The sequence below is a fragment of the Vanessa cardui genome, chromosome 3 (genome assembly GCF_905220365.1).
Source record: "Vanessa cardui chromosome 3, ilVanCard2.1, whole genome shotgun sequence".
Taxonomy (NCBI): Eukaryota; Metazoa; Arthropoda; class Insecta; order Lepidoptera; family Nymphalidae; genus Vanessa; species Vanessa cardui.
In genome coordinates this window covers 15,476,217-15,764,574 of record NC_061125.1, presented here as the reverse complement: position 1 = coordinate 15,764,574, position 288,358 = coordinate 15,476,217, and the positions used below count along the sequence as shown (strand labels likewise).

Here is a 288,358-nt window from a genome sequence, read left to right as displayed (position 1 = left end):
CACCTTCCGAAACCGGGTTATGTTCATGTTATTGTGATAGTTGAATATTATAATCAACTAGCGACCCGCCCCGGCATCGCACGGGTGCAATACTGATACTAAATATACTACAGAATTTGTTTATTTACGACATCATATTGCAAACTTCTAAAATTATCAGGGTTTCTTTACTATATTGTTCGTTTATTATATACTCAAACCTTCCCCTTGAATCACATTATTTATTAAAAAAAACCGCATCAAAATCCGTTGCGTAGTTTTAAAGATAAAGGGACAGAGAAAGCGACTTTGTTTTATACTATGTAGTGATGGAACACCTAAACGGCTTACAGTTAGGGTGAGATTTGGAGCAAAATTTCTGACTGTCTTTAATCAAATTTTGTGTATATAATGTGATGCCATATGAATGCTCTTTTGCAAAGTTTTTTACTGAGGTCGATTACAGCTCTTTCGAGAGTGGTACCTTGTGGTTTATGCCGCATGATGTACTAAAGCCGCATTTTCGAAAGTCTATTTTAGCTTTATTCGAAAGTTTATTTTAATTTGTCCCCGAAGTAGTTTCTGATTCATATAAACGGCACGCTTAATCTATCCATATTAAGAAAAAATAGTTAGTCTACATCAGCTAACTTAAAATAAAAAAAATTTGCAAAAAGAAAAACCGACTTTAAACAAAACCCTATTTTAACACCAATAAAAATGCACAAAAAAGTAATAAAATAATTGCATATTTAACATATTTTTTAGAGTCCCTCCTAGGTAAAATGATATGGAAAATATTAGACTACCTAAAAGTCGATTTACGATTATATAATGTAGTTATAATTATTACTATATTTGGAGTCGGCTCCAATTATTTTTATTACTTTTTAGTGCATTTTTATTTGTGTTAAAATAATGTCTTGTTTGAAGTCGGTTTTTCTTTTTGTAATTTTTGTAGTTGTTTTGTAAAATATTATGTTTTTAAAAAGCAGCATAATAGAATAATGGTAAAAGAAATCAACCTAGTGTTATGATTCATTTAATTTTAACCATAAAATGGTTTATGAGAAATCAATACTTTATTAAAGAATGCATTTTTAACTTCATATTTTACTTATAGAGTATGTCTTAGTCCCCAAGGTAATATAGAAATAAATATTAAGAAATGCGGTGGTGACAGACGATGGTGACCGCTCACCAACAGGTGGCCCATTGGCTCATCTGCCTACCTGTATCATAAAAGAAAACAAGAAAAATATAATGTTCTTCGTATTTTATATTCGTGTTGTTGTAATACCGCAAGTATTAATGAGGTAAAATATGTACCTATATATACGTCATTTTTATTAGTTAATGGTGTAAGAGCTAGAGGGAAAGTCATAATGTGTCTTAATGTGTTAATTAATATATGTATTTTGTCTGTAGTTCGTAACACTAGTGAAATGTGTTTACATGTTTATTCGAGTTAAGTTTAACTAGGCTGTACTCAACCGGCTCGTAACTTCGGTATGACTCAATCCGTGATTTCCAGGCCGTCATCAAGCGCCTCGTTACGTGCAATTAAGTTGAAACAAAGTGCTTATTATGCAAAACTTTTCCGGCGATACCTGAACTGCGTCATACTTTTGTTATTTAACGAATAAAAGTACGTGTAATAAGTTACGTTTGTGTATTTGAATTAAATACACCTTGTTAAGAGGCTTTTGAGGAGAACATATATTTTTAATACTTTCATGTATTAACAACAACACCCTGCAAATTTGCCACTGCTGGATTATGGCCTCCTCTCCCTTTGAGAAGAAGGTTTGGAACATATTCCACCACGCTGTTCCAATGCGGGTTGGTGGAATACGCATGTGGCAGAATTTCGATGAAATTAGACACATACAGGTTTCCTCGCGACTTTTTCCTTCACCGCCGAGCTCGAGATGAATTAAACATATAAATTAAGAACATGAATATTCAGCGGTGCCCGCCTGGGCTTGAACCCGCAACCATCGGCTAAGATGCACGAGTTCTAACCACTGGGACATCTCTCTACTTACTTTCATGAACACATGAAACCTGTAGGAAACCTGTTCGTGAGGAAACCTGTATGTGTCTAAATTTCATAGAACTTAATAATGTGACATATTGGTACGCATCGCTAAAATATATTAAACGGCTTATGTTCCAGTAGTACACCGCCGACCGTACAGCGATTCCCTTTGAAGTAGCGAAAGTAATCCAAAACTACATTATTTAGACGACCTTCGCTATCGAGTAGTGGGTACACCGGTTTTCATGGGTACGCCACTCCCAGGTCCCGACTTCGATTCCCGGCCGAGTTTATGTAGAAAAAATTCATTAGTTTTCTAAGTTGTCTTGTGGTCTGAGTGTTTATGGTGCCGTCGTTACTTCTGATTTTCCATAAAACGAGTGCTTTAGCTACTTACATTAAGATCAAAGTAATGTATGTGTTTATGATCTAATATTAATTTTATTTATATTTACATATTACCTTTTTTATATACAACATTCCACTACTTACCGCATTCGTCTTACATCAATAACGGAGTGGCAGTGCTATTACTATCATCGTAAATATATAGCAAATAAAATACGTAATACAATATGTAGATACGACCTTTACGATATGACTTTTAAACAAAAAATATATTGGCTAGTTTTGAACTATTCCATCTCAGCAGTAATTACAACGACACTGAATAGTAATGAAACACTGTAATAAAGACGCCATGACCTTTCTTGGAGTTAAAATTTGCTTCATATCCGATTTTATCAAATTCGGTTCACCGCTTTGGTCGTGAAAGAACGACAGACAGACAGAGTTACTTTCATATGAATATAGATAAAATAGGAAATAGTTAAGTAAACCTCCCACTACTGAGCCCTCTACACTTTTCTGATGTCATAATAGTGTATATAACAAACGTAACCTTTCTCACGCTTTCTGTTCAGATTATAAACACAAATTTTGCCGCATATTTCGTGTGTATACATGTTGTATAGTCGGAGGGAATGTTATCGTTCCGGTCGCTTTTCTTTAGACGGCTGCCAAAACATACACGAAAACATTCTACAAAGGCATTGTGATCAAAAAAATGTTTACAGAAATGTCAGTGACAACATTCAATACAACTCACATGCTTACATAATACGCGATACACAAGAATTGGTAAATTGTTATGTGTTAGGAATATCAGAATATTATGTCAAACCTTTAAAAAGTAATAAACTAATAATAAATGTATAAGTCCAACCCCTTTTGTAAAAACTTATTAACCTCTATCAATATAAGCGATTTACTTAAAGCATTTATCGCTGTTCAAAATTTCTTTTACGCTTTTTTTTAAGTTGCATTAGTTTTAGAAAAGAGTTTTAGTATGTCTCTGAATATGACCTAAGACAAAACAATTTTATACCTTTTCCTTGTTTGCTTGATAACCGAATGATTTATTATTTGATTTGAATATAATATTTTCATATGTCTTATCGTGTATTAAATATACATACATATGTATATTTAAGATCGATCACAGTGGAGTGCTATTAGAGAGGCCTATGTCCAGCAGTGGACGAAAAAAGGCTGCTGATGATGATGATGATGTAATTGATCATTCAATTAATTAATATAACATCGAACAACCAAATGCGAAAATGGAATAATATTCCGGAAGTCGCTTGATATTTGTGCAGCGTCATAATGTGACCTCGCGCTCCCGACGTATTCTTTAAAACAGGGTTCCTTATGTCACATTTTGATTCACTCCCCCATTTCACACAAGCTGCCAACGCAGCCTGCCAAATGCTCGCTTGGCAGATACACTGCGGACTCTGAACGATACGAGCAAAATTATATAAACATATAATTAAAACAGCCTTAGAGCTTATAATTTGAAATGGAAAGCGCTTCCCTAAAATAGGAAGGTTTTTATTTTTATATTTTTATGTTATTTAATTTTATTTGGGAAACAAAAAGTAACATAATACACAAATATATGATTGAAAAAGATAATACCGATACCAATTAAGTTTCCACTTACAAATAATAGAGAATTAGATTTTGAATACAATGATATAAATTTAATTAAATATATTAATTATCTAATCTAACCTAATATAAAATCTGAAGAAAAAAGCGTTTTCCTGCAGTAATTTTAAAGAAATGCGATAAAACCTAGTTTCTACAGAGATTTCCAAATATATTTGGTTTTTAATTAGTATATGATTTAATTAGATCGGCAGAAATAAATGAATTTTTTAATATCGTAATTTAATCTCCATTTGGAAAAATATACGGTAAACTTGTAACTTCTTAAGCAACGTCCCTTTGATGTTAATTACAAAAAATAAAAAGTGTTTCTAACATTTTGATTTTATTACTTAACGATTACAGGATTTAAAATTTAATCACATTCTGTATCGGATTTGACAAAATCAATATTTCAATTAAATATATAGATGTACCTAGTCCACATATAATAAATAGATAATTTTCTTTATAATTGCTCATGAAAGTCTGTTGTCTTAAAATATAAATATCTTAAAGAACACATAACAAGAGCTCTGCTAGAGCTCGAAGTGTACAGCCGTAGGTGAGATGTAGGTATAGCTGTGTTCATTTCATCTGCCTCATTGCGGTAAAATCCCACTTGGCAAGTTGGCATTCAGTGCGTCACGGTGCTGTCGTCTGCATTAATTCGTCTAATGTAAGCACTGCAGCTCATCAAATAGAAGACATCACTTCATTTGCAAAATCAATAGCCTGTCCCGGGCGGATACGGCTTTTCTCTTCCAGATAATATCTTGTAATATTTTATTTTTATTTGCCATGTTCAGTATTAATACTTAAGTTGTTCCAGAGTATTTTTATTCATAATCATATCTTCACATATGTTTTGCGTCTGTGACATTTTATGTATCGTGTTGTTTCGCTCCGTTAATTGCGAATACAGTCCATATAACATACTGTACATATTTAGTGTACGTTAAATATTCATAATAATTAATTTATTTTATTATTGAAAAAAATATCGATCTCACTTATATACTTTGTTTGCGACGTTTCTATTTTATAAATAAAATATGAATGTCAGGAATTTTAACGTATATTATTTCGATTTCATGTGACATATTTTAATGTGAATATTCTGCTTAATACACTTATACCCACTAATTGCTCACAAGGTTGTTCGCTAGTTAATTGAATAATATAATAATTGTTATATAATTACTACGATAAACTAGATAATTGACTTTGTAGCTTCACGTAACCAATTGTTTCTAATACGTGTATATATAGATAGATAGATAACACACATAATGTAGAGATTAGAAACTGTTTCTTATATAAACAGACACATATATATGTATATAGTGAGTGTGTGAATAACCTCGTGTCATTGAAACTTATACAGTTCTATTAGGATTTGAATGAAATTTATATCAAACGGATTTTATGTTATAAATGTAAGAATAATATGTTTCCAAAGTTTGCCATATATTTAGTATATAAATTATATTATAGAAAATATAGATTCAATTCTTATTGTATTAGGAGTATAGCTTATCAGAGTAATTATCACTCGATGAAAACTGCCAAGTGCGGACGCTTGGCAGGCTTCCTGGCTGGCGATCGACTTGAAGTGAATCAAATGATGCTGCATTGACGTTAAACTGAACTTGACCGTCAGAGCAGAGGGGACGACTCGCGTAATACTTGTTCTTTATTGCAACGCATAATTTAAACGGGAAAATCGATTCGAGAAATCTGAAGGTTCCAAGTCTTACATTTGAATAATAGTTTGACTCGTTAATAAAGATTAAATAAATCAAACAATACTTTATTCGCTCTAATTAGCTTAATTTATTTTACAAGATTGTAGTAGTAGTATTTAATATAATCTTGTTTTGCTTGTGCATGTCATAAAAAACCTATTTTTTTTTGTATAATATGTGTACTTATCTGAATATGTTATGCCTAAGTATATTGATGAAAACCGCATTAAAATTGCGTATTTCAGAAGGGCTAAGCGTGCGTAGGGCGGGAGAGAACTATTTTTATACATACAATAAATGCACAGATAAAGTTGTAAAAAACCGGTAGGAATTTATTAAGATTTTTTAAAATCTTCGTTAAAGTAAATTAATATGTACTATAACACAACGCTTTTGTCACCTATAGAAGAAAGTACTGAGTAATATGTCTTATCTATTAAAATGTATAAAATTTAAATGTATTGAATGTAAAACTTTATGTTAAAACATTTGTTAGATGATAGAAATTTATAGTAATATAAGAATGAATGAATTTTTTTATTGATAGTGAATATTATTTAGTGTTAAATATGTATATTATTAAATCAATTAATACAATTTTATAAGGTAGTTATTAAATATAGTAAAAGGTAAAAACTACGCTAACTCACGTATAAATCCATCAACCGCTCAGCGGGACACTTATGGGCTATTACTGTGTCACGATCTAGTCGAGAGGAAACGAATGTGAACGAATACGTCAGAGGGGTTATTATGGAACCTACTTCACCGGAGGCAGGCTAACGTGCAGGCTGGCAAGGCTGGAAGGATACCGCCCACTTTCTAACAGGTATCGTTTGCCCAAAACAAATGAAAACTTACAAAATGAACTATTTCGTTGGCGAGGTATTTTTCTGCTTATAATTATGAAGTCGTTAAATTTGACTTGCATATTTCCATGTCAATAGCACACTTTATCCGGCCTCCAGCGACTCACGGCGAGCTAAAAATAACTCCTCTTTCCCCCTTAAAGGGGGCTCACTTAGTTTTACAAATTAGGCAATAAGTGATACAAGGATCCATTGTTATTCAAAAGGCTCTCGACGCGGCTAATAAATTAACTTTACGTCTTCTAATTGCCTTTGAATGAACTCATTATCAGTCAAAATTCATTCTCATGAATAAACTTCCCGAAACTTCTATCGAGTTTCATGATAAGATTTTCTTATCGTTTATTTCTGTTCCTATTTCGAATATATTGAAACAGGAAAGACGATACCAGCAGCGAGATTGGCTCAAATGCACATTAGTTGCTTTGTGAGCATTATTAATATAATCTATATTATTATTATATTAATAAGTGAAGCAAACATTTTTAACCTTTCTTCACGAAAGTATACGGACAAAGGAGTATGAAATTTGTTACCATGAAAGTTTTTTTAACAAGAACAACAACAAACAACAATAACAGCCTGTAAATTTCCACTGCTGGGCTAAAGGCGTCCTCTCCCTTTTTGAGGAGAAGGTATGGAACATATTCCACCACGCTGTTCCAATGCGGGTTGGTGGAATACACATGTGGCAGAATTTCTATGAAATTTGTCACATGCAGGTTTCCTCACGACGTTTTCCTTCACCGCTGAGCACGAGATGAATTATAAAGACAAATTAAGCACATGAATCCGCGGTGCTTGCCTGGGTTTGAACCCGCAATCATCGGTTAAGATGCACGCGTTCTAACCACTGGGCCATCTCGACTCTTAACAAGAAACGCATTATAAATATATTAATAAAAAATATCACATATCACCATTGTTTTCCAGCAACATTTGTATTATGAAAATGCATAATTTACGCTTATACTGAAGAAGCAAACACGGTTTTGACTTTTGATGATTATTATTGTAATATAACATAGTCAGATATACTTTTGCTCGCTACAATAATTCATAACAATTAATTTAAAAAAAATATATCCCACTTTTAGGCTTACCTAATCTCTAAGCGCCCTAGGCAACAGTGCCTAATGAATAATCCTGCCGTTTTTTTAGTATTACGTGTTTCTTTCCGTATTCCCGCCCTTGCCTAGTCACTCTACATAAGTACAGGACCATAAAAAACTTTAAAGTAAAAGTAAAGTAACATCCAATAACGTCTCACTGCTGAGCAAAAAATTTATCTACTCTTTAGTTCCCATGCGATGTTTCATTCACCGCTGACTGCAAGATGAATTGTAAAAACAAATTAAGCATATAAAACCTTAAGGGCCGTCTCGGCTTTTACTTATGTTGTTCATGTTTGGATTTTCTTTCTAACACCGTGTCATAAATATTTATGTTTTTTAATTATCAACAAGCAACAACATCAATGTATTCTGTAATATTAACTTTTTCTTCAGCAGTCCGATGCATATTATTATTTATTTAGAGTAATGAGTGAATTGTGTATACATTATATTATCATATTGCATAGAAGTATATTGCCTATTCGAAATTCAAAATAATTGTACCCCGCATTTATTTTAAAAACTCTCCCAAATATTGCCTGGGTAACCTGGAAGAGATCACTGCTTTAGCGATAAGGCCGCCTGTTGCACTTCAGGAAACTTTTGCTAATTCTAATTTTAAATTTAGATTTAAGTATTGGTGCGCTATATAATATAATTAACGCAATATAGTATACCTGTGTAATTTTAATGTAAGTTAGAAACCACCGTAATTTTAAAGTAAATAGGTAAAAAAATGTGAACACGCGATAGAAATTGAGTTGTAAACGCAAGGTCCTCGGATATTATCGCCGGATGCGACGTAGCCGTCATTTCCTGCAACGTGCTACGATGAGCTACGCCGTAGTACCGAGGAGCATGCTACGATGACTTGCCTAATGGGAAATTAGAGGAAACACGATGATTGGTGCTATCAAACCTTAAGATCGCGATAAGAAATGACTTGTAAAATTATAAATTAACTTCATTTCCTCATCAAATTTGGCGCAAGAAACGATTTGGATAGATTAAAATCTCAACTATGGATTTATACAAGAAAATAATTACGATAAAAATACTATGAAATGAAATAAATTCTCTTTGAATACACTCACGGAAAAGACACGAGATATATACTTATTTTCCTTCTCCTGTTGAGATGAGAGCTTTAAGCTAGCAGCGGGACATTTATGTCAGTAATATATCAAATCAGTAAAAGAAGTAATATTATATCTATTGTACCAATCTGACAGTAAGCCATGAAGCTTATGAGTAGGGTCTATGCCGGATATAGTGAATCAGTTAAACAAGACAAGAGACTTTAATGTGACTATACAATATACACGATATTACTTTATTTTTACGTATTTATATTAAATTAAAATACGTGAAGTCTGAAAAAATGTGTTTGTTTTTCTCTATGCGTTTACATTTTTGTGTTTTATCGGCACGAATAAAAGCCACAAAAAAAGAAATAAAGGGATTTCAATGCTTTTTATTTTCAAATTTATGAAATTACACCTTCCATTATCTTAGGAACTGATTATAAATATTTAAATAACAATTATTTTACAGTACATATTATTGAACTTATTATTATAATGTTTTTATTTTCAGTGTACCTGCAGACATTTCTAAAGATAGTTTTCTAGTTATTATTTTTTGTAGATATTTAACTTGTAACATCATAGATTTAAATGTTAGTGATGCATTTTAAATGTGCTGCTTAAATAATGTATCATTTTCAGTGCAATAATTGACGAATTTCCTACTTCATATAATTATCATTTCATTGAGATTTCACGTCTTGAAGTTGCATACAATTCAAAATGCTCCTCTTCTTTTTTGGAGAAATGTTTGTGTTATTAGTTAGCAACTTTCACTCGCTGTATAATTTATTAGAATGGCCTAATTAAATTTAATTTTGATCATTATATTTACATAGAAAACATACATCGTAAAGTACTTGCAAATTTTGTACGAGTAATATTTTTTTATCTGTTTGAAGGATTTCAAAGTCTACAACTAAATAGTAGGTACATTTTAGCTCTAGACTTCAGTATGAATAAACTTTTATTTTATCGAACCCGACTATTGCCGACATCCCGCTGTTAACGAAGTTAATCTTTTAAGCGGACCTTCCATTACAAACCTACGTATAATTAAAACTAAGTCCGAACAACAGCGTACATTGTCGTGCATTAGTGTCTTGTATAACATTGATAAAAGTACCTAAAGCCTGTAAATGTACGTTGCTTGTCTCAGGCCATGATGTCAGGAGCTGGACACACACATGCACATAACTTTGCGATGTTTCGATCCAACAGCACATGAAAATTCAGTGCTAGACCGAGTTCGAACTGAAACACGCAAACATCGCTTAAGATTCTATATTTTGTACTCAAGATATAACCAAAAAAAATGTATGTATTCTTTTTTTTATGTTATAGGTTGGCGGACGAGCGTATGGGCCACCTGATGGTAAGTGGTCACCATCAACCATAGACAATGACGCTGTAAGAAATATTAACTATTCCTTACATCGTCAATGCGCCACCAACCTTGGGAACTAAGATGTTATGCCCCTTGTGCCTGTAGTTACACTGGCTTACTCACCCTTCAAACCGGAACACAACAATACTGCGTACTGTTGTTTGGCGGTAGAATAACTGATGAGTGGATGGTACCTACCCAGACGGACTTGCACAAAGCCCTACCACCAAGTAAAGTTTCTGGTTAATTTCATAATACCAATAAATACTTTACACTAGCTGAATCCGGGGCTTTACCTGAACAAAATTTGTAAAACTTTATTTAACTTTATAGCATACTGGCCGTCACCCCCAACTTTACACTCTCGAGGGGATATAAAGAAAGGACACATCCATTCCTCGGAACTCAAACTATCTCCATACCAAATTTGATCTAAATCGATTCAGCTGCTTAAGCGGTGAAGAGGTCACTAACAGAATTTTTTTTCACATTTATAATACTGGTATAGTCTAATTAATAATTTTAAATTTTTAAACCATCACTTGGATAAATATTACGTAGTTTAGCCTAACACATTAAATCAGGTATAAAACATTTGACAGATTGCTTTTGTTCAGGTCTGTTGACATTTTATCTGTTATCAGTCAGAGACTAGCCTTCCTATATTACTATGTTTTAGCGACGGCCTTGATTTATCAAACCATCTAGTAGATAAAAGATTCAAAAAATAGATAATAACTTATTCATAAATGATTTCCGCTGTACAAATAATGTTTTACCTTCAATGTAATTATTTATATAAAAATATAATTAATAATAATTTATTTACGTACTTTCTTGTTCTTCTCGTTTCTATGTTCATTTTCATATACTATTAAAAGTTTAACAGACCGGAGGAGGTAGGTAGTCACCACCAGCTCTGATATATACAATAGTAGTATTGCTGGCGCTAGAATAAGTGATGAATGGATTACCGTTCCGAACAGGCTTTCCAATGTTAAAGACCTAACCGGTCCAGGTTCAATTTTTACTTAACAACAACAAACAACATCAACAGCAGCCCCTATATTCCCGCTGCTGTGCTGAGGCCAGGAGGAAAAGGTTTGAAACATGTTCCACCACACTGTTCTGTTAAAACGTGTTAATTATTTTCCTCTGATTCGGTATTAGAGAGTATCAGATTCTAATTCAAAATTGTTATTAAATAAAATGATTTTTTTGTGATAGACGTTTCAGAATGTTATTTATAAAGTAAATCTGTGGACCGTGAGCCTTAATCCCCGTGCTAGCGTTCCTCAGCCGTTTGCAGAGGATTACCGAATATTGGAACTTTAACGTCCCAAAGAACGTCTGATTTTTAGGAGCTTTCAAAGGATTTCTGGCTTATCTTTTTAAGAAAACCTTGTTGCGTTATTCAAGTATATAATGTTGGTGTTGCTGTTAAAAAAATATTAAGATATGAAACATTCTGGAAAGGATTAAACATAAAAATAAGTATTACACAAACAAGTTTATTTCAACAGCCAAATTATTAAATTCACTATACATATTTCACATAAGAGATGTGATTTAAAAATGAATACAAAAAAAATAATAATACTTAAAAAGGATATTTTCCAATACACCTTCATGATGGCTCAACAAGCCAGTCGATCGAAAATCATGCGTAAGCATGTAAGCTATAAGTATGTCAAATTTTAAATCAAATTAATATTACCGCAGACTCTCTCTCACACACACAAAGCTTACTCTTATAAAAATATAATCCTTAATCATTTAAAAATAATCAACAAAAAAAACCGTATAGCTTCTCAACATTTTTTTTATAGGGGAGATTTAGTGTTCTTCATTATAAAACATGAAATGAGCAAAACGACTTCATACAAACGTTTCCAGACATCTTTTAAACTAAATCTAAAAAACACATTTTAAGTAATAAGAACTCTTATAATACGAGAATTCGTTTAAATAAATACTGCAAAGTAAACAAAACAAATTACCGCTAAAAAAAAAAAAGAAAATAATAGCATCAAATCGTCTTTGTCCGATCAATTTGACTCATGAATTATAAAATCAGTCCTCAATTTACGTATTTAAGAGGTTAACTACTTAAAATCAGTTCAGCAGTGAAATTGTAATTAAGTGGTTGGTTGGATCAATTAAAGAAACGCCTTATTGATACTCGCTATAAATAACGCTATGTCAGTATAGCAGCAATTGTAATCTGTATACATTGTTTGTATGTATATAGTATTTTAAAGATAAACAACTTATTAATATCACACCAATTTTTTTTACTACCTCATAATGAACCGGCTGGAACGTTGTAAAAATAAATTGAAAACATTTCATTAAAGCGCCATCTAGTAAATATTATTCAATCCAAACAAACAATCAAATTTACAGATAAAAAATGACAACCTCCAATATCGATTGTTATCGATTTTCAAAACATCGATAAAATAACATGAAGTATGTTTTTATGTCTGCGAATCAAAACATTAGACCAAAAAGTTGAAAAATTAGAATAAGTAATCCATGAAAAAAGGAATGTCTTGTAATTAAGTTGGAAAATGATTAAAAAAATTCCATAAAACAATATCTAACTTATTATTTCTCAATTTTGCAAAAGTTGTGTTCATGTTATGAGTTTTCAAATTATGTATTTATCAAGAACAACGTTAATCATGTTTTATAAAACAGTTGTGTAATTGTATATTATTTTGTTATTAGTTATGTAAAGAATGATTAATCAAATTTAATATATCTAGCGTATGTATAGAAAGACGCATTGCCATGTCAGCGACAAATACGCATTTACGACGCGACGCGCGATGGCGGGAAGCCTGCGCAATCCTGGAGGCCGAAGCTGTTATCTCGTTAAGCGCCGGCACTGCGGCGGGCGGGCGAGGCGCGCCGCGAGCGAACTGGGGCAGCGGGCGCTGGCAGCGGCGCGCCGGCTGGGTGTCGCCGCACCGCTGCCGACGCCGCGCGCGCCGAGCACCCCGTGCGTCCCGCGAGCCGCAGTGACGCATTGCAGGTGCGCGGTGGCCAATCGGCGCGCGCCGCTGTCCGCTCTACGCCGCCGCACCCGCCCGATATAAAACCGACTATCCTTTGCGGATCAAATCTAATCCCGTGGCGTGCGTCCCGAGACATGGACTTGGACGTTCGTAACGTGCATTGAATCGAATAACGTAGAAGAGACCGAGTGAGAATCGAGAACGGTCATGAGAGTGCGGCAATTCGATTGAACGATTCCGAACGATTCCCGCGGCGCACGAAGTGAATCGCGGTCGCGAGTTTCTCGGCGCGACCGCTCGCGCGAGTGAGGGCGGCAGTATCGTTTCAAACGTCGGTCCGTGCGGTCGCTTTTGCGGCGTAGTCTGTGATTTTTTAGTGTAGCTCCAGATAATCCAAGTTAATCTACGATGGTGAGTGTTTTTTCGTCAAAAAGAAATCAACAGTGTCTTCGAGGGATCTTTCCGAATCGGCCTCGGGGTATATTTTTTGGTTGTGGTGCATCGGTGTTTATAGTGATGACGGCCTCCATTATTATTGTGATGGCCGTTTTTTACCGCATTGCGGATTGTCAACGTCGCCGAAGTAATAGTGGGAATTCAAAGTGAGCCATACTAGAAGCAGCGGAATGCCATTTATCAAAGAAAGAGGCTAGTTAATTTGAACGACAGTTCCGACGTCTCGAGAAACATCCGTCGCCATAGTTTGTTAGGTGTAACCGACGAAATGACGTTACTACGTACGGAGGCAACTTTTCAGCTATTATTTTGGTGTTCGCGTCAAGTGTTACAGCTTGCGCTCGACTATAACTGTCAGAGCAGAGGCTCCGGCGCCCGTCGCGCCCTGCTGACGATCGATCGGCCGGGCGCACCTGTCAAACGCCCATTGACTCATCGCAACGCTGGCTTACATTTTTTCATACGCAATTCATTAAACGGGTTCCGTTAACTTTCTTCGCAAACCTGAAGCATGGTGACACCCATGGTATGTCGTACCTGCTTTGTATGTCGCTTAGATTTTCTTCGCTGAAAAGCCGGTCCCTCTAGCCGAATAACGTTTGAATTCCTTGTATTCCAAATTATTATTATTTTTCTATCTTGAATTGGTATAAAACAGAAAGTTAAAATATGCTAGCGCATATGTTAAGTAAGCCAGGATAAAAATCCGTTGACGTCATTTTATTATTGCTGATGATTTCATGAACCAAGCTGAATTGCTTCAAAAATAAAAATAATAAACCAACATTTAATAAGAATCACTGCTGTAATGGTACATCACAAAGAAGTAACAGTAATAACCTACTCTATTGTTAACCATCTTTTATTATCACCCTTCCGACAGCTGCAGCAACCCCTTACAGACCAATCTTACAATTTTTATTACATTTGAAGTCTAAAATACAAAATTCTAATATACAGCTATAATAAAGAGTGATATGCTTCTTTGAACAATGTTTAAATATATCTATGACTATATTATAAAGTTAATATTTATTTTCAAATTTAGTAATTGAGAAGTAAATACAGATATATCATATATAATCTGTATAAGGAGTTATTTCTTCAAGAATACTTCCATAATTTTTATTATTACAACATTATTTTCTCTAAAAATTTTCTATTCTAGTTGAAGGCAAAGAAACTTATGACAAATGTTATTTAAATTACAAATTTAGATTAGATTGTTTAGTCATCAGTGGTTATTAAAATACAATAATTAGATACTTTAAATTTAATTATACTAATTGCTAATATGGTTTACTAATGAGGCAATTAAAGGTAATATTAGTGTAATTAATTTTATTCTAGATTAAATAGAAAAAAATGTTGATTATGTCATAATTTTCTTTTGTTATAAAGTTAGATTTGATTGTGAAACATCAAGTATTAGAATATCTTTATCGAGTGCCTATCAAGCGAACATTGTTTGTAGGACCACTTGTTTTATTAGTTGTAACCTTGCGTTCTGTTGCTGCCACATTGCACTAGATACACTGAATATTTTTGCCTAGCTACACAGTATAATTTGTAATTATATATGACGTTTGCATACTTTATCTATTGATTACATTTTGGCTATTAAGTTTTATCATTGTGGCCATAGTTATTTTTATATGACCAATATCCAATTTATTAAAAATAAGATATGATAACTATTATTTAAAGTAATGATTGTTGCAAGTGCCCATGATTTAAAATTTATATTTTATACTTAAAAAAATAAAATCTATTTTTGATTAAATAAAGTTATTAATGCAAACAGTAATAAAAAATTGTAAGAACTATGTGTGAGTCTAAAACACATAGTTATTCACTCATAGGTAAATTTAATATGCTTTATAATATAAAGAAATATTAATAGCTATGAAAACAGGAAATGACGTTATTAGATTATCAATAAAACACAAAAGTATCTGTTTGATTGTCTTGTGTTTTTGTACATATACAAAATTGCTGTAGTATTCGTAATAAGAATTGACGCAACATTGCAGAAAGTTTATATTATACTTATGATTTCAAAAGAATTTGTACGAAAATGCAAACTATTTCGCTTGATTTACTTGATTTTAAATAAATGAATGTATAAAAAAAATATAGTATGAATGTTTTCGGAAATTTTTCGTTTCTCGTAATATTCGAAAGAGCACAGAGCAGACACGTGTTAATTTTAGATTAGCCAGAATTTATATTGATTATATGTGTAATGAAACATTATCGCGCGATATATCTGCTGATAGTGGTATTGTAATACTGCAGTATTTGCTATCTCGCACTATCTGGAGTGGTCCGCAGTGTGACGTGTCGCAAAAGCAAACAGTAATTACTCTCGTAATCTTCATAATAATCTTATCAGTCGAAATATCTCATTAACTGCTCCGACTCAGTCTCAGGCTGTTCTCTGCTAACAGAATGGTGGTCACAACGGTGGGTTTTATTAATATTCAATTAAATTTGCTTTGTTTGTTTGAAGGTGTTTTCGAAGGTCTGTTTTTGGTCGCCGTTCAGGAAAATGGTTTCGAAAGGTTTTTTCCTCTATCCTTTATAAATAAATCATCAAAATAAGTCATTGATAACATACTTCCTACTATTTGATTCGGAAACGTGTACAAGAACTTAAGGACCAAATATTGTTGGCAATTCGTTATTTTATTTGTAACATTCGTATTCCAGGCGGATCAGTTGACGGAAGAACAGATCGCAGAGTTCAAGGAGGCGTTTTCACTGTTCGACAAAGACGGCGATGGCACCATCACCACCAAAGAGCTCGGCACCGTGATGCGCTCCCTAGGACAGAACCCCACAGAAGCTGAACTTCAAGACATGATTAATGAAGTCGATGCGGACGGTAAGTACAGCATACCCATGATTGAACCCCAGTCAAATTCTTCGAAATTGTCTCTTTATCATTATTAAATACTTCTCCGAACTTTGGTTCCATCCATCAAATGATTAATAAATATTTTTAGGTAATTAATATTTAAGTGTTGCAAATTCTCGCGTAACTATAAAGCCTTATCGCAACCATATAAGAAAGAGATATGTAAAATATTGATAAGATATTATGAAACAATCGATATATTTTTTTATGATGAGCGGCCATTATCACAAGTTATATATAGGCCATAACTCAGTGCTAATACACGGGTTCATTTCAATAGTAATTGTCTTCGTGTCAATGTTTACGAAGGAATGTTATCGTTTATCAAAACGTTATCGTTAGAAGTATTTATTGTTGCCGATAACATGCATCATGTATATTAACTCGGTATAGTACCTGGCTAAATGAGCTCGAAACTAATTGACTCTCCTTATGAAAAGATATAACATTGCTCGGCTTAAAAAACGCCACCAAATTTAGAATAAATGTCCACGTAGTCATCATAAATCGTGATTATGTCAACCTCTTGTAAAGCGAGGGCGAAAATCCAGCGATTTTTCGGACGAAATGGGGGCAGGCGCTATAAATCAGTGTTAACTTCGAGCTTGAGCCGTGGACAACTTCGCAAAACTGTCTCGAGATTAACTGCATTTCTTTGTTATTTTAATTCGTAATGTTCACACCGGTATACGGTTATGTACTAAAAGGAACAATCAAGCCAGAGACAATTTTCATTCAAGTTTGTGTCTCTGTCATATTATTTGATTTTCGCTACTATCCGGTTTTAATCATCGAGTAATCAGCCAGCGTAGCTTCAAAATTTCTAGTTAAAAAATCTAAAAGTCTGAATAAAACGAATCGTGTTTGAATATTGTTGCCGGGAATATCACAATATTATGTTGTTTTATTAGTATACGCCGAAGATTTTACAAGTTCTAAAGTAAAGCCGCCAGTTTTGTTCCCGCAATGAAATCCCTACCTCCCCCACAAAGGGAACTCCAATAAAAGTCGTAATGTAGTTCTATAGCGTGTTAAGTTACTAATATTGCTATCTCGTCTATATTCGGCTAAGGAACATTAATTCCGCCGTCTTCGATGTCGTTAAACAATCGTTTTGAAACTTGATGAATGAGAGTAGGGAGGTATGTTGGGATCGTCTTGATCTGGCAGCGTTCCTCGCATCTCTACATATACGTACCTTTACCGGCCATGATTAAGCAGATTTTTTTCACGCACGTCAGTGGGCGTCCTAATATATTATCTACAATTGCGTAGGTTGAAGTTTACATCGTACTTTATTTAATTGTAATTAATTTTTGAACTAAACAACCATAACGACAGAATTATTTTCATAAACAGATATAATTTTATTTACAATTTATCTATCAGTCGAAATAATCGGTGCTATTAATCAAATTGTGATCATCTCTTATTTATTTTGTAATAAAAACCCTAAGAAATATTACACTGTTAAATGTTATGGTGGAAGCAGTAAACAGTAGTTCTGCATGATATTTCAGGAAATAAGATGTTGAATAAATGTTTGCTGATAAATCCTTTAATTACATGGATATTTACCGAGCGTTTGATTGCGAATCACGTGTTGGAACTGCGTTGCTTTGTTCTTATGACTGTAGTCATAAGAAATTGTATTCGGGGTTGTGCGATAACAGTAGCTCTGATAAAAAAAGCAAATAAAATCTCTAAAACAAAGGTAATATGCGTCAGATGATTGCTGAGAGATTAGTATAAAATACAAGCTGTTATTATGTCTTTTTGAAACGCATTATTCTCAAGTACTAATGAGGAGTTTGGAAATATAACTCCATGTAACATCTAAATAAAAATTAACCTTATTGGCGAACGACGGTGTCATAATTTTGATAAATATTTGGAAATGTTCAAAGAATACACCTGAAGGTTGAAAAACATCTCGCGAGAAACCCTCAACTCTCGGCCGAGCCTAAGAGAAAGCGTCTGTACAATATCAATGTAAAACATTCCCAAGACCTCGCAGCCTCGGCAATACATCATATGTTAAGAGCGAGGAAGTCGTGTATCAGAATCGGACGGTATTTTCGGTATTGTTTACAATATTATTTTGTACGAGCCGGGCGCGACGCGAGACGGCCTTGACATCACATGTTATCAACGTGGCGTCAAATAAGAATTGATACTTTATTAATATGAGGGTATTTATAACGACACGCACTCACCTGGCCGACATCTTGGCGCATATGAGACGTGTTCAATGCCCACCCGTTTAGTCAACGTACGAAACATCGCCAAAACATCAACACTCCGTTTCTCGGGAAAGTCAGGTTAGAAGCTGAATCGAAATTCGAAATCGCAACTTCCTCTTCCTATATTTATCCTGACACTTTACATGGTGATCTTCACAGTGGACTATGTAAAAGACTCAATCAATAAAGTTTTTGTATATATTGGTAATTATACACCTAATATGGCTCGTATAAGTTTGGTAATAGAAATTTGGCTAAGAATAGAAATGTAAGAACCATGCCAAATAGTGAGTTGATAATGTCCGCTTGCAGCGCTCTGTTGAAATGATTTCGATTGCTTTTATACGATATATTCGTGAATTACGTTGCAAATTTACGCAATATTAATTTTTACCTCAAAGCTGTTTAGATTAATTATCGCGTTTTTATCAAGTCGTCCTTGCAATGTGCCGATCACGAGAATTTGCGAATATCGAAAATCATGGGAACCGACGTCATGCGCCTGTGTCCGATTGTTTATTATTTTTAGACGCAGTTTGTTCAATGGGGGGCGTGAGATCTTATATTACCATAACAATTACACTGTTTATATGTTAAATGTAACACAATACTTATTAACATCGCGGAACTCCTCTGATGTTGATATGATACCTGTCCATCATCATTGTCTTCGCGGCTCTGACGTCAGTCTAAGGTCATGTTTACGATCTCTCAAACAATTGTTTACGAATCTGCATGCGAATGGTGATCTTAAACATTAACGCTCGTGTTTTCATAAATGTTTCTCATGCAAGATATTATACAAAAATATTAAAACGTTGGAAGGGAGAGAAAGAAAAATGTTATGATTGGGTTGTGTGAAATACTACTAAGTAATGGAGAACATACGCCAACTCTTAGTATACTTGGCTACCTAGTTTATTGAGAAGATTTGGGGAACGATAATGATTACATGAAATAGAATAAAGTCCAACGTATGCACATATAACAGGCGAAATATTATTGGTGCTGTGACATTTCATAATGAGAAAAAAGTACATAATTTATTAAATAGAGCCGGCCCGACATAGGACGAGCGACGTAATTCACGTAATAAACGTGATGTTATGTTTAAGTTACAATATTGTCTAACCTTGTGCGTAAACTGAGTTTTTAAGGTCAAACTACGATTCTTATTTGTAAATCAAACGATGGCAAGTCTGTTCAGCGGAAAAAACTTCTTCAAACAATATATATCATCTTACTTGACAAGAAATTGAGTTGTACGCTAATTTCCATTGTGCATGTAGTCAAGTATACGACTACGTAACTAAGGAAATTAGTTGTTTCCTGTTCGGATATAGTTCGGTCTCAAATCATCAGACAGACTACTTGAGACAATCACGTCTTCCCGTCTAAAGGTGTCTGCCCACTATCCCGTAGCATACCATGACCGTGCTAGGAATGTATCCGGCACGGAAAGCAATCCGATACGCTCTATTTCGCCTACTGAAGCGGGCCGACAGCGTTCTGAACCCGTTTACAACCCGTATGTAACCCGTATTTAATCTGTATGATGCCCGTACGTAACACGGCAGGAATCCTTTCAATACACTCGTAAAGCATCGCTTCATTCTCGTACAAATATCAGTGTTGCGTAGACGCGTTAAAGTGGTGAAATATTGAAATAGTTATGGCGACGATTGAACAACTGGCAATGATTGCTATCATTTTGGATGAAGAGGAAGAGGAATGCTCAAAAAACACTCGACGCTACTGGATTCACAGTTCTATAAAAAAACGCAAAACGGAAGGAGAATATTGGACATTATTCAGGCACTTAGTTGATGACGAAGAAAAGTTTTTTCAGTACTTCCGAATGTGTACATTCAAATTTAACGATTTGCTGAAAAAAATTGAAAATGACATTGTCAAAAAAAACACAAACTTTAGAGAATGCCTGCTACCTAAAGAAAAGCTTGCTGTGTGTTTACGGTAAGTAAAAAACAATTTGTTTATTATTAATATTTAATCAAACTTTTGATCTAGTATTCATGGTAAAGCTTTATGCTTGATTATTATTATTATTCCACTCGTTAGTGTTCCAAAGCTCAGGAGACGGAGGCATAGGTGTAGCACTCGCTTGTACGCCCGAAGAAGTCGATGCTGGAGATGAAGCATAGGCATACGGTGGTGAAGCTGTAACAAAGTTAGGTGGTGCGAGCTGCTGTAATTCCATTTCGGAAACTAAACTGAATATTTTGCTTTTTGCGATGGCTTGTAAGTAAGGAGAAAACTTCTTTACTGTATCTGATATGTGCAAAAAAAATCGGTCTAATTCATCGTCTTGCCGTGGAGATTTATTTTGCGCTTCTAACAATTTCGACATCAATACAGCAGATGCTGTTTGTGGTGGCTGGATTTTACTTCTCTTTATTGTCTTGGCCTTTTTTGCTTGACTGAGTAGTGGTTGTGAGGATTTGTTACTGGCAGTAATGTCATCTTCGTTCTGAATTTCGGTGGCTGTAATATTTTCTGCAGCAGGAATATCAACAGTATTATCGATCTCATTGTTGAAGTGATGGTTCTGAATTTCAGTTCCTGCGCTATTCGGCTGTGACTCTTCATCGTCACTTGTCAGCTCAACGGATTCTAAAGATTTTCTTTCGACAAAGAACGAAGCAACAAAAGCCATTTCATCTTCATACTTCCATTTCTTAATGTTTTTCGCTGCTTGTCCACTTTTGCCTTTTTTCTTATTTAATGCTCGTCTATATGCATCCCTTAGCCCTTGCCATCTTTGTTTGCAAGCTGCAGCTGTAAAAAATAATTACACGATTAATATTGATATTTTGTTTGCAGGTACTTAGCAACAGGCGATTCATTTACAACCATTGCTTTTAGTTATCGTTTGGGAATCAGTACTGTGAGACGTGCTGTGTTAGAAGTTTGTGATGCTGTAATAAAAAATGTACTGCGAGAAAGTATCCCGACGCCTGGCATCGAACAATGGGAAAAAAATATAGAAGAATTTTGGAATAAATGGAATTTTCCTAATTGTGTAGCTTCTATAGATGGCAAGCACGTTATTATTTTAGCACCACCAAACAGTGGTTCTTTGTATTTTAATTATAAAAAAACATTTTCTATCGTACTTATGGCTTTAGTTGACGCTAATTATAACTTCATAGCTGTTAACGTTGGTGCTTTCGGCAAAGATAGTGATGGGGGTATTTTGTCAAAATCAAAAATGGGCAGAGCTATATTCGAAAATAAATTTAATATCCCCAGTAATAGATGTTTGCCGGGGACTAATGTCAGTGCACCATGTGTAATATTAGGAGATGAAGCTTTCCCCTTAAAAAACAATCTTCTAAGACCTTATCCCTCACAACAGTCCATAAACGATAGCAAGAAACGCCATTTTAATTATCGCATTTGCCGTGCACGACGTGTTGTAGAAAATGCTTTTGGAATTTTAAGTCAAAAATTTCGTATTTATAATAGACGTATGCATTTAAAACCAGAATATGCCGAAAAAATTGTACTAACTACTTGCATATTGCATAATTTCATAAGACGCAGCGAAACTGTATCCTTTACGGAAACTAATACTCCTGTACAGTTTAACAACCTAAGACACCAAGGAGGTAATGCAGTTTCTACCGCTTTTGATATACGCAATAAATTTGCCGATTTTTTCCAAACGGCTCAAGGGCAATTAGATTGGATATCTACTTTGTAATTAAATAACTTACTCAAATAAACGATAATTGAATAATAATTGACATACCTGGTTGTTTTAGTTGTTCCGAAATATCCTTCCAAGCCATTTCTTTTTTTACACTATCCATATACTTCGGATGTTGTAAATTATATATAAACTCATATTTACGTACACATTCTATTAGTTTTTCGTCCTCCATTTTTACACATCTATACGCATTCGCGCCTCTCGTTGAACTAATGAACGGACAGGCAACAGAGCAACACTGCTACAACGCATTTAGAACGGGTTTGTAACGGTCATACTCCCCGCTCAGTCACCGTTTAGCCGCCTGCGCGCAGCGGTTTGGCAACGTCGCGTGCCATGCAAGTGGCGTGTCCGCACCGGCAAAATATTCCCTCCGACGAATAGTTGACGGCCCGTGCATGGCACGCTACGGTGTCGGCCGGTGACGGAACGGTCTAGTGGGCATAGTCGCATACTTCTCAATACAAATAATAGTTTTTTGTCTGAAACGGTCCTAGTACGGTCATGGTATGCTACGGGATAGTGGGCAGACACCTTAACTAGACGATAAGTTCGTTCATTTTTGTCTACATAGCCTAACTCGCCTGCTCAACTGGTATGAGGAGTATATCCTCGATAGAATGCCACAAGTTCAAAATTCCGCTTGTTTGTGTAATACTGCGATGAATACAAGTCAAATGTTTGGACATAAGCGACGCGCAATCAGATGACGTTAATGTAATTATTGAAGTCACGTTGAAGATAAACTTGCCGATTACGTTTACTAATGCTATTTTAATCACTTACTTTCAAATACAAATTAAGTATATCGTTTGATATGAATATAAAAAGTTTCCGATTTTATAAGAAGGTTCTCGAAATTAAAAAAATAAACGGCAATTTGAATAAATGAAAACATATTTAAATAGTCGGGCGTGTTAACGGTCGTTTTACGACCGTTACGTTCCGCAAACCATTTGTGGTTAATAATGCCACGCTGTCACATCCGACGGCCGCGCCCGTTGCAAATTAATTTAACAAACGAATAGCAGGAAAGAGTCCTTGATAAACGTTGTTTTCCTGTAAAGAGCTTATCCTGCCTCGATAACGCCACATGTTCAATAACAATTATGTTCTAAAGTCACACGAATTATTATTAAATACAATTTTTAGACGAATAACATGAGAACTGGACCAAGTTTCCACTGTCATACTGCAAATGGATATTGGTGTTTTTGGTGCCACTGCTATAAATATTACATCGTTTTTGATCTGAAACACTAGTACATTGGGCAAGATTCCATTTGAAAAGTTTACGTCCATTCTGAAAACGATAATAGTTAATGTTCCGTATGTACGTAAATGATTGTTTACAACTCCCCCGCGGTCAGTCCTGACAGTTTTAGACGCCACAAACGTTCCCTACCCGAACGCGTTACGCCATACATCAACTCGACTTCTGTCATCTCGTACTAACATCATACACACAGAAACTATTATTGAACATGACTTTGGAATAATCTGCGGTCGAATTCAGTTTTTGATTTAATCATAATAAATTGTTGATAGGCGACTAATGAACGTAACGTCTTACAATTAACTTTTGTATAATACTTGGCGCCCGCGTCTGCGATATTTGTCACGTGTCTCTCACCGACGCCGCTAACAATCAATATAACATACCAAGATACACTTTCCTCATGACGACAAACCGTTACGAAGATATTTTTGTCTTGAGCGTGAAATTCAATTTTGAATGTTTGCAGTTTATACATTTCGAGCTCGGTGTGCTGATCCGTGGGGTTCGCCAACTCCACCGATCTTTCAGTAGCGAACTTGCATCGCCGATTCATTGACCCCGTGTTCAGTGCGAGATCGTTTTATGACTTTTCGATAGCGCTTCATTCGACGAGATCGCTGAACTGCAAAGCGCTGCAGGAATGCCGTTAGTCACCCATAGCAGAGCAGCTAAACGGTTGGCGTATATTTCTCCAGTGGCCAGGAAGTGCAGTGATTCAGTTAATTGCGTATAAATTCCGTCGAATAACATATTTTATGGCGAGTAAAATTTTATTGACCACGACGGCTTCGGCGAACAAATATGTTTATCGCGTTTATGAAAGCAGTCACGTCGGCGTCGCGACTAATCTATGAACTCCCTTATCAACTGTAACGTCTCATTTGTATCCACTTAATAGCATCTTCATAACGATTCGTTGATTTCGAATAGACCGTTAACGGGTTTCGTGACATTTTAAAGTCGATGTCTCACGATGTTACTAGGAAGTTTGTTTGTCCGAGTGAGATAGAGCTTGGGCGGACGATTGCAACTCTTCGCCACAACGCTATTTGTAGAACAATACAAATTCGAAAACCAACCGCTCTCGCGATTGTCATTAGCTAACCACAAAAATCTTTCCTTTGACCGAAATACTTATTTATGGGTCTTAATGTGGTGCATAATTGAAACTTACTACAAGTGTCATTGGAGTGTACGCTGCTTACAATATTAAATCTAATAATGAATTTTTTTAGTAAATTTATAATATAATAGTCGAAACGAGGAGCGAAATAAGCGGAAATGGTTCTAGAAACATCGCTCATCGACATGAAAGTCAGCTGACGTTGGGGCGGGCGCCGGAGCGCGATCAATACCGTCACGTGGAGCAGGGGTAATTGGACGGGACGGGCTTTCCGAATCCACATAGATATGCTAGCTCGAAAATTCGTTTCATGCGCTTAAGCCAGCGATCCCTGTATCAATAAGATTTATCAAGATTTCTCTCCGCTCCTCGCATTTTACATTTTCATAAATCGTTTTCAAACCGAACTGTATTTCGCTTAGAAAATAATCGAAGTGTTAAATTGCCAGCACTTTGATCAAATGACCCTGCACAGTCGTCGATGCAGGTAACCTATTAGCGTTGAGCGGAGGCGAACGACCAATTAACTATTGTACCGGGGCTTACGATCCGCGTCTCTCGTCTTGATTGACCCCATTCAACCTCCAGTCTAATGGCAGACATATTGATTTATCTGTATCAGATACTAGGTGACGTCATCGATGCGTAATTTGTAAGAAAATTAATGTTTTAAAACGATTGAAACGATCAAATAGAGCCGATGAAATAATAAGCGTAATGTTAGTAGTTCAAGTACGATTAATTCCAGCAATCACTGTCAATGAAACGTAATTGTCCTCGTGTCACGTGTGAAGCCCTAAGATTTATTATAGCTAAACGTAACGTAGTGAACGCGCATGCGCCTGTTTATGCTTCTAAACTGGGATCACAATATAAATAGGCCGGTCAAGCAACTCGCCCATCGATCGATGTCGAACGACACTACTCTTAATATGTCAGCGCAATACTTGCGAGTCACGGCGTTTTTTACCAATACTCGTCAAAGAAAAATATTCGACGGACAAACTATACTGCTAATTCGAAGCCTATTAAAATTTACTTGACGTTTTAAAGCAACCTTTTGTTTCGTTCACTAAATAAAAACGAACAAAATGAAATGATTTTAAAAGTTAACGTTATCTAACTACACATACAGATTTACTACCCCAAGATATTCTTGCCAGCGATTCTGGTTTGTGTCTAATCGTTACGAGACCGTTATAAATTAGACAGAATGGTGGATAATTATTAAGAACCGAATACGCGTCGAATTATACGTTTTGATAAATATATTTTCAGGCTAAATCACTTAAGTAACACATGGAGATGTGGCGTCATCGATAATTTTATTATATTATATTTTAAAAGCGATTTGTCCCCGGAGTTCGTTAGCGGCGCCCTCGTTAAATATAAACAAGAGTAATAAATCACATATTGTAATATTCACGGACACAACATTGAATTTAGATGGAATTCAGAGGGAGGGAAATCGTAAGGAGCTGGGGAGCTGCCAAGATATCGATCCGCTAATCTGTGTCTCTCGAGTAGCATTACTCTCCTACATAGCGCAAATGGCTGACCCATTGTCGTCCTAATGGCTTCCCGAGTACCCTTTACGATTCTGATTCACGGACGAATTTAGTTTAGCGTTCCGTTTTACATCTGATATCATTTTATTAAAATATTCATTGGGCGCAGCTCATTTCATTGGAGCATTGCTTCTCGGTTAGCTTACTAACTCGATTGCTTCCGTTCAGGAATGTCGTATGTTTTTACAGAAATAATGATTGATTATACTTTATTCTCTTATATAAGTCGAAACAACGAGCAAGCATAAATGTTTCGAATATAAGGACGAGTAGACGTAGCCGTAGCCGCGGCGTGTTCGATTATTGCCAAGCGGTCTTGTTGACAACGCGCTTATCTAACAGCTCTGTGTCTGGAGTCGCAGCGGGTTGCAAATGAATTTGCATATTCCGTTGGCGCCGTGCCAGCGCGTTTGTCGCGATTACTCCGCGCACAGTTAGGAGCATCGCCCGAACCGAACACTTTTACCCTAAATATTACACGGATCTTCCTCCTGCCTTCCACGCTACATCTGGCAAACTGACAAAAATCGTTCTGATAGTACAGTAAATTCACCGACTATTCGAATGTTTTATAACAATGTCCCGTAGTTTGTAATTTGTTTCGTTTTATTACCGACGTTGCTTAAAATACGCGAAAAGAGTTTTGACGTCTCGGGAGCCGTGGAATACAACATTTTATTCGTCAGTACGCGGTAACAGTTGAACCGTCAGCATTAGATTATCGCTCGTTACACACGAAATGCGTCCATAACTCATCGCTCTCCCGCCCGCCGGCCGCGTGATAATTGCAGCGTCCGCGTGTCTCGCCATTTCTATTGTTACATGCAGCCGTCGATAATTAAGATTCATTACGTGCTATGCGCGATCCCGGCCGGGCGCGATCTTAAATATAGTCTATTATTAATACAGCGATCCGATACATTTCTCTTCTTTCTTTTGAATGTCAGTCGAATGCTTCCGTTATTAATAACCTCGTTCGATTCGACTATCTTTCATTTGAAACGCGTAGTTCAGAAAATACGTTATTTGAGTAGGTAGGTACATAATGAACAAGTTATTGTGAATAGATGTTATAAGTTATCTCAGCATCGCGTGGTTCGCGTTAGCTAAGGGGTGACGTAATAACGACATCGTATCCAATTATATCAATCGATAGTTGACACGCATGTGAAGCCATGTCTAATTACGCAGACTGTAAGGAATTTAATAGGCAGTGGCCGCTGACGCCATCTTGACTCACGCGTCCTTGCTCGCCGCCTGCTAAGGCTTCGTCTCGTTCGCAACACTGTAGCGCCATACAAATTTATCTCTTTAACGTACAAGGTCTCGGTCTTTGAAGCGACTTATTGAAATGTTAATTTTTATTATACAATTCAGATATGCTTGTCAATGTTTAGTTTATCTGTATTTTTTCAACTTGTCATATAATATATCACATCTGCTGGACTTAATTTTGCTAAAGAAGTTTTTTTTTTCCTATCTTCTATTTGTGATTATTTTTCTAAGAGTTCGATGTAAGCGGTGTGTAACGCTGAACATTATGTCCATATAAATGTAGCTACAGTAACATGTACTTCTTATAAAAGTTGAACATATAGAAGCCACGTTTGTCTATAAAATGTAAAAATAATTCTCCAATCTTAACTTATCAGTGGCGTTTCACGATTTGTGTGACGATATATTATCACTATATTTGCTGTTTCGACGGAGTATTACATTTGTAAATAATGAGTTAAATGGTGTTGACGTTTGATATTTCAGCGAGCCATAGTAAACATTTGGCTATTTATAAATGAGCCGGTCTCTCGTTCCATGACGCAGTCGGTGTAACCAGAGCCGGCCGCAGACCGCAATAGCCTCATTGTTCAGGATTCGCCGCAACACTCGAACATTTCCTGTCCTAATTGTGCAACGAATTAAATAACCGTTATATTTAGCCTTACACAGATATTCTACTTTGTATCATAGCTGTTTACGATATCGTTTAATGTGTGCCAAAATTTATAGCGTCTGTTTACACAGTCCAAGTTATCACCGAGCGTTGAACAGATAAATGAGCACGGCGCGTCGCGTCCGGGTTCAAGGTCCTGGCGGCCATTGTTGTTCCTTAAACAATGCGCTGACCACCCAGGCGCCGAACTACACTCGACTCTTACGTCCTAACCTAGCCACTCCAAATCGGGCACGGCCGGCTGCGAAATAAAAGGAAGTCTGGCTTCAGCGCTTAGAATATATTTTATTGATAACGGTTATATTGTAGTTCGTTTTTAAATACGAAAATGGTTTATCGAAAAGAGCCTATTGTACTACAATCGTCCAGATGTGGCCTAAAAGCGACAGGCATCGCGCGAACGGGAATGCGCCGTGCATTCTCGAAAGCTCAGTGCCGGTATAAATAGCCCGCGACGCCGCGAAAGGTTACCACGGAATTAGCAACGACAAACTTAACAGGAACTTATTTTTGCACCACCGTCTCGGCCGTTTAATGGACGAGACGAAATGTCGCCTTCTTATATTTAAACGTGATGACAAGTGTGCGAGTTACACTCAGATAGCATTTATAATTTTAATAATTTTATTGATCCAAAACATACGCTAACGCACGCAATCTATACAACCTTATTGTTATGTCATAATACAATACAGCCATCCTGTCCCGCTCGGGATGTCGGTCAGAGGCGACGAAGGGGATTTGTATTAAGCTCATCCATCAATCAAGCATGTGAGCGCCCCAGCTTACCCGTATATGCTCTCAAGAGCCAATCCAACAACAAAAGCAACGCAAATAATTTAAAGTCAGCAAACTTCTCGTAGACCGCAACGTTATTTAAGTAATTTTTTGTGAGCCGCGGCAAGGGTAATGACCGCTTAAAAGATACAGATCTAGATTTTTAATGCTTTTGAATGTAAATTATTTTAGACTAAGTGAGTGTAGTTTACAGTTACTGAAACAAAACAGGAAAAATTAAATCGCATTTATAATGTTATTGCGATAAGATGAATTTTAATCTGAAAAACGTGTAACGAAACATGTACTTACAGAGCATTTTGCGCGGTAACGAAATACATATATTACTTACATTTCTCGTTCAGATCGAATCCTCAACATCGCAAACGTCACAAATATATCGTATATAAGTACTTCGAAACGTGATACATATGCTTAAATTTGTAAATTTACACAAATGTTTAGGTTATTATTTTGTCATCTCTATATAGTTTCCGTGTGAGTTGACTCACGGACCAAGAATGCTTTGAAAAATGATTAATTCCATGAATAATCCTTATCATCATTCACATACTGATTTACATACAACGGTCTTATAAAAATCTCAACGGAAATTTTGGGAAGTCAGCGTTTAATGTTTGGTAATTTTTCAATGCGCATTAATACCATTGCAACATCAACGATCATGTTATGTAATCAGTAACTCGAGTAGATGTCATTGTTATGTCTCGCCATATTTATAATCTTGGAAATGTATTTCCAGAACTACTGAATCGTTCGTCTCGTAATCGCAGGTATATTTATGTCTATTCCGTCGGTAACTTCTTCATTGTGTTCGTCTACCAATAAATCCATCACTCGGCGACAATTACGAGATGTAAGCCTTTGTTCAGTAATTGCAAGTAATACAGTTCAATCTGAACGCTGATTTACTGCTGTACGATAAATTATCACAGCCTTTTTATATTCAAAGCTTTTTGCTACTCGGATTAATCTCAACCGTTTCTCATTATGTCAATCGATCACTCGGTGAAGTCAAGCTGCAATGAAATAAATTACATGTATGTGTATAATAGTAACGAGTAATCTTCACGTTTTTGCGCTAACGATACTATATTCGATACTCAAAGTTGATTTATTTCGATGCCAAATCAATAGCCGGTATTTCTCATCATCGGGTCATTAACTATTGAATGATATTTATTATGTTAGTATCGAAAGTGTTTTAATAAAATTTTTATCGTCGATTAATTGATCATAGAGTGATGGAATCAGAGCGCAGAACAGCTGCGCCGGCGCAATCCGTAAACAATGGAAACAGTCTTGCTTCTTTTGATCGGGCTCATTAATCTCGGAAATAATATAAACTGCATTCGTGAAAATCGCCGCCATCAAATATCTTGAGAAGGATTTGTTATTACGTACTAAATTATTTTGATTGATTTACACTGAAAAGTTTTATAATGTTTTTTTTCCTACCTGAATGTCTTCATTTGAGTTACGAACATGCTGATGCTATTTCTTTGAAATTACAAAATGACAAAACAATAATGTTATCTTGAATGTATGTGGGTAGATTTAACTGTCCTATTTTTTGTTGTCAAGGGAAACCTGAACAATTGATTATAATATATATAAGTTTACGTATTTAACGATGTCAAACTAATAACACATTAAGTGGAAGTTTTAAAGGAAATAAACTCAACCAATAACTATCACTTTGCAGGCAACGGCACGATAGACTTCCCCGAATTCCTCACGATGATGGCGCGCAAGATGAAAGACACAGACAGCGAGGAGGAGATCCGTGAGGCATTCCGCGTGTTCGACAAGGACGGCAACGGTTTCATATCCGCGGCCGAGCTGCGCCACGTGATGACCAACCTCGGCGAGAAGCTCACCGACGAGGAGGTCGACGAGATGATCCGCGAGGCCGACATCGACGGCGATGGACAGGTCAATTATGAGGGTGAGTGTCGTGTTCTCGTGTGTGTACCCCTTCGAACCGGAGGTGCCCTTGGGTGTAGCGCTGACTTCGCGACTGTACCACACTACGTGGAATATTGGAGACGGTACCCGCAACACCCAATGACGCCTCATATAAGTGTTGGCACTTTTGCACTATATATCGTTTTTATCGCGTTGATTTGAAAGAAAACTCTTCACATATATTGCTCGACATACTCCTTTTACGATGCCGACTCACAGGAGACATGAATACTGTTCGACTTTTTCTGTCGGATAATGTGATACTACGCCACCTTCTAGATGTAACGTTACCGTTAGGTTGTGAAACTATGACAGTTCGGTTAATGCGCAGCAACGGGTTAGTGAAATTGTTCAGAAACGACTAACGGAGGAATGTCACGCCATAAAAATCCTGTTTGCTCACGTAATGGGTGTGATTAGGTAATCGTTGTTTTATGGATACCGTGATTCTTAGCAAATGGCATTCGTGTAAACTCCCACACAATTTTAGTCAAAGCGATAGTTCTTTTGTGCAAATAAAAGGAAATTTGTTAAGACTCAGTTAAATATTCGGTCTAATACATGAATACCTACGTGGTCCCCACATACCCCGCGTTCCAAGCCATCCGAAACGACCGACGTTATCATTACTGTATACATTTTATTGCTGGTGCCGTGTGTTTAGATAGTGAAATTTACTGATAACGCAGTAAGGTCAATGCGATAAATATTTTAATTTGAAAAACTAAAGCTATAGATAAACATTAAATAACAGTCACGACGAGCGGTTACAGTTTTAAAACTATTAATATTTTAAACTCGAACGATTCATAATTGATATTACAATATAAGATTCAAAGAGTTTTTTTTTATGAATGAGAGTTTTTGTCAGTTTCCTATTCAAGGTTATATTTTCGTGTACGGTGTGAGTAATGAAAAAAAAAGCATGAAAAACTCTTATTTGGCTTTATAGCTCGTATCGCATCGCTAACGCCACAGATACTCCTAATTATTCGAGCAATAACACGCAATATAGGTATTCTTATCTAGTCATCCGTTACAAGGAAAAACAAGTTACAACAATGATCTCATTTTTCAACTCGATAAAAAATACTTGGTCAATTTCCAAACTGCTCTTGTATTGAGATTCTGTAGGACGGAGGTAACTGTTTATAGACGCGTTGTTTACACGTAGTACTATTGTACATAATGACATTAAAATTCCACAGATAATACAAATAATAATATTTTGTTCGTATGGTTGAAATTTGGGATGGAAGGAATATTCCACAAGAACGATACTGAAATATGAAACGCGTACGGACACAGGCGGCGTCGAGTGTAACTAGGTGGTGGTTTGGGACTCGGTGCCTGCGCATGCGTGTAAACTATCCCGTAACATAATACTACGTTAACTAAAACTTCCTGTTTTAGTCACTAATGCATCCGACACAAGAATGAATTTGTAATACACAAACACCAAAGCGAACTTTTATCTTGAATGCTACACCTACACCGACCGAGGGCAGTGGCGACGCCATAATCTTGGAAATTGCCACTCGATTTTAATATCCGTTACATTCGGCTGCGATCTGAACTCGAGCAGAGGTACGAGTTGGACGCAGAAGCGCGACGTGCGCGAGTCGTGGCGCCGCTGCCCCGCATTTCCAGTCTCAACCGACCGAGCATTCTCTCTTGCAGACTTCCATGCGCTCGCGCAAATGATATTCGCGCGCGGCGACGGCAGCCGCTAGCGCGAGGCTCGCCCTTGTCCTTTCGTTACACTAACTAACCGTTACCATGGACTCCTCGAACTATTCCCTAGTAGTGTGTAGAGAAGGCCTACGTCGCCGCGGCCCACTAGGTACTGACAGTGCTATCAATGGTTTGCTGCTCGTTCTTAACTGTTTCTACTATGACATGTGAGCTCGCCCGGGTCGCCCGCAATCCCGTCGCGGACGCATTCCGGGCGCCCCGGCGGCCTCTGGTGCATGTGTCTAATGTCTGTATAGAGTTTTCCTATAGAAATACCACCTGGCGATCCCTTCCGCGCTTTGCACTGTACATGGCTTGAATACCTTCCGACAAACGAGCAGCAAACGTACGAGCGGCCGCCCCGACGCCGGCCCCGGACCTTAACCGTATATCCAGAGGGTGGTATTTCGTAATCCCTTGTAGTGGCATGACGAGGTTCGACCGTTTCCTATGGTTCGTTCACACGCCCAGCGTCGCGGAGCACACTCCTCCCGAGGCCTGTGCTCGGCGACGGGCCCTTTAACTCTGTATCACGGTCGACTTAGCGATTATATTTTGTCTAACAGGTTACTCGTGTTAATAGTGCATCCTCTGTCTGTCGGTCACTATTTCTGTGTTAATATCCATCGTATAATACTTCATCTTAGACACGTTTGCGAGGGTTCTGTGAATATCTGTTCGTCTCGGGGAGAGCGCCGTGCCGAGAGTGACTAATGCCCGCCCTTTCTCTGTTTCAGAATTCGTCACCATGATGACGTCGAAGTGAGCCGCCGGCTAGTGTGTGTGTATAAAGCAGAGAATTTTAATATACGTTTTGTTTCATGACACACAATATTACCATCGTATTGGACCTGCATTTCTCTAGTGTTTGCGATAAATTAATATTGTCATCGTTTCAGTTCAATGGTATATATACCGGTGGGCGCGGCCCCTCCCTATTTAGACTTTAAAGTATTCCGTTAATTTTACTATATAAGGAAGAAAACTTCAAGTGTAGCGGTACAAAGCGAAACGAGTAGGTGTGCGTCGCGTGTGGTGGGTGTCGGTCCGCGAGTGTCGCGAGTGTGGCGTGCGTGGCCGCGGCGTGCGCGTGCGCGTGCGTGGCGTGCGTGGCGTGCGTGTGTGCTGCTCCGCACCTTTCCGATACATTTAAATGTAAATTTTTTTCAAGTATGAGATATTTATAAAGTACGTGAAGATTAAAAAATTTAAAAAATCACAAAAAAAATATACCGTGGCCGTAGCACGGCGAGTCTCGCCGCTGTACATTAATGATCATAATAAATGTTTAAATTTAACTTAACTAACTCAGTAAACGAATAAATTAGATTTATTGGTACTGCATTAATTGTATCTGTAAATGACTTGATAAATATTATATTTCTATTGTTGGTGAAACTAATTCTATCGAATGGAAAGTACTCCGCTCTGTTATTCTCTTACCACATTTGATTCATTCTGTTATTAAATTTTACAAAAGACATACTGAAATAAATGTTTCTTCATTTTTAGGTCAATAAGGATCCGTGTTTCATTTCCTCTGCCCTCTTTACCCAACTGCCTTTATGTGGGCCCTGAATATTCAAAACGATTACGAAATAACATTCACTAATACTGAGACACGTCACATAATGACGTTAAAACAATAGGCAAGACCAATTGTTTCGGAAACAAATTACATAATAAGACAAAGATAACGCTTATGGCCTATCTTAAATTAAAATAAATTTATATATGTATTTGAAATGTCTAACAATTTTACTTTTAAATTAGTTTATAATTTAGTTAAGTTTATTTATTATTTTGTGTTTGTTAATTTTTTTTAAGTTGGATGAACATTTAATATGAATTCAATATATAATATAGTATATGCTATAAATTATAACATTCACAAAACTCCTTCAATTGTTATGGAGATTTATTTATAAATCGTGCAAGCAATAACTTTATTTTAAATAAAAAAACAACTTTAACCTTACCATGTTACCTTTTGTGTAATACCTTTATCAACGTATTTCTACATTATTAAATCATCTATTTCTATAGGATAAAACTTGTAGCCATCCTCTCTTTATACACTTCGGACATACCGAAAATAATAGATACAGAGCTTGCTCTATTCGCGGATGACACCGCTGTATATTTAACGTCCCTCTATCCCGTCATCATTGTTCATTCATTCATTTCTAATCACGTTCAACGCACTTAGCGTGACGTTTTGAAAATGGAAAATTTAAGTACACCCCCTAAAATGTGCAACCAATATACTCTTCATATTAAACTCTTCTTCACCCTGAATCAATAGTAAGACCAGTGAATGCCATGGTAACCTAATGGTCAATACCTAAGTGTATTACTAGATCAACGACTGTTAGTTTATTACTAAGAATTTTATAAAGAACATTGTTCTAAATAGATTTTCCCGATGTTATGCGAGCTAAGTTAAATATATACATATTTTCCTTAGAAAATAAAGTTCAATGTATAAAGCCTGCATACGTCCTATTTTAACGTACGCTAGCGTTTTGTTTTCACTCAAGTGAGGTATCAGAAATTTAGCTAGTGGAATTTCAGTACTAATTAAAGTTAAGTTTTACAATGATCCTCCAATCTCTCTATCTTTTTGTCCAATGTCACGCAATCGTCCAAATGTTTTCTAATGACAGCTCAAACATTTTTAAAATAAGAATTAGTGTTACATGCCAGTATTAAATGCTATGCCATATAAATAAATATTAATTATAGTTGTACAAATTATTGATTAATTACTTACTAAAATAAATGACATGACACCATATTGGAGGCAAGGATTACTCTCTAACACAATATAATAATAATAAGAAATAATATAACATGTACATATTTTAGGAAAAAAGGACTTAGAGAGTTATAAAAAGAAATAAAATTTTAACAAAAAGAAAAACCGACTTCAAACAAAACAGTATTTTAAAACAAATTAAAATGCACTAAAAAATAATAAAAATAATTGCATATTTAACATATTTTTGAGAGTCCTCCTAGGTAAAATGAAATGAAAAATATTAGACTACTTAAAAGTCGATTTACGATTATATAATGTAGTTATTGTTATATTTGGAGCCGGTGTCAGCCACATGCACACGCTTCAACAATCAAAAGAAAGAAGCGATACGAGCCTCTTGATTGACCCAGTATAATATCGTATAAAAGGTAATTTGTAAGAAACATTTCTTAAAGTATTCTCGTATTGTTTTTTGATAGGTATAGTAGGGGAAGGTGGGGACCTCTCGTACGGTTTTCACATTTTATTTTTTTATTTTTCCATGAATCAAACACATGACAGCTTAAATGTATAGTATAACTATCTGAGATTCATATAAAAAAAATACATGTGATTTAATATGATGTTTCGGCTATAATTATGATATAAACTAAATCTGGAATATGTACGAATCTGCCCCAATAACGGGGCACCCATGGCCGTAGGCAGGCGGGGGTTTTGGGGGTTCAAACCCCCCCCGAAATTTTTTTGCTACCCGCTATCGTATTATCAAAAAAATATTTTGCGCTAATTAAACAAACAAAACGTAAGTATTTATGGGTTTCTTCAGAAAATTAAGCAGTTTGGTCTAGATACGACAATAAATCTAAACAAAATGAATCATTTTATGCAAAGACTAGGCAATAATAACCATACTCTTATTCACATTATATTAAGATACTAATTTTTATGTCATAATGTCCTGTTAGTAATTTTAGATACTAAAGAAGATAAACTTTTTACAGAATACCATTACAGTTTTAAATGTGCAAGACAGATTGTAAAATTTCTGATACATTCTATATACAGGGTTATTGGTAACTCTACGTATATCCGTTAGGAGATGATAGGGGTGACTATTTGTAATAATTTAAACCCCCATATGTATCATCCGAAAGTGAACCAATTTTGAGTTATCACGTTTTTTTGCTTTTTTCAAAATTTGTCAAAAATGCAACTTCAAAAGTGTTGTTTAAAAAAGTATCAATTAACATCTATTTTTTTCTTTTTTTTATAAAAACGAGTAAACACTGGATATTTGTCAATATTTAAACAATAATTATCGGTCCAAATTTAAAAATGCGAGACGAAAAACTAAATTATTTCAATATTTTTTTGATTTTTTTGTCCTCAAAAACGCCTTAAAAACTAAAAAAAATATATAAAACTTGGCCTGCAGATTATTTAAAAACAACCGTTTTCTTAGCTTCCCACAAATGTATAAAAAGAAGGAAATTATTTCATATCAATCGAAATAAAATGAAAGGACGCTGGTGGAAATTCTTAGTCGAACATGAACGAAGTCGCACTCTTTGTTCTCTTTTTTTGTTTTAAAACAAAAGAAAAAATAGATTTTAATTGATACTTTTTTTTAAATAAATTTTAAGTTGCATTATTGACAAATTTTGAAAAAAGATAAAAAAACGCGATAACTCGAAATTGGTACACTTTTGGATGATGCATATGGGGGTTAAAATTATTGCAAATTGTCACCCCTATCACCTCCTAACGGATATACGTCGAATTACCAATAACCCTGTACATTTTATTAAGAATATTCATACTATATTATTAAAAAACGGATAGTCGGCACTCTTTACTGAATAGTCGCTGACTCCAGTCGAACTCCTGGAAGACTACTTTGGTGCATCCTATCCCTAAAAAGAGGAACCGCCCATATCCGTCCAATTATAGGCCAACAGCCATCACCCCCTTGTTTCGTTTCCGTTGGGAGCGTTCAGCCAGTGATCTTCTGGATTACCTTAGTCATAGACTCCCCGGCTAAAATTAGTCCACTTCAACCCCAAAAAGAAACAAGTTTGCGCGTTAGCCGCTATAAAATTACCATTTCTCGTATCTCCACGATTTCAGAAGATTCCAATTGCCGCTACAGCTACTTTTGGAATACTTGACGTGGATATTTCGAGCCTCGTTCAGTTCCGCGGTCAATTGGAACGCAAAGCCAAATTGGCATCAAAAAAGCTCGGTGTGCTCAGCAAGCCAAGAACAGTATTTCACACAAGCCCATCGCCTAAAACTATACACGTCGACCTGCTTGATCCTTTGGCTTCGCGTAGAGATTTTACATCGCTCTGCATCTTATACCGAATATTTCACGGAAAATGTTCCGAAGCATTGTTTGGAATAATCCCGGCTGCTAAATTTCACTTTCGAACATCTTGTCAAAATTCAAAGTTTCACCCTATTTTTAAGACATTTTCTACCTTGCACAACCACTCTGTTGAACCAGCTTTCGCCGACGCTTTTTCCGAACCGATACGACTTCGGAACCTTACAAAAAAGAGCGTACTCCTTCCTTAAAGGCCGACAACGACAACATCTGTGGGGCTTGCAAGCCCCAAGCAAGCCCCACAGATGTCCATGGGCGGTGGTAATATAAAAGAAGTTAACATAAAAGAAGTCGTCGGGTGTCTTTTAAATAAATGTGTATAAATTATGTATAATTTTAATATATTTATGTTTATTATAGAATAAACCTGTTGCTTTTTTTTCTGGAGCACGAACCCCCCCCCGAAATGAAATCCTGGCTACGGCCCTGGGGGCACCTACATACAGTGTTCGGTGTACCTTCGTACGCTGTGGGGTAGTTTCGTACGTATGATTAAAACGACACTTAAAAATCAAAATTCTTTAATTAGTATTGAAATTAAACACAAACATAAATATTTAACTTCTATTAAACAAAAATAAAATACTTTTTCTGATAGTCAACAAAAATAACATAGTCTTTTTCGTAAAACAAAACTTAAATGACTTTTCTTAAAATTAACGACAGTTAAATTACTTTCCTGTAACAATCAACATGAAATTGCTTCATTTTCCACTTAAATAATTAATCTTAAATTTAAAATCACATTTTTTAATATTTGGTGCGGATTAGCACTGCAAAAAGTTGTAGTTAGTGAAAAATTATTGAACAATATAATTAGAAAAATTTACTGAAAAAGTGAAAAGTTTTGATGTTCTAGAAGTACAAAATTTTGGAGGCTTAGGTTCAGGAAGAATCATTTCAACATCTGTTATATAAACAGTATGAATATCTTCAACATTAGGAAAAACGAATGTCCACGAATAGCCTGGCTTCTTTCTTAAATAAGATATTTTAAATTCAGTCTTACTGTAGTGACTAACAACTTTTCCTACATAGTAAATAATACTTTTCTTCTTAGGAAATTTCACTAAAACAAACGAGCCGTCTTTAATATTTTCTGGTATTACATCAACTGTCAATTGGCTATTATTAATTTCAAAATTTTCATGCTCGTTTTCATCTTCATCTATGACAGAAGTTGAGCTCTCTTGAAAGCTTATATCAGATCCATCAGAATCTGATTCTTGACTTTTTGTGTTTTTAACTTTTTTGTTCTTCGTTTTTAAATTAAAGCCAACTAAACTACGTTTCATTTCTCTAGCCCTAGCCCTTCTTTCCTGTTCTAGCTTTTTCATTTCTTTCTCATTGTGTTTATCTTCAATTGCCTTTTTTTCGGGTGTGTCAGTATAAATACGTGATTTTCCTGGCCGTCGTCCTTTGTTTGTTTTATTACTTCTTACAACAGTCGGATAGGGTCGAATTGCCTCTGGTGTCAAAACAGTCTTCAAAGGAGCTACAATTTGACGGGTTGGTGAAATATTCAAAGCATCTGGTTCACTAGCATCTAAATTATTTCTTTGTAGTTCATCATCATCAGTTATCAATGGAGAGTTAATAGTTTGTTCTGTAGATTCTGGTGGAAACTCCAAGAAATCTTGTGTTCCTGAAGTAGAAGGATGGCAGATATCAGAGACAACTGGCTGCGGAGTAGGTGCAGACAAATCTTCAACGATATTTTGACTAGAAGTTACATTTTCTATGTTGCGGGATGTATAAACCTCAGTTGGAGCAAAATCTTCATCACCAAAGGCCAATTCATTCAGAGGCCATATCCCGGGTTTATTAAACCCGCTTATTATATTTTTTGCAGTGAATGATTCGAAATACGCAATTTTCACAAGCTTTGGAATATTGTAAATGGTCAATGCTTTGCCTGGGTTCATTGTATGCCAATTGTTGAAAGCAATTTTCAACTTTGATTTAAATGCTGCAAAGACTCCAACATCGAGCGGTTGTAGGCGGTGAGATGTATGCGGTGGAAAAGATAGGTAAATTATACCATTTTCTTTGGCGTAGTTGATGGCTTCGAGAGAAACATGGCTTTCATGATTATCGCACAACAATAATATGGGGTTATCTTTTGTGCAGAGTGTATGTTTCTGGATATGTTTTAAAACAGATACAAATATAAAGCTATTTATCCACCCACTTCTATGTGCAGCGCCGAGACTTCCTTCGGGAGCCCCTTCGAGGAAATTATCTCTATAATGAACGCGTGGGAACACGAAAAGTGGAGGAATGGTATTTCCACTGGCAGATATAATGCCACCAAAAGTTACGAGCTCGCCTCTTTCAGCTGATACAATTTGCCCGACTTGTTTTTGACATTTTGGAGCCAAGACTTTCGGAGTAGCTAGAACGGTAGATACGCCTGATTCGTCGAAATTAAAGATTTCGTCAGCAGTTAATGGATGTCGCTCCAACACTGTCTTCAAGTTGGTATAAAACTCGCTAACTGAAGTTTTGTTAAACGCAAAAGATCTTGCAGCGCTTGTGTTTTCGGGTTTGCGTAAGCTAATTTCCGGGTTTCTTCTGCGAAAACCATACATCCATTCTTTCCCAGCCATCTTATCTTCTTCCCACTTTGCTGGATATTTTAAGCTCAAAGATTTGGCATATTCGTATGCAAGCTTTCTTGTTTGAATCGTCGTAAGTCCATAATGCATCTTACAACATTTGATTATATAATCATTTAGCAGTTTTTCTTCTTCACTAGAAAATACTTGGAAACTTGTATATTTAGAGTTAAATGTACGGTTGCTTGACCCTTCAGCATCATTTCTTTTTCTGTACGTTTTTACTCGGCTTTCTAATGTTGACAATTTCAAATTGTACTTGTTCGCGGCTTTTCTATATGACAATACCCCTTGCACAACATCCTGTATTGCTGACTGCATGGATTCCTCATCCACAACTTGTCTAGTTGCGTTTTTTGGTGTATATGTCCGCACCATGTTTCTGTAAAAAAATAACAAGGTATTAAAATACCTATATCATCATATACTCTATGTGTATGATGATTTAGATATTTTAATTAGTAAAACACGGAACAAAGTTAATGAAAAATTAGACATTAGCAGACTAACACACTATCTACCAGTTGGCACATTCGTACGCGTTCGAATGTGCCCCATCTAGTTCTGTCCGAAAGTACCCCCACTAACTAAATAACAACAAAATATTACCTCTTTTGATATTAATAGTAAAACGTCATGAATTAACTATTGAAATCGTATCTTAAGTATATTTTACAAGTTACTAATAGATTACTTTACACGGAAACTTATTTTAGCTACGCTAACAATAGACAAAAACATTTATCAAAAAATTACTTACCGAGCGCCAAAACACGTTCGTACCTGTCGCTTCACTCTCACCGCTGCGAATGGCGCGATATTTCGTTGGCATAAGGTTGGTACCGCGACTCACGCACACATACAAAAGCATAACCGCACGTTGTTTCGTTCAAAAGTTATTTTGACTGTATGAATGTGCCCCGCGTACGAAGGGTAGGGATCTTCCCCTATAGGGTTGGCTGACACCGACTCCAAATATAGCAATAATTATAACTACATTATATAATCGTAAATCGACTTTTAAGTAGTCTAATATTTTTCATTTCATTTTACCTAGGAGGACTCTCAAAAATATGTTAAATATGCAATTATTTTTATTACTTTTTAGTGCATTTTAATTTGTTTTAAAATATTGTTTTGTTTGAAGTCGGTTTTTCTTTTTGTTAAAATTTTATTTATTTTTTGATTTTAAGTGAAGCTGATGTAGACTAACATTTTTTTCTTAATATGGATAGATTAAGCGTGCCGTTTATATGAATCAGAAACTACTTCAGGGACAATTTCAAAAGAAACTTTCGAATAAAGCAAAAATAGACTTTCGAAAATGCGGCTTTAATACGTCATGCGGCATAAACTACAAGGTACCACCCTCGAATGAGCTGTAATCGACCTCAGTAAAAAAACTTTGCAAAAGAGCTATTCGTATGCTATGTCGTACAACATATGACATCACATCATATACACAAAATTTGATTAAAGACAGAAAGAAATTCTGCCCCAAATCGCACCCTAACTGTAAGCCGTTTAGGAGTTCCGTCAATACATAGTATAAAACAAAGTCGCTTTCTCTGTCCCTATATCTTTAAAACTACGCAACGGATTTTGATGCGGTTTTTTTTAATAGATAGTGTGATTCAAGGGGAAGGTTTGTGTATATAATAAATGAATAATATAGTAAAGAAACACTGACAATTTTAGAAGTTTTCAATGTGATGTCGTAAATAAACAAATTCTTTAGTATAGTTAGTATCAGTATTGCACCCGTGAGAAGTCGGGGCGGGTCGCTAGTTGATTATAATATTCGATTATGACAATTACATGAACATAACCACGTTCCGGAAGGTGATTCAAATATCCAAGTAACCCATAAATAAAAGATTCGACCGAGTATTGCTAACGTGCTCCTCAGAATTGTTCCGTTCCCTCCCGTTACCTTAATTTGTCATGGATCCTGTGCTCAGAACCTTACCAAACTTTCACCAAACTACCCTTAAAGTATATCCTTTATAATAAAAAAAGAATCATCAAAATTGGTTATCGTGATTTTCAGTTATTCACCTATTTGTCGCGCATATACATAATGTAAATTTAAGACTTATGTCGTTTTCATACGGATACCATCATCGGAAAAAAAAAAAATGGGACCCCACGGGAAGCACTAAAAAAAAAATATCAAAATCGGTCCACCCAGTAGAAAGTTATGAGGTAACAAACATAAAAAAAAAAAAAAAATACAGACGAATTGATAACCTCCTCCTTTTGGAAGTCGGTTGAAAAGACAAGTCACCCCTATCAATAAAAATATAATGCATTTAGCTGAAACATTAATTTATAAGATGAAAAACACATTACATTTTCTAGCTAAGAATTTGTTGTAACAAACATTCTACGTAATCTATACTTAGATTCCAGAACAAAATTTGATGACCTCGAAAAATAATTAGGTTTATCGACAGTACTTTCTATAATCTCATCTCGATTTAATACTGTCAATATTATCGATAGCTCTCTGTGAACAATAATATAAACAGCCAATGTTTTTTGTAACTAGTTTCCTTTTTCTTTACTTAGTATTATTTTCAGTTTTATGATTATTACTCGTTAATGGTCCAAAAATTATCCATGATAGTTTTCATATACTAATAGCAAAACACCAACAAGTTTAACGGTAAAAAAGGATAACAGTTAAATCTAACCTCTTTACATACCTCTACGAAAATACATAATTTTTAAACTTAATAGTATATTATTTTAATTATCTTTGGTCTTCGGTTTACGAAGAAAAAAATAATGACAGCAGCAACAGTGCTGCTCATATCGGTTCACTTAACCAGTATCACAGTTGTTTTGCTCGCACAAGATGTATTTAATCTTTATTAGAATACAATAGTTGAATTTATTTAAATATGGTGTCGTTATTAGGCCAGTAAATTACTCATATTGAGAAAGTAATTCTATCGAATAATCACTTGCTATCGGCAGCCCAAAACCATCGAAACTGTCGATAGGTTTGGTTAAAACTAATGGTGTTTACAATACTGTCGATAGTATATTTTTTTTTGGTATAGGTGGCCGGACGAGCATATGAGACCCCTGATGGTAAGTGGTCACCATCACCCATAAACAATGACGCTGTAAGAAATATTAACTATTCCTCACTGCCACCAACCTTGGGAACTAAGATATTATGTCCCTTGTGCATGTAGTTACACTGGCTCACTCACCCTTCAAACCGGAACACAACAATACTGAGTACTGTTATTTGGCGGTAGAATTACTGATGAGTGGGTGGTACCTACCCAGACGGGCTTGCACAAAGCCCTACCACCAAGTATCTATAATATCGCTGATATCTATAGTATTGCTCATAAGGAACTGCAGATAAAACATCGATACTTATACCTTAACTAGATATCTAACGATTACCAATCGATTGTTTCTCGATAGTAGATTCGTCGATATAAAATTCCATTGCTTGTATGTAGGATGTATACTTAGACCATCACGGAAACATTTTTGCATACTATTGCATCCCGAATCATTCCGGAATCGAATGGTTCATCGAGCGACAAACGTATTCCAAGCCATAAAGTAGAGCGTTAAGTTGTTTTGATGATGACATTGATGCGATTTGCATCAAATATAGAGAATAAATCAATATTATCTCGATTTCAAATCACTGATATCTAATGAGGCCATTATTAGATAAATTATATCGAGGAAAAAATTATATGCTTTACTTCAAAGATCCGGGCATGGGATCATAAACTAAATCATAAATCATCAAACAGCTGTCCCTATTATCAATTAAATACTAGGGACAATTCTAATTGATAGTACAGACAAGTTTTAATAAAATCTACCAAAAGTAATGATGATGATCACCTGACCGACTTCACAAACGTCGGTGAAAACTAGCTATATTATGTTTGTCCAATAGTCAGCTATCTGTAGTTATTAAAGTATAGCAGCAGAGCTATTAGTTAAGGTTCGCCAGTTTCAATCGCTGTAATATCTAAGAATAAAACGGATGATTTTTTTAAAAAATTTAAGGGCTCCAGTCATTAACCCAATCCAAGACTTGAAGAAAAGAGACATCTTTTACAGTGTCTTAATTTTGCAATCATTGGTAAATGCCAATAAACTTTAACTTTGTCTATAGCCTAATCAAATGGAAATAGAAAAAAAAATGTAAATAAACCTTAGATTAAGGTCATATAGGCTATCGGAAGTGATAATGGTTGGCGACGACAAAATTCAAAATCAAAATATACTTTAATTATGGAGGCTATTATACCGTACAAGCAGTATTGATTGTAGTTTTACAGAACTATAATAAGTAAAGCTACCACTGATTCGGAACGCGATTATTACCAGGAAGAAATTTAAAAAAAATATTGAATAAATTTGCAAGTATAGCGGACGGATTCCTGAACGAACCAGGAAGTCGCCCGCGCCGCATGCGACAACTACCGGCCCGTTACCGTGAACGGGACGTAAGAGTAGTCGGGTCGGGACACGCTTAAGATAACATGGCGTCCGCTCTTGCGCGTTTAATTTTTTTAGTTATATCTCATTTGTTTATTTAATTATTAATTACTAACTATAGTAAAGTGAAAATCAGTCAAATCGTTGTTATTATTTACACGCCCGCTATAATTGGCTGCCCAACGTTTGGCCGAATCAAAGTGACTGTAAAATACGTAGTGGATTCGTTTGTGTAAATAATAATTAATTCGTGTAAATATATAAGAAGCGAGTGAATTTTGACTTAGTGTATAGTTTTGTGATTATCTATGTACTTTTGCAATAATAGAATGGCAGTAGTTACTATGTGAACATTTTAGCATGCCGCCATTTTTATAGATACTCACGCCGAATGGCGTTACATGCGTCGCACGCGCCATTTTTTATATTTTGTTATAACTTCGTTTTCGTCTGAACATTAAGTGTTTTGTGCAGTGTACTTACGTATAAAAAATAGTCATTACGAACGTGATATCCAAATTTCGCGAAGTGTTTGATACTAGTTTTTTTTTTCGTCAACAAAGTTGGCGTAACTAGAACATTCGCGTATCAGTTCGAACTATTCAATATATTGTTTCGTAAGTTAATTCTACTGTATCGTATAAAGCCAATAAACACTTAGTTCGTACAGTGTATCATATAGTTTTTGGAATATACTATATTATTTTGAACTATTATTCGTGTTTATCAAACTTTTAGTAATTTTGAACTTTTTTCGTGTATGTTCGCGAGTTCAAATTTGTTGGTGTATCTCTTATCAATAATTCGGTATGGTGAATACGCGTTCACATCGTTCGTTCACTATGAGTGCTACTAGCGAGTCCGAGACGTCGCCCCAGGACGGGCAGGCCACAGGACAGCCCGACACGCTTACGAGCGCTGACGCCGCGGTGTCTAGCGAGCCTGCGAGCGCCGATGCGTCGTTGTTGGCGCCGCCACCACCATCACCACCTTCACACGTGCCGTACGCGTATGGTACGGATGCGCCGAGTGCGGTACCTAATACACCTACTCCTGTTATTATGACGGACCATCATTTAAGTGCTATTTTAAATTCTATACGTATGCCGTCGACATCGTATACGCCGCCGCCTGTATATGGTGCCTATGCCTTACCAAATTTTGCAAACTGCACAGCACGTTTTGACGGCTCAGGTGACGTCGAGCCGTTTATTGACTCTATTGTTATTTATAAAGATTGTGTTAGTATAGACGACGATATAGCTTTAAAGGGTCTACCAATGCTATTGATCGGATTCGCCGCAACCTGGTACTTAGGAGTGAAGCACAGTATTTTAACTTGGAGTGATGCGCTTCTATTGTTACGGCAGACTTTTGGCGCACGTATTCCGCCACACAAAATATATCGGAAGATATTTGAACACGAGCAAGGTGATGAAACAGTAGACGTCTTCGTGTGCAAAATTAGAGCTTTGTTTGCACAGTTACCTTCTAACAGTCTAAGTGACACCGTACAATTGGATATGGTGTATGGTTTGCTCCACAAAAGAGTTAGAGAAAGGCTTCCAAGAAACGCCTTTTCCACTTTTGCTCAGCTCTTGAGTGAGGCACGTCGGTTGGAGGAGCTCTTTGAAGAGGGACGTGGTCATCGTAGAGCGCCGGCCACAGCCGCGCTTCCTTTCTCGGAGACGTCCCGAGCTTCTGGCATCGTATCAACAGCGTCAAAACCAGTCAACTTTAGGCCTCGATGTGTTTATTGTAAGCAATATGGTCACACGAAAGATGATTGCAAGAGACTAAAAGAAAAAGTTTCGGTTGGTGCGCCAAAGGCCGAGAAATCGCCTGAACGGACCCAAATAACCTGTTTTGGCTGCGGAACACCCGGTGTTATACGTGCAAATTGTGTTAAGTGTAAAGATAAGACTGCCGTGACTACCTCGTTTCATACAGTGTCTGCGATCGGTGCGAAACCGATAGATCCGCGAAGTAGACCACTACTAGAAGTGTTTGTGTATGGTGAAAAGGGTCGCGTACTAATTGATACCGGTGCGAAACATTCGATTGCGAGCGAAAGTTTAAAAGCGCTTTTAGTTAAGAATAACCATAAGTTTGTTAAAGTTAAGACGGAGTTAAAATTTGCTGATGGTACTAAAAAGATATTAGTAGTTGATACAGCTCAAGTGGAGATGACAGTGTTAGGCGTAGTAGTGTCGACATTTTTTATTGTACTTCCGGGAGCCACAGATTCGCTATTAGGGATGAATTTCATTAAAGATACAGGTATGGTACTTGACTTTAACCGAAATTTGTGGGGATTGAAGGGTTTGGTGTCCCATCCACTTGAATTTGAGGGACCCTTAGATAATCCTTTTATAGCATGCTCTACTGTGGGTCTCCGTCACGACGAGGGAACTCTTTTAGAACCAGAACAGAAACAAGAGCTATCCGATGTCCTGGAAAGGAATCAGAATATCTTCGAGCCAGGGGGAGCCCCTACTACTTTTGCTGTCCATCGTATCGATACCGGGGATCATGCGCCGATCAGCGTTCCGCCATATCGAGTATCTCCTGCGAAGAGAGAAGTAATGAAGAAAGAGATTGAGACGATGTTAGAAGAAGGAATTATTGAAGAGGCAGAATCTGAATGGGCCTCTCCGGTAGTCATGGTTCCAAAAAAGAATGGAGAAGTTCGTTTCTGTGTGGACTACCGAGCCTTGAATAGGATTACGAAAGATGATAGATATCCCCTTCCCGTGATAGATGACTTGTTGCTATCCACCAAATTAAACAATGTAATCTCGACCATTGACCTGAAGGCAGGGTATTGGCAGATTGAAGTAAATCCCTCTGATAGAGATAAGACTGCATTCGTTTCTCCTTTTGGAACATTTCGATTCCGTCGAATGCCGTTCGGCCTTAAGAACTCTCCAGCGACTTTTCAGCGTTTGATGGACCGTTTTCGGTCTGGCCTTAAAGGGATTACCGTAGTTGCTTACTTGGATGATATCTTGGTAATATCCAAAGATCTTGAAACACACTTAAAGGATCTACAGCAGGTGTTTGAGCGTCTAAGATTATTTAACCTAAAGGCTAACAGGAGCAAATGTGTGTTTGCCAGGGAAAAGCTAACATACTTGGGTCATGTTATATCAGCCAATGGAATTGAACCAGATCCTACCAAAGTGGCAGCAGTAGTGGCAATGAAGCCGCCTACTAACATAAAGGAACTTAAAAGTTTCCTTCAGACTGCATCTTGGTTTCGTAAGTTTATCCCCGAGTTCTCCAATGTGGCCCGTCCATTGACCTACCTTACCAGGAAAAATCAATGTTGGCAGTGGGGTGAACCTCAAAAGGTCGCATTTGAAGAATTAAAGGTACGACTTACTTCCGCACCCATTCTTCGTCAGCCAGATTTCGATGAACCTTTCGTATTACGAACCGATGCGAGCTCCTACGCTTTAGGCGCTGTGTTGCTGCAAGGGCAGGACCCAACGACACAACGTCCTATTGAATACGCTAGCAGGTTATTGACTAACACAGAACGCAATTACCATACCACAGAAAGAGAAGCGTTAGCGGTGGTATGGGCGTTAGAGCGTTTCCGTGGATATGTAGAAGGCACGAAAATACAGGTTCTTACCGATCACCAGCCGCTGAAATGGCTTCTCTCCTTGAAAACACCAAGTGGTCGCCTTGCCAGGTGGGCAATGAAAATACAAACCTTCAACTTGGATATCAATTACGCCCCAGGGAAGATGAATGTCGTGGCAGATACTCTTAGCCGTCCAGTGGGAGTCACTGGCTCGGAAGATGTTTGTGAGATCTGTCCTATTGTAGTAGACTTACCGCATCGACGAGCGGAAGACCTCCGCGATTCTCAGTTGACAGATCCGGGAATAAAAAAGATTATCGAGGACTTTGAGGACGACGACCCAGACGCCGCGTCGCGTTGGACACAAAGGGGTTATTATATGACTCATGGGGTTCTTTATCGCGCAGACCCTGATGGAGAATCGGAAGAGCCATTATTAGTTGTACCAGAATCGCTGCGTGCAGAATTGATGAAGGAACTACACGACGCGCCAACCGCTGGACACCTTGGGATAGAACGTACACTAAGGAAAATCAAGGAAAAATACTATTTCCCCAATATGCGAACCTTTGTTGCCCAATACCTGAAGTCATGCGATTTATGCCAACAGTACAAGCCCACAAACCTCAAACCTGCTGGTCTCTTACAGACCCCGGTCCCTCAACAGCGCTTTGAGGTCTTAGCAATGGATCTCTTCGGTCCTCTTCCAGCTGGAAACCAGGGGGAGAAGTGGATTTTCTTAATAGAGGATACCGCCAGCAGGTGGGTGGAACTCTTCGCTCTTAATGATGCTACATCTGAAACCTGTGCTAAGGTTCTAATAGAAGAGATATTTTTACGATATGGGTTACCCCGCAGGATAATCTCAGATAATGGGACTCAATTTGTCTCCGCAGTCATGCAGAAGGCTATGTTTGCATTGGGGATTAAGCAGAATTTGACGCCCGTGTATCACCCGGAGGCAAATCCTGCTGAGCGCAAAAACAGGGATATGAAGCAAATGTTAGCAATGCTGGTAGGTACTGAGCATCGAAGTTGGCCACAATATCTACCATCTGTTAGATTTGCCCTCAATAGTGCCTACAATGAAGGGACAGGGCATACGGCTTCCTTTTTAACTTTCGGACGAGATCTACGATCTCCATTTACCGTATTGAACGACATTAGAACTGTTGTGGAGGAAGAAAATTTTGTTCCTCAAATAACGCCTTACCTTCGCCAATTTGCAGACATCTTAAAGGATGTTAAATGGCGCATCGAGGAGCAACAAGATCGCCGAAAGGCTATAGGGGACCAACATCGAAGACCGATGGCAAGTTTTAAAGAGGGTGACCTTGTTTGGGTGGAGACTCCCAGCCATAGCAGTGCTGAAAAGGGGATTACGAGGAAATTTGCACCGCGTAGAGAAGGGCCGTATAAGATTTCCAAAATGATTTCTCCTACTACTTGGGAAGTAGTCGATAAAGATGAATCGGTTAAGGGCAAGTACCATGCCAGTGTGCTATCCTTGTACCAAGGAACCTCTAGGTCTGACGCTGTCACCTTGCGTAAGAGAGGACGTCCCGCCAAGTCTCAACCACGTGGTGGCTGCGACTTGGAGGGGGAGGATATAGCGGACGGATTCCTGAACGAACCAGGAAGTCGCCCGCGCCGCATGCGACAACTACCGGCCCGTTACCGTGAACGGGACGTAAGAGTAGTCGGGTCGGGACACGCTTAAGATAACATGGCGTCCGCTCTTGCGCGTTTAATTTTTTTAGTTATATCTCATTTGTTTATTTAATTATTAATTACTAACTATAGTAAAGTGAAAATCAGTCAAATCGTTGTTATTATTTACACGCCCGCTATACAAGTTCTAATTCTGAATGTGTATATCTATTAAGGCCTGTTTTTAATTTGATTTGTACATACATTTCCTTTTTTTTTTTTGTAAACACTTTTAATAACATCCTATGAGGCCTGTATTTTATGTTAATTTCTAATTACGTATTATACCTTTTACTGATTAACTCTGTACATTCATTAACCGATATTTTTTTATAATGGCATATACTTAGTTATCTACACTTCAACATAATATGTAATGATAATATAAAATTTACATTTACCTATTTTCTTAACGACGGCTTAGTATAGTTGTTTGTAGACTTTGTTTGATCACTTATTACAAACACAGCCAGAAATTGGCGACGCTGTTGGCAACGCACAATGAGATTTTTTATTTAATTACGTTATTTGTCGTAATTATAAAAACTTGTTACCGTGCCTTTTGTTAGGTTTTGATGATGGGGCAATACTTATGCAATTCTTTAACTTTAATAGGATTTTTTCTGTTTGACTTTTATTTGTACCAAAAAGGCACAGATTATTTCGTACGTTAGGATTGAAATAATTAAAAAGTTGCATTTTTATGGAAATGTCAAACCCTAATGTCAATGAATGTGTACTCACTTTCACTACAATACTCGTGATCGTGTTTACTGTTAAGTCTTTACTGCGATAGTACCTTTCTCTAAATTTTATAAATTAAAATACGACGAAAAGAATATAATTCGGATTTATGTAATAAAAAAATGCTCTTAAAAACTGTTAAATATATACATTTTTGGAAAAGGTTATCCATTTGAGAAGCATACTATTATTTATATAAAACAGAATTCACAATCATAATGAGTCGAAAACAAAGTAATTTGGTTTGTAAAATTTCTGAATATATGATTTTATTGATTTATTTCTCTTGTTTAGTCATTATAATTGTGTTCTTCTTTCTAGAAAAAAATAAAATCCCTCTGTTATTTGACATTAGGGGGATCACTATCGTACCAAATAATTTATTTCAAAAAAGATTTCAATGGCTATTATGACAACGTATTACAACCATTGAGTCAACGTCTCAACCCAGAATGGGCACATAAAATTGGTGTATCAGCGATTAAGTACGGATTTTTTCCTTCCGAAAATTTTGAAGATCCTAAAGTTTTAGTAAGTGTTTACACAAGTCTCTATTTTAATAAATGTGACATGAAACAAATCATACTGATTGAATATTTATAATTTGTTACAGAATACAAAGTTCTTAAAGTACCAACTTAGTAACCCAATTGGTATTGCAGCCGGCTTCGACAAGCATGGTGATGCCATAACAGGGTTAAGAAATATAGGTTTTTCGATAGTAGAAATTGGCTCGATAACTCCCGAACCACAGCCTGGTAACCCAAAACCCCGAGTGTTTAGGCTACCCGAAGACAGTGCGGTTATTAATAGATATGGTTTCAATAGTGAAGGGCACAAAGAAGTATATGACAAAATAAGAAACATAGATAAGGCTTTGCTGCAAAATGGGCTCTTGGGAGTTAACTTAGGCAAGAATAAAAATTCTAATGATGCTGTTCAGGATTACAGTTTAGGAATCAAAAAATTTCATAATATAGCTGACTACTTTGTTATTAATATAAGCAGGTAATAAAAATCTTTTCCTAATTTTCTCTTCACAAATTATGTCACAATAATATGCTTTAAATATTAAATATGTTTTTAGTCCTAATACTCCTGGCTTAAGATCACTGCAAAATAAAAACGAGCTACATGAACTGTTACATGGTGTCAATAAAACATTAAACTCTTTAGATGGTGCCAAGAGGCCACCACTGCTTTTAAAACTGGCACCAGATTTGACACTTGAAGAAATGAAAGATATTGTTTCTGTAATAACAAAGAAAGAAACAAAAGTTGACGGTCTCATTATATCCAACACTACAATTGAAAGACCCTCGCTCATTAATCAAGAGTTTTCATCGGAAACAGGTGGTCTCAGCGGAAAGCCCCTGGCAAATAAATCTACTGATGTTATAAGAACTATGTATAAGTTAACAAAAGGTATATAAATGATCATTATTTTTAAAATTTAAATAATCTATGCAATAACACTTCACTTCTCCCTGACTGACATTAATACAAATAACTTTATTTTTCATTTGTTGACTCAAATTACTATAAAACAAATTGACAAGAAATACATCTAGTGAATTTATACAATGCTCAATCTGTTGCACACTATGTAACACACGGTCAAAAGATTATGTATTAAAAATACATAATATGTTCTTAAATGCTTAAGTAATTAGAAAGCCTATATTTGGCATTATGTAAATAAGAATTCAGTGTTTGGAAGTTAACTAATGATGTAGTGTATGTTGTCCACCTGTTACTACTAATCACATTTTGTATACATCTTTTATTACACATTTATATTTCTCCTATGGATGTGTTTTTTGAGTAAGATGGTTTGGGTAGATCTGGTAGGTAACTTATAATTTCAGTGGTAAATTAAATTTCACTTGTACAAGCCTATATATGTGTGAGGAGAAGCAACTAGTATTATATAAAAAGTATAAAGATAATATTTAATTGTAATATTTTTTATATGCGGTTTCTTATTGTATATAAGAAGAGCTAGGAAATGTTAAGATATATACTATTACTATATACCATTGTTGTTTTTAGGTAGCATACCCATAATAGGTGTAGGAGGTGTGTTCACGGGTCAAGATGCTTACGAAAAGATATTAGCCGGGGCAAGTGCTGTGCAAATATATACAGCACTCATATATCATGGTCCTCCAGTTGTTACCAAGATTAAATCAGAACTAGCTGAGTTGTTGTTAAGAGATGGTTATAATGATGTTAGTTCCGCTGTTGGTAAAGGCGTAAAATAACAGATATTGACAATTATTATTGAAGAATATAATTTATATAAATATTTTCTAAATAAACATGACTACAATGGACAATTTGATTTCTAACATATAAGGCCATCTTCATTTACATTTAACACTTAACCTGTTCTTCTCGATCTGAAATAAATATTTTAGAGATATTTTAAGTTTGTAAATGAAATGTATATACAACAAATTATTTACCCAGTATTTTGCAGCTTGGCAGCTGAGACTGAAGATACTGTTTACATTCATCCAGGTTATTTACACTTGTCAAATTAAACAGGACCAGGGTGTTCAATTTTTTTAAGAACTTTATTTCTTTCAGTCCTACATCTGTTACATTTACACATTCTGAAACTTGTGCATATTTAAGTGTAGCATCTCCATATGCAAGCCCCTTCATTGCTCTGTCGTCTATGTATTTGTTATTGTGGAGTATAATTTTCTCTAACATTGTGCAACCACCTATAATTAAAATTAAAATATATAAGTAATTTTATATTCATCCATAGTATAATTAAATTATGACATTCATTTGTTTGAATATATCAACATACTTAAGTGAGGGAAACCATAATGAGATATGGAAGAATCGGATCCATCTATTGCAACTATTTTTGGCACAGATTGTTCTTCAGGGGGAAGTAAATTATAGTCTTCAAGTTTCTTCCCATTCGACCAAATAATCTTGCCTCCGTTGCGAAGGACCCATTCAGCACACGCTCTATCAGGTCCTAGAGTTTTTATTCGTTCTGGATCCGGTTTATTAAACATCATATTAACATATTCCCAAAACGATCTAACCGGGAATGCCTTATGTCTAAAGCTATCGTTTAGATTGTTGATTACCTGAATAAAATTTAGTATAATTAATTATGAACAAAGTTTTTTAATGTATATTTTTTACGTCGATCTGATACGTACAGGTCGTAATTTAAACATTTTTTTAAATAGGCTAGCCGCTCATTTCAAAACAAAAATATTCTGCTGTCAAGTGTCAAGATTGCATACTCCACTAATATAACCATGACTTCATATGATCAGAGTTGCCATTACAGTGAAATTAGCAGGGCTGCCAATGCCTATTCACCTAATTCCCCAAAAATCTCAGCGAAATTCCCCAAATTGGGGAAAAAAATGCCCCAATTCCCCACACGGAAATAAAGGAAAAAATCGTGTTATTGTATGTTTGTTTTTCATTTCCTAACAATAAAATCAAATTTTCGAGGTAAATTTCGTGAAATCAGACTAGTCATGATTACTGACGACCTTTAGACTAGTCGTGGTTAATTTTGGTATAAAACGCATAAGTATAAATTCCCCTCATTTTCCCCAAATATCCCCGGTCGACTTGCGATTCCCCGCAATTTGGGGAATTCCCCACACAGTGGCAACGCTAGAAATTAATGCTATATTTTACTAATACTGAAACGTTAGATTTATTTGTATTTATTCATTATGTTCTTCGGCATACAATATCTATTAATTAGAACAAAAATGATGCGTAAAATTATAGTTCTAATACTTGAATAGAGCCACATCGTTTTGATTTTGATATAAAATTTAAAACAATCTCGCAAAATCATGATTTTTTTTAATAATAATAGTACTTATCAAAGATAATACTTTAAGCTTTATTAATTATTAAATATAATAAGTAACCACAAACGGTTGGTTAGATTCTGGTTTAGACAAATATGGCAGCTTTACTTTAAAGGTGTCCCTAAAAATATTACAAATAGTAATTATATTTACTGTAATTGTTTTAAATAAATGTATATTGAATTATCCACGTCTAAGTGTTATAAGTTACTACACGATAGTATATTTCTTACTGTGTTTACAAAAACATATTTTATACCGTAATTGGTAACATTTTATTGAAGTTTATTTATTTGTGACATTTTTGACACTTCTACAATTAGCCGTTCCGAAAAAAAAGGATTTGGTCTTTGGATACTCCATAAAACAACAAATAAAGATTTTAGAATAAATAAAATTAGACCAAATTGCATCAGCCATGTCTGAGTCCTATGGTAATATTCATATCATCAATCATTGTAATGTAATTACTCAAGAGACATACGTTAACAAAGTTTTCATGTTTCAGAATATTTATTTAAATTCTTAGTGATAGGAAGTGCGGGTACAGGAAAATCAAGTCTTCTTAACAATTTTATAGGAAATAAATGTAAGTATTTGGTGTTGCAATTATTGTTAAGTGAATGGTACTTCACTTAACAATAATTGCACTTTTTATTTTACGAAAAATAATTGTAAGTGAAATTTTTATAAACGAATATTTACATTTTAGTTAAAGAAGATCGATGTCATACGATTGGGGTAGAATTTGGATCTAAGATTATAAATATAGGAGGCAAATCTACTAAACTACAAATATGGGATACAGCGGGACAAGAAAGGTTTCGTTCAGTTACACGATCATACTACAGAGGAGCGGCTGGGGCGTTACTTGTATATGACATTACATCTCGTGACTCTTTTAATGCTTTATCTAACTGGTTAAGAGATGCGAGGACATTGGCAAGTCCTAACATAGTGATATTACTTGTTGGCAACAAAAAAGATTTAGAGGAATCGAGAGAAGTAACTTTCACTGAAGCTAGTCAATTTGCACAGGATAATGGTAAGTTTTGTTCTAAAAGGTACAATATTATCTTCATCTTGGTCTTGGTTAACATTTTATATTTGTCTACAGAACTGATGTTTCTCGAAAGTAGTGCAAAGTCTGGAGAAAATGTAGAGGAAGCATTCTTGAAATGTTCTAAAACAATTCTCGCTAAAATAGAGACTGGAGAATTGGATCCTGAAAGAATAGGGTCCGGAATACAGTATGGAACAGGAACCTCTAAGAGATTATCAGCACCAAAGAAGACTGTAAGAGCACCATCAGATTGCGCCTGCCATGTGTAGCTAGTTTTAAGTTTAAAGTAATCAAACAAAATCCTTAATTGGATTCATAACTCTCTCTTTGAATGTGATGTACTTTGTTTATAGCATATCAGTCAGTGGAAAGGTAGACCTAAATTGGCAAAATGTTACTTTTAATAAATAAGCATTATAGTTATTTTGTTTAGAAAAAACAATGAAATATAACACATCTGTAACTAATATGACTCAGTTCTAACATAAAAGGTATTATTATTTTATATTTATCAAAACTTAACAAGCAAATTTTTTCAAAAGTAACATTTGTCTTCTCTTCTTCCTTTCCACTGACAATATGTAGTTGCTAAGTAAAATTAGAATTTAGATTTTGAATTATAAATTCAAAAATTACTCTGACTATTCTGAATGTACTTTTAGGGAGAATAATCTTTTTTAATATTAACATAGGTAAGAAGTGTAAGCATTAGTAAATTATTATTATTGGAAAAATATATAGCTTATAAGACTTATTATTTAATGTCATTTAGACTTTGCTCCACTAAATACATTTTTTTTTTCATAATATGATACCTTATTGTTTTTATTTGTAGAATGGTTTATTCCATAGGAAATTAATTTTGTTGCCATTCATAAAATACTTTCGGTTCTATGTACAGGCAAACTCATTAAATCATTATTTTTATAAATTGATATTTTTATCATCCCATTTTGCACTTGCATACATTTTTTTACATTGCTATCTAAATTGTTATAATCTTAGAATGACTAATTTAGTCGGCTCTTGATAGCAAAGAATAATCTGTTTTATCTGCAATAAATATCTATAATCATATTCAATTTGATGGTAATTACTATTTTATAATTTTGCTTTGACAGCATGACTGGTTGTGTCTGTTATAGCTATGTCACTTGGATTGGTGTTAATAGATTTGATTACATGAACATTCATACCATATCTCATTAATTATATACCTATTTAATTATGAGTCAGGTGCAATCAATAGTTTTGTGAGTCTGTAATTTATATTTTTTTGTACTAAAACAATTGACAGAAAATGTACCTAAACTATTGGACAAAAATTCATGGATGCTTAATTTCCATTAACTATTTTAGATAGAATTAAAAAGTAGTGATTCAATCGAAATAGGTTTAAGTAACGACTTTTTGCGACAGCACGCTAGAAAGAAAGCACCGTCCCTTATAAAATAAAGAATATTAAAAAAAAACTACCGACAAAATAAATCGATTCTACGGTCCGAGGTTTTCTCTTCGTGCAGAATTTTGACATTGATTAAGAAAGCGCAATTCTTATAAGTTGCATGTAGTTATTAAGTTTACAAAAGTAATCTCAATGTTTCGAATAAACTCATTTTTAGTAGAATAGTTCTTTGTTTATGTTGTTATTGTTTGTATGTTTGTCATTAGGTATTAGTTTATCCAAAACAAATGATCAAATTTAGTGACAATTTCGTTAAAGTTTGTAATTCCAAAGTGTTAACTAAATTTCTGACAATAAAGATAAGTTTCTTTCTGGAATTTTTGTAATTTTTTTTTAAATAATTTACCTGAATTTTATTTAACATTTTTATTTTTCTGTATCATTAATTTTGAATACAAAGTCAATAAAAATAAAATGCTTTTTTTTTCGATGAAGAAATTTTCATAAGATGCCAATGACTAAATGCATAATTAGCAATGATGTTGTAGTAAACAGATATGTTATTAACGCGCAAAAAGTGAAGACTAGAAAACGTCTTAATTGTGACGTTTGCCTTTAGTCGTTTTCATCATAATTATGCCAGTAATATGTTATAATACATCATAATTATGTAGTAATACGTTTTGCGTAATTAAAACATCTAGTTATCCCTTTTACTTATTGTTTTTATCAAGCTATCCTTTTTAGTTTTTACTTGTAACTAAATGTAAAATAAACGGTCCCCGGCGCGGCACACTTTTTTCTGTTGTTTAGTATGGGTATAACATATCTGTTTATTAGAATATCATTGATAATTAGAGTTCCATGTGTCAGCATACTATTAAAGCAGTCGATTAAGCATTTAGATGCCTCTTAAGAAGTCAGTACCTCGCATCGGATTGTAACGAAGGTACGATATAAATAGTATTGTGGAGTGCATTCACTGTGGCATATCTTCTGAGTATTGACCTTGCAAATGACTGCCGTAACCTATATTTATTTCGATGTTACTTTGTGTGTACTGTAACTATATTAGAACTGATTATTTCCTCATTATATATTATTTATTTTAAAAACCACTAACTGATGTATTTAAAGCCTCGAGCATTCATATAATAAATAAAACATTATATTAACATAACCGTCACATTTTTTTGAAAATTGATCACGTAAAAGAACGAAATTTGGAGTAAAGTTCGTTCGTTTTTTGTCAGACATATGGAAGTCACTGTTTATACTTGTCTAGAAAATCTTGAGTGTTTTTGGAAATTCGTCACCTTAGAAGTTACTTCGCGGATGTCATTGAAGCTGAGCATTTTTCGTAGTAGAAATATGAAAAAATGAAAATAATAATCTTGTGTACTATTACAGTAATATTTTTAGCATTGCGTTAAATAAAGAACAAAACATACTGTTTTTAAAAATTTATTCTTGAAATAACATTATTAACAGCGTTTACAGAATTAGAGCTAATTTTATAAACAACGGTTCATTTTGAATTCGTTTGCTCCATTTATGTTGCCTAAATATTTATAAAATATTTTCAAACATATTGGATAATAAAAATCATACAATTATTTATATATCAATTGTTTTATGAAGCAGCCAGTGCTCGCAAACCTTAACATCTTATTACCGCACTAGTGGACACGTCCGGATGGCGATATGTTTCCTTCTGCTTTACACACGCTGTTATTATTTCAGTTTCGTGTACTAGTCTCACATTATGTGGAATGTAGCGACTTGCCGAATATATGCAGAACAAACGTCAATTTCATTTATATTAGCGACGAAACAAAGAATATTCAAAAGTTTGAGCAAAATGAGAGCAATAACCCAATCGCAATATAGATTTTTTTTTTTCTTATAATTATAAAAATAACAAATTGTACAATTCATATCTTTAGAAATAGTTAAGTATCCTCTGTATTTATATGTACTTAAGCCACAAATCCCTACAACACATCAAAATGGTGCAATTTATAAACGTAAACAATAAAAAACGTTTTCTATTATTTATAGTCCATTATTTTTGTGCTCGAAAATAAATAATGTAAGTATATAAATGTCAACATATTAAACATAATTCTTAAGTAGTTACAAACTGCGAGAAATAATGAAAAATACAACTCTAAAAATAAAATGCACCTATTTGTAACTAGGAACTATAACGTGAAGTGGTGTCTATGACCTAATAGCGCACTCAGCACTCGCCCTGTGCTCACGGGTGACTCGTAACTGATGTGAGTTATCATCCGGCTCGCTTTGATTTCGGAATATCTCGTTGTATTCTTAACTTACTTATGAACTTAATATCATTTGTTACAACTACTGAATTCCAAGCAAACAAAACACTTTACAGTAAGTCCTAGTTCTATCACAGTAAAATAAAACACTCACATGAATCCCATTAGGAGTTCACTCCAATCGTTAATATGCTTTTGTTTCAATGATTGAATTGAACTTAAAATGAATAACAGCTAAATTAATTACAAACTACATATGAAACTACATCATGTACAATTAATTATAAATCATAATTTTAATGATGCTAATCAATGTGTATTGATGCAATTTTTAATGGAATGATTGAAATAATGATTCTAAAGTAGCGTAAGGCCAGCATGTCTACTGAGATTCTTAGTATTGCTACATTTTAAACATTTCTCGGCAGGTACACGATATGATGTCTCTCAATCACAGAGTACTCAGCGCTCACACGAAATATTCACTTTAGTTATTTGATGCTATCAATACACAATATTTAATTTAAAATAATATAAATAATTCATATTAAAATTCATTTTAATATGTTTAACGATATATCATATTTTTTTTTCAATAATTTGATATAAAAGTATATTCTTATATTACAAGACCAATATTTGTTGTAAAGTGTAGAAATTACTATGTTTTAATAATAATTATATAATCACTGTTGTTAAAAGTTTCATAAAAGTATATTATGTTTATAAACACTTACTGCGATCAAATACAATGCGCACTGCGTAGATTGACACTAAGATTAGTTACTTGATTAGAATAAAAAATTTAAAACTGTGAAAATGTAAGTCAGTCTTAAGATATGAATTTGATAAAACAAGAACAAAATCATATATCTTTTATACAGATTTTAGTTATTCTACTATAATACGATTTTATTTACTTTAGAATGAATAATAAAAAGCCAATTATTCGTTTTTTGACATTGACTAGACTAAAACAAGGTACGGTATAAATATAAGTACACGCGTCTTTAATTTAACGATTCTTAGTGTCTATCCCAGTTTGAGTAACAAATAGTGACGGGAGAGGTCTCATTACATTTACTTCACACTGGATCACTGTACCGAGACCACGTCACTCAGTATCAGCGTATTCTCAAACGAAACGAGCACGCATGTAAACTACCCCGAGGGTCGAAGCACGACGACAATTAAACTAAACTAATATAAATATACTGTTCCGATTTCCTATCTCCATTGATCGCTCGCTTCCCTTCATATCGCTGGGTTACTGCAGAAGCCGTGCCGAAACGGACATCCGGTTGGGGCTCGACGGCAGTTGTAAACGGTCACCGATTGGTCCACAACTTATAACTTAGACGTTTGAATCGTTGCCCATTTCTCCATCGCCAATCGCATTGTGAGCGATAGTACTGACAATTTGATTAAAATTATTTACAATGTCACTGTACAATGCGATGGAAATAGAGACTTGGCAATGACAACGCATGACGGCTTTGACAGCAGCCCCGCGCACGCAAACGCCTTGGAGGCGCCGCTTGCGATTGGAGCGGGCGGGAGTGGAGCGGACGGGGGCGGAGGCCTAGGGGGGCGGCGGCGCCTACGCCAGCGCCTGCTCGCGACACGCCACGGCTGCCACCAGTGCCGCGCCGCGCCCGCTGCCGTCTTCCGACAGCATCAGGTCGAACTGAAACACACCCACGCAAATATATTATACCTCTAGTTGTACTGCCTCACACAACTTTCCCTATCACTACATATATTATTAAAAATATTATCTGCGGATATCATACTGTTTTTAGATATGATTAAATGATAGACCTTAAGTAAAATATAACATCAAAAATGTTTATTCCTCCTCATGTTATAAAGGTTTTCTATTGGGCCTGGATGACGAAATACAAAACTAAGAAACGGTAAAAAGTACTCAAACAAGTGTAGGCACAGATTTTGATTCAACCTACAAACAAATCATTGAATTTTCGAAAAATCGATAGTCAAATGATCACATTGGAGTCATATATGAACCATAATGTATTTAGAACGAATATTAATTTTTTATACGTCATAGCGCCCGACGTACTGTACTCTCGACCGCATTCCAGCGCGACTCTTTCACCGCACACGTCAAGGTCACGAGACCTAAATACTAAGCACTCACAACAAAAACTAAAGCTACGAGACTGTATAATTATTGTATTTAATGTTCTAATAAAACAACAACTAATATTTTATTATCTGGCGATAGATAAAAAATGTTTCTCAATACTATCGGCGCGGACGTCACGAGTTACGCTAAACAGCTGAGGTCCGGCTCGCATTCAATGGCGGCCATTTTATCGTTTGAACGTTGAACCATAACATCGACGAAAAGAGGCTCGCCTCGCCCGCGCCTCTTATCGCTTTAGATAACTTAAATAACGTTCACTATTAATTACTTTTTTATGTTCCAAGTTGAATACTGAAATTATGTACGTAAGTAATGAGTGAACGACCTCAGTTATTACGCATTGTGAGCGGTAAACGCGTTATATTTCGAAACACTTTCATTGAACGAGGTTTTAATAAGTTTTAAGCAATTATACTAGAACTAACAAAAACGCGTTCACTTTTAATGTTTCCTTGACATTTTTGATAAAACGAGTGAGACTTGTTTAGAAGATTTTTTTTTTAAGTTTAGCGTTGACATTACTAATTAAAATGATAGTTCAAGGTAACGCTATACCAATCTTTTATCGAGTATCGAGTAATTACCGGTTTTTTTAATCGAATAATGTTTAAACGAGGAAGTTGCGAATTATACATTAAATTTAGACTTCCTACCAGCTAATCAATATGTATATCATATATAATAAAATATTATATATGCAAATAAAAATGATTGAATTTAGTAATAATTACTAGTGGTATTTGGCAAGGCTGTGTTCGAGCGTAATAACGTAGCTGTTTATTATTTTGCAAGCTATTATTTGATATAAGAGGGCGGGTGTAAACAAATGTTTGCCCCCATTGATATGGAATAATGAGGTCGTAAATACTTTTTTATATCTTTACATTGTTTATGTTTCGGGACAGCGATTATCTACTAGGTGGTCCATTACTTGACGTCCAATGGAAAATTACATTATTTTTAAATTAAAAATTATCATCGCGGTGGATTGATAAATTAGGTAATCACCAAAAAAGATTCTCCGTCAAAAGTCAATAAACTCCGGTTTGAGATAAAATTTCGCGCAAACGATCTGTCTTCCAGTGATTACCACTGTGCCAATATCGGCGGACGGAAGCTAAATATTTGTCCACGAATAGGCTGAGATGGCCCAGTGGTTAGAAAGCGTGCGTTTTAACCGATGATTGCGGGTTCAAACCCAGGCAAGCACCGCTGATTCATGTGCTTAATTTGTCTTTATAATTCATCTCGTGCTCAGCGGTGAAGGAAAACATCGTGAGGAAACCTGCATGTGACAAATTTCATACAAATGCCACATGTGTATTCCAGCAACCCGCATTGGAACAGCGCGGTGGAATATGTTCCAAACCTTCTCCTTAAAGGGAGAGGAGGCCTTTAGCCCAGCAGTGGGAATTTACTGTTACTTTTACTTTACTTTAGTATTCAACGTGTCGGCGCGTACCTGCAGGCCGGGCCGCACGAGAGCGGCGATCTTGTCGCACATGAGCGCGTGGAAGTGCGGGTGGAAGCGGTACACGGAGCCGTCGATGCCGACGGTGACGCGCGGCTCGGCCATCTTGTTGAGCAGCGTCGCCAGCCCGGCGGCCACGAGGTGCGCCGCGCGGCGCGACACCGCCTCGCACACGCCGCGCACGCCGCACATGTCCGCCTCCGACGCGTGCGACAGACCTGCGACATCACACCCATTGTTAGTTAACAACTTATTGCGCACTGGACTACCTAAATATACTTCAATTTTACTTCCAAAACTTCGTTAGCATTTTCGTCGACGTTCAAAACGCCATTTTAGCGCAAATCCACAATTATTTTTATTAATTATTGATTTTGTCGACCTCCATGGTCGAGCGCTCCACTACTACAATTTTACTTACAAAATTTCGTTACCAGTTTCGTCGACGTTCAAAACGCCATTTTAGCGCAAATTCACAATTATTTTTATTAATTATTGATTTTGTCGACCTCCATGATCGAGTGGTGTGTATACCGGTTTTCATGGACACGCCACTCTGAGGTCCCGGGTTCGATTCCCGGCCGAGTCGATGTAGATTACCATTAGTTTTCTATGTTGTCTTGAGTCTGGGTGTTTGTGATACCGTCGTTACTTCTGATTTCCATAACACAAGTGCTTCAGCTACTTACATTGGGATCTGAGTAATGTATGTGATGTTAAAAAAAAAATTAATATCATGCATACTATTCAAACTCTTAACCGCTTCGTATATAGCATCAATTCGATGCTCGGATTTCTTTTTGTTTTATCTTATTGTGGGTGAAATTGACAATAGATTATGGCATGACATTTTGTTTACCCACCATAAACGATAAAACAGTCTTTTTTTATTGAATAGTCTGAGGTAAAATTACAAAGTAATTTGCATATTGCGAAGACGATTTGTATAGATCGCAAATTATTAGCATAAATTACACATTCGAAATACCAACTGCACGGATCAGTATAACGAATGTATATGTATTACTAAAAGTCATAAGAAGTTCATTGAAATATTTATTAAACGAATAATTTATTTTGTAATTAAAAAAGAGGATGGACTGTTTTTGAATAATTAATAAAGTATTATCTGCAAGAGAAAGTATTACAGTGTAATAGGTTGGGGAAAAAGTTTCTTCGTATTTTATATGAAAATTCGAAAAGTTTTTTTTATAGTTTATTTACATTTGACTAAAGTATGTAGGTTCCATTTTGTTCCATAACTTTTTGCCATCTTGTTGGTAGTGACATGATCCCATTGCTGTAAAAATTTTGGGGCTTCTGATCGAAAAACTGCGACAAGTGGTTTTGGCAGTCCTCTCGTGATGTTAACCTGACACTGCCTAAAGAATTCTGCAGAGACCGAAACAGATGAAAATCTGAAGGTGCAAGGTCAGGGCTATACGGTGGATGCATTAATACCTCCCAGCCAAACTCTCGTAATTTTTGTTGAGTGGCTAAAGATGTGTGAGGTCTAGCGTTGTCATGGTGAAAAACCACACCCCTTCTGTTGATCAATTCTGGCCACTTTCTCTCAATTTCTTGCTTCAATCTCATCAATTGTTCGCAATACAGTTCTGAATCGATGGTCCTGCCGGGCGGTAACACCTCATAATGAATGATGCCCTTCCAATCCCACCATACACACAGCATTACCTTGTTGCGAGTTAATCCGGGTTTTTCTACAGTCTGTGAAGCTTGACCGGCCTTTGACCACGATCTTTTTCGCACGTTCTTGTCGTATGTGATCCACTTTTCATCACCAGTTATCAGCTTCTTCAAAAATGGTTCGGTTTCATTACGTCGTAATAAAGAATCACAAATGAGTACACGGTTCATTAGGTTTCTTTCAGTGAGTTCATGAGGCACCCATATATCGAGCTTTTTGTGTACCCAGCTTTATTCAAATGAGTTAAAACCGTTTTGTGGTCAATTGCCAGTTCTTCAGCTACATCGTAACTACTAATATGAAGATCTTGCTCTACTTTTTCAAAAATGGCATCAATTTTGTCCGTAACAGGGCGACCAGAGCGAGATGCATCTTTGATATCAAAATTTCCGGCTTGAAAACGCTTAAACCAAACTTGCGCTACTCTCACAGATACTGCATTAGGTCCATAAACATCACAATTTTTTTTCGCGGCTTGAGTTGCATTTTTACCTTTTTTATAGTAAAATTTTAAAATGTATCGAATTTCTTCTTTAGATTCACTCATTTTAACAACAACAAAAACAAATGAAAATCACACAAATTCCTAATTTGAATTTGGAAGTGCCTTCTTTAAAATTAAAACTTTTTAATGATACCAAAACCAGCCAGATACAAATGGTATAGCCAAAGAGATTTTATTACAAGTTCATACATACTATATGCGAAAAGACTTTTTCCCCAACCCAATACTTGAACTAAATACATATGACCTTATAATTCAGTTTGTTTTATAAATTGGTTAATTCACTACTGTTATATATTTAAAATCGTACTTGCAATCTATATTGGATATCAGTATAAAGTGCAATGAGATTATTATTATTATTATTAATAATTGTAATCCTATAAATACCTATTACCTCAGTACTCTAGAGGGAACTGAAGAGGGAGAGCCATTTAACATACATATATAAATTTCAAACAGTTTTGAGTATATACAATGACTATTAAAACAGTAATAATAACTAAAAAATCTTAAAACTTAGACAATTATGTTTCAAAAATGTTTTCATATTAATCTTTCCAAAATTATGATCATTACAAAAGTTATAAAAAACTTGCACAAGGCAATACACTCAATTTATCAGACATTTCAATAGCTCGCATTATGTAATGTTTTCTGTATGCACATATACTTTTGTTGCAAGAACATATTCTTAAGTATAATGTGATTATGACGAAGATGTAAATTTATTTGTCTTTTTGAATATTTACTGATATATTAACTTGAAATATGACGGTAACAGTTCATGCATTTTTTGTATATATAACTGACTTTCATATATATATATATATATATATATATATATATATATATATTATAAATTATTGTTATGTTTCTGGAGAACCAACTAAATTGATATAATTAGATTAATATTAAGTACATAATGATTAAATTAAGGTATTATTATATGTATGTTTGTTTAAAAATAAAGATATATTAATTTCACAAGAACTGTATAATCTTATCTTCGTATTGTAAAGATATTATTTAAAATGAAACATGTTTCCTGGTATCAGAAACTGTTTTGGTTTAATGTTTTTATAAATCTAGACAGCTCTGTTGATATAGAATATGAATTTAATCAAAGTTAGCAGATTCGAATTCGGGTTTTGTCTTTGAGTATAAGAATTTTTGAAATAAATAAATATTAGACAATTTCACATACATTACTCTGACATCAGTGTAAGTAGCTAAAGCACTTGTGTTATGAACAATGGACCCAAGATATCATAGAAAACTAATGAACTTTTTCTTCATAGTCTCGATCGGGAATCGAACCCGGGACCTTGGAGTGGAGTACCCATGAAAGCCAGTTTACACACTACTTGACCACGGAGGTCGTTTAATGACTTCTATTTATCAGATATGTTACATATTAATTAAGCACAATGATTCTATTCTAGTCATACAAATTATGACCTAGTAAAATGGTGACAGAAATACTAGCTGCATATCTGTTGACCTAATTTAATTTTATCCTTTTATTAATAGATAACTCACCAAGCTCTTCCAACACGTCCATACAACTGCTGTAGTCTCCGGGTTTATCTGACTCTATTTCTGACACGTATTTGGTATAGAAGCTGCCTTTCTGGAAAAGCAGGTCGGAGCCCCGCCCTCCAAAGAGCAGTCCCATCTTTGTGAATTTGACCAGCGCCAGGCGGACGAGCTCACCCATATACATCCCTGATATCATCTTCTCTTGGCTGAAATTGATATATTACACATAAGAAGCAATCAAGGTACGGGTCATCTGCGTCATTATTTATATTGCGATCTTCCCGCATGCATGAGTCAATGTAATTACGGGAATGCCCCGGGATTGTATGACTACTAGGGAAATAACATCTTAGATGTTTAAATTGATGATTTTGTTTCGTAGTAATAATAAGTCTTGATATAAGTTTCTCTGGAATAAATAACTAAACATTTGATAATATAATATTATAATCGTGTAGTATATTACATAAGTAATTATGGTAATTAAAATTAACTGTCTATCTGTTTTATCAACAGGAATTTACAAGAATCACCGCTTATTTGAGAAGTAATCTTTTATCTTAGTAAGTTAGTATAAGTTAACTCATTTCACTTCTTTATTATCACAACATAGTGTAAAACAAAGTCGCTTTGTCTGTCCCTATATCCCTATGTATGCTTAAATATGTAAAACTACGCAACGGATTTTGATGCGGTTTTTTTTTTAATAGATGAGAGTGATTCGAGAGGAAGGTTTTTTGTATACAATACATGGATAATTTGTGAAATTTCTAATGTGATGTCGTAAATAAACAAATCCTGTATTACATTTAGTATAAGCTTCGCACCCAAGCGAGGTCTTATTAAAAAAAGGTGGCTTATTGGGAATTTGACCGGATTTGAACCTGAAATCTGTTACACACAACGTGAGTCTCGCAATCCCGCCCACGCGACATGACTTTTAAATATAACTTCGCAACCGACATGTCATACAAACAACGTAATTATCAAATGCAATGACGTACTTTCTATCAATGGAAAAATTGCACATCGAATTTATTATAACATTACGTTTGAACTTCGCACTTATTAAATCGATATTGCCATTTGTCATGAGTCATGACAAGTGATAAGATTCAATTACGTAACACAATAGAGTCGGCGCGGTCACATACGAGCCAAGCGCGTTTCTAAACTATGCTTAACTTGTAATTATATAAGTATATACGTAACAAACGTTTTAAAATTGTCACATATCAATAAATATGCTACTATTAGAATCTTATAAAATAATCGGTGATTCTTAACTATATTGTCAATATACTAAAACCATTCTCTAGAAACGCTCTATCTAATAAAAAAATCGCATCAAAATCTGTTACATAAGTTTAAAAATGTATGCCTACATAGGGACAGACAGCGGTAAGCGACTTTGTTTTATACTATGTAATGATGACAATGATAAAGATAATGATAATCATACAAATGAAATCACTTCAAAGCAATCTAAAATCGCAGATTCTATCTTGCAAATTCATAGGTTGATTTATAATACCTTCAATTTCATGTATTTATTTGCTATATAAAATGTAAACATATAAAATATACGAGCATATTGAATTTATTTGCATGTGAATACGACATTGTGATATATGTTTGTGTGGAATTCTTTAGTTTGAGTGTTGTATGACCTATTGTATGACTCTTAGTGGAGTACAATAAATATAAAATAAAGGAATGTTCACTTATGTATATTTTATATTTTAGTTGCTGAATCTTGTTGAACATATTATTATAAAAATATGTCAAAAAAAAGTATTTCATGAAAGAATAAGTGTTCTATGAGTAACATGTAAAACTGCATTGATAAATATGAAGCTAATGTGGCAGAAAGCTAATAGATATTTAATTACAACATGGTGAGTCAGAGTTGGTAAGAGTCCGCTCGAATACAGTATGTGTGCTGATTGCTGATTTTGAATGGGAACTGAGCACGGTTATAATGAGGTGCGGAAACAAAACGGCCGAGCGAATCATGAGTAACGTGACTACAGTGAACATATGGCAATGTCATGACTGTTTCGTTAGCGAAACCTAGTTCACGACCCGCATGAGAGGTCATTTGAGGTGATTTCATTTATATGATATCTCGTCCTGAGCTGAGATGGCCCAGTGGTTAGAACGCGTGCATCTTAACCGATGATTGCGGGTTCAAACCCAGGCAAGCACCACTATATATATGTGCTTAATTGTGTTTATAATTCATCTCGTGCTCGGCGGTGAAGGAAAACATCGTGAGGAAATCTGCATGTGTCTAATTTCATCGAAATTCTGCCACATGTGCATTCCACCAACCACAGGAACAGCGTGGTGGAATATGTTCCAAACCCTCTCCTCAATGGAAGAGGAGGCCTTCAGCAGTGGGAAATTTACAGGCTGTTTCTACTCTACTCATGAGAGGTCATCGACCTCGGACTCACATCTGCTTGCCGGGGTTGATGGAGTTCGCGTCGACGTCGCGGTCGAACTCCGTGCGGATGAAGTCTAGAGCGCCGTCGTCGCCGAAGGCGCCCCACTCCGTGTTGATTAGCAGCTCGGGCTTGCCTGGCGGCCCGTCAAACAGCTCGCAGTTCTCCGTGCGCTCCACGTAACACGCGTTGCTGCCCGTGCCTGCAACACGCGCGCTGTAGAAACCCGCCCCCCCAGCGAACATGCGCGAGGCGGGCGGCGCCCTTAAACAAGCTGAACCTACCCACGATGAGTCCTATTTTGCAGTTGTGGTTTTTCCACGCGCAAGACATCAATGTGCCCGTCGTGTCATTCAGAATAGCGCATATATCGATCTGTACGTCCTACAAGAGTGGAGAAAACAAGCGGTTTAGTATACGATGACAGTCGCTGCCGCCGGAGGGCGCTGCGAGTCGCCGATGATCGATAGAGGCTTTCGTTCCCGCCATGAAAACTCAAGTCAAGTTGGTTCGACTGCGCGTTGATTCCACGAGACGCCGCTGCGGTATTATTTCGTAAAGAAGAGCCGAAAGTAAAACCGATCAACATGCAACATTAGCCATAGAAATAGAATGACATGAGATCCAGAGAAATTGCCAATATGTTAATTCCAATATGCAATGCAGCCAGTGAAAGAAATTTTGACAAGTCATTTTTCCCGGTAATATTTATTAGCATGCGTTTTTTTTTAAATTATAACTTGAGCTGAGGTTTCATATTAAAAAGCCTCTATTTAGCTCTCTTTGGTCTAAGATCATGCCTTATTTACTAAAGAGAGCCGGTATCATCGTCAACTCACCGATTATAATTCCTACTCGGCAATAGGGATCTTTATGCGCACAAGACATAAGGGTCCCCGTCGCGTCGTTAAGGATTCCCATCACAGATAAAGATAGATCCTGGAAAATGGTGTTCCGTATAATACAAGCTTTTATTTAACTTTACGTGTAGCACAGATGACATAAAACTGTAAATAACTAAATTTTTTTTTTTAAATAATTTTTTTGGGCACTTTGAACTACGATCAACGACAAATTTGTATTTTTTTTCTTATTTGGCGCCAAAATGAGTTTGATGTCATCTGTGCCGCGGTACTATTTTGTTATCGATAAATCCAGTTTACAGTTTATAAGAACAGACGATTAGAGTTAATACTGTATTCGATCGATAACGCGATCTGGTATTAAATGTATAAGTAGATTACTTTTATCTTTTTAAAATTCCCCGACGAAGAGGAATGTTTAAATCTTTACTTATTCGTTAATGCAAACACAATAAATTAAAACGATTTATTATTCGTCATTTTAATCTATACGTTTTATAATTTAGAATTAAATTTCGTGAAATAAATTAAATAAAAGCTCGTTTTCATACGAAATATTTACAAGTTTTTTTTTTATATGTAAATATATTTATCATAATAAGGCGGATTGGACCATCATGATAGTTTGTGGTCACCATCTTCCTTAGGCGTTAGCGTTGTAAGACATTTATAACCATTCCTTACATCGCCAATGCGCTTTTTACTTTGGGACTAAGATGTTATGTCCTTATGCTTATAATTACACTGGCCCACTCACCCTGCAAACCGCAACACAACAATACTAAGTATTGTTGTCTAGCGGTATAATATCTGATGAGTGGGTGGTACCTAGGTTTTACTTATAATAATTGCAATATATAAAATTAACATATATAATTGTATCGTAACTCACCCCTCTCCTAGCGATAGCGTCCTTAAGGCCTTGTACGACATCTTCGCCGACGACTCCGCTACACGAGAAACCTTTTGTCCAACGTTGTAATATCCCTTTGGTCAGACCGAGCTGCTTTAGGGGGAAACTAAACGTAAAGCCGAGGGCTAAGCGTTCTTCATATACATCGTGTTCCTAAAACGTGAAAAAAACTTTCGATTATAGGATCATATTTTGTTACATTAACAGCAGATAGTTAATATGAAGTTTTAAAACATTGGTATGGTAGGAAACTTCATGAGACAACCTGTAAGTATCCAAAATTATGGGTAAACCATCAACCCTTAATGGATTAGATCCGTGGAATAGCTTTCAACTCATCTCATTTATAGACTGTTATTGTTACTTAATTAGTCAAATATAAATAACATTGCTAAGTATCTATTGTTTATTCTACCTTCATAAAATTCGCTAAGCACTCCGCAATGTGGTCGAAGAGGGCAACCCCGGTGCCGGTCATAATATGATTTGGTATGGCATAAATTTTCGACTGCATATCGAAATGATTTTCTCCTAGATTTATAATTAAAACCCTAAAGTTTGTTCCTCCTAAATCTAAGGCCAAGAATTTACCGCGTTCTGAAAGATAACAACAAATATAATATTGTACACAACACGTATGTTATTATATGTTTATAAAAGGGAATGTTTGTATTACCTTTTCCATTCGGCAGATCCTGTATGTAAGTGATCCAACACTTTACAATCGAGTTAGCATGTGTGTCTCTGCCGAGGCCTTTAACTAGGTCATTGTGAAGTCTGTGCATTATCTCCCTAAGCGCTTTATCTGATAGGTGGAAGACTTCGCATTCTTCGCGAATCTATAATTAAAAAAAAAATGTTCCATTGAATTCGCGGCAATTGGCTTACTTTGACGTAAGTAGTTCATTTGTCGGAATATATTAAAATTCAAAATATTAATTAAAAACCCAAATTAATAAACATTATTTTTAAATTTTAATTAAATATGTCACGAACACTTTATTTTTAACGAGTATTGTTTGAATGTTTAATGTTTTTTTAAAGCATGTTTATTGGATAAATTGTGAAAAGATTAGTATGAGGAAAAATTGTATTTTTTTTTACTTAATAGAATATACAATATATATAAATAATTTAAATAGTTAACTCAGTAAAATGAATAAACCGCGTTTTCAAAAATACGAAACAGAAATACATTTTTATCTTCTTTAGCGCGCACGTTTATTTTACCTTAAAATATTTTATTTGTTCACACATAATATTTGTACAATTAAATAATATTTAGGTGACACAGTTGTATTTATGTATTTAAATTGAAACACATAGTAAAAACAAACACCATCTAAAAAATATAAATAAAAACATATAATATTATTTGAAATGTAGGCAGAATAATTGATTTCATTGCTACTCATGTTAAAGAAAAGTCGATTTTATAAAGAATTAAATGCATTTCCTTTGCATATAACTAATCGTCCATTTTATCGCGAACAAGTTTCACAAGGTCAAAGCGGTCATTACAACACTATACTACTGTCGCTTACGGTTGCTTTCCAATAATTCAACCCGGCTTAAACCAATAGCTGCTATATCTATTTTTATTTAAAATTTATAAATAGAAATTATTGTTTAACACTCACCTGAGGTAAATGATTAACAGCCATACCCATTTTTATTTTTTAAATTAAACTTTTCGATTATTAAAACACTGCGCGAGGTATGTGTACAACTTGCCAAAGCTGTAATGTAATGAGAAAAACGGCTACAACGTGAACGCTGTGACCGTCGATTGGGCTTGTTTCCTATAGACTGACGCGTTCCGTCGCGTTCTTTTCATTCATGTCTTCGTGATAATAAACTACTGTTATCTCTTTCCAATTCGCGAATATACAACGCGTTGGAGCGGTACGGCAGTATGTTGTGCAATACAATGAGTAAATGTCGAATATGAAATAATTATTTTCATACTTAATTTTATATTCAAAACTACATTTAGTTAGTAATAATGTTAAATATCAACAGGGATACCAGGTTTTTTGTTCAAAAGGATTAATGTTTATCTTTTTTCCTCCGGCGAGCCTCTTGTTGTTTGATTCTGATTGGACGTCGCGTGGGCTCGCTCGTGACGTCATAAAAATTCCTCGAGTCGACGTCTTTCTATATTTACATTGCAATAGTATGGGTGGTTACTGCTTGTGGTAGTGAGGTCCATTTCATGTGTGTGCTAAGTAACGGCACAAAGTAATTGATTTTTGGGGTAACCTAATATTACCAAATATAGATATAACGTCTACTTCATTCTCATTTTAGACAATCCTAAATATAGCTCTTTGCGAATAAAATCTTACGATACAATTTATTTTGCCTCGTGTCGCATTTTCAAGTGATTAGAGTTGTGTTTTTAAAACGATGTTGAGAAGGAATAAAATGTATAATTATCGCTGTAGATGTTGTAAATCCTGCGTCAATTGCGTCATTGTAATATACCAATATTGGGAAGCGATATCATACCAAAAAACTGGTGTGATACGTCATAACACAGTGGTTAATTTCCATTAGTTAATGTATATAAAGAAATATGTACACATTAAGTGAGTATTTTTTAAATTTATTTTGATCCAAAAATATGTACTTATTTCACATTATAATATTTCAGAAAACATTTATATTTTCGCTTTTGCTATTTTTATACCATTTTCGACAACGTTTTTTTTAAGCCTAATGAGTTGTAGTTTTGGCAGTGGATCGATTGTACGCTTGTTTATTTTCGAGTGGTCTCGTGATTGCTAATGATAGTACCACAGCGAACGCAACTACCTTACTACAATACCTATTATATATTGTGTATTTGCTGGCACAGTATGTTATTGCATTAGGTATTTTTTTTTTAAACATCATATCGACACCTACGTACCGGGAGGAGCAATAAACACTAAAAGTTGATATCTACAAACTTTTATAAGAAAAAGGATTTTGCAAGTCACCTTTAGCAATTCGCTTCATTTACAAAGGTTAAATAATATTTTATTTATTGTTTAGGTTTAATTATTCTTGACAAGATTCAGTGAAATTAGGTGTTCTTTAGTATATCCCTTCTAATTAAATTATTTTCAAGTTAATACGTTTAATCATTAAATTCTTAATTTTTTATCTGTCTCAATTTAGAATGTACGTCACAAGAGCGACTGACCGGATGTTCTTTTTGGCTGTTATGATAACTATAGCTATCGTAAAATAAAGAACAAACACTTAAATATTACCAAATTTTAGTGTAACTATTATTTAATATAATCGTATAGAGTCCCATGTACATATATTATTTAATTTTTATATGTTAAGTTAGTATTAAATTACATATTATTCTTAACTTTTCTCGGTACGACAAAATACTTAAAAAAATTTGCAAGATAATTCGCAAAGTCATTTAAAAGAGAACGAAATAATTGCAAACCTGTTATTTTCGGGACAATGTCATTTTACTTTAAAAATAATCTCGTCGTGACAGCTCTAGGTACTTTTTACTAGATATTTTGTATCGTCAATAATAATTACACGAAATTACTCGTAATAGGTTCGTAAAAAGGGCATTTTTTTTCGGATTCATACAAAAATTACTAATCTGATTAATATGATAGTTTTACTTCGTGATAAGTTAATAGATTTGTAGATTAAACATCTATATGTAACAGTAGGTAAATATTTATAAAATATAAGTTATTTTTTACATAATCTTTGCTAATGTATGAAATCCAGCATAGTGTTAATTCCAAAAATTACTCAGCAAAGTCGGGATGACTAGCTTGTAGGGTTTTCAAGTCATTTATAATATTGCTTTGTCACTATGCTTGATAATATGGTACTCCCTGATATTGTATCTGTTTGTTGTCCTAATCAAAATAAAATGAAATATGTACCTACTGAATACCTATTAGGTATTGATTTGTTCGATTAAAAGAAAAATTTCATCATTTTATGATGAATCCACTTTAAATACGATTAATGTTAAGGAATGTATCTTTATTTAAATCTATTATTTACGCATTAGCGTTATACGTTATACCACAGAGTAAACATACAAAAACATAAAAAAAATGACAAATAGGTCCAAAGTGGTTCATATTTTAAGTATGTACACAATATATCGCAGACGCTCCGTCATGCTACTTTAATCTAGAGTGTTATGATAAACCTCTACAATCTACATTGCATTTTATATGTGAGCGACTAGCGTATTGTAGCTAATTCGCACGTAACCGATAAATTACTTACGTGTCGTACCCATAATTAAGAATAAATAAATTACAAAAAATTCCACTCGAAGTTTACGTAGTCCCTACTACGTATAGTTATATTCAGACATAAGTAGTTGACATGTTACGTAGGTATTTCATGATAATTTATTATGTTTTTTTTGGTACTAGATACTTGAACCTAATTTTACACACCTATGACATTTAAAAAAACATGTTTGGCATATTATTATGATTTACATAAAGTGTATACAACACTGTCATCTTATAAATATGGTTGTGTAAACTAAATCAGTACTTGTAAATCGTGGTTAACAACTTATATATAACTACAAATGATCACTTTTAAAAGTATGACGGATGATAAGTAACTGGTTATTACAAGAAAAAACTGTTAACTAATAAACACGAATGTTGGCAAAACATGTTATGCTCAAAACAAATAAAATCGTAGTCACGAACTTTAAATATGACAGTTTGACAGTTTGAAGAAAAATGTTTTCTAATTGGTTAATTATTGAGTTGTATCCATTCAGTAACTGTCAAAATTACAAACTAGTCTGTACATTATTTTGTACTTATATAGGTCTTTAAACATTAAAACAATTTAAAGGAGCTAGCTACACTATTGGTTTACTACAGTTTATTTTTTTCAGAGCACTTTACATTTGACCTTGTGACACGACCTTGCCACTCACATGTCGATATCGGTTACTTTTAAGCCACAGTCCACAGATGATAATAAAAATAATATAGCCACGGCTCAACTACAGGTTATCGTAATCAAGAGAAAAACAATTATAATAATTATAATTGATGTAGGTATCGACGTTATTGCAAATTGTTTATATTTATGACTTTATTAATTTTATATTTCTGTGCGCTAAGATTATTATTATTGTTGTTTATATTATTACAAACATAAATATAGCCGGGTAATCATTACTCAATACACTTATTCAATTAGCCATATTAGATCTAATATAAAATACTTTAATAAACTTGCTATAGCTACTTATATTATTAATATTCCCTAGTTGTCAACAGATAGTTTAAACATTTAATTTTGAAGCATCATTCGCAAATATTTGACGTTACTCACGATATCCCGTGCTTGACGCATATCGATTCGTCTTGTCAGTCGTGAAGACTGAGATAATAGGTGATGGACGAGAAGCGTTGGAGTCCACAGGGTGCTGTCATAAATTTCACCGAGCACAAATGTATCGTGATGATATCCGCGTTCGAGCGAATACCGGTTTGTCTGGACATATACTAGACTCGTGCAGAAGTGAAAGGAACCGATTACTGTGACTGTAAAGCGGCGCAACGCGGAGCACTTGTTTAGTGAATCGAGGGTCACCTTGAGACGAGGCGGCCGGCGCATGTGCACCACACCCTCGGCCTCGGGTCCCCCCCGCGCACCGGCCCGGGCGTGACGTCACGGCCGGCCCCCGGCCGCGCCGCCCGCGCCCGTGCGGAAGCCGGCCGCCGCGGCCCTCTCACGTGACGCCCTTCACGCAATATCGCGTTAAAATAACGCAACTCGCAATTCGCTGTATAAGCTTATGAAATATTTCGATACCGTCACTGTGTGTCATCACGATGTTATCATTAAAAAAAACTACGTGTAATATTTTATTAGAATTGAAATTATTTTATTAACTTTTCGTTGAATAAAAAGATTACCAAAAGTCACAGAAGAACGTTGGATGAGATATCTACGCATCCAATAAAAAAAAATATTTTTTTACTTTCAAAAGTCGAATGAACCGGTTTTTGCGTACAAAAATATATGAATAGTTATTATGTAGCGGAGTGAAAGGATTTTACGTTAGATGTGGGTGTGGCGACGCGGAGCGACGTGCTCGTGCGCAGGTTTTTGTTCTCAAATGTTCCGTGATTCCGTGCACGTGTCGCTAAAACACGCCGCACCTAATGAAATGCAAGGAAATCGTATGTAGAGGACTTGATTGTAAAACCTAACGCAGAACCTTTTAAAGGGCAATATTTACGTATTAATTTGCAGAAAGATACTTACTTACTTATTCTGTATATAATAAATTTATATTATGTATTTTGAGGCGTTTTTAATTAGCCTTAATTCAAACTACAAAGTCATACTTAATTGTCTATATTTCATTTACTATCTTTACTACGCAATATAGACACACTGGAATAGATAAGATATAGAAATAGGACATGTTGGTTCGGTGGCTAGCTTGTCGTCAGCAGATTGTGAATACCGGGTTCAAACTCGTGTCAGCCCAATGAAGTTAATCATTATCTATGAAGGGATTTGCACTTAAGAATAAAAGTACTTAAATATTTACCTAGCCGCAAAAAGGTACATTTCAAATATAATTTATTAAGATGACTTATTACGATAAGCAAAACGACTATAAGATTGCAGTTATGCGAATTACAATAAATTAAATCATAATTAAACTTTTTGTTGAGGGTTACTCTCAATATAGATTATAAATAAAACGACATTCGTGGATGAGCGGTCGATGTAAACAGGATATATAAATCGATGACAATATTTTTACGAAATTATCTATATTGGATTACATGTCGAATAAAAAGAGATTCATTTTCATTCCTCGTTCATATTACGTCATGAATATGACTCATTCATATCATTGTTATAAGTGTCCTTTGGTACTATTTCAACATCTGAGAAAATGAGGGGGAACCCCAACAGAAACAATGTATCTCATATATAAAAAAAATTGACTATTTAACTAAAATATCAGCAAAAGAACTGCAATGAAATAAACTAACAGGCTTTTTTATATATACAGAGTACAATAAGAGCCAATTAATGTCCCATACTGGGAAAAGGACTTCCACTCTTGAGAAAAACGCTTAGAGATTAGTCCACCGAGCTGTTCCGATACAGTTCGATAATTACATATGGCAAATTCTCATCCCCTATGTCATATATGCAAGTTTACTCAGGGAGGTTTCCTTCACCCCTGAACACGAGAATAATTGTTAAAATAAGTTGTGCCTGCATTAATGGCTTGAGGTCCGTATCGTCGGTTAAGATAAGTCTTATAACCACTGAACCTTCATGGTTCTTCTATATAAAGGTAGGGCAATGTACTGTTATGGCGGTTATTTTTTGTTTGTATAAAAAGGGCCAGCAATTGATTGTGGCACTTCTCATAGACTATAGCACAATCAGAAATGTTAAACGCCTCTTACGTCGTCAAGGCGCCACCAACTGTAGAAACGGGGATGTTATGCCCCTTGTGTATGTAGTTACACTGGCACACTCTACAGTAAAGGGTACTGTGTTCTGACCCTTTTAGACTGGAACACACCAAACCTATAGCTGATTGGCGGTAAAATATATTATGAGTCGAGGTTTCACTGTATATTTGTTACAATAAAACAGGTATAAGCGCTTTACATGTTAATATGTTACTAATAGTGTAGCTCAAGACAAGAAAAAGTGGAGAGATGGAGGAGGCCTCCTTAGTGAAATAAAATATAAAAAACTGTTTTTATTATTATTACTAAGAAATCGAGGTGGCTTAAATAATTAAATATGTTAACAAATCACACTGAAATCTGCATAGATTCTCCATAGAACAAAGGAAATTAAAATATTGACATAATGTAACTTAAAGTAAATTTATTAGTGAGATAAGACGCATTCAATTACGACGCAATTTAGATTTTATAAATACATAATTATGGTTGTAAATATTGAAGCATCTAATACGTATGATTTATTATATTAATCATTACATAGAATAAAACAAAGTCGTACCGCTGTCTGTCTGTCCCTGTGTATGCATAGATCTTTAATATTATATAGTGCGTTTTTTTTATACAGAGAGTAATTCAATAGGAAAGTTTAAATGCATAATATATGCAAAATATAGTAGAGAAACATTGACAATGTAAGATGTTTGTAATCTGATGTTGCATGTATGTAATAAACACACCGGTCGGTAGTAAATAATAAATTAAGAAACATGTAGTGGATAGTTTGACCGACAAAACGGTTACCTCTGATTGTATGTGCACTAGGAGTAAGGATAAGCTTATAACGCCGGTAGAATCTACTTTCCGAACCGGTGGTAGCTTCACTTAATTGTAAATTGACGATTCAAAAGTGCTTGTAAAGCCTACTTGAATAAAGTTTATTTTGATTTTGATTTTTGATTTTTTGTAAGAGGTCACCACCACCCATAGACATTTTTTTTTGCTGCTCAAAGTTATTCAAATATATTTTTATTCATATATAGTTTTTTAATTAAACCTATCAAAGATCAATGAAATTTTGACATAAACAAATTAACTACTATATAATGATTGGGTATATTCCTAACAAACATAAAATTTAAATAAAACATTATGCATATTTTTCATTTAAAATAAAATTCTTATCTGTAATCTTTAAATTGACAACTTTTTTATTCTTTTTTTAGTAACAATCACGAGCGCGGGAATTAGCAAACTGAATATGAATTATTGTAATTATCTGTGTGAATATATTAACGTTGGTCTCGGCCCATAATGGCAACATTATTATAAACGATTGAGTCTCACATGATTTTATTTTATATTTGACAAATTTCCTCCTATCTCATTTATACTTTTAAAGAAAACTTAATAATTAGTCGGTTGAACACAGACATGTCTTGTTACTGGAGCCTGTTTATTGTGAAATATTATGAACTTTATAACATCGCGCTAAAAGTCATGATGGTGGATCAGAATCGTTTAACGATGACGAAACCGGGCAGACAGGGCCGTATTTAGGGGAGGGCAACCGGGGCAACTGCCCTGGGGCCTCCACATTAGTGGGGGCCACAGTTTTCAGCAAGTTAACAAATACCGAGATATAGTCAAATTATAATAATGTTATTATTGAATATTTTTAAAAGTTACCGATACAAGTAAATAAATCATAGCTGTAATCAACAATCATACTGATTGAAATAAAAAAGTAATTAATTCATGATAATATAATTATTAGGTTGTTCTATTTGTCTAGGGCCCCACTGCTTTGTGGCCCGATGGCCTCCAGACCTTTAAATCCAGCTCTGCGGGCAGAGCAGTTATTACATTTTTATATCAATTAGAGCAGCTTACCATTCGGTGGCTCATCTGCCAGTAGCAAATTGAAGCGTAATTTATTATTATATGATACATAATTCTAAAATAAAAGTACTAAGTTACTCCTTATTACATCAGCTATCTGCCAGTGAAAATCACGTCAAAATTCGTCCAGTCGTTCTAAAGATTACAAACAGACAGACAGAAGGTACCACTAAGGTAACTACTAGCTATAAATATAAGGCACTGTAAGAGATATTAACAATTATCTACATCGCTGATGCGACGCCAACTTGCCACAGTAGTCAATGTTTTTATTACTTAAAATTCACATCTAATAAGCTACGACAGTTTAAAAGGAATTGTCTTTTTCTGCATTACAAAGTTCATATTGATAATAATTAACAATAGGCTAGCTATTTTTCTGGTTTTTAAAATCCATTTTATATTATTTAGCAGAGGTTAAGGAACCCAGTAAAAGTTGTGTTTTTTCTTCTAGTACATATTTGCCGAAAAATATCATTATCCATAATCCATAATTGGACAATATGGCGCTGCAATGGGGTCGGTGACGTCATTTTCCTGTATTTTAATCTGTGGTACATATAGTAGAAAAGCAAAGTTTACAAGAAAGTGACTTCATCATAAGCCGGGCCAATCAGGAGCGTTTTGTGTCACGTGACAAACGTTTGAAAAAATGCATTTTTATTTATTGATTTTTGAATAAATTAACTATTATTTTCAAGTTTCGTTAGTAAATAACCATTTTAAAACTCATAATATACACTGATTACAATAATGCACAATTTATTTTTCGCATTGTCAAATAGTCTATTATTCAAACTACATTGTCAAAGCAATTGGAAAATTATGGTGTGACTAGAATAAACCAGACGTATTCACAGCTTGTACGTCTTTTTTTTGACCGCGAATGTTGCAGAGCTAAGTCTATTCGCCAAGCTATTAATATGGTGGACTAATTGTGGCCTAGCCTATAGTGCATAGAATTCGTCGTGACTATAGGTGTAATTCATTCAATTAATATAGGCGTTTAATCATTTTACGTTTAAAGTCGTAAATTTAATACATTATGTTTTTTGTCATAAATTTTATTTGTATTATAATATTACAAATACGAAAGTAACTCTGTCTGTCCGTCTGTCGTTGTTTCACTACCAAACCGCTGAACCGAATTTGATGACATTTCGTATAAAGCAAACTTGATCTGTAAGAAAGGACATAGGCTACTTTTTTGCCTAACACATGACAACCAACATCCTAAAAAACGAAGCCGCTGGAAACTGCTAGTGTAATAAATAAGTTGTTAAAAGTAAACTATTGTTTAATTTTAACTACTTTAGATTGGGAAATATTCAATTAGAGGTACAGTTATAGTATAAGGAAACCAAAATAGGGCAAATAAAATCAGTTTTTATAATTATGATAATCCGATTAATTAAACGATGCATCTAATTAATTGGTATTATGACAATATATAACGATAATATCTGTAAGTAAAATATGTAAAAGATGAATAATTTTTATTTTTGTAACGCGTTCGATTTTGATGATAATCCTGATATCGGCATTTTAGCGACAGTTCTGATTAGAGAAGGTATCAGGTGCAGCTTTAAAAGAAAGTCCGAAATTTAGAAGTAAAGAAATATGTACCAAACGGCGAACAACCTTAAGCAGTATCTATTTTTACCGTAGTCATATCTTGTAACGATTATTACTTGTAATTTATACAAAACAATTTTCCGAACCACATTTAACCCCGGTTAGAGTTTCGTAAAATCCGTTCTTAGTGGATTATAGTCTACCCAATTGGGTAGACTTGGGTAGTCGTAATTTTAAGTTTATAGGTGTTAGTTTCTGGGTTTTCGTGATTAATCAGTGATTGATATTTCGCTTTTATATAGAAGATTAGCGTGTTAAATATTTTATATTTATTTATAATAAAAGATCTGAAAAACCGTAAAAGTGATTTTGAGATTAACATTTTGTAACATAATATTTTACATATCATATTTTTATAATTTATAATAATAATATAATGAGTACAATATGAGTGTTTATTGGATTAACCTAAATTATTTCTCTTCTCGTGACAAATTGTCCACGGGGAAAACCGATTCTTGGAAAATGGAGTTGGATTATCCGTGAGACTTAATAGCATTAAAATTTTCAAACATAATAAAAGACAATTTTTTTTATATATATAATTTAAAAAATGGGATATGTTAATGAAAAGAAATTAATGAAAAGGTTATACGAATTAATATTTGCTTAATTAATAATTGTATTATCCTCAATGATGTTGTAGTAAACAGATATGTTATTAACGTGCAAAAAGTGAAGTCTAGAAAACGCCCTAATTGGGACGTTTGCCTTTAGTTGTTTTACGTAGTAATACGTTATAATACATCATAATTACGAAGTAATACGTTTTGCGTAATTAAAACATCTAGTTATCCCTTTTACTTATTGTTTTTATCAAGCTATCCTTTTTACTTGTAACGAAAAGTAAAAATAAATTAAAATAAGCGGTCCCCGGCGCGGCACACTTTTTTCTATTGTTTAATATGGATATAGCATATCTGTTTCTTAGAATATCATTGATTATCCTCAATTGTATACATAGGAATGACATAATTACTTTACATTGTAATCGAAGTAAATAATTTTTTATCCTGTGCTCAGTGCCTATCTTTTGTTTTCAAATATCTTTCTTTTACGACGTATTGTTTTAAACTATTACTAACTGATCTTTAAGTAGGGTGTAATGTTACAAGTGAGTATTTGTTACGTTGGTTTTGATACCATGTATAAAATACACATTATAACTTGATTTATAAACAAATAACGTATGACCAATACGCAAATGGGCACAGCGGCTAATACCTAATTTAAGTATTGTTTATTATAATGAGGTTCGTTTAATTTAGCTCTCAAAAATACTAAACTAAAATTTTCTAAATTACCTTGAAAACAATCCAACTGACTAATGAACTCCTAACGAAGAAGACGCCACATGATAGCGTGTAACGCCACCTAAAAAATTCTATTTCTTTTGACCACGTTTTGTCTTTTTTATCTTCTATTTTCTGAGTTGAGTCAATTTTTATTAATTTCCAAGAAGCAGGAATTAGAGAGACCAATTCCTCAGAGGACGAATTGTGATAAACTTGATAGAATGCATTCACCCTCCCCTTCGACACAAACGTGAAGGTTCGAGGTTTATGTGATATTTACGTCGCCAATAATGGGGACGGCACAGCACTGCATTCGATCCAAGGCTTTCACGGAATCATCCCAAGGGTGTGAGCACTATTTAACGCAATACCGCACCTTTTAGAATAGGAGCAGTTTTTGTGGTGTGAAAAAATACCTTACCTTGTTCAGGACCCCAATTTCCGTGAAGCTGTTTGATAAGGGCCATGACATAATCCTTGGATATTGGTCTCAATAGTCGTCAATACCTAACATGGCAAATTTAATGTGTATCATCACCTGCGTAGTTTTGTTTTACGCTATAGGTTTGCGGACGACCATATGGGATATCTGATGGTATGTGATCACCACTGCCCATATAAATAGAAATTAAAGGCGCTATAGATATTCTAGCTCGTAGTTACACTGACACACTCGCCCTTCAAACCGAAACACAACAATACCAAGTAGTATTATTTGGCGCTAGAATATCTGATGAGTGGATGGTACTTACCCAGACGGGCTTTCACAAAGCGCTACTAGCAAGTAGTGCCGCAGAAGAATGGAAAACGAGAAAAAGGCGACTTCTTCGCAGTGAATACCTGCGTTTTCTTGGCTTTAAAGTCGACAACATTATTCAGAGACCTATTTGGTAATGAGTTCTAACATCCTATCGAGTTCAAAAACAAGATTCCTCTACCTCCTCAGTCTCTACTTGCCCGGCAACTGTAACGTCCGTGGTTACCGTACCCACTGCTATCATCTGGAGTGTCAAGGGTGAGCTTATCATTGATATGCAGAAGTCTATAATGTGCAACAAAATTATTTAACTCATCAGAATATCTTTATTTCCTGACACACTGATCCTGAATGCCATTAATGATTATCATTTCAAAGATTTGTTCGCTCTAATCATGACATTTCGAGAAAATTTTGGTAATCGTGGTCAAGATACTTGTCTGCCATTAAATACTCAGATTTTTAAGCAAGATTATTTAATACACGTTGCACTGTAATTTAATATTAATGAGCGGCGTTGTAGAATAATAATATAAAATTTCAATTCAATATAAGATACATATTTGTGGTTTAATTGATGTTGACAACTTAGACCGCGTGAGTCTTGGAAGTATCTACATACCTACCAAGATATAGCGCACATATAACATATACACATGGAAATTATAATTATTTCAATTAGACATGTAACATGATGCCGTGATAAGACTGCAGAACAATGATAATATAAGAGTTACCTTCAATGGTCAGCTCACATTTAAGCTTAAGCTGATATACCTATACCATTTATAAAATGGTCACATATAAAAAAGCACAGGAGCGTTTTGTTATGGATTTTGAATAATTGTATACATAAATATATCTCGATATTTAATATCCGTGATAATATCTTCAGCATTATTACCCGTTTTTGGCTTCGAATTGTAATTGATTACAAAAAGATCTTTCTTATAATTTTTTTGTATACTATATTATGCTATGCTAAACGTCAAATCATGATACATTATTGTTTTCTATTATTTTTATAACAGATTTATTTTATTGAAAATTAATGCTCTATATCCGTGGATCGTAGGTAACATGATAATTGAGCTATCTTACCCATAAAAAAGTTACGCCTTTTTTAACAAACAAAGAGGCATACAAAAATTTAATTCGTATACTTATATACCGTATATACTAATATACATATGCATATATACCTATAAGTACATTTAGTTTTAAAGTCGATCACTTAATAATACAAACAGAAACTTCAATTTTATTTCATGTAAAAATGAAAAGGATATTTTTTTTTATTTTAATGTTTTGAGCTAAAAGGGAGAGATAAGAGGCATGGGCTCTGCATGTTTACATAGGTACCTACTTAATAAATCCCGCTCGGTAAAGGAATGTTTAAACATTGGCCAAAAGATGTGTCAGTTGAAATTTACTTCGATAGAATATTACTAGTATTGGACAATATCGCATACATTACTCTGATCCCAATGTAACTAAAGCACTTGTGTTATGGAAAATCAGAAGTAACGACAGTACCACAGACACCCAGACCCAAGACAACGTAGAAAAATAATGAACATTTCATACGTCGACTCGGCTGGGAATCGAACCCGGGACCTCGGAGTGGAGTACCCATGAAAACCGGTGTACACACGACTCGACCACGGAGGTCGTTACTTCATTTCAATAGTAATTATATTACACATATTGTAAATTATGATACACAATATTGCATTCCACAATTACCTTGTAAAGTTTTATGAATTTATTAAGTTTGTTTCATTCTATTATTTTTTTTGATAGTGTTATCTATATATAAATAAATAAATTCAGCTTATATACATCCCTATCTGGCTATTTAAAAAGTAATAATTCTCTATGATCATCTTGATGTCTTTGATTAGTGGAATTTACAGGGTCTGTGCTGGATTGTCTTACCGTAATTAATACAAATACACAGTATTAACATAGTGTTACTTAACACGCGTTCAAAGTACAATTATAAACATAAACATTGCATTTAATATTTTGTCTACACATTTTACTCATAAACTATATCGATAAGAGGCAATAATAATCAAGAACACAGACGACCTCTAGTAGATAGAATTGTAAGTTCAGTTGTAGATATATGTATGTATGTATAGTATGTAGTACATGTGTAGTAATGGGATTACATGAAATCTCAAAGTTATAAGTAAAACGTATATTGTAAGATGTATAATGTTACTCGTGCTCATACGAAGTGATAAATAATCGCTTTTAAGAAATAATTTAGTGATAACACTATTTCTATGTCCGTTTAAATACTACATATTCTCTATTTATTACTACCTACTGCTTGTGTAATAATTGTTTTAGATTGCATATGTTAGTAGCCGATTTATGAAAATGATGAGGTGTCCAATCGATGCTGCTGATCTCGAGGTCCTTAGTTTAAATTCTGAGTCATTATGGGCTATTAAAAATTTGCTAGGTGTTTCAGTCCGAAATACGGTTAAATACGGTTGTGGAGTATGAAAGTTAATAGTTCATATTCCAATCACATCACATTCCAGAATCTGTCAAACTTGGAATCCCGTCAGTTTACGAAAGTGATAGCTGCCCCTGTGTGTACGCACACTTATGCACTTCTTTCAAAATGGTCGCCGTGGCAATTTTCGGCCAGGTTAATATCACCATAAAATAATAACAAATAAACTTCATTACTCAAAATCACGGTTTTGTCACCGTCGAGGAAATTATAGGTCTGAAAATGCTCTACCGTTGCATCTTACAAATTTTTCGATATTTTAAAATTAAAACAAAAATTAAGTCCAATTTTTTTTCCTTTTCGATCGATATCTCAATAACGATGAATGAGACGCTAAAAAGGTTAAGATTTAATTGTAGAGCACAAAAAAGGTTCAAAAAAGTTTATCGTAAAAAACTTCGAAGCTCATTGGATAGCCAAGTTATTGTCGTGAACAAATTTATTTTCTAGTTATACAACACATAAAAAATTAGCTTGTTAATTTAATTTTCATTTTTGAATGTATATAATGACTGGACTACAAAGCATTTTTCAGATCCGTATATGTATTAATATTAATTATATTATCAAATATAATAATATGTATTATCAAAAGCGTTGAAATGATTTGTGAACGCATTTAAAAATATATTGTCACGATTCCTTGTGATATTTAATCCGGAATGACAAGATATAATTTCGCTGAATCGAATTGAAAAGTGAAAACAACTGAACTATATCCAGTTTTTGTGCTCATGGTTTAATAAAAAATATATTGATAGTTTAAATGAGGTCGTTAAACTAATTTCAGAGTTGATCTATGTCAATATAAGTCCACAAATTTGTTGAGTTTTTTTAATAAAATAAATTTATTAATAATTTAATAAATTAATAATTATCATAAGATCATATAGATCGTCAAAAAGCTTGAAGTAATATTTTAACGATCTTGCAGGATATAGATGTATAAATTAAATTGCGTTTAATGAATGTTGATATAATTTAATTGTAGCAAAATGGTGCCTTCCTGTCGGTTTATTCACGGTAGAATCTACATTTCGGTCCGGTAGCTCAACGCAAGAGAATCATTTAAAATTAATAAACATGCTTACTCTTATAATTTTGATAAACATGATTTCAGTCTTGATTAATAAAATTAAAGGGTTATAATATATTCAAACGAACTTAATTATATAATCAGTTCTTATGTATTACTTTGTAAATAGTTTCAACACACATTATATGTACGTATTGATTACGTAATTTATTTTTGTACGTACAAAACTTTAACGTAGTTCAATACAAATACTTTATATGTTTCTAGTATTCATGTAATGGTATATTAGGGTTGTGTAGTGTAAATACATACCTTCGGGTCCAATAGATCCTTCGTCATTTTCCGACAAGAAGTTCGATCACTCAGCACTGTACTTAAGATCGTTATGAGTGGAAACGTTCCTCACGCGACTTTTCTATAACGTCCTCACAATAAAATCCTTTATCTGCTAGCACAATATAATCTTTATCTAAATTGAAACCGACAATTGCCGCAATTATATGGCGTTGATATGAATAATAAACTAATGAGTGCTATATTTAATATTCTTAGGGGGCTTTATATATCAATTTTAAACAATAAATTAATTCACTTTTATAAGGCTGTAAAGGTGTTTTGTTCGGGCGGGGTGAACACTTATTTACAACTAAATAATCAGATATAGTTAGCTGAGGAGAATCTATTCGCTTGGCACGGTATGCCGGCGAACTTGGATGTCGACCAATTGGGAATGGACTGTTGATTCCAAGATCAAACCTATGCCTTATGTTTACAGTTAGTTTGTTGACTTATTTACTAATCGGATTTTATTATATTTACATTTATTAACACGCGTCACGGAATTAATTAGTGCTTATTATGTCATATTTTTCCGTTATAATAAATATAAGGGCAATATGGTTACAGTATATATAGTCAACATAGATATATGTAGTCAATAGAGAGCTGATATGGCCCAGTGATTAGAACGCGTGCATCTTAACCGATGATATCGGTTTCAAGCCCAGGAAAGCACCACTATATATTATATGTGCTTAATTTGTGTTTATAATTCATCTCATGCTCGGCGGTCAAGGATAACATCGCGAGGAAACCTACATGTGTCTAATTTCATCGAAATTCTGCTACATGTGTATTCCACCAACCCGCATTGGAACAGCGTGGTGAAATATATTCCAAACCCTCTCCTTAATGGAAGAGGAGGCCTTAGCCCAGCAGTGAGTAATTTACAGGCTCTTAGTTTATCTGTAGTCAATATTTTAAATAATCATTTAAATACAATCATATATTTGTATTATTCTGTAAATACTTGAAAAAATATATATAAAACGTACGCTGATGCAGAAAATAGACTATGTTAATAATTTAAACCGATAATGTTTACGTTACGTGTTAATAAGTTTATTGAAATAAATTTTGTGGGCAGAGTCAATAATATTAAATATCATCTCTATTTCGTTTAATAATATTTTCAGTATGACTCTAATATCCTCTAGAATAGATTTTACAAAGTCTTATAGAAATTAACTAGTAGCCGAGCACGGCTTCGAACGCTTATAAGAATATGGGGAAAAGGAATCAGATACATCTTTCGAAACTCAAAATCAAACTCAAATTATTTTATTATGTTTTATTATTGATGATCAAATTAAACACTATCAGTTCGGAAAAAGAAACACCTGACCTGAGAAGAATCTGCGAAAAAAACTCAGCGGGTCTTTTTTTTGTCAAATCTCTCTCTAATCCTGTTGATTAAGAGTTTAATTGATTAGGTGATGGAGACGATGCTGGTTCGGATTGTGTATCTTTGTGTAAAATCACCGAATAAGGTTATATATATTTTGATTGAATTACCTTACAAATTAAAACGACTGACACGGAACCATATCTTTGAAATAAATCGAAAGTGGAATTTATGTAAATAATGTTCTGTTCTATTAAAGGTTGAGGAAAGGGAAGCAAATTACATACAGTTTTTATTTCCTGCAACTAATCCGCCGTGTCAAACATACATTTTATATTAATGAATATCTAAATTTAATTATTCTTACTGATTTCACATTAATAAAGTATTTCAATTAGGTAACTAATTAAAAAGTGTCAGGAAAGGTCTGTTTTTGTGAAAAGGAAAAAAAAATCTTCGTATTCTTTGTATATAATTACTGTATTAGGTAATTTTATGCAGCTAAGTGACAGTTAGCAAGGAACGAAAACCAAAGCGCTTCTTACAGTGTACATCTAAGTGTTTAAGGATCTATACCGAATGCCTTAATAAATGTGTGTGTGTAACAACAACAGCCTGTAAATTCCCATAGCTGGGCTAAAGGCCTTCTCTCCCTTTGAGGAGAAGGTTTGGAACTTATTCCACCAATGCGGGTTGGTGGAATGCACATGTGCAGAAATTCTATGAAATTTGTCACATGCAGGTTTCCTCACGATGTTTTCCTTCACCGCTGAGCACAAGATGAATTATAAAGACAAATTAACCACATGAAACAGCGGTGCTTGCCTGGATTTGAACCCGCAATCATCTGTTAAGATGCACGCGCTCTAACCACTGGGCCATCTCGACTCACTAGTAGTGTGTGTGTATGTGCATAATCGAGACTGGGGACTTAGAGTGGTTATAACGAGATATTTGAATAAACGCACGTAAAAGAAAAACGTGGAGCGCGCGACATAAGTATTAGCAGCAGTTAGCAGATGGCGGATAATACGAGTTCGTCGTTAGGTTGTACCGACTGATTGTATTATCATGTATTATAGTAAATATCATGACGTTTGATTTTAATTTTAATAATACATAAGCATTTATTTCAGATTTATTTATTTTATTTATTTATTTATTAGATCACCAACAAAATACACACTAAAAAAATTCCAAATACATGAATAAAAAATAAGACTAGTGGTATCTTATTTATAGGTGATAACAGCATGCACAGCAGATTAATCATCCATATACAAACAAAACATTTAATATGTTTGTAACAAAAAGAAATGTGTGAAATTAGAATTTGAATTAGTGATACATTTAAATAAATAATTTAGAATTAAAGAATTTACGGCCTCCGATGAGACCCCCGTACAAAAAAAGATGTTTAGTAGAGGGAGCATGAAGCTTTTTTAAGCTTTTTTCTGATGAACTAAAAAGTTCATCAGAAAAGAGCTTAAATGTATTTATTCTTAGGTAGCCTTAAATCTTATTACAAGCGCGTATTCTCATCGATTTAATGTCATAAATAAATCACATACTGTTAATTTGTGTAACAAGAGGTGACGTATTCTTTTGGGCAAATTAATGTTTTAATTCTTTCATGTAGTGTTTAATTTGACAATCAATAATGCTATATTGAATAAATGAATTTAATTTGAAAAAGTTAAACCCCTTAAAGGTGTAAAAATTAAGTTTATGCGAGTACTCCCTATAAAAACAGCGGTACCTCCTACGTCTTCCCAGGGGACGTTGTAACTGCATAAATCGACTTATATGAAAAAAAAAATGAAGTATTGATCAACACTTGAAAATGGTTAGAGTTTATTTTATCACGCAGCTCCAATGTAGCATTAAAATATATTTTCCTTCAATATTGAGCACGACATCAAGTTAAAACACAATTTATTAATTTAATAACATGAAAACTTGTCCGGATTTGAACTCGCATTCTCCGTTTTATATTAACGTCTTTTACTTTACTGGTTTATATCGAATCGATAAGCGAAGGTGCATGATAAGTATTTAAAAAATAGTAATATTCTGTGCTAATATCTCACAGATCGGCCAATAAATACTCTTCCTTTTGAGGAAAAGATTTGAGGCCTACTCTACCACGTTGTTCCAATGCGGTTTGGTGGATTATCGTAGCAGTTTTTCGTCCACCACGTGCAGTAGCCTTAGGATGTTTTCCTTCATCGCCGAAAACGAGATCAATTATAAATACAAATTATTTATTAAGCACAAAAATTCAGTGGCGCTTAAACTCAGAATCATCGTTTAAGATTTACGTTGTAAGTACTGCGTAATCAAGGCTTACCATCTTTCTAATTCGTAAGTATATTTACATAAAACTATTCGAGTCGAATATTTTGATTCAGTTTTAATTGTGGCAAGTAATACTAAGTATATTTCGTTAGACATTTCATCACACAATTACAGACATGCTGATTTACATTACCATTTTTAATACTCAAATAACGCATGAGGAATAAACTTATTATAATCGAAACAGGTACTTTTTCTCTTCTTTATATAATGTCTTTCTTATGACGTATGGCTTGTATGGTGGTGTATGTGTGCGTTGTGTTGAATTAACGATATAATTAATATGTGAGTGAGTGACCTCAATGCATTTGCGCACGAAGTTTAAATATACAAGGATGCGTTAAATCCAAAAATAAAATGCCCACTTGAGATGTTTATCTTCACCAACTTATATAACATATTTATGTATAATTGTAGTAAATCTGACTTACATATAGAGCGATTACATTATAAATATTATGACTAATAAATGATTAAAATATGTTTTCTATAAATCTGCTAAGCTAATCAACAAGTACAGGTCGTACTGCTGAGGAATTCCCTAATAGTTTTCAATCCATTTTCCTCAATTTGCGATATTACATTGCTCTATCTGGGTCTCAGTAGCGACATCTAGTGACGAACTTACAAAATATTACATAACAGTAACGCCATCTATGTATTATTGCACAAACTATTTCAAGCAGACTTGATCACGCTCGTTTAATATCAAATTTGTCGTAACCGAAAGATCTATGAAATTAATTGTTGAAAATTATACCCAATAGAGGGCACTGTGTTCCCTAAAGCTACTTTTCTTTTATTTATTTTTTTATTTATTTATTTATTTATATCACTTAGGATATGTTGCTCAGGTAATGAATGAAATAATGATACATTTAAAATGAATTACTATAAAAATGATTAGTTGGTTCAAGCAGTAAATACCAAGCCTCTGGATTCTAAATTTGGATCGCGTTGGATTTGCCGTCCTGTCAGATAAGGAAAGTAAGAGAATAGAGAGTGCACCTCTGTTTGTGAACTATATTATACCTTGTGTAGTCCCTTGATATCGGTCGAAGTCGGACAAGAGGACGTCATTTTTATAATGAGTCGCACTACTATTTGCATACTTGCGTAAACGCACGATGCAAAAAAAACTATCTGCAAGTTTAATTAAATAATGGTGGAAAAGAGTAACTATTAAATTTTGTGCAATTTCTACTAATTCGTTTTATTTCCTGATCCTCAATTTACATTTCAATCTGTTGTTAGCTTTCATTTATTTTAATCTCGTAAAATTACGATGTTTAAACACCTCGCAAGAGCCCGCTCGACTATAGTATATATTGACTCACGTGCAAATAGTTTATTCTTATATTTATGTCTATAAATCATTTAATATTATACTTATAACATGACAATATTTATAATGAAATGCAAATTATAACGTCTCTAGAATTGAGACGGCGTATTGCAACAACAATAGTTGTGATATGTTTCATAGTGAATTCCTAAACGACTGTAGAATTTCATAAAAGCTAGAATCAGAGATGAAATCATTGAAGGAGCGGAATGCAGTTAAAGCGTGGGAAGTCTGCCAGTTAACTAATTGAGCGCGGTGTGAGGACCGAGCTCTCGGTGGCCTTGCTTACTTGATGTTCGGTGTCATAAACCCAATAACGAGGTCAATGAGAGAAAATTTATTAATCTTGACGACATGATTTATTAAATATTTGTAATCTAGGGGTGTAACTATCAAATTCATGTTATTATGTACCAGCGACCTGCCCAAGCTGCGCACGGGCAATACTGATACTAAATATACTACAGAATTTGTTTTACGACGTCACATTAGAAACATCTAAAATTATCAGTATTTCTTTATTAAGTATAATGTCCGTGTTACATACAAAAAAGTCTCGAATCCTTCCTATCTATTAAAAAAACCGCATCAAAATCCGCTGCGTAATTTTAAAGATCTAAGCATACATAGGAACAAGCAGTGGCAAGGAACATTGTTGTATACTATATAACCATAACATAATGATAACGATGATGATTATGAACGATTGATTCATCTAAATGAATGAATAATTTTATTATTATAATTCTCGTACTTCATACAATATATTTGGGGCCGATACACTGAGTTTTATGACGTTAAGTAAATGGATTGGTAATTTTACGCCCGACCGCTTTCTGTTGCGACCCTGTATGGGAATACTTGAACAGGTGGGGTGTTTTATATGGGCTTTGTTTTTCTTGGTAATTTCTTCCCTAAAGTTTGAAATGCTGTGTCTCTTTTCGATGCTACTAGATAGTAAATGACTTAAATGATTAAATCTTAAGTGAGGGAATGAAATGGATACATTGATTGATACTTCTATAATAATACTTCTACTAGTTACTCTGTCTGTCTGTTTGTCTTTCCTCTTTGGTCAATCTATTGAACCAAATTTGATGAAAACATAAAAAGTATAAATATATATCAAAAGTATAGCACCTCGCCTCATTGTCTCCACTGGTGACAGGCGGGCTGGTTCGTTTTTTGCCCAGAGGATCGGAATTGCGATTCAACGGGGAAATGCTGCTCGTATTCTTGCCACCATTCCACGCGGTCAAGATTTATACAGTAACTAGTTTCAGTTCATACTTGTATATATTTAAGCATTTAATGTTATTAATTCTTATGTTAATAAATTTATTAAATATGAAAATCGGTATTAAGGAAACTTGAGACAGATAGTATTTTTTATGCTCAACACGTGACGAGCAATCGCTACAACGCGAGCGAACCCACGATCGACCGCAAGATTATTACAAAAGCGATAAATCCACTATGTTTCATTACCTCAACGAAACAACGATTTTCTATTGCTAATAAATCTATCTGCAAATAAAAAAAAATAAGTAGATGTCCAATTAAATAATAGCTTCAATTAAACAGCTTACGGTGTTTTAAATTAGAACAATAAACGGTCTCTTTACAAGTGAAAATTATACACGACATACGTTTTACGAATAGAATATTATAACATAATACGCGACCATAGCGGACAGCGCTAAACGCCAATTGACTTATGAATACATTTATGTAAATGGCAATCACTGCACATTAGTGACAAGTGAGTCAAAGGCAGGTAAAGGATAATAAGCGTAGCGCCCAACCGTAGCGGCCTCGTAGCGCGAGAGTTAGCGCCGTTAGCGGCAGACGCGCAGTCAGTATGCGAGTAGCTTTCGCTGCGCACGCGCACCAAAAAGACGCGCCCACACACTTTCGACTTACGGACGTTGCGCTAATATCCGTCCTCTGACATTGTTCGTTTAAATTGATTCATTTCAAAGATAATCTAGAACTGTGTTTCAAACGTATATAATTTTTGTTTTCTGAGACAAGGATAAAATGTTAAAGTTATGATATTAAACCATAAATATAAACAAGTTATGTTTTGTGTGTTCGTGCGACGGTAAGCAGAAGTGACGTTCGCGGCGGCGGGCACAATGAGACCGCCGCAGAATTGGCACAAATGGCTAGTGTTGTCGCTGTTCGGATTGGCTTTGTCCGCTCGTACAATTGGCTGCGATTACAGTACCATCGCCGAGAAATTTGGAGCGGAAGCGGTGGCTCGATGTAATGAGAAATGCCCTTTCCAGGTCTGTTGCAGAAACGTTCGTAATATAGTTTCATATTAAAACCAAATTGCAAACATTAATGTACACATTTTATAATCGACGATAATGGCAAGCATTCATTACGACATGACTTTGAGAGACCTCTAAAAATTGTCGTGTAATAAGATAACACGTAAATTATAATGTTTCTTATTAATGTTTAATAATTATTTAATATGTTCAAACGCCGCATTAATACACAACCGATGCTAATAGTCTTTAATCATAATTCTAATGAATCAAACCGCAAAATTATTGTAAAACGTGACTAAGTCGTTTGTTTGCAATGATCGGCGCTTACGCAGGTTCAACGCACAACTAATTGTTGACAATTAGTAAGCTAGCAATCAACAAGATCGCGCTAAATATAGAGGAGTGTGCTACAACTGTTTTGTCCACGGCCTGGCCTTGGACCACACCGTCCATGTGGAACAATACACATCAATGTATAAAACTGTTTTATTTTTTACACAAGTGCACAAAAACATAAACAGACCTAATTTAAAATGTTAAAATTGTCTTTGAATAATTGTTTATACACACGCCCTCCATTTAATATACACGAGTATTTCTAATTGTTCTCGTTTTGAAAGAAAGATTAAGAATAACAAAAATTTCGCAATTCAATTCACAAATTTACCAGTATACAGCCTAAACTTTAAACTAATTTATAATATATTCTACACTGAAAAATGTTTCCCAGTATAAAATATTTTAAATTATATCAGTTGATCTTTATATTTTTAATAAACAAACACCAATATATAATATATCGTGAAAACTTATTTACTTTTAATTATTTTACGATAGCTTCCGAGTTGGTCATCTTGGTTCACTATTAAAATATTATCTATGTAGGTTAAATTATGCGTACTTAATTACGTTATTTTTTTAGCGTCTATCGAATTTATCCGATCATATTTATTTTGTTTGGTGAATAAAAATTTTAGGTAAGGTCAGTTTGATGAATTTAATAATTGGCGTGGTGTGGCATAAAAATGTTGTTAAATCTATTCTTGGTGAAACTAAACATAACGAAAGTCTCCCACGAACTTAAAATCCTTAATGACTTAAAGTTAAGTCTATGCGGCGATAATAATTAGTCCGACACGACTATGCCTGCAACCCTTATAATGAAAGATTATTTTTATTAAAAATTTACTCTCCACTCGCAAAGGGAAGATTTGAAGCTTAATCAAATTTATTCTAGTGCAGTTCCACGGATCCGCGTATAGCTAATTTCATCTAACCTAAACAGGATACTTCACGTTGCCTATACCGCCGAGATGATATAAAGCATAAATAAAGGAAATACATCTAATATCGTCTAAGACGCTAGTCCAGATTTTAACTCGGAAAAAAGAACCACGAGTACAATACAAACTCCTTGTTTGGCGTGGACTTTTGCGAACTGAAGGATTTTGTTAAATTTCAAGTATCTATGTGTATGTCCACCCTGTAAATCGTAACCTAATATTATATCAGATTTTCATTATCCCTTCAAACCGAAACAGCTAAGCATTGCTGTTTATATTTGGAATAAATATTATATATTACGTGTCTATCTTGACTTTATTAATTAATTTATTGATTCTACCGTCAACGCTCAGTATAACTACAGGTACATGGGACATTTCTTTCACGCTGACGATCTAATGTTTGGGTTACTTTAATTACCTTAAAGTAAAAAGTAAAGTTACAGCCTTTCAATTTCCCACAGCTGGGATAAGGCCTTCTCTTCGCTGTTCCAATGAGGGTTGGTGGAATGCTTTTCCTTCACCGCCGAGCTCGAGATGAATTATAGACACAAATTAAGCACATATATGAACTTTAATTACCTTATATTACCAATATCCACTTACCATCAGCTTACCTGACTTAAATTATGAATCATCAATCGGAATTATCGTATAATAACTATTAATATAAAAGTTGATTTCGATAATCTATATGATAATGTATGATCGTTTTGTAAACGGAATAGGATATCAGTATTATCGGTGTTTAAAACGCTTTTTGCGAACGTGTGACCGGAACCGCGGTGACTCCGGCACTTGACGGGCTTTACGTAATGTGATGCCTGTGGTAACTTTTTTGAGATTTTCAACCCTCGTTATTAAATTGTATTTAATATTGTTTGATTTATAATCGACCGTGAGACTTGTGTGTCAAATTTAACGTTTTTTAAGTATATTTTTTATTATAGTTATCGATGATTTCATTGGTATTTTAGAAAAGATTGGCTTAGTGCAATAAGTTGGCAGAAGTAAATATGATTGTGTACTAAATAGTTAGGATATTTACGGTAATTATGAATAATAACTCTTTATTTCCTGTAACGTATCTCAACATAAACGATCAAGCCCTAATGTCGCATTGGCACGCTCCGATGCGCACGCGCAGTCATAGCGGAAGTTATCAGGTCGGTGTCCGGTAGATGTACAACCAGATTATTATCGAAAAAGTGACTTACTTGTATTTTTTTTTTTGTATTTGAAGACTCTTTGATTTCATCCTTTTTTTTCTAGAACCGAACGGGCGACGGCCATTTTGATGTAAGCTGTGGATCTGACTGCAGTATGCAACAAGTAAGTATATTTTTATTCCATAAGACAACTTAAATACATTATTTTAATATACTTATTGCGTGATAAACTTAGGTTGAACAAGAGTCAATTGCCAAATCTAACGAACGCTTGTTACAAAATCACCTATTAATATTTTGGCTCTAAAAATAAATAATTAAGGAAATAGGATTTTTTAATTACTGAAATAAATACATTGAAAATAATTGTAAACCCATTGATAGTACAAGATTGTCAACTAACGTTTATTTGGAAACAAAAAACATTGCTGTAATATAATTTTCAACGTGTTTAAGAAGTAATGGTTCTTTAATATAATTTAAAACGTTAATTAAAAAGCAAGGGATTGTTTTAATTTATAATAAAAAAAATTATGCCAATAACAGCGAAATCGAGATGGCTAAAAATACCCTTTTTAGTCGATATCAGTGAGGGATACGCTATCGAAAAATCTGCCTCTATCAAAATAAAGAACGTAAAAAGCGGCTACAGCCTAAATAAATTAAAAATAAAGAGATAGTACTTTATATAGTCTATGGTCATCGTAAACACCAGTAAATTTCTTTATTATAAAAACAACTCTCTCGTGATTCAATTACAAGACTCCTATCAATTCAATTTATGTGAAAATAAGTGATTGCACGTCAAAATATAATATATCGATCGTTCGCAGCGACGCAAAATAACGTCGTAAAACACTGTTCCCGACCGATAACATACTTTATTATTGTATTGTTTATATTTGTAATACAAATATTTATTGCTCGACCAAAATATACGGTTTTTTGTGACGAAATTTCAGCAACATTAGATCTTTGCATTTACTGATTTTTCTTTCATAAATACACATCTTAGATGCATTTGAGACTACAGGGGACCCAAGTTGGAATCCCATGTCGAGCTATAATACACTTTTCCATTATTTTGATTCATCCCTATCTAGTCGCCTTGTTTTGCTAGCAATGTGAAGTAATCACATTAGTAGTACAGTAGTACTACTCGGTCAGGAGGATATTATGATATGTCAAAAAAATCGTTGTGATATTTAACCTTAATACAAATGAAATTAGGCCAACTACGATCAAAATCAAGTGACCTACTATCATGCTACCTATAAACAGTATACAATACAGAGTGAATAAAAAACACACATTGTAACACCATTAAATAGAGTCGCTAATGAGGAACAAGATAGAAGAAGATAGATATACATTTGTTGTTTCGTCCTACTACTATAATTTTAATACTGAAATAAAATCAATTTCAATAAAATGATACATAATTTAAGGTAATATTTTAACACAATACACATACTAATACATTATAATTGAAGAAGGAGTAATCAATACAGAATGTTTTTGACTTAATATAAGGACCTTAATCAAATATTTTATTAAAATTTAAAATATATTAATCGAGAACTGATTGCAGAGTTCCAATATATAGAATTATGTACTCGTATGTCTGGTCAGGTTTGTTTATCATTGCATATAAATAATTAATTAATTATACAAATTAATTGAGTCATTAACGAATAAACATGCGATTTAAATCTGAATACGTAAGATTTGATGGTAAAAATTGTTTTTTATTTTTTACTTTCATTATAATACAGAAGTGTAAGCCACGAATAAGGGGCACTTGAGGGTAACCGATTCGAAAATCTCGGTTACCATACGAAAATAATTACCTACGTTTATATTGCTGTGAGATAACTGAATCGCGTCACGTAACCTCTGACACGCTTAATACGATAGAAGTCTTTAATGAATACTGCTTCAAAAACATTTGATAATAACGCACATTAAGATTGTGAAAATGTACAAAGTGACACTCGAAAATAGCTACTAAGTTGCAGAAATAACTTAGCAACATCGACAGTTATAACAATAATAACTTGATACAAACAGTATACATATATGACAATATTTTTCTATGTATCATCGTTCAACACTGAACTGTACTGTTAATAGTAAATTACTATGGATTCACAATAAACCACTATATTTTGAACTGTCGAAAGAATGTATAAATAATTCCAATTGCAGAAGTAAAGACAAATAATCAACTTTGATTTTTGAATAAACATGATATTGGTATAATCTATAGTATTTAAAAATGCGCTTTTCATAGTTGTTATCGGAACTTCGGAAATGAAATAAATTATATATGTATATCTATGTATGCGAGTAATTAACCGGATTGGTTTTAGGTTAAAGTGTTTTATATTAGCAGAGTCATAAGCGAATGGAGTGGTAACGTATTTCTTCAATAATTGGCTATAAGTACATATCTTATATTCATTTTTTTATATTTTTTCCTGCCCTTGTGTCCTTGTTGATCACCGGACGGGTGTCAAACCGGATGTTGAGAGTTACTTAGGGGTTCAGTATAAATACTTCCTAAAGGCGCCTTCTTCGAATGACCAAATTATCATGAACTGAAAATAGACATATATACGAAGCAAAATAACAGAGTTAATTTAATAATAATACACATGTAGCAGAATTTCTAAGAGACACATGCAGTTTTCCTCACGATGTTTTCCTTCGCCGCCGAGCACGAGATGAATTATTATTAACAAACATAAATATTCAGTGGTTCATGTCTGGGTTTCAACCCGCAATGGTTAAGTTACTCGCATTCTAACCACTGGGCCATCTTGCGTCTCGTAATGTATGTATGTATATTAACTTTAGATGGCTCTAAGGATATATTAAAGCAGGTTCCATACAATAAAGACGTTACTGGAACAGAGGGCCTAGCCAAGTTACATTCGTTTCGTATCGAATCTCTTTCTACAATCGTTAACGCTTCGGCGTAAGCGATTATAGAAAACGATAAGTTGCTAGCCAAATTGACACGACTGAGTCGGTCGCTCATTCTACAATGAACTTAGAAAAAACCTACACTTTAATCTATGGTTAGCGTTCTTACTAACGTCAAATTAACATCAAAGTTGCATTTGTAAACTTTATACGCAAGATAAACTCTTGTTTTAATTTGAAATTTGGAAGAATTTGTGATATAATAAGTAAATGAAGTAGGGTGGGTGCATGTAATTAGTAATTCCTTTATGACAATTTTCCATTGCGGAACGTAATTTAACATTACTGTGACTCGAAATTATATATTATTATCCTGCTTAAGGATAAAAGATACCGTAAATGGTGTGATAACTTTTATAGAATGGAATATAAATCTTAAGCCAAGCCCAGAAGAATTTGCAGCTTTATTGGAATTCATGAAAAGGTACGATAATTATTAGTTATTTCATAAATATCTTTCTTTATTTGAAAATTTCTAATACTTTAACACTTGAAAGTTTGAAACATAAACAATGATGTGATATGCGACATGAACTAATATTACCATTTACGAAACAAACAAAACATAATTGTATTTTATTTTTTACTTATTCAATATACCCTTTACTTTTCTAATAGTTTTAACTTGTTCTAGTTATGGCAATATAACGAGGCCCCAGCAAGAGACTCAAGGCCGAATTAAAACAGACTGACTGTGGCTGGAATTAGAAGAATTATTAAGCTTCATGTGTGTGGAGTAGTAATAAAGCTAAAAGAAAAATGTGGAAAAACCTTATGGCATAAAAACCACTGTAAAATTATCATTTTACAGTTTTCTATTATTATCATTAATTGACTTCATTGTAATCAATCAGTTATGAGTTTCTTGCTTTGTTTTTTGATTTTTTAATTCGTGAAATTCTTTTTTGTAATATATAAGAAATCCTATTTCACCTGCAGTTTTTTATTTTTGTCCTTATGTACATACCTCTACTAAATTATATATATATTTTTTAATAATGGATTTTGTTTGATTATAAATGTAAATGTTTTCATTTATATAATAAAAAAATTGGTTGTAATAATAAATTTGTTTTATTATTAAATACATTACATTCAAAATAAAAACTGGACCTGTTTAAAATACAATCACTATACTTATTATTAATAAATACAATGAATAACTTATTATTTAGATAAGATTAATTAAGTAAAAAGTACATAAAAAGTTAATTTGTAATTAGGAAATGTAAAATAAAATCATATTAGAGGTTAAATAAACTAACTATATCCTATTCAATAAACAACATAGCATGGCTATTCTTAAGATTCACTTTGGTTACCTACAAAGGCAATGAGTGTGGGATCTTGCATAATTTTATCATCTCCATTATCACATGCAGCGGTAAGTGGTTGGGGTGGTTGTAAGACTAGGTTGCAAAGCTATATCTTATAATACACAACATGCCATTTTAAATTTTGATAGCTACATGAGGACAATAGTGTAGAACCCTGTCTCTAAAGCAAAGATCTCCACTGTGCTTTGAATAATACAAAACAGCACTCTTGAGCTTGCACATGCATTTGAGTGTATCTTCCCTAAAGTCATGAACGGCATTGAGGATAGTTGTCATCGGCCAAGGGTGTTGTGGATATCCAGACTCACCTGAAAAATAGTTTAAAATTTTAGTTAGTCACAAGTAAACTGCTATAGATTGGATGAATTACACCGGAAGAGTCAAAGCTTCTTCGTAACCTTGTAAATTAAAATGTTATGTTTATTAAATGCACTTGATAATTTAAATATTGTAATGTTTAATATTTACTCTTATAAATGCTGTATCTTGTTGAGTTTTCCTATACATGATCGATTTTTCTATGATAGCAGTGGTTCAAAGCATTAAAAACTTCTAATGCATGCATAATCCATTGGGCAAGATGGTTGACACCATCATTTCGCTGATCCTTTAGTTAGGAAACTAAAAGTGCGCAGCACCTACAAAAACACAAAAATTAAGGAAATTAAATTTATGATAGACATGTCCAATAATACGATATACTATATTATAGAATATTTAATATTGCAATATTTAGTATTTTTTGGTATTTATGATATTATTATTATATATTTATGTACACAAGATATAGAATAATATATATAAATATATACTTAATAATATGTCGCACACATTATGTTAAGTGTGAATGAGTTCATTATTACATGAGTAAGTGTTGCGACTGCTGATAGTCCATAATAATTATAAAAAATATCAGTCAGATTATGAATCACTTACCTTAACTTTAGAAGGAATCTCTTTTGTTCCTTTTAACGAAATCTTGTGTCGTATCGTTCACGACAAAGGGCTTCGAAAATAGTTTTATCTAGCCGAAAGTATTTTCATCTTGCACTGATGATTTATGTTTTTTTTTTGCGCCTAAGCCGCACTTTTTCATTACGAGCACACCACAACATATTTAAAGTAAGCATTAAAAAGGTAAAAATGTTTTAAAATTAGGTTTAATAAACAAAACACTTGTCGGTCATCATATAAGACGCCATTTTTTTAGCGTTAACTATTGGGTCTTAAAGATCGCTTAGTTATCGATCAAAATCTTCGAAATCTTTTCGTCCGCGCTTGTCAAAACTGCAACTTGGCTACCATTTTGTATGGAGTTAGCGATTATCGTTGTAGAAAAGATTATATTCAATTCTATCACTTTGAACGATTGTCAACTTGTCTACGACTTTTCTATTCGTTTGTTTTGATCACGTGACCTAGCGTTGAGATGACGTCATGCCCATACATTTGTTTAGTTTTCTATTAGCGATTACGATTGTAGAATGTCAACTTGGCTAAGCCCTCTGGTTACATTTAAACTAACTAGAGCGCATCAAGTGTTGCTCTAAACAGGCCGGACAAACAATACATACATAGACCATCCGCGAATATTTATGCACAGACATTGTATAGATGTATACAATGTCTGTGCATAATTTAAATGTATTTGTTTCAAAAATTTCGACAAGCGATATACACATAATAAAAAGACTACTACTACTACTCTTTGGAAAATAGCATTTACAGTAAAAACTTTAAGCCAGATTTTCCAATATTTTAATTTTGGCGCTTCTGCTTTTTTCCTTTTCAATGGCGATATATGATATTTGAACATTGATAAATATTTCTTAATAATTGCTCATCGTAGTTTCTTCCGTGTTAAACATTTAGTACACGGAGTACCAAATGTTTAATCTCGTAGCGGATTCTAGTGTAACCCAGTATACTATATAAATTTTCTCTAATCCCTATTAACAATAAAGATAATAATAAGGTAATTTAATACATTACTACATTATGTTGACAAATATCTGAAAAACAATTGATTAAAAATAGACGAAATTCGACTATACGCGATACTGTGTGTTGAACAAAATTACCATATTTTTTTTAAATATAAACAAGTTACACAACAGCAAAAATAAAAAAATATAAGTAAATCGGTACTTACTTATTAAATAAATTGGAAAGAGTAACGAGACATTCGAAATAAGATATTATTTTAACGTTTTTGCTTATTCTTTTTTTCCATGTATTATTTATTTAAATTACAAACTATGAGCAAATAATAGTATTATAAATATTTGTGTAAATGTCGACGGATTTTCAAAACCACTTGTAATTTAAAAAGTATCTAGAATTCACCCGTGAGAAAAAACGTATAGTTATTCATCATTTCGAATACGCGTAAATTGACATAGAACGGCTCTTTCTCCTAAACTTGACAGTTACTACTGGTTAATGTCAAATTTACCAGTCGGGTTCAATTTATGCGCCCGCGCAACGCAAAAACACTTAAGTGGCAAGTCGGGGCGCGCACCCTCGACGGCGAGTGTAGTCAATTGACTTGTTATTATTTATTTTTGGACATGATCATCGCATTCAACTTTTATGACACAATTTGTAACGTAAAATACGTTCAACGAATAAATTCTTCTTTATAGTTTTGTAATATTAGTGCGTTAAATTAAATAGGTATTCTAAATAATTCATTTTGAATTGAGAAATGTCAATATCATGTAGTAAAACTTAGAATACGAATATGTATAAAAAAATGAAATAAAATAACTATGTGAGCTCAATAGGCTATAATACATATTCTAGTATATAAATACCGTTATTGTTATATTTATATACTATATAAATATAGTGCCTTAACCCAAAATTTGTAAAAAAATATTACACTATTCACTATTTCAAACGACAACTTAGTCATATCCCAAAAAATATAACAATCTATATTTATTAAAAAATGACACGTTTATCATGCATTTCTCCTCAAAATCAAACTATCGCAACATCTCTGCCAAATTTCAAGCCTCTGTCTCACATAGTTTAGATATGCGTTGATAATAATTAGTCCCCACGTTGCCTTTTATGTATACAGACTAAAAAACCAGGGATGTTGTTAACATCGTTCATCACGAGGCAAAGGTGTAAAAGATAGAACCCAATCGCTTGTACGGTAAGCACGGTACCTGTCTTTGTAGCTTCGTTACTCTGTATCCTTAATTTAACTGTCGACGCGCAGTGTGGCGGCGTGCTTATTAAATGGAGTTCCTGTTAATACTCTGGTTAACTGCTAGACTAATTACATGCTTGGAATGATTTTATTTTTAAGTTATCTGTCTAAAATGACATTGCGATGATAAATTAAATTTGTGTTTGAAAATGATGGAATGGTTGTGTTTTTTTTTTTTTTTGTAATATTTTTTTTCGTATATTTATTAAGGTTTTTATATGTTAATTCCCCTATCATAATATTCCTAATGTATCTTTTGATGAATTAAGAAGATTATCACCAACATATTGTGGTTGTAGCTTTACATTTAATATTATCAATAACTATTCTAAAGTGTGTATTATATACTTGGAAAAGTTTATATAGATTTTATAAAACGAAACATACTGTGTTCCATAGTGTGCTGCATTACATAAGGTCATAAGCATCTAAAGATACATCTGTGGGTTAGTGACCGTGGTATGAGCGCGTAACGGGGATCCATCTATCCGGCGTGGTGGTCATCCACCATGCCCTCTGGGGCTCGCGCTGCCCTGCGCGGGGTCGCGTGAGATCCGCCGCCGGATGGACGCAGGAAGGAAGTTGCTAGTTGCCTGCCTGCTCCCCTCGGATCTATTTTAGAGTTCATTTTATTCCATTTTATATAACGCACTCCAGAATAAAGAGATCGTATCCTATTGCTGCAATTTGCTAACTCGTCATGAAGAAAAAGTCAACTCTGTTTTGGGAATTATATGAGTTCGAGAACGTACATTGACAGACAAACGAAACTATATGTATAACTATATATATGTTAGTGCGTCTTCTTGAAAAATTAGTGAATTTATTTATTTATTTCTTTCTTTATTCGAGATTAGAAATTTTACTTTAGTATTAAAAATTCAGTTGCAACAAATTCAGACAACATATACTTATTAATACTTAAATACCCTCTACGATTTAATATAAACTAGGAAATTTAAATAGATATTATTCATGTGGGCTGTTACAGCTTTGGAATGGTCACTTTGCTAGATTCATTTAAACTTACCACCGTTTTTGTACCGGTAAAAATATAATAATGAAATTACATTGGTAATTAACAATTCAGTTATTATTTAATATTTACGCCATATGCTAAATCAAATGAACAGTGAATAATTATTTTGATTAAATTTTTGTTGCCGTCACACTAATTAAGAAAATTTCGAACTAAAATACATATTTTAATAATAGTACACATTGCGAGATCAGTATTTATAGTAACGTGTGAATAACTTCTGTATTTACTTTGAACATAATCGCTAATCGTGTTAATTTGCTCAAAAAATATGAATATAAATACGGAATAAATAATAACAGAAACGTGGGAAATCTAGTAAAAATTCCAATACACAAATTAGAATAATTTATTCACGTAGCCGACAGAGCAAAACCGTCAAAACAGTATAACCGTAGCGGAACCTAAACGAGAGCGGGCAACGCCTCGCCATGTGCACGCATGAATATTCAAAAACACTAACCATTGCACAAGTTTGTGCGCTTACAAGTGATTAGGAAATGTTATTGTTATGATTTGATAATTATTTAAATAATATTATGCGTTTGCACGTTAAACGGTACCTTGCAACCCCCGTTGGTAAGTTATAAGTATATTATAGTCGATAACATACGTAGCATAATTTTTGAAAGGTATTCTTGGTGGGGCTTTGTGCAAGTCCATCTGGGTAGGTATCACCCACTCATCAGTTATTCTACAGCCAAACAACAGTACTCAGAATTGTTGTGTTCCGGTTTGAAGGGTGAGTGAGCCAGTGTAACTACAAACCCAAGGGAATCTTAGTTCCCAAGGTTAGTGGCGCATTCTAGATGTAAGTAATGGATAAAATTCCTTATAGCGCCCTTGTCTATGGGTGATGGTGACCTCTTACCATCAAGTGGCATATAGGTGGCAACACCAACCAGATTGCTTAAGTCAATATATAAATTAATAGTGATGGTAAACAATTTGATACAATTTATACAAATTTCTCAAAGGCTTCCGACAAGATTAACCATTCTATCTTTATCGAGCGATTAAGATCGTTTTCCAATACGGACATTCTGCTAGACAGCTGTGTTTCTTACCCGCGCTAAATGACAATCCCATATTGTTATTGATAGATTCTAATGAGTCATTAATTGTTGATTACTTCATTCATCATTCGTGATAAGATCATCTTATAATTCATTAATAAGTGTATGTGAACAACGTAACATCATATGTGAAAAATGACATTACATTCGGTTCACAAATAAGAACATAATATATGCTATTAATATAATATCGCTAATATATTAAAAACTGTAAAACTCCGCAAAGTCAATAAATCTTTCTTGGGGCTAGTATCCATTTCTATAATAAAATTCCACAGACATTTTTAACTTTGCCGTCTCGTAAATTCAAATCGTTTATAAAAAATACATTGGTGAAAAAGGCGTATTATTCGATACAAGATTTTGTAGATGATAAAAAAGCGTGGAATTAATACCTGTTGACTTCCAGGCAGGATATATTAATTTAATAATTGTATTAACTTAAAAATTAACTAACATGACTGTATTTTTTTAAATGTTGAAAAAGAGTAACTACTGAGTTTCTTGCCGGTTCTTCTCGGTAGAATCTACCTTCCGAACCGGTGGTAGCTTCACTTAATTGTTAAATGACGATTCAAAACTGCTTGTAAAAGCCCACTTGAATAAAGTATACTTTGATTTTGATTTTGATTTTTGATTGATCGCAATGACTCTGTTTAATCCATTTTAACAAGAATTCCTAGTATTATATACTCTACTACGTCGTACACCTATTCCAAAACGAACCTTGGAAATCCTGCACCAATAATTTAAGAAAAATATTATTGAAAAAACTTAATTATCTTGTAGGTAATATATAAATCATTATAATTTATTATCTTTAATTGTAATTTATTAAGACATGTCATAAATTTAATTGCAATAATAATTATATTTTTATTTACTTATTTAATTATTTTGTACAAATTAATTATAAAACTAAACTGCTCTGTTCAATCTGTTTTTGATGAGGAAAAATTTATTATTATTTAAAGATTTAAGTTGGAATTAGTTTTTTTTCACACGAGAACTTTCTCCGCATAAGTGCACGATGATCATCTTAGCGAGCCACCAATTGCTCGGCTAATTGAAACATGCGCGATAACATTACGAGCTCGTCAGTGCCCTTTCGTTGGGTAATCGACGCTGATTAGGTAATTAGCTGTGTTTGTTTTTGCCTTAATAATCATAAAATACAATTTGTCATTTACTTCTATTGTCGCGTGTTCGAAAAACTCTTAGTAATATTTAATCTAATAATGAAAAGTCAGAAATCAACGTTAAAAATTGAATATCCAGATGCTAAATGTATAATAAATTCAATAAAGAGATAATTAGAGACGTTTTTCATGTTGTGATACATATATATACATTTTAAGACCGATTCGAATCTATATTTGAAACGATTATAAGACACGTAGATTTTATTCAGAAGCTTAATTCATTTCCAATGTACACTTATTAGGTGAAGTTAAATGAAAGCCAAAATAATCGTAATAAAACACTTTACAGAATCTAATTTTCTAAATATAAATGTACTGAATAATCAATCTTAAGTAAAATAGCTGCTCAATCAGTTAGTACGAGCTTACAAGATCGCATGAAACAGATACCAGTGCCCGGCTGCCAGACCGCTTAACTCCTAGGCACGCTTTGCACCCAAACAAGACTATGACACCAACGTATATGAATAGACACGAATGCCTTAGGCATTTACTACATGCTATTTTAAGACCATAATTTACACTAATTGTGTTATAAATGCGGGACAGGTGGTCGCAAAACTTAGAACAAGCCGTTTAACAATAACACTTTGTGTTTGCGTGGTCACAGGTTCAATATTTTATTTTGTGAAATAAAAAAATAAATAACAGCTCTATCTATAAATAACTTTATTTCATTATAATGTAATATATGTTAAAGCAATTCGCAATGAGTAAAAAATAATTTATTGTTTTTTATTCAATGATGTTCTAGTAAACAGATATGTCATTAACGTGAAGACTAGAAAAGTCCTAATTGGGACGTTTGCCTTTTGCCTAATTGGGTCGTTTTCATCATAATCATCATAATTACGTTTTGCGTAATTAAAACATCTAGTTATCCCTTTTACTTATTGTTTTTATCAAGCTATCCTTTTTACTTGTAACGAAATGTAAAATAAACGGTCCCCGCCGCGGCACACTTTTTTCTGTTGATTAGTATGGGTATAACATATCTGTTTATTAGAATATCATTGTTTTGATTTCCATTCGTTTTATTATAATTTACAATAAACCAGCGACCCAGGACTTCGCACGGGTGCAATGATATGACACCACAGTAGAAATTTCTAAAATTGTCAGTGATTCTTTACAGAATTGTCCATGTATGATATATAAAAACATTCTTCTCGAATCACTATTTGATAAAAAAAACCGCATCAAAATCCATAGCGATTTTGTTTTATACTATGTAATGATAAAATGTTTTGTTTTATCAAATTCTATGTTCTACTAAATTAATTTGGGTCAGGCTAAACTTTATAGAGGAGATGTTAGTTTCATAACTGTGGTGTTATTCAATTTCCCTTTAACCCTATTTTGTAATTGTTTGCTAGGAAACTATATTAACCAAATCTAAGTACTCTTGATTGTACATTAATAAACTCATATTTTTTTTATTATTTATTTATTTCTTTTTATAATAAAACATACACATTAATATATTTTACAAGCCATTAAACCATTTCCTGGTTTGTATTGGCTAAGAATTTATATAAAAGTCACATTTCACAAGATCACAAGATGTACAAGACGCGGTCTTATCGCTAAAACAGTGATCTCTTCCTGCAAGGAAGATTAATTAATTAAACTATTATTAACGTAATAGTCAATGAAAAAATATTTAAAGCAAAAGTTTCAGTTGCCACGGCACATAATGTACACGTTAAAACGAATTAATTGATTTTATAAAGCAATTGGAACAAGAAGTTTTTCTATGATTTTTGTAGAGATTCATACGTTCTTTTTATAAGGTATAAAATTGAATATAAATATACATTTTCGGATAAACTTGAATGTTGATTAAAAAGGCAATATTAAATTCAATTTATTTAACGATAATCGTAATTTTATTAGTGACATACAATAATTTACTCTCAATATTAAGTAGAAGGTAATCTATAAATATGAGACATTCATAGACACGGTAGTTTTATCTAGACCAACTTTAGGTTTATCTGGACCAATTCGGTGTTTTGAGTAGATTCTATTTAAATTAATGTAACGTTGAAATTATTATGAAGAATTTTATTACTAGTTATAGTTACAAAGAACTGCATTCAACTTCGTCGCCCGCTAATTCTTATTTCCTCATTAGGCGGAGCGTTCCCCGCCGAGCTGCGCTCGCGCTGCGTCCATTCAGCGTCTATACCCCGCCCTCCCCGCTCGGCTCATCTCCGCACCCCGAACCTCACCCCCTTCCCCTTAAACCGCGTTCATCCGCTCGGCGAAATTGTCGCGAATGCACTCAACCATGGAGTGTTTTGATTTATTGTCCATTTATTGTACTCGCAACGACGACTGCATCGGTAAAAATAGAATAACTCAACGGAGCTCAGTATTATCATCGCGTTAACTTGTTTAACGGTAATCATATGAAATATTTATGTACTTAACAACTGTCCGTGTACACACTGCATATATATAAATAGGTATGCAGTTTACGACAAAGGTAAACAATAGTTCTTTAAATATACATTCTCTGTTGCTAGCTGCTATGAAATAATTATTTGGTAATAACAAAATAAAAGACTAAACGTACCCGCCTGGTAGAGGCCAGCAGGGATACTAGAAACGAGAGCTCTCGAGAACGCGAAGAGCGGCTAACGGGAAGCGTACTGGTGGGTCCCAATTTGTCCCAACATTATCCAATTGCCACAGCCAAACGTTTGGCGTGGGCCAGCGCGTGACCTGCGCACTGTTTTCGAACCCTTTCATTTAAATATTAAACATTCTTCCCTAAAAATGACCAATCTAATTGCAAGAAGAGATTTCCGCTCAGCGACATATTAATGGCTCGCAAATAGTACAATTTCCATGCGTCTCTTGAAGTATGAATAGATGATCAGCGCGTGTAATGATACATATACGGGAAATTGTATCTCAAAGTTTATCTAAGGTTAGTAACGTAAAGAGTTAGAGCATAAACTTATCCATTGGCGCCAGTTGACACATCGATATTGTTATTATCAATTAATGTAATAAAATCGCAAACGTGTATTATCAAATACTTATATTATAGTAGATGTATAATTTGTTTTTTTAAATGTCCAGAGTCAAGAGTTCAATAATTATGATCGTTATATTTATCTTAAAAAAATATAACTTTATTATATATAAAGAACAACAATATACATAAGACGGAAAATAAGGCGTAATTTTGGGTCGAGAAAAACATCACTGAGTTTAACTTGTCATATTTAATAGCTAAAATGCTCGCGTTTTTTGCCTTTTTTTGTACAAGATCTTTTATAACCCTTAAAGAGATAAGTTTCGGGCAACACTGGATATAATAAAGTATCGCGTTGTTTTCACGGCACCCTGTATCCGGCGTGCGCTCGCGCTCCCAATTGGACTTCCGAGAGCGTTTCCGAAATCGCTCCGGCAATTAAGTGGAACGACAATTTTAATGATTCCAAAGGGAGCAACTATTGTTTTGTTATTATTAGGGCACGAGACAGGATGCTGGCTAATTAGACACTAATTTACTTAGCTACTCCACGACAATAAGTGCTCCAAAACTATTATTTAAATTGAGTAATGTAGTTAAAATTGCTTTTTATGTGTAAATGATAACTTTAATGATGCACTATTGTGTATATGCATTATTTTTTCCCTTTTTAACATTTATAAAATATACTAAAGCCATTGATTGGAAGATGTATGGTTAAATACAGATTATATATTCATTTACGTCTTTGCTTTTATTTAAATTAAAAAAATATAATTATATATCTGTGATAAAATTATTTAGGAAACTATCAATCTTCCAATATGAATATAAATTTGTGTCAATTTTAGTTAAATTAAATACACGAGTGGCTCGTGATCTTTTGGTTCGAGGGTGCAGCCGGGCGGGGTGTTGTGACAAGGCGTCACCCATGACGGAAAAGTCCTATTAACGTCAGTTACCGCAAGGGTGATGTTTAAATGTTCTGTCTATATCTATTAAACTATGACCTTTGTGTAAAGATGACATTTCTACATACTCTATTATAATGTTGTCTTAAATTTTCGCGATTATTACACATTTAAATAAAACTAATTATAACGGATGAATCGCGTATATTAATTATTTTTTTTTTTTTTTTTTAAACATCCCGACGTTTCGAGCACTTTGCAGTGTTCGTGGTCACGGGTAGACTGTCGAAACGTCGGGATGTTTAAAAAAAAAAAAAAAATAATTAATATACGCGATTCATCCGTTATAATTAGTTTTATTTAAATACTCTATTATGTTAAACTAAATATAATGGAATCACTTTTTGAGAATATAGGTATCACTTTGGTAATTAGTTGAGACAAAATATATTTCATACAGCTAGGATCTTTCAACATTAATTTAAATCACTATTTCATAAGGTTAATGTTAGTTTTAAGTTACTATTGATAAAATATCAAAGGCCGCTGAAATTCGCTTTCGGACATCGCATCAGAGTTCCAAATTCACAACAGCGCCACCTTTGAAACATTTCCTGCTTTACACGACCACTCGGTGGAACTAGGTTTCAGACAGAATTGTTTTTCTGATAATTTAAAACAAGTCATTCTCCATGATAGTCATCGATCGCTTCTACGCCTTTTATCATCTGTTTCATAATCTTATATTAAGTAGTAATAGATGCGTATTTGAGTAACGTTTTTCATGTTCCTAACGGTAATTTTATTTGAGATACACATTGCAAATTGCGTGCACATACATATCAGCGCTGATTCCAGTGCCCCAGTTCCCTGATGGGAGTGCGACGAGGCCACGACCCGCAATTACAAACCCGAAACAAACCGCACTGATCGCGCACACTCATCCTCGTCCGTTAATTATTCCGCGTACTGACTAACGCCTGTATATCGTGTACAATGCAATACATGGGTACAGTACACTCATGAACGAACATGCTAAATGTACATAATCCCGCATAGGTATTAATGTTCGTTAGGTCTTTGAGTTGGTCAGTTACCTACTATTTAATTTTGTTATTAGTTATTCGATTAACTCAGATTGTAAACCGAAAGGGATGTTGTCTACATATTTTATTATACCACCATTTTATTTCTCTCCATCAAATCTCTACAAATTGTTGATTTTATTTTCTGTGTATTTTCAATTGATAAGATATATTTTATTTTTAATTGAAGATCTTTACACAGATAGAAAACTGAAAAGAGTCAGTCACTTTATCTGACACTAATTCAATTATATTATAAATTCATTGACAAATATCTGCAACAAAAATGACAGATTTAACTTAATTCATATTTATATATTCGTTATAGCATAGCAAAATGGATCTTGCAGGGCGATTCTGTAAAACTTCGCTTGGTATGTCAACCGCGAAATTTTGACAACTGACATACTGTGATACGCTATTTTGATATTTATATAGATAAAAAATTGTAGTCAATATCGCATGTCAAATCCTGACAGTTCACCAAGCTTGATTTCTGCGATGAGATTCGATGTCTGCAGATAGAATAGCTATACAAAACCAAGTAATGTGAAAATTTCCTTTCCGAGTAACAATTAAGCGAGCAGTCGTCTCTCTACGAGTAGTTGAAATTAAACTCCCGGATTCATTACATATTGCATAACTGCATTCATTAATGACCAGACATTGCGTTAGTCTACATCCGACGTTACATTGTAATTGTAATAATACTTATTATGATAACAGATAAACACAAAACCCTGATATTAGAGATTTGTACTTTATTGAATGACATTATATTATATAGTATAATTTCTGTTAAGATAAAGGTTATATCATATTTATGAGGGTAATAAAATAAAATAACTGAATTTTTTCACTAATTACTTATGAAAATTTCCGTTACGAGTTTTTAAAATAATATGATAAAGAATAACTTTATGGTGCAAACGATAAATAAATAATAACGATACATACTTCATCCATCCATCATACATACAAGATTTTTTAATAAAAATAATATTCTTTTTAATTTATAGCTTATATTTTTTTACTTAAATACGTTAGTTCTGAAATAATACTATACCCAAATCAATAATATTAATATGTTTTCTAAATATACCTCATACATAACAAATATTACAACAAGGTTTTAAATAAACAAAAAAAAATGGTACTGTAGAAATTATGAGCATGTGGAGGTCGGGAAGATTCGCGTTGTTATATTTGCCCCTATTTCGACCCAGTGATTGAAGCAGTTAGTTCCATAGCGGTTTGTGAGGTGAAGCGAAGAAATGCAGAAGCACCTGCGTCTTACAAGTCACCGTGCGTAAAGGTCGCAACTCGACCGTAAAAGTCCGGTAAAACCAGGTTACCGTGTGAACTCTTTGTTTTACTATACACTGTTACAAATATTATTATTAAAAGTCAATTAGAATTATCTATAAAAGATAGATAGTTTGCTGTTATAAGTTATGTCTAGGTTCTTTTGACAACGCTGAATAAAAAAAACTCTTAAAAAATAATAATATTGTGAATACTAAATAAATTTGACGACCTCCTTGGTCGAGTGTGTGTGTAGAAAAAGTTTATTAGTTTTCTATATTGTCTTGGTTTAGGTGTTTGTGGTACCGTTGTTACTTCTGATTTTCCAAAACACAAGTGCTTTAGCTACTCACATTGGGGTCAGAGTAATGTATGTGATGGTGTCCAATATTTATTTTTTTAGACAAATGCTAAATAAACAAAAAAGAAAAGGTAAAAAAACAAACAGAATAACGGCTCGCAGTGAAAAAATGTAACTGATACGGTTCTTGAAAGCACTCGAGTTACGATTTCTGTAAACGTTCAAAAGTTGAAATGAACATGTGCAGTGCAATAACGTAAACACGCGCGAAACGCTCACGGCTCCATATCTACAAGGGATCTGTAAACATACACTATATGTACGTATGTTTACGTGTACTACAGATTGCTCTAATTAAAACCGATGTCAAAATATAATAAACTATGAAACGAACTTACAAAGTGTTGACGGAAAGATATGTATATGATTTGTTTACGATATAACCTATTGATAACGAAAATATAAATTAGTGAACATTAACGTAAAACGTAAAGTATGTAGCAGACGAAAGTATAATATAAAGTTACAAAAGATTTGACAAACAGTTATTATAATTTGTATTCGTATTATTAATTAAATATTTTTTAACCGACTTCAAAAAAGGAGGAGTGTTCTCAATTCGACCGTATATTTTTTTTATGTTTGTTCGCCTATTACTTCGCCATTTATGAACCGATTTAGATGCTTTTTTTTTAGTTAGAAAGAAGATAATGCTGGTATGGTACCATGATGAGGATATCAGGGTGTGATAGTGGGATCCTGGAGAAATCGAGGGGATCCCCCAAATTTTGTAGGCACATGTACCGCGTTTAACATATTTTCTGAAGTTATAATGGAATTTGCTTCTGGCAATTATAATGTTATGTTGCTGAGCTGATGATAGAAGGTGTAAGTCCTCAATTATTAGGATTGAGGAAATAGTTCTTTTAATATTAATGTATGGATTTATACTTCTCTTCGTAGCTTTTATGAAGAAGTACAGGTTCACTAAACATTTATTTTGTATACTATGTAGTGATGGAACTCTTAAACGGCTCACAGTTTGGGTGCGATATGGGGCAGAATTTCTTACTGTCTTTAATCAAATTTTGTGTATGTGATGTGATGTCATATGATGTTTTCTTGGCTGATATCGCTTCAAATATAACAATAACTATAATTACGTTATATAATCGTAAATCGACTTTTAAGTAGTCTAATATTTTTCATTTCAATTTACTTAGCAGGACTCTAAAAAAAATGTTGAATACGCAACTATTTTATTACTTTTTATTGCAATTCAAACAGAAAATAAAAAAGAGCGTTAGATCAAAGCGTTAGAAAATAGGCTTTAATTGTTAAACGTATTAATTTTTTTGGTAGAGCAGCTTTACATATATACTAGATTCCATAAATAATACTTTTCTTGAATATAAGATCACATTAATACGATAAGTACTTTCGATTAAAAAAATCGTCTTGTACTTTGTTCCAATACATTATTTTATTATAAGACAAATCTAGAGTTATTATTATTTTTATTTTAAAGTAAGGCCTTTAGATGTTTTATTAATTTGAACTTAATTTCTCAGTGCAGGCTCGGTTGCAGTCTTTGGTTAGATGGACTCGAAAACACATGCCCAATCGTTTGTGTAAGTAGAAATATTTCTAGATTTAAAGAAAATTGTAAACAATTACTTTAACTACTCCAATTCAATTCCAGAATGTCACTTCGGAAACGGTTTTTTCCCGTGAATTGTACTGTGTTATGGGTTGCAATGAAGCTCTTAACACTTATTTTCAAAAGATCAGAGGTAAGTTTATATTAAGGCAAATAGTGTTTTGTGATTTACTAGCGACCCTCCCCGACTTACTAAATTAATATACAAATTAAATACTAAATTAATATACAAATTAGAAACTTATTAAATAATCAGTGTTTTTTTATTCTATTGTCCATGTTATTATACACAAAAACTTTCTTCTCGAATCACTCCATCTATTATAAAAACCGCATCAAAATCCGTCGGGCAATTTTAAAGTTCTAAGTGTTTTATACTATGTAATGATAATCAAAAGCCTTAGAATTAAAAATTTGCACGACCATATAATATATTAATTTATCTTTTCTTTCCAGATTTGTTAGGCACGCCTCCAGCCCCGGCTTTAGTAGCGGACAGCCTCACGGCGACCTCTTTATCATTAGTATGGGATGCGCCTAATCTAGGAAATTTGAGTTACCTTGTCCAATGGCGGTACGAGGAATTACCGGGCACTTGGCAGTACTACTCCAATTCGAGCCATTCCGACAAATCGATTATTCATGTAGAGAATTTACGACCGTACACTAAATATAGAGTAAGTATTGTTTCAATATTTCTAAAAAGGCTAATCTTTACTTACTAATTAATTCTAGAAATTTCTCTGGCATAGAATCTACTATTGTCATCTGGTATTTTATCAAAGGTTGTAGATACTAATAAATGGAAGGAATGAGATTTAGACAAAGACTTCTACTTATTTGTACTACTTGATGTATTCCAAACATACTGTAATGCGGTACACTTATTCACGCTTATTCACAAAGCTGCTTCCCTAGAGCTAAGATTCAAACCCTTAATACCAACGTCAAAACCAATGAAATTATCAAGCAGTAAAACTAACTGATTAAGGGCTTTCTGCCAAGATAATCAGCAGCAACTTAAAGTTTGAAAGTTGACAATGTTAACAATCCATAAATTTAATAATACATAAATAGATAATTAAAAGTAATATTTTTTTTAGTTTCGCGTTGCCATATTTTTATCGGGCCACAGCGGTGCTGGGGAACCAGTGTATTCGAAGCCATCTGTCGTAATATCGACGTTAGAGAGTGGCAAGCCAAGCTCTGCCCCCACCGCACTGAGAGCCGCGGCTCCTGACCCCAGTCGAGTTGCTATTTCATGGGAACCCGGACCTTTCCCCAATGGACCACTCATTTCATATGTGTTGCGACTTGCGGACGCTCAGCCCAATACTAATGATGCTTTAGAGGTATGTACAACTACATGAATATTGTAATGAACTTTAATATTATTGAATCGAGATGGCCCAATGAGTCGAGATGGCCCAGTGGTTAGAACGCGTGCATCTTAACCGATGATTGCGGGTTGAAACCCAGGCAAGCACTGCTGATTCGTGTGCTTAATTTGTCTTTATAATTCATTTCGTGCTCAGCGCCAGTGGTGAAGGAAAACATCGTGAGGAAACCTGCATATGACAAATTTCATAGAAATTCTGCCACATGTGTATTTCACCAACCCGCATTGGAACAGCGTGGTGGAATATGTTCCAAACCCTCTCCACAATGAAAGAGTAGGCCTCATCCCAACAGTGGGAAATTTACAGGCTGTTACTTTTTTTACTTTAATATTATTGAATCAACTATTAAAGTTACTCTAAAATGTTGAAATGGCTAGAATTTTCGGTGATTTCGATTCCAGACAAACTTATGTCAGGTAAAATTCGTCCATACGAGTGTTCGTAGCCAAACCTTAAAGCATTTGACCAGCGAGCTCGAATAAGCACAAAAGGTCATCTATAAAGGAAGAAAAAAGATTAGATACTTATTTACCACAACGTATTTTAATAGGTGTACATGTCATCTGAGCGTTATATAAGTTATATAAAAAAAAATATCGATTTCAAATAATACTTTAAGACTATAAATGAAAAATAAACTTCGAGCCTATAAAAAATACCCTTTATTTTTCTCTTTTTGGGGTGGTATTTTATCAGTGAATTTAAATGGGACTAAACGAGAAGTAACCTTTCAAACCAAACAAGAATTTTTGAAATCATTTTAAATGTAATATAACGTTGTTCTAAAATGACAAACGTAAAAATGTAAAGAAATTGATAACCTCTATTATTCAGTCGTTTGAAACGTCTTAATAATATTAATATATTTATCTTATTTTTGTTTCAGGACATGCCGGCATCAAACAATACTCTGTTTTATATGTTCCAAAACTTAGCGCCAGCAAGAGAGTATGAAGTGTCAGTTGCAATGCGAAATTCCATCGGAGAAGGACCTAGGGCTTACGTCAGAATAAAAACTCCCTCTCTACCTACATGTGAGTACAAAGCTTATCGAGAACAAGTAGAGCCTAGTGTTTCAAGGTGAATCCCCCTCTTTATTACCAGAAATATTGTGGTTCTTATTTATTATTTTCAGCTATTCCTAGTCAACAACCAATTTTAATTCTGGGTGGAGAGCATAATATTCTTGCAGCGCCTGCGAATGACATGCTATCTGATCCCGTTGAACTTTACAGCACTGAACATAAAATTACAGGTATGTATAGAAAACATAAAATTTATCGTAATAGATATCTAAAAACACTTTTGAATAATTTAAATATTTATACTTAATATTATTGTGATGACATACTTTACTTTTTTAAGTTTTTAATTAAGCATAACATTTTAATTTTAATTAAAAGATTTAGTTTTTCAATTAACAAATCAAAAAGCTTATGTGATTTTGGAACAGTTTGTCTCGTTTGTCAAGTTAGTGTATTGAGGATATATTATTCCTTGTGCTTATACGATCACACATTATTTTCATTTGTCATAATGCCTATTTTTTGTTTACAGGTGTTGGTCTTGATTTATCTAGCGATACGTTATTTATATCCGTGTCAGACGGATTCGTGTACCGAAGTTCCTTAGTTAAAAAGAGCATTTCTGAACCAATACTTACGCCTAAGAACATTTTATATAAACCTTTGGATCTGTCAGTGGATTGGTTAAATCGACATTTATATGTGCTCGGTGAGGTATATTACACAAGGGAAAGCTCTAATTGGTCGAACACGAGCTTATATTCAAGTTGGGAAATATTGAGATGTGACTTCGACGGTAAAAATCAAATTGTTGCTTTGTCAGGGTTCAATTCCCGTCCGATACACTTTGAAGTGGACGCCTACAATGGGTGAGTTTGATAGTCAAATTATTCTAAACTTGTAGTCGCCCTGTGTCTGTCATATGTCATGAAACCAGGTTGCCTATGACCTCACCTTCTTCAAGTTTGTTTCATACCTAATTATATTAAATTTGGCTCAGCGGTTTGGTCGTAAAAGAGCGTCAGACAAATAGACAGAGTTACTTTCACGTTTATGATATTAGTATAGATTGTAAATGCTTCATGAGACATTAACAATGATATTTTTTAGGTATTTGTTTTGGGCCCTTCGTGGTGTTGAACGCGGTGGTCTATACAGATTGGATTTAGCAAATATTTCAAACGGTGTGCGACACGACGCGCCACCCGAACTCATTGTGAGAGACGCTCACCTCGGAGCCTTCACAGTGGATCATGCAGATTTTAGACTACTCGTCGCGCATCTAAGACGAAATACAGTCCTCGCGGTGTCTCTCGACGGGTACGTATCAGAACTTTCCTAAAATAAAAACATAAATTACGAATAAATTATATAACTGCTTTGTTTATTTCAGGCGTGAAGTTACCGATTTCAGAAGCAACACTCAGACTCCTATGTTTTTCTCGGCGCGCTCAATCGCATACGCCAATGGTCTGTTTTATTGGACTAACGGCCAGGAAATGCTAACCGAAGAGTATCACGATCAAAGTGACAGCTACTTTCATAACGAATATCCTCTAGCGTATAACACCAAAACTGTCGCGACCAGGCAAGTTCTAGTCGCACTGAGGAGTTGTCAGCCTATTCCCGTTCCCGTTAATCCTCCTTTAGGTGTTCAAAGTGTTATGGGAATAAACAGAGCGAAAGTTTCTTGGTCACCACCACATCTTTTAGGTCACCAAGGAACAGGGGCCTGGCAGCAATGGACCTTTCATTTACAACTGACAGAACCAATATCTGGTGAAATTATTAAAATGTGAGTTTCACACATTCACATAAACACATTTATTTTCTGAACTTTCACGTTCTTATGTCGTATTACATAATTTCAGGGAAAACATAAGCGAATCGATGTACATCGTCGAAAATTTAATCCAGGATACTGAGTATGTTATCCGAGTAGCGGCTGTAACCGAGTCCGGATCGGGACCGTGGTCATCAGAATTTGTTGGGAAAACTTTGACATTCTCTCCGACCACTTTACAGAGTACCTTGTTGTGGTCAGGTCCGGACGGACTTTTGCAAACTGATTTGACTGGGGACAAATTGCAAACTCTAATTCACAGGTAAACAGTTAAATATATTTCATTTGTAGGCGACTTTAAAAATGATCGTATACTCATCTACGTAATATATATGTATGTTCGGGGGTATAACTTTCTTGTTTGTGATCCTATTTTAATTCTTCTTTTTGTATTTCTTTCTTAATACCAGTCTAAGTGGAGGCAATAGTTAGTTGCTATTTTGTTGTTTAAGCCGTACATTCAAACAATTTTTCAAAACTATTTCTCCTACAGATCCCATCTTAAGAATTTGTACATCACGGACATTTCATGGTACCGAGATAAGCTTTACCTCGTAACAAACGCGTCGACGGTGATGTGGTACAACACCACGACACACGAAAAGGGAATAATGCCCAATATGGACAACGTTGGAAGCTTGGCTGTGGATTTTGTCGGGAAAAAGATTTATTGGTCAAATCCTAAGCAACAACTGGTGGGTGAAATTATTATGTTATACTAATAGATATCAGGGGGCAATACTAATGACTCATAACGGTAATGATACATTACCGACTTGGTTGCGGTCCAATTTTAACCATCCCTCGTAAAAATTAATCTCAGCTTAGTTCTATCTACTTTTATTTATTTACATCGATTAAAAAAGTATCTCACTTTTATTACAATTCAAATTTGACTGAACCACAATAGATTCATTGCCTTGGTAGAATAAGAAACTTACTGAACAGATAAACTGACAATTTGTTAGCAGAATAGGCGACCAGATGTCAACTTTCTTTTTCATGTACCGACATAATATACAGTATGTTTATTTCTAGATAACGCGAGGAAACTTTGATGGTGGAAACAGAGAACCCGTTCCTATAGTAACGGTGGCGAAAGAACTCACCATTGACTCATTGGGAGCATACATATACTGGAATACAGGTCACGCAGTGGAAGCTGCGAGACTAAATGGCGAAAACAAAATTATTTACTATCCAGCACAATTGTTTAGTGGGAAACAAGGTGTGTACGGAACACATTGTAATAAAAATTGTTCGAATGTCGTATTAGTATTTGAGCTGAGGTGAGGAAAATATCGTGAGGAAACCTGCAAGTATCTGATTTCATAGAAATTCTGCCGCGTGTGTATTCCACCAACCCGCATTGGAACAGCGTGGTGAAATATGTTCCAAACCTTCTCCTCAAATAGCCTTAGCTTGCCACCTTTGGCCTTAGCCCAGCACTGGGAAATTTACAGACTGACGTTGTTGTTGTTGTTGTTTGTTGTTAATATTTGAGACATATATAATTTTAATTTTGCTTGCAGTTATGGGTTTAACAGTAGACTTGGAAAACAAATGGTTGTATTGGTTGGTCAGAAGTTATGATGGTTCGGAATTGCATCGAGCGCAGACCGCGGACCAAATATCACTTGGGACGAACGAGGTTTGATGATACAAAAATTATATGAACCTAATTTTGATTTATTTTACGTTATTATATAATTAATAAAATGGATTAAATTTCAGATTTCCGGATCATTAGTAACGCGTTTATCGGGAACGGCGACACTCGGGCCGCTCTGCTATTTCAGTGGGAGGCTGGTGTGGGTACAGGACGCCTCCAGGGCGGTCGTGTCTGATTTAGCGGGGAAATACACTGCTGAGCTCATCCCACGCGTCCATGTAATCGCTGTCAGGGATCCCACTCTACATAGAGACAGTGGTAATTATATTGCTATTACTAGTAGTCGCCTGAGGCTTCGCACAGGTTTATGGTATTGGTTGTCATGTGTTACCGAAAAAGTACCCTATGTCCTTTTTTGGAGTTCAAGTTTGCTTCATACCAAATTTAATCAAATTCGCTTCAGTGGTTAAGTCGCAAAAGAGCTACAGACAAACAGACAGACAGAGTTACTTTCATATTAATATTAATAGATTGAAGAATAATTTTATATACCTTAATAACAAAGTAGAGTTCGATTCAAAATTTCTTGGTTCAGTTGAGTTTGATTTGTATTTGTACATTTTAGAGTCTCTCGTCGCTATACCGGAGACGATAAACGCGACATCAATCAAGGTGGAGGGCGAGTGGGACAAGTTCAACGTGACGTGGGCCCCGGCGGTGCGCGTCAACGTCAACAACAGCCGAGTGTACTACGACGTCAGCTTACACTTCCACGGGCAGTACAAAATTGAGGTAAGCAACAACACGCGCTACTTACACGATTACAATGAAGCCCGCACGAGCCCATTGTATAATCCACGAATGTGAGAATACATCAATTTTGAAATTGACCACCAATTAAAACCATTTATTAAACAATATACTATATTTATTTATTGAACAATTAACCATACCGTTTTGAATGCTATTAAGATTTCTTCGCTCGTTATTCTTTGCACTGAAGGCAAAATTTAGACTTAAAACACGTAAATTAGTAAACCAAATTATATACATACTAATAAAAATTTTGTATTGACCATACACTCCTCATATTGCATTGTTTTCTTTATCAATCTCTCTGTGCACCACTGTATAGAGTAGTTCTAGTAATACAAAGCGATCACTGTGTGTCGCAGAGGACGGTGGATGTGGCGTGGGTGGAGCTTTCGTCGCGCGCCGTGTCGCCCTACAGCAGCATGGACGTGACGGTGCGCGCGCACACGCAGTGGGGCGGCGGCGCGGCGGCGCGCGCGTCGCTGCGCACGCCGCAGGCGCCCCCCGCCGCGCCGCGCGCACCGCGTGTCTACGTGCACGCCGCGCACAGGTACACTAAACCATTTCTAATATTCTCTTATCAGGCATGGTTGACTGTTAAGTTGAAGAGTCGATATGGCCCAGTGGTTAGAACGCGTGCATCTTAACCGATGATTGCGAATTCAAACCCAGGCAGGCACCGCTGATTCATGTGTTTAATATATCTTTATAATTCATCTCGTGCTTAGCGGTGAAGGAAAACATCGTGAGGAAACCTGCATGTGAAAAATTTCATAGAAATTCTGCCACATGTGTATTCCACCAACCCGCATTGGAACAGCGTGGTGGAATATGTTCCAAACCTTCTCCTCAAACGGAGAGGAGGCCTTTAGCCTAGCAGTGGGAATTTACAGGCTGTTGTTGTAGGCATGGTTGCTGTTTCACCTTATATGCTTGAGATCTGCTTCGATTCTAATGGCGCCTGTAAACTATATCTACCATAAACGCGCGCTCACTCACTCTGTGTGTCTCTGAAAAAAGCCACCTTTATCGAAAAACAATTGGAGATCAGATAAAAAAAATCCAAATACATTAAATTATTTCGCAACTCTAAAGTACCTACGTGAAGTACTTAAATTACTTTTACGAACCCACAGTGGCGGCCCGTTGACTGCCACGTTCCGCTGGCAGTCTCCAAGCAGAAGTAACGGCGTGGTGCGCGGGTATGAAGCCCAGTGCTGGGCCGTGGGAGCGCGCGCGGCACCCGCCAAGCCTTCGGCCTGCGCAGATGCGCGCCTGTCACCCCTTCACACGCAGCTTATGCTACGGGACTTAGCACCTGCTTCCACATACTTTTTCCAGGTATATATGTCTTACTGAAATTATTATACTGCGTAAATATGTTTATATATAAACTTAATGACTACGAGTCTATATTGTTGAAAACTTTTTATGATTGACGTGACGCCAACCTCAATGCATATGGAGAATTTTCGAAAACGAAAAGAGCTTATACGACTACGAGCCTCGTTACTGAAATTATATATACGAGTACACGTTGTTTTCTTAATTAACTGTTTACTTTGTAGGTTCGAGCATTTACTGATGCAGGGTTCGGGCAATACTCTGAAATTGTTTCGGCTTCGTCCGATGACATCAACCCCATTCCCAGAGTAATGATATCATCGCAAGAGTCAATAAAAATTGTTGATTTAGACTCGGGAGAAAGCGAAATTATTCCAAAGAGTACTGGCGTGCCGATAGACTTTGATGTCGCTATCGAAGAAAATGTTGCTTACTGGGTGAACAATTTAGAAGAAATGTTCTCATCCTGGATCGATGGAAGCGGAAACTTTAAGGTTAGTTTAATACTATTTAAATTTGTTTAACCCGCACTCTTCCAATATTATACGAGATGTCTATATATAGATATATGTAACATTTTTATTTTTGGACAAACTAAATTATGTGTATGTCTCAATTGTAAATTTGCTTTTTAGTTGACATCAATCAACGGCACTGCGAGTAGCATTTGCGTGGATTGGGTCAGTCGGTCTGTTTATTGGACCCAACGAGAGTTAGCATCTACAGAGTCATACGTAATGTATAGAGCTGACTTAGGCATTGCTAACTCCCGACCTCACGTAACTCGAGTCCTGACTAGGAAACAACCGATACACAGCTTACAGATTGCTCCTATGTTGGGGTAAGTTACAACTTTTCCTGTTTTGTCTTAATCCCTTGTCATCCTCTAATCACACAATCTATTGCAGATCCCTATACTGGTACGAAGAAGACAACCATCCAGGCTTCGGAGTTCTAATGACTTCGAAAATAGACGGCAGTAATATCCGAACATTTTTTAATAATACAGACGAAGATGTATCCGATTCTCAAGAAGAATGCAAGTGTCCCGATAATCCACAAATTGCGAGTAGCTTCGTAATCGACTTAACGAGTAATAATTTCGAATTGTACTGGGTGGATCCTTGGACTCATCGAATTATAGTATCTGACTTGCACGGTTGCTCATGTAGAGTAGTCATTGATGCTACGGAGAAAAAGAAATACGGGTTTACACCAATGTCAATCACCGTAGACAGCAAATACATTTACTGGTACAATTCAACAGAGAAGAATATTTACTACACGAGCAAATCGAAAAAAAATAAAGTAGAACAAGTGAAAACTACGTTTGGATACAAAATAATGGCATTAGACCCAGCGAGCCAGCCGTATCCTCCTCGACTTTGCTTATACCCGAGCCTACAGGATCTCCACCCCAACGTGACGTCGCATTCAGCAAACAGCATAACTCTTCGAATGCCGCCTGTCAATAAGCCAAATAAGTGCACAAAGATCCTGTATGAAATGACGTCTACTGAATTTACTATATTTTATCGATTACACTCGAGCAACGACACGAGTATCTGTGACCGCGAGTCCTGTCCGTACGTCACGACTGCCAACAGTGAAGTCGTCCTGACTGACTTGAAACCGTTCACCAATTACTCTGTACTGCTAGAAGCAACAAACTACTACGCTAAGCTTTACGAAATGAAGCCTATAGTTGGAACGCCAATTATCTTGCAGACGGCAGCCGAAGGTATGTTACATAATAAGAAAAATCTAAATATTTAGAAATTATGTTATATTTTACTTATGACCTGAAATCTGGAACCGATATTATTGACCGATTTCATTTCAGCTCCAACTGCTCCGACTGGAGTTACAGGAGTAGTGTTAAGCCCAGTGCTAGCTCGAGTAGAATGGACCCCAAGTCCTGGCCTGTGGTACGAATTGCACTGGAGGACTGATGATACACCATCTCTTTCGCATAAATTGAAAGGTAAACTTCTGTTAATAACCAACCCGCAAAAATAAAACAAAATTAAAAAACATAGTCTGGTAACAATTTATACTGAAATATGAAACATTTTGCTATTTCTTTTTATAAGCCTATGATTTCACAACCTGGGACATAATAGCCTCACGGGCCAATGTGAAAATTAGAAAATGATTTATAAATCCCGAAGAATTTACAATACTCCGTTGCACCTCGTGATTGTGTCTCGTCTACACCGAGTCAATCTCATGATCGGCCATTCATCGGGCTCAGTGGTGACATTCACAACACGAGCTATCTCCCGTCACAATATGAGCGTTGTCGGCAGAGCACAACACGTTCGAGGTGTCGTCGGGCCGCAGCGCCGACATGACGCGCCTGTCGGCCGCCACCACGTACACGGTGTGGGTGCGCGCGCGCTCGCCGCACTCAGCCGTCGCGGCCGACAGCGCGCCGCTGCGCCTGCGCACGTTCCCCGCGCCCGCGCCGCTCGCGCTGCACTCCGCCGCCGCCTACGCGCTCGTCGTCATCTGGCCGCCGCCCACCTCCTACCGCATCCACCAGTGAGTGCCCGCCCGACGTCGCGTGTGCGTGCGCTTGGGGTTCTGTGCGCACACGCATCGGTGAACGTGTTCGTTCATTCCAGGTACGCCGTGCAGTACACGGAGGCGTCGAGTTCCGGCGACGAGTGGAAGTCTTGCGAGCAGAGCGGCAACGCGGAGTGGTCGGCGAGGGACCTGCGGCCCCGCACCCGCTATCGCTTCCGCCTGCGCCTCCAGTACGTGCCGCACTCGCCGCCGTATCACTGGCCACATGACGACCGGTTCACGTATGAAACTCCCGGTGAGAAGATAACGATTTACCCACTCAATTGTGATTAATCATTCACAAGCTATAATGTATATATGACCGTGCCCCAGGCGACGTGCCGGGCCCGCCAGGCGCGCCGCGCGTTGAGGCCGTGGGCGAACGCATGCTACGCACGTGGTGGGCCGAGCCCGACGCACACGGGGCGCCCGTGCAGGCCTATCGCGTGTGGGGGCGTCCGATCGGCAGGTACGACTACGTGGTATTATGTATTAACAAGTACATCATAATAAAAATATCCTTCCCGTTAAAAAGTTACATCAACTAAGAAGTAACATCATTTGTTAAAGCAGCTACCCTCTAAAGTTAGAGTCAAAAAGTCAATGTTTTAACGCAGGATAAATTACGTCGACGATAACATGACACAGAACATAAGCGATATGTTGCCGGCCAACCTCCCCGACGACGTCGACGACGAGATGAAGAAGCGCATCGTGCGCGAGGGGCTCGAACTACTGCACAACGGAACCGGTACTGATCACTTCTCATGTGTAAGCCAAATGAAAGCCGGAAGCTGACCGCCTTGATCCCCGACAGAGTCGTACTGGCTGGCGAGCGCGGGCGCGGTGGCGGCGGGCTACTGGGCGCGCGTGCAGGCGCGCAACGAGTACGGCTGGGGGCCGCTGTCGGCGCCGGGCGAGCTGCAGGCGGCGCTGGCGGCGCGCCCGCACGGCGCCGCGCTGGCCGTGGCGGGCGCCGCGCTGGCCGCGCTCGTGCTGGCCGTCAGCGCCGCCGCCTTCTGCGGTGAGTGACGCGCCACTTAATCGAGGCCGATTGCCCATCCCATAGCAATGTGAGCTTGCATTGTTACATTCGCGGGGCTATCTCAAGTGTGAGAGTGTATCTTTTTATGGCCGACGATCGGTCTGAAAAACGTCGTCATATCTGTAACGTTTCAATTATTTACATTGTAATGTGTAAAGTATTTAATGAAGTATTTTTTGCAGCGTACAATAATAGAAGCAAGAAAAAGGCCGCTATAGAGAGTCAACTAACCGCTAACATTGTGAGGAGGGGGCCCGATGTGGAGCTCGCGACTCTCCGACAACTTCCGATACGCCATTCGACTAATATTTTATACAATCAGGTGTTTATTCTGATCATGATTTAGCGTAATGAGTTTATTTCGTTTTTTAACAATTAGTTATGTTAATCTGTATTGAACTATAGGGTGTCCACTGCCCATCGGACGCGGAGCTAGCCAGCCTACCACACATAAGGCGGGAACAGATAACTCTCACCAAATTCCTAGGCTCCGGCGCCTTCGGTGAAGTTTTTGAAGGAGTTGCGCGACAGATAAACAACAGCAACACCGACACTAAGGTTGCTGTTAAAGTAAGTCCATACATACAAAACTCCAAGAACATACATATACATATAGCGAAACTAGTTATACCGTTAATTGTCCTAATTCTATAACTCTTAGAGGACATATTATTTAATTTGCTTAATTTTTACACATAAATTCAAATAAGAAATAAGTCTTGTTGTCATCTCTTTTAAAAGAAATGAGACAAATTTACTTGTTCATTCATTAACATTTTTTTATGAAAATTTTAATATTTGACAAAAAACCAAAATTATTGAAAAAAATCCGTTGACTTATGTTAATAAAAAATCATGTTGATTGTCATAGAACCAAATAAAGACACAACTTGAATTTTTTATACACTTATAACAGTGATGTCCGAATTCAAAAAATATATAAATCAAAATTTACAACATTTGACTGTTTCAGACGCTGCGTAAAGGCGCAACAGAACAAGAAAAGACTGAATTCCTGAAAGAGGCAGCCCTGATGTCCAATTTCAAACACGAACACATCCTGCGTCTGCTGGGCGTCTGTCTTGATAACGACCCCAACTACATCATCATGGAGCTAATGGAGGGAGGCGACCTCCTCAGCTACCTGAGATCGAAAAGAACTTCTCTGGTGCGTTGGTCTTTTAGACCTCTATCAACATCAGTATCAGCATCGTCTTTCCTTCTGACCGCGTCTTGTCCACAGTACACGGCGTCGTCGCTGACGCTGCTAGACTTGCTGAATATGTGCGTGGACGTGACGAAGGGCTGCCGCTACCTGGAGGAAATGCACTTCGTGCACCGCGACCTGGCGTGCCGGAACTGCCTCGTGGCGTCGCGCGGGAACACGCGCGTCGTCAAGATCGGGGACTTCGGCCTCGCCCGCGACATCTACAAGAACGACTACTACCGCAAGGAGGGCGAAGGTGCGTCCCGTGGGAGGCTGGGATATTGCCGCGAGTGCCAGGCTCTGATCCGCGCTTTCGTTTTCAGGGCTGTTGCCGGTACGCTGGATGGCAGTAGAGTGTCTCGTGGACGGTGTGTTCTCTTGTCAGTCCGACGTGTGGGCGTGGGGCGTCCTCTGCTGGGAGGTATGAGATCACATTGTTTAAAAATAAAGCTTGTTTCTCATCATTGATCTGCCTTGACCTTTAAATTAAGACGATTCTTAACTTCGATTTTGATATTGAAGGTGCTGTCGCTGGGCCAGCAGCCGTACCCCGCGCGCACCAACCGCCAGGTGCTGGCGCTGGTCCGCGCCGGTGGGACGCCCGACCGGCCCCCCAACTGCCCCTCCGCATTGTGAGTATTCCTCCAAGGGAACTTATATTTGTATTTGAATTGAGTACATAATAATTAATCAAGGAATCCCTTGAATCACGTCGGGGTCACCACTGTATTTACGGTATAGTACCTTATTTGGTAAGCGTGAAATAACTAGATGCAGCAGGAATCAAGTCTGTTTAATTGAGTATCTATTACAACACTGAATAATAACATTATGTGACATAGAATTTATAGTAGGCACACCCTTAATGCGTGATAAAATTTATATTAAAAATATTTCCAGCTACGAGTTGTTACAAAAATGCTGGAGTTACTCCGCCGAAGCGCGGCCGTCGTTCCGCCACTGCCTCGAGGTGGTGACGGCGCTGCGAGACAAGACGTCCCCCAACATCACGCTGACGGCGACCGCCGAGCCCGCCCCGCACTACCTCACGCTTCTCGGGGACGGTAAGATCAATAGCAATATCATTTCTTTCATTTATATGAAAATCTTAAATTAATGTTATATGTTTTACTTGTAAGTAAAGGTGAGTAAATCAATATTTGAGTCCGCGTCTTAGAATTGTGCAGAAACGTAACAGGCATAGAAAACAATCTTTTACCTCCATATACTTAACTTTTTTGCTGGTTCGTCTTTGCATAATCGAAGATTTATTTATCACTTCAATTCAAACTTGATGAAATTCAATTTATTTTAATAATAAGCATGCTATTTTATCAAAGAGACAAGCATGCTCAAACGCTCAATGTAACTAAACAATTCATTACGAAACGAGCCTTACTAACTGGTACGTTGCATGCACGCATGTTCAGATGCCGTCGACAACCGCACCTACCTGCTGGACGAGAATGGCAATGCTCTAGGTCAGTAATATTACTTTAATTGCATAACATTTTTAAGAATACTTAAAAAATAGATGAATTTGAATAGACCATTATATTTTAAGTCACGTTAAGACCATTCTATACAATTAAGACAAAATGTCCATGCTCCAGAATGACAACGCTATTTTAGGACCTAAACTTAGCTATAAGATTTTTTTTTTCTTTATTTAAAGAGTTTATTCGTTACAACGAATATGCCACTCTGTAAAATTAACAATGGAATAATTAAAGTTAAGTTAGTTAATACTACATACTTATATTATTATATTGTCCTTTCTATTACTAAGGCTCACCATAACTAATTTTATTAATTAAGAAGCTTTTTCTGTCTTAGGTTCAGCTAAAATAGTATTTAGGTATCCCCCACATGATTTTAATTGAGATACAAATGACATATTTTATCTATATTCCTCGTTCCGGGCACATTTCATTATAATATAGAAGGCGACTACGGAAAATTCGACTAAAACAATTCGTCTAAAAAACTATTCGACTAGTAACAATTCGTCTAAAATAATTCGACTAAAAACAAATCGACTAGAAATATTGCTTATTCCCCATTACACTTTAGTCTCGCGACTCTGCAGTCTTCATCGATCTTATTTACGACCTCGCGGCATGAACAATTGGGTTTAGGGACGAAAGATGAATAAAGCTAGCAATCCGCAAAGTCCTCGATCGTTGACTCCGAGTTCGGTATAGAGCGGAGATTTAGAAAAGGGAGGGTAAAGGGAGGGAGGTAGGATGAACGAAGGATGATCATGTCTATTTCAATCTGATGATTAGTCCATATAGAGAATTCCAGCCAGATATCTCAAAAATCGTGGATACACCTACACGATAGGAATTTTATAAACAGTTTAACAGAACAAAGCTTTTAGAATAAGCAAGAGAAAACTCGTGTACCACTTGACTTATGTATAATACTTCTTAAAGTTCTCTTTAGCTAAATTGTTTTCAACGAACTATTATAAGTATAATTGTTTTTAGTCAAATTGTTTTAGACGAGCTGCTAATTGTCGAATTGTTTTTTAGACGAATTGTTTTAGATGAATTTTCCGCAAATAATTTAATGTATTTATTAATAAGGAAAAAACTTTTGCTATTCAATACTAGATGAAGATTTTCCGGAGCAAGAGATGGAGGCTTCGCACGCGCTACCGGCACGGCCGCACTACCTACAGCTACTGCACGGCTCCGAGCCCGCCGACGGCTACGAGGTGCCGCGCGCGCCCTTCGCCCTCGCGCCCTTCGCGCGCCACAGCATCGTGGGCGTGGCCCCCAACCGCCTCATCAAGCCCCCTCTCTACAGGACGCACTCGCTGCGCGCCACCGCGAGGCCCCCCAACGCGACCATCGTCCCGCTGCGGAACGGCATCGCGAAGAGAGCCTCCCTGAGCGAGGGCGTCGAGCGACCCCTGCACGAGCGGCCGGGGCCCTCCCGGGACGATATAGACTTCGATAGGCACATCTTTAAGACTACTTTTTGAACTGTGATATTAGGCAACTCGTTTTAATTCCACCGAGATACCATATTTTAATATTTAATTATTTATTTTGTAATGATAATCGTAAATGTACATATGTGGATCGATTCGTTGTAAATATAGTATAGGCTGTAGGATGGGTTACCGTAGACGAGACGGCTGGGAAATGAAACTATGTGGTCGTAATAGTAATGCATTTATTTTATTGCTAGAACTTATTTTAACAAAAATATGTATATGGTTCTTCTATGATCTGTTTCAATAAATCGGAGACGTCGTATGTATCAGTAACGCAACGTTTCATTTACTCCTATCCGCCTTCGACTGAAGTATCGGATACACAACTCGTCAAGAATGATATTTATACCTCTTTAAATCTGTCAAAAATATTCTGTGACTCTACCCAATATGTAGAAATATTTTATATTCGTTTGCAAATATTTGAATATTAAATAAAGTACATCAATATGCACAAATTGGCTACAACTACAATATATAATTTAGCATCTTTCATAATAGAGATTGATTTATGAGTGATCATCTTCACACCTACTAATAAAAATTAAACGAATCTCTACAGATAACAAAAGCATAGATTAAAATATGCTAAACAGGATACCGTATTTCCGTATTATTTAAACATTGCGATCAGCGTCGGCCTGACCGTTTAACCAACTAAGATAAATCATCTAAGCTATAATAGAAAAGAAAACTATTTCCAGAACTCAGTTATTATAGATGATATAATAACTATAGTATGTTCGCGTTAAGAATGCAGTGAGTTGTCATTGTTTGACCAATCAAATCTTTTTAAAAGAAGCGTAAAGATGTATGTATATTTGTGTTAAACGTTCAAAAAATTATATTTGTTTTAAAGACTAAGTGTAATGAATTTAAATAGTACACATTAACGTAAAAAATCGAAATTAAGTCATTAATATTTTAATCACTATTACTTACACTATTACTGTCGTCGTTAGTGTTAAGTTAAGTTGTTAGTTATAATAAAATAATTTTCTGCAGCGAGTTCCATAACATTATCTAAATCCCACATGGCGATTTTTTCTTGTAGCATGGCAACATTTCTCGCACTTTTATTTTTACAAAGTGGTGTGGTATTCATTTTTTTTTTAATATCAGTTAATAATAATATAAAAAAAAATTTAAATTATAAAAATATCAGTTAATAATTAATTAAATCCACAACCATCACATTCGAACTTATTACTTGTTCAATGTGAACTTGACTTTGTAATTTGAAAAGATTTGATTGGTCAAAGGTGCCGGTGAACAATGACAACTCACTGCATTCTTAACGCGAACAGACTATAACATCTAAAGAACTGCTTAAGTTTAGTTGAACAGTTCGCTTTTAATAATGATAAAACTTTACTCTCCATCGGCCGCTGTCACCTCCTTGGCTCTCTTCTCTTGCTTGATCTGGTCCGTGGTGGCGACCGCCAGGGTCGGTTCCTGGTCGTCATCCTGGGCGTCGTCCTTGCTGTTCTCGTGCAGCAGCACGTACTCCCGCTGCGAGAAGCCGAACTTGACCACGTCCCTTTCTAGCAGCTCCACGTATCGGCGCGGCTCCACCTTCTTGTTGTTCACAAATGTACCGTTTGCTGAATCTGTGAGGGAAAATGAGACGTTATGTATGTTCACGAAGCGAAAATGAAACTTGAACAAAAAAGGGGGCAAAATTCTATCATTTATTAGGTGGAATTCACACTAAGACTTTTTAAATAAAACTAATTATAACGGATGAATCGCGTATATTAATTATTTTTAAACATCCCGACGTTTCGAGCTTTTTGCAGTGTTCGTGGTCACGGGTAGACCACGTGTGATTCGCGAAAATTTAAAACAAACATTACACTAAGACTTTTTAACCCATTCATATGTAATGTATCATCAGTCATCAGTATGTATGGAGTTATTGAGAGCCGAGATGGCCCAGTGGTTAGAACGCGATTTGAACTCGCATTCATCTTAAACGATGATTGCGAGTTCAAACCCAGACAAGAACCACTTAATTCATGTGCCTAATTCGTGTTTACAACTATATACTATACATGTGGTAGAATTTCTATGAAATTTGTATTCCACCAACCCAAATTGGAGCAGCATATTCCAAACCTTCTCCTCAAAGGAACATGAGACTTCAGCCCAGGAATGGGAAACATACTGACTGCTGTCGTTAAATGGACGCAGGTAGCGTGTAGCAGCTGTAGCAGCAGCATTACACTTGGTGGTAGGGCTTTGTGCGAGCCCGTCTGGGTAGGTACCACCCACTCATCAGTTATTCTACCGCCAAATAACAGTACTCAGTATTGTTGTGTTCCGGTTCGAAGGGTGAGTGAGCCAGTGTAACTACAGGCACAAGGGACATAACATCTTAGTTCCCAAGGTTAGTGGCGCAGTGACGATGTAAGGAATAGTTATTATTTTTATTATATATTATTTCTCACAGCGTCATTGTCTATGGGTGATGGTGACCACTTACCATCAGGTGGCCCATATGCTCGTCCGCCAACCTATACCATATAAAAAAAAAAAAAAAAAGCAGCCGTAGCTGTGTGGAGGGTGAGAGGTACCCAGGTCAACGAGGTAGGGGCATACTGACTGCTGTTGTCGTTAAATGGACGCAGGTAGCGTGTAGCAGCTGTAGCAGCTGTAGCAGCCGTAGCAGTGTAGAGGGCGTACCCAGGTCGACGAGGTAGGGTCGCACGCGGCGCGCCTGCGAGCCGTCTGCGCGCGCGAAGGGCGTGGCGCGGTACTGGAGCGCGGCGTGCTGCTTGCTGATGGACGGGTGCTCCAGCGCGATGTCCACCACCTTCTTGTCGCGCCCGATCACGAAGCACGACTGCCGGTGGATGTACAGGATCGGCAGCGCCTTGTCGCCCTTGAACGGGTAGAACCTGCGGCGCGAAACGCGCTTAGTATGCGATGCGGTACAGATGAAATAAAAAAGACACCTCCCACGCATTAGGTCGTAACATGATTTTTTTGCAAAAATGAGATATCGGTATTGTTATGTATTAAAATATAAATACTACACATCCGTGAAAACAATATTTTCATATTTTCTTTAAATACCGAGATTTTAACTCGATAATAGTCTCATCATATTTTAACTACCGCGCATATAGTCGTATCTTCGCTTGCGACGAAATGTTTTGAATCATTAGAGAGCGCAAAAGTAAACCATGCCTCAGTTCCGACGTGGTATAATAAAAAAGGACAAAATATTGCTACAAATGTCCTACGCAAAACGTTGCAACATAGATGATGCGACTTTATGCGTGGTCTACGTTTGTGGATTATACGTCGTAACTATAACTTACGATTATATGCATCGTTTCGTATTGAAGTAAAGGCTTTGGGACAAGTCGCATGGTTTAATTTTTTCCCGATTTTTACTAAAATACGAGTTTTTAATTCAATAAATAGGCCTTATTATACTCTCTAACATACAATATTTGCTGTGTATCAAAATTAATCACAAACTGTGTTTGGTGACTGAGCAATGCAAAGATGAAAGTTAAAAATCGCTCTCCTGAAAAATCACAAATTTTTCCATACGACTTAATGCGTTGGAGGTATCGAGAATAGATCAATGGAAGTTCAGGGGACGTAGGACTTCGCTCTCACCTCCAGCGGCGCTTCGGCTGCTTTGCGTCGTCAGGCTCGGTGTACTTTATGACGACTCCGTTGACCGTGTTCGCGTCCGCTGTGAGTTTCCCGGATAACCCGAAGTTCGGTTTCTCTTTGTCGGCCGGGTTCTTGTCATTCTCATTCTTTACTTCGGTTTTACCCCAACTGTACTCCTTGTTGTCGCTTGCGTTGTCAAATCTGAAAAACACTCATATTGGTTACTTTAAACAATGCATATAGTACAGCATATATTTGTAAGACTAGAAAGGACCATTTCGAACTATTCATAAAGTCTTGTTTAACTTTACATTCCGATACAATGTGAATGTTTTTAATAATATCTTATTGTTTATATTTTTGTGTTGGATCCATAATAGCTATTGTTACCTTTATTATATAAAGAGAACAATAGCTATTATAGAGTAGCTGATTGAATACCGGGAGATCCTCTTCCACGCTAGAAGCCCTAATATGATATTCAGCGTAACATAATTCAACTTACTATAGTCTTAATACTACATTCTAATTTTATATACTATAATCTAATAGCCCTTACTAGTTGTAATGTGTAACACACTACAAGCGACCGTAACCAATCCTAGGAGCTAAGAGTTACGTCTGTCTGAAGTCACACCGGGTTACTCAGCCTTCAAACCGGAAGCTAACAATCCTGAGTATGGGTGAACATCCATAGGTAGAATAAGAGATGAGTGGTAGCCGGGCAGGCTACCCAAAGTAGCCCTGGGCAGGCTACCCAAAGTAGCCCTGGGCAGGCTACCCAAAGTAGCCCTGGGCAGGCTACCCAAAGTAGCTCTAGGCAGCAGGGCGCACCTGGTCTTGCGGTCGCGCGGGCGCTCGCGGGCGCGCTCTCGCGGGCGCTCGTCGCGCGCTCGCTCGTCGCGCTCTCCTCCCTCACTCCTCTCCGCCCTCCTCCCTCTCTCCGCTTTCTCCTCTCTCTCCGCCGTCCGCTCGCGCCTCCTCGTCTCCCTGTACCGGTCGTCGGGACTCTTGGAAGTCGAGTGATCCCTGAAAATTATATAATTTTAATGTTCTCCTCAAATCGATTCATTTTATCAATCGACGTTGCAAAGCGATAACTTTAGAAGCGTTGTTACCCGCGAGTGGGGGCGGGCGGCTTGTCGCTCCGGCCGGCTCTCTCGCGACGACCATCTCGGCCCCTGTAATCGATAATGATAAATCTATTACTTTCACTGTCGGTCGAATTATGTACGAGACAAATATTTAAAAGCGGAGACCGGTCATAATAAATATAGCATTATTATTATTAAAGTCATCGACTATTTCATTGCTTAAGTTTTTGTTAAATGATAAGATTGTTCGGTATTTACACAGATTATAAATTATTCAGATTATAATTAAAATATTTTTTGTTGAGATCATAAATAAAATATAATACTCATATTATGTAAAATCTATTATGAACTTGACGACGATTTTTCATTGAATATTTTTATTCTAATTATATAATAAAAATTAGCAGGACAATAAGTCAAACTGCATTAGCTATATCATAGACATCAAAAAACACCCCAACACGATGTATCAGTTATTTTGACACTCCTTGTACACTTACCATTGCTTCACACTTCAATAGAATGATGATTCAGGAAGGTATACCTACATAATTTCATCCGATCGTGGATATCTCTATATAAGTATGTATGTACTACGACACTTATTAACAACGACGGCGTTTAAACACTCCTCTATGATAATATTTTGTATATAAAATCTAGTAGAAATTGTGTAAATTGGATAATAAACAATTGTAAATCTTCTTTTCCAAAATATTAAAAATATTTCATACATGATCATAGATACATATACTTCTAGAAATATCAATGTAGTTTATATATTTAATTCCAATCCAAGTTTATATCAAAAGTTGCAATTGAAATATGACAAATCCTGTTGTTCAATTGAATAAAGACATAAAATTTCCTGTAAATCTGTATTATCTGTATTTTCAAAAATATTTTTAATCTGTTTCATTCCATATTTTCTCAATGCTTTTTTCAATTTTCATCAAAAATATGCCATTTGTAGACAGCTATTACAATAAAATTCTTTATGCTTCTATATATCTCTTTAGTTGAACTTTTGAAATATTCTGATTTTGACATTTATGTCAAACTTTTTATATGTTTTATATATTTCCATTAAATATATGGTAGTTTTATCTTCTCTAGTTAATCCCAAAGGCTCAAATTAAACTGTCCTTTTATTTAGTTCCTTGATGATAAACTGTGTTTGAATTTTCCATTATTCTCTTCTATATAATACATTCGTATTTTAATCATCATATTCTTGTCTTCGTTTAGTTCTCATATAAATATTTATCTAAACCAATCTTCTGTTATGATACTGTCGTATGATCCAAGATCATGATACGGTCATACACATCTACAATGAATGAATTTGAAGCAATGATCGTATGAGACGTAATCAGAGGACCAAGCTGCATCCTTACATCATTCCTCACAATATTTACAAATAGCAAATGAATGAAATAATTTCCAATCTCGTTCGCTTCTTTGAAAAGCGACGCAACAATAACGAGGGTATGACTACAGGTCTGTTTTAAATGTTCACACACGCCTAGAGTAATTATCGTTTAAGGTGAAAACGTTTAAATGTTTTTGCAACTGCGACATTTTCAGACCGAACTCATTACAATTGTCTGTAGAGGTGTCACTGTAAAAACAAATACAGTCATTTACTAGGAACCAGCGGGCGTCACACATGCACTATCGCATTACATATCAACTGTCCTGAGGCTGGCTAGGCCTGTATTTACTTCATATATTCATTACTTTGATAGTGTGCGAACTACATAGTGACGTAACAATGTCGTGGATGTACCTTTCTGGTGAGTATCTGTCTTCAGGCAATCTTTCCTTGTCGCGGTAACGGTCCGGTTCGGCTGGCCCGCGTCTGGCGAATAAACAAATAATTAAAATATTTACTTAAATTAACTAAATAATCAAGAGTTTAAGAGTGAGTTTAAGGTTTACCTTTCACGGTAATCTCGTACTTCACCAAATTCTCGCCGTTTGGGAGCCCTCTCATAACGATTGTATCTATTATTTCCTTAAAAAATAAATAAAACAATATTTATATAGTAAACATTTGAACATTATAAAAAATTAAACAAACATGACATTATAAAAAATAAATACAAATAACTCAGAAAACCTTCTACTGAACTCAATTTTTCACACTGGTTTAATTCGTATTGAGCTTTGAAGTACAATCAAACAATTATTTATTATTCGAGGTTATTAACTACATATATAATTACAAAAAATCAGTTATGTTAAAAAAAAACCAAAATATTTTTGTAAATATACAAAAAAAAAAGAATACTCCTTAGCTCCAGTTCAGTGTATTAGGGGGTGGAAACCACAATAGTATGTTAGGAATGAACCTGTGACTTTCACATATCTGATAGCACATATATATATGAAACATACCTCTCATGTCTTCTCTAGACTCATATGGCACATCTCTTTCCCTCCTATAATGGTCTTCATCCCTCCTTTGATCTTCATATCTGGGATTCCTTATTTATTGATAGAAATTACGATATAGAGTATGTCATTAACAATGATGAAAGCTCAGCCTGTTTCTTATTCAATATTAAATTGTAAACTACTTATTGATAAAACAAACCTATTATCCTTTCTGAGAAGAGGATGGTCATATTCAGATGATTAGACGAAATTATATATATATATTTTTTTTTTAAGTATATGATATAGGCTGTGTGGTTGTTTTATTACAAGATAGGGATTAAGAATCTTCATTGCATATAGAAGCATTACAAATGCTGATTGTTTGTCAAAAATCTATTGCCAGGTCAGTAATAAATAGCTTCATCCTAAGAAGAACTATGAAATAATTTTAACTTCAGTATATTTCGGAAGCAGCCTTAAAGGGGTTGTTTCTATTCCAATATATCCCTTTATCATTCCCAAGCATGTACTTTAAGTCATAAATTCAATTTGTCTACAAATGTTTTAGTAGTAACGAGTAGTTATTTCCTTGTTCAACTGGATCAAGATGAGCGCTATTTCTAAGTCACTGATGCCAGATTGCACCTCCTTGTAGTAAGTTAGCTTACCTTTTGTATTCATCATAATCCCTTTGCCGTCCACTGTATTCCTCATTGGGTACAAAAGGTGCATTTTGACGGTATTTGTCCCTCTGTCTTTCAAACTTTTCGTCTCGTGGTGCAAATCTGCAAATATCAAACAATAATAAAATCACATTCCCACAAAGAATAATATACTAAAAATCATTCTTATGTACAGTAGTTGAGTTTATAATTTCTACTATAAAGGGTTCATAACTTGATTTAAGCTTAGCTAATCAATTACAAACCTTTCATTCCTGTCTCGATCATAGCTGTAACTGTCCTGGTACTCATGGTGCCGCGGTCTACTTGATTCCTGGTAGTACTTTTGAGGTTCACGCACATAATCTTCACCTGAAGCTGATCGGTGATATTCTTTTCTAAAGGCAAGATATTTAAAATTAACATTCATATTGAAACTTTATATGTGTTTTTCAACTCCAACCTAAGAACCAACATTCACAAACAAAATTTAGACACTGGACCAATAAATTAAAGACATGGTAGGAGAATACTGCCAACTTTGTAACTCCACTCTTCAATTACGAATATCTTGAGAAAAACCTCTGTAATTACCTCATTGAAGTGAAAGAGAAACTAGATGAATAATTAGTAAATATATAAACATGACAAAACAAAACCATAAACAAAAACACATAATCTTCTTCAGACATGTGTAGGTTTCCTCACTATGGATTAACTTCACTAACAAACAAAAAATGAATTATATACTAAATGATGACCTGGGTTTGAGCTCACAAATCTTAAGTGTTTTGCTAGATATTTTATTTATGTGACAAGAATGTTAACAGTAAATGGCACTCGTGGTAGAAACAGTGAAACTAAACAAATTATCTTATTGTAGAATGTATATAATAAGAGACAAATAGAATATGTAGGTTACACACACAAATATATATCTAGACAGAGATTAATGAAATAAGGGTGCTGTATTGTCCCCAAATAAAGTAGCTTGATGGACACAAATAGTGATCATTAAAGAATATGCCACAAACACTATAGTCAAAAATATAAAGTAAGAAATGATGTACCTTTTTTCTACATATTTCCATTAAAATATCATTACAAAAAAAATTCAAATAATGTACATTTCAATGTGCAATGAGTAATAATAATTAAGTAGTAATCATTTCATTATGGTTTCCTTTTATATATTTTCCTTATTTTGCTTTGAGGTTATTAAGGTAATGTCTGATGACGATCATGAAATGATTTATACTTACTGGTAATATGTCCGAGATGGTTGAATGCCTTCTTCTGAAGATGGCCTGCGTTCTTTTACGACGCTATGCAAGCGACGCTCAGATTTGTTGTCATAATCTTCATCTAATACAAAAAAAAAATTATGAGCTATTTAGCCTAATGAATTGTTCTATAAAAACTTTTGTACACAGATCTACCTCCACTGGCGGAACTTTGAGATCGTTTGGAATGCTTATGTTTGTGCTTTTTCTTTTTCTTAGGAGAGATTTCACCTTCGCTTATAGAAATAGCATCGTCGGAAACATCGTCATATGACTGTGATCGACGCTTTTTCTTGTTATGCTTCTTCTTCTTTTTCTTGTGCTTGCGTTTCTTGGCACGTTTCTGGTCATCGCTGTTACTGTCTGAATCCGAAGATTCAGCACGTTTTCTCTTCTTTTTGTGTCGATGTTCCGATAGTGAAGAATCATCACTATCACTGTCGGATGAACTGCTAGACTTTATACTAGCATCAGACTCCTCAGATTCCTCTGAACTATCGTGGTGACGCTTTTTCGATTTCATTTTAAGCTTTATAAAATAACAACGTTAAACGTAACACACACAAAATCACAATGAAGGCAATAGTGGCAATAACTAAGAGATAAAAACAAAGTTCTAATGCCTAATAAATATTATCTACCTATATTTGCAATAATGCGATTCCGTTTGTGAAAACTGAAATGTGAATTCGAGCAATTCTTCCTTAGAAGTTTACAACACAGAGCAAAGAGCTTAGAGCACACCGCACAGAGTAGATATAGATAACCACTACGTTTTATTATTTTATGCCTTTATGGATGATAGGTACTCTTTGTTCTATTTGGAGTAAACAGTGATCAAAGACAAAAATTTAGAATTGCCATAACCAAAACGTATAAGCCTTTGGGTTTGGATAGAATTTCTTTTACATATAAATAATTAAAGCTTTCAAATACTTCTTTTTACACTAAACAATGATATTCTAATAAACAGATATGTTATATCCATACTTAACCACAGAAAAAGTGTGCCGCGCCGGGGACCGTTTATTTTATTTTATTTTTACATTTCGCTAAAAGTAAAAAGTATAGCTTGATAAAAACAATAAGCAAAAGGGATAACTAGATGTTTTAATTACGCAAAACGTATTACTACGTAATTATGATGTATTATAACGTATTACTACGTAAAACGACTAAAGGCAAACGTCCCAATTAATACGTTTTCTAGTCTTCACTTTTTGCGCATGAATAACATATCTGTTTTTGTTATAAATTGTTTAGTGTCAATGTTTTAGTAAACATTGACACTAAACAATTAATTAGAACATCATGCATCAAAATTATAACAAACTAAATTTTTTAGTATAGTATAGATCTAGAAATAAAATTTAATAAATAAAATAATATGTGTTATCATGGCCAATATCGCTATATATTTATATATAATAATATATAATCATCCGCTTACGAGTGATAGTTAGTTTAAATTATTTATAGCCTGAGCCTAAGTTTACAGTTTATTTTATCGCCAAATGCGAATGATGACTCGTCAGTCGTCATTAAAATGAATGTGAAATAATTAAATAAAATATAAATACAGCATACTTGTAATGTCGAGAGTTAAGTATTTTAAAAAATACACTTATGCTCAGGAAAATTCTTATGAAAATTTGTCAGGTGCAAATTATTATGTTTTGGCAACATAGAACTGACTAAATGACATTTACACTATCAGTTGTACAGCCGAACATCTGTAAAACTTTTAAAGTGGCAATTTTATATTATATGAAAAGAATACCATAATTATAATAGTATTAATTAAGTATATATAATCAAATTTACTCTTTTTTAATTAAATTATTTTATATACAATTATCTAAGTAAGGGAGATTGGAAAGTAATTTCTTGTCAGAGAATATTTATTAATAATCTATAAATAAACATATTTTTTAGTTGATTACAAAGCTGCACGACTATGGCTACACGAAAGAGAAGTGGTTCTGGTTCTAAAAGACATTTAAAAGAAAAAGTCGTACAGATATATGAATCATTCTTTAGGGGCGAAGACTTAACAAGTGATAACCCAACATTTTGGGATGAGTTTTTTCTGTTAAAACCTAAAATTCCTCAGCTCGAAGCTGAAATACAAAAGCTTTCGGTAGAACAACTAACTAATTTAAAAGACAATATCAATTTACTGGTTCTACAATGCATAGAAATGCTGGGACAAGAACATCACATAAGGTTGCCTCAAATAGTAAAACAATGTATACATTATGCCGATACAGGAGTGATATGCATCAGTGTTACAACTTTACAGGTTGGTGTATGCACTGCAGACATTCAGTGCAATATTGACTACCATGTATCAAAGAGCAGAGCAAGATGCTACTTTCAATATAAAAACCACCTTATTAGGAACAGATACTGCAAATGCAAAAATGCAGAAGCTATTAGAACACTGCAGCACAGTGTTATCAGGTAAATCTATATGTAATTTTAAGCATTAAATTTAAAGATGAACAAAAACACTGATTGGGAAGTCACTGGCCCCTAAGATATGGGTTTTCTTAGTTTAGGGTACAGGACCACTTTGAGATATGTAACTATAATTATATTTTTGAATTTGATAATATTATAAATGTGAAAGTAAGTCTGTCTGTTGCTCTTTTACGGCCAACATTGAATGGAATTTGGAATGAAGCCAATTTGAAAGGGCAAAGGCATACTTTATTATGCTTAAAATATAATTAATAACCCAATCAAAATGCTTGTAAACATTATTTAATGAGATAACCATATTAGGTAAACTTTCTTTATTTTTTTGCCATTTGATTGCCTACAACAAGCTTAAGTGCTATTAATATAATAAAGCAAGATTGTTACCTCAATTTTTCAATAAGGATTATAATTGATTTTCATCCATTGAGTGCACATAATTATTGGTATGTTAATGTTAATTGAACTTTTGCAATCAACAGGTGATGTGCCGGACAGCTTGAAATCAATGGTCCTGAAGTTACTATTAATAATTGCAACTGGAATAGATAATATCGATGACAACCCACTGGTGGAATATTTAATGCTTCATTCACTGTTTGAGCCTTTGATACAGCTACTGTGTACGGCGACTGAAAGACAGCAGCATGGTATGTTACACTTATAGTCAATAGTCATCAACAACAACAACAGCCTGTAAATTCCCACTGCTGGGCTAAAGGCCTCCTCTCCCTTTGAGGAGAAGGTTTGGAACATATTCCACCACGCTGTTCCAATGCGGGTTGGTGGAATACACATGTGGTAGAATTTCTATGAAATTTGTCACATGCAGGTTTCCTCACAATGTTTTCCTTTACCGCTGAGCACAAGATGAATTATAAAGACAAATTAAGCACATGAAACAGCGGTGCTTGCCTGGGTTTGAACCCGCAATCATCGGTTATCGGCACTCTATCTAACCACTGGGCCATCTCAACTCTGATCAATAGTCATACACACTATCAATGGTGTGCTATGAGAAATTTCTTTAGGAGAATACACAACATTCTATCATGGTATATTGATACTTGAAATACTTTTGAAATATATTGTCACATAACATTTCTTTTATTTAATTAATTTACATTTTACAACATTCTGTATCACTATCGGGGATATTGTTATATTAATACTTGTGAGGCAATGTAAACATTGCTGTTCCAATGTAAATGTTGTCAAGTAAACGTGGTTTTATGGGAAGCAGGTGAAGGGTATGTCCATTGCTTATGCTACTGTTTTTTATATGTTATTGAAATAATTTTGCAAAGAGTTATTTAGATTGTTTTAATTTCCTTAAGAATGTTTAAAAGATAGATGAGGTTTTCTGTTAGTGAACCATTTGCCTTCAGATTGTCTCACTTTTGAACTTTGAGTTTTTCATAATTGCTTCTTTACACATTGTAGGGTATGACGTCGTACTACTCCTGATGTTCTTAGTTAATTATAAAAAGCAAGAATCTGCGAATCCCTATGTCGTGAAACTGTCGATACTTGACGATGAATTGGCTCTAAATGGGTAAGAATTATATATTTCAAAACTTAACATACATACCCCATTTCTTAAATTGTTTTGTGATGGTAAGACTTTGTGCTAACCTTCGGGGTTACTGCCCACTCGTGACAATTAATAACATTAAATGCTTAAATGCATACAAATATGAATTGAAACTAGTTACTGTATAAATCTTGCGAGGAATGGTGACAAGAATGCTAGCAGCATTTCCCCGTTGAATCGAAATTCCGCTCCTCTGGGCAAAAAACGAACCAGCTCTCCTGTCACCAGTGGAGGCAATGAGGCGAGGTGTTATACTTTTGATAAAGCTTTTTGCACCACTACTCCAAGGGCCAAGCGTTTCGGCAGCAAATGACCACTCGTCAGATATTCTATCGGTAAACAGCAGTACTCAATATTGTTCTGGTTTGTAGGGTGAGTGAACCAGTTTAACTGTAGGCACAGGGGATATAAAATCTTAGTTCCCAAGGTTGGTGTCGCATTGGCGATGTAAGGAATGGTTAATATATTTTATAGCGCCATTGTCTATGGGCGGTGACCAAATGCTCATCCACATATCTTTATAATAAAAAAAAAATAAAGTTGTCAGTTGCTATATTCTAACAAACATTACAACACCATATGCCTTATTCTAATCTGTCTATAATATTTTTCGTTGTCGAAGTCGCATGTGACGTCAAAATCAAACCCAAAATCATCAATCAATCGCTATAAGGAACAGACTAGTAGTGCCTTTTAATATTTAGGACAATATTTCAAAATAAATTAAGAATGTTGATGTATTAAATTTTCAGATACGGTCAAGTTATCAGAGCGGCATTGAACGACTTCGTAATGTCAACATTCGGGGGGATGCAGGCGAGTGGTGGGGGGTGGCTGTCATCTCTGACGAGTATGGTGGGAGGTATATTTCTTACTAGCGACGAAACGCAGCCAGTCGTTAGAGGACAAAGGAATAGGTACATACAAACTAATATACGTAATATATAAATTATTGAAATAGAGAGTCTAATTATAATTTTTGTTTATTCTATAGTTTTTTATTTTGTCTCACAATATAACGTATTATTAGTAGCAGAAATGTTGTACTCCATAATCGTAACCGAAACCCTTTGATATCTGAAATAAAAAACTATCCAAAACAGAAGTCTCTTAATAGAATCAAGACTACTTTTTAGGGTAGGACTTTATGCTAGCCTGTTTGGGTAGGTACCACCCACTCATCAGTTATTCTTCCGCCAAATAACAGTACTCAGTATTGTTGTGTTCCGGTTTGAAGGGTGAGTGAGCCAGTGTAACTGCATTCACAAGGGACATAACATCTCAGTTACAAAGGTTGGTGGACATTAACGATGTAAAGAAGTTAATATTTCTTACAGCGTCATTGTCTATGGGTGATGGTGACCACTCACCATCAGGTAGCCTATATGCTCGTCCGCCAACATATACCAATAAAAAAACATATATGACACTAAATAATACCTTTTTTAAATAGTCGTTCTTCAATGGCTATACATTAATACATATAACAGTGACCTCGTTATTTTGTGCTGTAGTATCTTTAAATAAAATCTAAAATCCGTTAAAACTATTCGAAACAATCGGATAATCGGAAATAATTTCTTATCGGTTACTGAATCTGAAACCTGTTACATGTATATTCAAATCTATATGCAAATACTTATCTATGGTTAGTCATTTCTTGAATTTTATATTATATTATATAATACTAAAATTATATTCCTTTGCTTTCTTTTCATTTTATAATAAACTAGCAGCCCGTCCCGGCTTCGCACGGTGACAAGTTTTTTATTATATTTTTACCTTTTATTTAATTCTTTTTTAAGTAGTTTCCGAAATCTTTAACAATTTTTGTTCTATTTCAACTTATTTAAACAAAAACATTAATAAATGATACACCTAAACCTCAATCAAGAATCCCTCTGCCTTTGAGTGAAAGTCGAGAAGTAAGAGTCGAGATGGCCCAGTGGTTCGAACGCGTGCATCTTCACCGATGATTGCGGGTTCAAACCCAGGCAAGCACCGCTGATTCATGTGCTTAATTTGTCTTTATAATTCATCTCGTGCTCAGCGGTGAAGGAAATTCTGCCACATGTGTATTCCACGAACCCGCATTGGAACAGCGCGGTGGAATATGTTCCAAACCTTCTCCTCAAAGGGAGAGGAGGCCTTTAGCCCAGCAATGGGAATTTACAGGCTGCTGATGATGAGTGAAAACCGTATCAAAAGCTGCACAGTCGGCTTTGAATAGATTGCTAACATGAAGACAGACGCGGTTGTCGTATATGTAATGATAGTGGCGAGTGCTGGTGTCATGTGTGTGTGTGTGTGTGTGTGCGCAGCGGCGGCGAGGAGGGCATGCTGCTGGCGCTGTACGAGGCGGCGCACCTCAACCGCAACTTCATGACGACGCTGGCGCACTCGTCGTCCGCCGCCGCCTCCTCCGCGCCGCCCTCGCCGCCGCACACGCTGCCGCCGCACCAGGTACCACCCGCGACCAGGGACACCCTGACCCCGGGAACCGAACCCGGGACCTCGGAGTAGTGTATAGTACGACACAAATTAGATGTAGCATCGGAAAGTGCAATGGAATGAAAATAAAACCGATTACTGCCGATTTACATAATCAATAGAAATAGCTCCCTATCGCGCCATTCGACGCTATTCGTCGCTATAGATTCACGCGTCAGAGAAAACAAGTGCATGTAAATCGACGCGTCAAATTGACGAATATTTTAGGGCATGTGATGTTACAAGTTATTACGTTTGTGCAAAGATCATATTCGCATGAGAAATAGATATTGATAATTTGGGATAGCGTACTCAATTCGGATGTGATCGGTTTTACGAATTTTGCCGATGCGACATCTAAGTTGTGTCGTACTATACCCGTGAAAAGCGGTGTAAACACTACTCAACCACGGAGGTCGTTTATATTAACTACTTATATTTCTCTTTAGTCCTACTCGAAGCGACCTCAGGAAGTGCGGTTTTGAGACTTGAGCAAGTCTCAAAATCTTTCAGTAAAAGTTTCAATTCTACTCCGAGCAAAACTACTTTCGAAGGACAAAATTGGCCCAAAATACTATTGACCAAAAGTGTTACGATAGTTTTATTATTAATAGTGTGCAATGACTGTCCGGCCAAGGCTAGAACTCATTCCTAAGTAATGAAATTAACCAAGCCTATGTCAAAACTTCAAAAGTCATCTCAACTAGAATCTGCGCTAGAATAACTCATCAGTTATTCTAGCGCCAAACAACAGTACTCAGTATTGTTGTGTTCCGGTCTGAGTGAGCCAGTGCAACTACAGGCACAAGGGACATAACATCTTAGTTCCCAAGGTTGGTGGTACATTGACGATGTAAGGAATACTTAATATTTCTTACAGCGTCATTGTCTATGGGTGATGGTGACTACTTACCATCAGGTGGCCCATATGCTCGTCCGTAAATCTATACCATAAAAAAAAGTAATTTTGACAGTGTTGCTAGTCAAAAATAATTTTGAAATTAAATCTCCATTAAATGTTATATTTTTCAGAGCCCACCTAACTTAGCGCAGATTCAAGCGCTTGATAACGACCAGCCAACTAACCTACTAGTCACATTCTTTCAATACTGGTAAGAATTAAAATAAGGAATTAAAATATACGACTGACGGTAGTCCAAAATTAATTGTAATGTTTTTTCAATAACCTTGACCAGACCAATTAATCTATTTGAATTATTAACTACATATATGTTACGGTAAGATTACAAACATCGTTAGATTACAATCTGTCTAGTGAGATTGTAATCTGAAATAAAACTTGTTATAACGGATTTGAATCGCATATATTGATTATTTTTCTCCCGTAGAGTCTACCCGTGACCACGAACGCTGTAAAGTGCTCGAAACGTCGGGATGCCAAAAATAATTAATATACGCGATTCAAATCCGTTATAACTAGTTTTATTTCAATGTGTAATCGCGAAAATTTAAGACAACATTATGAGATTGTAATCTGTCTAAATATTGTGAACCGTGAAATACAATGGCAATTTAAAGCATTATTTTTGGCTATATTGTAATTTGACAATGTGAATTGGTCAAATTGCCAAATATGTTTTTACTAAATGATATTTATAATGAATAATGGAATCAAACCCCAGAATTATGACCTAACATATAACAGCATTATCTATTCTATTAGACAGTGTATTCAACTGGCCAGCGGTCCCTAGGCAGATGAAAGTTTTTTTTAATGATATTATGTGTTCTTTAGTTCCATAGTGATGGCAGACACGCGGACAGAGGCCAGTATCAATAAGTGCAGCCTGTGCTTCATCACACTGACTTGTATTGTTGAGGAACAGTTCGCAAATTCTATAATGCACGATCAGAATCTTACATTTAAGGTAAAGTACTTTTTTACTTTACACTGTTTTTTTTGTTATGTATTATATATATATTTAAATGGTTTTTGGTCACTGGTGGTATTTGTGCGAACCGACGTCACATTTTATTGACAAATAATTGTACTTGGTATGGGGATGATGAGGTAATGTAAGTAACTACACGCATAAGGGACATGCCATTTATTTCTTTCTATCCATAATATTTCTTAACAGCGTCAATGTCTGGGTCATGATGACCACATACCATTAGGGGCCTTTATTAGATGGTTCATCTACAATTTAATATATATAAATATATAGTCGTATATATGTTTGGATAAATGAATAATAACTGAACTAAAAATTTTAGACCCAAACAGAACAGACCTAAAATTCTTCTTATAATTGAACGGTATTTAACAAATATAAGTTTATAATTGTAAATATTTAGTCACATAAAGCAGAACTTATTTAATCATTAAAGAAACTATGACCTTTTCGTCAGGTCCAACTTTACAGGCTGCCAATGCGTCACAGAAAAATAATTCCTGAAGAACCTCCGTCGCAGCCTCTCGCTTCGACTCTCATCGGTAAGTGACATTTCGTTATAAAATATTTTATATTACGTTTTTGACTTATTTTAACAAAAGTCAAAAACGTGATAAATTAAAATTGTTCACATTTGCACTATGCGTGGTTAAAAGTATTTTGCAAATCGTCACCGTTCCTACCGGAAATACATTTATATATTGCAAGTACACATATCAAAAGTACACATGAGTATGAATATGATTAAATATATAATAATAAATTTTAACAAAACAGTTGCTGCAACTGAAAGAATAATAACAATTTAAATAAAAGTAAAGTAAAGTAACAGCCTGTAAATTTCCCACTGCTGAGATAAGGCCTCCTCTCCCATTAAGGAGAGGCTTTGGAACATATTCCACCACGCTGTTCCACTGCGGGTTGGTGGAATGCACATGTGGCAGAATTTCTATGAAATTTGTCACATGCAGGTTTCCTCACGATGTTTTCCTTCACCGCTGAGCACGAGATGAATTATAAACACAAATTAAGCACATGAATCAGCGGTGCTTGCTTGCGTTTGAACCCGCAATCATCGGTTAAGATGCACGCGTTCTAACCACTGGGCCATCTCAGCTTAGCAATTTAAATGAAGGCTTCGTATTACGATATCAGCTCATTGACATAGACGAGAAATAGATGTGGGCCGAGAGTAGTGCCCTGTGTCCAATCGATTTTTTAACTAGATGGCGCTAGTAGTACATTGAATCACGCTATCGTTTGGTTTGGTCAAAGGTATATAGTCTTAGTATGGAAAATAAATAAACACCTATATAGTAGGGGAGGCGAAGCGGGGATTTTTGAAGTGACTCGAGCGTGTCAGATAATTATACAGAGAAAATCCTTGTACCCTTTAATGTACCTCTACCGAATATGAACCCTTCATATGGCGGGGTATGCTGAGGGGAACCCGTCAGATTAGTAAAAAAAAATCGATCCTCTGAAAAACTCGAGCGCGTCAGATTAAGTAAGAGTAAGTTAATTACATGTAGAAAAGTGTATATCTAAATAATCTGACGATTTCAGCGTGGCGTTGAGAAATTAGCGAGCTCTAAAGTTGAAAAAAAAAAACGTCATCTTGAAATACTCGAGCGCGCTTCTGTTTTTTTTTTAACTATAGGAAATATTGTCAGAAGCATGAGAAACTACTAATCTGACGGTTTCCATGAGGCGATGTCGGTAAAATCGTGGAAAGGTGAAGCGTACAGCGGTTGAGAGCTGATATTTTAGGAGATACTTCTGATTCAGGTACGTTTTTTTTTATATATTATCATGATAATATCATAACATAAATGCAGCACAATGATCTACCATAACCATTCATGGTTACAGAACCACGAGATGATGAGGACGTCCAAGAAGTGGAAGAAACAAAGTACGAAGATGAATCATCCAGCGAAGATGAACATTAAAATTTATATTTCACACGTCAATTATACATACGGGTTTTTATTTGTAATGATGTATTTTTAATTTTGTATATGAATAAATTATAACTATTTTATATGAAAATGCGAATATCTTGTTGTTCAATTTCGTTAAAAATGGTCAGAATAACGATATCCCTCAATATAATTGTCAGATTATTCTACAGAGGTACTATTGTATCAATATGAACCCCCTGCATGAAAATCTGACGCGCCGGAGTATTTCAAGGTCACAATTTTTTTTTACACATTCAAAAATCAATAATTTTTATATGTCACATCCAAAACGTCAGACATTTTAATACGACACTTTTGAGGGTTTAATATGCCTATACTTCGAATTTCTGACACGCTCGAGTAACTTTTTTTTTTTCGTTTTTCAACCCCTTGTTATAGGCAACCCCCTCAGATTAATTGTCAGATTAATATATAATGGTTATCAGGAATATAAAGCGCGTTTAAACTGTTAATGGCTGACGCGCTCGAGTATTTCCATACACCTAATTTTTTTTTAATTTTTAAAAATTTTTACGCGCTCTCCCCATCGCTAAAATATAAAACTTGTAATGTACTTTTTTTCATTTTGAGACCTAAACTATCGAATCCAATAGGTCTCTAAGACGCTCGAGTAACTGCAAATTTAGCATCCCGGCCTCCCCTACTAATACGTTCCGGGAAGTGTGTTTCATTTTAGCATGCATATCACTATCCCTGGCTCTGTAGACACATCACCACCCTGTGTAACCCCGTCCGCAGAGCTGCTGGTGGAGTTCATGATGTGCCACCTGCTGAAGAAGTTCCCGGGCGCGCTGTACGAGCAGTGCGTGGGCGTGCTGCTGCGCCTGCTGAGCTACCAGAAGCGCTGCCGCGTGCGCCTGGCGCGCGACTGGCGCCCGCTGTGGGCCGCGCTCATCGCGCTGCTGCGCTTCCTCGTGGCGCACGAGGCCAGCCTGCTGCGACGCCACAACGTCTTCCTCATGGCGCAGCAGGTCAGCTCCCGCGTGTGGTGGCCGACGTGATCGAGCTACCGACTGACGTAACCTTGTATTCCCTTTCAGGTTGTTAATATATTCGACCGCAGCTCCATATCTAACATCCCAGCTCACGGGGGTGTGGTGGTGGCCGACGTGATCGAGCTACCGACTGACGTATCCCTGTGTTCCCTTTCAGGTTGTTAATATATTCAACCTGTTCATCACGTTCGGGGACACGTTCCTGCCGACGCCGTCGTCGTACGACCAGCTCTACTACGAGCTGATACGGATGCACCAAGTATTCGACAACCTGTTTTATATGGGTGCGTATTATTTATGATTGAATGATTGAATCAACACTACATTTCTAGTTGTACGGTAAGGTCGATTAGGTCGGTTATCTATAGTTCTGTCCGTGTGTCTGTCTGTTGATTTTCCACAGCGAAAAACTGAACCAAATTTGACCGAATATCTTACGAAGAAAACCGTGGGCGACATCTTTCAAAATTTGTCTTAAATTTTTGCGATTATTACACATTGGAATAAAACTAGTGATAACGGATTTGAATCGCGTATATTAATTATTTTTGTTAATTACCCGTACCCGGGTAGTCACTACCCGTGACCACGAACGCTGTAAAGTGCTCGAAACGTCGGGATATCAAAAATAATTAATATACGCAATTCAAATCCATTATAACTAGTTTTATTTCAATCTTTCAAAATTTATATTTCACATAGACCTATAAAGGTCACCCAAGGCTTAGCACGGATAAGTCAGTCAGTAACAGCTGTGTGCGTCTAATCAAATATCTTTATTCAATATGGAAGTGATTACGCTTGCTAATTGATAGTCAAAAATCTACTATGGATAAAAGAGACTCAGACGGGACATGTATATATATTTTTAAAATTCACTCACACAAGTATAGTACGACACAACTCAGATGTCGCATCGGCAAAATTCGTGAAACCGATCACATCCGAATTAAGTACGCTATCCCAAATTATCAATATTTATTTCTCACGCGAATATGATCTTTGCACAAACGCAATAACTTGTAATATCATATGACCTAATATATTCGTCAATTTGACGCGTCGATTTACATGCACTTGCTTTCTCTGACGCGTGAATCTATAGCGACGAATAGCGTCGAATGGCGCGATAGGGAGCTATTTCTATTGGTCGTGTAAATCGACAGTATTCGGTTTTAGTTTCATTCCATTTCATTTTCCGATGCTACATCTAATTTGTGTCGTACTATATAAGTTATGTGTTTGCGCGTACAACACTAGTAAACTTGTTGTGTGTGTGTTGTGTGCGTCAGCGCTGCGCTACTCGACGGCGGCGGGCGAGTTCAAGGCGGAGGCGCTGCGGCTCGCCAACTGCCTCGTCAACGTGCGCGCCATCATCCAGCACTTCTCGCCCAAGATCGAGGCGTGGCTGGCCTCGCAGAGCCTCTCCACGCCCACCGAGGACCAGGTTCATCACCAATCTTTTCTATCAGCGCATACTACTCGTTATCCAAAACGTATGATTTTGAAAATACAACTAACTTCGCAGGATTATTAACGTCATAAGCAGCATTCATTTTTCTATAAATGTTACTTTCATATAAAAGTTAAAATATTCAAATGAATGCCTCTAAGTATGATTAATTATTTACATATATAACGGTACATGTATCCATCTGTGGCTGCCGACGTCTACCTTATGCGAGCTGCAAATGGATTATGATATGATCCGTTTGCCTCTGCGCACAGAAGGTCCTGAAGTTTTTTTTTTGTAGCTTTTATTTATGCCAAAAAGGCACAGATTATTTCGCCAATGTCACGTGCGAAGGTCCTGAAATTGTGTGAGAGTGAAGAAATGTTAAACCGCACTGTTACAAATATCACTATCAAATGTCATTATCATTTGACGTTTCTTGACACCCACAAAATACAGTGGCGCCGTCATATCCCTTAAAGGCTTATTACACTACGCGGTATTCAGACAGTCTTACTAAGGGCCCTCGCCCACGGCGACTTTTTGTAGCGATGCAGTCGCGCGTTTCATAAAAGCGCGACAGCAGCGATACTAACGCCCATTATTCGCATTTGCAACGCGCCACACCATCGCAACTGTATCGATGCAAACGCGCGGCCATGTCGGACGACATCGGGGAGAGAACGGTGGGGGGATGGCGCGTGAGTGGAGAAACGAGCGAAACCACCAAGTAATCTCTCTTTGTTAAATGGGTGCATCCAATATTGATGCCGCTTTCGTTGCCCCCGTTTGGTGCTGCTCACAAAGCAGCACCAAAGGCAACGTGACTAATGTTGCATCAACGGAGTCCATCTTGCAACTGTAGCGATTACCACAGGAATTTTTGTGCCGTTACTGAATCGCATTTGCATCGCGACAGAAGCGCGACAGTATTGCGTTGACATCGCGACTAAATCGTGGTTATGTGGGCGAGGGCACACTGCCAGCGATCGCATCGCGACTGTATCGATTCGAATATGCGGCTGCATCGCTACTGCATCGCTACAAAAAGTCGCCGTGTGCGAGGGCCCTAAGACTGTCTTAAAATCTAACTAGACAAGCTCGCTATTACACTGTGCTGAATATCGCATGCTAACTCATTTGCAAGGCGTACGTAGTCGGTGACGGTTGTCGCGCGATGGGAATTTTTGGAAATTTCATTTCGGCAAAATAGTGTAATAGCCCCGCAGGTGCGCTTTGTCGTAGGTATATGGAGGTACCTACGTATTTATTGGGACGAACAAAGGAATTAAGTAGGTACATACCTTAGCCAATTCTTTATTGTAATTGGTGCGTATTCATCAACTTCTTTTTTATTGTTTTGATTGTAGCTTTTTCATCAAAGTTTTTATAAATTTCCAACAACACCCGGAATCCTTCAGTACGTAGTGGTTGATTAGAATAATCTTTATGACTTTTCTGCCATAAATATGGCATGTCTAGGTACAAATCGAGTACATTAAAAAGCACTTCTTTCTCTTTTGAACAAGCCATGGTGCACGCGGCCACAGCAAACAAACATACGAGCGACTTTGCTCTGCGGCTGCCGCGCGCTGACTGAACGGTCTAAGCGTGCTAAGTCTTATTACACTACGCGGTATTCAGCAAGCAAGAAAGTAACCATGGTCGAACCCATTCGGTCGGTCTAATTTGACAGGCTAACTTGCTAACTCTTATTACATTATGCTAAATCTTAGTAAGACTGTCTGAATACCGCGTAGTGTAATAAGCCCTTTAATAAGGGACCCTTATACAACTCGTGGCATTCACAGGTGCATTTGAGTTCTTACACGCAATGTAAACAGCACTAGTTACATTAATTAAGTAACAGATAATTATTTAAATCACAGTCACAGTTTTGACAAATCCGTGAAAACAAACAGAATATTTGCTAAACGAAACCAACGATTAGTCAAAACAGTTTCAATATCTCCTACACGGAATCCTTAAGGCCGCCACTATACACACACAGATCCTGGAGGTGGTCCGCAAGAACTACGACAGCCTGATCCTGAAGCTGCAGGAGGGGCTGGAGGCCTACGAGCGCTACGACGAGCGCGCGCAGCGGCCGCTGCTGCTACGACTGGCGCGCGCCGCCCGCCGCGCCGCGCGCGCCCGCGCCGACGCCGCCGCGCTGCGCCTGCACTCCGCCGCGCTGCTGCACCACTACACCGCGCTCGCCTAGCGCGCCCGCCCCCTTTGTGACGTCACACTGGTGACCTCGAAACGTTAACACTGACGTCACGTGCACCGCCTTAGTGACGTCACACTGTTCGTCTCTAACAGGAACGTTAACACTGACGTCGCGTGCACCGCCTTAGTGACGTCATACTGTTGTAAAGTAAAAGTAAAGTAACAGCCTGTACATTTCCCACTGCTGAGATAAGGCCTCCTCTTCCATTGAGGAGAGGGTTTGGAACATATTCCACCACGCTGTTCCAATGCGGGTTGGTGGAATGCACATGTGGCAGAATTTCGATGAATTTAGACACATGCACCTGCATGTGTCTAAATTCATCGAAAGGAAGGAAACCTTCCTCACGATGTTTTCCTTCACCGCCGAGCACGAGATGAATTATAAATACCACTACACCTCGCTCGTCTAGCGCCCCCGCCCGCTTTGTGACGTCACACTGGTCACCGCGACGGATTGGTTCGTCTCTAACAGGAACGTTAACACTGACGTCGCGTGCACCGCCTTAGTGACGTCACACTGGTGACCGCGACGGATTGGTTCGTCTCTAACAGGAACGTTAACACTGACGTCGCGTGCACCGCCTTAGTGACGTCACACTGGTGACCGCGACGGATTGGTTCGTCTCTAACAGGAACGTTAACACTGACGTCGCGTGCACCGCCTTAGTGACGTCACACTGGTGACCGCGACGGATTGGTTCGTCTCTAACAGGAACGTTAACACTGACGTCGCGTGCACCGCCTTAGTGACGTCACACTGTTGACCGCGACGGATTGGTTCGTCTCTAACAGAAACGTTAACACTGACGTCACGTGCACCGCCTTAGTGACGTCACACTGTTGGCCGCGACGGATTGGTTCGTCTCTAACAGGAACGTTAACACTGACGTCACGTGCACCGAGGAAATGTAGGCCTCATTCCCACTGTATACCCACATTCCCTCCTTGCACTGTGGATTACTAAAACTTATCAATCTCCATTGTGAAGCGAAATTCGTAAATTTGAGTATTTAATGCTGCTGTTATACAACAATTGACTTCAACACTCAGTAAGAAAAATGCATTACTTGAAATATTACTTTTTTAAGTAATTCGTAATACTCATATTACTTTCACGATCCTTGTTCATTACAGTGCAGTTTAAAAATATTTATTTCAACAAAACAATTGAGACGCTGACAACACCAATTGACCTTTAGATATTTCAACCACAGCCAAGTATTATTTGTAAATAATAGTAATAATTTTAACTGTATCCTATAAAGCGAAATAAAAAATCATCTCTTATCATACTGTTAAAATAAAATAAGATATAAAATATTTATGCATTTTGATCATTAATATGAAAACTATATGTTGATAGATACCTACTTAGACCATAATTATATGAATTAAAAAAAAACCAACATATACTTTTTATTTTATTTAATTTAGTTTGAAATATAATTTTTTTTTGTCATTACAAGTTTATTTGGCTGTTGTCAGCGTTTAAAGTATTCTTACAATATTATAGTGATAAAAATATCACACTTTATAAATGTTACATTTGATATAATTTATATGTATATAAAAGCAAATTTCTCATAGGTACACCATTATAGTATATGAGATTGTGCTACCTTGTTACAAATAGTTATAATTACAAAGCATCATATTAGATTTGGTGCAACAAACATACCATATAATTAAGATAACTTTTTAAGTTATTATAAACATTTATATTTATTTCATCAAATGGAGTAGAAAGCCAAAATATTGCATTAATATATTGTACGAAACCATTTAATACAACCAGTACCTTATGTATTCTGATGTAATACATTGCTAATAATTTATCATGTAATAAATGTTATATTTTTACATTAAATAAAAGACTGAATGTATATAAGCGTTTTATTTTGGAATGACTCGTGTTTTAAATGCATGTATATCGTATATATATATTAAATAGACACTTATGTATTTGTTATTTAAAATAAAAAGTATAATTTATAAATATATAGACTAGAATAGTTTCCATTTGATAATTCTTTGGTTAAAAGTACTATAACTATAGTCTATTCCACGAGTCAAACTCCCAAAGAATAAAATACACAAACATGATTGGGTGTTGAGCGAGGCTAGTAATAAGGCTTGGTGAATCTGATATGTAATTGTTAAGTGCTCGATAAACGCCATCTATAACTGTACGATAAAAGATCTGTTATATGATAATGACAAAGATTTTATGTTAGATATTATTTACTTTGATAAATGCTAGCGAGATCCCGAGAATGATAACAAACTTCCATGAACGTTATATCAACCTTCCTGATTTTTAAATGACAATAATCATACTATCAACAACATAAATCTTTATATGATCCACATATACAAATATGTAATCTTTATCATCATCAAGTAACAGGTGGAGGTATATACTTCTTACGTTTCTGAAACTATAAGGCTATCCAATAAATTGGCTAATGAAGGTCACGCGTTTGAACCAATGAGATAACAGGAAACATTTCCTTAGGGAGCTCGTTTGATGGAATTGACTAATTAAAAAATATTTAATAACTAAAAAAATACAAATTGTAACTTTCAGATCAAGTTTGAAGATACCTTTGTATTCTTTACAGTCACAAGTAACAGGCCGTAAATATCATCCTAAATATTAGCTGGGAAAGTTTCCTTTGCCGGTTAAGATATGGAGCTTATTCATAGAGGTTCTTGCTCACTATTGCAATCTGAATAAGCCCTATTCACAAGACCATTGTCACTCTTGTAAGATCAGACCTTTATTTTTTCCTAATTAAGTATCAATAGTTTCATTTTTAAATACGTTATATTCTATCAATTCATGATATAGAATTCATTAAAATTATGTTCAACATTAAAATCCGTCACATACTCTAGAGAAGTAACATATTTGTTTTACTTTTATCTAAATCACTGAACAGATTTCAGTGCTGCGAGAGCTTCCTTAACTAAATCTTCTAATTCTTGTGGCAGAACTGTTTTTGATGACAACCTGTGATCACCACTCCCATTTTCATAACTGGATCTAGATATATCTTCTTTGCTTTTGTTTAATTCTTCGTCACTGTCAGTATATTTTATCTTGTTGATATAATTATTATCATACATTTCCTTCTCCGATTTTTCTTTAGATTCATCAGATTTGACTGATGCTGAATCATTGGGGAACTCTTCCATTAACATTTGCGATGGAAAAATTGGTACACACTTTTGACCATTACACCAATTCTCTAATGTTTTCTCCAAGTCTGTTATCCTATTGGCTAATATTCTAAAAACAAAAAGGTATATTAATTTGCATATATTTTAAACTATACACATTCATATATTTTAAAAATGTTACCTATTTTTTGTAAAAAAATGTTTGTAATAGTTAAATTTTAAAAAAATATGGTCTGAACAATTATAGTAAGAATTCTTAATTCTCACAGGAAACTTGCATGTGTTTTATATAAAAACACATGCAAGTTTTTCTATAAAACACATAATATTATTTTGTATTTTATCTTTACAAGTTGCTGTTGCCAAATACCAAATTGAAATCCATTGAAAAATGATATACGCTAGTCTTTCCTAACTGAGAGTAGACCATAAAGGACTATGACAAATTTAAAGGAGAGAAGAACTTAATATATTTATATAAATGAAAATCATACTGATTAGTTTTCCGTTGATGTTGGAGAGCAATTGATTTGTCATTCAAAGCTTCAAATAGTCCCAAGCATAAAGACTTGAGCTCTGTAGCGGAGGTTCTTTTTAAACCTGTCTTGGAGTTTATATCCAAAAGTTCCCTCACTGAAATGAAACATTTTATTATTATCATATGATACTATTTTTTTAGTAGTCAGTTTTATGAGACAATATTTACTCAGATTCAAGAAGAGAACTAAAGCAGTAATTGCCTATTATTTGTAGCTCTACAATTAACACAAACTACAGGAAACATTTAAATTTCTGTAAGTTCCAGCACATATAATACAATAAAAGAATTCAGCATGTGAAAGCCCAGTGGTGTTTAATCATATTTATAATTATAATCTAAATTTAACAATTTCCATGTACCTTGTTTTTGGGTTATTACATCTGCAAATCCCTTTTTAATATTGAAAGGTTCAGTTTTACTCCTATTGTCTAGAAGAATCTGAAAATAAAAATAACATAATATTTGTACTTATTTATACTACCTAAATATGAAGACACTTAGTATAAAAATGCATACCTTATACTTGGTCAAAGTTCTTTTGACAATTTCTTTTTCGACTTGCAACTGTGTTATTCTTTCGTGTAAATATTTATTTTCAGTGATTAATGCATCAATATCAACAATCGGTTTAGGAGTGTCCTGTTCATCTGTTTGCATCTTGACTCTATTAGATAATATGTAGCTTATTTGGTGGTTCAAGCGCTGTACCTTACTCTTGTAGTAGTCACGATCTGAGACCAGCTCCTCTTTTTCATCTAATGTAGCTCTATAATCAAGTTGTATTTGCTGATACTGCAAAAAAATATTTAAATTTTAATCAGAATTAATATTCATTAGAAATTTCAATTAAAATTGATACTAAAGCTATAATTTTTCTTCACATATTACAGATCATAAATTAAAAACTATCTTTTAGTACCAAATTAAATGCCCTATCTAATTCAATATATTTTAAATAACAATCAAAATGAAATTGAGTTTAGATGATTAAATAAATCAAACCTTTTTTTTAATTTTTTCCAACTCCTGCACCAATTGTTCATAGTCCGTTTTAGATGTGGAAAAGGCCTTATATTCATTTTGCTCATCAAAACTTTGTCCCTTTTGCATTTGTTTCCTCAATGCCAGTATATCACCATTGGCTTCCTCCAATTTGCTTTTCAGTGTTTCAATCTGCACGAAAATAATAAGTATAAGAATATTATTGGTGATAACAGCGCAAAACCAAGCCACTTGAACTCCTTTAATATGTATTATTTTATACTACACCTCCAATTTAAGCAGGTTATTCTGCTCTTTCGTTCGTGCCAAAATCTCACTGCCACTTATTGTATTAGTCGGCGCAAATCTGTCGTGAGTGTTTGTATTATCTTGAACACTTTTCTTGCACTTCAACTGTTCAACTAACAACTTATATCTATCTCGTTCCATGCTACATTTATCCAATTCTTTAGTCATAATAGAGAGGGCATCAATTTTACTTTGCAGTTTACTTTTGATAACAGAATTCTGAAAGTACGTACATATTTTTTAATAATATTTTTAAGGATATTTTTAACATGATAATATTTACCTCATATATAAATTTATCGATTGATCATACCTCGAGAACATAGTCGTCTAACTGTTGGTCTTGAAACTGAACTTTATTTACCTTAGCGAAAATTTTACTAGACATTATAAATTTATAATATTAAAAGAAAACCCTTACAAATATTATATTTGTTAATGTTAAATCCTGTGTTATGCTTTACTTTACCAAATATGTATATATCATGCCATATTACTATTAAAATATGAAATAAACCAATGAAATGAGTAATTTGATGTTAGATTTTAAAACAGTTAATCAATAACAAAACGAAAATAGACCTACGAGAGTTTGAGAGACCAATTTGTATAAAATTTGACACTTGACAATATTCGATTGTCAATATTATCACTTGCCAAATGTAATTTTGACGATAAGAGAAAATAAGATAAGAGAATTAAGAACGTAGGTAATGTCCATCTATTAACGTAAAACTAAAACAATATAAACACAATTATATCGGTTAGTTCGTTATGTTATTGCTCCATAATATTTTGAAATAATAAAATGAGAAACCAAATGGCAACTCCTCCGTAAGAAATATAGAAACTACTCATTGGCAATTAATTTGACCACACAAAAAATTGTACATTTTCAATAACAACGCTAAATTAATAATAGTTTAAAGATAGATAGATATAGATAGATTCATATATATTCACTGTAAAATCTCGTCTTGTTTTTAGTATTTTACTTCCCTTGTGAATTGCATTAAGATGTCTTATTCCTATTTTTAGAACTAATCATACTCTAAATTACAAAGCAAATATCGTAGACTTATGAGTTGACTCTACATAAGCATAAAATTGCTATGATAGAGTTTTTGCAATTGACAACCGTTTGTCAATATTTTGTCAAATTGTCAAATCGTGTTACGGTGTTTGCACATAGTACCAGGAGTCTTTGTATTTTGTTGCCGATGTTTAATAGATTTGGAACTCGTGTTAATTTCGATTGTTTTTTCGATGCCATGTTATGTAGACGGTATCAAAGAATTAGTTTTGGTTCATCCTAACGCCTGGCGAGAATGGCCGCATCTGCTTCTGAGATCGAGGACTTCTTAAGCGGACCTCTTGTTTCGTGGGTGAGTGATCAACCATCCGTGCCTTTAGTACTAATAAAATGAAGCGTGAGATAATTTCGCTTGCATATCGTTTTATAAATTCATAATATTTATTTTTCTAGTTCGTGTAAAAGCTTTTGTGTTTAATTCATGTCGTATTTCCTATATTAATACAATATTATTAATTAAGTAATGGTTGATTGGCCTATTTATTTTAAGAGGCTGTAACAATCTAAAATCTAAAAAAACATTAACAAGATGAATATTGCAATATAAATAAAATAAGCTTATTTTAAATAGTTTGAAATTTATTATGGGTAATAGTGGGTTGTCCCAACTATAAAATAAAGTCACATTTATTTTTTAAATATTATCAATAAATATTAGAAAATTGAAATAAATTTACAAAAACACATTACTAGCAGAAAGTACTATACAGAAAAATTTATTGCACACAATGGCTGCATCTGACCTCTTTTCTGATCTTCCCAGACATAAAATTAATTGATAACTTGCTGGTCTATTGTTGTATAGACTAACATTGATGAACAAATTATAAAACTTTCACATTGTATAAATTATCAATATATATTTATTATTTAACATAAGAGAGATTTTGCATATATTTAAAAAACTAGTTTGGGGAATATAATACATTTTATATTAGGTATTTATTGTTTTATCAAAATATATACTCCAGCAAAGATAAATTTAAAAAAATCTCACTCAAAAATAAAATTAAAACTTTTTGGTAGTTAATAATAAAAAAAACTATTACATTTAATGTAAGTCCATACATATATTTTGCTTACAAAGTTTTATATTCTTGTGATACAAATTTTATATTCAAATGGATAACCACTTTCCATAAATATTAGTATTATATAAAAAATATACCTTATCTGACAGTAATAGTAAAGTATATATGAGTAAGAAGAGAGTAATGAATACTCCTTGTAACCAAATATTGCTAAGTTGTGTTGAAAAATAAGTGATTGTCTATAGTTGAAAAGGATGAGTTTAATCAAACCTCAAACTCAGAAGTTATTCACTGTAATCCCCTGCTCTTCATTTTACTAACAAACTATTAGAAAGAAAAAAAATAGTAATTATTAGGTCTTAAATTAAAATTTTAATTATTTTAATTATATATTAAAATAAAAAAAATTATTTACACCATTCTTACTTCAGCTTTGATATTAAATAGTTTCATTCTAGTGTGTATGTGAGTAATATATAATCTTTGGTATTAATATTTTTTTCAGCTAAAATCATGCCTGCCAGAACCTGCCAGTATCAAGGAATACTCTTCCCTCTTCAATGGAGACATCCTACACCATATCTACCTCCAGATTGACCCGGAACCTTCATTTCACATTACAAAGCTAACAGGACTCGAAGATCAGGCGCTTCTTTTGGGAAGAGTAAAGAATTTTGATGCAATAGTTAAAAATGTAAAGGCTTTGTTTGATGAAGAATTAGGAATGACCCTATTAGTTGTGCCAGAATGTATATGCTTAGGTAAAGCACCAGAAACCCGGGAAGGTTTGGAGAATATGAAGCTTTTGTCTCTGTTGCTACTTGGTGCCGCAGTCCAGTGTCCAAACAAAGAATTATTCATTACGAGAATTAAAGAGCTAGATGTTGACTTGCAGCATAATATTGTGGAATGTATAAAACAGGTTTGTATGTTGTTATATAATAAAAAAGTATTTGAAAAAAAAAAATAAGAAATTTTACTTCATTTATCAATTTTAAGTGTTTTGTTGTCTGTACATGTAAGTAATATTATAGGGGTATTATCAACAGTTATAACAATACCCCTATGAAAGTCAATCGACCATATCTACCACAAACTGTCCAGAATTCAGTTACTTTGTATTGTATAAACATTTAGACGCAAATATATTCAACATAAAATTCATCACAGTCAAAATATATTTACTTATGCAAAAAGGCAGGTTTGACCAATTACAACATCCATGTTAGGAAACATGTATGTATGTTTGACAATTATGGAATAGCCTTGACTTACCTAGTTGACAGCATCATACCATTGATGTTAGAAATCAAATTAATATGAATTCTAAGTATACCCTGCGAATATTTAAATTGGCTTTAATTTGAACTAAGTTTTGTTGTAATAAAATTTGTATTGATTTCCTGCCTTTAGATATTATTAGTGTATATTTGACATAATAAGGATACATTTCGTTTAACTGTATTTTTTTATTATTACAGTTATTAATTATGGGATATTTACCATGTTTTCTATTTTTATCCGTTGGATCTTGATATTCCGACATTATCTACGAATGTCTTTTCCGAGAACATGGTAAAAATGTAAAACATGATGGTAGATATACCGTAATTGATAAAAATAACCATGTCAATTTATAATCTTATGTATTTTTTTATTTAGTTAATAATAAGTTAATATAAACAAAAAAATATTTTTGTCTTTAATAATGTAAATATTACATTCTTCAAAATTTTACCAATTTTAATTGAATTTTCGTAAATTATGTAATATTTATGAGTTTTTTTTATACCATTAGGTAACAGACATGCAAACCGTGGTATTAACACCAGATGCAATTGACCTCTTCCAATCACCAACAATGTTCAATCACATGAGAAGGCTGGCAAAGGAGCGGGACCACTATTTACAAAACTGGGCGTCCCTCGTCCTGAATGAGGGATTGTGTGAAAATGAGAACGAAAATAAAAATGGGAAAAGCCGGTCCACACAGAATGTTAGTCAGAATAATGGGGAAACTCAGCATCTGGCTGTTGAATTAGCGGATTGGAAAGCTAGGTTACGGAAACAGAGACAGGAGCTGTAAGTGATTTAATTAATTGTAATTAAAACTGTACTAATACTATCTGTTAATTAGTGGTGACCACTTACCATCAGGTGGTCCATTTCCCAGACCATTTGCCAATATAACATATAACATAATAATAAAATTGGAGTGTCTGTTTGTAATATTAAAATAGACTTTTATTAAACAATGCACATTTTTTGCAATTTTTGTCTGTCTGTCTGTCTGTTTGTTCCGGGTAATATCTGGAACGGCTGGACCGATTTTGACGGGACTTTCACTGGCAGATAACTGATATAATAAGGAGTAACTTAGGCTACAATTTTTTTTTTGTTAAATTCAACCTTGTAAATTTTCGCGGGCACAGCTAGAATAACATAAAAAGTATAAATGACGTGGTTTGCAAATAATTTCAGGGAAGAAAAATCTGAACAGCTATCGGAATGTCGTGAAGAATTGGAACACACAAAGCTGACGCTAGCCAAGCTACGTGCGGACAGCCAGGAGTGGTTCAACGAAGCGAGAAAGGCAGCCGGCTACAGGGATGAAGTCGACGCTTTGAGGGAGAAGGCTGAGAGATGTGACAGGTAGTTGGTTCAAATCAAATTGTTGGTTTGTTTTGTGATGGAAAGTTTGAAAATCTCTGGCTTCTGACATTTGCATATATTTATCATTTATGATGACAGCCTTTCTTAGAAATACTTTTGCAGATGAAATTGTTTACCACATCCAAAAACAACCCTTGATAAGTTAAATAAAAATAATATTTAAATAAAACTAGTTATAAATAATTAATATACGCGATTCAAATCCGTTATAACTAGTTTTATTTAAATGTGTAATAATCGCGAAAATTTAATACAAAAATAATATTGACAATGACCATTGCGAATAAAATGGTTATAATGTATTATTTGATGGCAATTAATAATTTGAGATATCCTCTATAAAAGTTTTGTATAATTCTAGGTTGGAACAAGAGATACAGAGATATCGCGATCGTTTATCTGATGCTGAATATTATAAGACAAGAGTAACAGAACTACGAGAAGACAATAAAGCTTTAATGGAGACAAGGGACGCTTTGGAAGAACAATTGCAGAGGGCGAGGAAAAGGGCAGAGCAATGTCTGTCTCTGGAAGCCGCCATGATTAAGTTGAAAAGAGAGGCCAATGATATTGCATTGGTAAGTTGTATATATATAATTTATATATACACATACATACCTAACTTAGGTATGTATGTGTGCAGTTTTTCTCAATAGCCTAAATTGCAAAGTCCAAGCACCTCTGACGACCTCCATGGTCGAGTGGTGTGTATACCGGTTTTCATGGACACGCCAGTCTGAGGTCCCGGGTTCGATTCCCGGCCGAGTCGATGTAGATTACTTTTAGTTTTCTATGTTGTCTTGGGTGTTTGTGGTACCGTCGTTACTTCTGATTTCCATAACACAAGTGCTTCAGCTACTTACACTGGGATCAGAGTAATGTATGTGATGTTGTCTCATATTTATTATTATTATTTATACCTAATATGTTTACTCATTGATATTATTTACAAAGCATATCCTTTTGATAATGATCAGTTGAGTAGTAAAGATGTATTATAAAAATATAACAAACAAAAATAAATTAACTCCCTTCCACATTTCAAATATTTCAAACTCAAACTCAAATTACTTTATTCAACGTAGAAGCATAATACTAACTTATTGATGGTCAAATTAAATACTACCACCGGTTCAGAAAAGAACACCCTGAGCTGAGAAGACTAGTCGAAAGAAACTCACGAGGTCTTTTTTTTGTTAATTGGGATGATTAATTAATCTTTTTGTTAAATTTATAGGAAAGAGATGCAGATCAACAAAAAATCCAAGAACTGATTGAGGAGAATAATCATTTGCAATACATAACGAGATCTGTTTTGAGTGAAAGCAACAATAGTAACTTAGACACGGATAATGAGTGTGAAAACACTTTGGAGTCGGGTGAAAACAGTTTGTCTGAACAACTGACCAGTAACGCACAAGCGAGGGCTTTAAAACTTGAATTAGAAAATAAGCGACTTTTATCTACAATCGACAGTCTTCGAGAACAATCGTTATTAGAAAGTAGTGATAAGGTATTAGAATTAGAAAAGGAAAAGAAAAGGTTAACGCTCAAATGTGAACAGTTGCAAGAAAACTGCAACAGACTCAAGCTGCAAAATTCTGAATTAGAAGAGGTTTTCAAAAATGCATTAGAAGAAAATAGAAAGCTACAAGATTCGTTGGATAATCAAAAAACATTTATAGATCGGCAAGCGATTGATAGGGATTCAGAGAAAAATAAATTGCAAGACTTCGAAAGACATTTAGAGTCTTTGACTAAAGATAAACAAAGAATACAGATGCTGTGTGATTCGATTCAAAGACGCGCAGACGATCTCGAAAAGACGTTAGACTCGAGAACAAAAGAGTTGAACATTGTTAAACCTGATGCTGAAAAAGTAACGCGTTTCATTATACAGACAGAAGAGCTTAAAACTAAATTAACTTACAGTGAAAAAGAGACGCATAACTTACAAAGGGAAGTTGCGAAGTTGAGAGAGGCAGTAGAGGAGAAAGACGTGACGCTCGATACAATCAGCACTGAAATAGAACTTAAGAACAAGGAAATCGAAAGATTAATAAGACAGATAGATTTGAATCAGTCGTTAACCAGTAGACTCCAAGACTTGGAGCAAAAGACGCAAGAGTTGAAGTCCAGTAAGAAAGTCGATACGGAAACGATACAAACCCTTCAAAAGGATCTGATATTGGAGAAGGTTAATTTTGATAAATTGAGAAACTGTATGGATAAACTGGGAATAAATACATCAGAATTGATAACGAAAGACGTCAGCATTGAAGAGTTGTTAGAGAAAATTATAACGAACGTTGATCATGAGGCGCTGATATCAGAAATTACCGCTAAGGCAAATTTCTTCAACCTAGTTCCCTGTAACTGCAATAATAAGAGCAAAACCGATGTCGATGAAAACGTTGTTAATCCTCAAATCGAACAATTGACTGCGGATTTAGCGACGTTACAAGTTTCTTTAGAAAACTGTCAAGCAGAAAATGCTAAACTACAAGTAAACGTAGCCACGCTTAATTCTCAGAATGGTTCTCTTATCTCGCAACAGATGACGCTACAACTTGCAAATAGCCAACTTGCTGCAGAGAAAGAGGAAATAATAAAACAACTAGAGGTTCTGAAAGATAAACAAGATAATCTGCTACGTGATCAAGTAGCTTTGCAAACATTGCACGAACAATTAAACACGGAATATGAAACGTTGCTCAGCGAAAAGGAGCCCGTGAAAGCAGTCATTCGAGATTTGAAAATCGAAAACAGAGAATTAAAAGAAAAGTTGACCACAAGCGAAAAGAAAATAACAGAATTTGAATTGGAACGAGAGAACTTAAAAATCGAATCTCGTAATCTAACAAATCTAAGAGCTGAGCATTCTAAGTTAAAAGAAGACTTTAGAAATCTGTTTACTGCCAGTGATAGGTTAAAGAATGAGTATAGGAATATGCAAGAAGAGTACAGAAATATTAGAAGTGAAGTGGCACAATTAAAATTAAGAAATACAGAAATATCTGGTGAAATTAACACAAAATCGGAAGTGATTACTAGTATGGAATTAGAAATCAGCAAAACAAATCAACACTGTGAAATGCTAATTCAGATGAATAAGAGCTTGGATGCTGATAGAAGATCGTTAATGGATCATGTTTCACAGCTTCTCACGCAATACCATGAGTTACTAGCGCATTCTTTAAAAGACAAACAACATTATCATGAGGAGGAAAAGATGTTTGCTGACAGAGTGAACGCTCTATGCCGACAAAAAGAAAAATTAGAAGAAAAAATAATGGAACATTATAAAAAGCTTGACAACTGCACGACAAAACGACGAGGCTTTGGTGCATCGTTTGTGAAGAGAGTACGAAAGGCTGGGACGGATTTAATAAACAAAGTGCCCTCTCGAAGCAATAAGAGGATAGAAGATGCGAATCGTTCCAAATCACAATTAACACTAGCGGGATCAGAATCTGGCGAATCAGATCCGGGTAGTCAAGATTTAGAGAAGCTATCTAAAATATCTGACCACGACCAGGGATCTTCTAATCCAAGTGTCGAGTCACCTAGACACAGCTCTGACTCGAGCTTCAGACGATTTGACGATAGCTTGCTGAAGAAGTCTGATAATATGGAAATGTCAGGTTCAATTCATAGTCTTGACCCGATGAGAATGGCTGGTGAAAGTAATTTCGTTAGAAGATTGTCAGCGGCTTCAATTCACAGCGGTGGTGGGGACGATGCCCTGATACGAGCATCACTCAGAAGGCGACCACATAAAACCGTGCCATCCTCGCATCGAAATAGTTATCAGGGTGTAGAGGGTGATTCGAGCTTGCCAGCAGGTAATTGTGAATGTATATTAAAATATATAAAAAACTAAAATTTCCTTAGTCAGTTTAAGTATATTTTTTTAATTAATGAATTATTGTTTTAGCGTCGACTCCTTCTCCTGTATTCGGAACTGCTGGAACACGTCGGACAGTATATTTGGCTGATGAAAACCAGGACGTTAACATAACTAATAAACCTCAGAGCACGCCTGTCAAAGAAAACCCAACTTACTTGGTCTACAATAGAATTTCAACCGTTATCGGTGATGGGGCGTGTCAGAGCAACAGTGACAGGTCGATGGAACATAGACCTGTGTCCGACCAACCGCGTTCCATGGAAGAGAACACACCAGAACGAGATGATTTGAGAAACGACAAGCGGGCTGTGAGTCGCAACGAGAAAACTGATAACTCAAAGGAAACAGCCATTTGGTATGAATATGGTTGTGTGTAATATTTCATAATTCATTGTTAAAGACAAATTTGATAATGTAATAGATTGGATAGACTGATGGTGGCCTTGAGTGTGGAAGTATTGTGATGGTATGTAAAAAATTGGCCTTAATACATTTAAAATGTATCTTAATGATTGTAAAGAAAACAGTATTAATTCGGCATTTATTTTAGACAATTCACGACCCTATTATGTTTGTGGTAAAGTTAATTTTGTATATTTTACAATTTGTACCATATATATGTTGCGAAAAAATATGTTTGAGGCTAAACCTTTATCTTAATCGTTATACGAATACTTAAAATATAGTAATATGGATAATAGTGACTTCATAGGGAGTTGTGTGACGTTATATCACATTGAAGATTACCTTGCCAGTGGTCTGTGAATTAGTAATAATAAAATAGCATATAGATGCAGCCTCTTCCATATAATATTTACTCATTGTAGTTATTACTACGGATTTATTAATTTAAGCGTAATTTGTGATTTATTCTGATATTTGTTTATTACATGTCCCAATATGCACACATTAGGTAAGTTACTGATTTATTTCGATGCTATTTTATTTAATATTAATAGACAAAAAATATCAGTCCCAGTGTACCTAAAAGTATATTTATTCATTTAAATTAATGCTATATCAAACACAATTCAATATTTTAATTTACATACATTATAATATTATTAATACTGTAAGGAAGTAATGCATTTATTCTGCACTGTTGCAGTAGGATTTTTATCACGATATATTTAATTATTAGTATCAGCTTCGACTGTTTACAACAAAACATGAATTATATAGGTCAATAATCATATTTAGTACAAATAATTATAATGGTTTTAAATGAGTACATATAGGGTATAAGTTTAAATCAATTACAGATTAGAAGATCAATTTAATTTTTATAACTGAAAAATTTTATTTTTATGGATGAAAAAATCCATCTGATTATATAAGTCTGTGTTTGTGTTGTGTGTCATTATAGTATATTTACTTTTCTAAAGAGATTAAGCATTATAATCATAGACTGATAACAGTAATATTAGTTAAATATTCCGTTATTTTCATATACTTTTCTAGATCTTAATTAAATTGACCCCTGATTTACATTATTATATAAACAATTACTAATGAATGGACATCACAATACTCTGTTTTTAAATGTTTTACTTTAGATAAGCACCGTCAGTTTCAGGATTAGGATTGGTACTACCATATGGTGCTCCACTTTACTTATAGTTAGCAAAACTTGCTATACATTTATGTAATGAAATGAAGTTTTAAATCAATTTGTATTATATAGTCATGTACTTAATAATCGCCTCTCACCGAATTACGTATCTTAGCACTCTTCTTTCTAATAAAACATCGAAATATTTCCTTTGAATTTTTATTTTGTCAAATACCTATTTTATTGATATAGTTCATTAAATATTTTTTACATTCTTCTAATCTGAGGAAGATATTTAATTTCAAAGCTGGAAAATTAACTTGTTATATACTATTGTTCATTTGCAAATTATTTGTACTAAGATTATGTTATCATAATATTATTTAAATCGAAAATATATTTTTAAAGCTCAATATTCCGAAATCACTAATCAACACACTAAAAATAAAACTCAGGTAATTTGATATTAATTTCTAAATTCACTTTAATGGCCTACAATATTCAACATTTTACTATTACTATAAGTTTACTACTTTACAATGTATATTCACATATTTAAAAAATGTATTTAAAAAGCATTCATTTGTACATGTATGGTCAAAAGCTATAGTTGCTAATGCAATAAATATAATTGTATGTCAAAGAGATCCATTGAGGTGTGGTTCAGTCTTAATCTCCCATTGTAATACTGGAGCAGGCTGCATATTCACTTTAAATGGTACCCCAGATACAACTGCCTTACGTCCAGACTCCACTTTTGGAGGTAAGTAGGATATGACACACTGAAATTGTAGGAAATAAAAGAATTATTGATAATGTAATTAAAGTTTTTATATTATAATAATCAATACCATGTTTCTTATTTTAATGATGTAATAATTATTATTTGAACATGGCATAACACATCATTTCTAATATAAAATAAGGGAAACCAGATTCACCATAAATAATTTATTTGACTTATTTATTGTCATTTAGTGGTCTAACGGCACATAGTGAAATAAAGGTTTGTTTCAATAATTAATTGTTTTTAATCATGATTAGGCATTTTCATGCAGCATTAATTATTAGTTGAAAAAAATCTGTGTAACTAGCTGCCTACTTTTCTAGATGTTTTGTGAAATATACTTAAAGATAACATGCAGAGCCTTCCTTAACTTATCAAAATCAAATGCAAACCTGATTTAAAATCAAAATCTTTAAATGCACATTCATTAATATTTATAAAATTATTATTTATTAGTGTACCTTTGGTTTAGCTGTTTCTGTTGACATATATCCAACACACATTGTCTTTGTTGTGTGACCCCAAAGTAGTTCACCTTCTCCAACTTGAGGGTTAAAAGTGAGTGCCAATGTGCCACCAAGCCTTTCCGGTATATCCCATAAGAAAGGTGACTCCAAAAACTTTTCTTTCAAACATTTGTCAAGACCAATTACAGGAGATGATTCTAACAAACTTTCAGCTGAATTTTTAGCAAGTTGAGTTCTTATTAAATGTTCACCGCAACCTGAAGTGCAAGCTGCAATGGAAGGTGTCAGTCCGTCTCTACTCATTGCAGCCCAAACACCGCTCCCAAAAGATGCAGCTTGTCCCACTCTTCCTTCATGTTTGAGTGAGACTCCACCAGAACTTGCTCCAGATGCCACAACACCATTAGCATCAACACATATAGCTCCTACTGTATCCAATGGGCTGAATTTCAAATCATTTTGAACAGAATACCTTTTTAGTTTTCGTTTGCAATGTTTATAATTACGGAAAGCACGACTTGAAATCATTTTATTTTCTTCAACTATTTGCAAGCCCATTCTTTCGGCCCAAGTTTTAGCCCCTTTCCCAGTTAGAATACAAGGTGGTACACGTCCTAAAGATAAACTCTCACACTGTTTAATACAAAGCTGTTTAGCTAATGTTATGGGGTTCCACACATTGGACACTGCACCACATGCGCCAAAGTGTAATGTTTGCCCATTCATGATAGAAGCATCACACTCAACTAATCCATCCCAACTTAGATTTGATCCATAGCCAGCATTTGTTAATGGGCTATTCTCTAATTCTGAAATATAATGAAAAAATAATGCTATGGTAATTATAGCTTAAATATTTAAGTATAGTAAAATTACAAACCAATAATAGCCTTCTCAACAGCATCCACAGCTGTTCCACCTTGTACGAGAGCTTCAGCAGCTTTTCGACATGCAAGATAGCAAGTTCTTTGGTAATCCTTCCTTAAAGAATCACTGTGATAACCTGCTCCTGATATATACGGAGTTTCAGTAAAAGTTAATGTCTAAATTTATTTAATTCTAATGTTATTTTTTACTCACCACAGTGAACGGCAATAAATCCGTTCATTGTCACGATATGGTACCATTAGAGCTTTCTTGAATTATAAGGCCATTGAAAACATAATCTCATTTTAATATATTTCTTAGGAATTAAATACTCACTACATTTAACTTATTCTAGTTTTCCGGTTTATATAAATTGTATACTTTGATTTTTAACTCAAATGCAGTTTTAATGTCAATTTAGATTTGTCAGTTGTCCTTGTCAGTGTCAAGCATGAAGCAAACCAGCGATTACGAGTGAAGTCTTCAGTCTTGGGATATTTTTTTTTTAATTATACGTCGAATTAAGCTTGCTTTTCAAATTATGCATTTGATTTGGTGTAATTTGTATAATAAATTATATCAAATGTTTGATATATTCCAACTTTAAGCTAAAAATGAGCATTTTTGTTTCATTATTAAGAGCGCCAATATTTAAGATTTAGTCAATAGTTTCCACACTTTCTATGTTATCCTTTACACTATAACTAAAGTTTAATGAGGAATTTAAGTGTTTGCTGTTTCTTTTTTTTACCATCGATCGTCATAATTCATTTCATATTAATATATAAATGTCTTCCGACTAATTATGGCCAACACAAATTCTTTAGGGAAAACGAATTTACCACGTAAGACAATATAATTTGTGCGCAAACACTAGTGCAGTCTTGTTTCCTTTTCTCATAATCCAATTGCACGGCCGACTTGGGAAGAACCAGCAGAGCTTAAACGCAGGACAAAGGAAATTAAGTATTTTTTTAGGATCTTCCAAGTATACATACCCCCAGAGTCCAGACTCAAAAACTGAGAATTTTCGAAAAATAACTTTTTGATCAGCCCGACAATTTGAACGTATGACCTTAAGATCTGCTGCCTTAAACTTAGCCACTACATAAACCACTGGAAAATAATCTAGGATAATAAATAACAAATTAACGTAGGAAGTCATAAGGTTTAAAGATATATTTGGTTAGACATAAGAAGCATCATAATTTTGAATGTTTATGTTGTCTTGTATTATAAAAATGAAATACACAAATAATTAATTAATTTATATAACATAATTTATAAGTGGTGGCTACATCACTAAGCAAAATGTATCATGTCCATGGGTGGATACTATTTAGAATTTAACAATAATATAATATGTAGGTACTCGGAATATAATAATGCTATTGGAAGGGAAGTCGCAATTTGCGTATATTTATAAAATACATTACCATTGTATAAGGTCTGTACATATACCACTAAGCTCCTTTAATACAAGTCGGTGAAGAGACGGAGTGGGTACCGCTGGTTATTTAGTAGGTATTCCGGCGCACTTAGCTCTGCTATGTTTAAGGTTCCGATATATTTTTTTCACCGCTGAGCACGAGATGGTTTAAACTCGTAATCTTCGTCTAAATTATATAGATAACAAGTGCTATAAATCTTTATACTGTGTAACATTATTGTTCTCTTTGGTCTCTCGCTAGAGGGTGGGCTGTTTTATCCTTACACAGGTTATTATAATAACCCACTTAGGATAAGCTGTTGACTCATATAAAATATTAGTTTTCAATTATGTCAAAAATTTTAGCATATTGTATAAAGAATATATAGTATATAATGTAACATTTACTTTTAAGGATTTCATGTAATAATCTTTATTCTTTATGAAAATAAATTTTCAACTCGGCCTCGCTCTGGCTATTGGTTTTGATACTTTAAAAAGAGGCATCAAGTGAGCAAAAACAAGAGGTTGCATAAAAGTCGTCTCACCACTCTTAAAATAGATGTGTTTGATTTTTCTCACTGTGTTTGACCTTCTATTAGTTATTTAAGCTGTAGGGTTAAAAACACTTATGGTATTTTATCATTTTTACAGGGTGAAAATTGTAAAATAATTTATCAGGTCTTTTATAAAAGTGTGTTGTAAATTTATTTAATGAGATTCTAGTCACCAGAAACAAAAAGAATTTCATTTCAGTCAGTGAAAGTAACATTGATCCAATAACACTGAAATGTGTTTTGATATAACAAAATATTTTTCCAAGGACAAAAGTAATAAAATCTCAAAACAATTGAGTAATAATTAACTTTTTAAAAATTTAGCAGAAAAATTCCATGACTTACAATATATAATAATTTTAAACAGCTTTATTGTTACATAATAACTTTCAAATAAGTTATTGACTCTTATTGTTTTGTAAGTTTTACAGTTTAATTTTTGTTCTTAGGTTTTATCTTAATTGATTATAAAATGGTATTTTTCTTTTTGGTTATTCTGTGAAAGTAAATACAACAAAAATTTTGTTGAATGTATTTTAACATTGGGAGGTAAGTAATTAATAAACAATATTACCTTATTGCATATTTAAATTTTAATTGCATAATATTACATATAATTAAATAATTTATCAATTAAAACCTTTTCATTAACATATTTTCTTCTCTATCTCTAGGGCACAAAAAATATAAGATTTACTCTTTTTATTGATTTTATTAACATTAAATCTAGTTGAGGTATTATTTCAATGTTTTCCCAGCAGTCAATACGACTCCAACCACTAAAGCCGTTATTGTCAAACCTTGAGCCACAATCCTAACCCGCATCATTTGCTGTGATAATTTACTTCTTCCAGTACGGAAACACCATAACCCATATGATAGAGCCCCCGCCGTTGCAAGGCATCCTAGAAAGAATGATTACTTGTTGCGATTAATCTGGTCAATTATTAAAAAAAAAGAACGATCAAATACTAACGTACCTATAGGCACAAATGGATTTGCGCTAAATTTTCGAGCAAATTTTTCTTTAGTTGTTTCAACATGATATGAAGGTCCCATTTCACGACGCAATTGGATCCAATCAAGATCGGAAGGTTCTTCATTTGCCATTTTAAATTGTGTTAGTTTGAATTAGCAGGTAATTTAAAAAAAACCTATTCCGAGGAATAGGTTGCGGTTATTAAAATAAATAATGGATTTTGGATTGAACTAAATATTTTGACAGATGACAAATGTGACTTCAAGGGATGGCATTTCTAAGTCAGTTTTAGCGTATCGATTGTATCGATTAACATTTAAAATTAATAAATTAAAATAATATCTTTAAAACGAATTTAATACATTCTTCACTTTAGACCTTAAATGTGTTTTTTTGAAGATCTGCCAGCCATTCATTTTTTTTTAATATATTCATTAGTATCAGTAGTCATTTGATAATTTCTATAATATGTTAGTAACATATTTAATAATATTTTTACTACATCAAATTTAATCTGCTATAAGACTTTAGTAATAAATAAAATCATAATCTAGTTATTTGCTTAGCCGAACGACAACCAAGCAGATGAAAACGTGACTGTTAAATGCGAAAGTAACCAGGTCTTTTATTTGTCCGTCTGATACGCTTCCTTGGTCAAACCACTTAAGCAAATTTAAAGACATTTGTCATCAAACAAGCTTGAAACCCAGTGTAGTTTGGCTTTGGATAGATTCGATTTGGCTCGGCTCAAATTATAGTGTAACGTTACATACGATAAGACTATTTTGAACTTTTTATAAATCAATGTTTAATCCTTTAATGTTATAAAAGTATAACATAAATATGTCTTCCTACAATTTTACATTGACAGTAAATTTTTTTCATGCCTTTCGTTCTCCCATAAGTTGGCTAAAGATTTTATGACTCGCAACATGTAACGTAGAAAACAGTATTAAATATTCTTTAGGTTTATTTTTATGTCTTCTTTTATATTTGTTCTAATTTCTAAATGCAAGCCTGTAATAACTAAAAACAGATCGTAAGAAAATCGATGACTCGAGTTATAATCGATTACAAAAAATATGACATCTCTACATTCCGTCAAAAATCAATCAAGTATATTTTTATTTTTCATTGTTGTAGACGGTACATTTGGTAGCAGGTGGTGTGAATATAAAATGTTTTCCAACAGTGATTCAATTGTTTTTGTTAAGGTGAGTTGTTTTTTTTTATATATTTCATCTATTCAAATATTTTTTTGCAAAAATTTGCTCAATTTACTTTACGTACACGTGTTTTTGTTTATATTGATCTGACATTTAAATTAGAGACTTCATTTTATACAATATAAAAATGGACTTATTGTGCTTATGCAATAATACAAATTAAACTTTAGATAGTTTGAAATATTGAATGAAAGGCAATAGCTAAAACTAGAACGAGAGATCAAGGGCATCATGACAACATGAACTAAAATGGCGTACAAAATTTCCAACTTCATAATACGTAGGTACCTAACCTATATACGTACGTATAACGTTGTAACTAAAACAAGCTGTTTTGGCGATGAAATTCTAGATATCGTCATTTACCACATTTTTTCCATGAAGTTTAAAGCACGACTATTTTTACGTGTTATTTATGTCACTTACGTATTTTTAACGATCATAGTTTAATTCAAAATAAACATTATGAAAGCGTTCTACATTTAATTAGTCTACCTACATAATAATCTTAATTATTAAAGATGGTACAAATAAGGCCACATTTGAATCATCTATATTTATATAATCTGTTGAATTTGAAAGTTAGATGATTGTTTACTAAAATCAATTTATTATTATTTTTAAATATATCAGTACTTTTATTGAACTACACAAATTAAATGGGGTGTTTATGTATATGAGTTTTTGAATCTGTTTTATAAATCTGAATTATCAGTTTGGAATTCAATAATGCACATGAACTAAAGACAGAACAGTGAATATACCACAAGTTGTATTTATAATTTATCTTAAGGTTGGTGGTGAATAACATTATAATACAACACTACCCGTAGTATATCCACCAATAAACATTGAAACAGCATTTTGATCAGATCCCAAATCTCGACAAAAGACGAGGCTTTGTTAAGGAGAAGTTAAGTTATTCTTTTATGAAAACAGGATGTACCTGGGTGAATTATATTAAATACAAACTATTGTGTATGGTTTTTTAGGATTTAACTATTTAAGCATACCCATTCTAAATAATATTGATACTTTACTTTTCCATTTTAAAATATAGATTTGATATATGTAGTTCAATTATATTATCCTATATGTAGTTGCTGAAAACTCATTTTCAAGGTCAATGTTGTTTGTTAAACTTAATTTCTTCTTTTGAAATCAGCTAATTATTGTAAGCCAACGAATATGCTGTGTGTGTGTAGTAATGATTGGTTCTATTATATATGCACATTGAACAATATTAAAATGTCTTAAAAGTCCAATCACTGCAATGATACATGTTTTGTTTTAAAACTGACACTGTACACTTGATAAAACTGATTATGATTATTGAACTTTGTTTTTCTTTCCGATAAACTACTTATAAAAAACATTTTTTACGGATAACAAATATGATACATGGTAAGTTATGTAATGATCTAATTATATAGTTTACCAATATAATTTATACATTGGATTCTGATGTTAGTTAACTTACTCAATTGTAGTAGTCAACAATGCTATGAGTAAGGTGCTGTTTAATTTTAAATTAGGACGGCAAAGGCCAGTAATGCTAAGCATTATACAATATTATCCATGGTAAGGATGCTTATGTTTGCAGAAAATTCAAAAGAAAAAAAAACACCTGATGTACACCTTGCATTAAATTAATTTAGCACATCAATTTAGGAGATTACTTTTCCAACAGAATTAGAAATTATTACTTATAAATCTTGTTTTTATGTCAACCGGCTAATATAATTATGTTGGGCAAATAATAGTAATGTATTTAAACTATTTATTTTACAAACATATACATTATCCAGCTTGCCAAATATCTACTTATGATATACTATCGAGAAAATGATTATGCTGTCAATGTTTTGGGTTAAATTATCTTGCAATTACTTGCCCCACAATATTAATGCTTAAGGAATGACTTTGCCAATTTGCTACTCAAACAGTTAAACAGAGTTTAATTATTTCATGTTTTATTTATTGTTTTCACTATTTTTGTGCAGTATGTTCCATACAAAATTGTATTATGTAATTTACATAGAAAGTTACTGCATTATTCATTAACAATAACAGTAAAGGTTGTAGGTTTTAACCACTTATGGCAGTGTTTAACGATGGATTAACAATTTCTATTCTGTGTTGTTTTTTGGCATTTATACTGCCAGATTTATATAAAAACTAGTTATCGCTTTGGATTATAGGACCCAGTTCATCCTTGGAGTTCAAATTTACTTCATGCTAAATTTCATCAAATTCGGTGGTTTTGGTGCTGAAAGAGCGTCGGTCAGACAGAGTTACATTCGCATTTATAGTATTAGTATAGATTGAAGTTTTAATTATGTAGCATTGCATATAATACTACAAGATAAAACTATATAAAATTAAATGTGACATTATCTTTTATATTATTTTTTCTATATTTTGAATCTTAACAAATACCATTGACACAGAATCCGATTCCAGAACACATCGCTACATTTCTCCCATTGAATAGTTTTTCTATACTAACCTTTGTAGTGTAGTTGTATATTCTATTTAAATTGATCCTATGTAACCACTTATTGACCTTTTAGATTGAAGTTAGTTATCGTGATGTATACCACGTTCCTAGTATTCAAGTATCTAAAGTGACATTGTTTTGTTGTATTTGTGATTTAGTTACTCATACCACAATCATAGTAATTGATACTAAACATTGCAATTTAAATGAAAGCTCTCAGTCATTTAAATGTGTCACGTGACTAATCGTCATCAAAGGGAGACCAGTTAAATAATATTGTCTTCTATCGAATTTATAGCCATAAGAATTAAAAATAAAGTTGAATTTCAAACAAATGTGTTGGCCATTTGATGGTAAGACAATGGCAAAATAAATTTTAGCCATTGCTAACATGGCCAATGCGCCACCAACCTTGGGAGCGAAGATGTTAGGTTCCTCGCTCCTGGCTCATGTACCCTTGTTTAAAGAATATATATTTACGTATATAAGTACAATAAGGTTTTTAAAAAAATGAAAATACAAAGTGGGACTGTCACTTGTGCCTGGATATACTGGACGAAGATCTCTTCACTAGAGTAGATGTTTTCATCATGCTCCTTCAATATTTAGGGATGGATACGAATAGGCTACCTAACTTACCCTAGGTTTTCATCCGGCAGGTTTCAATACGATTACTTCCTTAATTGCGAGACACGAAATGGTTACTTATAACAAATAAAGTACATCGAAACTTATATACTTACTGTAGTGCTTGCCTGCGATTGAATCTGCAATCTTCCACTAAGATTCATAGGTTCTAACCACTAGGCCATACCTTTTATTAAATCAAAGTTGTGTAAACAAAATTTTGACCTTGTATCTATCAGATTAGTTAAAGAGGCTGCCATGCATCGGTATAGGGCGTTGAATTTTATTGCGCATACATATTTCGTAAGTTAACTGGTTGCTTATTCGTGTTAACTATTCAAGTTATATTCAAGTTCAACAGATGAGATGGTGTAAACGATAATGAGGTTTTATTGATGAATTTAATTTGAAAACTAAATATATGTGCATAGAAGTGCTTTAGCTGTTTAAAGTGGGATCAGAGTGATGTATGTGGTGTGTAGGTGCTGTCCAATATAATTACACTGGTCTTTAAAGTTAAATTAAATGTGTTGCAATTGTGAATCAATAGCTGCCATAATGAATGGAATATTAAAACTTGGAATTGAATGTTTGTATTTTTTTGTTACACAGATTTGTATTCGTTCCAAAAAGGTAATATATACATGAAAAGTACTGTTTGTTATGAAAGTACCTAAGCTTGTTCAGTTGGTCGTTTTTATTCAAATTTATACACAAACAATACAGAAATACATGGACATACATACATTGTTATTTCTAATAGATAATGGGATTTATTTAAGATTATCTTAAAAGAGAAACCCAGAAACATTTAGTCTGGCTGGGCTTAGTTCAATCCTGGATCGTAGGTTTTAAATATAATTAGCTAGCAATATATCGGAAATATGCATATCAAAAGATTGTTTATTTAATCTTTTTTCCTCCTTCAAATTGTGGACTGCAGAGTTCGTGTGACTATTCAGTTGTAAACGCTATTCAAAATTGCATGTTAAAATGTAGCGTCGTTATCATAAACAAGATAGAATATGACGTCACATAACTGAAAAGTCATTTATGGGTGAATTTCAACAGGTCCAATAAAATCTTCATTTCCGTGGATTTTTTATTCTGCAACTTTAGAACAAGAAAAAATAGTGTTTATTCAAGTTTTTGATAATATATGTATCCTTGCTTAATATCTAGCAGATAGCTTAAAAAACTAACTAGATATACAAGATTAAAAATTTCGTGCCACGGCGATGAAACATGGATGCACGGCAATGAAACATGTGTCCACGGCAATGAAAGAACTGTGCCACGGGAATGATAGAATCAATCCACGGTAATGAAAAAATTCAATAACACATGATATTTTTACATGTATTTAATACTTACCTGGGATGGACACATCCATTTCTCTGAGAGGGAAAGGCATACACATACACATGCACTCTTTTTACCCTCTTCTCAATAATCTTCTTGCATAGGAGTAAAATTAAACAAAATTTTAATAGAATCAAAGCAACACCATCATTTATTTTAAGTTCTTTCACACAAAAATTAACAGAACAGAAATTAACAAATAAAAATAAACTTTTCTAAAGTATGCAATAGGTATTGCTAACAATATATACTTAACACAACATAATTTTACAATTCGCGAATAAACAATTATTTATTATGATTAAATCAAGTCTGGACAAATCGTAGGGCCTACCTAATCACAGCCTTATTACCAACATAATATTTTTTACCTTTTCTCTATTAAATCTTATATTTAATACAGACTTACAGTATTGGATTCAACAAGATTACACCCTTTGTCTACGGTTTGTAGTACGGTTGTTTTTAGATATGATAGATATGTGTAGTGTAGCAAGAAAGATAAACCATACAAAAGGGTGTGAACTTGGTATGTTCATCATTTTCCAATAAAGAAATCTTACAGAATACAATCAGCCTTTCTAATTAACACTTACATCTAATTAACACTAACAGTATAGCACTGTTAACAGGAATATCAGCCTTTCAAATTCACTCGTCTCATTATTATTTTCTATACTTCAATATTAACTTAGATCACAAAGATATATTTTTGCAAATCACAAATCAAAATAGCCTATTCATCTTCTTTTTTTAAATACTCCTCTCGTAAAACAGGGTCGCTTCTCAATTTTTCACGTCGCTTTTGTTCGGCCAATCTTCTTCTTTCCTTTCTCTCCTCTTCCGATAGTTTCGGTTTAGGCATCTTGGTTTTCTAAAAATAAGCAACCCCTTCTTATGTTTATAATTAGACTCTAATATATGTGTGTGTGACTGTAAGTTTGTGCGTGTGTGTGTGAGTCTTTGTGCGTGTGTGAGTGTGTGCGCGATTGTGTGTGCGTATGTTTGAGTGTCTATTGTGTCCAAATGTATATAATTTCGTAAGGTTAACGTGGAGATATATTTTTGTAGTTGAATGTACACTACAGATTGTTTCTTTCCTTAACCATACCGTGGCGATGAAAACATAAGTCACGGAAATGAAACAACTGCTCATGGCAATGAAACTAAATTGTTTTAAAAGGCATGGCAATGAAATTTCGTTTCATCACCGTGTCTTTTTTTCATTGCCATAGCAAATTTTGGCCACGGAAACCATGGCAATGAGAGCACGGCGATGAAAATCAAGGCAAAAACATCAAGTAGCCAAAAATCTATTAATTATTCAGAGTAATTAACACGTCACAAATAAACATAAGACAAATGGCATTCTATCGAATGCCTAATCAAGAGGACAAACTTATTAAAATAAAAGTTAGGTCTATCCACGGCGATGATAGAAAAAATGTCCAGTAACATAAAAATCGAATACTTACCTTTATGGCGCGAAAACGTAGGCACGTATGCACGTGCTTCCACGTGGAGCACCGAGCGAAACTATCATGCAACGTTTAGCGCACAGGGGTGGGGGACGCAAGTCCTTAGATAAAACAATATTCTTAAATATATTTAGGACACGGCGATGAAAGGTAGTTCTAGGACAAATGTATTTTTATTAACCATTCTTTGTATTGTTTAAATATATGAATAAATGTATTCCGTAACAATACTTTAACTGTTCACGTATCAATTAAAACTTGGTTTTAATATAAATAACCAATAGATTTTTATCAATGACGTATAATACACATCGAGGTAATGTGTGGACAAACACGGCAATGAAAGATTTCGAGGTGTAACTTTTTTTTTGGAGCTTCTATTAATCCTATTTAACTTCATATTTAGTGCTACACATAGATTACTATATCACCTAACCAGAAAAAAATGTTAGAACATTATAACCATGTTTTATAGTACCGATTTCATTGATGCCACGTAATTTTTGTTCCTGGGAAATTCACCCTTATTTGATATTACCGCTGTATCTCTTAAAATTTCTGGTGTTTAATTTTTGATATAATCTATAAAAGTATAAATGAGTAGAGAGTCATCTGATCGAAGTATGATTTATATATTTTTGTTACAGATGCCTATATCATCGCTCAGTCTGAAGTCGGGTGCATCTCAAAGGGTGTCCTGAGCACAAATATAATTTATTAAAATATTAATTTAATTCATTTATTGTATTGTATAGTTACGTAGTCGTTAATATTTCTTAATGTTGGCAGTATTAGTCTCTTATCATTCTGCTCAAGATAAAACACACTTAAATATCATATCATTTAGTAGTATATTTGCTGTGTCGCTGTTTATTTGAATATATATTATATACTGTAACTTCATAATAATTTCAATATCATTAAAACAAAGATGGCATCGTCCGATCCAGAAATTAAGGATGGCTTTACTCTACCCGTTTGGATGAAAAGTAAACCGACCAAGTAAGTAGAATTTCAATTTATTTAATTACTAAAAACAATCTTAGTTGTTATTGTAAATTCGAAGGCATTGATTTTTGACGTATTTCGTGTCCGTAATGTTTTACAATTAGTATATTTTTAATTATATTTTTAAAACTTTGGAATTGGTACCTTTGCTATTGTTGTGGATTTTTGGACATTTAGCTGATTTTTTACGTATCGTGAATTTTATTTACCTTTTAATCGTTTTTTGCATAATTTAATGTATGGTTAATATTAATTGTAAATTTTGTAAAAGGTGTGTATGTAATAAAGCATTTTGTTTGCTCTGCACTGTACCTAATGCGATTTGTTCCGATAACATTTCCATTACAAATTGACATTATGTATAGATTAAGATATAATAGCTTAACTGCAAAGATGATTTTGAATATTTTTAAATAAAAGTCTGAAACGAAAGAAATTATAATTGTGTAGTACTTACGATAACTTTTGTTAAGACCTATAAAATTAAGTATATGAGGTTTAAATGGGACTATGATAGAGTTCTTTTTCAAAAAAGATTAAGGCGATTGTAATGTAAGGGTGATTAAAAAAGAAAAAGAAATAGCAGCCATTAAACCGGAGAGAGGTGTGCTATAAAATGAATCAATCCTGTGCGATAGTTAAACCGTTTTAAAAAATACCAATCCAAAGATTTGCATGAATAATTTAGCTCGTACAATTTCTGAAAAAGCTGGTTTTTTTGTCCATACCTAATTGCTTCTAGTTGTCTGTGGAATACATTATTCTTGTTAGACGAATTATTTCTAACCTATAGACGATTATTTCTTTCTTTGCAGGCTTTGCAAAATTGCTCTACAATAATTAAGTTATATTTTTTGAGATGATATATTGATTTTCCTCCTGCCCTTATCTCGATTTTATTTGGGTTCGCCTCAGCTTGTCTTATTCCAAACTTCTCTCTCTGACGTCATCTCACAAGAAACATTCTAGCCATATCGTCTTTCACAAAATCCGTCCATCGTTTCTTTGGTCGTCTCCTACCTCGATATCTATGCACGGCCATGCTCGAGAGAAATATTATATAGCTATTTATAGTTACGTGTCTATAATAGGGTTGTATATATCTATTTTATATAACATAGGCAGACTGGCGAGTTGACGGTTAATGGTTATCATTGGTAATGGAAGAAATATTGTCAGTATTGGCGTCACCAATTTTATGGGAATTAAGATATGTCACTTCTCTCGTCTTTTCGTCTGTGTGTCTATAGTTACACTGGCACACTCACTGTACAAACCGGAACACGACAATAAGTGTTGTTGCTTGGCGGTAACTTAACCTTGCCACAGGCTGGAACATAACCCAAACAACAAGTGAATCTATTTTACCAGTACTTCAATAGTTAAGCCTGAATCTAAGCTAAATATGAGTGTAGATATTCTTAGTGACGACTTCGTGTTATTGCTTAACTATTTATATTTGATTTACTGCAAATAACTTGCTAATTTCCTTTACATAAATATAATATTTTATACGTCATCTGTTAGTATTATTATTCAACATGCTAATTTGTGACGATCTGATATTTACTCGAGATGTATCGTTTGCGCTGTGCTTTTTATAAATTTACACCGTATTTTACATTGGATAATGACAAGTAAAAAGAATGCAATTGAAAGATATTATTTCAATAACGATGTTTAACTTTAAATATTGTAGTTGAATAAAATAAAATAGTTTGTTTGCTACTTAACTAATACAATTGCAGCGTATTTAAAGTCAAATTCGTTCCTAAACTTTACATATACATGAACTGTCGGACTATTCGGAAAATAAATAACATTCTATTATTACATAAAACGGTCATTTTTAACATAGTAGTCACTTATTATTGCTAAATCTTGAGTGATTCATTATGTAGATTGTCTTTGATTGTATACGAATCTATTACATAATCGTTTTTTTATACTTTAAAATACATATATAAATACATAGTTGCATCTATTTATGTAACAATACTGATGTAAATATGAATCCTTATCAGTTTTATTGAAAACACCTTTCAAATGTTCTGACGTCAGCGACGATCGATCTTGTCAGCATTAACACAACAGATTGTTTTGTTTGTTATCCATTTATTGAATCAAGCAATTTATAAAGCATATTTAATATTTATAAATAAAACGTAGAAAAATATAAACAATAGTGTAGGCACACATAGATAAGTAAAACGTAAGGGGGGTATAGACGATGTAAATAAGCTTGCTAGATAGCATGCTAGTTCCTTGTTTGTGCTTGTTAGTTTGAAGTTGCTTTTGACATGGGCCGTGCAAGGTTGTAAACAGTATGCAAAAATACATTTGAAACCACGAGGGCACACCAGTAACTGGCAAGTTGCTGTCGGTTTTGCATGCTGCTCTAGTGATGTATTCGCTGTTGCATTTTTACTAAACCAAAAATAGTTAATTTGTCAAGTTTAAGAAAGGTCTCTGTTTATGATATACGTCGAATGATAAACTATCTCGTGGTATAGACAAACACACAGTTTATATGTTATATTACTTTGTGTCAACTTTAGTGTCAAAACAATTGGACATAACTTTTCTACCTGACCGCTGCCGTATTTTCGCAGGACGAGGAAATCGTTTTTGTATGTTATGTTCAGTTCTCCCGTTAACTCTCGAATTAATTGTCCGTTTAACCAGTTTAGCCAGTCTTTGCATTGACCAGACATTTCGATCATTGTTCGTCTTGAAATTACATTTATAGTCTATTAGCTAATTGAAAAGTCATGGCTTGTTCTGAAATTGATTTTATCAATAACTGACCAGTATTTGGAAATTTTTGTTTGAAGCTTCTATTTAAAAATGATTATTATAATCAAAATTTAAAAATAGGCTTATGCTGATAGCGTATCTACTAATGCTCTTTCTGGGAATTTTCATTCCGATTATCTATTTTTTTGAGTCAGGTTTTACTTGGTGTTAAGGCTTCGTGCAAGTCCGTTTGAGTAGGTACTACCCTATGGGTTTTGCGAAAATGTACAGGAAATGCGACTGAGATGGCCATATTTAAAATTGATTGTGCAGACTTAGGGCTTTGATTTATTAAATAGTTCCATGGAACCTTAGACCTATGTATATTGTATTATTTTCAACTTTATTATATCATATCCCTATGCCTTCTTCTGAAAAGATATTCCGATAGAAAGACAGGAATAGTCAGCTAACGAATTGATCGTATATGGGTTCCTTTTTTCTGTTAGAGTTAAGGAACCCTTAAAAGTGTTCAAAGGATTTTGAGTTATAAACCCGTAACCTTTCAAATAACCCATTTTGGATAAAACCAGCAGTTTAGCAAATAATATCGCCCTTAGAGATTAATTCATTACGCCCAAAGATGAGAGCAAGATAATGGTTACATTATCATCATATTTGTTAAAATATGATGTGATTGTAGGACAAATACACTAAGATATACAAAGAGCTAGATATTCTACATAACTGAACTGCAGATAATATACTGTCAGAAAAACAGTTGTTTTTATAATTCATGAAAGGGCGAAGGTTGAACTGGTTCTTTGTGCCCACTAATTCATCCGTCCTAATATAATGGCAAATAATGTCGGTTACCTCTGACATAACGAGATGTTCTAATGTTTAAGGATATGCGTCGGAAACGTAGTTTTGATCTAGAAAGTTAACGAAATATTGTATGGAAGCCAATTTAGTTATTTATAGAAGCAATAAAACATACCGGCTTAATGACTTCTCGGCGCTGTGCTCAGGCGCAGTTTGGCACGTGATTGTTGAGAGAGATCTTAATTGCGTGCCAAGAATTATTTTCCATGATTCGATATATAATGAACGTTTAAAAAATTATCTGTGTCCTGCTTTGACCTCTGAATGTATATATTATACATGTTCGCGCACGCATTTGAATGTCGTGATGTTTTGTTGGGGGAGTGTTCGTACGAATATACGCCATTGGTCGCCCGGCTGTGACGTCACGAGTTATTTTTGTTTCGTTTACAGCAAATATTATCACGATAAGATTAAACTCGGCGGCAACAGTGTTTGTCGTATAAAATGATATACATTTTCTTGTAGGCTTTTAGTTTGACGTTAATTTTCTATTCGTATACATCTTGTCTCTCCAGTGATAACTTAAATTTCTGTAATTAGTTTTCAATTCAGTTACAATGATGAAAAAGAGAAACATCGTCGCTCGTTTTGGTGATTTGAATAGATGTTTCTTGTAAGTAATTCATGTGAACAGTATTTATTAAATAATCCTTATGTTTTGCGAAAGGGTTGATTATCAATAAATACCTATGCATGAAAGTATCTAAGAATTATGTAGTGATATATAACAAATATGTACCTTTATATGAAAAATGTATATTGTTGTGCAAAATTAAATGTTTAATCTTTCTTATCTTAAATATAATTGACTTGTCATGGGCATAAATTAGAATTAAAAAAGTCTTTCATACAAGTTTATTTAATAAAAAACATCGTAACGTCAGTGGATTTTTTTTTTTCAGTGGATAAGATTCTTTTAAAAATCAAGACTTTAAAGCTCTTTTCAAATTTATTAAATGGGTGTTTTTTTCTGTCATGGGAGGGTGAGGGAGGGGTTCTGTCGATTGGTAGATTATTTAATTTGAAGACAGGTTGAAATATAAATGTTACCTTTCAAGCTCAGTAACAAAATGAATGGTCGAATCATTGATGAAGTTGGTGGGATTGACCACTTAGTTAAAGTGAAACTATTTTTTAAATATATTCAAAAACATGTCAAAAACGTATAAAAAATATTGTACATTATTTATTAATTTATTACAATTATCAACATAAATGACGAATTATAGTATTACAGAAGTATTATATATAGTGTTATTGTTATATTTTGATCACATGTTGTGATTTTTGCTTTAAATAGTTTCGAAAATTGCAATGATCTAAAATATACTTACTATATCTATGAATATACTGTGGCTCTATAATAATATAATCTATACGTACATACTAATATATGTAAGTGTATAGTAGCCTCTTAAGTATATATTTTAGGTTTCCGTACGATCTGGATTTAGGTTAAACCAGTATATTACAAAAGTGCACTTATTCCCGTGATATTTTCATATCTCACGCATCCGTGCCAAATACTGTTAGGATCTTTTGAAGCTGTTACGTGGCGTGATATAATAACACAATGTGTAACAAAAAACAACCTGACGATTTGAATTAATGAAATGAAATAATAACATTTATAATTTTCTTTTTAATCATTTTTTCAATAGATATATAATGTAAATGAATAAAGTTAAAAGTATGAAACTTTTCTTTATCTTTTTACTAAGTAATACACATAAAGAGTATTAATAACATTTCATAACTAAATCATGTATATATAGTCATACTATTTCAATAAGTTAAAATTCTTTTACTCCGCTTTTAGAAGTACTCAACTTTTCAATATTTTTTGTTAAACCATAATTATGACGATGCAAAAATAATTAACCTCGATATCGCTGCTAACGGTACGTACACACGTCAGAGAGCGCTCCATTTAAAAATTATAGTGTATTTGGAAAGTGTAAAAGTAAAGGTTATTGGTGAATTACAATAAACAATATACGTCATAATATAATAAATATTTACGTGTGTTTATTTTCGAGGTTCGTGTAAATACTACATATAAACTAGATTCAAATTAAATATAATTGGTTTATTTTGTTATAAATTTATAAATCAGTTAACGTAATAACTAGCAACTAAAAAATATCAAGGTCTAAGCTGTGCAATCGCGAGGAAGTATGTTTTGAAGAATGTGCTGTCATTGTTAACAGGGAATTTGCGCCGTTCGCGTCGTCACCCCCGGCCCCCGAGGATTCGTTCTTCTACATTCGCTATCCGAAGACCGATGCGTTGCTGGGCAAGCCGAAGTTCAGCAATGATATACCGAAGGTTATGATCGAACAGCATAACGAAGTAGCGGCCACGGCGACGTTTAGCGTTGTCAAGGACAAGGACTGGTCGAAACACACGAAGCCCTGCCAAGAAGTTCTGCACGGCATTGCACCTATAAATACAGCTGGTCAGTATATCGCTATGTTTCTTTGTATGTATTTCAATAGCAGGAGACGTACATATTAAAACACCTCAGATTTAAACATCAAATGCCTGCGAATAACACTACAAACACAAACAAATTTATTGATTAATTTATCATTATTTAAACTGATGTTCCATTTCTACTTATATCATTTTTCAATGCAATTCTACTAAATATCTCTATGTACATATAATAAAATTGGAGTGTCTGTTTGTTATATTAAAATAGCCCTATTTGACACAATTTTTGTCGGTCTGTTTGTTCCGGTTAAACTCTGAAACGGCTGGACCGATTTGACGGGACTTTCACTGGCAGATAACTGATATAATAAGAAGTAACTTAGGCTACAATATTGTTACGCTACGTATTGATTATAAAAAATATTTGGACCAATGACGTCACGTCAATTCAAGATCAATGCTGTTTATTTACCTTTAAAACTCCTGCCAATGAAATCGTCTATCTAATAATTGATTTATAATGCTAAATCATTAACAAAAACGTTACATTTATCTTTGCCCAACTGTGGGAACTTTACGATTTTGTTTTCGTAGTATTGAAGGTATAAAGTTTAACAAGAAAATCTCCACTGTAAATATATATTTATTTGTTTGTGTGTTATTATTGGTCACACTCTAAGACATCTTATAAGCACGTGAATCAATCATATTAACGCATAAAGATAATTATTTATGTGGAGGGGCGCACCTTCATAAGTGAATAGATCTGTATTAATTTAAATAATTAAAACAGTAGTCGGTTTAGTCGAGAGACTTGTAAACATGATCACGCGCAGTAATTATGTTCACATGAATAATTAAACATGCTGTGGAATAAACCGTTCGATTGTTATTCTAGTGCAGTTTGTGCGCTAGATAACATAAACATAATGCTTTTATAACGCTTCATATATTCATTTTGTGGGAAACTTGAATTCGCAAGTGAAAATGTTATATGATATTGTCTAATGACGTCACACAATTATCACTGGCATCTATGTACATATTTGTTAATATTAAACAAAGCGGTTGTCAATTATAAAACGTTATAACAGCAATTTTCTCGAATGATATATTCGGCTTTTTATTACTAACGATGGGTGATTTGATAACTCAAACTTTTGTGGAAATGGAAGGGATATGCGAAGACAAACAAGTGTTTACATTATACATTAACTAGCGACCCGCCCCGACTTCGCACGGGAGCAATGCTGATACTAAATTTACTATAGAATTTTTCTTGTTTCTTTACTATATTGTCCATGTGTTATATACAAAAACCTTCCTCTCGAATCACTACCTTTTAAAAAAAAGCGCATCTAAATCCCTTGCGATGATCTTAGCGTACATATGGACAGACAGCGGTAGGCGACTTTGTTTTATACTATGTAATGATATCGTAAATATAAATTAAAGTCAATCACACATTTGATTGTGCCAAGTTGACACAAAACCAGACCCACTGGAATCCCACTCGAAATGTTCTAGTCAGTCTTACCCCTAGAGTGTTTTTTAGAAACTGATTGGGCGATTGGTTTGTGTCACTCGCCTGCTCTCAAAAGGCACGGCGTATCCCTAGGGTAAGGGTTTTTGCTTCATATATCTATACATATAATAGAATTAGGGGGTGTCTGTTAGTAATATTAAAATTAAAGCTTCTTACTAAGTACATACGTATACACGGTACATTTACCACATTATTATTTTTTCAATTCTTGTTTACCGCCGGTTTGTTCCGACTAGTCTCTAGAACGGCTTTACCGATTTTGATGGGACTTTCGCTGGTACATAGCAGATATAATAAGGTGTAACTGAGGTTACAGCAATAACTTTTTGTTAAATTCAAAAGTATCTGTACCTTCGTGAGCATTTGAATTTGGATATTATCGTATTTAAGATTTACGTCGTCGTCGTATTTGAATGGCTATGTACCTACTGTGCGGTCAATGAACAGATCATTGGAAAATATGAATCAGTCTGTTGAAATGGCCACCGTTAGTTTCCATTCTCTAGCTTGCCAATTTTTTTTCTTTTACCGTCACTATCGTATCGTATGAACAGGATATTTTGTGTCAATGTCAGATGCCGATACGAAACTGTTTTTTTTTTTTTGAGAATTTTAGTCTACATTGACTCGGATGGAAATCGAAAACCGATGTACACACTACTCCACTACGGAGGTCGTCTTACATAGATACTACTTTGTCTAAAAGTCAGTTTAAAATATATGTCCATATGTTGGATTTCTGAATTAGGTAGGTGAACGATACAGGATGCATTCATTCGTTCGATACATGTTTAGTTGACATTTAATTTTGCATTTAAATGTAAGTAACATATAGGTTAAATAACCGGCTCTGCTACGATGGCCGTTGAACCGAGGCGCGAAATGCGATTAGTGTCATAGTCGGATAAAAAGTAAATGTCACACCTACTTATACGTAGTTGAATATGTTCTCTGTGACGCACGACTGTTATACATTGTTTCCTCGAATTGTATAAGTAGTATCAGCTCCTCGGTTGATGATCTCTGCTATATCTACTGTTATACAGTAACAGCCTGTAAATTTCCCACTGCTGGGCCAAGTCCTCTCCCACTAAGAAGAGGGTTTGGAACATATTTCACCACGCTGTTCCAATGCGGGTTGATGCAATGCACATGTGCCAGAATTTCGATGAAATTAGACTCATGCAAGTGTCCTCACGATATTTTCCTTCACCGCCGAAAATGAGGTGAATTATAAACACAAATTAAGCACATATATATAGTGGTTGCCTGGCTTTGTACCCGAAATCATCGGTCTTTATGCACGCGTTCTAACCACTGGGCCATCTCAGCACATCAGCATATCTATTGTTATGAATTTCAGATATTAAAAAAAGCTTACATTGACATATAAGATAAACCCGTGATTTGTTTTGTTAACTTTAACACAACTAGTAATAATATGAATGTATAACAAACTAAGATGTATTTATTCTAGAAAGATTTATGTTTGGTAACATTACAAGATCAATTAAATTGCCATTTGAAATAACAGCAAGTGTAAAGTTTCTGTTAGGAGTAGGCCATTTTAAACAAAGGAATGAGCGCGTGTAAAATTATAATAAAGCAACGAAAGTGAATATAGCATGCAAATGCAAATACCCGGTACTTCGATACGATTTGATTTTTTAATACGTTAAAAGCGAGTAATCAAATTGACAGAACTTTTGATTTTCGAGTTTATCTTATCTTTGTTAAACTTATAAGATGAAGTGAGGGTGAAAATTTAAGGATTAGGTTTACTTTAGGTTTACTTTTACTTACAATTGAATTATTGCTTTATGTTTTAACACATAGTATATTATTTATAATATTAATAAGGAGGACAAGAGGCTTTTTTGTAATGTCCTTTTAGAAAAAATATATTAAATCAACACATTATACTGTTACACATAACATTATTTACACCAGAAGGCACAGCTCTTTTCTGAAACGGTTATAAGTACACATCAAATCAAATCAACAGTCTGTTAATTTTGCACTGCGGGGCTAAGGCCTCGTCTCCGTTTAAGGAGAAGGTTTCGAACATATTCCACCGCGCTGTTCCAATGCGGCTTGGTGGAATACACATGTGGCAGAATTTCTATAATATGACCTCGCCGGGCACGAGATGAATTATAAACACAAATTAAGCACATGAATATTCAGTGGTGCTTGTCTGCGTTTGAACCCGCAATCATCGGTTAAGATGCACGTGTTTAACCACTGGGCCATCTCGGCTCTTATAATTACACATATAATATTATTTATTTATATAAATAGTATGTATAAAGAGCAGCGCTTCGCAGGTTTACCTGTTTTAAATTTATTCTATTGACGTGATATGCATTAATGTTTGTATTTTAGTTAATAAATGTACTATAATACTTAACCTACCTTATATATACATGATTTTCTCAAACACATGATAAATTAATCATTTGAGGTTATATAAAAGGTTATATAGTAAGATTTCTTTTAAAAAACTATATTGTAAATAAAAAATATTGTTTATTTGATTTCAGTGAAATCAGTGAATGCTAAACCCAAGCCCGCGGGGACAGACGATGGCTTCAAAGGTGAGGGGGCGGCGTGTGGGAGTTCCGTCGTCAAGGTCAGTTGATAACATTAATACAGATAACGTTATATATATTCATACTCAATATGTTTGTAATAGTATGCGTGATATTAATATGTGAGGGAATAAATTAAAAGTAAAGAAATTGTCTATAGTTATTCACTGCTGGGCTAAGGCCTCAGAGGTTATTCCAACATGTATGCAGAATTTTATTGGAATAAGACTCCTTAAGTAAGCTGAGTAAGATGAATAGAAACACATATTAAGCACATTAATATTTAGTGGTGTCTGTCTGATTTTGATCCCGAAATTATCAGTTTAGATTAAGTATTGGGTCACCTCTGCTTCTGTTTAGTCTCCCGCAATATTTATGTAACTTTTTTTTCGGTTTTTAAAAGTTTAGGAGCGTTTTGAGCTCATGGTAACAAAACGTAGTAGGTAACGGTTTCCTTTTTTTTTTGAAATATTAAGTAATAAATATTCTATATAACTTCGTTATACCTAACCTTGTTAACGTAATACATGAACGCGCCGCGAACAAACTAAAACAGATATGTTACTAACAAATTATATATTTTATTGCAATTCGAGTTTGTAGCGCGCCGTATACTTGTGATCTATTGGATAGTTGTTATCCTTTCATCTATAACTGGTATCAAATAGAGTAGAATGTGCATTCCCGCTGAATTTGTAAGAGCAAGTACTCAAGGTACTTCCGAGCGCATTGTTCTATTTCAAATGCGTACGCGCCGTGACTCAGCGACACACACGCGTACGTTACAGATGAAATTCATACTTGATTAAATTCGCTACGTTTGCTATACGTTGATATAAATTAGCCGACGAATTTCGAATTATATAATGTAAGTGTTGTTTACACGTACCGTACCTCAGGCTGTTTTAATATTTTCCCTAATGTAACATCGATATCGAGCGTGTATCGACGTCGCGTTCTGTAACTGTGTCAAATTACGTCGAAAGTGTTTGAGATTTTTTATATTTTTGATTTTAAAGGCAAAAGTTACCTACTGCGCATTTAATCGTTACCTACTTCAGAACGGCAGTTACATGATGGGAAGCAACGAATAGCAATGAAAATATAAGTATAGTACGACACAACTTAGATGTCGCATCGGCAAAATTCGTAAAACCGATCACATCCGAATTGAGTACGCTACACCAAATTATCAATACTTATTTCTCATGCGAATATGATCTTTGCACAAACGTAATAACTTTTAATATCATATGACCTAATATATTCGTCATTTGACATGTGAATTTACATGCACTTGCTTTCTCTGACGCGTGAATCTATAGCGACGAATAGCGTCGAATGGCGCGATGGGGAGCTGGGGATCATTCCATTGCATTTTCCGATGCTACATCTAATTTGTGTCCTACTATAATCGTTAAATTGCAATTTCCAGGTAGCGCACCAGATGATCCAGACGCGCTCCCCGCGCGGCTTCACGGTGGCGACGCCCGCCGACGACGCGGCGGAGCCTTCGCCCCGCCTGCTGGCGCGCCGCGGCAGTAAGAGCCTGCCCGCCACGCCCGCGCACTCGCCGCCCGCCAGCCCCTCGGCGCGCCGCAGGGTGCACGCCAACCGGTACGTGACACACCGCACCAACGGAGACGAGCCAACTGCGTATTTAACGTATATCATATAAAAAAAAAAAAACGTGTTTTTGGCTAGGAATTTGCAATTTCCAACTTCTAGACAGTAAGGTGTTTCAAAATGAAATCAAAGCCCCGTAAAGTTTTTAACTAGCCTCGGAATGGGAATCCGTCTTCTATAAAACATGGCTCCGGACTCCGCTCGTCTGAAAGCGGGTTGTTACAGCTCGAATTAAAAAAAAGTAAAAAGTAAAGTAAAGTAACAGCCTGTAAATTTCCTACTGCTGAGATAAGGCCTCCTCTTCCATTAAGGAGAGAGATTGGAACATATTCCACCACGCTCTTCCAATGCGGGTTGGTGGAATGCACATGTGACAGAATTTCGATGAAATTAGACACATGCAGGTTTCCTCACGATGTTTTCCTTCACCGCCGAGCACGAGATGAATTATAAACACAATTAAGCACATATCTATAGTGGTGCTCGCCTGGGTTTGAACCCGCAATCATCGGTTAAGATGCACGCGTTCTAACCACTGGGCCATCTCAGCTCCTAGCTCGAATTGTCATGGTATTAATGTTGATAATGTTGGCGTAGGTTCTTCACGTCGGCGTTCGAGGCGTCAGAGGAGGGCGGCGGGCGCTCCTGGCTGGCGTCGGCGCTGCTGGGCTACAAGAAAGACCTGGCCGGATCCTCCTCCACGCTGCCCGAGGAGGAACCGGCCGACCACCGCCTGCAAAGTGAGTCACGTGTCTTAATGCTGATGTACATACTATTTTTGACGACCTCCATGGTCGAGTGGTGTGTACACCGGTTTTCATGGGTACGCCACTCCGAGGTCCCGGGTTCGATTCCCGGCCGAGTCGATGTAGATTACCATTAGTTTTCTATGTTGTCTTGGGTCTGGGTGTTTGTGGTACCGTCGTTACTTCTGATTTCCATAACACAAGTGCTTCAGCTACTTACATTGGGATCAGAGTAATGTATGTGATGTTGTCTCATATTTATTTATTTATTTATTTATTAATACAAGAAATAAGAATAAATTTGTAACCCCCAGTTTCCGTTTGCATACAGTAAATAGAACGTTTTTTGGGCAATGGTATACGCATATATAATAAGATACCGGAAAATATAATCAATTTACCATTTTCAAAATTTAAAAATATTATTAAGACTAAATTAATAAATAAATCATACTATTCATTAAAAGAGTACTTTTTAGAAAGAAACGCCTGGAGTTAGGCTCGGGTTCCATCATAGGACGCTAATTACTGTCAATAACAGCATTGTAAATGTGTTTATTTGAAAAGAGCAACTATGCGAGTTTCTTGCCGTTTCTTCTCGCTAGAAGCTGCTTTCCGAGACGGTGGTAGTATTTTATTATTGACGATTCAAAAACGCTTCATTGTGAAGTTTACTTGAATAAAATTGATTTGATTTGATTTGATTAATCACTCCACCTGTATAGTACGACACAAATTAGATGTAGCATCGGAAAATGCAATGGAATGAAAATAAAACCGATTATTGTCGATTTACACAACCAATAGAAATAGCTCTCTATCGCCCCATTCGACGCTATTCGTCGCTATAGATTCACGCGTCAGAGAAAGGAAGTGCATGTAAATCGACGCGTCAAATTGACGAATATGATATTACAAGTTATTACGTTTGTACAAAGACCATATTCGCATGAGAAATAAATATTGATAATTTGGGATAGCGTACTTAATTCGGATGTGATCGGTTTTATGAATTTTGCCGATGCGACATCTAAGTTGTGTCGTACTATACAGGTACTGAGAAAGGTTCCTTCCACAACTGCCCTTCCACGACAAACTTCATAGAAATTCTGCCACATGTGTATTCCACCAACCCGCATTGGAACAGAGTGGTGGAATATGTTCCAAGCCATCTCCTCTATGGGAGAGAAGACCTTTAGCCCAGCAGTGGGAATTTACAGGCTATTGTTGTTTTGTTGTTTGTTAAAATGATTATAAATCCATCAAAATTTTAAGACTTCTAATACCAACGGTTGTCACATTATAAAAAGTCACCATCACCATAAAATATTTTAACCATTCCGAACCAGAGCAATGCGAAACCAACCATGGATTGACTAAGATGGGACATAAAGTCCCTTATTTATGTTTTTTGTTACTATAACTACGCATTTCAAAATATATATTAATTTTTAGTATAGTAGTTTTAACTTCTGTAAATTTCGACTTAATATGACAAGCGTGGATTTCAGATTCTTGTGAATTAATAAACTTGTAATATTTCAGGTGGTTCGTTAGCAGAATCCGTCGAGAGCCTCGGTCCGTCTCCGAAGGTCGATCCTAAAGTGATATCCAACGAGACAAGTCAGCAGCCCAAACTAACGAAGCCAGCTCACTCCTTCCGCCCGAAGCCTTCGGAACTTCGAGAAATGAACTTCTGGTCGCCGACGTCCATGTGAAGTGTGACCTTGATCAGTTTGTCTACTTATTTGGATATATTCTTATTTCCGGTGGCAGCCATGGCGTCCACTGTGCGTTTTGACAATGTGACGTTTTCGAAGTTGCCTCATTTGGACAAGTATTCAGTATTCAACGTTTGCTAAGAGCGTAACAGTTAGTGATTATGTTATAAAAACAGTTTTATTTCATATATTCACTGGAGTTGATCGCTATGATTTGTGTGACCGTGTCGAAGTGGATTGTATCAGAAAATGTTGTACAGCCAATCGGAGGAAATGTTGCATCATGTTTTTTCTTTTAACTGATGTGATTTCGACATTGATTGATGACCTGCTTTATCTCTATACTCAAATATCAACACTGTGTATCGCGTTTTTGTTATTTTCAACTTTGAATTCATCGGTAGAGTGTAGTGGTTAGGTTGGATCTTATAGGTAACAAGTTCAAATCTGGAACAGCATCTCTTGAGTTTATAAGTGTGTGATAAAGCAAAAGGAATTCAAGCGATTTTTGTGTCGGAGAAACTGAGCTGTGGATTACATTAATTTTGATAGAAACTGTCATTAAGTTTTACTTTACATACGATTTGAATTGGTTTACATGTTGTCAGATCGACAGTTTTCACGTGCGTGACGTCATATTGTTTTGTCAACCACATGACAATATGACGTCACAATACGTGTGACAATGTAACTGTCACCGGCCTGACAGTTACATTGTGCTGTTTAATGAACAAAGTAACAGCAACTGAGTTGTATACAGTTGATCTGATCGAATGTGAACCAAATCTAAGGCTAGACCAGCTATATATACAGCTATTAAAATACAAAAATCAATACTGTTTCGGTCACCTTTAGATATTAAAATAAATCTGTATGTTTAAGTTTTAATATTAAAATGATATTCCATTAAAGTTAAGTATCATTGATGTACATCGCAACACAACACATTTGTCATTGACATTTATTTTATACTCTAATGCCTTCGACCGAAGTAATTAGATAATTTTAAATTGATAATTATTTACTATAATTCTCCCTTTATAAGCTCGTGAACTTTTTACATTCATTTTTAAATAACGCCTTTCACAAGTGAGTTTCTTCAGAATAGTTTCTAGCGCTTAAGTTTCTTGCTAGTACTTCTTGCAATCATAAACTCAATACTGTAACACGACAATTCATCTTGAATAAAATAATGATATTACTGAATTTTTCTTGTGAAAGCTAATTTGTCATGAAATAGTTGAGAAATGTCAATTTATTTATCTAATTACAGCGGTCAAAAGTAGCCTTATTATAGGTTTAGGATCTATTATCCTTGTAAGTCTTTATTAACTGTATGATAAGTAATTATATGTAAACATTTATACTACTTTTTCTTCTTGCATGTTAAAACAGGAACCCATTAAATTGCAAAAGTTATATATCTCATATATAAGTAGGTTTTCTCAGGAATTTTTTAGAACAACCATATGTAATTTAAATGGACTATTTTTGTACAAAATTATATGTTTGAATATTATGGCCCTTTGTAATTGTACTGTATGGAAATTATGTAATGCCATCAATCTCATTTAAAATACCGCCTTATTGTGATTATATAATATTTATAAAATCATTCTTGCTTTATTAATTTGTATCAAAATTTACGATGAAATTTTAAAGAAACGCATATAGTCTGTTTGTACTTGAAAAAACTTTGGCTGAATTTGTAATACCGTTATTCGACTATAGACAATTTTTTTTTTAATTTATCTGTCATATATTTTGACATTTAACCAAATACTTTTTTTAAAAAATGTATTCCGAATTTAGTCTATGGTCAGTGATTTCCAATATTAGCTTTATTGAGTGTATAAAGACATTTTCATTCAAGTTACCTTTTTTTATTTATTGATATATATTTATTATGTATTGATACTAGATGTGATTTATCTAGAGCAGATAATAATACTTCAATTAATGATGACAGACTTGTAGCAGATTGCTGTTAATAAAAATAAATAATCATTTGTAATAATTTGTGTTATTATTTTCTCCTTATAAGCTAAAATATCTCAATATAAATGACAGTAACTCAGAATAGGCTATTTGACAATACGAAAAATAAATTGTGAATTATTATAATCAGTGTATATTATAAGTTTAAAAATGGTTATTTACTAACGAAAGTTCAAAATAATACTTTATTTATTCAAAATTCCATAAATAAAAATGCAAATTTTCAAACGTTTGTCACGTGACACAAAACGCTCCTGATTGGCCGGGCTTATGATGAAGTCACTTTCTTGTAAACTTTGCTTTTCTACTATATGTACCACAGATTAAAATACAGGAAAGTGACGTCACCGACCCCATTGCAGCGCCATATTGTCCAAGGAGCATTTTTGCGCGCTATTTAAATATGGAATTTTTAATATGATATTTTTGGCAAATATGTACTAGAAATAAAAAAATAAACTTTTACTGGGTTCCTTAACTTCTACTAAATAATATTAAATGGATTTTAAAAACCAGTCAAATAGCCTATTGTATGATTATGGTCAAATCCTAATATTTTTTGTTGTTCTAAAATATATTCTATAGACTAGTGCTATAAAGGTCATTGTCCATTAGTTTTACTCTTGGGCGCCAGAAGACCCAATAATATGATGTTAGGTGTTTTGTCTATGTATGTATTTTTGCGTAATCATTGTAAGTGTTGCTAGCTTACGTCTTTTTAACACAAATAAATGTATTAGTGTTTAAGTATTGGGCAAATGGTAAATTGCAGTTGACATTCTAATCAAGATCATATAAATTCGCAAGGTGTATCTTTGGTCCTTTTTGTACTAGATCAATTGTATGATCTACGTACATATTATTAGAGAACGGGAGCTAATCGGGTGGTGGAAGTGACGTCACCTTTCAGCTGAGTAAAAGCAAAAGGCATCCATATTAGGTTGTCTATCATTCTTGATGAATTTAATGAAAGTTGATTAATCAATGTACGACGGTATTTATTTTAAATGCATTTATTTTAGTGAATAGTCGTTAATAATGTATCACTAATGATGTTTATTAACATAAGAAATAATAACATTAAATGCTTAAATATATACAAATATGAACTAAAACTAGATACTGTATAAATCTTACGAGGAATGGTGACAAGAATGCTAGCAGCATTTCCCCGTTGAATTGCAATTCCGATCCTCTGGGCAAAAAACGAACCAGCCCTCATGTCACCAGTGGAGGCAATGAGGCGAGGTGTTATACTTTTGATGAAGCTTTTTGCACCACTACTCCAAAGGCCAAGCGTTTCGACAGCAAATGGAACAAAAAAGTAATTAGATATAATACGCGAATATTTAGTTCTTTTTTTTGGCTTCAGCTTTTTCCGCAGCGGCACCGGCTCTTAACATTGTTTCTCGGATATGAGATGGGGCCAACGTGTCAACGCATGTAGCGTCCCACACAAGGGCCCAAACTCGTTCCCAGGGAACCAATGTTAATCCATCAGGTCTCTTACCATCATCACGACTAATCTACGAGGCTCAGTGCAGGAACGTCGATGGTGGCAAGAGCCCTTTTTATTATGTCATTAAGAGAACCGTGGCGGAAAATTATTATAATGTATCACTTGATAATAATATTTGTGACAATATTTGTTTTTTGCAAAGATATTTTCTTGGCGATATATGATAATGTCGAAATTTAGTATAGGTCAGTGATGTAATTAGTTTTATCGGACTAAAGTTTAAAATAAAATTAAGTTTTTCTCTTTGACTTTTACAATTACAATTAAATAGACATATGAAAGCTAAGCTTTATTAGAAGTAAATATTTATTTGTTTAAAAAAGCTTCTGAGTTAAAAGACTATTCGTAATTTTTCTTAACGCAGGTACAATAATATTCCTTTACGTCTTCATTAAATAATATATTATTATAATATATATTAAAATTGCATATGCGAAAACTTTATTTGCGATTTTTTAAGCTTTCGTGAGGAGTGCCATTGATAATAGTATTGTAATAAAGAATCGTTTATGGCCCGCCTTTCCTGCTTGAATTCCCTTGAATCAAGACAACATGCGACGATTTTGAAGAGCTGTACTAAGCCGTGTAACTTTTACAGGCTATTACTACTACCTTATTCTTCCTCTATTAATATATTTACTTGTTTTTTTTTAAATCTATTCGTGGCCGAGAGTCATAATGTATTCTTAGCAATTACAATATTATGAGTTTGCGTGATAGTTCAATACACCAAGCTACCTAAATAAATTACAGGTCGTTCTCACGCGTTCCTTTCGAATTGTTTTCATAAAAATAAGCTTACAATTAAATCATACGACGACATTCACGAAATGAGGTATTATTGCGTGTAAATATTTTATTCAGGACATTCTATTAACGTGTAACAGCTTCGAATATGTACATACAGCTATTTATTAAAATATTATCATTATCATTTTGATTATATAATGATATAAAATATGCCACCAGAGTACAGTGATGTAGACCGTAATGAGTCTTAAGATGCTGTATTTGACATATAAAAAGCAGAGAATGCATTCCCAAAATTACAATCATCTAACAACCTCACAATAAACGAGACAGATGTTCTGGTTGCAATTTCGCGTCACATTAAACGATTCGTATTTTATACCGATTGCAGCAAAGAGGTTAGGTAGGTTAATGAAGAAAAAAAAGATAAAAAAATGGTTGAGATAGTAATTTAACAATGCAGCAAAAATATGTATGGATATCAAAACATAAAAGTGATTTTTTATGAAGTTGTCTAACAAATGTCTTACAAAATAACAATACGCTAAATATTTTAACTACGCTACGCTACGTTCATACGGCATTATTTAGTACCTATCGTATTCAGGGACAGATTAACATAAAGGAAATGTGGAGGCCTCACGTCCCTCAAGGGCTTCGCCGTCCCAGAAGACAAAAAGAAAATACATTGTTTACAAAGACCATCATAGTTTATTATTTAATACATCAAGGTATTTTATTTATAAGATTGAAAGAAAAAGGTTTGGTTTTGGGTAAAGGTTGTTTTGAAAGCAAACTTTACATTAAAGTTTCTGCATACAGTATACAGTGACACCTAAAGTGTGTTCCATCGCTAGGGAACTGGTTAAATTTGTTGCAAGATCGAAATATTATTTTAAATAATCGTGATTATCAATTAGGGTTTGACACAAGGTAACCCAGTGAATAAAGATTTAAACAAAATTAAGCTGATGAGGACAATGACAAATTTGTGATATCATAACGAAACCTGTTGAGTTTTTTTCACCGGTTCTTCTCAGGCCAGGGTATTTTCTTTTCGGAACCGGTAGTGTTTGTTTTGACTATCAATATATAAGTGTGATTTTTCCATATTGAATTAAAGGAATTTGAGTTTGAATTTGTGGAGGAAATGCGTAAGTAGATAAACTAATGAAGATAAGTAGCACCTCTGTTCATATACATCCATAGAAACATCCATTAAACATTACAACACTTAGTATTGATACTTGGCGGAAGGTGATAAGACGATTGAATTATATCTATACCAGACACAATCTTCTAGTAATGTATTTTTTTAACGTGTGTATCCACCAGCTTTGTAATAAGCTCCTAAGCTTCTCAGCGGGGACATATACAGTCGGCTACTTCGCTACTACTAATATCACAGAAAGAAAAGGTTACATAAGGACCATTGCGTGACTTTCTGCAGCCTCGTTTGTATAATACGTAGGTAGTCGATACTTCTTTACAATGGGCATTATTCGAAATCTTAGATAATACCTCAGTCCGACTATTTAACAAAGATTTGTTCTTGTAAATGGTTTGACCGCGATATTGCATGCTACGGCTAAAATCGACAATTCCAAAATAATTGTTGCGATAACCTACCCGCATGGCCGGAATGAGCTTTTTATTTCATTTTCTAACAAACAAAGCAATATTCCCTTCGCGTGACGGAATCTCGTGTACATTTTATGATTACCTAACCATTTGCTCCGTTTTGTTATCGCTTTGCTGTGACTTATAACGATACTACTCAAATTTGATCACATGCATCACGTAAGTCGAATAATTAAGCTTATATTTCGTAAGTTATATTGTCTGGATAATACAAATGTGTAGTATAATCAATTTGTTTTATACACAATTTTTGTTTTTGATTTATTAGTATATAGTCATATGAATTTAATATATATATATAACTCTATTATAGTAATGGCTATTTATGCCTTTTGTAATATTACCTATTTTCGGGAAATTTGTACTACAGCGTTGAATGTTCTATTCTCGGTATTTTATTTAAAAAACAGTACATGAATTTTACACGCGATTCCATCATTCTATTCACACGCACGCTATGCAGTCATATGCTTTATATATCTTAACGAACATGTTACTTTAACTCTAATGCCTAACTTGTTCGGCTGCAGAACGATGTACTGCAGTTCAAATCTAGTGTAACAATAAGTGTCATTAGGACAATCAAGAAATTATAAGCTAGTAAAGTTAGGTATTTAGAAGTCACAATGTTGTGCTACCAAACTTAGGCATATACTTGGAACATTTGTAATAGTCGTTTATTTGCTGAATATGTAAACAATATACAAACAATTTAACTGGAAATGACCAATAGATTGTTTGATATTGAGACAAAATGATGATGAAATGATGTTTGACAAAATTTAAACTCACTTGTAACATCGATTTACACAATAGTCCTGCGATTTATTCATTCCGTTATTTCGCCCTTTGTAACATTTAAATTCCTGCCTATAAGTATTATTTAACTCTATAGTTATTGGTATATAGGCCCTCATTTAACAATACTTATGTATTAACGCCAGACCAACAAAAAATAAACTGCGAATGCAAATAATAAAATATAAAACCTAACCTGGTTAGGTTTTATATTTTATTTGTTTATTATATTTGTCTTGTCGCGATGACATTCACACGTAAGTACCCATATGAATTACATATATCTTTACACGTTTTCATAAGATACTTAGAAATCAAATTGTCTACATGAAAGCTCTGTTTTTCCTACAATTTCTTCCGACTTTTTAATTAGTCTCGTTTCATTGCTCAAATCGGATTTGCATTCTCGCCCGCGGTTCTTGAAGACAGCCTAATTGTCTTCGTCGAAAAAATTAATTCAGGTTTTCTTAAGCCTTAATAAGTTAAGGGTGTCAGTTTTAATTTTAAGTTTCTGCAATTAGCTTAATAAATCTTTGCTAATGACGTTTATTTTTTTAGCTTAAGTGTCTAAGTAAATAATAATGTTTTTTTTTATTTTTAGTAATATTTTTCGCTTATGCAAAGATGATCAAAAATTTTATATCCAAATTATTCCTTGTTCAGTTAGGCAAGAACTTTTGAAGGCTTAAGCTACCAAAAGTTCAGTTTAAAATTTTGCTTATAAAGACCGGTAAGTGTGCCGTTAAGAGGACGTTAAGGGTGGAAAATTTGGGTGGAGCTGAGGTCGCGAGTCTGCTGTGCCATATGCTTCAAGCCCTCAATACTGTGACTTACGCATATCGTTATAATCGGCCTCAATCCCGCAATAAGTAAGTAAGCTAGCTATGTACGGAGAAAAATGACTCACTATTTATATCCTGAAAGCCTTCCCTTGCGGCTCATTCTGGCCCTGGTCGAATTAAAAGGTCACCATTTGCATGTTCAGATCCAGTCACTTATTAGTTTTATTATTATGGATAACCCCAGCCTTAAAACCTAGGTATATATTTTTTAAAGTTCTTAACGTGGTGTATGTTTGATATTTTCCTAGTAACATTTATAAAGCACAAGAAAGTTTCAATGATGTTTAAATATTAATATGGTAGTCGAATAGAAGCGTATTAAATTAAACTTTAAAAATATTAATTTTGGATGACCTGGTCTATTCGAGTCAGTAATAGATTTCTTCCGACCCGAGTCACGTCCCGCCTTCACATATGCAGCGGCTACCTTACTTTAAACACGGCAAGAATTTGAGATTTTATGTAGAGCGAAGTAAGAAATTGTTTATGGAAATTATTTTTCCTATGCTATGCTCTAACCAGCGGTAACGGTTGAATTTTGTATGGATATCAGACTTTTCCTACCACGTTCTTTAATCGAATACCAATAATAAATGTTGACGGAATCATCAATAGTTATAGAATTCTAATATTTGTTTAAACAATTAATGTAAATCTAATTTTGTATATCCGCTCTTCTGTAATTGTTAATTTGGAATGAACGATAAAAAAGTAGCCTATATCCTTGTAGTTGAAGCTTGTTGCATAGCAAATTTCCACAAATTACATCGAATTTGGTTAATTGGTTTGCCCGTGGAAGAGCAACGGACATACAGAGTTTCTTCGCATTTATAATATTCGTAGAGTTAAACTTAAAAGTGTTATTTGTAATACAATATTACTTATATTACAAAGAACTTTTTATTAAAAAAAATAATTCAATAAAATTATTGTAATTTAATAAATAGATTTTAAATCATCTTGTTTCACACAAATATTAAATTGAAGATTAAATATTCATATATCGAACCGATCAATTAATAAATAAAAATTTTAACAAAAAGAAAAACCGACTTCAAACAAAACACTATTTTAAAACAAATGAATATGCACGAAAAAGTAATAAAAATAATTGCGTATTCTACATATTTTTTAGAGTCTTCCTAAGTTAAATGAAATGAAAAATATTAGACTACTTAAAAGTCGATTAACGATTATATCATGTAGTTATAGTTATTGGTATATTTGGAGCCGGTGTCAGCCACGGTGCCCTTGCCCCAACAATCAAAAGAAAGAAGCGATACGAGCCCCTTGATTGATCCAGTATATTATTGTGTAAAAGGTAATTTGTAAAAAACATATTTGTTAAAGTATTCTCGTATTGTTTTTTGATAGATATACTGTAGGGTTTTATTGGCTGACACCGACTCCAAATATAACAATAATTATAACTACATGATATAATCGTTAATCGACTTTTAAGTAGTCTAATATTTTTCATTTCATTTAACTTAGGAAGACTCTAAAAAATATGTAGAATACGCAATTATTTTTATTACTTTTTCGTGCATATTCATTTGTTTTAAAATAGTGTTTTGTTTGAAGTCGGTTTTTCTTTTTGTTAAAATTTTTATTTATTTTTTGATTTTAAGTGAAGCTGATGTTGACTAACTAATTTTTTTTAATATGGATAGATTAAGCGTTCCGTTTATATGAGTCAGAAACTACTTCGAGGACAATTTCAAAGGAAACTTGCGAATAAAGCAAAAATAGACTTTCGAAAATGCGGATTTAATACGTCACGCGGCGTAAACTACAAGGATCCCTCGAAAGAACTGTAATCGAACTCAGCAAAAAAACTTTGAAAAAGACCAACTATATTTCGTACATCATATGACATCACATCACATACACAAAATTTGATTAAAGATAGTAAGAAATTCTGCCCCATATCGCACCCTAACTGCGAGCCGTATAGGAGTTCCATCACTACATAGTAAAAAACAAAGTCGCTTTCTCTGTCCCTATATCTTTAAATCTACGCAACGGATTTTGATGCGGTTTTTTTTAAAAGATAGTGTGATTCAAGGGGAAGGTTTGTGTATATAATACATGAACAATATAGTAAAGAAACACTGATAATTTTAGAAGTTTGCGATGTGATGTCGTAAATAAACAAATTCTGTAGTATATTTAGTATCAGTATTGCACCCGTGCAAAGCCGGGGTGGGTAGCTAGTTGATTATAATATTCGACTATGATAATTACATAAACATAACCACATTACGGAAGGTGACTCAAATATCCAAATAACCTATAAATAAAAGATTCGACTGAGTATCGCTAACGTGCTCCTCAGAATTGTTCCGTTCCCTTCCGTTCCGTTACTTTGTCATGAATCCTGTGCTCCGAACCTTACCAAACTTTCACCAAATTACCCTTGAAGTATATATTTTATAATAAAAAAAGAATTATCAAAATTGGTTAACGTGATTTTCAGTTATTCACCTATTTGTCGCGCATATACATAATGCAAATTTAAGACTTATGTCGTTTTCATACGGATACCATCATCGGAAAAAAAAAAAAAAATGGGACCCCACGGGAAGCACTACCTTTCAAACAAAAAAAAAATTATCAAAATCGGTCCACCCAGTGAAAAGTTATGAGGTAACAAACATAAAAAAAAAAAAAAAAAAAGAAAAAAATACAGACGAATTGATAACCTCCTCCTTTTGGAAGTCGGTTGAAAAAATAGGTGAACTTTTACAAAAAAAAAGTTTAAAATCGTTTATTAAATAACATGAATGTATTGTATGCTTGGTATATATATTATATGTTTACATTGGTACAGTTATTTTTTACGATTTGTAAATAAACGTTACACTAGTGTATTTGGAACTGTATTTCTAAAAGTATAAAAAGTGATCAAATAGGCATTAATATAATTAAATGCTAAACACAATTTATTTAATACGTAAGTATGCGATTAAGTACTGCCGACCGGTCGATATTGCTGGATTAAAGGCTACTAATGAATAATTGTGTCCATCCGCTCCAGATTAAACCGCTTTCTCTTCGTTTAATTGATATGAATCGGTAAATGATTTGTTGTTTCACTACGCGTCACAGATAATTTAGTCAAACGTCAAAGTTATTAGGTATGTTTAATCTGTAGGATGCATGTTAAGCCTTCTTTTAAAATATTATGAATATTATAAATTTATCTATTACAATATTTATAAAATAAAAACATTGCAATAAAAATATTTTGCCGAGGTATTTTTTTTTATTTTTGAAAAATATTCTGTCTACAATACTTAAGTTTGTGCATTTGCTTTTTTTAACTAAAAAAAAATAAATAAGTAAAACTTCGAAATAATAAGTATTATTACGAGATTCTTAAGAAAACATGTCCTATTAACTAAATAAAAAGTTTTATTATCGTTATATTATTGTTAATATTTGTTTCGTCAGACTGCTTATTCAATGTTTAAAGGTACCATTTTCTTAGAATTATGAGAGCTTTATGCGAATCAAATATTCTGTTTGGGTCAATTCCTTCATGTATATTTAATAAAGAGAAAAGGGCTCAGGATGGCGATTTTTTAGGAGCCGTAAATTAAATTTATCTATAATGATTTCCAATATTTGGCACAACCACTTGAAATCATGTGATAAATGGTGCAATTCATTCGCTCAATAAAGTCTGCGGCTTGGCCTGCGGTCTCGCTATTGTCACCTTAATTACCTGATGAACTCGTTCAAAAGTTTTTTTACATATTACATTACTAGCTTGTACGCCTTTGATTATAACAAAAAAATTATTGTGGCCTAGGTTACTCCCTATTATATCAGTTATCTGCCGTTCCAGAGATTTGCCGGAACAAACAGGCAGACAGACCGACAAAAATTGTAAAAAATGTTATTTTGGTAAATGTACCATGTACACATAGATATGCAACAACAACAACAATAACAGCCTGTAAATTCCCACTGCTGGGCTAAAGGCCTCCTCTCAATTTGAGGAGAAGGTTTGGAACATATTCCACCACGCTGTTCCAATGCGGGTTGGTGGAATAGACGTGTGGCAGAATTTCTATGAAATTTGTCACATGCAGGTTTCCTCATGATGTTTTCCTTCACCGCTGAGCACGAGATGAATTATAAAGACAAATTAAGCACATGAATCAGAGTTCTGGTTTGAATCCTGGTTTTGAACCCGCAATCATCGGTTAAGATGCACGCGTTCTAACCACTGGGCCATCCCGACTCATAGATATGCCTTAAGTTAAAAAGGGCTATTTTAATATTCCAAACAGACACTCTTATTTATTATACATATGTGTAGATGTATAAAAATTGTGGCGTTATATTTGGTACTAATTTTAATCGCCATAGGTCTGTTTTTATTAAAATATGTATATCCGTTTCTGGTCTGTTAAGTATATTCCGAGCGCTAGACAAAACAATGTACGTTTTTGGCTTCTCAGAAGATTCTCAGTAGCAACCAGCAGGCCAGTTTTGGAAGTTAGACGTATCGTGATTCGGAAAACACCTAATACTCTCCATCGCCCAAACTATATCCGATCGTGTTCGAATGATTTTCCTTCTATCAATAAGGATATCAATGTAGAAGCATTCCAGTTTGTCATTTATTGTCAGATTAAACACTATAATATAAACACACTTACTATATTAACCGGGTATCTATATGTAGTCCAATAATATTACTAATGAATATTATATAATATTGATTGATCCTTTGTTAATAATTACGATAATGATTTTGATATCTTCATTTAGTGACCAATAATAAGTATGGTGAATTTTTGTGAAGACAATCATACGCCTTTCAATCTGTAATAATATTATAAATGTGAAAGTAACTCTTTCTGTCTGTTTGTCGCTCTTTCACTACCAAACCGCTGAACCGAATCTGATGAAATTTGGTATGAAACAAATTAGGACTAGAAGGCTATTAGAAGGCTACTTTTTGCCTAAAACATGACAGTCAAACTCCTAAAATGCGAGCAACGCCGTGGGCGGTAAATAGTTTAGTATGTTCAATATGAAAATACTGTGTTTACGTAGGTACACAATGTACACTTCAATAATATCGGCACAGTTGGTTACTTTCCGTCATTGCAATTGCTTATTATTAATTCTAGTAATATATATTATGATTGATTAAGTATGTTTCTATATAAATATTCTAGGCAGGCGATCAAAGGGGTCCGCTATTTGGTGGTTATTTTTTCGCTTACGTCATCAATGTCACCCCTGGGTTCTTTCACCCTTTAACAACTCGGAATAAAGGAACACAGTGTATTGACGTTTGACGATAAAATGATTTAGGTATGCGTGTTTACTGAAGCCTGAACCTTACCATTGAGTAACAGAACGGTTTAAATACTATGCTTCTATTTTTTTACTAAGAAGTGTAGAAGTTTGCAGCGCAATAAACATATAAATAAAAACAACGACAGCCTGTAAATATCCCACTGCTGGGATAAGGCCTCCTCTCCCTTTGAGGAGAAGGTTTGGAACATACTCCACCACGCTTTTCCATGCAGATATCCTCACAATGTTTTCCTTCACCGCTGAGCACGAGATGAATTATAAACACAAATTAAGCACACGAATATTCAGTGGTGCTTGCCTGGGCTTGAAACCGCAATCATCGGTTAAGATGTACGCGTTCTAACCACTGTTCCATCTCACATATAAAAGCATTTTAGATAGTATCACGGACACTTTTAATGACATTTGGGATATAACAAAAGAAACTTGCGCTATATTTCATCCTGGAATGCTTAGAAGAATACAGCTGCGCAAACAAGTAAACTTTGTAATTGAAAGAATTACACGTTAAATGATACGTGAGAAATGTTTTTATTTTGATAAAAAGACATTTACTCCTTATTTCTAGCAGAACTTAGTAAACGATTGTGTATTGTTTAATTATAATTTTTATATAAGCACTATGATAGAATACCTGGAGAAAACCGAAACTCAGCGTTTAAACTTGTATTAAGTTTTTAGTCTTAGATTTTCGCGATTATTACACATTGAAATTAAACTAGTTTTGACGGATTTAAATCGCGTATATTAATTATTTTTATCATCCCGACGTTTCGAGCACTTTACAGCGTTCGTGGTCACGGGTAGACTGGATGTAGATTCTAGGAGGATATTGCCAGCAGTAAGAGATTTTGTCCGTCGAAATGACTAATTTTTCACTGCGCTTTCATAATAACATTTTATTGTTTATTTTACGTATATTGCAAATCACCTTCTTTTGTTTATTTATTTAAATACAAGATACGTAATGTCAAAAGTCAACTTTAAAATATAACATAGCATTAAGTATAAGGGTGGTTGATGTACTGTATCATTTTACAATGCTCTTAAAATAATCACCCAGGGATGTCGCGCGGGTCGTGTTTCAAATAACAGTGCGACAACACTTTATAATATACATTTTAAATTCAAAAGATCCTTATCAAATTTATTAGAATATATAATAAACATTGCATTAGAGCATTATCTTTGAAAATAAACTGAAAAATATAAACTATTACTACTACTATTACAAATTATAAAATTTATTCGTAAATACGAGAAAATCGAAATTTCAAATCATTTCACCTCCGTGGTCGAGTATGTCCACAGGTTTTCATGGTGACGTCCCTGGTACGATTCCCGGCCGAATCGATGTAAAAAATATTAATTACTTTTCTATGTTGTCTTGGGTCTATATGTTTGTGGTACCGTCGTTACTTCTGATTTTTCGTAACACAAGGGCTTTAGCTACTTACTTTGGGATTAGAGTAATGTATGTTATGTTGTCCAATGATTATTTATTTATCGAAAGATTTTCTCATTTTTTTAGCATTAACTTTTTATAATTTAAAGTACACGTGAAATGAATTAAAGCATTCAGCCTAAAAATAAATAAAAAAACTATTTTGACAACATGCAATACAAGCCGTAATAAAACCTTAAAGTATTCATAATGGTCAAATCTGAAGAGACGAGTTGAAACAGAAAGAGGTCACAAACGCACGTGAAAAGAGGCGATACGAGAGTCGCGTTGAATCCGACGCGCTCTTGGTCTACGCGTTGATTTCCCCGCAGACTGTCAATTGCGAGTTGAAACATCACTATGCTTTCTACTTGATTAAATATACATTTTTAATTAACCTCCATTCATAGTAATTTACGCTGAGTGCTTCTTTATTAGCAGTTACTTGCTTCATGTTTCAATATGAATATGAAGTAGTTTATACTACGGAAAGACTGAATTTAAAAACCTATGAAAATATTTTTTGGTTAGAGTTATGAACGCGTTTTTATGGAGCTACTATTCTGTAAGTTTATATTTTTCATTCGATTTAGAACTCGTTCGTGAAATAGCTATACCTAACTTTGTCCATAGAAAATTCGTTCGTACAAATGATACCGTCGAGAGTTTACTGGCAGATGTGGAATGCATATTAATATGTTAATTAAATAAATATAATTTTCTTATAAACTAAAGTAAAATTAAAGTAAAGTAACAGCCTGTACATTTCCCACTGCTGAAATAATGCCTCCTCTTCTATTAAGGAGAGGGTTTGGAACATGTTCCACCATGCGGGTTAGTGTAATGCACATGTGGCAGAATTTTGATGAAATTAGACATATGCAGGTTTCCTCACGATGTTTTCCTTCACCGCCGAGCACGAGATGAATTATAAACACAAATTAAGCACGTATATTTAGTGGTGCTTGCCTGGGTTTGAACCCGCAATCATCGGTTAAGATACACGCGTTCTAGCCACTGGGCCATCTCAGCTTTTCTGATAACGATAATCATATGCATAATATACATTTGTCATCGTGTTAATATTATGTATTTTTGTTATTGTTTTGTTGTCATTTCTGTTTTTGATCTAAGATTTTAAATTAACACGGTTATTCTTATTATTACAGTTATTTAATACGGTTTTGTAGATAATGTCGAATTATAGGGCTCCACCAAATAAAAAAAAAAATGGTATTAAATGACTGTAATATGAGGTAGGTACTAGTAGTTTGTTGGTTGGCATGTATTAGGCAAAAAAAATAGTCTATGTCCTTTCCTGGAGTTCAAGTTTACTTCATACCAAATTTCATCAGAATCAGTTCAGCGGTTTGGTCATGAAAGAGCGACAGACAGACGGAGTTACTTTCACATATATAATCTTAATAGTAAGTGATCTCCCACAGGCGCTACTAGATATATCAACATCAAGAACGGATACAAGATAGCTCTCGAACTTATTTACAGTATTCTCTTCGGTTACGAAGTAAAAAGTCCCGTTACGAGTGCGCTTACGCGGCGAGTGCCTAACACGGTAACAGAGGTTAGCTGGCAGCTAATTTCGTTACGATGTAGATAGAGCACGATGTCATTTACTTCAGACGCTTTTCGTTTCGCCACCTTTATAATTTTTGTTGAAACGTGCTTGCGGAATATATATTTATATTCTTAATGACCTCGCGTGGTCTTTGTTATCTTAGAATAAAGATAAATCTGAAAAAAGTGTTATGAGAATGTTTAGCGAAGCTTACAGTGCGGCGAGTAGTGCACCGTACACGGTTTCGTACTCTTCTTTTGATGCTGATATAATTGTCAAAAATTGTCGACTCACTTGATGCTTAGTTTCCACAGGCTATGTAGGTATAGTGGCGTTTAAGTTTTGATATGGTCTGTCACTAGGGCTGATTTTTCAAGACTGGTCTCAAAAGTTCAGTTCAGGCTCTGGGTTATGGCTTCTGTCATATGAGATTACAACATTGAGGCTTTGAAGAGTTCTCTGCTTGTGTTTACTCTTAAACTGTATAACTCCAGCGCAATAAGTCACCGTGATCGATCCTTAGCCAGAGGACGCATTGTCAAAAGTCTTACCTATAATGAGCGAGGTAATTTTTTTTACAAAATTATGATTCTATGAAAAAACTACCTAAACAAAGTGTATTTCGGAATATTACAAAAGCGAAAGTAATTCAGTTTGTTTGTCCCTCTGTTATAAACGGAGAGTTTGCCAGCCTGCAAGGATATATAGGCTACTTTTTAATGCCTTAAACCTTATCACGGGCGACGCCGCGTGCATGTAGAAGGTTATATGTACATATAAGAAGATAAGTACGTATAAAATATTGATACAATAAATTGAATTTCGAAAGAACGCAGTTGAATCTGCATTGTTTTCAAAGAACAATACTAAAATTTTATAACAAAAAGTTGATTTTAAAACAAAAATTGCAGCGTCCTGCTCTAAGGATGGGTAACTAAAAAAAGTAAAAATTTAATTAATAAAAACTTTTATGCCGAAATAATTGGCGACATAAAAGATACTTCGAAAAAAAAAAAATATCGTAATTCAAATATATTTTTTGTGAACTAGCTTGTCTCTACACAGTATGATTTTTTCGTCGCTATTTGAGCCGAAGCTCTCAATCATCCAGCGCCAGATTTTTACACTGATTGATTGATTCCACTTTAATTTTACTAACGTTCAAAATGCTTCCAAGATTGATTGAGCCCGTTTCCTGGAGCGGGTTAGGTATTTATTCGTATTTTTCATATAATTTACTTAACACAGTGCTTATTTTAGTTGATCAATATTTGTTGCTCAGCAAAAATCCAAGCAAGATATATGTTATCAATTAGTACTTCCGGTCCTACATATACGGCTACATCTTGATGATTATTTATAAGTATAGACTAAAACTTTTGTTCAACAATTTAATTAGTAATTTCATAATCAAATAAATAGTTGATTCATATTTGTTTATACTTGGAACATTTTATTATATATTATTCTATTTATTAATAGCGCCTTCTGCTTGTCAGCTTCCGGCGCAATTAATAAATAGTGCTTGTTATTTATATTTTCTCAAATTATGTCGATTAATCAATGCTATAATAATTTTGTTTTATTATGTATAATGTAAGGATTAAATTACTAGAATCTTATTTTACTGATCTGGCTAGGTTATCTGCTGCTTATCAACTTCCGGTGTAATATATTAAATCTTTAATATTTATTGTTATTGTATGTAATATATAATCCTGTATTATTAAATAATATTTGTCCGTAAATAATCATTAGAATAATTAAGATAAACAATGTTTAATATTATCTTTTAAGTTTGTGAATTTAGTATTAAATTAGGTCAAGATGTTTTTGTATAAATACCGCCAGTTTTAAATGTATCGGGCATTGGTATTGTAACCGTTGTAACAAGCATTACAAGTGTTTATATATATAACGTATCGTCATTTTCGCCGCCACCCTGATCACCCACCTTCTATACTTCAGAAGTGGGATGATGTCTGGCCCATATATCGACGGACTTGGTACGAAGAAAAGGAGACGCTGCGAGAACGCTGTACTCGACAGCGACGAATCATCAAGTTTTTTTTCTTCATCCGATGACGAAGAGATCTTGGAGAAACACAGGCGATGTAAGAAGCGGCGTGTCACCCAAACCGATGCGGAGGTTATTCCAACGTTCCGACCGGATGAAAAATCTAGCAACGTCAAGGGATGGTTGCATAAGATCGACCAATTGGGCGACGTGTACGGATGGGACAACAAAGATCGACAGTTCATCATGCAGATACGTCTTCGAGGGTCGGCTAGAGACTGGTATGACGATCTGGATGACTATGATCTCACATGGATGGAGTGGAAGGACGCTTTAGAGACCGCGTTCCCACGTTCTACTGACTTTGTGGATCTGCTTGAATCTATGCTTGCTAGAAAGAAAACGAATACGGAAACTATGACAAAATATTTCCACGACAAGGTTTCCTTATTAAAAAAATGCAATATCATTGGCGAGTCTGCAATTTCGTGCATAATTCGAGGTCTACCCATGGAAATAAGAGCCAACGCGAAAGCTTTCCAATGCAGTACTCCACAGCAACTATACTACGGGTATTTGTCGTCATTGGAAAACTACCGACAAATTGAAGCCAGCCATCCGCGACCAACTACCACGTGGCGAAGAGCGGGCGCCGTTGCTACAATTGCAAGAGGGAGTGACTTTCAACCGAAGAAATGTTACGCCTGCCGAAGAGAAGGTCATGAAGCAAAGGACTGCAAGGTGCCACGCTGCGAGGTGTGCCATCGCCCGGGTCACACGTCTGCCAGCTGCTGGCATGCGGCCAGCTCTTCACATGAAAAAGTAAGTGATGTTTTATTTACAACATACAACATATACATAGATTTGTATAAAAAGGTAGTGGCAATTAATAGTTGTAGTCTCATCGCATACATAGATACGGGCAGCAAATTAAATATTCTCAGTATGGCATATGCTGATAAGCTAAAACTAAAAATTCAGCCGTCCGTTGTTACAATGAGAGGTTTTGGAGGTGCACATTCGACCTCTTTGGGAACATCCCACGTGGATGTTCACATAGACAATGTTGTTCTAAGTGGATTCGTAGAATTAACCAATTACGATATAGGTGATATAGATTTAATAATCGGACAATCAATGATAAATCAACCTAATATCAGTTTAATTATATCACAAAATTCTGTTAAATTTATTGGTGGTAGTGATAATTTTAAAAGTACCCTCAGTGATATAAAACTATGTGATACAGACTTTATAACAAAATTTCCAGTGTATTTGAGACACAGTTGTATAATACCACAACAAAGTGCTGCTTTGGTGCAAGTTTATCTCGATACTAATAGTAATGAAACATATCTTGTGAGTTCTGTATATGTTGAGTTAGGCTGTATGTCCTATGTAATTTTAGGGGGACTTGTAAGGTCGAAAGATTGCTTTTTAAAAATAATTAATATCGGAAACGAAATTATTGAATGGGAACCGAATAGATTAATAGCACGCGCGGAAATTGTTACTGATAAACATGATAGTTTACAAAGTAGTACGAATATTATGATACTTGACCAATCCACTGACGAGGAATTGCAATTATCTGATATAGATGTAGGCGATTTAAAAAGGGATGATTGCAGTCAACTGTTACGGTTACTGAATAAATACAGATATTTATTTGCCAAAAATACAAAAGATTTAGGATGTACAGATGTACTGGAAATGCATATTCAAACCAAAACTGAGGAGCCTGTTTATTGCAAGCCTTATCGACTCTCTCATAAAGAAAATGAAATTGTAAATGAAAAAGTTCAAGATCTCATTGATGCAGGTGTAATAAGGAACTCTATGTCTGATTATGCAAGTCCAGTGGTTCTTGTAAAGAAAAAAGGTGGTGATTATAGGTTATGTATAGATTACAGAGCTCTTAATGCACGCACTATTAAAGATCGATACCCTCTGCCACATATAGACGATCAGGTATCCCGCCTCTCTGGTAAATCTTTCTTTACAACGTTAGATCTGGCACAAGGCTATTATCAAATTAGATTATCTAAAGACTCTATTCACAAAACGGCATTTGTTACACCATCTGGGCAATATGAATTTTTAAAAATGCCATTTGGCTTAGCGAATGCACCGGCTGTATTTTCACGTCTAATCAAAATCGTTTTAGGTAGTTTAGATAATGACATAGCTACATATCTCGACGACGTCATGCTACCTACATCATCTATTAGTGACGGTCTTAAATTACTAGATAATGTATTAAAGCTCTTATCAGAAGCGAATTTGAAACTGAATCTCGGCAAATGTTCGTTTCTAAAGAAAAGCATTAATTACTTAGGTCATGAGATAACTGCAGGCACAGTGCGACCAGGACAGGCTAAGATTAGTTGCGTAGCTGAATATAGGAGACCTCGAAACGTACATGAAGTAAGACAGTTTATAGGCCTATCATCATATTTTAGGAAATTTATTCGCGGTTTCGCTGAAATAGCTAGACCTCTCACGCAGTTAACAAAAAAAGATGTTCCATGGACGTGGGGCTCTACCCAAGAAACTGCATTTCAAACGTTAAAAGACCGTCTTGTCGAGAGACCAGTGTTAGGTATATATGATAGGAATGCTCGCACGGAGCTTCATACCGATGCTAGTAAGCTAGGGCTAGGAGGTATCCTCTTGCAATACCAAAGCGATGGCATCTTAAAACCAATTGCATATTTCAGTAGGGTGACGAGTAAGGAAGAACAGTTCTACCATAGTTATGAGCTGGAGACATTAGCAGTTGTAGATTCCCTGAAGCGCTTTAGAGTCTATCTCGTAGGGATTCCCGTTACTGTAGTGACAGATTGTGCCGCATTACGGACAACTCTAGTAAAAAAAGATCTAATCCCCCGTATAGCCCGCTGGTGGCTTTCAATCCAAGACTATGATCTACAAATCGAGTATCGATCTGGTGATCGAATGAGACACGTTGATGCCCTGAGTAGGAATCCAGTACAGGATCATGTCCTATTAATAGATAACTCTGATTGGCTTGTGACGTTACAATTGCAAGACGAAAATATTCAGTCTCTTTTAACTCAGCTACGAAATGGTACAGACAATAAAAACATTATTGCTAACTATGCTTTAAAAGAAAACATTCTCTATAGAAAAACTTTTAACGGGGACCGTTTCGTTATACCTAAGTTGGCAAAATGGGGATTGTTACAAAAATTTCATGACCAGATAGGACATGTTGGTTTTGACAAATGCGAAAAAACTATTAAGGCACAATTTTGGTTCGAGGGTATGACAAGATTTATTCGAAAATATATTAAGTCATGTCTTCAATGTGCTTACGGCAAAGGGGACCACGGCAAATTGCAGGGTGAACTGCATCCAATCGAAAAGGTGGCTATCCCAATGCACACGCTACACGTTGACCATTTAGGCCCATTTGTAAAGACACGTAAAGGAAACGCATATATACTAGTTGTCATAGATTCGTTCACAAAATTCGTATTTGCAAAACCTGTTAAAAGCTGTAATTCCATAGAAACTATAAAACAATTAAAAGATATTATTTCGCAGTTTGGAAATCCTCACAGGATTATTACAGATAGAGGCAAGGCGTTTACTAGTCGATATTTCAAACAATTTTCAGAAGAAATGCAATTTAAACATATTTTGAACGCCATTGCCAGTCCTAGGTCGAACGGCCAGGTGGAACGGGTAAATCGAACCTTGATTAATGGATTAAATACAATGTCTAATAGCGAATGCACCTGGGATGACCACCTAATTGATATAGTTTGGGGCATTAATAACACTCCTCATGCAATTACTGGTTTTGCTCCTTTTAAGTTATTATTTGGGCATTCCAACTCGCGCTTACCGGCATACCCTAGTGGGGAACCCAATGACTTCGAAAGCCAGGCAAAAGCGTTAGAAGAAAGGCGAAACGCGGCTAAATTGCGTATTGACAAACATATGACACTAATGAAGGATAGGTTTGATCGATCTCATAAAAAGTGCATTAAGTACTCAGTGGGACAATTGGTACTTTGGAAGGGGGGAATAACCAGAGAAAGCACTAATATAACTAGGAAACTTAATGGGTTATATACAGGACCCTATAGAGTAAGCAAAGCAGAACACTCGTTAGATCGCTACACAATATGTAGTATTAAAGGCATGAAAGGTTATCGAAAATTTACGGCTGTTGTTCGCGGTGAAGTCCTCCGACCTTACAATTCTTCCATTCCCGATGATAGCAGCGGCAGTGACCATGAGGTTGATAGGGACGACTTGATAGATTTATTAGAAAGTTAATTAATAATCATATATGTTAGTGAATAAATAAATATGTTAAAATTTATTTTATTATTACAAAGTTATGAGATTTATAAAACAAAACTTGTGTAGAACAAATATTGTATTGAGAAAAATAAACTGTTATACAAAATATTTATCTATTCTTTCTATCAATTATCCGATAAAAAAAAAGCGAACTACTTTAGGATAGAGTTTGTATAAATTACATTAAATTAAAGCTGTGTGATGTAGAACAAATAAAAGCTGTGTGGTATAGGACAAATAAAAGCTGTGTGATGTAGGATAAATTAAAGCTGTGTGATGTAGAACAAACAAAAGCTGTGTGATATAGGACAAATAAAAGCTGTGTGATGTAGGACAAAATGAAGCTGTGTGATGTAGATCAAATAAAAGCTGTGTGATGTAGGACAAATAAAAGCTGTGTGATGGAGGATAAATAAAAGCTGTGTGATATAGGATAAATAAAAACTGTTTGAGCTAAGACAAACGAGGACTGTGTGAAGGAGGATGAATAAAAGTTGTGTTATCCAAGATAAATAAAAGTTGTATACTTAAAATTAGATAATACAAGATTTAATTACGGCTTAGACATGTCAATTTCAGGTGCCGTACAGCAGTGACAAACCAGGCGGCAATAGCAGCGCTGATCGCCGTGGGACACGGCATACGCAGGATGGCCGAATGTTATCAATTAGTACTTCCGGTCCTACATATACGGCTACATCTTGATGATTATTTATAAGTATAGACTAAAACTTTTGTTCAACAATTTAATTAGTAATTTCATAATCAAATAAATAGTTGATTCATATTTGTTTATACTTGGAACATTTTATTATATATTATTCTATTTATTAATAGCGCCTTCTGCTTGTCAGCTTCCGGCGCAATTAATAAATAGTGCTTGTTATTTATATTTTCTCAAATTATGTCGATTAATCAATGCTATAATAATTTTGTTTTATTATGTATAATGTAAGGATTAAATTACTAGAATCTTATTTTACTGATCTGGCTAGGTTATCTGCTGCTTATCAACTTCCGGTGTAATATATTAAATCTTTAATATTTATTGTTATTGTATGTAATATATAATCCTGTATTATTAAATAATATTTGTCCGTAAATAATCATTAGAATAATTAAGATAAACAATGTTTAATATTATCTTTTAAGTTTGTGAATTTAGTATTAAATTAGGTCAAGATGTTTTTGTATAAATACCGCCAGTTTTAAATGTATCGGGCATTGGTATTGTAACCGTTGTAACAAGCATTACAAGTGTTTATATATATAACGTATCGTCATTTTCGCCGCCACCCTGATCACCCACCTTCTATATATATTAAACTTGAATTTTCTTCATTTGACTTTATTTGAGGCCGTTCGGACGAGTCAAAGACGATGGAATTTTGGACTAGCAATAAAGCACTGTTACAACAACACAACAACAGCCTGTAAATTCCCACTGCTGGGCTAAAGACCTCCTCTTCCTTAGAGGAGAAGGTTTGGAATATATTCCACCACGCTGCTCCAATGCGGGTTGGTGGAATACACATGTGGCAGAATTTCTATGAAATGTGTCACATGCAGGTTTCCTCACGATGTTTTCCTTTACCGCCGAGTACGAGATGAATTATAAAGACAAATTAAGCACATGAGTCAGCGGTGCTTGCCTGGGTTTGAACCCGCAATCATCGGTTAAGATGCACGCGTTCTAACCACTGGGCTATCTCGACTCGTAAGCAAGCGTAAAAATAAAAAAAATATAAATAAATCTCTCTGAGTTCCTTTAGCCGGTTTCTAAGTATTTATTTCCGAAGTTTTATTTTTAAATAATAAATAAATAAATATAAATAAATATGAGACAACATCACATACATTACTCTGATCCCAATGTAAGTAGCTGAAGCACTTGTGTTATGGAAATCAGAAGTAACGACGGTACCACAAACACCCAGACCCAAGACAACATAGAAAACTAATGGTAATCTACATCGACTCGGCCGGGAATCGAACCCGGGACCTCAGAGTGGCGTACCCATGAAAACCGGTGTACACACCACTCGACCATGGAGGTCGTCAAAATGTATGTATAACTACCGACGAAAGTCAAACAAACAGACAAAAATTGTAAAAAATGTTATTGAGTAAAAAAGGGCGATTTTAATATTATAAACAGACACTCCAGTTTTTTTACTTCAGTGTAGATTATCGAATTTGAGTCTAGTTTTATTTTTAAATGGAATTACCTATTTTTTAATCCATACTAATATAGTAATATTTTAAGTTAGTATGTAAATATTATACGCGAGCAAAGTTAAGGGTAACAGCTAATATTTAATAAAATGTTTAAAATTGCGTTGTATTTTTTCTTATGTATTCGAATAAATAACACAGATTTTAATAAGGGCTGTACTTGATAATATGTCAATATTCTATAATGCTATAATCCTTATATTAGCTAAAATGAACATGAATTACCTATATTCCATTTCATTGTACGGCCGTTCTGTTTGTCTACGACGCTCTGGAGTCTCGTAACAGCCGGGCATTGTGAAAGCGTAATTAATTGTTATCGAAACCTGCAAACACGTACCCGCACTATACTCCATTTACTTACTTAGATATATAAATTACTTTTTACAAATATATCAAGTATAGTAAAGTAAAAAGTCAAGTAAAGTAAATTTCCCACAGCTGGGCTAAGACCTCTCCTATTAAGTCTACCACGCTGTTCCAAGGCGGGTTGGTGGAATGCACATGTAGCAGAATTTCGATGAAATTAGACACATGCAGGTTTCTTCACGAGGTTTTCCTTCACCGAGCAAGAGATAAATTATAAACACAAATTAAGTACATATACATAGTGGTGCTTGCCTGGGTTTGAACCCGAAATCATCGGTTACATCTCAGCTCGTAAACATGTATAGTCTAGAGGATAAAAAATCTGCAACGGAATTCAAATCTGTGTTGTTGTGTTAATTCGTTCCGTGTAAAACGCTGAAATGGCATGATGAAATGTGCATATTATCATGAGTGGAATTAAGATATAAGAATTAAAGGTCTGTTACGCACTTGTAAGCCCAGCAGTGTAACATAACCTATGTTACACTGCGGGACATTAAAACAAAATTAGTCTATTCCAGCTATTCTCAATAGGTCTACCGCTGGGACATCTCGGCTTATTGTCAGTAGTAAGTAGCTCGGTTGTTGACACTGCTCTATGGCCGAAGCCTTTGACGTATCCTATTTATTATTGCATCGATTATGGGAATGGAGAAATAAAGAGTTACCCGCTGATAGTATGTCCTGTCAGACTAGAGAGAACTCAAAAGAGAGACTAGACTATCGATTGGATCTCTTCCTGATATCTTGGACATCGGAACCAATGAGTAGGTATTCTGTTCTCTACTGAAACTAAAACTCAAACTCAAATTACTTTATTCAATGTAGAAGCATTACACTTTCTTAATGATGATCAAATTAAACACTACCAATATAATAAGAGATGTTTGGTCCAGCTGTGATTATTATTATAGGTTTCAATTGATATGATTTTACATGTTTATCTTTTTTAATAAGCTGTTTTAGACACGCGGCCAATTTCCAACGATGATTAGACAATCTATACGTAGACATTACAGCACACAGGTGTATATATGTATATCACCCACATAATCTGAAAGGACGAAACTTCGACACGGTTGTAGAGATATCAGGTGCTGTATCTGACTTCAAGTTGTTTGAAGGCATAGAAGAGCATGTAGGAGAGCAAAATGATAAAATTAAATAATACTCTGACAAAATATTGTAAATAAAATTCGATGCCATAAAAATAAAATATCACGTTTTAGAAAATACCACAGATGGAATACTTTTTTCACATTTAAATATTATAACGTATTATTCACGCAGAAATAAATGCAATGGACTTGATATCTTTCTTATTTCCTAGACTTTTATAACTTTATATTGTACCGGGGATTCGAACTCGGTACACCGGAAATTATACTCTTATAAGCAGTGAAATTACTAGTACAGAATATAAATAAATATGTAGTAGTGTATTAATAAATGAATACTTGGTAAAAATTTCTAAAAATAAAACGTTAAATTTATTAAAATATATAAATTTATAAACGAATTCATAGTACGAACTTCATTTAGTTATTCATCAAAAAGTGTGTAAAAACTTATAACATTTATATTTAGTTTCTTAGCAAGCAAACGCTCAAACATATAATCTTTAAAACCATGCTGCATGAAGTTTTAGACTATTAAGTAACTATTTGTTAAATGTGTTACTTATATCACAATTCGAGCACCAAGTTTGTTCAACATGTTTTCGCGTTTGGAATAGACATGCGAATTCGTAAGCAGTTTCTGCGAAGCTTAGTACAACTTTGAGATGACAAACATAACCTTATATAACATTTACTGCATTAAAACTATAATGATGAGCTATCGAACTAACTTTGTTCGCCGCCTTTGGCTTTGTATTGAATTTCTAAGCTGGAAATTCTCTTTGTGCGGCATTTAATTTAATTCTTTTAATTATTATTTATGCATATAATAACCTTATAGTGTACTGTTCGTATAATGTATGTATATACGGTACATATAACAAAATAACATTTTTTACGATTTTTGTCTGTTTTAAGTGATATTTTTTGTTGCAAATAACTGTAATTTCACTTATACACTATACATATAATAATATTGGTCTTATTAAAATAGCCTATTTTTAACTAAATGCATATTTATATACGGTATATGTACCGTGTATACATATACATGCATGGTATATGTACCAAAATAACATTTTATACATTTTTTTATCTATCTGCCTATCTATTTGTTCCGGCTAATCTGTATAACGGCGGGACTGATTTTGACGGGACTTTCATTGGCAGATAATTGACATAATAAGGAGGTAACTTTTTGTTAAATTCGAGTACAAGGTCGCGGGCACAGCTAGTCTTAAATATATTTTAATATTCCGGGGGAATCATAGTAAATATATTATCAAATAGATTTTGTTAATATCAAATGCACTTTTCCTCTTCAACAGACAATCGTCTGGCGTGCTAGACGTGGTTGACGCACTACCCTCGGAGCTGACACGCGTAGAAATTGTAATAACACACACACACACACACACACACACACACAGATACAAGTACAGGTATCTATATGCCATATAAAATATTGTAAAAAATCAATATACGAATTAAGCTATAGTTTTGGTATTATTTCGTAAATGTGCTTAACCAAAAAATCTTGTCGTCTATGCTGTTTAATCTTTGTAAAAATGATCTTATATGCAGTCAGTCTATCAGTCGGTTAATTTTTCAAACTACCAACCAAATTTGATGAAATTTGCTACGAGGCATAGTTGGATCTACGCGGACGCTATTGTTTTATAAAACCGGACGACAAAGTCCTAACGCAAAAGAAGCTGACAAAGGTGAAATTTATATGACCATGATTTACCTCTGACAGACATCGGTTCATACGCTCATTATTATACAGTGATTGGATCACTTAGTTGTTCCATTATTGCTAAATGTAACTAAATCAATAAGTATAAAACATGTATGAAACAAAATATCAAATATAATATCAATGTAATAAACGAAACAAGCTCTCGGTCTACATTGAAGGTTCTATTTGAGGAACGACAGGCTCCACGACGGCGGCGTCCAGTCACGAGCCACGACAGGTTAAATGTACTGAGTGCAGTGCTGGCGCTATGCACTTTAGTCGCTGAATTTTTAATGGCGGGGGTTATTCCGGCGCGAAGTGCCTAATTAGCTTTTGTTAATCAGCCACTCGTTGTGTGCCTTACTCGACATCCTATAGACGCCGGTGTAGGTATTCTTGTTACTTAGAAACTGCGGCCACTGTGAACGCGCTTATTAATAAATTCGTTTCGTCTTATGTATTTTTAAGTTGTTTTGTTATTTTGAGGCTGATTATCATACGGTTCTTGTACTAAGAAATAACATTACTTTTAATAATTAGTGAAGCTTAAGTAGTAGTTTGTTAATGTACCATTGTTCAGTAAAGGATTATTTTTTAAAGGTGCTGGTTTGAATTTGTTTAACCACGTTTCTTCAATGTGGTTTGTTGGATAAAAATGTGTCCTAACCATTTTGACAAAATTATGTGGATTTCCAAACAAAGCTATGTATGAATCTGTGACGTTTGGTAAATGTCCAGGTTATAATTTCAGGGGTATTTATAGCGTTTTTTTTTAATTTTCTATTTATTATTAAATATATTAAGTATTCCTTCACGAAATTATTATTTGAAACAGACTTTCTGAACGCATCTGTAAACGTCAAACATAGCCGATCATTAAACTGTCATGTCACTGAATTTCATGGATTTACTGTAAGTATCTCCATTACATGAATTTTGCGGATATCGACTAAAAATCAGTAATTTTTAACGACCTCTATTTGCAGAGAGCTTTCGTTCGGTCTATCGTAGACCTGTACCAAATTATAAAGATATAAAAATGACGTAAACACATTTGACGATATGTCAAGAAGTTACACAGATTATATTAATATAGGCAATCAACAATAATAATAGAAAAATTCCGCTAAGATATTTGGCTAATTGAATGTAGCATTCGTCTCCTTAAGATGTTCTCATGTTCGTGCCAGTGGAGGGTTGTCTACGACAGCGCAATTTATGCATAGAATATAGATATTATTTATAGTCTGGTGCACACTCGGAATGGACATTGAGAAGAGCCGAATTTATAACTTCATACTGTTTCATGAATGCTTACATTTTGTACAACGTTTTGTTTTTAAATTATTATCGGTATCCTGGTAGGACTTTGTGTCTCCCGTCTAGGCAGATCATCATATATTCTAACGTCAAACAGCTATTGGAATTGCTACCACAACCAAAAGACATAGCATCTTGGTTCAAGGTTTTCTTAAAGCATTGGTTATGAAAGCAATGATTAATAAATATTAATTTTTATAGGGAGTGGTGACCACTTACCGTCAGGTAGTACTTTTTTTCGTCCATCTAACTATATGTCATTTCAAAATAATATATAAACAAACGATTGTTTAAGTAAATAAAAAGGAAGGGAAACGAAAAGAATGGAATTGTCCTAGTGCTGGACTAAGGTTTCTTTTTCTTTTAAAAAGAAGGTTAGCTTTATTTCACGTTTATTTTGTTTTTATTTTGGCTATGTATTATTCCAATACGTGCAGGAATCTTTAATAGTTTCCCTTAATTTTAAAACCAGATGAATAAAAAAAGTAAAAAAAAAAGTGATACTGGCCTGGATGTAAACTCACAATTTTCAGTCAACCTTCTTGGGTTCTAACCAATGGGCCACTGTGTGCTATCACTGAATGCAGTAAAAAAAATAGTAATTAAATATATTACTCAGAATTTTATATTTTGTTGCTTTAGTAAGTTTATATAAGTTATAAGAATTCTTAATCAGTATTCCAAGAATAAGATTAAAAAATATTAAATTAACTTCGTGGTCGTCGAGAAGATCGTAATTTTCCTTGTCAAAATAAATAAGTCAAAGGCGTTTCTTAAGACAATCGTGCTTGTTTTTGTGTTTTTCTGTTTTATATTTTATTTTTTTGTAAAATATCACTTTCGTAACTTATTTTCGTCGCATCATTTTAAGGCCATGTATATATTTTCAAAATTTATTAATTTTATGATCTTTGAAATGGTTTTTTAAACGTAATATAATATACATATATGTGTATATGACGGAGTTAAATGAGAATCTCGTTATTGATTTGGTAATTAGATCGTATCTAATACAAATATTGTATTCCTTTAAAATCGTATTTTTCTCTACTTATATTTTTGATAATTCATTTATTATCTTCTCAACCACAAGTATTAGATTCAGATCTTTGTTAAGTTCATATAATCTGGTAAATCTGTTCTTAGAGCCAACTAGAATAACAGATTCCACAGCAACTTGCATAGATAATATATTTGCTACATACATTCCACAACACAAAATTATTATTAATAACTTAAGTTCAGATCATTGTGGACAACAAGCGTTATTTAATTTTCATGTTAAAAAAGTAAGTACTTCTGAAAAGATAATGTTTGTTCCTTTGACCACAAGTCGTATTGAGAAGTTTAGAAGTAATATTATGGCTAATCTCCCTCACCTATCTTTTAGTGACAATCCCAATGTCTTGTATAACAATTTATTCAAATTAATTAGAAACAATTTTAAATCCATATTCACTTCTAAAACAGTTAATACAAAAAACTTTTTAAAATTCAATGATTGGGCGACTATTGGAATTCATAAAAGTAGGCAACGAATGTATGAGCTTTACAATGAAAGGACATACAATCATAGTGCCACTTTTGCCAATTATGTAAGTAACTATTCAAAATTATTTAAAAAAGTGTGCTTTTTGGCAAAATCTTTAACTATAAAAAATAAAATTAAGAATGCACATGACAAGATAAAAATGACCTGGAAAATTATTAATTGTGAAACTGGTAGAGTTGGCAGTTGCAACTCCGAATTGAGCCTGAATTATAATAGTAAAGTAGTAAATAGTCAAAAGGAAGTTGCTACAGTTTTTGAAAAATTTTTTGCTGACATACCAGTTTTCACAACTAAGTTACTTATTTCTTCTCCTGATGTTGCCGAGTCATTGATGAAAGAAAATGTAAGAGCATGCAATTCTAACTTTAATTTTACCCTTGTAAACCCCAACGACATAATACGCGCCTTTAAGTCATTAGACATCAAGAAAACGGCTGATTTATGGGGTATTTCTCTAAAGGTGATAAATTCGATTATTGATGTGATTGCACCTTATCTTGCTTTAATATTCAATAGTTGTGTCCAACGTGGTATATTTCCTGACCTGATGAAACATAGTAAAGTTATTCCAATATTTAAATCTGGTAGTTCTTCAGACCCCAACAACTATAGGCCAATTTCAATTCTACCTACCCTGAGCAAAATATTTGAGAAAATAATTCTAAATCAATTATTAGAACACTTTAACAAACATAATCTGCTTCATAGTAAACAATTTGGCTTCACGAGGGGTCGCTCGACTACAGACGCTGGTATCGAGCTTATTAAGAATATCTATGAAGCCTGGGAAGAGTCACGGGATGCCTTAGGGATTTTCTGTGACTTATCCAAAGCTTTTGATTGTGTTCAACATGAGACTCTGGTCAGGAAACTTTATCACTATGGAATTAGAGAATGTGCGCTCGACCTTCTGACTTCCTATCTTAACAATAGAATTCAGAGGGTTGACGTTAAAGGAAAAAGGTCTCCTGGGGTCTCAGTTGGTATGGGGGTCCCTCAGGGATCAATTCTTGGACCTTTTCTGTTTCTCACATATATAAATGACTTGCCCTTTCTTGTTGGGAACAAACATGATATAGTATTGTTTGCTGATGACACCTCCTTAGTTTTTAAAATTAATAGAAAACAGGTACAGTACGACGACGTAAACAATGCTATAGCTGATATAGTACATTGGTTTAGCGTAAATAATCTTAAACTAAATAATAATAAAACTAAAATTGTGAAATTTAGTACGCCAAATGTACAAAATGTAAAAGCCGATGTACTCATCAATGGGGAATCGATGGATCCAATTGATTCTGCTGAGTTTCTTGGCCTTACTGTTGATGCCAAGTTGCAATGGGGCCCTCATATTGACGGATTGGCGAGTAGACTGAGTTCTGCGGCATTCGCGGTCAAAAAAATTAGATTATGTACCGATGTTGATACGGCTCGCTTAGTATATTTCAGCTACTTTCATAGTATAATGTCATACGGTATTGTGCTGTGGGGCAATGCAGCCGCTATCCATACCATATTTGTGCTACAGAAGAGGGCTATTCGCGCAATCTACAACCTAGGAGCTAAAGAATCGTTAAGGAATAAATTTAAAGAAATCAAGATATTAACTGTTGCTTCTCAATATATATTCTCTAATGTTATGTATGTACGAAAAAATATTAATGATTTCATGAGAAAATGTGATACTCATAACATTGGTACAAGGAACAAACACAAACTTGTTACTCCTGTTACTCGACTGCGTAGAGTCAGTAACTCCTTTGTGGGGCAATGTATACGGTTTTACAACAGGATCCCAGAAAGCGTTCAAAATGCCTCTGTTGCCAAATTTAAAAAAATTATTAAGGAACGCTTGTGTGTAAAAGGTTATTATACAATTAATGAGTTTATGATCGATAGCACACCTTGGGAATGATACGATCGCCTCCTGGCTATTTCATCTCATATTAAATTGTTTATTTACATAATACATAAGACAAACAAAAAAAAAAACCCGCTGAGTTTCTTTCGCCGGTTCTTCTCAGGTCAGGGTATTTTCTTTCCGAACCGGTGGTAGTGTTTCAATTGACCATCAATAAGAAAGTGTAATGCTTCTATGTTGAATAAAGATATTTGAGTTTGAGTTTGAGTTTGAGTATCCAATGACGGCTGTCAACCCTTGACCGATGCTAATCCAGCCACTGCTGTTCCACTTACTTAACTCAAGCATACTAAAGAAGCTTTACTATTTTACTTACTTTAAGTATCAAGTTAACGTTACCCAAACATACATATTGCAAACTACAAGTAATTCGTATCAGAAATGTAATTCCCAATGAAGTTTCACTTCAATGGTTCCATCCAACATTTTGTGTCAATGAACTGGAGCTATTGCCACTCTAGGCCCAGTCTTTGAGCTCTATAATTCCATTTTTGGTTAGTCTCATAGACAGGGTTTTTAAATTTGTGAACCTTCGAGCAAAAAGCCAGAGGTCACAGAGACCATCTTTAAGGTAATTGCGGTATAGTATGCTTTATTTAAATGAATTTAAGTGATAGGTATTTTTATATGTAAAAGCCTCAGCACTAAGAAAAATTAAGACAATGATTAAAAAAAAATTGTATTGTTTTATAAATGTTTTTGTGGATTTATGTAATAAGTATCTCCATATTTCTTTTTTCAGACGTTGGGCCTCCGCTGCAGGACGGAAGCCTTTCAGCCTTTCTCATAAAACGCCAACCTTTTCGCTCTTGGTCAGCGCTTATCCACCCTGAACCGGTCTTTTTCAAATCGTCCAAATCGCCATACACGTCTTACCACGTTTACCCAAACGTTGTCTCCATCCTAGCAAATATCGGTCGATATGATCAGCCCATTTCCAATCCAGCGAGCTAATTATAAGTACGACATCAGCGACTTTAGTTCTCTGGCGAAGTTCTTCATTTCAAGTTATACATGCCAGAAAAATTCCATGCATCGCGCATTCCATTCCTCGCTGAAATACCTTGAATTTGGGAACATATCCTATAGTGAGTGTAAAGAATATTTCAACTGATGCTGTCGGTGACAAAAAAGGTATCAGTCCGTTCATATTTCTTAAAATATTGCTTTTAGCAATAATTGCTACATTCCAGCGATCCAGCGCTGGATAAATCTAATAATAAAAGCTTATATCGGGACTATCAGATTGTAGCAACGTATTATCTCGCACACTTATCACAGCGGAACAAGTTTGCCTCCATTTTTAAGTTAAGACATTTAATAAATGTACACTTTCCAGTCTCATTGCAGAACACATCAGTTTAACTGTCACTTCGGTGGATTCCGGTTCAAAACAATTCTAAAAATGAAATATTTTAAGGCCATTAGCTAGAAAGGCTTTCTAGCGTCTGGCTCAGGTTATCTTTTATTTATCCACTGGGAGCTGTATAAAATTGGATGCTATTCCGAGCAAGATTCCAAGAAAATCGATGATCTTGTAAAGTGATTCATGTTTATGTAGCGTTATTATATCTGATATTAATAAACGAGGAGATTCTTTTGTAAGGCCAATTTAAAAAATAATAAATTATACTTATACTGGAAGATGATGCGCATTTCGCAGTTTTATCCGCTTCAAATTTCAATAATTGATCAAGCGTGAGATACATGTTCTTGTGGTATATTATTGGTGTAATATATTTGATTTTGGTTTGGTTTTGTGTGTGAAATGTACAAAAAAGAAAAAAAAACTTTTGTTTATTTTTGAAGATGTTTTTTAGGCAGGACTCATTTATTCTGGCATTTAAAAATAATATAAATTGTCTGTTTTTATACTATGTTTTATCTGTTGTTGAATATTGACTTTGACGTTTATCGTCTATAATATAGTCATTGGAGATTCTTAGTAACTTTGATTACTATCCATTAATAAATTTAATAGTAGTTCTTATGATTTTAATTTAAGAAAAAGTATAACTGTTTCTGTTGCCAGCTCTTCACGGCTTATATCAATTTATATCCCGTAACATAAAGATTGAGTCGAGATGGCCCAGTGGTTAGAACGCGTGCATCTTAAGGGGACTACATGAGCTAAATGCAAGTTTTAAAATGCCAAAAAGTATATAATCCAATGCAATAAACCAAATGAAAAAAATATATGTTAATCTTCAGGATAGATGCTAGTTATTAATTGTGTTGAAAACATGATGTAATTAATTTGGTACGATAGAAAAAAATCGCAAAGTTACCTCTAAAAAAGTCTTTTTTTGTTTTTTAACTACACTTATATACCTTCAATAATTTTGGTCTTTTGTCAGATTATTCTACAAACAATATACTAAAAATTTATTATGTTAATTATTTAGTAAAATCAATAGATTTTTTTTAAATCAGATTTTCTTATTTTCAACCAAAATGCGTAAGCATGTGTGCGTGAGCGCCTCGTACAGACACTGCCGGCCGAGGCCTGTTGCTATACAGACGTGTCGCTCTTTTCACCGCATCGTTGCGAATAAAATCTCGTAGATTTTATTTTTGTGTATTTTTAATTGTAAATTAATTGTCGAATATTATTCTTTTATGTAAATAAATATATTAAGTTAAAATAGTCTAGTTGTAGTTAGCCATTTATTTTTTTGTTAAGTTATTTTTTATAAAGTTTAATTTTGTAAACATGGGAAATAAAGTACAATCTGTGAAGAAAACTAAAAAACGTTCATATAAATTAAAAAGCCGAACATATGAAAGATAATATGAAAAGGTAAGAGTATTTAATTAGTAAACATATATATATATATATATTATAAATAATGATTATTGGAAACATTTATTAAAAACAATGCAATTAGTTCGCATAGAATCAGATTTTTCGACAGATATCTAACAGTCACCATGGAGTATTTGGTCAATGCAAGCAAGTCCAAGATAAATGTGCGGGTTCGATCCCCGCACTCTGAACTAAAATTTTATTATTTTTAAAGGACTATATTTAAAAATATATATATATTTTATAATTATTAAAATTTAATTCCTAACAACTATGCATTTATTTTTTCAGAATTAAGAAAATCGAAAAAAAATAACACGGAAGCTATTTCTATTACGTTAGAGTTTAATTTTATCAATTTTGTGTATAATAGGAAATATAGTTATGTATGGATGAAATTTAATAATAAAAAAAATAAATAAATACAAATTAGCACATCACATGAATATTTAGTGGTGCTTGCCTGGGTTTGAACCCGCAATAAGATGCGCGCGTTCTACCCACTGGGCCATCTTGAAATATGTAATTTTTGTGAACCGAAGAACTAAAATATTTAGAAGTGTCATATACGTAATTCAATATTTTTTAAAGATTGGAAATAGTATCAATTGAAAAATTTTAGCTCGTAGCTTCAGTGAAAGTGGGTGAAATATTGATTGCAAGTATCCAAGATATTTTAATAACGAACGACGACGAACGAATAATTAAAAAAAATATTTTAATAAAAAAATTGAAACGAAATTTATTTGTTTTTTTGTTAATTGACCGAGTTAACCAATAATTCTACTAAACCGACTTGACGATATTATTTTTATAGTAACTTTTTGATGCTGACTTTTTTAACTTAATTTTTTTTCTTTGTGTACCGATATTAGTAAAACGAACAAACTCTACGCTTTTTGTCAATGTACAAATTACGAACAGTTCCAATTTTATTTAATAAATCGCTTAACAAACTTACAAAATTTAAAAATAGGTACGATTTAATATTTAGTATTACAACTAATTGAATTGATACAGTAAAAATTAAAGAAAAAAATGTTTAAATTAACTATTTTTTGCACATAAAATAATAATAATTTAAGTTTAATTAATTCTGTTTAATTTTATCATAATTTTTTAAATGACACAAAGAAATTAAAATAATTCTGTTGTCCTGTCTATTTTTATGAAATCTATGATTGATAGAATTGATAGAATTGACTTCGCTTCGCTTTCGCTCGGCGCGGCGCGCGGCGGTTCGGCGCCATCTATTGGAATATTCAGGCGTAATCTCGCCGCCTCGCTAAGCGTAGTGCGCGCGGGGACATGCCGTTTTTGTCGTTAGACTCGTTAGTGTATGTATGTGTGCGCGTGATTCTCAAGGGCAATTAGCTCCTGTAGTCCCCTTAACCGATGATTGCGGGTTCAAACCCAGGCGAGCACCGCTGATTCATGTGCTTAATTTCTCTTTATAATTCATCTCGTGCTCAGCGGTGAAGGAAAACATCGTGAGGAAACCTGCATGTGACAAATTTCATAGAAATTCTGCCACATGTGTATTCCACCAACCCGCATTGGAACAGCGTGGTGGAATATGTTCCAAACCTTCTCCTTAAAGGGAGAGGAGGCCTTTAGCCCAGCAATGGGAATTTACAGGCTGTTGTTGTTTGTTGTTAACATAAAGATTTCAAAGTGTCGAATAATACCCAATAAAGTATATTTTGATTGTGATTAACCCTTTGAATATTATTTAATACATGAACTCAACGTATTGTGTACGAAACGGTGGTTAAATGATTTGTAAGTTTAATCATTAGCTCAGCAAACTTAGTTCGCTCAGTTCGGATGACTCGGCTTGGTCGTACAATCGCTAAGTTTATTGCCAATAACAAGATCCCCAGAGTGATCGCGTCGTTATAGGACATTAGATTAATAAATTACATTTTATAATATTAATAATCTATATATTACGAAGGATACAAAAATTATTTTATTTTAGAATAATCCTTTTAACTTCTTGCCTTTAATTTTTCGAGATTAAAAATTTGTTATATTAACTGACACTTTTAATACAAGTTTTCGTTCCCCTTAAGGAGAACGTCTGAATCTTCCATCAGGCTGCTCAATAGTACGTTGTACGTTGTAGTAGTAGTACGTTGCAAAAATTCCATCTATTCCAGGCTTTTTAGAAATTAAAATATGAATATTCAGCTAATTCGATTCTAGCTCACTAACATCAAATATAATATTTATTCAAGTTGCCTCACGTATCCCGCGTACAGTCGAAGCCGTGTTCACCCCTCCCCCCACTTTATAAGATAAATGAAGGGAAACGTTTTTTGGAGAAAAGTAAGGTCATTAAATAAACAAAACTTCGCCAATACTTGGTACGAGTTCTCGTCTCCATTTAAAAAGTAAAGAAAACAAAAGTTTGCGGTACTTTCAAGCGGTATAAAATATTACTGAAGAACCTTACGTTATTCTTATAAATGGTATTACGTGTAATCAAAATTATACATCAACGATTCTTTCGAATTTAACCAGTTTTAATGATAGAATTAAAACGTTAAATATGAATACTGAGTAAAATGTCATTGATTCATTATATTTTTAGAACCAGAAGTAGGAAGTAGGTTAACCTCTAAAACAATTATCTTTAATTTAGAATAACAATCAATTTACTACAATAGAAAAACATTTAGTCTATAACACAAATAACCATCAATAATCACATTACACCGTAATAATTATAATTGCAATTCTCAATGTGTCAACTACGAATCTCCCGCCCTTTTTCCTCCTTCTAAAAGGGAAGTTCTGTGACTTGACGCAGATGTTGCTTGTTTATTCCAACAATATTATTATATATGTAGGTACAATAGAAGAATAGAAGTATGTTAATTTTAATTGATACTTGTGATCCGTCCCGGCATCTCTCGGTCGTAATTTATTTATAATGAAAACGAGAAATATAAATATAAAACACAATTCAACGACCAAATTTTTTTGTATGTTTGTTTTATAACCTACAAATTGACTGACATTATTGAAATTTAGTAAATATTAATTATGTAAATATGCTTATTACTCCATGAAATATAACAAATAAAGTTTTATTGAAGATAATTTAAGTAAATGTATTAAGCTTGTCAGTTCAAATTATTGATCAAGTGCGAACTTTTAGAACTCAAAATGAAGTCATTATATCAATACAATAAATATAACTGATCGTTTTCAATAGGGAATTTAAATTGTATGTACTATTGTAATCCCTACTACTGCTGCCCCAGCGGGCATTAACTGAATCTTCTTAGGAAAAGTACAGTCTATGTCTTTAAGGAAATACATTTTGAATATAATTTCATATCGACTTAGGGTTATCATGCTCTGAACGAACATGTTTTAACATGTCAGTAATGTTGAAAGTTCTACGAGTACGTAAACAATGAACTTACTTATATTTTAAGAACCAAGTTACCATTTCTTCGGAAAGAGATACACAATACGGTAAAGAAGTTTGTAACAACTCCAAGTGAATAACATGTCTTGTTATTTATTTTCTAAGTTGAAGCATTGAAATGATTACGATTGCAGTACAATGCATCGTGATTCATATGAATTTATATCTATTTTTATTCGGAACAAACTTTTTTTCTTTTATGCAAATACTTGTGGCATCCCATTCGAATGATACACAATTATTTTATTAACATAAGAATTAATAACATATAATGCTTAAATATATAAAAATATATACAAATATGAACTAAAACTAGTTACTTTATAAATATTGCGTGGAATGGTGGCAAGAATGCTAGCAGTATTTCCCCGTTGAATCGCAATTCCGATCCTCTGGGTAAAAAACGAACCAGTCTTCTTGTCACACATTTAATTTCCTTATATTTATTAAAGTGTGTCAGTTTAACTACAGACACAAGACTTAATATCTTAGGTTAGACGTACTGGCTATAAAAGGTTAATATTTCTAACAGCGAAATTGTCTACGGGCTATAAAAATACTTACATTCACGTGGTCCATTAGCCCGTCCATCTATTAAATAAGAAATATTTATAAATGTTTCATATTTTTCTAAATTCAAACATAAATAAATATAGATCGCTCTTTAAATGTTAAATTGAAATGTTCGTTTCATGTCACACAAAAGCTTTGTCTGAATTCAGAACGTGATATTTTAAAACCAATATATATGTTTATTTATAGGCTCCCGATGCCTGTAGTTTTATAGTCAAGGAGTCTATAGATATATTAAATATATTGAATATCTATGATAAATTTATAACAGCGAGAATACTTTAAGAAAAAAATCCATATTTTCCATGAGATATTTACTGATTGATATCGTTGTTTATATCAATGGTAAATTGATATTGTATTTGCGAATAACTTTTCTGCTATTATTGAATAGTTTAATATCTAATTAATACATCAAATAACAAAATGGAATGGAAAATGGTTTATCTTAATAACGAACTAACAATATTATCCTATGAAATTAACGCTACGAATACAGCTCTTCGTATCTGAAGGTTCTATTTGAGGAAGGACAGGTCGGTATCGCGGCAGGCGTCCATTCGCGACAGGCTAAATGCAGCGCGACTGCAGCGACACTGATCTGCACTTTGCTTGCTGAATTTTTAATAGTCCAGGTTATTTCGGCGTGAAGGGCCTAATTAGCTTTTCTGAATTATCTTGCTGCAATGCGCTTCGAGCCAAAAGCCGTATAGCTGAAATTATTTTGCCAATTCCACTTATTAGCCGACCTAGTTTACGTTTATATAAACTCAATAAGATTAATGTGGTTCTATTTAATTAGGATAATGGAAACTGGATATTTTAGTTGCACGTTAGTAAATAATAAATACGAATTATATTGTTTTACATAAAAGAGGAATCAGGAAATAATTGTTTATGATACAAAAGGAGGTTTTATTGCTTAAATACTAAACCAGTGGTTAAAACAGGTGAATCTTGCTCAATGATTACGGGTTTAAAACCACGCAAGCGTCTTCGAATTTTTATTGGCTTAATTTGTGTTTATAATTTATATAAAGCCAAGTAAAGCGTGGTGTAGAAACATCACGAGTTTATTTATGTATACTTATAATGAAATTCTGGCCAGTTTGAGAAAATAGGTCGAAAAGCAGAGAGGAGGCCTTAGTCCAGTAGTGGGACCATTGCACTACTAAATTTTGAGGTACTCGTATTTAGTTAGTTTACATAATTTATCTCATGTCCAGCTACAAAGGATTCGACGTGAAAGTTTCTTCGGGTCCGATTAGACGTTGTTTCGTTATTCCAACTCGACTTATTAAAGATATTTATAGTTAAATTACTGTAATAATTTTAACATTCACAATTAATAAATACAAACGTTGTATTTTCAACGAGGAAACAGATTTAGCAAGGACTTAAACAATGGGATTCTCGGTAAAACAAAACCATAGCACTGAAAAGTCATTTTATTTTCGGTTGAATGGAAAATGTAAAGGAAAATACGATTGGAAAATCAAAGCTTACAATGAAAGTTGACGGTGACCGTTGGCTTGCAAGGATTCAATAACGGGCAAACCCAGCGCAGTCGACGTCGGACGAAATTTTTCGGATCGAGTATCTGAAAATGCTTTTGGAATTTTACCACACTGATTTAAACCCATCATTGTCGGCCTGATATTTAAATTATTTTAACGCATACTAAAAAATTTATTAAATGTATTTTAACGTTACTTGAGCTCATCTAAATTTTTGTATGTATTTTTTTTAAACTATTTTGGTAAGTTAACTAGAAGATGGGTAATAATTGTTCACAGATATTTCTTTCTTCGTCAATATTAGGAACGATAACGTTATGTCTTTTGCGCTTAGAGTTATCCTGGCTCACTTACCTCTAATCACAACTCAACAAGACTAGAAGAAAAAGTTTGACGATATGAAAAGTGGGTGGTATCCATCCAGATGGCCTTGAAAACACATAATTAATTACGATGATTAATATTTATATATATTAGTAGAAGTAAGTCAACAATTTGTAATTATGTTGTAACTGGTCTAAGGTCCCTCATTTTAAGAAGGTCTAATTCCATGGAGCTTATTCCATCACGCCCACCTGTACGCCCCTCGAATGAGGATTAAAGGATACATATGTCGCAAATTTACATCCGACCCATGCGGGTTTCCTCACGATGAGCCCTTGATGAATTATAAACACAAATTTTAAGCACATGAAAATTATGTTGTGCTTGCTCCGGTTTCTAACTACTGTTAACGATTTTTATTTTACATAACGAGTGTAGCGTGTTTTTATTTTATTTATATGATTTGAGTTTGGTAAAAGTTGTGTCAAAGGATGTTTTTAAATGTTTTTTTTTTGCACTACATTCCACTTTTAGTTTATTGTTTAATAATATTAGAATATTAAAATAAAGGTTTCAGATTAAATAATATTGTATCGAACATTAATTTCAATATTAATATGATTCCAGATGAGTAACTCAGTGTAGATCCAGAAAACCCAGGTTCAAAACGTGATCAAATAATATGGGGTAGGAAATATTTTTGGATTTTTCTGTCATAAAGAATTCAACTAATAGCATTTTAAGAGTGGTCAAAGTCGGTGAGTTTAAGAACCTAACTAATATTGCGTGAGTATTTACCTTTTACGTCTTAAGTACTCAACCAGGTATCATAAAAAGATTATATACAGGGGTAAAACAAGAAAACCTATAGATGAGCGAAGGTGCGGGCCGAACAGTAGTATATTGCTCGTTGTTGTTAAAATTTTAGAAATATTTGATAATATGAAACGAAATATTTTACATAAAATTAATTTTACACATTTTAGATTCAGCGGCTTAATCATATTATGAGCCTGAAAATTCATTAGTGGAAATCTATTGACGTTACTATAACTGAATACTGGCAGCGGACACCGCTAACCCCACACATGTTTATACCCAATACGTAAACCCAACGATAACAAACGAAACTGACTTTTATTGACATCAACAAAGAGTCCACTCTTCCGAATGTTTAAAAGCAAATACGCAGAACCTCTTTGCTTTTCACATACATTACAAATTGTATTTTAGTGTGACGCGAATAATGTTTAATTTCCCTTAAATAATCGTAATTAAGGAGAGGATTGATTGGACTCTGATTTTGCGTTAGACCCTCGTATCAGACTTAGTACATGCTTAATTAAACTGTCAAACGTCGAGCTTTGGTATTTCAATACTATTTACGTTGAGTGAGTTAATTACGTCCGCCTAATCGTGAATACCATTCAACTGCTATGATCCTGTGAAATTGTTAACTTAAACTACAAAGTAAAACTATTAAATAACTCTCACGGATAAACTTCTTTAAAATCCCAGAGATGAGGATGATTGCTCCTGTGTTTGTCACTTTACTTTAAACTTTTAATTGTGTTTGAAATTACCACTGGTTTTATGCATGAGCTGTACTTTCGCGGCAATCCTTCGTAGTATTGCGAAGATACGGATTTTTATTGTGATAGGTGGCCAACGAGCAGGGGACTCACCTGATGGAACATCATCACCTGCGGACACCTGCAGCACCAGGGGCTTGCTTCTTTTCTTGAAGGTTACCATATCGTATCGGTTCGGAAAAACCGCCGGCGAAAGCTGGTTCCACAAAGTGGTCGTGCGAGGCAGAAAAGGTCTTAATATCGCGCTTTTGTGGATATTCGGACATCAAGGTGGTGCGGGTGAACGGATGATAAGTTTATACAAATATTTGTCATAAGACTGTGTGAAGTTGACAAAATACGACTGTAACCATTCATGGTCCTTTCGATCTTAGACGCGCTGGTTATGCTATGTAGCGACGAGGTGAAAAGAGTTTCTAAATTGTTGGTAAACTCCTAATTTTATTTGTCTTTGGTGACATCACTTTTATCCAATATCCATGCTTTGGCAATATTTGATTCATCAAATCATTCTATAGAATATGATTGTAAATATCTACTTGGAATATAAACCAATCGAATTTGATTCCAGGTAAAATGCATGTATGCGTTCAGTAATGGGAAATAGGTTGAAATTAAGCGATTCGCTCGTTCAAGCGTCATGAATTAGCGAAGATTGAATTTCGTTATTTAATCGATACTAATTCGCAGAGCGTTTTGCTTATAAGAAGTTGCAGGCGCGGGGCCTCGCCGGCGGCGCGATTTATGGCGGCATTAGAGTCGCATTTGTAGCGCACTCGCACACACAGCGACCGCTCCACGCAGAGCTGTTTACCTAATCCTAACGACATATTTAAATTAAAAAAAAAAAACAAACAGATAATATAAAAATATTTATTAATAATATTTTTTAGAGCTATTTAATAATATTAAGAGTTGTATTATTATTTATTTTGAAGTATGATACATGATCAGCAAATCACTAAATACTTAGTTTATATATTTTTTAATGTGATAAGTTTCATGTAATTTTATTTTTGTATAAAAAAATGTACAACAGCAAACGATTCAATAATAAAAAGACATAACGATTTATGTAATAAGGCTCTTGATGCCATCAATAGCCGATTTGTTTCTATTGACAATTCATTGATAACAATTAACTTAATTAAAATTTCTTGTTGATATTGTTGAGACGATTGACTACGACACAATACTTGCTACTTTATATACATATACTATACTAGTAGTCGCCCGCGGATTCTCTCTCTTTTTAGGGTGTTGGTTATTATGTGTCAACCATAAAAGTAGCCTATGTTCTTTTTTGGTTCAAGTTTACTACACATCAAATTTCATCAAATAATATCATCATCACATACATTACTCTGATCCCAAAGTAGATAAAGCACTTGTGTTATAGAAAATCAGAAGTAACGACGGTAGCACAAACTACCAGACCTCAAGCAACATAGAATACGAATGAATTTTTTTGAACATCGAGTTGGCCGGCAATCGAACCTGGGACCTCGGAGTGGTGTACTCATGAAAACCAATGTACACACTACTCGACCACGGAGGTCGTCAAAATCATCAACGACATACAGGGGACAGAGGGAGTTACTTTCACATTTATAATATTAATAGATATTTTAATTATAAATATATATTTGAAGTTGTTTCAGAATTGTAAATAAGAGCAATAAGATGTCAGAGCGAGTCGGCGAACTCTCGTTCGCATTCGGCATATATTACTCACTGAGTGCGCTTTCAAACAAATTAAATTTTGATGGCTGCTTGGATAACGCGGGAAAGCTGATTTTTTATAAGAGTAATTTATGAAATGCCATTCCTTAATGCTTATACATTTCTCTAAGAAATAAGAAATTGACTTACAACGTTAAGTTCCTTTGATTTTAATATCCGAGATTCAAGTTTCATATTTATAAGTTTCACGACTTCATAGCTACGTAACGTTACTTATTAATATTTCAATTTAAGTATTACTTAATGTTGTCCACACGCTTTTATTATATGAAGTGCTTTATTTTAATAAATACTAATATTGTAAATGCGAAAATAACTGTCTGTCTGTCTCAATTAAAATGAAATTTGGTACACAAATAGTCTATAGCCTGAGAAAGGATATAGGCTACTTTTTAATTGGAAAAAAGTGTAAACACAGGGGTCTTCCATCAATGTAACATTTTAAGGTTATCTGTAAATATACTCATATTGTCTAATTGAGCAAAGTCGCGGATAATAGATAGTTATATACATTTTATTTAGTTTGGAGTAGTAGTAAAGTAAAAGTAAAGTAACAGCCTGGTAAATTTCCCACTGCTGGGCTAATGAAATTAGACACATGCAGATTTCCTCACGAGGCTTTCCTTCACCGCCGAGCACTAGATGAATTATAAACACAAATTAAGCACATATATATATATATATATATATATATATATATATAGTGGTGCTTGCCTGGGTTTAAACCCGAAATTATCGGTTAAGATGCACGCGTTCTAACCCCTGGGCCATCTCAGCAACTTTGGAGTAACATGTTAAAATGTATAAACACTTCATTTACGTTGTATATTCCTTGTGTACATACAAAGATGATAGAACTTATACGTGTGAACTGACGAAGGTCGTAGGTTACGTTAAGGTTAAGCACTACAATGTTTTTAAGTTTCCCAGTGGAATAAAAATGTAACAAAGTCAGCATATGTCGAATGATAGTCGAATGATAGTCGAACGATAGAATATATTCCAAATCTTCTCCTTAAAAAGAGAGCGCCCACTCTTTTTGAACAGTAGGAACTTATTCTTGGCAAAAAAATAACAAAGTAAAAAAAATGTAACTCGACGAATTCAATTCTACTTTATATATATTATTACAATTTTCTTCAGACTCATTAGTTTCTCAGTTCTTCTACATTTCTGTGCATATCGTAAAAGAGAAGAGAGATCTTTATAAAGCGAAGAACAGCTTAACATGTAGGGCTGTTATACAAACAATCGACGTGTCTTTTCATTCAAAGTCAATGATTTCCATGAAATATATAGCATGATTGATGTAAGAGTCGCATGTTTGAGGCAATACGTTCAATATTTATAATAAAACGTGCTTATTTGAGCTCTGGAAACCTTGCTCGAATCAGATAACAAGGGCACTCGACGATAACGAACACGATATGCGTGTTTCAACTTTCACCGAACAATATAAGATTCTATCAGAGTCAAACACTTACTAAATATTATAATTACATATTGTTAAAGATTCAAGGCAGCTTAGTGGTTGAAACAAATTAAACTTAAACGAAGATTGTGGGTTCAAACGTGGATCTCACGTTCGTAAGGAAAATCTCGTGAAAATATACATATGTTAGATTAAATTCTGTCTCGTCTACATCTGTGAACTCGGCAATGGCGTAGCGTAGGTGAAAGAGACCCTTACTTAACAGTGGAACATTTACATTTGTTTCCGTATATAAAACTAATAAATTTCGATTAACAAATTAATACGACTGTATATAAGTATTAATGTTAGTTACTTATGCTCTTAATTTCCTTTTCTAACGCTAAACAAAAATATTTTCGTTTAATCGTTTGAAGGGTGAGTGACCTATTATAATAACACGCACAAAAAATTATATCTAGATCTAATAGCGGCGAGTTTTTCCTTCTATATCTATGCGATTTGTCGACTTCCTGATTTTAGTAAATATTTACCAGTCTTTATAAAGTATAATGTTTCTTTTTTATGTAGAAACATAAGAAATGTACAGCAAATTCTTCTTCTGAGAAAGCTTTTGTGTATGACATACAATAGTAACTTAACTAATGTAAGATAATAAGTGTTTTTTTTATTAAGAACTTCTTAATTTGGAAAATTAAATAATAGGATAATATTCAAATTAAGAAAATTTAACAAAAATTGTCGTTAATTAAAACAACAAAATATATAATTAAAAGGAGTAACTTTTGTAACTTAACCCGTATTCAACCTGAATACTTAAAATGTATGTACAATATTAATTCCCAACTTTTCCGAATAAAGTCTATGTTACAGAGCCCTCTTGAGATTATTAATTGTAAAAGGGAGTCATTACGTCTTTAAAAGTTAATCTATGTTTATAAATCGCGGGGCTAATGAGAGTTCTCGACTTTATTGTTAAAACTGAGCGAGAATATTACAAACTTCAGAACTTATTTGAAATAAATCATGCTGAAATTTTCACCGTTATTCGCGGATGCTGAAACACGTCACAAGTTCGAGTGACGAATCAGATTTTAAAATAATTACACATCACTTACCTTAATGACTCATTAAATATTTTATGCCTAACCTAGAATCGAAGCGTTTGTTGTTTGAACGCGCTTATAACAGGAGTTGCTAGGTCGATTGTAAAAAAATATTTTTTGCATTAAATAATCCATGTATTGAAATAGGCTATTGAGAGTAGGGGTGATGTTTACAACTATTGAAAAACTGAGTTGCTAGTATATTATATACATTAAAAAGTATTCTATATAGAATGCGTCAATGATTTTTACTTTTTCGTGTAATTAAGGAGGATTCTTGTTAGTTTATTGTCAGTGCATCAATGATTATTGAGAAAGACTGTAATTTTTTATGTTTTACCTAATTCCCGGATTTTGCGGTTTAATCATATTGTTATTGTACGGTACAAGCTAGATGTAGCATCGGCAAATTCAATTAAACCGATTACTGCCGATTAATGCAACCAATAGAAATAGCTCTCTATCGCGCCATTCGACGCTATTCGTCGCTATAGATTCTCGCGTCAGTTCAACCCGAGAAAGCAGGAGCCTGTAAATCGACGTGTCAAATTGATGAGTATATTAGGTCATATGATATTACAAGTTATTACATTTGTGTAAAGATCATATAATCACATATCACATAAGCAATAAATGTTGATAATTCGGGATAGCATACTTAATTCGGATGTGATAGGTATTACGAATTTTGCTGATGCTACATGTAAGTTGTATCGTACTATACTTTATTTCTTACAACAACAACAACAGCCTGTAAATTTCCCACTGCCGGTCTAGAGCCTCCTCTCCCTTTGAGGAGAAGGTTTGGAACATATTCCATTTTGTTTTTTATATTGAGGCCTTAATTATAGACAACAAAAAAGAAAGAAAAATAATTAAAATCAGTTATTGGACAAATCATGATCGCGTGGAATGTGGGTAAAGATTTTGCAGCATTTTCTGATTAATCGTTATTCCGATCCTCTTTGCAAAAAATGAACCAGCCCTCCTGTCACCAGTGGAGGCATTAAGGCGAGGTATATACACTTAATGAAGGTTTTTGCTCTATTACTCCAAGGTCCAAGTGTTTTAACTTCAAATGGATTAAAGACATTAAATAGAATAAGAAATAATCGTTCATGACAAATTACGATTGTTTTAAAATAATATAGAATTATACGTTTCTTTTTTTCAGTTTTAAACTATTATTTAATTTTAGCCTATTTTCTTGTTTAATTTCTGTGATTTCACTACCATAAGTGCTATTATGTACAACTCACTTCGGTTCTCACTACTGAATTACTTTTTACTTTCGTCTATATCGCATTCTATTTTTTCATATTTTCCGATAGTGTTCTAGTGACCGTGGAGCCGAACAGTAGTCATTGCTTCTTACTTTTATTTATTTATTTTATTGAAACCATTAGAGAAGCCAGGTAAATTAATGTTATTAAATATTACCTGTTGCGTCATAATCTGTCATCAACCAATGATCATTCAGCTCAAAGATAAATTACTTATCAGATGGAATGTGTTTCAGAAATTTTATTCCATATAATTATTTCCTATAAACGCTAAGTATACGTATAAGTATGTCCTTAAGACATTTGTCCGGGAAACTGGCGTTACGGTCTAAATAAATTGCGGGATTTTTTAAAGGCTTTTCGCGTTACTGTGATCAATGGGGGAGCTTTGCAGGTTGTATAGGAGATTATCTCTGTCTCTTTCCCTCTTTAACTAACGCAAATGTAACTTTTCTCTCCTTTTCATCTTGGACCTGTTTTGTAAGGACTATAAGCAGCCGGTTGTCAATTCATGTCATGAAAAGTTTCGTTTTCTATGAATTTGTCGTTTTCGAGTCGGCTACAATAGATTTATATTTAAATTATAAAATATATAGTCATTAATTTAACGTAATATATACTCGGCAGAAGAATTAGATTCCTCTTATCTAATCAAAGAAGAATTATAAAATGTAATAAACAAAAACATATTTGCCGAACGTCACACTATATGTATTTATTGGTTTCATTTAAAAAAAGAAAACAAAAAGTGTGATCAGACTTATAGCAAAATAATACATATATCAACAACAACAACAACAGCCTGTAAATTCCCACTGCTGGGCTAAAGGCCTCGCCTCCCTTAGAGGAGAAGGTTTGGAATATACTCCACCACGCTGTTCCAATGCGGGTTGGTGGAATACACATGTGGCAGAATTTCTATGAAATTCGTCACATGCAGGTTTCTTTACGATGTTTTCCTTCACCGCTGAGCATGAGATGAATTATAAAGGCAAATTAAGCACATGAATCAGAGGTGCTTGCCTGGGTTTGAACCCGCAATCATCGGTTAAGATGCACGCGTTCTAACCACTGGGCCATCTCATATATCAGTTATAGCCAACTGATAATAATTACATAATTATCGTAACTTAAAAAAGACTCGAAAGACATAAAATAACCTATTTTTTTTACTTGATTTTATCAAATGAGATTAATAAACATACAGTAAGGGAAAGCTAATACAATAAAAAAATATATCGTCTGACTAAATATTTATAGATATGATATATTTATATATAAAACTAAAAGAAACTCGCTCGCAAACTTTAGCTCGTATATGTCAACTGGCCTTTTCCCATAAGGATTTAAAGGTTAATCCACCATGTTTTTCTACCAGAGATTGGTACACATATGGTGAAAGTTTTAGGTAAACATATAACTCACAGTATATTTCTTCACCGATTTGTATCGATTAAGAAACGAGTTTTATAAACATGTTTCTATATGTATCTGGATTTGAAGTAAATCCAAACTAATCGATACGTTTTTCGAAGCGATAAAAGTAAGTAAAGTAAAGTAACAGCATGTAAATTACCCACTGCTGGGCTGAGGCCTCCTCTTCCATTAATAAGAGGGTTTGGAACATATTCCACCATACATGTTCCAATGCGGTTGGTGGAATGAGCATGTAGCTGAGTTTCGATGAAATTAGACACATGCAGGTTTCCTCACGATGATTTCCTTCACCGCCGAGCACGAGATGATTTATAAACACAAATTAAGCACATATATATAGTGGTGCTTGCTTGGGTTTGAACCCGAAATCATCGATTAAGATGCACGTGTTCTAACAACTAGGCCAACTCAGCTCTCTCGAAGCGATAAGATTGTGCACATTCTTAAATAATGAAGAATGATGAAAATTTTCGTCAACTCTGGGAACTAAGATGTTATCTCCCTTGGGCATATACTATATCCACACCTTAGTACATAGTTGTCGCCTCACTCACCCTTCAGTCTGGGAGTTAAAAAGATTAAGTATTGTTTAGCGGTAGAAAATGTGACGTATGTAGTGGGTGGTACATAATAAGAAGGCTTGCACAAAATCGAAGTATCGGGTTACTGAAATGAAAAAAAAATAGTGTGCTTGGTTTTCGTTGTAGCTTTAATGATGATAAGTAAGACTACTTGTAGGGCCCTATTCGAAAGAATAGATTTTTAATAAGAAAGATTTGTAATAGGTAATTAAATAAAATTATAGGAAAAAGGATACTATATAACATCCATTATGAAGTGACTTATAACGTTCAAATAAATTCCTTACGATATCAAAACACGAAAACCGCAATTAGTCGAATTAATTAAGACAAATGTAGCTGTAGTATGCAGGTATTTCAGTCTGGGAGAGATTTGCAAAAGCTAATTAGGCACTTCGCGTCGAAATAACCTAAGCTATTAAAAATTCATCGGGCAAAGTGCAGATCGTTGTAGCTGCAGTCTCGCTGCATTCAGCCTGTCGCGACTGGACGCCCGCCATCGATATACTCCTGTCCTTCCTCAAATAGAACCTTCACATGTAGACCAGGAGCCTACTGCAGACTTTTGAGGCTTTGTTCAAATTAAATTAAAACGTAAAATAAGTTTAAGTATGATGATAAAATCTAGGGTTTGAAATTTGTGGATATATAAACAACCGCTACATGTTTTTTGTGACATGTATAGTGAACTTTAATGCTGTCCAATTGAAGTATCATCTGAATCCGAGTCTGGACAATGAAAGTGAGAGAATAGGATTTGTACGTTTTTCGGCAAACTAAAATCTACTACTAATATAAATACAATCTCTTGTTATACTTATAAACACTACCATAATCTCTTGCGCTGTCAAATTAAAAAAACCAGTCACAATCCTGCTTTGATGTAATCGTCGATTATGCGATGCATTTCCACGTTACAAATACCTCAAATTAGGTAAGCTATTTATATTAATAATTTCGCCCAGGTCTACGATACGCCCTATTGAAACCTATCTACAATTATAGTTCTTTAAAATATAATGATTTTTGTGTCGATCGATAAATTTTATATTCGCAAAGTTCGTATTATAAATATTTGGACATTAAATCAGTGAAATTTAATGACATTAATAATAACAAAGGCCTTTTCCTTAAAGGCCAGCGACGCACCTGCTAGCCCCCTGGTGCTGCAGATGTCCATGAGAGGTGACACTTTCCATCAGGTGATTTCCTGCTCGTTTGCCACCTATTACATACAAAAAACACATGACACAAAACGGGTTCAACCTGAAAATGTTTGACATTTTGAGGTGGTTTCGAAAGTGTGTTCCAAATAATATCTTCTTGTAGAGTGACGGTAGTCAATATATTTAATTACTTATTTTGGTTTTTTTTACCTGTTTTCAGTTAGTTATATATTTATTTATTTATGGATAGTCTTTTTGCAATGTCAAATTAAATGTAACATGTTAAGTTATTTGTGTTGTTGTCTTCATAAATATGAAATAGTATTTAAATAAATCCATTTAATTATATATAACAGTCTCCTGGACTACGTCAGCTAAACTGAAAATAGCAACCTGTAAATGTGAAAATTGATTTTGACACATCTCGCTTTATCCGCTCTCGGCTGAGGCTTCTGCATTATGCAATATGCACTCCGAATTCAGCTAACAGACATTTGAAAACAAAGCTTGATATATTAATTTGATAGACTATTTTAAATTTAATTCCATTACAAAAATAAAATGTTCAAACGGACGAATGCCGGTTGGTTACATACAAGGTTTGATGCTTTTTTCACCTTGATGCTCCTCTGGCTGGTAAATACAACAAGAATAGCCTGTGTTTTCTACTGCTGGGCTAAGGCCTCCTTTCTCTTTGAGAAGGTTCAGAACATATTCCACAGCGGTTTTGGTGGAATACACATGTGGCAGAATTTCTATGATATTAGACAGATTTCCTCAGGATGTTTTCCTTCACCGCCGAGCATGAGATGAATTAAAACACAAATTAAGCACATGAATATTCAGTGATCCTTGCCTGCGACTCATACCAGTTTCTTAACGATAATTTCAATCATGAGACAAGTCATAAACATATTGAAACACTTAGATGCTTTTCTGGATGTGAACCCGTGACCCAACTCCGATATACTAACCTGTTTACTCAAATGAATTAAACTGTAAGCTAATATGTAAACAAGTAGTCTGCAAAGCTGTGACTTGTGTGTCTGCTCTAGGCAACGAAAACTTTGTGCTTACAATATAAAAGGATTTATATCTCTCGGACAACTTTTAACAGCGCTGGCATATTGAGACGTTAATATCTTTTACGTTAGAAATCATTTACGCTTCTATCTTCAAACATAAAATTCAAGTAATGAACAAGTTGTGTGCTTGTGCTTATATGGAAAGACGTCTTTAACTAAAAGACACGTAGTCTAATGGCTAATTGGGATAAAATCGTATTGATTTGTTTTCTTTTTTAAATCATAATTCTTTTTTACCTTATTTTAAAATTTAGCTAATTTAATCTTTGTAATATTATCGTTACAGTTACTGTAAGTAGTAGAGAACCATTTAGAGACTGTTGAAAATCAGTGTCGAAACGTTTTAAATGCTTTCACTATTTACTGAGTGAATTTTCATTTCGTAAATATTTTAACTACTGCATATTTCCTAGTAGATAACGATAGTTATATTTGCGTAGTTATTTAGTTTAGTTTAATTATTTAGTTCAAAACAAAATATGTTAGGTCCAGTAAATGTAAAGCTACCACCGGTTCGGGAAGTAGATTCTTCCGAGAAATCGACAAGAAACTCTGTAGTAACTCTTTTCTATCAATCTAATTACAGAGTATGTCAGTAAAGCACCATTACATTTTTAAATAACCTGATAGGTCCCTTAGATTTCAGAATTGAAAATAAGAGGAAAACATAAACACAACTGCACTTGATTACGTTAAATAAATATTTTATTAATTGATTATAATGTAATCCGTTTTGACAAATAGAGAAAACAAGTGTTGAACTTTGAATTTGCTTAATTTTTATGCATATAGGCATTTTTTTTAGTTTTTCGGTCGGGAGGAAAAGATTTACTTGGTGGTAGGGCTTTGTGCAAGCCCATCTGGGTAGGTATCACCCACTCATCAGTTATTCTATCGCCAAATAACAGTACTCAGTATTGTTGTATTCCGGTTTGAAGGGTGAGTGAGCCAGTGTAACCACAGGCACAGGGGACATAACATCTTAGTTCCCAGGGTTGGTGGCACATTGACGATGTAAGGAATGGTTAATATTTCTTACAGCTTTATTGTCTATGGGTGATGGTGACCACTTAACATGGCTCTACCCAGACAGCAAATATAACCTATACATGCTGTATTTAAGACTATATTATATACATTTTGCGGGATTTATATTTACAAATATGTATATAGTCTTTGATTGATGTTCCTCGTTAATGACTGAAAACAATTTAAAGTAATGGAAACTTTTTGTCCCTTGTACTTTTAAAAGGGGAACGAAACTTCGTTCGGCTTTTCTTTAATGATTCGGTTGTTTATATTTTCTCATTTTAATATTGTATAAAAAACATTACGGTAATTAGAGAGGGATGTTTAAAACATATTTTTCAAAATCAAGATATTGCAGATGGAAAAGATGTTAGTTCGTTTTCGTTACACCACGTGTTTGATCTCATAGGTTTAACTCAATGTATTTATTTGTTATGAATCCTTAAATGGGGTAGGGCCCCCACGAGCTGGTCCGACGACCTGGTCGCGGAAAGACGCTGGTTGTGGGCTGCACAAGACCGGTCGTTGTGGCGATCTTTGGGGGAGGCATATGTCCAACAGTGGACGTCCTTCGGCTGACATGATGATGATGATCCTTGAATAAATCCAAAGTAAATCGGTCTCCCTTTTCTTTGCGTAAAAATTTTACAAGAGATTTTTCCACATACTTAAGAACCGAATGTGAGATGAATTATATAGATAAATTAAACCCATGAAAATTTGCTGCCCCTGTTTGACCGGGCTTGACCGGGTTTGAACTCGGAATAATCGGTTAGGATTTAAGTTCGAAATATTACGCCATCTTGCTGAATAATTAACTTATAAAAACATTCTATATTTAAAATAAAATGTCTCTCTTTTAATTAATAATGAAATAATAATTATATATTCTCACGAGCTTTGCCTGCGACATTTGAATTTAACAAAAAAGTTATGTTTCAGATCATACTATATTCATTCTGTATTAGGCTGCTTTTGTGATTTTAAGTCGTTAAAACGATTGTAAAAAATGTTGTGTTGGTATATGTACTGTGTATACATACATATGCATTCACTTAAAAGCGATACACTTTAATATATTACAATCAGACATTCCAATTTTATTATTTGTATAGATTTACAAATACAGCGATACTAAAATAGCATTTAACATCTTTTTTCTTTTTAATTAGTATGGTAATTTATTATAAATTTTTAGTAAAATTAGATAGAGTTTTTTTTTATTTTTAGAATATATGTTATTGAGAAGTCGATTTGTTGAGTCTATATTGACGTCTACTGGCATTGAGTATGTTGTTTCGACGTTTTTTTTATGTTAAAGGTTGGCGGACGAGCATATGGGCCACCTGATGGTAAGTGGTCACGATCACCCATAGACAATGACGCTGAAAGAAATATTAACTATTCCTTACATCGTCAATCTGCCACCAACCTTGGGAACTAAGATGTTATGTACCTTGTGCCTGTAGTGTTACACTGGATCACTCACCCTTCAAACAGGAACACAACAATACTGAGTACTGTTATTTGGCGGTAAAATAACTGGCAAGTGGGTGGTACCTAACCAGACGGGCTTGCACAAAGCCCTACCACCAAGTGAAGTGACGTGATAAGTTAAACACTTATAATGAAAATAACAAATAAGGTTTTATGGAACTAAAACAACACATGACGGAATGTATAATAAATAAAGTCGTGATGTGGATGGCCCCAGGTACCTGTTATTTATTTGGCGAAAGTTTGAACGCATGGATGTTTGTTGTCAGTCACGCCGGAACAACTCAATGGATTTGAATGGAATTTGCTACAGTGATAGATTGTAGTCTGGAGTAGCACGGGGGCTACTTTTTATCCCGTAAATACGTCCCCTCACCTCACACGTGCTAACTTACTGGTGTGTAGGGATTGTTATTTATCTCAGGATCACCAATAGAAAAATATATTGGGCTGTATGAAAAACGTATAAATACTAGGAATAGTCAAAGTTTGAAATCAGAGAGTTGTCAGTTTGATTGTAGATAGTAGACAGTGAAGTCCGTTTGTTGATTGCTTTTACAGCAAAACATAAACATTTAGAAACTTTTTTTAACGAATGTTCTGTATATTTTTAACTGTGTATTTGTGTACGGAAAATTAATTCACAATCTATACTAATAATTTGGATATCTCCTAAGGTATTCCAATGTTTTAAGATATATTACAGACTAACAGTCCTTTCAATTATTTCGAAACGAATACATAAAAAGAAATTGTCGACAAATACATCGCAGTGACGTACAGACGCCGTCGGCGATCGTTGAACGTTTCCTACAACTTTGACAACCACAAAAAGAGCACTTCGACAAGTCTTGTTTCCCTCCGTACGAGCGCTACTGAATCGACACGCCTCCTCAAACTTCATCTCCACGAATGTAACATGTTGCATGTCCTTCGTATTCTATTAAACTGTAACTTTGCGACGACGATAAAGTTATCTACTTATTTATGTCGTTCTTTATTCTGTAAGGAGCTATTCGTCTGAAGATTATCTTAAAATTCCCTTTTATTAACAAAGAGAAAGGACGTTTAATTGAAGCGCTCTGTGAATCAGTGTACAAAGGCTAATGGATGATTAAATATTTTGTTATCGTCTTAATAACTACACCAATCGTATAGAGATGGCTCAGTGGTGAGATCGCGTGCTTATAAATCGAAGAGTGTTGGTTCAAATACTCAATTTAATTTACATTTGCTTAATATGTTTTTATAATTAATTTCGTGATCTTCTGTAAAATAAAATATCGAGTTATTTTATCCAAATACATTCTGCACAAATGTATTTACTATTTCAGAAGCGTATCCACCCACCCGTATAAGAGCCGCGCTGTGGATTAATCTCCAAAACTCCTATAGACGAAATTCCTGCTTTTGACCGTATTCAGTATTAGAACATATAGAGATGATTACTTTTTGCATATACCCTCTTGAATATGGAAATGAATACTAAATGTTATTTAAATATATTGTTTAAAGGATTATAACGATTAATAGCGAGGTTAGTTCAGCAGAGTTATATAATTAATTACGATTTCACAATGGCTTGGACGGGTCGTTACAGGACCCTGGAGTGTCGTATTCGGAACTGTAAAATGTCGCAATTTTCGTTCTCGTATTATTGTTTAACGATAATTATGAATTAAGTATAATGAGGGTATCGAAATATTAGTTTTATGATTATTAAAAATTAATCAATATAAAGTTACAATGTAAATTAAAAAGTATCATCATTACATAGTATAAATCAAAATCGCTTATTGCTTTCTGTCCCTATGTATGCTTAGATCTTTAAAATTACGAAACAGATTTTGATGCGGTTTTTTTAAAAAAATAGACTGATTCGAGAGGAAGGTTTTTGTGTATAAAACATAGACAATACAATAAAGAAATACTGATTATTTTAGAAGTTTCTAATGATGTCGTAAATAATCTAATTCTTTTGTATATTTAGTATCAGTATTGTAATCGTGCGAAGCCGGGGTGGATCCCTAGTAATTTATAAACAACCAAACACATGTTGATTTCAAAATAAAAAAATGGCCGACACGGTTTCAAACAAAAGCGTCTAGTTGTACAATGTTTTCGTGACAATGCTAAGTATAAATATGTGGTATATTACTTTGGGATATCGTAAAAAGTAAAGTAAAAGTAAAGTAACAGCCTGTAAATTTCCCACTGCTGAGATAAGGCCTCCTCTTCCATTAAGGAGAGAGATTGGAACATATTCCACTACGCTGTTCCAATGCGGGTTGGTGGAATGCACATGTGACAGAATTTCGATGAAATTAGACACATGCAGGTTTCCTCACGATGTTTTCCTTCACCGCCGAGCACGAGATGAATTATAAACACAATTAAGCACATATATATAGTGGTGCTTGCCTGGGTTTGAACCCGCAATCATCGGTTAAGATGCACGCGTTCTAACCACTGGGCCATCTCAGCTCTGGGATATCGTTAAAACATATAAAAAAAGTTGAGTCTATTTACTATTTTAGAGCTTGAGAAGTTTTTATTAAATATATTTTATTTAATAGTATGATTTTAGTTTTTTGCTGACCATACTAATATATTCTGCCCGCCGTTTCTTTTTCCTTTTTTGGCAGGCGTTTCTTTCCATATTTTATTTAATCTACAATGTTTATGTTTTATTCTGATCATATTGGTAAATTTTTATATTATTAGAAAAGCTTAAATAAATATGTAAAAGATTTTTCTTTTTTTTTAATAGAAAACCAAAGAGTATTTTTTGAAAATTGGAAATATGTAAATCGTTGTTTACGCTTCTATTTATGAAAATAATCACTGTACCGACTATATTTTATATTTGCAATAGCATTCTTTTGATATGCCACTTTTGTTTGCCCCATCTAAAATTTTCATTAGTTTTTGACGTTAGAAATAAGGTAATCGGACCCCATTTAAAAAAATACTTTGCACATATTATTTAGGTTTATCTCGACGGTATAAGCAATATTGGTATTGTTTATCAATATTGCTACTGACAAATAGGCGTGGGGTCACACCTACCAGCGGAAAGATTATCATTCCATCAAACATGTAACTAAAAAAATATGATTAAGATAGAAATTGTGTGGTATAGAAACACTATATTTAAATTTAATTTTTGCACTTTGAACAACTTACTGAGTAGTCTTTCAGTGAAATCATGACTAGGTCTGAGACCGCAAGAGCAATGAGAACGACACCGCAGTTATTTTAAGTACTATGGAAAATGACGCGGGTCAAGTGACGGGGTCCGGGAGCGGGTTCCGTAGGTAATTAACGCGACGATAGCGCCGCCGCGGTCATTCGGCGGGTCTAACCGCAGTCTTAATGGAGCACTTCAATAAAATTGCACGACACTTATCAGTTAGCTCGACTTTCTGACCGTTTGCCAAAAAATTGGAACAGAAACGGTTATAATTCTTTACGATTGGCGATTCGAATTCTGAATCCGGATGAGAACGAGCGTAGTGTTTGGCATTTGATTCTAGTGTACATATATTCTTGAAGAAAAACCTCTTTGGTTCTTTATATATAAAATATATGGCGGACTGGCAAATGAGCCACCTGATATTAAGTTGGCACCGATAGAAATTGGCGCTGTTAGTGTATCATTCCATTTTAATACATTGTCAATGCACTGCTAATCTAGGAAATTAAGATATATCTTTTCCGTTTGTAGTTACACCGGCTACTATTATGTCTAATACTAGAAAAAAGAATTAGAGAGAGTAGCAGAGACAGAGTTGAGAGGGAGACAGTTTTGTAAGATTAATTACCACTCCAATTTTTATATTTTATGTAAGTAATGTTATATGATGTATAGGATTGATTTGGTAATTAGGTTCACATATAATTCAGTCTATGTATAATTCTCAATAATGTTGATGAGTTTTAATGCACACTTGGAAATCTAATAATTTTAGCTGAAAAAGAGGTCAACGACCTGGATTATCAACGGTTATTACAAACAAAAGTAAGTTAGTATAATATATTCATAGAAGACGATAGACCATGAGTGCATTATCCAGGTCGAAATAAATATATAATTTTAAGAGGAATTATTTATTGTTATTAATAATTAATTATTGATTATTCAGAACAGGTGTTATTTAAAAATCTTGATCGCATTATATTTTAATCGTTTCTTGTCGGCTTTTTTCTGAAATTACATTTAAATATTTTCGAATGATAATTTGAAAGAGTGTTTAAAATCCTAAATAAATTGTGATGATATCAAATAAATAAATATTGACACCTTAAATATATATATTGTAAACTGTGTTTAATTATGTATTAACCCAAATAGACTATTAAGAATAAGTGACTACGCTTATTCTTAATAGTTTAAATTGACATGAAAATAGGCGTAGAGATTGAACCCAAAGACATGGGTTATTTTTCACTTGGGCGTAATGGAAAGACATTAAGTCTAATAACTTATCATAATACGGACTTACTCATAATCACTTACCACAACTCAACATCCTTTAAATGTGTCATTGGTGCACTAATATTTGTATTTCTCCTTTTGCTAATTGCATTAATAAGATACAAGAAGGAAAGAAGTTAAAGTTGGTTTCACCTGTAAATATTGTTAATGATGAATTATGAATGGTTGAGTAAACTATATTGCTGTCTTTGTTTTCAAATACCAAATGTATAATGATAGAAAGGAATCGGCGTTTTGGCTTTCTTAAAACGGTTATTTTTAATGTAAAAAATTTCGAGACCAAATTGAATATCATAAAATTACATACAAAAATATTTATATACTTCTTTTTTACGAGTAACCATGCCTGAGTTGGCTTCATTGGAAACACCATATATAAAATCAACGCCAACGCAATAATATATACGTAGGAAGTTGTATATAACTAAAAAAATTATGTACAATTTCCAGCTCTATACAAATGATTGTAAGCTTACCACCATTTTCTGACCATTCTGATCGGATGTTATGTTAAATATTTTTCTCCCAAATATAAAATTCATGTACCAACGTTCACTGTTTGACTGGTGACGTGTTTATACTATTAATAGCTAACAATAAAATTATATCCGGATTGTCAATTAAATCAACAGAAGGCGGTTTAATCCGGGTCGGATGGGCACAATTATTCATCAGTAGCATTAAGCCTATAATCCAGCGATATTGACCGGTTTGCCGGCACAGCTTCAGACACACTCGTGTGTGCGTGCGCTTATTATTCAAACTAGCAATCAGTCTAATATATATGTAACGTTAATATGCAACTTTAATTGTAAAGTCAGAGTAAGAAAACCTTCGTCAGTTTTCAAATTCATTCCTCTATCAAATCTTAAACTCTTAGTACCTTTTGAAACTAAACATCGAATCATTGCGACGCAATATGTCATTCTCGATCTGTAAAGATTATCGCTCATATTGAGTACACGAAAATAGTTCTTAAGGTGACGAATCTTTTTTGACCCCGACTGTAATTAAACAAATACTCTTCAAGATAAAATTGTAGACTATGTTTTTTTCTCAACTCTTGATCATTGAGTCGTTTTAATGATCATATTTTTACTTGTAAAGATGCCGGTCAGAGGTTGTCCCTTCGGGATTTCATCATTCATGAACCTATTTAGTCAATTATTGTTATCTTTAGTTCTTCAATATTTCCTATTGGGTAATTTTAACCCATACCTGTTAAAGTAATAATAATAATAATAAAGACCTTTGTTCGCGGAGCAAAATAATTATAAATAACTTATAACACTATGATAACTTATAACATTCTAAATAAAAGTAAATAAGTAAATTAACCCCTCATTAATAGACCATTAAAAATACATTTAATTAATTGTCCTTTTGGTGATTTGTTTTAATTTCATGTGAGTTACATTTTTAGTTAGTTTTATATGATAACGTACTAATTTTAAATCCAGGAAGAAAAAAAGATTAATATCACCTTGTAAGCTTTAAAATTAAACGCGACGCTCCTAAGTTATTACCCACAAAAAAGCTTAGCCCATTGTTTTGACGAGGAAAATTAGACTGTCCTCGAGAACCGCGGGCGTGAATGCAAATCCGATTTGAGTAATGAAACGAGACTAATTAAAAAGTCGGAAACGGAATTTTTAAAGGAAGAATAAAATATTTTGTAACGAAACAATTAGACATACTCACAGGTGAAGGAGTTTGAAAAGAAAAAACAAATAATTTATAAAAAAATTAAACAGACTTCAAAATTAGAAACAGCTTGTGAACTAAAAATAAAATACTTATTTATGAAATAAGTTGAAGAGCATTTAACTTAAATTAAAAAAATGATCATCTCAATACGACTCTTAGTTTTCGAGAAATTCGTGGACAAAAATACAAAGATATACTTGCGAAATTTTGCACAAGGGCTTGGAAACCTAAAGGGATCATTATACTCAAATAATATTCATTTCTAACAATGTTACATACAAACATGTAGGCTAGCACTACATTTTTAGAAATAGGTTAATAATCTTAAATGTCATAAATGTAACATTATTATATTAGAGTTTGAGTTTTAGTTTTTGTATTTTTATTTGTGTATTTCATACCTATATGTAGCCCTATTCTATCCGGTACAGTGGCGGATTTACCAAAAGGCTAAGTAGGCTGGAACCTAGAGCGGCAGATTTACAGGGGCTGCAAATTTAGCCCAAATTTGTTATTAACTTACAGAAATAAAAAAAATCATATCATATCACCTAGTTATAATAATAGGTACTAATACCGGGTAATGGCCGATGTAATGAGGACGATAGAACACAAATCATAAAGTTGCAATTTCAGAATAAATGTTTTTAATATGATTGTGTGTGTGTAACTAAACTAGAGTATCGAATTTCAAAAGTCAGTAGGGGCGACAAAAATTGAATAGCCTACTAGCCTATTAGCGGCAAATTTGTAATCCTCCACTGATCTGGTAGTATGGCTTAGTGAGCCTAAGTCTATGTGCATAACACCCAGTTTGGCTATAATAATTATACGATCAATATTTCTTATAATGTCAACCATGATACACAATTAATGCATATATAATTCTTTATAATGTAACTGAAGTGCACGATAATTGGTATGTTAAATTAGATTTAAGTGGGAACATGATTGGTTTATGTACAAATTAATTAATATAATTAATGCATGTTACATATAATGTTTGTTTTACTAACAAAAAATATCCGTAGAAAGAGCCATTTGCCATCAGGTGGGCCTAGCTAGATCTATTTATAAGACTTAAAAGTAATCTATATTATTAACATTATAAATTTGATAGTAATTCTGTGTGTAGCTCATTCATGATCAAATTTATTATTAAGCAAAATTAAACTCCAAGAAAAGAAATAGGATACTTTTTGGATACAACATGAAAAAACAACACCGTAAAACGCGAGCGAATACGCGGGCGGCTACTAGTATTAATATAGAAGAATATGAGAATTAACAAAAACAAACAAAACAACAATAGCCTGTAAATTCCCACTGCTGGGCTAAAGGCCTCCTCTCTCTTTGAGGAGAAGGTTAGGAACATATTCCACCACGCTGTTTCAATGCGGGTTGGTGGAATACACATGTGGCAGAATTTCTATGAAATTTGTCACATGCAGGTTTCCTCACGATGTTTTCCTTCGCCGCTGAGCACGAGATGAATTATAAAGACAAATTAAGCACATGAATCAGCGGTGCTTGCCTGGGTTTGAACCCGCAATCATCGGTTAAGATGCACGCGTTCTAACCACTGGGCCATCTCGACTTCTAAGAGTCGTCAATGAGAATTAAACTTTGCTTTATTTTATTGAACCAGTAATCTTCGTTAAAGGTCGAGATCTTTAAACTTTAAACAGCGCTTTTCAGTATAAAAGTTTTGATAATGTTGTATATATATTTTAATGTTCAAAATGTAATTTATAAAAGATCTGCTCTCGCTATTTATGCATCCCAGGATACATAATCAAGTTTATTAAATTTTCCGCCATGAGTTGCGGCTTACGACTAAAAATTTAATAAAATCATTTCTTAGCGCATCTTAGAGTCAGTCGGCGTACACTGGATATAAAACCATATCTTAAATATGAAATCTGCCAATTTATAAAACTAGTTTGCCTTTCGTCGACATTCGACCGTAATCATTATTGAAAGTTTCATGAATAAATTTATTAATTTTCAAATTTCGAACGATTTTTTGTGTTAATATTTATTTTATTATTTTTATTGATAACACTAAAGGTCGATGGCTTGAAAAGCAAATCTTTAAGCATACAGAGTAGTAAAAGATGTATAGAATAATTTAAATATAGACTGTTTTCTATGCGCTATTTACGATTGCTGCTCACTTTGAAAATATTTGTAGTGGGAAGCTGTTAAGCTTTACATAAACCTTATTAAAGTATTTCTTGAAGACTAATTCGTTTTAAGATTTTCTGTTATTATTAATAAAATCTTTTATTATTAGAATATCTGTTAATGTTTTATTTTTTCTAATTAATTTTGTAATTTAACTTTAAATGACTTAGTAAATCAAATCTCGGTATTTTTACAAGTCTAATCAAATGTTTGTGTATGTATCAAAGTAATATTTAAGCCAAATTTGTGTATAAACATTTTCTTCTGCACATTTTTCGTTTTGTTTTCTTTTCACTTTTGTTGTTGTAGCAAGAAATAGTAATTTATTGTTTCATTAGCATGTAGTGTTTGCTTTTAAATGATTTTACATAATCTTTGTATGCACATCATCTAATTGTATATTTGTGTTAGAATGACAAACGTAAAAGTCACCCATAAATAAATAAATAAATTATTAATAATAAAACCTAGTTTAGATTAAAATATACTAGGTGTTATGATTTAGTTACAAAAATAATAGCATCAGTATACTTGTATGTATTGTCATTAGTTTTGAGGAGGCGGCGCTTGGGGGTAACTGATTGAGAAATAAGATTCAACATGCGACCCATACAGACTAACAAGTTACGAGTAAGTTACATAAAAAAGAAAAATAGATTATTTCGTTGAAATCTATGAAAATTTACAGCAGTTTAGAACGTATATCTTTATCAGCTTTATTTCTATGGTAGTATATACTTACTCAAAATTAAAGATAATGATTCTGTGTATGTTATGTATGTTTGAAATTTGTAAGTTGATCTGTGAAAGTAAAAGTACTAGACAAAAAATACATATAAAATCCTTCAATAGAAGTGTTTAGTAGACCCGAAATGTAACCCCTAAATCGGGAGGAGTAACCATTCTATATATAAAATACTAGGGCAATATTTTAGCATGTAAAGTATGTTACACATAAGACTTTTTGGACCGATAGCGTGAAATATAAGTAATAAATCGAGTTCCTCTCCAGGATTAGGTAAACAGCTCTGCGTGGAGCGGTCGCTGTGTGTGCGAGTGCGCTACAAATGCGACTCTAATGCCGCCATAAATCGCGCCGCCGGCGAGGCCTCGCGCCTGCAACTCCTAAGTAGCAAAACGTTCTGCGAATTAGTATCGATTAGTAAACGGAATTTCAATCTACGCTGTTACGACTCGTAAGAACAACCTGGTGCGAACTATTCATGTCCTAATCGTTTCACTCCACGATCCAGATGATATGATATGCGTTGAAAATGTTGCTAATTGCTTTGTAATACAAATTAAGCATTTAAAAAAGAAATAAAAATAATAAGCTATTTTTATTAATTATAAAAGGAATGAAATTGATATTGTCCAATACAAGTATATTTTTATTTTCGAAGTACTTTTATAATTGAAATAAAGCTTTTCAGTTGTTTATCAACCATTAATAAAATATGCATATCAACCTAAGATGGCACAGTGGATATAACGGATTTCAAAACATCTAAATTGTCAGTCCTTAATTTGTGTTCATAGCAAAAATCGTGATTGGATATTAGAAAAATATGTATATCAAACATCATCTCAGTTTTTAGCAATTAATAAATCTTTATAAAAAATGCATTGGTAAAAAGGCATATTACTCGATACAAGATTTTGTAGATGATAAAAAAGCGTGGAATTAATACCTGTTGACTTCCACGAAGGATATGTTAATTTTAATAATTGTTTTAACTAACATGACTATGTAATTTTTAAATGTTGAAAAAGAGTAACTACTGAATTTCTTGCCAGTTCTTCTCGGTAGAATCTACTTTCCGAACCGGTGGTAGCTTCACTTAATTTTTATTTGACGATTCAAAAATGCTTTTAAAAGCCCACTTGAATAAAGATTATTTTGATTTTATCGTGTAACCTACATGAAGATGAAATTCTGCCATAGTTTTTCACCAAACCAAGAATTCGCCGGCTGCTTTTCTGATCCGATATGACTTGGGAATCTTTAAGAAAAGCCTAGATGTATCTTAAAGGCCGCCAACACACCTGTAAACCCCTTGATGTTTGCTCCATGGGCGTCGTTAGTTGTATTCCACCAGGTGAACCCTTGTGCCACCTCCAGCATTAGAAAACCAAACCGCACTAATGCAATACGACCGAATAATTTTGAACAGGATCCCTTTTATCGGAGTTTAAGTTTCAAAGTACTTCTTAATAATAAATAAAATAACATAAAGTGACTTTAAGTGATATTGTGACATGAAGGAAATAAAAGTGAAGTTGTTATATTTTCCTGTTCGTATAACGCGTCGTTTATGGCGGATGCAATAATTTAAAAATTTAATACAAACCACTAAGGACCGAACGGTCGCCAAAGCGCGTACCTCCTGCTACTATTTACTGGAATTTATGATTTCATTTGGTGTCGCATATTTCAACGATGTGCCATTTGCATCGGAATGGGCGCCGTATCAGTATTGAACTCTCTTTGTGCCACTGCGATTTTATACAATTTAAATAATAATTCATCGTTTCTTAATATTTGATTGTAGGATTTTGTGCAGCAAGCCTGGGTACCAACCAAAACTTATTATTGTGTTATGGTTTGAGTGAGCCAGTAATTACTACAAGTGATTAAGAATGACGTGGTGGTACATTGACGATGTGAGGAATTGTTAATATTTCTTTTAGCACTAATGTCTGTGCTCGGTGGTGACCTATAGTTGGTCCGCTTACTTATTTTATTAGCTGGGTCAGTACCCACGACTCGAGATCTATTCCATCGATTCAGGCGTTGCCAGTGGAACTAAGTACAAATGGCATCACAGTTGCCAAATACGGTAGTGATCAGAGAAATATTCCATTATATAAACAGAATTACTCAATAATTTATATTTATTTATTGAAAATATCATTAAAGCATTTTTTTATGGTATAGTTTGGCGGACCAGCATATGGGCCACCTGATGGTAAGTGGTCACCATCGCCCATAGACAATGACGCTGTAAGGAATATTACATATTCCTTACATCGTCAATGTGCCACCAACCTTGGGAACTAAGATGTTATGTCCCTTATGCCTGTAGTTACACTGGCTCACTCACCCTTCAGACCGGAACACAACAATACTGAGTACTGTTATTTGGCGGTAGAATAACTGATGAGTGGGTGGTACCTACCCAGACGGGCTTGCACAAAGCCCTACCACCAAGTAAATTTATGATTCTTTATTTATGATTTACTTAGCATTTTTTAAAGTTAACGAGCTTTGTACCCGGTGGCTAATTAGAAAATAGTGCAACGATGATCTATTATTTATACTTAGAAGCTTAAACACCCGCTTCTTTACTTGTAAATTTCCAAAATGACAAACACTTGAATTCTAAGCTTCATCCTCTAACTGAGTGTTTTTCCCTCTTTAATGTAAGCCTAATATTTATAAAACCTTCATACCATATTCCTAACATCAGATATGACGATTTTATGTATAAAATTTCCATCTCTATTTAGCTCCCTTAGGAGATATTAAATACTCTATATCTCTATTGCTGTGTCTTGTTAAGAACTTTCGATAAGAAAATTTTCATTTTGTTTAGTTCACCGGTTGTGGCAGTACGCTGTAGAGCATTAATTTTGTAATTTTATTATACACGCATAATTGTAATAACGCGATGAAACGGGCTTTAAAAGTCATATTTTGTTAAGCGAAATTTATACTAGCAGGTCCGGCCACGCGATGCCATGACTGAGTTATATGTTAATATTATTGAAAGTATATAATGCTTAGTGAAAAACCATCTCTGAAACATGCTGTATAAAATGGTACAAATGTAAAGACGAAACATAAAACGCTATTTGTGTGATACGTGTTCTAAGAAAACATATATATTTTTTATAAATTATTTAATTAAATACATTATTGCATCTAACGATACAAATAAAAAGAAAACTTCGACCGTTTTGCTTATTAAAAGGGGCGTTTCATTTTTAATTAACTTTTCGTAGCTTCAGGGTACGCCATTACGTTTATATATTTTTTAATTTTGTTGTTAAAAATGGTTATTAACCGAAGACTCTTGTTGGACAACAACTAAATATAATTAAAAAAAAATCCAATGTTTACCCATCAATCCGAATCAGAACCAGCATAGTAATATAAGGTTTGAAATAACACCTAAATCGAATAGAACTCTTTCCCCAACAGTGGTAGAAATGTTGTCAATGTAACTTTTCAATGTGAAAATACGTTATGAATTTGTAGGAAAAACGCGAATCTTTATAACGAGGTGTATTTTCTATCCTAACAAGGTTTGTTCTCGTCTATTGTAGTCATGTTCGTTTTGCACAGACGCAGCGGCAAGCAACCTGTTGTGAAATTTTTAATTAAGTGTAGAGGTGCGCTGCGCTGAGCTCTTTCTACCTTTGATATTGCTAGTTTCTTCCGTGTAAAGCTGCTTCCACACGCGCTTTTTATACTGTCTCTTATTACGGTGTTAATTCCTAATGAGTTTGGGACGTGGAATATCTTAATGGATTTTGTATTTAAAAATAATATCACATTTTAAGACGTCAATATTAAGTGTTCTTTTTAATTTGCCAATCATAAATGTACGTTGTAAATAAAATATTCATATCTACGTCAAACATATTTTGATTTGTCAAAATTCGAATTCTAATAAACATTTATTGGTTCTCTTATCAAATCCACTAACCCGCATTGGAGCAGCGAGGAGGCCTTAGCCCAGCTGTGGGAAATTGACAGACTATTGTTGTTGTTGTTGTATCAAATCGGGTTTCCTTATCGGTTGTAGGTTTTATTGAATGAATGAATTTAAACAAATATAAGATAATTAATCTTTCACAGAATGTTTACCAACCGTCCTATATATTATAATGTATTTATAACCAATGTAATGGCGTTCTAAAGCTGTTTTTGCGACACATTTCGAATCAACCTTCGTTGCCTTTTATTTCGCTTATTACCTCCAAAATTTCGTCCCACTCAAGGGAGGTTTAAAATTTAAATCTTTAAAAGGGTTATCAAGATGGTGAGTAGTTCTTAAATATTTAGGGCAGGCGACGCGCAGGTAGGAGTCACGAGCTCATCAAATATCGCAGCGGCAGTTATGGCTCAAGATTACGTCTCTTTATATTTAAATATTTATATCGCTGTAAAATTGTTAACTAACATGTACGAACGTCATTAAACAGCTATGTTATGGCATATTGTCTTAGTTTTATAGATAGCAGTTACCAGATACTTTATCCGCAGGATAAATTATAAAGCATTTTTTGTTTATTTATATAAATTTAAGTAGGATCTTGCCTTTTTTTTTTTTACCGGTGACAGTAGAGGTGGTTAAATTTTTGCACAGGTTATAGGAATTAGAATTCAAAAGAGAAATACTGCTATCATTCTTACTATCTCTCTCTAAGCAATTTATTTGTTATTACTAAGGCCGACAATGTCAATAATTTTAATTACTAATAGAATTAAACATTACAAAGAAAATATAATAAATAACAATGTCACTACATAAATACTTCAATAAGTACAAATACGATATGTGGTAAGGATTTGTTTTCTATTGAATAAACTCAACTAAATAATTAATTGTTCGTTATTTGATATCAATAAACGCCGATATAACGCGCCCTAGCTTACACGAGTCTGATGATAAAATAAATTGTTGTAATGTACTTTTTTTTTCAAATAAGTGATCATTGCAACTTAATAAATTATAAATGACACATTCCAACAAAACTTTCTTACTTTGGCTGCCTGCCAGCTCGCACTAGACCCAGGTCGATATATAAGATTTTTAGTGTTATGCCGTACATAATACTTAGATTTTAGTTTCAGCCAATTATGTTTCTTGTACTTTATCTCAATCGTAGTAAGAGAGAGCTGCTTTACTTCATTTTTTTGTATAAATATCGCAAATAAATTATAGAATCTAAACACAATAGCCAGTATTGTATGTTTTAAAAAATTTATACGGTTATACAAAATATAATATACTTAATGCAACTATGTTTCCATTTTTCACTGAGTGGATCTCCTTTTGGCTAAATTACACTGTTGCACCCTATTTATTGTTTTATATTATTTTAATTATTATTTTTTTACTCTCAAAACTTGTTCTGTTGTATGTTAGCATATTTATTTTAATATGATCATATTTTATTGTTTTAATGTATTAAAGTATTATCAGCATACATAATTCGATTTAAATAGTTGTTACAATTTGCGTTGATTGTCAACATCCGGTTTTGACTAAATTGTTTTTTAAAATGGATCGAAACCGGATGTTGCTACAGTCGAAGGAGGGGCGTGTAAACATTAAATACTAGGAGTAAGCCTAGAAATGGTCATTCTTACTTTAATCGTCGAATTGGAAGGATCGCAAACCACTTCAGGAGAGATAAAGTATTGATTGTGAGGAGAGTTTTTGTATTATTCCAACATGTAGTTGTATTTTTAGTTATTATTATTTTTTTGTTTGATGTATTTTAGGATAAGTGTATTTTGTTATGTTTCGTTGTTTATGTTGTGTGAAAGTAGTGTAATTTGCTCAATAAATGTTTATTATTATTATAATGCACAATGAAAAATATTATTAGTAGAATAATGAATATCTTATTACCCTTATAATTCATTAGTTAATATAATGCAAACTTTTTAAAGGGATTTAGTATCAAATACAAGACTTTAACTTTGTACATAACATATGATTAATGATAATTGTTTAACTATTGTATCGGTTATCTGGACAGGGAGTCTGTTTAGATTTAATCTTCTTAAATTCTCATGTATGTCGTTATCTTCAAGGATCTTAACTAAATTTCAATATAACATATACACATGAAATATCTTACCCAAAATCTGAACCTTTTTTATTCAAGTATGCTCATAAAAGCACTTTTGATTCGTCATCTTAATTTAAATTATATTTGAAAGTAATTCGCAAAGTAGGTTATATCGAAAAGAACCGGCCATAAACTCAGTAGATACTTATTTTCGTTATTTTAATTACAGAACATGTCAATAAAGTATAAACCTCCCTTTGAGGAAGAAATTTAGAGATTAGTCTACCATCCTGCTTCAATGCTGCATCACGGCTTTAGAGCGAGCATATACTATAAATAAATATATATATACTACATTATCCAATGGGATGATAAATCAGATTACGACCTAACATAGTTCAGGCTCGGGATCAAGGGAATAACGTGCTTTCCGAATCATAGCAATTTACATGAAGATGTGAGTACTACATAAATGCTCAACGAATTAAGCCTTCATTTGGCGTGATCCGAGTATTAGTTCCAATAATTCAAAATCAATGACCTTTAAGTCACACCACTATATATAAGGAGGCAATCGATCCCAATCGTTCTGAAGCAAATATAAATTCTTATCTATCGTAAGTCTTATTTGTTGAAATATTATCTAAATGTACAAAATTATTCACGTGAGCTTCTGTCACATGGGTTCGAGTCGCACGCGATGCCTTCGTGCATAATACCGCTACCTACGGGCTTTGGAAAGGTTTACCTCGGCGAATGTGCTTTATAGCAAAACGATAGCGATGCCATACGTCACCGTTCAAATATGCATTCGTATCATACGACTTCATAGTTTAAACTTTATTTATCTGTTTGAACGAATCTGGGTGTAAAGAATATTTTAGTATAATATAGTACCTTAAAATAGTATACTAAAAATCTTGAATGTAATAATGATAATGGATTCGTTTTACATATTATCGATCTATTATATATATTTTATATAAAGTTAAAGTGTTTGCTATTTAATCATCTTAATGTATTAAATTAGATTTATCATCGTTATAACTATTAGATATACAAATATAACTATATAGAACTGATAAAATAAGCTGTTAATATTGTTAATTAAATATTTGTATCGAGTGTTTAAATGATGTGCTCAATATTATTTATATAAGAATATTCATAATTGGCAAAGATAGACTGCTTCATCATGTGCTAAAAAAAAACATTAAGTACAACTTATTACATTAATATATTAATATTTTTAATATAATTAATACTTTTTATTTCTAATACGAATGAAATCCGTAAGGTTCTCTAAATGAAGTAATTCTGAATGGTGTGCTTATTTAGTGGAGTGCAGAATCCAATGGATCTAAGATGAACGAGAGTGCAGCTTGAATCAGACGAGTTTTACTCAGTTGATTAAGAGGTATTATTGTTCGAGGAAAAGGATTTTCTAAAGAAATATTTAATAGAGAATAACCGCAGGTATATTTTATATTTATATATTAAATTTATTCATATTATAATTAAGATGTCTTTGAATTATCCAGAGTTAGTTTATATTTTTAATGACTATGTTTTATTTTGATAGTATATATGGTTATATAAATATAAAGAAAAATGAAATGAGGGTTCTTGTTTTTCGGCCAGGTATCTTCGAAGCACAATTAACCAAAGTTTCATCACAATGTAATGAATGTTTTGAGAATAAATAGAGGATAAAAATACAATTTGTAATTCGATTCCGTATAGACGTATCTCACTCGCGACTTACACAAATTCGACTTTAAATATTATAGATATTATTGTTAATGTCGCATTTAACTTGCGTACATTTCTTGATCATGTTATGCTCTCATAACCGAGTTATTTTTCAAATTAAATTTTAATTTCAATGTAACTGAATATGACATTAGGGAATATTGCAAATATTTTTTAAATCCCGCAGATGGTGAAACTCAAAGGAAAAGGTTTGTAACTTAGCATATCGGGCTTTAAAAACAAGAAGTATTTAACTAATTTAAATAAACTATAAACATCAATCAATCACATGAAAATTTTATACACATTGCTCATATGAATCGTCATCAAAGGCTAAGATTACAAAAAAATCAAAAATCAAAATCAAAATAAACTTTATTCAAGTAGGCTTTTACAAGCACTTTTGAATCGTCATTTAACAATTAAGTGAAGCTACCACCGGTTCGGAAAGTAGATTCTACCAAGAAGAACCGGCAAGAAACTCAGTACTTACTCTTTTTTAACATTTAAAAAATACAAAGTCATGTTAATTAAATAAAATTATTTAAATTAATATATCCTGCTTGGAAGTCAACAGGTATTATATTTATTATATCTACTAATCTATCTAGACCATAACCTCTTCTGGGTATTTCAAATATATGAAGTGGGAGTTCTATGAAAATATAATTCACTGCATCAAGTACTAAATGGAAACCAAATTAAATTCCAATAAACAAAGTTGGATTCCGTTCATTTTCATTCGAGTATGACGAGAATATGGCGAGTATATTAAATATCCGTAGCGCTGTTAATTAAATTTCTATTAATTATTCACGTTTTCGCAAATTAGACATTTTTATCATATAATTTTAATTATTAAGATTGAGATTGAAGTTTTCTTGGTGATAGGGCTTTTTGAACGCCAGCAATGCGTACTTATTTGTTTTGGATTGAAATATTTTTTATGTATATTTAAGATTCTTTTTCTTAGGATCTCTCTTTTTTATTAGGATGACACGGTTAATGAAACAAAATTGAGTTTCTCTATAAGAGATTTATTGGTTAGTTTTACATACATTACAATAATAAAAATAAAAATAAAATAAGACAGTATTGCTTTTCAAAAAAGAGTATTTACGCACCTGTAAGAGAAACGACATTTAATGTTAATATTAACGATGTCTTTTTCTAAATATTTTTTCTAAATACCAGATTGTTTACTTTTCTAAGATTGCTTCTATATTAATATTTTTCATAGCTAATAAAATTTAGTTGTCATGATGCGTTCGATGACAGCTGATGTGCGGAATTCTAAAGTAAAGCTAAAGTACTCGTGTTATGGAAAATCAGAAGTAACGACGATACCACAAACACCCAGTTCCAAGACAACATAGAAAACGAATGAACTCTTTCTACATCGACTCGGTCGGGCATCGAACCCAGGACCTCGGAGTAGCGTACCCATGATGGTCGTCAATATCAAAACGTCAAAACGGTTTGAATTATAAACACAAATAAAGCACATTTCATTGGCTTCGAATTTCCAACCTTCAGTAAATCGTCAGACGTTCTAACCACGGGACTATAATGGTTCAAAATCAATTAAAGCGCTTACAATTAAGTACACAAGACATATGTTAAAACTTTTTCATTAACGTTTCTCTGAAACATAACGTGTAAAATTTTCCACTCTAATTTGACCTTGAAGTTTTACTCATCACGGCCAGAGAAGTTTAACTTCTGGAAAGTTTTCCAGCAAACACCTTGAAAGTGCCTTTACTTTTGTGTAGTAACGTTTCTATTTATGAACAGTACCCCAAGTTACGGCTGCAACTAATGAATCCAAGCAATCTTCAAACAAAATAATGTTTATACTTGTAATATGCATCCATCATTACATAGTATAAAACAAAGTCGCTTCCTGTTGTCTTTCCCTACGTATTCTTAGATCTTTAAAAATATGTAACGGATATTGATGCGGTTTTTTAATAGACAGAGTGATTCTAGAGGAGATTTTTTATGGTATATGGTTGGCGGACGAGCATATGGGCCACCTGATGGTAAAATGGTCGCCATCACCCGTAGACAATGACGCTTTGATAAATATTAACTATTCCTTCGTCGTCAATGTGCCACCAACCTTGGCAACTAAGATGTTATGTCCCTTGTGCACAGTTATACTGGCTCACTCACCCTTGAAACCGGAACACAACAATACTGAGTACTGTTATTTGGCGGTAGAATAACTGATTAGTGGGTGTTACCTACCCAGACGGGCTTGCACGAAACCAACAAATAATACATGGACTGATAACGACCGAAAACACCGTGAACGTTGTAAGACATTCTGTAGTATATTTATTGTCAGCATTGCACCCGTGCGAAGCCGGGACGGGTCGCTAGTTTTTAATAAACTGAACAAAATATATATCAAACCAACAACAGCCTGTAAATTTCCCACTGCTGGGCTAAAGGCCTCCTCTCCCTTTGAGGAGAAGGATTGGAACATATTCCACCACGCTGTTCCAATGCGGGTTGGTGGAATACACATGTGGCAGAATTTCTATGAAATTTGTCACATGCAGGTTTCCTCACGATGTTTTCCTTCACCGCTGAGCAAGAGATGAATTATAACGACAAATTAAGCACATGAATCAGCGGTGCTTGCCTGCGTTTGAACCCGCAATCATCGGTTAAGATGCACGCGTTCTAACCACTGGGCTATCTCGACTATATCAAGCCAATATACATAAATTTATATCAGATGGTGTAGTGCGTTTCGGGATAGTTTTTGCACAACAGATTCACATGTTTAGTTTATTGACTTGATAAGCATGGACTACATGTTCTTGTATATTATAAATAAAAAGATGTAATCGTATCGTTAGAAAAATAATATTATCACGTACGACATTCATCAGATGTATGTATTGAGATACTAGTATCAGCTTGATTTCCGCTTATCGAATCTATCCGACGAAAACAGTTGAAACTCATTCAATTCGCCGATCAATTCATGGATATATAACGTTAATCATGAATGAAAAGATAAATACAAAAACAGTTAAAAATATTAATCGCGAAAATCGAACGTTTTCAATTGAATCTCCAAAACATTTTGGTCATAAATAAAAAAAAAAAAACGAACGTCATTCAAAATATAAAAGGACAACTGTAACGATAATCCTACGTCATTCAGTTTCTACGGGAAACAGTAATTTAATCGAAATAAGGAATAAAAACAAAATTAATAATCATATACATTTATATAATCTATGTGAATCATAGAATTAAAAAATAAAAACGTTATTGATGTTCTTCTATTAGTATACAGATCATGGTCTGTTCCAACGAAGCTTGTACCAAATGCTATCCAACACATCTGGCGTACGTAATTTCGTTATAGGGAAAAACTTTCTTAATAAGAACGCTTGCCTTTCAACCATTGCGCTGTTTGGATGAATTTTGTAATCATGGGTCTCTAATTTAGTCTTTATCTTCGTAATGTTGTTTCATATCGTGTCATAGGTTAAATTATCGTAATTAATATAGTGACTGCGTTAGACTTTATGTCTTAAGTACTTAGCCAATCATTGTGGAATTTTGGGTATATTACAGGTATATAGAGAAGGTCAAAGTGTGCTTAAAACATTCTACTTCACACGTGGGAAGATATCATCATAATTACAGAGTAAAAAACAAAGTCGCTTATCGCTGTCTGTCCCTATGTAGGTATGCTTAGATATTTAAAATTACGCAGCGGATTTTGATGCGGTTTTTTATATATATAGTGTAAGCCTATAAAGTATTTTAAATATAATATTTATAAATAATCATTAAATGTTATATAACTTCTAGCTGTTGAGCTGTATTCAGTCACAGAATTATATTAATGTAATGAATACTTTTTGGTTTGACATTTTTATAAATAAAAGTAGAAATAGAATATTATTACATTTGACATGGGAATTGTTAATCTGCCTTTAAATACGGAAGATAATGGATGATTGTAAAGAAAACTGTAAAAATAAATATTGTAAATCATATTAAATATTGATAATTATTTGATGTTCCTGTTTATCTGAAGCTGGGTCTACAGCTTCAGAAGTGGGATAAAAGAAAAATAATACTATCTTTCTTTCCACGCCAAGGACGTAGATCGTGAATAAAGGGTGCGTGCGCGATTTCATTAATTTATTTTATTTTAATATAATATATTTTTATTTATTAAGCTAATCAAAACACTATAATTAACTATTATTATTGTTATTTTTTTTTCCTTTCTTGCGACGTAACTAAATGTACACACACGGGCCGTAACCAATCGCTAGTTGGAGCTAAGTAAGGGTATAAGAAGATGAGATGGATGAAGTCGTAAGGAACTCGCGGGAAAACCACCTCAGCCAAACCAAAGCCAAGCGTCTGAATCTGCGTTATCCACACAGCAATGAGGGATGATACCATGAAGGGATGTCTGTCTCCATAAAGCAGTTTTTTTTTGTTCACGTCAGTAATCCGTTATTATTTTTACATATTAATTACTTTTCGTTTTATTGTTTTACTCTTTACTCTCTCTTAACCCAAGAATGACAAAATATATATCATTTAAAAAAGATAATTGCTTATGCAAACGTATTGGTATGCTGGTAAAATAAAATATTAATATGACATTCACCGCCTAGTGTTATATGTACTTTGATTAAATATCTGTATTTATTTTGATTTTGGTTAATTTTTTTTTATGTAAGCGGTGTCTAAGCTTAAATTTGTTAGTTTCAGTTTCGTGACCATGGATGATTGAGATGATAATCAATGTCTAAGCGCAGCCTATGGTAGGTCTAGTGCAGGCTCAGGAAAACCCAGGTTTAAGGGTCAGAGTCGGAAAGCACTAGACTTAAGGCATGTTTCAGTTTTGTTGACCATGAATGATTGAGATGATAATCAATGTCTAAGCGCAGCCTATGGTAGGTCTAGTGCAGACTCAGGAAAACCCAGGTTTAAGGGTCAGAGTCGGAAAGCACTAGACTTAAGGCATGGTGCGTCTAGCTATGTGAGCTGGTCATAAGAACCCAAGTTTAAGAGTCAAGTCTGGAGAAAAGGAGATTATTATTCAGAACAAACGAGGATATTGCGTGTGCGCCTTACACAGTTGTAGTGTAGTAAACAACCTAGCGGAGAGCGTTAGGTTATAAGTAATCAACATGGCGGAGGGCGTCAGGTTGGAAATGTACTTTAATGGTGGAATGATATGAACAAATCCGTAGGTGTTACATGAGGTTGGTTGATTAGCGCTGTATTTCTTGGATGTGACGATGCAAACAGATGCAAAGAAGTAAAAATAAGAGCAGAGTACAAGAAGATGAAGTTAATCATATAATATTCTTTATATTGCACTGAGAAATTTTACATCGTAGTTTTATACATGAAATTTTTGTTCACAATGGCGGGCTTATTTCTAAAAGAAATTTATTCCAACCAACTCACAGCTGTAAGAGATAGTGTTATAGAGCAGGTATAAATAGTGTAACATTAGATACTCTTAGTAATATTATATAACAGAAACATTAATTTTAAATTTAAAGCGAGACATAGAGAAAAAAAATAAACATTTTTTTTTGAGTTACTCAGGTGAGCCGTGATCGTCTACTTCTATGCGACATAAAAATAACAACTGGTAGTGAAGCTATATTAGATTTTTTTTTGTCGATATTGCAGTCGGACAAGAGTTTATATAAGTTAAAATTAACATTCAGTAACAATTAATTAAATTGCTCGAATCATTCCCAATACGCTAAGACTATGCTAAATTTTTGACTGAAATTATGTCTAAGATTTAAAATTATATATTTTAAATAAATGTTGTCTAAGCCGGTTAAGTACACAGAACCTCTTAAACAGTATTAATATGCTAAGATGAATTTGTTAAATTTATGGAAGTTAGGTTGTAGATTGTTTAATGCATGGTGTTAAAGATGACGATTGTGCTATGAGATGCTATGAGGATTGGTGTGCAGGCTGTACTGTTCTCAGAGCCAGAATAGGCCCTGAAATATTTTAGAACCGTCAGAGTTGAGCAAAACAAAGCTGCAAAATATACGAGTCTAACGACAACGAGTTTTTAAATTAGATACAAAATATATATGTTACAACTGTAATGAATAAGATTACCCGAGGTTCAAGTTCAGCAATCTTTTTCCGAAGTGTTTTATCTGCGAGAGAAGATCAGATCACATACCCATTCATTGCATTAGAAATATAAATAACATGATGTATGAAAGATTTAAATTTCAGATAGTACTAAAAAGAGGTCGCTCAATTAAGTAATTCGCACTGCTAAGTATATAAATTCTATGAAAGTAATAATTATTCGTCCTTCATCATTTATATTCAGGAAGTCTAGTGTTCTCTCGTTGGGTAAATAAAGGCCAAGAATTTTAATTTCATAAATTAAAGTACCATTCTGAAGAGCCCAAACACATTTTGGATTCATGTAATGTGACGTCTGGTGAAATACAGAAAAACGATAGTTTAAATTATAACGAAAAATTGATAACAGATTAGATTAACGATTTAGATAACTGAAATGGAAAAAAAAATGTTTTGGTTTCTCGAGTAACATATTTCGTTTTAGTAATTTCAATTATCAGGCAATAATGTATTGACATCTTTAGACCTAGCCTCAAGATTATTATCATATAATTACTTTCATTAATACCCAAAGAGTAAGATTTATACAAGACGGCTTTCGTAACATCCGAAGTACGAATTCAATCGAATGCCTTTTGGTTTTGATGGAAATGCGCCATCGGTTTTTCAATGTATTATGCATGAGTATTGATGGAAACAAAAAATGAAATACGCAATAATTTACATAGACTAGATGTCTCCGAAGGACTATAGTGCTTGGAAAAGGTTCTGGAACTGCTTAAAATAGGTGCTCTTACACTAAGATTAAGTGCCATTTCTTTCTAGAAATCATCAACTCCTTTGGGTACGAAGTGACTTATGATGAAATTCAACCTGGTACGTATAAGGCAGAGGTTATAGCCAAGTTTCTAAAGCCCAGCAATGAGTATTAGTTGATACAATTTTAGTGATCTTATGGATATTTTAAGCGTTTCGTTGAAATTATGCTTTAAGGGCTGCTCTGCCAACAGATTTACTAATAAAAGATTTCAAATGTTCCGGGATAAGTCAAGATTATTCGATAGAACAAAAGAAATATCAATAGAAAGACCTACAACATCTATAAAAATAAAAGCACTATATAACCCAAATGCTGAAACTCAACTTCATATGGATGCTAGTAATGAAGGGTTAAGTGATATCCTACTTGAGACAAATATGAATGGGGTTTTCAAAAGTGTATCTTATTTTAATAGAAAAAAAACGAAACTGAGGAACATTGAGGAACGTAAACTACATTCATATGATATTGAAACATTAAATGTGTTTGCTTCATTAAATCAATTGTGTTTATATCTTATTGGTATTGCATTTAAATACGCTGCGAATAACTTTGATTAAACACGATTTAATATCTCAAATTGCTAGATGGTGGATTTAGCTTCAAGCGTTTGATCGTGCCTTCTATTACCGACCAGGTTCGCGCATGTCTCGTGTCGACGCACTTAGTCGCAACTCAGTTGGGGACCATGAATCAGAAGATTTTACTGATGATGAACCTGCCTTTGACATGTCGCAGTCGCCGTCAAAAATAATAAGAAACCTGGATTGGAACTGTACAATCTGCTAATGAGAAAATACGATAATTCGAGACTTTCTATCTTCTTCTGGTACATAACAAATAAAAGATATTAAATAAATACAAATTAAAGTATAACCGTGTATACAGAATCATCAAGGAAATCAAGTTATTTTTATTTTATTTTATTACATTTTTGTTATAATTAATAAGTTCACAAAATTCGACACGAAAAGACATGAAGTTTGAAGATGAGATGAGAAGAAGAAGATGTGATATTTTAAAGACCATATTGTGTAATATAATTTTGGTGTTTCAACAAGGCTCATTGCCGATAATGGAACAAGCTTTACAAGCAGCGTCTTAATGAATTAACAAAATTTTATGATGTGCAACACAAAGTAAATACAGAAGCAACTCCTAGAGCGAATGGTCGGTTGGAGAGGTTTAATGAACCACTTTAAATGTTCTTACTACTTTGAATCATGGAATGATAACATTTCAATCATTCAGTTAGGACTGAATATGAAGACATATACGGTTGTATATGGTCCCAAAACAAGTTATAAAGTATCAGTGTCACATCATATAAAGATATTGTTCCCAACGATATATATACATATATGTCTCTGAGGATGCTGTGTTATCGCGTAAAAATAACCATCGCTACGAAGCCATCATTGCAGTAGACAAAATACAGCCTAGGTTAAATTTTACTATAGGTTTTGTAAGTCGTTCAGAAGAAAATTATTCTGACGAAGAATAATATAATAATAATAAGTTCATATCTAATACGAGTACATACTAGAAGACATTTTTAACTTTGCCGTTTCGTAAATTCAAATCGTTTGTAAAATATACAATATAAAAAAGGGCATATTATTCGATACAAGATTTTATAGATGATAAAAAAAGCGTGGAGATAATACCTGTTGACTTCCAGGCAGGATATATTACATAAATGAATTTTTTTTAAATGACTTTCTTGCCGATTCTTCTCGGTATAATCTACTTTCCAAACTGTTGGTAGTTTCACTTAATTATTAAATGACGATTCAAAAGTGCTTGTAAAAGCCCACTTGAAGAAAATTTATTTTGATTGATCGATTGAGAAGGAATATTTCAAAATAATTTAAAAGATACCTATGCCAAGTTTAATATCTGATAGCATTTGTAACAAATAACTTAGTAAATGTTAAGTATTAATTTAAAAATTTATAATATTTTATGTTGAATAAATAAGAAAGAAATAGGACAAAAAAAAATTAGAAAGAGATACGCGAGTAGATTTTAATTATTATGTTTTATTTTTAAGAAATTGTGAACTTGTAGCCGGGAGCGAAGGGACTCGCTCTCAGCAGGAAGGCCGAGCTGTAAGCCTATAAAGTATTTTAAATATAATATTTATAAATAATCATTAAATGTTATATAACTTCTAGCTGTTGAGCTGTATTCAGTCACAGAATTATATTAATGTAATGAATACTTTTTGGTTTGACATTTTTATAAATAAAAGTAGAAATAGAATATTATTACATTTGACATGGGAATTGTTAATCTGCCTTTAAATACGGAAGATAATGGATGATTGTAAAGAAAACTGTAAAAATATATATTGTAAATCATATTAAATATTGATAATTATTTGATGTTCCTGTTTATCTGAAGCTGGGTCTACAATAGTGTATAGTAACGCTGATAATTTTAGAAGTCTATGATGTGATACCGGAAATAAAGAAAAGTTGTAGTATATTTATAGTATCAATATTGCACCCGTGCAAAGGCTGGGCGGGTGGTTAGTTGTTTATAATTCAGGTTACACATACATATTTTTGGCGGTAACGGAAAATAATATGTGGAACCTATGTGTGTAAAATGGAAATCTTACATATATATACTCGACTCATAAAGAGTGCAAGTTTTAGCCCAGCAGTTGGATTTCAACCTGTTTCTTCATATTTGCTTTTTGTACACGTATCCGGGATCTCGATTCGAAATAATGACGTTATTGGGTAAGAATGCCACACTGCCATATATAACACCCGGTTGCTCTCCAAGATTATGAGTACTTGTCTGAAGTCTGCACAGAAAAGTAGCCCATGAGGCTGCAAATCTCGTGGTCCTGGCTTCGAAGTTAGTTAGAAGGTTAAATTTCTTCAGTTATGCTGAGTAGCATCCGATATTTTTAGTTGTGTGTTTACACTGATATAACTCAGAAACGCGTATAAGTTGTCGGCTTTGTGCGTGACATACTTTCGTCAGATTTTCCGTCCCTGTGGATCACGTAAAGGAACAAAAACAATGAAAGAAAGTTTATTTAGGACACGGCACAACACTAACAAAGAATAGACAAAGTATACAATAAACAATATGAAAAAAACACACACGGCACTAAAAAAAAGGTAAAAGAAGTTTTTAAAACCAATGACAGCAATCTTGTCCCAAATAGATGTATAGTACGACACAAATTAGATGTAGCATCGGAAAATGCAATGGAATGAAAATAAAACCGATTACTGCCGATTTACACAACCAATAAAAATAGCTCCCTATCGCGCCATTCGACGCTATTCGTCGCTATAGATTCACGCGTCAGAGAAAGCAAGTGCATGTAAATCGACGCGTTAAATTGACGAATATATTAGGTCATGTGATATTACAAGTTATTACGTTTGTGTAAAGATCATATTCGCATGTGAAATAAATATTGAAAATTTGGGATCGCGTACTCAATTCGGATGTGATCGGTTTTACGAATTTCGCCGATGCGACATCTAAGTTGTGTCGTATTATACCATTCTCCTTCTAATTTCGCCTGCAAAGCCCAACGCTGATTTTCAATGGTACCGTATGCTGTACATATGGCACGGCCTGTGACAGTCTTTCTATGTTAAGGTCTAAAATAAATCAATATTAAATAACAATTGTTATTGTATACATTATAACCAAAAATAATATTTATTTTTCTCTCTTAAAAACCTTTATTTTAATGGCATAACGATTCTGTAGACGGATGGCAAATAGGCCATCGGTTTGTAAGTGGTTAGTGGTTCACACATACTTCAAACCTAACACAACAATTTTATGTACTATATCTTGTATTACGTACTTGGTTATTTTCGCAAAAATCAGCAACAAGAGAATTCGATACTAACCTGAGTAATATGCGTCATAGTATTGGGTATTTTGTCGGCACTTCGCTTTTGAAGTGCTTTGTTATTATCGAAGTGGATGTACAGTGAGGGGGCGAGGGGGAGGTCGCTTAAGAAAATCGATAAAACTTACATTTGAATATAAATTGATTAGTTATAAAACACTGAAATGTTTTGTTTAGACCCTTTATATATTACCATACCAGTTATCCAATGATGTTCTAGTAAACAGATATGTCATTAACGCGCAAAAAGTGAAGACTAGAAAATGTCCTAATTGGGACGTTTGCCTTTAGTCGTTTTCATCATAATTATGCCAGTAATACGTTAGAATACAACATAATTATGTAGTAATACGTTTTGCGTAAATAAACATCTTGTTATCCCTTTTACTTATTATTTTTATCAAGCTACTTTTACTTGTAACAAAATGTAAAATAAACGGTCCCCGGCGCAGCACACTTTTTTCTGCTGTTTAGTATGGGTATAACATATCTGTTTATTAGAATATCATCGCAGTTATCCAATAATAAAAATCTTTGATAATATATCATTAAAAGTTGAAAGAAATGAATAAAATCAATAGACAGTTACGATATCTTTGATTGATTTCCTTACATAGTATTAATCTCCATGAGGATATCTCATATTCACGTTAATAATAAAATAATAATGATAGGCTGTAAATACCCCACTGCTGGGTTAAGACCTCCCTTTGAGGAGAAGGTTAGGAGCATATTCCACCACGCTGCTTCAATGAGGCTTGGTGGATTCACGTGTGGCGGAATTTCGTTGAGATTAGATACATGCAGGTTCATTTCGATGTTTTCCTTTCCTGTCGAACTCGAAATGATAAACACAAATCAAGTTCACGAATTGTGCTCGCCTGGGTTTAAGCCCGCGATCATCGTTTAAGATATGCGCGCTTTAACCACTGAGCCTTATAATGTAGTGTAGACCCAGCTTCAGATAAACAGGAACATCAAATAATTAACAATATTTAATATTGTTTACAGTATTTATTAATACAATTTTCTTTACAATCATCCATTATCTTTCGTATTTAAAGCCAGATTTCCAATTCCCATGTCAAATTTTATAATATTCTATTTCTACTTTTATTTATAAAAATGTCAAACCAAAAAGTATTCATTACATTTATATAATTCTGTGACTGAATATAACTTAACAGCTAGAAGTTATACAACCTTTAATGATTATTTATAAATATTATATTTAAAATACTTTATAGGCTTACAGTAGTTACGTCAATCCCCGATTTTGGTGTAAAGCCGAGTGGATAACTAAGTTATAAATTCAAAGCTGTCACTGATACAACTAGATCAAATAGAGAACTTCTGAAATGAAATACATAGAAATAATTTTATCATTTATTTGTCATAGAATTTCATAACATTTCTATCTTTAAAAGGAATATTTAAGAATACAAAAAGTATTATTTAATGTTGACAGGCGTTTCATAGTTACATTAATATTAAAATACATTTGTTTTGATTTGATATTCTTTGTGAGGTTTGATCTAAACATTTAATAAGTCTTTACAATTGTAAAATTATCAGACTGTAAATTTCGCAACGCTGGGCTAAGGTCTCTTGTTCTTTATGAGACAGATTGAAGATTATTTCACCACGTTGACTCATTGCAGGTACCCATCAACCTTCTACATTCATTGTATTAATTTCTATATATTATGTATATCATTAAATTTTTATAAGTAAAGAAAAATATTGTGAATTTTCTCTTATGTTCTTAATATTCGATAAACATAACCCTAAAAAAATATTTAAATGCTAGGCGTTATTAAAAGTGGCGGCCATGGGGTGGAGGGTGATGGTGCGGGGGTCCGTGGTGGTGTGAGGGTCCGTGGTGGTGAGGTGGGCCGTGGTGGTGGGGCGGTCCGTGGTGATGCGGCGGCCCGTGGTGATTTGGCGGTGGCGGTCCGAAGTAGTGGGGCGGCGGGCCATGGTGTGGTGGCGGTGGTGGATGGTGAGGTGGAGGCGGTGGGTGGTGCGGCCCGTGGTGGCTATGTGGAGAGCCGGGAGGTGACATAGCTGTGTAATAATAGATGATAACAGTCAAATATACTTTTTTATAACAAATAATGTACGACTTTAGAGAACCTTTGTTTATATTCAAGGCAAATGTTTACAAAGCGTTGCTAGACAATAGACTACACACAAAGACAACAAGTACTTATAAATACTGTATAATAAAAAACAGCTTATTTTATTTGGCGCCCACATGTAAACATACCCACACATAGACAGATAAAGGTACTAACAGCATCCTTGCATAGTACGTCATTTAGACGGCCCGGAGATTAATCATTGATGGACTGATTGATTCGCGGTCAAACAAAAAATATCGATTACTTTAGATTAATTTTCTTAGACATACTCCACGATGAAACTAGTTTTTGAGTAAAATATCAGTATTATTTTAATAAACGTTAAGTAAAGTAGCTCGTAATAAAATATTTTGTGTACAACTGTGGGTGTCGTGTAGAAGGCTCTAGGCAGCGTTAGTCTCAAGGACATTTTCCCTTTACGTAGGTAGACATTTCGTTAGCATTAATGAAATAACGTATATTGATTATTTGTCTACTAATAAAGTATGTCAAGTCTTTTGTAAAACCAAAAAGGGAAGTCTTTTTCTAGTGCAGTGATGTGCCTGTTGATTTGAAAATGAGATAACTAATTGAATTTTCATAAATTAATCCAGACGATAATCACAATTACCTAAATGGTCAGGTAAATCATTTCAGCACCAATAACAACTGTAAATTCCCACTGCTGGGCTAAAGGCCTCATCTCCCTTTGAGGAGAAGGTTTGGAACATATTCCACCACATTGTTCCAATGCGGGTTGATGGAATACACATGTGGCAGAATTTCTATGAAACTTTTCACATGCAGGTTTCCTCACGATGTTTTCCTTCACCGCTGAGCACGAGATGAATTATACAGACAAATGAAGCACATGAAACAGTGGTGCTTGCCTAGGTTTGAACCGCAATCATCAGTTAAGATGCACGCGTTCTAACCACAGGGCCATCTCGACTCCACCAATAAAAAGACAATGATAAAGATCTGAAGATTTAACAGACGCTTTAAGTGGATGGATAATGGATCATCCATTTATGAAACAGCATGCAGGTACCTATTGGCCATAGGCATCTTCATCATCATCAAACATAGTTGGTGCCGCATTGATGTAACGTAAGGAATGGTCATTATTTGGCGGGGGTGACCATTTACCATTAAATGGCCGAATTTCACAATTGCTTAGCAATTACATAATAATTCGTCACCGGAATATAAGATAAATTTGCCCAAAATATGACAGTATAAAAAGACTTTATTACCTGCAATTGACTTCGCAAACACGAATTTAACGATGAAAATTAAATCACACTTGCTTGATTATCAAACATTCGATACTGTCAGGTTTTCTGGTTCCAGTGTTTGTTTTATTGATTAAAATTTTATCGCAGTATCGATATCGCAGATACGATAAGAGCTCGTCATTAATTGGAAAAACCTTTGGTAGGTTATTATGCATTTTATCTTATCTATGAAAGGGTATTGTTGATATACGTGTATATGTTTGCACACATGTATGTGTTTATGTGTGGTTTAGTTTGGGAAAATTTCAAAAGATGTCAGTAGTGTGATTGTAAGAATTCATTTTAATAATAAATGTTGATAGCGGACCTACGGTGATACGCCTTTTTGATACGTGTATCGAATAAACTTTATAATTAATGTAATTAATATCGCATATTACATCCTGATATTTTAACTTGCGTTCTGCGTGTTTCGAATTTCTTTGCACAGAATACTTTTACTCGAGTTGAACTATGGTAAGTTAAACTTGTGCAAAAATATTAAGAATAAAGTGTTTCTGTTTGACAAAGAAGTCTAACAAAGAGTTGTATTGAAATATAATAGAGAATCAATAAAACTATTATATGTTATAGATGAAGACAATCGCATGCCCTCTTTCTTTGTGAAGTTTCAGTGTCTTTTCCACCACGCTGCTAAAGTGCTGGTAGATTTTTCACATGGATCAGTGTATGTAAGATTTCTCACGATGTTTTGCCGCTGAGTACGAGATAAATTGTAAACATATATTAAACACGTGAAAATTTAATGCGCTTGCTCAAGTTGGAATCTATAAACACGTCTACGTAGTTCATCACTGTTCAGACAACTGTAAGACCAAAACTTTTAGCGCTGTCTGTCTTTAGACAAGACATTTTTCTTAGATAGAAGGGTAAGGTAAAGATAGGGTAGATATCTGTGAAACTCCATCTGGGTAAGAACCTATGTATCAGAAAATCTGTCAAACAGTGATTATTCTACTATTAAACAGTATTATTATTGTGCTCTTGAAAGGTGACTGGTATACTAACTGCAGGAATAACATATATTCTTATAGTTGTTCTCAAAGCTGGTGGCGCAATATGAGGAATGGTACATATTACTTAGTTATCTATTACTACGCGCAATGGTTATCACTAACCACCAGGTGGCCCATTTGGGTAACGCTATATGACATAAAACGACAGGCAAACATACAGACCAATACCAACCAACACCAACACAAAATAATAGAGATAAAAACCAATGACTACTAATTGCGTTGCCGGCCTTTAAGAAATGTGTAATCTTTTTTCTTGGAGGTTGTTTCGGTTTGGCAAACCCATCGGTGAAAACTGGTTCCACAGTGGTAGTGTGTTGTGTTTTTTTATGTGATAGGTGGCAAACCTGATGGCGAAATATTACCACCACTTGGGGAGGGCTTGCACGTGCTTAGCCGGCCTTGTATGTACTATGTATGTCAATACGAAAGGACCTTACGGACCTTATCAGTTGTGATTGATTACATGAAATAATTGATAAATTCATAAATCGTATTTATTTAAATAAAAATACAGCGGTATCTTTAAAAAACTCGGAATAATATCAGTTTAGTAATTGTTTAGAGTTTTCATCGTCCGTTTGTTTTCAAATTTTCTCAAAGGAGAAAATTGTATTTACTTATCGCGCTCCGTTTACTT

General features: G+C 34.3%; 15 protein-coding genes and 3 long non-coding RNA genes across 25 annotated transcripts; 9 read left to right on the top strand and 9 right to left on the bottom strand.

The window, feature by feature from the left end:
• Positions 1–13,358: 13,358 nt before the first annotated feature.
• On the top strand, positions 13,359–34,536 carry LOC124543604 (calmodulin). Of its 2 annotated transcripts, none has more exons than XM_047121854.1 (4): positions 13,359–13,653; positions 16,411–16,585; positions 31,019–31,261; positions 33,753–34,536. In XM_047121854.1, the coding sequence occupies exons 1-4, from the start codon at positions 13,651–13,653 to the stop codon at positions 33,779–33,781; spliced, it is 450 nt and encodes a 149-aa protein (XP_046977810.1). In that variant the 5' UTR covers positions 13,359–13,650; the 3' UTR covers positions 33,782–34,536. The 2 variants fall into 2 exon arrangements, with proteins under 2 accessions (XP_046977810.1, XP_046977808.1); XM_047121852.1 differs by lacking the exon at positions 13,359–13,653 and adding an exon at positions 16,041–16,164.
• LOC124543602 (putative nuclease HARBI1) lies at positions 20,254–22,632 on the top strand. The gene is made up of 2 exons (XM_047121850.1): positions 20,254–20,835; positions 21,703–22,632. Exons 1-2 carry the CDS (start codon positions 20,534–20,536, stop codon positions 22,583–22,585), a joined length of 1,185 nt encoding a protein of 394 aa, XP_046977806.1. The 5' UTR covers positions 20,254–20,533; the 3' UTR covers positions 22,586–22,632.
• LOC124543603 (transcription factor Adf-1-like) lies at positions 20,851–23,111 on the bottom strand. Its single transcript, XM_047121851.1, has 2 exons — positions 22,634–23,111; positions 20,851–21,657 (listed from the first exon to the last, which is right to left on the bottom strand). The coding sequence occupies exons 1-2, from the start codon at positions 22,764–22,766 to the stop codon at positions 20,906–20,908; spliced, it is 885 nt and encodes a 294-aa protein (XP_046977807.1). The 5' UTR covers positions 22,767–23,111; the 3' UTR covers positions 20,851–20,905.
• A 16,768-nt stretch (positions 34,537–51,304) lies between the features above and the next one.
• Positions 51,305–53,656, top strand: LOC124543546 (dihydroorotate dehydrogenase (quinone), mitochondrial). The gene is made up of 5 exons (XM_047121778.1): positions 51,305–51,559; positions 51,639–51,848; positions 51,931–52,325; positions 52,405–52,742; positions 53,370–53,656. The coding sequence occupies exons 1-5, from the start codon at positions 51,536–51,538 to the stop codon at positions 53,579–53,581; spliced, it is 1,179 nt and encodes a 392-aa protein (XP_046977734.1). The 5' UTR covers positions 51,305–51,535; the 3' UTR covers positions 53,582–53,656.
• On the bottom strand, positions 53,601–54,634 carry LOC124543547 (ATP synthase subunit s, mitochondrial). Its single transcript, XM_047121779.1, has 4 exons — positions 54,509–54,634; positions 54,142–54,433; positions 53,786–54,049; positions 53,601–53,719 (listed from the first exon to the last, which is right to left on the bottom strand). The coding sequence occupies exons 1-4, from the start codon at positions 54,524–54,526 to the stop codon at positions 53,694–53,696; spliced, it is 600 nt and encodes a 199-aa protein (XP_046977735.1). The 5' UTR covers positions 54,527–54,634; the 3' UTR covers positions 53,601–53,693.
• An 812-nt stretch (positions 54,635–55,446) lies between these two features.
• Positions 55,447–57,389, top strand: LOC124543545 (ras-related protein Rab-4B-like). The gene is made up of 4 exons (XM_047121777.1): positions 55,447–55,620; positions 55,695–55,775; positions 55,899–56,231; positions 56,304–57,389. Exons 1-4 carry the CDS (start codon positions 55,605–55,607, stop codon positions 56,516–56,518), a joined length of 645 nt encoding a protein of 214 aa, XP_046977733.1. The 5' UTR covers positions 55,447–55,604; the 3' UTR covers positions 56,519–57,389.
• Positions 57,390–59,104: 1,715 nt separating this feature from the next.
• On the bottom strand, positions 59,105–88,805 carry LOC124543824 (hexokinase type 2). Of its 4 annotated transcripts, none has more exons than XM_047122145.1 (9): positions 88,501–88,805; positions 72,235–72,397; positions 71,974–72,155; positions 71,538–71,711; positions 70,067–70,166; positions 69,795–69,984; positions 67,336–67,541; positions 63,572–63,798; positions 59,105–61,626 (listed from the first exon to the last, which is right to left on the bottom strand). In XM_047122145.1, the coding sequence occupies exons 1-9, from the start codon at positions 88,525–88,527 to the stop codon at positions 61,540–61,542; spliced, it is 1,356 nt and encodes a 451-aa protein (XP_046978101.1). In that variant the 5' UTR covers positions 88,528–88,805; the 3' UTR covers positions 59,105–61,539. The 4 variants fall into 4 exon arrangements, with proteins under 4 accessions (XP_046978101.1, XP_046978102.1, XP_046978100.1 ...); XM_047122146.1 differs by lacking the exon at positions 88,501–88,805 and adding an exon at positions 76,911–77,183; XM_047122144.1 differs by lacking the exons at positions 70,067–70,166; positions 88,501–88,805 and adding exons at positions 70,622–70,721; positions 73,199–73,460.
• A 3,581-nt stretch (positions 88,806–92,386) lies between these two features.
• LOC124543902 (proto-oncogene tyrosine-protein kinase ROS) lies at positions 92,387–133,860 on the top strand. The gene is made up of 38 exons (XM_047122222.1): positions 92,387–92,417; positions 95,685–95,866; positions 98,413–98,472; positions 117,337–117,396; positions 117,468–117,558; positions 117,882–118,102; positions 118,529–118,777; positions 119,712–119,859; positions 119,961–120,080; positions 120,383–120,719; positions 120,961–121,170; positions 121,244–121,645; positions 121,722–121,955; positions 122,187–122,388; positions 122,732–122,921; positions 123,226–123,344; positions 123,428–123,623; positions 123,931–124,097; positions 124,481–124,668; positions 125,255–125,459; positions 125,687–125,956; positions 126,098–126,303; positions 126,371–127,203; positions 127,306–127,446; positions 127,772–128,006; positions 128,090–128,286; positions 128,364–128,499; positions 128,648–128,781; positions 128,848–129,054; positions 129,258–129,397; positions 129,481–129,645; positions 130,049–130,243; positions 130,319–130,538; positions 130,606–130,703; positions 130,805–130,914; positions 131,183–131,346; positions 131,713–131,763; positions 132,901–133,860. Exons 1-38 carry the CDS (start codon positions 92,387–92,389, stop codon positions 133,272–133,274), a joined length of 7,488 nt encoding a protein of 2,495 aa, XP_046978178.1. The 3' UTR covers positions 133,275–133,860.
• Positions 101,226–102,227, top strand: LOC124543914. The gene is made up of 2 exons (XR_006967503.1): positions 101,226–101,721; positions 101,932–102,227. It is a non-coding gene; the product is annotated as an uncharacterized LOC124543914 (long non-coding RNA).
• LOC124543915 lies at positions 102,470–104,142 on the bottom strand. The gene is made up of 3 exons (XR_006967504.1): positions 103,571–104,142; positions 103,103–103,272; positions 102,470–102,942 (listed from the first exon to the last, which is right to left on the bottom strand). It is a non-coding gene; the product is annotated as an uncharacterized LOC124543915 (long non-coding RNA).
• A 450-nt stretch (positions 133,861–134,310) lies between the features above and the next one.
• On the bottom strand, positions 134,311–143,141 carry LOC124543913 (smad nuclear-interacting protein 1). 2 transcript variants are annotated; one of them, XM_047122240.1, is made up of 13 exons: positions 142,988–143,141; positions 142,503–142,875; positions 142,326–142,428; positions 141,330–141,461; positions 141,070–141,186; positions 140,420–140,508; positions 139,961–140,036; positions 139,809–139,880; positions 138,041–138,103; positions 137,757–137,951; positions 136,923–137,123; positions 135,975–136,189; positions 134,311–134,899 (listed from the first exon to the last, which is right to left on the bottom strand). In XM_047122240.1, the coding sequence occupies exons 2-13, from the start codon at positions 142,867–142,869 to the stop codon at positions 134,661–134,663; spliced, it is 1,869 nt and encodes a 622-aa protein (XP_046978196.1). In that variant the 5' UTR covers positions 142,870–142,875; positions 142,988–143,141; the 3' UTR covers positions 134,311–134,660. The 2 variants fall into 2 exon arrangements, with proteins under 2 accessions (XP_046978196.1, XP_046978194.1); XM_047122238.1 differs by having other exon boundaries at positions 142,503–143,133.
• An 899-nt stretch (positions 143,142–144,040) lies between these two features.
• On the top strand, positions 144,041–158,760 carry LOC124543619 (armadillo-like helical domain-containing protein 3). 2 transcript variants are annotated; one of them, XM_047121869.1, is made up of 15 exons: positions 144,041–144,150; positions 144,282–144,572; positions 144,649–144,809; positions 145,310–145,477; positions 146,271–146,382; positions 147,174–147,338; positions 148,743–148,884; positions 149,944–150,023; positions 150,668–150,800; positions 151,285–151,369; positions 153,551–153,783; positions 153,965–154,091; positions 155,100–155,254; positions 157,272–157,557; positions 157,922–158,760. In XM_047121869.1, exons 2-14 carry the CDS (start codon positions 144,304–144,306, stop codon positions 157,482–157,484), a joined length of 2,043 nt encoding a protein of 680 aa, XP_046977825.1. In that variant the 5' UTR covers positions 144,041–144,150; positions 144,282–144,303; the 3' UTR covers positions 157,485–157,557; positions 157,922–158,760. The 2 variants fall into 2 exon arrangements, with proteins under 2 accessions (XP_046977825.1, XP_046977824.1); XM_047121868.1 differs by having other exon boundaries at positions 144,051–144,208.
• Positions 158,761–160,160: 1,400 nt separating this feature from the next.
• On the bottom strand, positions 160,161–163,193 carry LOC124543947 (coiled-coil domain-containing protein 149). Its single transcript, XM_047122284.1, has 7 exons — positions 162,823–163,193; positions 162,489–162,728; positions 162,222–162,392; positions 161,736–162,011; positions 161,579–161,657; positions 161,173–161,311; positions 160,161–160,787 (listed from the first exon to the last, which is right to left on the bottom strand). The coding sequence occupies exons 1-7, from the start codon at positions 162,895–162,897 to the stop codon at positions 160,427–160,429; spliced, it is 1,341 nt and encodes a 446-aa protein (XP_046978240.1). The 5' UTR covers positions 162,898–163,193; the 3' UTR covers positions 160,161–160,426.
• A 452-nt stretch (positions 163,194–163,645) lies between these two features.
• LOC124543946 (girdin) lies at positions 163,646–172,977 on the top strand. Its single transcript, XM_047122283.1, has 7 exons — positions 163,646–163,894; positions 165,139–165,555; positions 166,432–166,715; positions 167,115–167,285; positions 167,668–167,884; positions 168,544–171,151; positions 171,244–172,977. The coding sequence occupies exons 1-7, from the start codon at positions 163,838–163,840 to the stop codon at positions 171,591–171,593; spliced, it is 4,104 nt and encodes a 1,367-aa protein (XP_046978239.1). The 5' UTR covers positions 163,646–163,837; the 3' UTR covers positions 171,594–172,977.
• Positions 172,978–173,081: 104 nt separating this feature from the next.
• LOC124543948 (threonine aspartase 1) lies at positions 173,082–175,351 on the bottom strand. The gene is made up of 4 exons (XM_047122285.1): positions 175,103–175,351; positions 174,903–175,031; positions 174,017–174,831; positions 173,082–173,550 (listed from the first exon to the last, which is right to left on the bottom strand). The coding sequence occupies exons 1-4, from the start codon at positions 175,128–175,130 to the stop codon at positions 173,407–173,409; spliced, it is 1,116 nt and encodes a 371-aa protein (XP_046978241.1). The 5' UTR covers positions 175,131–175,351; the 3' UTR covers positions 173,082–173,406.
• Positions 175,352–177,445: 2,094 nt separating this feature from the next.
• Positions 177,446–178,118, bottom strand: LOC124543164 (HIG1 domain family member 2A, mitochondrial). The gene is made up of 2 exons (XM_047121240.1): positions 177,856–178,118; positions 177,446–177,780 (listed from the first exon to the last, which is right to left on the bottom strand). The coding sequence occupies exons 1-2, from the start codon at positions 177,983–177,985 to the stop codon at positions 177,614–177,616; spliced, it is 297 nt and encodes a 98-aa protein (XP_046977196.1). The 5' UTR covers positions 177,986–178,118; the 3' UTR covers positions 177,446–177,613.
• An 801-nt stretch (positions 178,119–178,919) lies between these two features.
• On the top strand, positions 178,920–202,362 carry LOC124543147. Of its 2 annotated transcripts, XM_047121221.1 has the most exons (7): positions 178,920–179,068; positions 185,695–186,049; positions 191,890–192,137; positions 196,205–196,293; positions 197,688–197,869; positions 198,476–198,618; positions 200,170–202,362. In XM_047121221.1, the coding sequence occupies exons 2-7, from the start codon at positions 185,979–185,981 to the stop codon at positions 200,340–200,342; spliced, it is 906 nt and encodes a 301-aa protein (XP_046977177.1). In that variant the 5' UTR covers positions 178,920–179,068; positions 185,695–185,978; the 3' UTR covers positions 200,343–202,362. The 2 variants fall into 2 exon arrangements, with proteins under 2 accessions (XP_046977177.1, XP_046977185.1); XM_047121229.1 differs by lacking the exons at positions 178,920–179,068; positions 185,695–186,049 and adding an exon at positions 190,126–190,292.
• Positions 202,363–284,280: 81,918 nt separating this feature from the next.
• LOC124543671 lies at positions 284,281–286,756 on the bottom strand. Its single transcript, XR_006967487.1, has 2 exons — positions 286,661–286,756; positions 284,281–285,348 (listed from the first exon to the last, which is right to left on the bottom strand). It is a non-coding gene; the product is annotated as an uncharacterized LOC124543671 (long non-coding RNA).
• Between the last annotated feature and the right edge of the window lie 1,602 nt (positions 286,757–288,358).

Bases quoted from the DNA above. Each gene is read 5' to 3' on its own strand.
- LOC124543946 (XM_047122283.1), top strand. From the start codon at position 163,838: ATGGCCGCATCTGCTTCTGAGATCGAGGACTTCTTAAGCGGACCTCTT. The intron at 167,885-168,543 runs GTAAGTTGTATA...TTAAATTTATAG, and splicing joins AGGCCAATGATATTGCATTG to GAAAGAGATGCAGATCAACA. The intron at 171,152-171,243 runs GTAATTGTGAAT...TTATTGTTTTAG, and splicing joins TGATTCGAGCTTGCCAGCAG to CGTCGACTCCTTCTCCTGTA.
- LOC124543545 (XM_047121777.1), top strand. The intron at 55,776-55,898 runs GTAAGTATTTGG...TTTACATTTTAG, and splicing joins CAATTTTATAGGAAATAAAT to TTAAAGAAGATCGATGTCAT. The intron at 56,232-56,303 runs GTAAGTTTTGTT...ATTTGTCTACAG, and splicing joins TCAATTTGCACAGGATAATG to AACTGATGTTTCTCGAAAGT.
- LOC124543947 (XM_047122284.1), bottom strand. From the start codon at position 162,897: ATGTCTAGTAAAATTTTCGCTAAGGTAAATAAAGTTCAGTTTCAAGAC. The intron at 162,393-162,488 runs GTGTAGTATAAA...ATTTTCGTGCAG, and splicing joins ATAACCTGCTTAAATTGGAG to ATTGAAACACTGAAAAGCAA. The intron at 161,658-161,735 runs GTATGCATTTTT...TTTTATTTTCAG, and splicing joins GAACTTTGACCAAGTATAAG to ATTCTTCTAGACAATAGGAG.
- LOC124543948 (XM_047122285.1), bottom strand. From the start codon at position 175,130: ATGAACGGATTTATTGCCGTTCACTGTG. The intron at 174,832-174,902 runs GTTTGTAATTTT...ATTATATTTCAG, and splicing joins TGTTGAGAAGGCTATTATTG to AATTAGAGAATAGCCCATTA. The intron at 173,551-174,016 runs GTACACTAATAA...CTACAATTTCAG, and splicing joins CAGAAACAGCTAAACCAAAG to TGTGTCATATCCTACTTACC.
- LOC124543619 (XM_047121869.1), top strand. From the start codon at position 144,304: ATGGCTACACGAAAGAGAAGTGGTTCTGGTTCTAAAAGACATTTAAAA. The intron at 154,092-155,099 runs GTGCGTATTATT...TGTGTGCGTCAG, and splicing joins CGACAACCTGTTTTATATGG to CGCTGCGCTACTCGACGGCG. The intron at 155,255-157,271 runs GTTCATCACCAA...ATACACACACAG, and splicing joins CCACGCCCACCGAGGACCAG to ATCCTGGAGGTGGTCCGCAA.
- LOC124543147 (XM_047121221.1), top strand. From the start codon at position 185,979: ATGGCATCGTCCGATCCAGAAATTAAGGATGGCTTTACTCTACCCGTT. The intron at 197,870-198,475 runs GTACGTGACACA...ATGTTGGCGTAG, and splicing joins CGCAGGGTGCACGCCAACCG to GTTCTTCACGTCGGCGTTCG. The intron at 198,619-200,169 runs GTGAGTCACGTG...GTAATATTTCAG, and splicing joins GGCCGACCACCGCCTGCAAA to GTGGTTCGTTAGCAGAATCC.
- LOC124543602 (XM_047121850.1), top strand. From the start codon at position 20,534: ATGGCGACGATTGAACAACTGGCAATGATTGCTATCATTTTGGATGAA. The intron at 20,836-21,702 runs GTAAGTAAAAAA...TTTTGTTTGCAG, and splicing joins AAGCTTGCTGTGTGTTTACG to GTACTTAGCAACAGGCGATT.
- LOC124543913 (XM_047122240.1), bottom strand. From the start codon at position 142,869: ATGAAATCGAAAAAGCGTCACCACGATAGTTCAGAGGAATCTGAGGAG. The intron at 142,429-142,502 runs GTAGATCTGTGT...TTTTTGTATTAG, and splicing joins TCAAAGTTCCGCCAGTGGAG to ATGAAGATTATGACAACAAA. The intron at 139,881-139,960 runs GTAAACCTTAAA...TTTATTCGCCAG, and splicing joins GTACGAGATTACCGTGAAAG to ACGCGGGCCAGCCGAACCGG.
- LOC124543604 (XM_047121852.1), top strand. The intron at 16,586-31,018 runs GTAAGTACAGCA...ATCACTTTGCAG, and splicing joins TAATGAAGTCGATGCGGACG to GCAACGGCACGATAGACTTC. The intron at 31,262-33,752 runs GTGAGTGTCGTG...TCTCTGTTTCAG, and splicing joins TGGACAGGTCAATTATGAGG to AATTCGTCACCATGATGACG.
- LOC124543164 (XM_047121240.1), bottom strand. From the start codon at position 177,985: ATGGCAAATGAAGAACCTTCCGATCTTGATTGGATCCAATTGCGTCGT. The intron at 177,781-177,855 runs GTACGTTAGTAT...CATTCTTTCTAG, and splicing joins AAATCCATTTGTGCCTATAG to GATGCCTTGCAACGGCGGGG.
- LOC124543902 (XM_047122222.1), top strand. From the start codon at position 92,387: ATGAGGAATAAACTTATTATAATCGAAACAG. The intron at 123,624-123,930 runs GTAATTATATTG...TGTACATTTTAG, and splicing joins CACTCTACATAGAGACAGTG to AGTCTCTCGTCGCTATACCG. The intron at 128,500-128,647 runs GTACGACTACGT...GTTTTAACGCAG, and splicing joins TGGGGGCGTCCGATCGGCAG to GATAAATTACGTCGACGATA.
- LOC124543547 (XM_047121779.1), bottom strand. The intron at 54,050-54,141 runs GTATGTTGATAT...TTTTAATTATAG, and splicing joins TTATGGTTTCCCTCACTTAA to GTGGTTGCACAATGTTAGAG. The intron at 53,720-53,785 runs GTAAATAATTTG...TATTTATTTCAG, and splicing joins GCCAAGCTGCAAAATACTGG to ATCGAGAAGAACAGGTTAAG.
- LOC124543546 (XM_047121778.1), top strand. From the start codon at position 51,536: ATGAGTCGAAAACAAAGTAATTTG. The intron at 51,560-51,638 runs GTTTGTAAAATT...TCTTCTTTCTAG, and splicing joins GTCGAAAACAAAGTAATTTG to AAAAAAATAAAATCCCTCTG. The intron at 51,849-51,930 runs GTAAGTGTTTAC...AATTTGTTACAG, and splicing joins TTGAAGATCCTAAAGTTTTA to AATACAAAGTTCTTAAAGTA.
- LOC124543603 (XM_047121851.1), bottom strand. From the start codon at position 22,766: ATGGAGGACGAAAAACTAATAGAATGTGTACGTAAATATGAGTTTATA. The intron at 21,658-22,633 runs GTATGTCAATTA...TATTTTTTACAG, and splicing joins GGAACAACTAAAACAACCAG to CTGCAGCTTGCAAACAAAGA.
- LOC124543824 (XM_047122144.1), bottom strand. From the start codon at position 73,228: ATGGGTATGGCTGTTAATCATTTACCTCAG. The intron at 71,712-71,973 runs GTAGAATAAACA...TTCACGTTTTAG, and splicing joins GCTTAGCGAATTTTATGAAG to GAACACGATGTATATGAAGA. The intron at 69,985-70,621 runs GTGAGTTGACGA...CGCGTGTTGCAG, and splicing joins CCGAGTAGGAATTATAATCG to GCACGGGCAGCAACGCGTGT.